General features: G+C 51.4%; 12 protein-coding genes across 19 annotated transcripts; 6 read left to right on the top strand and 6 right to left on the bottom strand.

Moving 5' to 3' along the window:
• The first annotated feature begins 8,219 nt into the window (after nucleotides 1-8,219).
• On the top strand, nucleotides 8,220-79,980 carry NRF1 (nuclear respiratory factor 1). 2 transcript variants are annotated; one of them, XM_059847629.1, is made up of 11 exons: nucleotides 8,220-8,278; nucleotides 21,758-21,989; nucleotides 28,928-29,042; nucleotides 30,968-31,094; nucleotides 32,075-32,215; nucleotides 42,980-43,138; nucleotides 43,791-43,985; nucleotides 46,825-46,926; nucleotides 51,090-51,247; nucleotides 56,018-56,142; nucleotides 78,068-79,980. In XM_059847629.1, the coding sequence occupies exons 2-11, from the start codon at nucleotides 21,767-21,769 to the stop codon at nucleotides 78,229-78,231; spliced, it is 1,509 nt and encodes a 502-aa protein (XP_059703612.1). In that variant the 5' UTR covers nucleotides 8,220-8,278; nucleotides 21,758-21,766; the 3' UTR covers nucleotides 78,232-79,980. The 2 variants fall into 2 exon arrangements, with proteins under 2 accessions (XP_059703612.1, XP_059703613.1); XM_059847630.1 differs by lacking the exon at nucleotides 8,220-8,278 and adding an exon at nucleotides 8,923-9,788.
• A 16,559-nt stretch (nucleotides 79,981-96,539) lies between these two features.
• Nucleotides 96,540-144,187, bottom strand: UBE2H (ubiquitin conjugating enzyme E2 H). The gene is made up of 7 exons (XM_059847628.1): nucleotides 143,933-144,187; nucleotides 117,238-117,314; nucleotides 116,630-116,704; nucleotides 104,688-104,727; nucleotides 104,370-104,422; nucleotides 101,388-101,516; nucleotides 96,540-98,479 (listed from the first exon to the last, which is right to left on the bottom strand). The coding sequence occupies exons 1-7, from the start codon at nucleotides 143,983-143,985 to the stop codon at nucleotides 98,355-98,357; spliced, it is 552 nt and encodes a 183-aa protein (XP_059703611.1). The 5' UTR covers nucleotides 143,986-144,187; the 3' UTR covers nucleotides 96,540-98,354.
• A 2,862-nt stretch (nucleotides 144,188-147,049) lies between these two features.
• On the bottom strand, nucleotides 147,050-159,366 carry ZC3HC1 (zinc finger C3HC-type containing 1). 2 transcript variants are annotated; one of them, XM_059847623.1, is made up of 10 exons: nucleotides 159,121-159,366; nucleotides 156,713-156,823; nucleotides 155,570-155,721; nucleotides 153,184-153,267; nucleotides 152,377-152,504; nucleotides 150,991-151,151; nucleotides 149,172-149,391; nucleotides 148,661-148,870; nucleotides 148,316-148,525; nucleotides 147,050-147,424 (listed from the first exon to the last, which is right to left on the bottom strand). In XM_059847623.1, exons 1-10 carry the CDS (start codon nucleotides 159,255-159,257, stop codon nucleotides 147,356-147,358), a joined length of 1,482 nt encoding a protein of 493 aa, XP_059703606.1. In that variant the 5' UTR covers nucleotides 159,258-159,366; the 3' UTR covers nucleotides 147,050-147,355. The 2 variants fall into 2 exon arrangements, with proteins under 2 accessions (XP_059703606.1, XP_059703608.1); XM_059847625.1 differs by having other exon boundaries at nucleotides 148,661-148,867; nucleotides 159,121-159,361.
• Nucleotides 159,367-159,655: 289 nt separating this feature from the next.
• On the top strand, nucleotides 159,656-176,463 carry KLHDC10 (kelch domain containing 10). Its single transcript, XM_059847627.1, has 9 exons — nucleotides 159,656-159,791; nucleotides 168,765-168,986; nucleotides 169,581-169,735; nucleotides 170,428-170,576; nucleotides 171,174-171,258; nucleotides 171,847-171,913; nucleotides 172,436-172,483; nucleotides 173,765-173,904; nucleotides 174,949-176,463. The coding sequence occupies exons 1-9, from the start codon at nucleotides 159,662-159,664 to the stop codon at nucleotides 175,156-175,158; spliced, it is 1,206 nt and encodes a 401-aa protein (XP_059703610.1). The 5' UTR covers nucleotides 159,656-159,661; the 3' UTR covers nucleotides 175,159-176,463.
• A 2,391-nt stretch (nucleotides 176,464-178,854) lies between these two features.
• Nucleotides 178,855-184,334, bottom strand: LOC132327928 (uncharacterized). Its single transcript, XM_059847626.1, has 20 exons — nucleotides 184,262-184,334; nucleotides 183,827-183,973; nucleotides 183,621-183,742; nucleotides 183,416-183,524; nucleotides 183,216-183,332; nucleotides 183,010-183,077; nucleotides 182,820-182,933; nucleotides 182,499-182,684; nucleotides 182,317-182,419; nucleotides 182,093-182,234; nucleotides 181,830-182,013; nucleotides 181,643-181,742; nucleotides 181,445-181,563; nucleotides 181,268-181,305; nucleotides 180,960-181,072; nucleotides 180,727-180,875; nucleotides 180,458-180,552; nucleotides 180,148-180,226; nucleotides 179,775-179,883; nucleotides 178,855-179,414 (listed from the first exon to the last, which is right to left on the bottom strand). Exons 1-20 carry the CDS (start codon nucleotides 184,317-184,319, stop codon nucleotides 179,341-179,343), a joined length of 2,226 nt encoding a protein of 741 aa, XP_059703609.1. The 5' UTR covers nucleotides 184,320-184,334; the 3' UTR covers nucleotides 178,855-179,340.
• A 3,433-nt stretch (nucleotides 184,335-187,767) lies between these two features.
• TMEM209 (transmembrane protein 209) lies at nucleotides 187,768-211,801 on the bottom strand. 3 transcript variants are annotated; one of them, XM_059847615.1, is made up of 16 exons: nucleotides 211,405-211,801; nucleotides 211,133-211,221; nucleotides 196,765-196,904; nucleotides 196,592-196,650; nucleotides 195,828-195,959; nucleotides 195,153-195,391; nucleotides 194,865-195,069; nucleotides 194,154-194,329; nucleotides 193,863-193,934; nucleotides 193,282-193,378; nucleotides 192,437-192,562; nucleotides 190,731-190,828; nucleotides 189,719-189,833; nucleotides 189,536-189,633; nucleotides 189,080-189,153; nucleotides 187,768-188,939 (listed from the first exon to the last, which is right to left on the bottom strand). In XM_059847615.1, exons 1-16 carry the CDS (start codon nucleotides 211,799-211,801, stop codon nucleotides 188,885-188,887), a joined length of 2,172 nt encoding a protein of 723 aa, XP_059703598.1. In that variant the 3' UTR covers nucleotides 187,768-188,884. The 3 variants fall into 3 exon arrangements, with proteins under 3 accessions (XP_059703598.1, XP_059703600.1, XP_059703599.1); XM_059847617.1 differs by lacking the exon at nucleotides 211,133-211,221 and having other exon boundaries at nucleotides 211,405-211,541; XM_059847616.1 differs by lacking the exons at nucleotides 211,133-211,221; nucleotides 211,405-211,801 and adding an exon at nucleotides 197,672-197,822.
• LOC132327924 (carboxypeptidase A2-like) lies at nucleotides 201,495-208,931 on the top strand. The gene is made up of 12 exons (XM_059847620.1): nucleotides 201,495-201,513; nucleotides 201,601-201,688; nucleotides 203,114-203,195; nucleotides 204,063-204,197; nucleotides 204,666-204,764; nucleotides 205,271-205,369; nucleotides 205,495-205,596; nucleotides 206,422-206,532; nucleotides 206,855-206,945; nucleotides 207,408-207,607; nucleotides 208,309-208,393; nucleotides 208,636-208,931. Exons 2-12 carry the CDS (start codon nucleotides 201,624-201,626, stop codon nucleotides 208,821-208,823), a joined length of 1,257 nt encoding a protein of 418 aa, XP_059703603.1. The 5' UTR covers nucleotides 201,495-201,513; nucleotides 201,601-201,623; the 3' UTR covers nucleotides 208,824-208,931.
• LOC132327923 (carboxypeptidase A1-like) lies at nucleotides 211,729-217,044 on the top strand. The gene is made up of 11 exons (XM_059847619.1): nucleotides 211,729-211,864; nucleotides 213,667-213,748; nucleotides 214,151-214,285; nucleotides 214,428-214,526; nucleotides 215,070-215,171; nucleotides 215,441-215,542; nucleotides 215,652-215,762; nucleotides 215,947-216,037; nucleotides 216,179-216,378; nucleotides 216,646-216,730; nucleotides 216,803-217,044. Exons 1-11 carry the CDS (start codon nucleotides 211,800-211,802, stop codon nucleotides 216,988-216,990), a joined length of 1,260 nt encoding a protein of 419 aa, XP_059703602.1. The 5' UTR covers nucleotides 211,729-211,799; the 3' UTR covers nucleotides 216,991-217,044.
• Nucleotides 217,045-217,690: 646 nt separating this feature from the next.
• LOC132327922 (carboxypeptidase A1-like) lies at nucleotides 217,691-220,569 on the top strand. The gene is made up of 11 exons (XM_059847618.1): nucleotides 217,691-217,841; nucleotides 217,985-218,066; nucleotides 218,232-218,366; nucleotides 218,449-218,550; nucleotides 218,646-218,747; nucleotides 218,827-218,928; nucleotides 219,033-219,143; nucleotides 219,336-219,426; nucleotides 219,738-219,937; nucleotides 220,094-220,178; nucleotides 220,306-220,569. Exons 1-11 carry the CDS (start codon nucleotides 217,777-217,779, stop codon nucleotides 220,491-220,493), a joined length of 1,263 nt encoding a protein of 420 aa, XP_059703601.1. The 5' UTR covers nucleotides 217,691-217,776; the 3' UTR covers nucleotides 220,494-220,569.
• A 609-nt stretch (nucleotides 220,570-221,178) lies between these two features.
• CEP41 (centrosomal protein 41) lies at nucleotides 221,179-232,832 on the bottom strand. 3 transcript variants are annotated; one of them, XR_009486656.1, is made up of 12 exons: nucleotides 232,738-232,832; nucleotides 232,361-232,424; nucleotides 231,443-231,490; nucleotides 228,186-228,247; nucleotides 227,492-227,561; nucleotides 226,932-227,058; nucleotides 226,050-226,207; nucleotides 225,725-225,792; nucleotides 224,978-225,092; nucleotides 224,074-224,289; nucleotides 221,936-222,808; nucleotides 221,179-221,423 (listed from the first exon to the last, which is right to left on the bottom strand). XR_009486656.1 is itself a non-coding variant. In XM_059847621.1 (11 exons), the coding sequence occupies exons 1-11, from the start codon at nucleotides 232,768-232,770 to the stop codon at nucleotides 222,660-222,662; spliced, it is 1,110 nt and encodes a 369-aa protein (XP_059703604.1). In that variant the 5' UTR covers nucleotides 232,771-232,832; the 3' UTR covers nucleotides 221,179-222,659. The 3 variants fall into 3 exon arrangements, 2 of the variants coding, with proteins under 2 accessions (XP_059703604.1, XP_059703605.1); XM_059847621.1 differs by having other exon boundaries at nucleotides 221,179-222,808; XM_059847622.1 differs by lacking the exons at nucleotides 231,443-231,490; nucleotides 232,361-232,424; nucleotides 232,738-232,832 and adding an exon at nucleotides 230,161-231,391 and having other exon boundaries at nucleotides 221,179-222,808.
• A 179-nt stretch (nucleotides 232,833-233,011) lies between these two features.
• On the top strand, nucleotides 233,012-240,537 carry MEST (mesoderm specific transcript). Of its 2 annotated transcripts, XM_059847613.1 has the most exons (12): nucleotides 233,012-233,080; nucleotides 233,888-234,042; nucleotides 234,523-234,602; nucleotides 235,003-235,080; nucleotides 235,487-235,623; nucleotides 235,872-235,930; nucleotides 236,678-236,718; nucleotides 237,167-237,237; nucleotides 237,980-238,081; nucleotides 238,734-238,810; nucleotides 239,224-239,287; nucleotides 239,647-240,537. In XM_059847613.1, the coding sequence occupies exons 2-12, from the start codon at nucleotides 233,889-233,891 to the stop codon at nucleotides 239,762-239,764; spliced, it is 981 nt and encodes a 326-aa protein (XP_059703596.1). In that variant the 5' UTR covers nucleotides 233,012-233,080; nucleotide 233,888; the 3' UTR covers nucleotides 239,765-240,537. The 2 variants fall into 2 exon arrangements, with proteins under 2 accessions (XP_059703596.1, XP_059703597.1); XM_059847614.1 differs by lacking the exon at nucleotides 238,734-238,810.
• Nucleotides 240,481-264,281, bottom strand: COPG2 (COPI coat complex subunit gamma 2). The gene is made up of 24 exons (XM_059847611.1): nucleotides 264,157-264,281; nucleotides 261,989-262,041; nucleotides 261,046-261,126; nucleotides 260,689-260,760; nucleotides 259,573-259,652; nucleotides 258,830-258,905; nucleotides 257,018-257,110; nucleotides 256,407-256,493; nucleotides 255,254-255,411; nucleotides 254,043-254,176; nucleotides 253,342-253,409; nucleotides 252,692-252,880; nucleotides 251,763-251,858; nucleotides 250,248-250,491; nucleotides 248,194-248,269; nucleotides 247,240-247,343; nucleotides 246,604-246,729; nucleotides 245,983-246,045; nucleotides 245,468-245,607; nucleotides 245,131-245,302; nucleotides 243,852-243,949; nucleotides 242,619-242,757; nucleotides 242,413-242,511; nucleotides 240,481-240,887 (listed from the first exon to the last, which is right to left on the bottom strand). Exons 1-24 carry the CDS (start codon nucleotides 264,191-264,193, stop codon nucleotides 240,757-240,759), a joined length of 2,616 nt encoding a protein of 871 aa, XP_059703594.1. The 5' UTR covers nucleotides 264,194-264,281; the 3' UTR covers nucleotides 240,481-240,756.
• Nucleotides 264,282-277,182: the final 12,901 nt, after the last annotated feature.

The following is a 277,182-nucleotide window of genomic DNA, read 5'->3' as shown; positions in this document are numbered from 1 at the left end:
CCTTGCAGGGAGTTAAGTTCTTGTAGTGTTGGGGTTTCCTGTGCTCTGCTGCCACTGTTTCCTGCAGGAAGTTGTGTACCAGAGCCCTGCTGGTAAAAACACAGGAGATGTTGGGGTGTGTGTGTGTTTGTGGGTGGCGAGAGTCACAGGGCTGCTCTGGGATGGGAGTGGTAGACATAAATATACACAAACATTAATAAAAATGTAAATTTAAACAGAAATACAAATATAAATTATAACAGGAATGTAAATTAACTATAAATATAAATTATAACTATAAACATAGTTTAATAAAATAAATTATTCACCACATTTGGCATGAGGGCTTTTCAAGCTGCGTGTGAGCAGCTTCCTGTCCTTTCCCTTCCCTCCAGCCAGCATTTCTGGGTTGCCAGGTTTCTCCTTCCACATTATTTCACCTGAGGAAAAGCACAGTGGATTTTTGGATGTGTAAGAAAGGCTCGAGAAGGGGCAGGGATCCTTTTGTCCCTGTTCTCATCTGAAGAGCTGCCCTGGCTGTTATTTCCCAGCTGCAGGGGAGGATGGAGAGCTGAGGACTCTTTTCCTCATAAAAGGGATCTCCATAACAAAGAGGCTCCCATGGAGGATTTTTAAAGAAAAACTTCCTCGCAAGAGGCTTTTTAAATGTGGGCACTAAACAGTGGGAGCAGAGGGAAATGGAATAAAGTTTTCAGTGGGTTAACTCCTCTTTCCTTCATTTATATTTCACTGTCCTCACCTGGTGCCATTTGAAGAACAAAAAACCTCAATTTTACATTCTTTTCATAAGGCTCTGTTTTGTCAGCTTTCTGTATACATTTTTAAAATTACATAAGCTGTTTTTTTCTCTTTTGCTTTTGTAACTGTCATACCAAGGAGCAAAAGGAATGGAATTTGAGAGCTCACAGGAATGGTTGTTAGCAGGGACCAAAGTCTCCCAGGTGGAACATTGGGATGGGTTTGTTACATCCTGGTGTGTTATCCACTCTGGAATTATCCTGTGCTTTTCTGGGCTTGTTCAGGGAATTCAGGACTCCTGCTTCTTTTGGTGTCCTCTTAGAGGAACCTTTCAGGGCCTTCCCACCTCCAAATAAAATACAGGCCTTTAAAATTGCTGTGCTCCTTTTAGGCTATTGCCACGTGATTTCAGGAGAAACAACCAAAAGGAATTTTTTAAAGTCTGATACATTCACAACTTAGCTAAAGTATCCAAGTGTGAAATCTTCTTTATGCAAAAAAAGTGTCAGCGTTTGTCCTCGAGCTGTAACTGGCACTAAAAGAGAAAAATGTGTAAGAAAAATGAGGGAAATATTTAATGGAACCCATGGCTGCAGCAGAATCCTGTGCCATGAAAGGAACAATTTTGTCTTTGGTGGAAATTCTTGACATAAATGTCCAAAAGTTCACCTGCATTTACTGCTGAATGTTGGAGTATTTTGAACAGCTGAAAATACAAGGATAGGCCAAGTGCTCCCACAATCCTACAGGAAATGTCAGCTGGGAGACAGCAGCACACGATAATTGAAGAAAACAAAAAATGCTTAAAGCTGTTTAGTACAAGCCAAAAATTACATTGAACTTCAGAATTTATTTTTTTCTCTCTCTCTCAGGATGATTCAAGTAGGTCATGCAGATCTTGGGGGCACTTTTCCCACATCATTTAATAGGAAGTGCCTGCTCTGTGAAGGATGGAGACAATCACCCTGGAATTAGAGTTTTCTGTGCAGACTGAGATGTTAAATCAGAAGTTATACCACGGATGTTTGAGTTCAAGTTGTATCAGTGCAGCAATTAAATCACAATAATTATTTCAGTTGGGGTTTCCTGGAGTTTTCTCAGTGGTGACGTGGCCCACACACCTGAAAGGGGCTTTAAATGTGGATTATCTCACCCTGCTTTGCACAGCTGTGGGTGCTGAGCCGGTGATGCTGGGATCTCCCTAGGGATAAAAAGGAGATGGGAAGCAGGCAGGTGAATTATGGCCACTTCCAAAAAACTGTGCTGTCTCTTTGTCACATTTGTGGCAAAATGCTCATTCCTTAAATTAAGTCATTCCTGAAAAAAACTAATTTGCTTTTTAAGACTTTTTTTTTATTTCTTTCAGTCTGAAAAAAGGAGGTTTGTAGAATAAATTTGCCCTCACGTGATCAGCTGGGTTGCTCCCACAGTGCAGGACATGGCACTCTGTGTGCTGAAGGCATGGTGACAACAGTGACAGCGGCCTGGATCTCCCAGGGGACAGCAGGAATGATCTGACTCCTTTGGTAGGGACACAAAACCTGCTCTGGGACACTGCCTACGGGGCTCTTAGGGCAATTCAAAATGTTACAGAGCCAGACCGAGCTTGCTGTGACATTTCTGTCTGGAGGGAATTCCTGCTCTGAGGTGTGTTTGTGGTGGCTCTGTGATGTTTCCCAAACTGGGTTTGAGGTACCTGTGACATTTCTGTCTGGAGGGAATTCCTGCTCTGAGAGTTTCCCAAACTGGGTTTGAGGTACCTGTGACATTTCTGTCTGGAGGGAATTCCTGCTCTGTGAGGTGTTTGTGGTGGCTCTGTGATGTTTCCCAAACTGGGTTTGAGGTATCCCTCACTAGGGATGCTTGGGGAGGAGCAAGTGGGAGCATTTTGCTTGTATAAAATGGAATTCCTTTCAGCAGAGAAGGGCAGGGGCCTGCTGAGGGATGATGATTTCCTGTCTGTGGGGTTTGACTGGGTTGTCAGCTGGATTTCTCAAGCCACTAAGGCAGGGAACACCCCAATCTTCTGCTGGGTTGTACAGGAGCTTTCCAAGCTCTTGGTCTTACTCCAGTTGTAACCACTGAGTTTGGCATGGGGTCCAACTCCTCCCAAATGACACGGCCTGAGATGGGTCCTTGAAAGCTTCTGTCAGCTGTTGTTTTGGCTCCTGAGACAGTTCATCAGGAAGAACTTCCTGAAATTAGGTACAATATTTGAGGGAGTACCTCATAATTACAGCTTGCCCTCTGGAAACTGTCCCAGGAGACAGTTTTCAGTTTTTTCTATAAGGCTCTGTTTTGCAAACTTTCTGTATATTTTGACAGGACAGTTTATATATATATATATATGTATATGACAGTTTTCTTCTTAGAAATCTGCACACTTTTATCAACTCCTCACCCTTTTCCACTGCCTTCCTCACGTGCTTTGCACAGTTTCTGTTCCCAGCACCAGAAAAGCAGACAGCAGAGTAGGAAACACTTCCAGCCCTTACACTGGCAGCTGCTATTTTGCTTTTCTCCCCTAGAACCACAGCTGGGGTCTCTCAGGATGCTTCAGCAGGTCTTAAAAGTTCTCTTCTAGAAGCTTCTTCAGGAGAGGAGATGGAGGGAGGTGTCGGTGGGCTCCACGCTGGTGACCTCCTGGGAGTGCCTTCGGTGCTTTCCCCTGGTGTCCCTTGGCGTGTCCCAGGCTGCTCCAGCTCTCAGGTGGCTCCAGGACTGTTCCAATTCCATGGAATTCATGTGGCACAGCTCTGCTAATGCTGAGCTCACCTGAACCCACTGATCTTCCATGAAGTGAGTGTTGTTCCATCCCTTAAAATCCCTCCTTTCATCTCTTCAGGGTAACAAAGCGCCCTGCTGCCACCCTCTAATATTGTAACATCTTTCAAACCTGTAATTCTTGTTGCTTCCCTCCCTTGCCCACACTGCTGCCCTTTCATCAGCACAAGGTGACAATTAACACCTCCAGCCCGCAGTTCTCCTTCCACATGCTGCTAAACCAGGGCTCCTGGCACTGATCTTCCCAAACCTCAATGTCTGCATCGATGCTGGGACTGGTTATCTGGATTAACCCAGGGAGAGCAGCTCAGCATGGGATTCCTCTGATTAAATGTGTGCAGGGGCTTAGAGCAGCTCTGGGTGTCCTGTTTAGGTACAAGAACATTATTAATCTCCCATTTATAAGATTTTGCTGAGAAAGCAAATTAAAATGTAGCGTGGCTGCAGAAATGTGAGTTCCTCACAGGGGAAATCACGGCTTAGCCCTCAGGAATTTGGGCTAAAGGCCACAGAAAGGGGTGTGAGAGAACTGGAAGAACTCCATGATGGGGGTAAAACTGTGGGATATTCGCAGGGAAACCAGGCAGCCTGTGCCTTTGGGGCACCTCAGAGGACAAACCCGCGGGGCCTGCGAGGGGCAGCGGGGCAGAGCTGGATCTCTTGGGAGTTTATCTCTCCTGCCCAGGGGGAGCTCACCCGGCCGCTCCCACCAACAAAAACCAGGGCAGGGCTGAGCAAGGACCCGCCCGGCCGTGGGGGACCGCAAACCCAGCAGAACAAAACAAAACATCCCGAACATCCCACTCAGGGAATCATCTCCCCAAAACCCAGCAGAACAAAACATCCCAAACATCCCACTCAGGGAATCATCTCAATACCCAGCAGAACAGAACATCCCGCTCAGGGAATCATCTCCTCAAAACCCAGCAGAACAGAACATCCCGAACATCCCGCTCACAGAATCATCTCTTCAAAACCCAGCAGAACAAAACATCCCGAACATCCCGCTCAGGGAATCATCTCCCCAAAACCCAGCAGAACAAAACATCCCGCTCAAGGAATCATCTCCCCAAAACCCAGCAGAACAAAACAAAACATCCCGAACATCCCGCTCAGGGAATCATCTCCTCAAAACCCAGCAGAACAAAACAAAACATCCCGAACATCCCGCTCAGGGAATCATCTCCCCAAAACCCAGCAGAACAGAACATCCCACTCAGGGAATCATCTCTTCAAAACCCAGCAGAACAAAACATCCCGCTCAGGGAATCATCTCCTCAAAACCCAGCAGAACAGAACATCCCACTCACAGAATCATCTCCCCAAAACCCAGCAGAACAAAACATCCCAAATATCCCACTCAGGGAATCATCTCCCCAAAACCCAGCAGAACAAAACATCCCAAACATCCCGCTCGGGGAATCATCTTCTCAAAACCCAGCAGAACAAAAACATCCCAAACATCCCGCTCGGGGAATCATCTCCTCAAAACCCAGCAGAACAGAACATCCCACTCACGGAATCATCTCCTCAAAACCCAGCAGAACAAAACATCCCAAACATCCCGCTCAAGGAATCATCTCCTCAAAACCCAGCAGAACAAAACATCCCAAACATCCCACTCAAGGAATCATCTCCTCAAAACCCAGCAGAACAGAACATCCCGCTCAGGGAATCATCTCCTCAAAACCCAGCAGAACAGAACATCCTGAACATCCCGCTCACAGAATCATCTCTTCAAAATCCAGCAGAACAGAACATCCCCAACATCCCGCTCAGGGAATCATCTCCTCAAAACCCAGCAGAACAAAACATCCCCAACAACCCGCTCACGGAATCATCTCCTCAAAACCCAGCAGAACAAAACATCCCAAACATCCCGCTCAAGGAATCATCTCCTCAAAACCCAGCAGAACAAAACATCCCAAACATCCCGCTCAGGGAATCATCTCAAAACCCAGCAGAACAGAACATCCCGCTCAGGGAATCATCTCCTCAAAATCCAGCAGAACAGAACATCCTGCTCGGGGTGCTCAGGGAATCATCCCCCAGGGAGAGCGCTCTGGAGCCCACCGTGAGCCGTTCCCATGGCTCCCTTCCTTCTGCTGCCACATTTGCATTCCCAGTTAAGTTTTTCTCCCACCTTTTTCATGTAGGATTATGGCCCAGCACATCTTGGATTTCCAGGAGAACCCAGGGAGGTGTGTGCTCAGATTTCCAGAGAAAGGGCTGGTTTGTTCCCACTGGGAAATGATGCCTCTCTGCATCACCCATGAACATCCATGCTGTTCCTTGGCTATTCACAGAGGTAGGAAAAAAAAAAGGGGAAATTTCCCTTTTGTACTGTATATTAAAAAAAAATGTGGTTTAAACTGTATATTTCCACCAAAAAAAAGGGGGAAACATTTCCATTCTGAACTGGCTTTTTTTCCCACAATTTCCACTTTAAAATGGATTTTCCTGCCAAAACAAGGAAAGAAAAATCAATTTTAAACATGAATTTTTTTTTTCTTCCCACAAAAAAGAGACCACACGTGTCAGCACTCAGCAGGCACAGACTCAGGGATTTTGGGCACTTTCAAAATCCCATGTTTGGATGAGCCCATTCCAAAGGCATCAGCAACACCTTGGAAATATGCAATGGATGGGACATCCCCACCCACCCTGCTGCACCTGCAGCATTCCCCAGCCTGCTCTGTCCAACCTGCTCCCAAAACCTCAAACCTGGCTCAACTGTCACATCCTACCCTGGGGGGATTTTCCCTCTGCCTCACCTCAATCCACATTTCTCCAGGACCTTCCTCCTGCAAAGATCCCAGATTCCATAGAATCCCTACCTCTATGTCCACCAATAGATATAGATATATAAATATATAAGTAGATATATAGAGATATAAAAATATATATGAAGACATATATTAATAAATATTTTATTAATTATATTATTAGATTATATATAACTCTATATATATGCAGACATACATATATATATATACACATATATATGGGGTGATTAATTTAAATCCCAAGGAATTTTTTGTTTTGACCCCACAGACCTTGAGCACAGAGCATGGAATAAACACAAATTGTCTCTAAATAAAGGGACATGCCAAAAATATTTTGCTTTCCAGGCTGCTTTTAAGCAACTTCTGGGAACTCTTCTCGTGTCTGTCCCCGCTGTGTTTTCCATGTCATTCCTAAGGAAAAAAAAACCCCACACAGTTTCAGGGAATTAGGTATCAAGTTGTACCTCAAGATTCAAAAACCCCACAGATTTACACCCATTTTTATTATTTACACCCATTTTTATTATTTCCCTCAGCTCCTTCCCCCTCTGTGTTTTAAATTCTTTATTTTTCAGCTCCCTAAAGCATGGAATTGTTTACATTGGCCTTTAATATTATTAAGTCCCACTGAAAGTCCACTGAGGTGAACTGCCAGTTCCACAGAAAAGGGAAACAATTTGTATTTTTAACTGGGTTTTTCCACAGAAAATGGGGGCAAGTAAAACTTAAAGTGGATTTTTCCATAAAAAATGGGAAAAAAAAGTAGATTTTAAACTTGGTTCTCCCACAAAGAAAGGGGAAATTTCCCTTTTGTACTGTATCTTAAACAATAATAAAAATAGAAATAAATAGCTTTAAACAGTATTTTTTTCCACTAAAAAAAAAGGAAACATTTCCATTTTGAACTAGCTTTTTTCCACAATTTCCACTTTAAAAAGGATTTTTCCGCCAAAACAATGAAAGAAAAATCCATTCTAAAGATGATTTTTTTCCACCAAAAAAGAAAAAATCCCCACCAAATTATTTTAGACAGATTTTTTCAAAATGTCTATTTTAAAAGGCATTTTCCAGGAATTTGCATTTTAAACTGGATTTTCTCACCAAAAATATTGGGGGGGGGGGGGGGAAATCTATTTTCAACTGACTTTTCCTCAACTTCCATTTTAAACTGGATTTTTCCACCAAAAATATGGTAAAGAAAAAAAAAAAACTATTTTAAACTGATTTTTCTGTAACTTCCATTTTACACTGGATTTGTCCACCAAAAGTATGACCAAGAAAAAAATTTTATTTTAAACTGGTTTTTCCGCAACTTCCATTTTAAACTGGATTTTCCACCAAAAAATATGGGGGGGGGGGGGGGGGGGGGGGGGGGATCAATTTTTAACTGATTTTTCCGCAACTCCCATTTTAAACTGGATTTTCCACCAAAAATATGGGGGGAAAAATAAAATTTAAACTGATCTTCCCGCAACTGCCATTTTACCAGGACTTTCCCACTATAAACGTGTCCCAACTAAATCCCTTTCAGCTGCTTTGGCCTGGATCTCCTGGCCAAACCCGGTTCTGGCAGCGCTCCCGCCCGGCCGAGGCCCCGCGGCCCTCAGCGCCCCTCAGGCGGGAACGGCCGCGACCTCCCCAACATGGCGCCGGCCCCTCGCGGCCCCGCGTGGCCCCCGCGCCCTCCCCAACATGGCGCCGACCTCCCGCCTATGGCCGCCCCCGCCGCCCTCGCCCTCCCCAAGATGGCGGCGGCGCGGCGCTATGACGCCATACGTCCCGCTCCCCCCCTCTCGCTGTCCCCGGCCTCCTCCGCCGCCGCCGCCGCCGCCGGTCCCCGCCTCCCGCGCTCGCCACCGCGGCGGCCGAGGGCGACTCGCGCCGCCGCCCCGCTCGCCCCCCGCCCGCCGCCCGCCCTCCGCCCGCCGCGGCCCCGCGGCGCGGGCCCGCCGCAGCGCAGCCGCTCTGAGGTGAGCGTCCTACCGCGCAATCTCCTCCAGCCCCGGCGCAGCCGCACCAACGCGGGGCCCCCGCCGCCCGCACCCGCTCCCCCGGCGGCCGCGACCGCCCGGCCGCGCCGGGCCCGCGGGGCCGCCCCGGGGCCGGGGCAGCGCGGGGGGGGCCGGGACGGGCGGCGCGGGCAGCGGCCAGGGGAGCGAGGGCCGGGGGGCGGCGGGTGCGGGGCGGCCTCGCAGCTCCGGCCGGGCTGAGGCGGGCCCGGCCGGGCGGGGAAGTTGGGCCGCGGCCGCAGACATTGGCGGGGCTTTCGCTTCGCCCTTTTCCCTGCTATTCTCGGAGCCCCTTCTTTCCTGCTTTTGGCCCTCATCACCTTTTTCTTTTTTTCTCCCATTATCCCTCCTTTTTTCCCCCCCTTCACCCTGCCCCTTTTTTTTTCTTCACACCCCGTTTTTTTGCCTTCACCCACTTTTTTGCCTTCACCCCCACTTTTTTGTTTTCACCCCTTTTTTTACTCTTCAACCCCCCCCTTTTTTTTCTTTTAACCCTCCCCTTTTTTTTTCTTTGCCTCCCTCTTTTTTTTGCATTTACACCCCCATTTTTTTCCCTTCACCCCCATTTTTTCCCTTCATCTCCCCTTCCCCCCCCCCCATAATCAATTAGTTTGTGAAAGGCCTCAGAGATAAATGAGTCCAGCCTTGATGAAGTTCCTCTTCATGCCCCTTTCACCCCCCCTTCACCTCTTTTTTTGCCCCAGAATCACAGAACCAGTTAGAGTGGGAAAGATCTCTGAGCTCCTTGATGAAGTTCCCCTTCATTCTCCCTTCCCCCCTTTTTTTCCCTGCCATCCCTCTTTTTCCCCTTTTACCCCCCTTCCCCCCTCCCCTTTATTTTTCTTTACATTTTGCACATGTATGATTTTCCTCCCTCTGTACAGGAGGTTGGGAGCGAGTTGAAACGTGTTAATCACTCCCCTCCCCTCCATTTAAAACACCCAAAAAAGAGCTGGAAATTGCCTATAAAAAAGGGGTGTAACTGGCTCTCTATTAAAATACCCAAAGAAGGGCTCTAGAACATCTGGCCCAGGACAGACCTGGCTGTGACTGAGGTGCTCAGGCCCTTTTTAGTGTAAATAATAATTAAGGGACAGAAATAATTCAGCTCAAGACTCTTCCTACATTTGAGGTTACCAAGTCTAATCTTTCTTGCAGCTACAGATGATTTTTGTTGTGTGGGGAGATGTTTTCTCTGTTCAAGTTTGGGTACTCTGCTTTATGTTTTTGTTATTTTTTTCTCTCTCATTGAACTGTTATTTCCTGAATTTGGGGTTTTTAATCTCTTAGGCTGTTGTGGTTTTGTTTCTAAGCCTTGCTGGTCTCTGAGCAGGGTTTTAGACCCTCTTCCCACATCCTGAGAGGATTCCCAGTGTGAACTCATCCCTTCTTTTCCTTCATCCACATCACAATTGCTCCTTTCCAAATCCTCTCGCAGTGAACTTTCATTTCCCAAATGTAGAGGAAATAGGTGAGAGAATTGTTTATCTTTTTAACTGGAATTTTTGTGCTGGTGGTAAAACTGGGAGCAATGTTTTGTTTTTTTTTTCTGTTGAGGGTGAAAGAGGAAGTGCATGATGATGATGATGGTGGTGGTACTTGTGGAAAGCTGAGGATTGTAATAACTGAATTTTTCTGGGTTTTAATCTTGCCCATCCATCCCTGGAAATGTCCAAGGCCAGGCTGGATGGGGCTTGAGCAGCCTGGGATGGTGGGAAAATGGGATGGGGTTTATGGTCCTTTCCAACCCAAACCAACCCATGATTCCCCCAAGTTTCACCGTGCAGAGTTCATTTAAACCCTCTCTTCTTCCTCTGTAGTTTCTTGGAGTGTTTGGTGTTTTGCAGAGTGTCTCAGCAGGTTTTTATGGAGTTTTGTTGCATCCTGGTTGTTTTCCTCACATCGTTTTTGTGAGGTTTTGTGATGAGCTCTTGTGCACAGGCCATAAACACAGCGAGCTGGGAGCTCTCAGCCTCATCCCCTGCGGGTTTTGTGCAGCTCCTGGAATATTTTAGGATTTAGGAAACGTGTGTTCTGACAGAGTGGCTTGGCTGGGACAACAAACCCCCCATTCCAGAAGTTCAGTGAAACCATCCTGGAAAAGCCAGCCCTGCCAGTGAGTCCTTGGTGTGGATGGGAGGCTGCACCTCTGTGCTGCTCCGTCAGGAAAATGGGAAATCTGGGGGACTGAGCTCAGGGAAGTGGTGCAATCCCCATCCCTGGGATTGTTCACTTTGGCCCCCGAGGCCGTGGTTTGCTGGTGGGCAGGGTGGGGCTGAGTTGATGGTTGAGCTCGATGCTCTCAGAGGGCTTTCCCAGCTTCACCACTCCGTGATTCCATGGAGAGGCCTCTTTGCTCCTGAGGGAGCTTGGCCACCGTGGGGTTTGTCCTGCCATTAATTGTCTGGAACTCCCTGGGGCAGAAGCCCCAGCCTGGCCAGCTGCTCTGATGCCCACCTGCAGCCCACAGGTGTTTTGGTGTGAAGGGTTCTTCACGTGCTGGGATTTCATCACTTTTCTGTCTCTCAGGAGCCTGGATCACCTTTTTTCAGCCTTTAACCGGGCAGTTTAACTTCTGGCAAGCTCAGGCCTGGGATATTTCAGCCCTGTAGGGAAAACCAAGGAACCCCAGGAGAGTGGAGGAGCCATACTGGGAGCACTGGGGCCACTCTTGGTGTCCACCCCCCTTCTAGGCTGGTCATGTCCAGCTTCTGCCACGTGCATGCACAAGCTCTGGGAATATTTCCTTTGCTTTTCCAAAGGAGGGAGGTTTCCATACAGGTTCTCTCTCCTGAAGGGTTTGGGAATTATTATTTTTTATGCATTACCTTTCTCTGATCTGGGAAATTGTCTTCCAGGAAGGCAGCAGGGCACAGTGAGCTCTGCTGTGCTCCTGAATCCCTTTTACCAAGAAAATTTAATCCACTCTTTTCTACATAAGAACATTTTGTGCTGTCAGTAGGAGTGGTGGGGTTGTGTTGATGATTTTCAGTGCAGGGAGTTCTGTGAAATTCAGCCTTGGACTTTATCTTCCTTAGGCTGCTTCTGAAGTTGATCTGTGGGAAAAAACCACACAGTTGAGATATTTTGTATTACCCATTACCCAGTGCCCAAGATATTTAATAAAATCACTTTAAACCACTTTTTTTGGGGGGGTTTAAAATAACTTCTGCTGCACAGTGGGGATTTTACTGGTACTGTTGAGTGCCCCACTGCCCTCTGGGGAAAGAACCTTTCCCAAAATCTGGCCTAAACCCCCTGACACAGCTCCAGCCATTCCCTTGGATGAAGTGGAACCCTTTCCCTGTGTGTGTTTAAAGGGAATCCATCCTCTTAGGGTTTGGAATTCAGCTTTTTTTTAGGTCATTTTAATGTTTTCCTACATTCCCACTGTTGGATGCAGATCCACAGCCCTGCTCTGATCCATTTCTCACTTATTTTAGTGATTAAATTTGTGTGTCTGCTCTCATGAATCTCTTCATCAGCTCATTTTGCCTGTGAATCCAAACCAGGTAAATAAATCCCTGTGGTTTCCAAATATTGCAAATTACAGAACTCAGAACATCATTGGTGTCTTTTATCTCTTCAAACTAAAGCCCCCACCAGGAGCCCTCACCACTTCCCAGCCTGTAGGCTGCAGTGGAGTGTGGGAGAAGTTTTAAGGTCCAGAATTGTGCAAGGCTTTGTGCCAGGGATGAGGAGCCTCTCACCTGGCCAGGTAAACCTGGAGCATCCAGCACCTTGCAGCTTTGGGGAAATTCAGATTTGTCCTGTGCCCACTGCAGCAATTGTAGTGGTGTTCAAGATTTGTGACTTCCCCAATCCTGGTCCTTCTACTCCTGCTTTTTTTCCCAAAAGTGGTGGGGCTGATCCAGGTGGACAGTCCCACTGGGAGGGCTGGCTGGGGTTTGTCCAGTTGCTGGGGAGCCTCAGAGCCTGTTACCCTTTGGGAAAAGCACAGCTGCAGTCAGGAGCTGTCCCTGTGTTTCACCAGTCTGAGAGGTTTTTCCCAGGTTTTTGGAGCTCAGGCTGCATTCCAGTTTTTTTGGGAAGGACTCTGAGGCTGCTCTGGGCTTGTTGTGGATGAGTTGCTTGCCAGACTCCGAGAAGGAATCCAAGAAGAAGTCCAAGAGGGAATCCCTTGCTCTGCCAGATGGAGCCCGGGGAGCTGCAGGCTGTGTTTGGTGGAGCTCGCAGCTTGTCCTGAGCCATGCTGACATTTTGATGGCAGTGAAATTCCACCTTGGTTTTTCCCTCCTGGAGTAAAAGACGTAGCTGTACAAAAGCCCTTAGGACACTCAGGGTGGCAGGTGGATTCCATCTGAGTAGGACTGGGAATTCCAGTGTCTCCTTCCCTTCCTGTTTTCCACCCTTTCTCAGGGACTGTGCTGCTTTTGCCGGGGTGTGGAGCCTGGCTTTGTGCTGGAGGATGGCAGCAGGAGTCTCCTTGGTTTAGAGCGTTGTTTTTGTTGTTATTTTTGTTTGGCAGATGTGTGAATTGTTTGTGTGCTGCCTGTGGTGCCTATAAATAATAAATGGGTTGCTCAGATCCTGCAGCGACTCGGAGGGAAACTCAACTTTTTCAGTCCTGCCAAATTCACCTGACCTCAAACACAGAAGGGGAGACCCATGGAAGTGTATTTTCACTCCCAGACCACGTTTGCTTGTGATCAGTGTGACCAAGGCAGCCAATCCAGAAGTAACTGAGTCCCTCCCACTGTTCATTACATAACCATCTAATTAAGGGAATCAAACAGGGATGACTCGGAAAACTTCATACTCTGGGTCAAAAATACTTGCAGAGCCACAGCCCAGAGTGCCCATGTTTTATTTATGCTGAGGAGTGCTGTGTAAATGAAGAAGTTTATTCTTGGTGTCAGCCTTTAGGGTCTCCTGCTGCTTCTGCAGCCAGGAAAATCCTTTAACTCCTGATTTCCCTTTGGAAGGAGAAGGGACTCCAACTGTGCTGCTCCCTTCCCTCCCTAGGAGGAGATGGTGGATTCAGAGCTCTTCCTGTGGTTGCTTTGGGTGGAAAGTTGGGTTATTTTCAGGCTTATGAATTCTGCATCATGAGCATTCCCATGGATTTAGGGGAAAATCGGTGAATTTGGTCCCTTGCTCCAGAAGGAAACGGTGAATTTCCCTGGGAATGATGGTTGGAATACTTCAGCCCCGATAATCAGAAGCATGTGTAGATGGAGGTGGTGGTGGTGGAGAGACATGAAAGAAGATCTGAAGAACAAAATGTGGCAGCAAACAAAAATCCACGGTCCGTTTTCAGCAGATGGAGCGCGGGGTTGTGGCAGGAGCTGTGGAAGCCTGGAATTCCCTCAGGATTTTCATACCGTGCTCAAAGCAGGAAAAGCACAGGGTTAGGGTGGGTCAGGGCTGGAATTCCAGGATGGCTCAGTTCTGGGTGCTCTTTGTGGGTCTGCAGGGTCCCCTCTGCCCGTGTGGGACCGAGGGGACGCGAGGAGCACAACACCCGGCCTGTTCAGCTGGCTCTGTCCGTGTGGGACCAGCCTTTAAACCCAGCTTGGAGGTGCTTCAGACCTGAAAGACTGGCAGACAAATCTCTCTGGTGTAGTTGGGCTGGAAATGCAATTTTTTTTTCCCCTCCACAAAACACAAATGTTGATGGTGTGGAATGTGAGGCTGCGAGTGTGACGTGGGATTTTCTCGTGGGATTTTCTCGTGTACCTGCTGTGTTGGCACAGGGTCAGTTTCCCTTTCTGGGGTTGTGGAGTCATCATGGAATTGTGGAATGGTTTGGGAAGGACCTTAAAGCTCATCTTGTGCCATGGCAGGGACACCTCCCACTGTCCCAGGCTGCTCCAGCCCCAGTGTCCAGCCCGGCCTTGGACACTCCAGGGATGCAGGGGCAGCCCCAGCTGCTCTGGCAGTTCCAGCCCAGGCAGGAATTCCTCATTGCCCAGATCCCATCCATGCCTGCCTTCTGGCAGTGGGAGCCATTCCCTGGCTCCTGTCCCTGCAGGCCTTGTCCCCAGTCCCTCTGCAGCTCTCCTGGAGCCCCTCCAGGCCCTGGAATGTGCTGGAAGCTCTCCCTGGAGCCTTCCCTCCTCCAGGTGAGCACCCCCAGCTCTCCCAGCCTGGCTCCCTGGGAACTGGAGCAGCTCCGGGGCTTCCTGTGGATTTGCTCCAGCAGCTCCAGGTCCTTATGTTCATGAGTTCCCAGGGAGTTTTCTGGGGAGTTTTTCCTCCTCAAGTGCATGTTTTGCAGGGCAGCCAAGCAGGTGTGTTCTTGAACCACTTGAACTTCGAGAAGGGGTGGCCAGGCTGCCATTTTGGGTGGAAGTTTGAGAATGCAATGTGGTTAGGACTGTCCTGTCTGTTCTCACCACGTGCTGATCTTGAGTTAATGCCATGATCATTAGTGCCGTGTGAGGACTGAGTCCTTCAGGTGGTCCATGGTAATTTTGGGCACCACCATAGAAAAAAGGTACAAAGGGATTAGAGAGTGTCCAAAGGAGGGACATGGGGATCAGGAAGGGGCTGGAGGAGCAGCTGAGGGGACGTGGTTTGTCCAGCCTGGAGGAGAGGAGGCTGAGGGGAGACTCACTGGGGGCTGCAGCTTCCTCAGGAGGGGCAGCTCTGCCCTCTGCTCTGTGTGACCAGGGACAGGATCCAAGGGAATGGTGTTGAACTGTGTCAGGGGAAGGTCAGGTTGGATATCAGGGAAAGGCTCTTTCCCAGGGCTGCTGGCACTGCCCAGGCTCCCCAGGGAATGGGCACAGCCCCAGAGCTCCAGGAGCGTTTGGACACTGCTGCCAGGGACAGAGTGGGATGGCTGGGGTGTCCTGTGCAGGATCAGGAGTTGGACTGGTGATCCTGTGGGTCCTTTCCAGCTGCGGATATTCCCAGATGGAGCCAAGGCTGGACAGAGCTCATCCATGCTGGGCACCTGGTGATCCTTCCCACCCCGGAGCCTCCGCAGCATCTCTGTCCCCAGCCTGCTGCTCAAACCTTTCTGTGTCACCCGCTGCCGTTCTCTCTCCTGGGGCAGTCCAGCATAACCACTAATCCTCTCTCTCCATAAAAGAGGATTAAAACTGGGAACATTTGCACCTCACAGCAGCCAGGGAGGGCCGGGCTCTGTCTTTTCCAGCAGTAATCCCAAGGGCTGCACCTCTGTGCCGAGCCTGGAATGCTTCAGGCAGCCCCAAACAGCAGCCTGTGCTTGTTGGGGTAGGAATTCTTACAAGGCCACTTGTGCCCGTTAATTAAAAGAGCTGAATTGACTAAAGATGAGTAACTCACTTCACGCTGTTAGAACGACTCCTGGCTTCTGCAGGTCTGAGGAAAATAGGTTAAAACTGGGATTTCTGTGTAGCTCTTGGAATAAAATGCAAGAGTTACAAAGCATTACCTCAGAGAATGGCATTTATCATGTCCTGGTTCCTAACCTTGCGGCAGACCACACGTCCTGCAAAAAGATTTTAGGGAGGAAGGTGCTGCTGGTGGGGGGAGTCACCCCAAATGCTGCCTGTGGAACCTGCAGAGCCTGGGGCAAGCCCGGGATGCTAAATGGGAATTCCATCCCGTGGTGCACGGTTCTGGGTGAGGTTTCACCACCAGTTTTGGGTTACACTCGGCGGCCACAGCCCGGGGTGTGGTGGTGCCCTTCCCGTGGGTTTCCAAATGGGAAATGTGCCCTTTTCTTCCTGGGAGTCTTCCTGGGGAGGGCTGATTCCACTGGGATGTTATCTCTTGGTGCCAAAGCTGGAGAAGAGTCTTCAAGAGGAATCCACCTCATCCTCGTGTTTACCCCGTGGCTTCCTGCTGGTGTTTGGTGCTAAATAGATGGAGTTGAGCTGCAGAAAGGGACCCATTGCAGGTCACACTGTCCCTGATGTGTCCTGTCGCATCACCCAGTGGCAGCAAGTGGGAGCCATTATTCCAATAAATACCTGTGAGATCCCGTTTGTTTCTTTTCCAGACCTGCCACGGTGAAGGTTTTTCCTGCAGGGGGATTTCTTTGCCCTTTGATGTGAGATTGTGAGAAAGGGAGCACGTTAATAGGAGGAATTTTGGTTTTGTTCGCTAGAATCCATTTGATTTCAGGGCTTTTCACGCTGAGACCAGGAGCGTTGGGATGTTTTTGTACCCCATGCTAATGAAGAGGATCATTTTACTAATGTTATGCCACAGGAGGACGCTGTGGAACAAGAGCCGGTTCCTGGTGTTGCTCGAGGCACCGTATCTGTGCCAAGCCCGTAAATGAGATGTTCACTTCCATCTTGATAGGAAGGGAATAAACTGGAGTGTCTTATCTTGCTTTGTGCCTGGTATCAGCTGTGCTGCTGACAGGAGCCAGTGTCTCCAGTCCTGGAAAGTCCCATCCAAAACCTTGAGCAGCTTCTGGAGGGGCAGGTGCTCCCCTGGAGAAAAAACCCCATTTTTTAATCAGGCTGTGGTGTTGGCTTCAAAATTCTCCTTGTGAACAAGGGAGCATTTTTTCTTTCAGTGGAAAATGGGATTTTGGTATCTAAATGAGTGCATTTTCAGTGAGTTGTGGTAATAAGGGGGATATTGATCAAGCTTATCCTGGTGAATGAGGTGTTTGCTTATCAGACCCACGGGGTGAATCCCTCTAGGCACAGTTTTATACAGGAGTGTGTCAAATTCACCCTAAAGAGGAATTAATGAACGATATTTACCCAGTGAGAGATGCCAATGCAATGTGGAAATCATGGAAAGAGCTGCATCTTGAGTCTGGAATCACCTGCTGGGGTCACCTGGACCTGCTCTGTGTTCTGTCCCCGTGGAGAAAAGAGCAGGAGAAGGTCTGGGGCTGGCTGGGTGGTGGTAGCTCTGCTGAGTGAAGGAAGTGGGGGCTGTTGCCTGGCTCTCCCAGAAGCTGGTGCTGTTGGAATTGGCTGGCACAGAGCTCCTGGCAGCTCTGATTTCTCCTGAAAGTGCTTTCTTAACCAGCACTGTCAGGAAATGCTGTGAGGGAGCTCCATGGCCCGGCTGGGAGGTGGATGAGATGCCAGGTTGGCCCAGATGGAGGAGAAACAGAGCCAGGACAACACCAGGAGTGGCCATTTGTCCTTTTTAAAGGTTGCCCTCTAATCCTGCCCTCAGCTGGAGCAGCTCCTCTAACCCAGACCATCCCAGGAACCACCAAAACCAGCTCCTTTCTGGCCATTCTCATGGAGGGAAGACACAAATCCCTCCAGATTAACAAGGCTGACCACTGATTTCAGTCTCAGCTCCTGGTGAGAATGGTGGAATACATCCCTGGGTTTGTGTTTGTTCCCAGAGGAGGTTGGCTCTCCGTGGTTGTGACCATCAAAATGTGATGTGTCAGAAATCTGCAGGTGCTAAACCAGGATGTGCCTGCTCTCCTGAAAAACCACACAGAGGGTCTTGTGCCAGAGCAGGAAAAGCAGGACTGGACAATTTCACAGGTCTAATTCCACTCCAACAGGATCTGATTTTATTAGTAAATGGCCAGTGATTGATTTCTTGCTAAGATCAGTTTTCACTTGGGAATTACCCCAGGCTGGCTCTGCAGGGAAATTGGAGTTTATGGAGACACGCAGCTGGAAGTGTGGAGCAGCTTTTTAGAGAGCACATTGCTGAGCCCTAAGTGCAGGGGAAATGCTTTTCAACCTGATTGAATCCACCAAGTGTGACCCACTTGAAAAATCTCCTTCACATCACGTCAGCCCAGATCATCAAAGGTACTTTTGATCCCTCCCCGTCACGAGCTGCCAGCAGTGCTGATGGTGCCATGGCAGGGAGGAGGAAGAGGAGGAGGAGTTGCAGCCACAAACTGTTGGTAGATCTTGAAATCAATGGAAGTGGGGTCTTCCTTACCCTCCTGGGAGTGAGGAGGCAGCTCAGCAGGTGCGGGTGGGAAGTCCTGGGTGCCACCAGCAGCATTTGGGAAGCTGGAAAGTGCTCCAGCCTTGCTCTGTGACTCATGGAGATGAAGCAGCAGTTAGTGAGGAATCACCCTGGCTCCCTCCCAGCGAGGGGAAGGGGAACAGCAAACGGTGGCCAGAACCTGATTTAGTGGGTGATTTCCTGCAGAGAAGGAAAAGGTGACCTTCCCCAAGGTCCCTTTCATTGTTGTGTCCTAGGAGGGATCCTCTCATGAGCATGCATGAGAGGACAGAGCAAGCAGGTCTCCATAGAATTCCTATTTTGCTCCCTTTCAAAATTATTTCAACCACCAAAGAGGCGAGACCCAGCGATTCTTTTTATTTATTGCTGATCTGAGCAGGGTTTCAAATTAATGAGGTGTGGGCTGAGTGGGTAAAAATGGCACCATGATTTCACATTGCAGAGGATAATGCTCATCTCCAGCTTCAGCCTGTCTCAGTCGTGTCTCCTGCAGCATCTGAAGCAAAACCTCTTCAGTGGGATAAAGGTTTAAAATAATTCCAGGCCCTGCCTGTGTAAGGGGGTTTTTCCATGGTGCTACTGCTCCTCATGATTTTTTCTGGTGTGGGATTTTTATTTTGGACTCAGTTTTAAGCACCCATTAAGCTGGATGGTAGAGGATGGTGTCTGTGGGTTTTTATGGATTGAGTTGTGACTTGTCACAATCACACCACAGAGACCTTCACTTCAATCCACGTGGGTTTAAATCTGGTGTAGAATTTATGGGGTTTGCAGCCAGTTCCTGCTGTTTTCTGGTGGTTTGAGTGGTGCAGCTCTGCTGTTTCCTCCTGCTTCTGGTGTTCCTCCAGTGATGGTGTCAGCAGCCACTGCTCAGGGCTGACAGGACATCAAGGGAACCCCTGACACACTCGTGGAGCACCTGCACTGTGTGATGAGAGGGACTTTATCCTCATTTTTTATAAGCACTTTAAATGACTTCAAAACTACTTCTGGCTGTCATCCAAGCCTTCTGGACTAAGGAAGAGTCCAGAAATATCCTTGCAGTCACCACTGTGTCATTAGGCTTTCCCTCCTCCTGAAACCACCCTGGTTTTGGGAGAAAAGCAGGGATCAACGTTCCTTTCCTGGAGTGGGGAATGCTCCTCTTGAAAGGATGAAGAGAACAGCTTTCCTTTCATCCCTGTGCCCAGATCCTGCTCAAATCCAGGCCCCACCCTTCAGATGTGTCACAGGGATGCTTGGCTGGGCCAGCTTGGTGACACCTTCACCTGCCAGTCAAGGTGCTGGCCCACAAAGCCTGGCTGGTGTCAGGAATCCTTTGGGAATACTTTGAGTATGGGAATGGCTTCCCAAGGTTTCAGTGTTGGTGGCTTTGGGTGTGGGTTGCCCTTGAGTGCCAGGTTTGGTTCCAGTGGTCTCATCAGTTGTCTTGGGGTCTTGTCTCCTGACTTTAAAGTCACTGTGCTCTATCAGTCATATTCTGATCACATTTTTCCATGGTTTTTTTGAATTTTAATAGTAAGAAAAGCAGCAATGCCCCCTTTCAGGAAAAGCTCAGTGTTTTCAGAAATCTGTTAAGCTGGTCCATAAGGATTTACTTGAGATCTTTTTTCCCACCCATTTTTCTGTGGTGATGGCAGTGTGAGTTTCATGGAAGAGGTTAGGGCTGATTGTTTCTCCACCAGAAGTTTTCAGTTTGTCTCAATTTGTACCTCAATGTCTCAGTCCCTTCCTCACTGGCACTGTTTGAGCTCCTGCTATTTTTGGGTGGTTCTAATATTACAACCCAAGTTGTAAACAGGCTTGGACAACAGCAACATCAGACTCCAGCAGCTTCTTTTGGGAGGATTGGGAGTCTGAAGCTGGTTTGGCTTTAGCTGTAGCCTCAGAAGGTTTGGGACACTCTCACAACAACAATTGTGCTGTCCCTCAGGCTGGAATGTTCCAACCCTTCCCCAGCACTGCCAATCCCACCACTAACCAAGTCCCCAGGGTCTGTTAAATCCCTTCAGGGATGGGGGCTCCAGCACTTCCCTGTTCCACTGACAACCCCTCTGGAGAAGAAATGTTCCCTAAAATCCCATCTGCACCTCCCCAGCGCAACTTGAACCCATTTCCTCTTGCCCTGTGGCTTGGGAGAAGAGACTGACCCCCAGCTGGATGCAACCTCCTTTTGGTTTGGTCAAAATAACCCTCTTGATGAAATGGCTTGGGTTCCTGTGTCTCACTGACCCCCTGGCATTCTGTGATCTGTGTCAGGCAGGAGCTGGAATTCCATGACTGTACTTCCCAGGTCAGAACCTGGTTTTGTTTATTTTCTTATTCCCTGCACCTGGTCACCTCTTTCTGCTCTTTGCCCTGAGCAGGAGCAGATTCCCTTTGGGGAATCTCTTTTTGAGGGCTGAGGTTCTAATTGTCCTGTTTGAAAATCTCTTAGGGATGTGCCTTTTCTTTTCCACAAACGTACAGGAGGCACAGACTGAAAATATCCCTGCACCTCCCATGCTGGCCCTTCTGCACAGATCTGTGCTCCCAGTGTGTGGTCCAGGGCCCTGCTGACTCTGTAAGCTGCTGCTTTGCTCAGTGCTTTACCACTGGATGCTGTAATAAATCAGCTTTCTGTGATATTTGTGCTTGGGTTGTGATGGCTTTGCCTCTTTCCGGAGACTCAGTCCAGGTCCAGGCCCCTCCTGACCAGAAAGATCTGGAGGGGATGGAGCATGTCCAGGGAATGGAGCTGGGAAGGGTCTGGAGAACCAGGGGGGGCTGAGGGAGCTGGGAAGGGGCTGGAGCCCCAGGAGAGGCTGAGGGAGCTGGGAAGGGTCTGAGCCTGGAGCAAAGGAGGCTCAGGGGGACCTTGTGGCTCTGCACAAGTCCCTGCCAGGAGGGGACAGCCGGGGGGGTCGGGCTGTGCCCAGGGAACAGGGACAGGAGCAGAGGGAACGGCCTCAGGCTGGGCCAGGGGAGCTCAGGGTGGAATCAGCAGGAATTTCCCCATGGAAAGGGGGCTCAGGCCTTGGCAGGGGCTGCCCAAGGAGATGGTGACTCACTGTCCCTGGGGGTGTCCGAGGAAGGACTGGATGTGGCACTTGGTGCTCTGCTCTGGGCTGGGGACATAGGTTGGACTTGATGATCTCAGAGGTCTTTTCCATCCTCAGTGCTCCTGGGATTCTGTGCTGGCATTCTCGTTTGTGTCCTGAGCTATTGAGGTCAGAGGAGACTTTGTGTCACCCTCAGGCCTCTTCCCTGAAAAGTGGAACTTGATGTGTCAAAACCAAGTCCCAGCTTTGACCCTTCATGTGTGTGTGAGGGACAATCTCAGGGCCACAGGGTCCTTGGGGACCTTCCCTCCAGCAGAGATGATGATGTCTGGGGGCTGTGTTCTGTTTGGAAGTGTGGATTTTTCCAAACTCTTTAACCTAAAGTTCCTCTCCTGGCTCTTGGCAGAGTTATTTCCCTCTAGTAGATGCCCTGAGGGAGGTGATCTCTGTCCCTGGTGCTCAGCTTTTTGTCATGGCTTTTTGTCACGGCTTACTGTCCCAGCTTTCTGTCCCTCCCCTCTGGCAGTGACTCTTGATGGAAGACCACGGAGTGAGCCAGGCAGAGCACATGGCTACCATCGAGGCGCACGCCGTGGCCCAGCAGGTGCAGCAGGTGCACGTGGCCACCTACACGGAGCACAGCATGCTGAGCGCCGACGAGGACTCGCCCTCCTCGCCCGAGGACACCTCCTACGACGACTCCGACATCCTCAACTCCACGGCGGCCGACGAGGTCACTGCTCACCTGGCTGCTGCAGGTAAAGATGGGAGCTGCTCTGTCACCATCATCACCGTCACCATCATCATCGTCACCTCCTGGTGATGCTTGTAGAGTAAAATGAGGGAATGGTTGGCATCTGGCTCTGTTGATTTAGAATGTTGAACAGTTCTTTTATTAAACTATATTATATTATACTATAATACATTAAAGTGATGCTATCCTATACTAAATTACATGCTAGACAAAACTTGGGACTGTCTCGAGACAGCCAGGACACAGCTTTGAGTGATTGGCCAAGGAAACAAAACAATCCTCAGCAGAACCCAATCAAGGGCTCCCCTCAGGTAAACAATCTTCCTAACACATTCCACATGTGCAGAAACAACAGGAGTAGCAAGTGGAGATAAGAATTGGTTTCTCTTCTTCTCTCTGTGCTTCTCCAGGAAAACACCTGGGAGAGAGAATCATTTCTCTCTCTCTGTTCAATGCTACAATGCCTGGAGTGGCTGTTGGAGCCCTGGTTGCTGAGAATTTTAGATTTTCTGCTCTGACAGACACTGACCCCCAAGAGAACACTGCATTTGACCTGAGGTCGTAGGAAAAGCTTCCAAAATTGAATGACAAAACTGAAATTATGAGTGTGTAGTTGTCTGGGTTTGGAAAGCCAGGTGTCTGCTGAGGAAGGCAGGAGCCTCCCCTGAAATGGAAAATGCAAACCCCCTCCCCATGAATTGTTATAAATTTGAAATTAAGGGGAGCTCAGGCAAAGATATAGAAATAGGAATAACAGTTCTGTACTAGGGAAATTAAAAGTACAAATGCAATGGTACAAGAAAGAAATCGACCCAGTGGCAGAGTGAGAGCAGGAGCTGAGCCCTGTGTGTCAGGCTGGTGGCACAGTCCCATCCCAGGGGGGCTCAGGGTGGTGGCACAGTCCCATCCCAGGGGGGCTCAGGGTGGTGGCACAGTCCCATCCCAGGGGGGCTCAGGGTGGTGGCACAGTCCCATCCCAGGGGGGCTCAGGGTGGTGGCACAGTCCCATCCCAGGGGGGCTCAGGGTGGTGGCACAGTCCCATCCCAGGGGGGCTCAGCCCTCCTGCAGTGCCAGCTGTGGTTCTGCTGGAGCAGGGATCCTGCACAAGGGGGGAGTTTTCCTCTGCAGCTCCAGGGCTGCTGGAGATGGGCCTGCTCTCCCTCTGGGAATGCAGGGCAGCAGAAAGCTGCTCCTCTGGCAATGCAGTGGGCAAAGGCTGCTGGGCTGTTCCCAGGGCAGATTGGATCCAGGTAGGAATGCTTGGCTCCTCCCCTGGGCGGAGCATCTCCCCATGGGATGGTGGGATTTGATCAGCCATGCAGGGACACTCAGTGGCCGTGAACAGAAGATATTTAATAATTAATGGCCCATGGACAGAAGAGATCTCCTGGAGGGAGGGTTGGCTGTGGGAGAGATAAAGAAAACTGCCCCAGGAACAGCAGAGAACTGCTCCACAGATGGGAATAGAACAGTCACCCATTTCCAACCTAAGACAGTGCTTTAATTAAAAGTGTGTAATATCACGTAGTAGAAAACTTAGAGTTTAATGTTTTAGAATATAGTAATATATATAAAACAAAATGAAAGTTTTAATTCAGAAGCTAGTCCTTCTTTACCTTCTTCATGAGTTTAAGTAGTATTGTGTAATCAAATTTAGAAGTTCGCCTTGCAGAGCATGAGTAGTTGGTTATTGAGTTAAAAGTAAAAATCATTTAAGTGTGGCTTTCTTAATTAGACAGTTTATCCTTTAAAAGCCTTGTAGAGAGAGAAATCCATCTCCATTTTTAACTTGTTAGAGAAAAAGTACTGTAGAAATCACAGTTTGTGAGACTGTAATATAAATAAGAACTATCAGACATCTAAGTCCAAACAAGAAATACCATCTCTCATGATTAATGCTAACCTTTAAAAAAAAACCCAAAAAATCAACAGCTACCTAAAAGAGGAGTTGGACAAAATTAAGAGAATAAAAGTGGGTATTTATTGAAGGCCATCCATAGATACACCTTGGGCAGTCAGAAGCCTTCCAGAGGCTGCACCCAAGATGGTCACAAGTTTTTCAGAGCATTATAAGTTTGGTCCATTTACATATCAGGGGTTAATCCTCCACTTACAGCTTCAGGTAATGAAGTAATTCACCCCAAGTTTGCCCCCTACAAATTTAACATTTCTCAGGGTGTCCTAGATTGCAAGGCAATGTGTGTTCTGCTCCCATCTGTCAGAGGTGGGGCAGTTATCTCTGTTTTCTGGGGCAGTTATCTCTGTTCCCTGGGGCAGTTATCTCTGTTCCTGGGGCAGTTATCTCTGTTCATGGGGCAGTTATCTCTGTTCATGGGGCAGTTATCTCTGTCCCTGGGGCAGTTATCTCTGTTCCCTGGGGCAGTTATCTCTGTTCCTGGGGCAGTTATCTCTGTTCTCTGGGGCAGTTATCTCTGTTCCCTGGGGCAGTTATCTCTGTCCCTGGGGCAGTTATCTCTGTCCCTGGGGCAGTTATCTCTGTTCATGGGGCAGTTATCTCTGTTCATGGGGCAGTTATCTCTGTCCCTGGGGCAGTTATCTCTGTTCATTGGGGCAGTTATCTCTGTTCCTGGGGCAGTTATCTCTGTTCCTGGGCAGTTATCTCTGCTCCTGGGGCAGTTATCTCTGTTCTCTGGGCAGTTATCTCTGTCCCTGGGGCAGTTATCTCTGTCCTTGGGGCAGTTATCTCTGTGCACTGGAGCAGTTATCTCTGTTCCTGGGGCAGTTATCTCTGTTCTCTGGGCAGTTATCTCTGTCCCTGGGGCAGTTATCTCTGTTCCTGGGGCAGTTATCTCTGTTCCTGGGGCAGTTATCTCTGTTCCTGGGGCAGTTATCTCTGTTCTCTGGGCAGTTATCTCTGTTCCTGGGGCAGTTATCTCTGTTCACTGGGGCAGTTATCTCTGTTCATGGGGCAGTTATCTCTGTTCTCTGGGCAGTTATCTCTGTCCCTGGGGCAGTTATCTCTGTTCCTGGGGCAGTTATCTCTGTTCACTGGGGCAGTTATCTCTGTTCTCTGGGGCAGTTATCTCTGTTCACTGGGGCAGTTATCTCTGTTCCTGGGCAGTTATCTCTGTTCTCTGGGGCAGTTATCTCTGTTCTCTGGGGCAGTTATCTCTGTTCCTGGGGCAGTTATCTCTGTTCCTGGGGCAGTTATCTCTGTCCCTGGGGCAGTTATCTCTGTTCCTGGGGCAGTTATCTCTGTCCCTGGGGCAGTTATCTCTGTTCATGGGGCAGTTATCTCTGTTCACTGGGGCAGTTATCTCTGTTCACTGGGGCAGTTATCTCTGTTCTCTGGGCAGTTATCTCTGTTCACTGGGGCAGTTATCTCTGTTCTCTGGGGCAGTTATCTCTGTCCCTGGGGCAGTTATCTCTGTCCCTGGGGCAGTTATCTCTGTCCCTGGGGCAGTTATCTCTGTTCACTGGGGCAGTTATCTCTGTTCATGGGGCAGTTATCTCTGTTCACTGGGGCAGTTATCTCTGTTCATGGGGCAGTTATCTCTGTTCTCTGGGCAGTTATCTCTGTTCACTGGGGCAGTTATCTCTGTTCTCTGGGGCAGTTATCTCTGCTCCTGGGGCAGTTATCTCTGTTCCTGGGCAGTTATCTCTGTTCCTGGGGCAGTTATCTCTGTTCCCTGGGGCAGTTATCTCTGTTCCCTGGGGCAGTTATCTCTGTTCACTGGGGCAGTTATCTCTGTCCCTGGGGCAGTTATCTCTGTTCATGGGGCAGTTATCTCTGTTCACTGGGGCAGTTATCTCTGTTCCTGGGGCAGTTATCTCTGTTCCTGGGCAGTTATCTCTGTTCCTGGGCAGTTATCTCTGTCCATGGGCAGTTATCTCTGTTCATTGGGGCAGTTATCTCTGTTCATTGGGGCAGTTATCTCTGTTCCCTGGGGCAGTTATCTCTGTTCCTGGGGCAGTTATCTCTGTTCTCTGGGGCAGTTATCTCTGTTCCTGGGGCAGTTATCTCTGTTCTCTGGGGCAGTTATCTCTGTTCCTGGGGCAGTTATCTCTGTTCTCTGGGGCAGTTATCTCTGTTCCTGGGCAGTTATCTCTGTCCATGGGCAGTTATCTCTGTTCATTGGGGCAGTTATCTCTGTTCATTGGGGCAGTTATCTCTGTTCATTGGGGCAGTTATCTGTGTCCCTGGGGCAGTTATCTCTGTTCCTGGTGCAGTTATCTCTGTTCCTGGGCAGTTATCTCTGTTCCCTGGGGCAGTTATCTCTGTTCACTGGGGCAGTTATCTCTGTTCCTGGGGCAGTTATCTCTGTTCTCTGGGCAGTTATCTCTGTTCCTGGGGCAGTTATCTCTGTTCCTGGGCAGTTATCTCTGTTCACTGGGGCAGTTATCTCTGTTCCTGGGGCAGTTATCTCTGTTCCTGGGCAGTTATCTCTGTTCTCTGGGCAGTTATCTCTGTTCCTGGGCAGTTATCTCTGTTCTCTGGGGCAGTTATCTCTGTTCTCTGGGCAGTTATCTCTGTTCACTGGGGCAGTTTTCTTTATCTCTCCCACAGCCAACCCTCCCTCCAGGAGATCCCTTTTGTCCATGGCCTCTGAGTGTCCCTGCAGGGCTGATCAAATTCCACCATCCCATGGGGAGATGCTCCGCCCAGGGGAGGAGCCAAGCATTCCTACCTGGGTATAATTTGAGATTTTGAGACCCCAGGACAGGCTTTTCCACTGCATTCCCAGAGGAGCAGCTGCCTCTTCCACTGGAGCTGCAGAGGAAAACTCCCCCCTTGTGCAGGATCCCTGCTCCAGCAGAACCACAGCTGGCACTGCAGGAGGGCTGAGCCCCCCTGGGATGGGACTGTGCCACCACCCTGAGCCCCCCTGGGATGGGACTGTGCCACCACCCTGAGCCCCCTGGGATGGGACTGTGCCACCACCCTGAGCCCCCCTGGGATGGGACTGTGCCACCACCCTGACACACAGGGCTCAGCTCCTGCTCTCACTCTGCCAGTGGTGTTTTGATTTACTGCATTGTTTCTTTTATTTTTTATTTTATTTGCTGATGAAGAACTGTTATTCCTATTCTCATATCTTTGCCTGAGAGCCCCTTAATTTCAAATTTATAACAATTCAGAGGAGGGGGTTTGCATTTTCCATTTCAGGGGAGGCTCCTGCCTTCCTCAGCAGACAGCTGGCCAAACAAAGACACAGGGCCTAAGACAGTAGGGTGTCCTTGAGTTTCAGGGCTAGAGAGGAATTGTTTTATCTCAATAAAATGGGAGAACTGCAGCTGACAGGCTAAAGAGTTTTAGAGTTAGACACTAAAGCAGTACAGGATCTGAAAAATAGAAAAGCAAAATCCCAAGGCATCACTGGTCCATCTCACCCACGGGAATATTCCACAGGAAATTCTCCCTGCTGCCTGCTTGAATCCCACATTGTTTTTGTGTGGATCACAGAGGTGCTTTGCACAAAGGTCCCTGCTAAAATGCTGCCTCAAGTCATGAAATTAAAATACCAAATATGTCAAAGAGCAAAGATTATTTCAGGCCCCACAGAAACAACTTCAAAAACTAACCCAGGAGTGCAGCCTTGCTGAGTCAGGGAGCTCACGTGTTGGGCCTCTCCCAGGGAGATCCACAGAAGATCCTGATGTATCCAGACTGGGAAGGTACTTCAGAATCACACATTCCTCCAGTGAGCCAGATGTCCTCCAGACTGGGCCTGGAGTGGGTCTGCATGGGCAGAAAAATGGGGTGAGAATAAAGCACTGAGTCTGGCCTGACTCTGTATCAGACCTGAGACCAAACCCAGGAGGTTCCACCACCCCCTGAGCATCCCATGCCTCTTGCTTATGACCTTCCCAGCCTCCCACCCTGCAGGAATTTTTCTTTCCCCTTCCCTTCTGGCACACAGGATTTTCAGGCCTGGGTGGTCTTCAGAAGACTCTGGTAGGGCACTGCTGGCAGCTCAGGATTTTCCATTTCTTTCCCTGGTAGGGCACTGCTGGCAGCTCAGGATTTTCCATTTCTTTCCCTGGTAGGGCACTGCTGGGAACTCTGGATTTTCCATTTCTTTCCCTGGTAGGGCACTGCTGGCAGCTCAGGATTTTCCATTTCTTTCCCTGGTAGGGCACTGCTGGGAACTCTGGATTTTCCATTTCTTTCCCTGGTAGGGCACTGCTGGCAGCTCAGGATTTTCCATTTCTTTCCCTGGTAGGACACTGCTGGGAACTCTGGATTTTCCATTTCTTTCCCTGGTAGGGCACTGCTGGGAACTCTGGATTTTCCATTTCTTTCCCTGGTAGGGCACTGCTGGCAGCTCTGGATTTTCCACTTCTTTCCCTAGTAGGGCACTGCTGGGAACTCTGGATTTTCCATTTCCTTCCCTGGTAGGACATTGCTGGCAGCTCTGGATTTTCCATTTCTTTCCCTGGTAGGGCACTGCTGGCAGCTCTGGATTTTCCATTTCTTTCCCTGGTAGGGCACTGCTGGGAACTCTGGATTTTCCATTTCTTTCCCTGGTAGGGCACTGCTGGGAGCTCTGGATTTTCCATTTCTTTCCCATTAGAGCAGGTCCTGAATCCCTCAGGAAAGCCTCAGGCTCCTGATGCTGTAGCTGAGGTGTCCAAGCAGGATTTGTGGAGCTGTTCCTGGTTTCCTCTTCCCAGCCACCAGGATCTCCTCACTTATTCAAAGTCTTGGGAGTTTCTCAGTGTGTTTGGAAGATGAAACTCAGAATTCTGTGAGAGTAAGGACAACTTCAGGCTGAAATAAGTGACTTTCACCCAGGACTGAGCTGGGGTTTGCCAGCCTGGGGGATGGAGCTCTCGCTGCAGCGCAGAGCTCAGGGAGGGATTGGTGTCACTTGGCTCTGCTGGGGACACCCTGGGCACCCATTCCTGGCTGGGGACACGGTGCCAAGGTCCCTGCTGAGCTGCTGGAGCTGACTGACCCTCTGTGCTGTGCTTTGCAGGCCCTGTGGGGATGGCAGCAGCTGCTGCTGTGGCAACGGGGAAGAAGCGGAAGCGGCCTCACGTGTTTGAGTCCAACCCCTCCATCCGGAAGAGGCAGCAGACACGATTGCTCAGGTGAGCACTCACCTGGCCCTGCCACCTCAGTGTCCTCCAGCCAGCCCTGGTGGCCTCTGTGGTCACACCAGGGGCTGCCCTGGAGTCACCCAGCTCGGGGATTTTTTGGGAATGTCTTTCTGGAAGCCAAGAGTTGTGGTTTAGTTTGCATTCAAGGGTTAAACTGCAGCTCTGCTCAGCTCTGGTTTTGTGATCACCAGGACTGACACCCTGGTGGATCCATTGTTCTGTTTTAACCCCAGCTGGTCACCAGTTATCTGTCACAGTGATATTCCAAGATATCCATAGTGGCTTTAGCAGAAATTGAAGCCCCATCCATATCCCAGCTCTGCAAAGGATTTATCTGCCTCACAAAAAAAGTCATTTCTGCTTGATTAAACCATCCTGGGGGTAAATTCAGTGTGTGTGTATATCCAAATTCCCTTTGCCATTGGACAAACCCCGAGGTGAAGACTGGAGGGTTCAGAGCACAATTTTAGGAAGAATAATCCAGGGGAGATGCCTGCCTGAGTTGAAACACTTGTTTTGGCTTTAGAAACTTCCAGTGGAGACAGCAGAGCTCCAGAGCCCTGCAGGTGCTGCACTCCAGGTGCTCTGAGCCTGTTTGCCCACCTGATGGCCCCCGAGCCACAGCAGAGGGGACTGTGTGGCCCTGGAGGCACCACCCAGCTTCCTGCTCTGGAAACATTTGTGAACATCGGCTGCTACTGTTCCCTGCCTTCTGCAACAAAGAATTCTTACTGCTTCTGCTGTTTGGGATCTCACTGGGCAGTTCGTGTTAAATTATGGAGCAGAGTTACTGCTAAATACTAATCCTTGGGAGTGAACTCCCTGCCTTTTCCAGCTCCGTTCTGGTTTTCCCTCCTTCCCCCTGCTCAGCTGTTTATTGTGGTGTTTCTGTGTTTATTGTGGTGTTTCTGTGTTTATTGCAGAGTTTCTGTGTTTATTGCAGTGTTTCTGTGTTTATTGCAGGGTTGCTGGAGAACAAATCCTTTTCTCCCTTGAAATATGAGCAATAGATTTTTGAAGAAACTGCTCAGTGAAGGAATTATTTCCTCTCCTTTCACGCACCTGCTTCATTTTGCTACATTCAGATAATGACAAAATATCTTTCTTTTTTTTTCCACTCTGACCAGTTGAACACATGCTTGTGCTTAATTTTCACCCCACTGGGAATCAAGAGGCAATCCCAAACCCCTGACTGTGGGATCTGGGTGTAGCTGGTGGTGCTTTTTGGCAAACCTGAAGTTACCAGGACAGGGGCTGAGCTGTCACCTCAGGGACTGCTCAGGTTTTCTGGGGAAAACATTACTTCCCTCTTGCTTTTGGAGATTTTGCCACCATTGCTGACTCTTGCACTGCTTAAAAGGGAATAAGAGGCAGAAAACATCCAGTGGAACATTTAATTCTGAAGGGAGTTGCTGATGGGGCAGGTGTTGGGACACCTGGGTTTCCTGTGCTGAGCTGTTGCAATATTTCCAGTTCTTGCTTATCCTGTAGCTTGAATTCCTCCAGGTCTGGTTTGAGCAGGACTTTGGTGTGCTGGAGAATTGCACTGGATGTAAAACAACCTCTGACTGCAGGCCTCTTTTGATGAATCATTCAGGGGCTTCAACAAAACACAAGTTTTGTGTTGCTGAGACAGAGTGGAAGTGCAGACTCTCGCTGCCCCAGCTTTGCTGCTCTGGTGATTTCTCTTTTCACATCAATGAGGAAAGGAGAGAGGGGAGAATAATTGACATTTGAGCTGCTGGGTGACTGCAGGGAGCACAGCAGGCCTGTGGAACAGAGGAATAAACCCAATATGTGGCCAAGCTGAGCAGCTGGGGCTCTGTTTCTCACCTTGTGGAAGGGAGCTGGAGTCAGAGGGGCTGTGTGTGTGCAGGGTGGTGCTGATGGCCATGCCCTGTTTTGCCCTGTTCCAGGAAGCTGCGGGCCACGCTGGATGAGTACACCACCAGAGTGGGGCAGCAGGCCATCGTCCTGTGCATCTCACCCTCCAAACCCAACCCTGTCTTCAAAGTGTTCGGTGCTGCACCCCTGGAGAACGTGGTAGGTGTCCCTGGGAAAGTGAGGAAAGAAATTCCTCACCTTCTCTGCAGATCTTCTTCTGCTCAGGGCAGCCTTGGAGGCCTGGTAGGGATCTGAAGGTCATGTTAAAAACCCTGGAAAACAGAGGTTAGGTTTTATGGAATGCAGTGCTGGACCTGGCTGAGACAGTGGTTTCAGAGATCTTTTCCAGCCTGAATGTGGCTGTGACTGCCTGACATGAGGGCAGCCCTGAGGTCCTCTCTTCCCTTCAAGAATGGCTGCCTGGCACATCTCACCAGGGGGAATATCCTGGATTAAAAATCAGAGGGAACAGAATGACACAGAATGCCAGAACCCCTGAGGTTGGAAAAGACCTCCAGGATCATTGAGTCCAAGGTGTCAAAACCCCACTTTGTCCCCAGCCCAGAGCTCTGAGTGCCACATTCAGGAATTCCTTGGACACCTCCAGGGATGGGCACTCCAGAGCTCCCTGGGCAGCTCTGACCCCCTTTCCATGGGGAAATTCCTGCTGATTCCACCCTGAGCTCCCCTGGCCCAGCCTGGGGCCGTTCCCTCTGCTCCTGTCCCTGTTCCCTGGAGCACAGCCCGACCCCCCCGGCTGTCCCCTCCTGGCAGGGACTTGTGCAGAGCCACAAGGTCCCCCCTGAGCCTCCTCTTCTCCAGACTAAACCCTAAAAATGACATGTTTAAACTCAGCTCTGCTGTCTGCACCTTATTGCAGACCCTGCCCAGGACAAGTTCTGCCGTCAGAACTTTTCCTTTCATCCCACACATTCTTCCCTTGCCAGTGTTACTGCAGGTTTCATCAGCAGCTCTTCCCTAGGGCCAAGTCTCGGGGGGCTGCTGGCTGTTCCCTGCCAGCTGTGCCTCTGTTTGCTCCTCCTGCTCTGCAGCACCTTGGGGAAGGTGGCTGGGCCTGCAGCCTGCTCCTCTCCTGGTGCTGCTCCCCTTGTTTACCTGAGCCCACCAACTCCCCACAGGTCCGCAAGTACAAGAGCACCATCCTGGAGGACCTGGAGTCGGCGCTGGCCGAGCACGCCCCGGCCCCCCAGGAGGTCAACTCGGAGCTGCCCCCCCTCACCATCGATGGCATCCCCGTCTCCGTGGACAAGATGACCCAGGTGAGTGGGCAGGTGACCCAGGTGAGCAGCCAGCCCTGGCAGAGGCAGGGGAGCAGAGGGGTGTTGGGCATCTTGCAGTCACATCCTGTTGTTTTGTGTGGCTGCCTCTCCAGGGGATGCTCTGATCTCTTTCCCCTGGGGCTCTACCAGCTCGGGTTGTGGTTGGAGGTGGAGCTGTGTTAGTGGTGCTGATTTTCTCTGTGAAAAAACTGCTGGGGAGAGCTCAGGCTGCTGGGAGCATTCCCTTTGGAGCTGGTTTTGGCACCTCAGAAAGTGGGAACAGAGAAAATTTCCCTGTTCCCTGTTTGTTCCATGCTTTGCCACAATCTTTGGGCTCTGAGGTTGGGAAGGTCTCTCATGGACACCTCTCTGTGTCCTGTAGCTCACTCCCTCCTCCATTTCTTGCTGTGGATGGGAGCAGAGGGGAGTTAACCCCAGATCAGACCTTGAGTGGGATTGTTTTGTTGGGGCTTTGTTAGTGGTGCTGATTTTCTCTGTGAAAAAGCTGCTGGGGAGAGCTCAGGCTGCTGGGAGCATTCCCTTAGGAGCTGGTTTTGGCACCTCAGAAAGTGGGAACAGGGGAAATGTTTGTTCCGTGCTTTGCCACAGTCTTAGGTGTCAAAGTTGGAAGATCACTCATGGACACCTCTCTGTGTCCTGTAGCTCATTCCCTCCTCTGTTTCTTGCTGTGGATTGGAGCAGAGGGGAGTTTGCCTAAGGTTCAACCCCAGATCAGACCCTGAGTGGGATATTTTTATTGGAGCTTTGTTAGTGGTGCTGATTTTCTCTGTGAAAAAACTGCTGGGCAGAGCTCAGGCTGCTGGGAGTATTCCCTTTGGAGCTGGTTTTGGCACCTCAGAAAGTGGGAACAGGGGAAACGTTCCATGCTTTGCCACAATCTTTTGGCACCAAGGTTGGGATGGTCTCTCATGGACACCTCTCTGTGTCCTGTAGCTCACTCTCTCCTCCATTTCTTGCTGTGGATGGGAGCAGAGGGGAGTTAACCCCAGATCAGACCCTGAGTGGGATATTTTTGTTGGAGACAGGGAATTATCTGCCCTGGGCATGTGGGAGATTCCCTTTCTCTCCAGGTCCAGCCTGACCTCCCTGCTGGAAGAAAGTGGAGGGGGCTCCCCAGGGAAGCTGCATCTGGAGGGGAATCTCCTCCCCAGGGATGCAGGACCTGAATTCAGGCAGGTGTGTCCTGCAGGAGGCTCTGGGTGCACCCAGTCTGAGGCACCACAACAAGTTTTAAATGCTGAAAAGCAATTTTTTCTTCCAAGGGAATAACAAGATGGAAAGGGCAGCACACAAAGAGGCCAGAGCTGGGCAAAGATGTGCAGATTTTTCTGTGCTCTGCAGAGGTCACACCCTGCTCAGAGCACCATTTCCATTTCTTAGTGGAATCAGACAAGCTCACACTCCTAATAAAATTGTATTGAGCTTGCTGTGCTTTGGCTGGTACAGACCATTTCCCCAGTCCCTGACAAAGAAGACAAAAATGATTTCTTGGATTTTTAAACTCCTGTGGAAGGTGGCACTGCAGGAGCTCCTCTGACAGCTTTTGTTGTGTCCCAGGTGCAGTTCCCCATGGAAATGTTTTTCTCCTCCTGGTCCTGCAGGGCCTTTGCTCAGCCAGCCCAAAGTGCTGATGTAGAACCTCTTCTTTCAAATCCCCTCCTGCTGCTCTGTGGTAGAAAACCAAGGATCTTCTTAGGAATAGCCCTCATTGTTGCAGCCCAGTGAGGTAGCTCAGAAGAGCTTTGTGGAAAGGTTTCTCCTGAGCTGGGCATCATTTATTGTGGGAATCTTGATTCCCAGAGCTTCCAGTATAATTATTCATATTTTCTAGTAAAAAATCAGATTTTTTTTTTTTTTGCAGCCAAGTTGCACAAAACCCAATGGCAAACTGGAACAAAAATAAATACAGGTGTAATTAGGATGGCAGGGACTGGAAAAATGAGGCCTCTGCTTTCAGCAGGTGCCAGCAGGCAGGTGTAGAGGTGTCATCAGTCAGGAGGTGAGAATCATTCTCCTTTTAATTGCTCTGCTTCCCCAGTGGTCTGGAGGGAAATAAAGCCTTTATTTGCCTGGGCAAAGATGTTTCTCCAACCTTGGGAGTGGAGTTTTGCCTGGGCTGGGCAGGAAAACCTGTGTTGCAGAGGGGTTTTCAGCCCTCACAGAGGGGGATCTTGGTGCTTTCTGGACTTTGGTGACAGCTGAGTTTGCCCCTCAGCTTGTTCTGAGCTGCCTGTTGATGTGATTGAGGAGTAAAACTGAGTAATCTGAGCTTAACCAAGCTGAGCTCAGTGCTCCAGTCAGCTCTCACTGTTTCATGAACAGGTGATTTGTCCTTTAAGCTGACATTTTTGAGCCCCTGTGATTTATAACTTGCTTGTAGGAGGGAGTAAAAGCTTTTCTGGCTCTTACAAGCCAGAAAAAACTTCATAAAGTTTTTCAAAGAGCATCATGGTGCCCATTCACCTCCTGAGCAGGAGCAATCCTGCTCTCTCAGCTGGTCCCTGGCAGGCATCTTGGAATCAGCTCCCTTGCAGCTGAGCAATAGCCTGGATGGTTTTGTGGTTTCCCATCCATAGGGATGGATTCAGGGCTCAGTGTTCCCTCCCAGCCCTGGGAGGTGCAGCAGGGATGGATTCAGGGCTCAGTGTTCCCTCCCAGCCCTGGGAGGTGCAGCAGGGATGGATTCAGGGCTCAGTGTTCCCTCCCAGCCCTGGGAGGTGCAGCAGGGATGGATTCAGGGCTCAGTGTTCCATTCCAGCCCTGGAATTGCAGCAGGGATGGATTCAGGGCTCAGTGTTCCATCCCAGCCCTGGAATTGCAGCAGGGATGGATTCAGGGCTCAGTGTTCCATTCCAGCTCTGGGCAGTGCAGCAGGGATGGATTCAGGGCTCAGTGTTCCCTCCCAGCCCTGGAGGTGCAGCAGGGATGGATTCAGGGCTCAGTGTTCCATTCCAGCTCTGGGAGGTGCAGCAGGGATGGATTCAGGGCTCAGTGTTCCATTCCAGCTCTGGGAGGTGCAGCAGGGATGGATTCAGGGCTCAGTGTTCCCTCCCAGCCCTGGGAGGTGCAGCAGGGATGGATTCAGGGCTCAGTGTTCCCTCCCAGCCCTGGAGGTGCAGCAGGGATGGATTCAGGGCTCAGTGTTCCCTCCCAGCCCTGGGAGGTGCAGCAGGGATGGATTCAGGGCTCAGTGTTCCCTCCCAGCTCTGGGAGATGCAGCAGGGATGGATTCAGGGCTCAGTGTTCCCTCCCAGCCCTGGGAGGTGCAGCAGGGATGGATTCAGGGCTGAGGGTTCCATTCCAGCTCTGGGAGGTGCAGCAGGGATGGATTCAGGGCTCAGTGTTCCATTCCAGCCCTGGGAGGTGCAGCAGGGATGGATTCAGGGCTCAGGGTTCCCTCCCAGCCCTGGAATTGCAGCAGGGATGGATTCAGGGCTCAGTGTTCCCTCCCAGCCCTGGAGGTGCAGCAGGGATGGATTCAGGGCTCAGTGTTCCATTCCAGCCCTGGAATTGCAGCAGGGATGGATTCAGGGCTCAGTGTTCCCTCCCAGCCCTGGGAGGTGCAGCAGGGATGGATTCAGGGCTGAGGGTTCCCTCCCAGCCCTGGAGGTGCAGCAGGGATGGATTCAGGGCTCAGTGTTCCATTCCAGCTCTGGGAGGTGCAGCAGGGATGGATTCAGGGCTCAGTGTTCCCTCCCAGCCCTGGGCAGTGCAGCAGGGATGGATTCAGGGCTCAGTGTTCCCTCCCAGCCCTGGGAGGTGCAGCAGGGATGGATTCAGGGCTCAGTGTTCCCTCCCAGCTCTGGGAGGTACAGCAGGGATGGATTCAGGGCTCAGTGTTCCATTCCAGCCCTGGGAGGTGCAGCAGGGATGGATTCAGGGCTCAGTGTTCCCTCCCAGCCCTGGGAGGTGCAGCAGGGATGGATTCAGGGCTCAGTGTTCCCTCCTAGCCCTGGGCGGTGCAGCAGGGATGGATTCAGGGCTCAGTGTTCCATTCCAGCCCTGGGAGGTGCAGCAGGGATGGATTCAGGGCTCAGGGTTCTCTCCCAGCCCTGGGAGGTGCAGCAGGGATGGATTCAGGGCTCAGGGTTCCCTCCCAGCCCTGGGAAGTGCAGCAGGGATGGATTCAGGGCTCAGTGCTCCCTCCCAGCCCTGGGAGGTGCAGCAGGGATGGATTCAGGGCTGAGGGTTCCCTCCCAGCTCTGGGAGGTGCAGCAGGGATGGATTCAGGGCTCAGTGTTCCATTCCAGCCCTGGGAGGTGCAGCAGGGATGGATTCAGGGCTCAGTGTTCCCTCCCAGCCCTGGAATTGCAGCAGGGATGGATTCAGGGCTCAGTGTTCCCTCCCAGCCCTGGGAGGTGCAGCAGGGATGGATTCAGGGCTCAGTGTTCCATTCCAGCTCTGGGAGGTGCAGCAGGGATGGATTCAGGGCTCAGGGTTCCATTCCAGCCCTGGGAGGTGCAGCAGGGATGGATTCAGGGCTCAGTGTTCCATTCCAGCTCTGCGAGGTGCAGCAGGGATGGATTCAGGGCTCAGTGTTCCCTCCCAGCTCTGGGAGGTACAGCAGGGATGGATTCAGGGCTCAGTGTTCCATTCCAGCCCTGGGAGGTGCAGCAGGGATGGATTCAGGGCTCAGTGTTCCCTCCCAGCCCTGGGAGGTGCAGCAGGGATGGATTCAGGGCTCAGTGTTCCATTCCAGCCCTGGGCAGTGCAGCAGGGATGGATTCAGGGCTCAGTGTTCCATTCCAGCCCTGGGAGGTGCAGCAGGGATGGATTCAGGGCTCAGGGTTCTCTCCCAGCCCTGGGAGGTGCAGCAGGGATGGATTCAGGGCTCAGGGTTCCCTCCCAGCCCTGGGAAGTGCAGCAGGGATGGATTCAGGGCTCAGTGTTCCCTCCCAGCTCTGGGAGGTGCAGCAGGGATGGATTCAGGGCTCAGTGTTCCCTCCCAGCCCTGGGAGGTACAGCAGGGATGGATTCAGGGCTCAGTGTTCCCTCCCAGCCCTGGGAGGTGCAGCAGGGATGGATTCAGGGCTCAGTGTTCCATTCCAGCTCTGGGAGGTGCAGCAGGGATGGATTCAGGGCTCAGGGTTCTCTCCCAGCCCTGGGAGGTGCAGCAGGGATGGATTCAGGGCTGAGGGTTCCCTCCCAGCTCTGGGAGGTGCAGCAGGGATGGATTCAGGGCTCAGTGTTCCATTCCAGCCCTGGGAGGTGCAGCAGGGATGGATTCAGGGCTCAGTGTTCCCTCCCAGCCCTGGAATTGCAGCAGGGATGGATTCAGGGCTCAGTGTTCCCTCCCAGCCCTGGGAGGTGCAGCAGGGATGGATTCAGGGCTCAGTGTTCCATTCCAGCTCTGGGAGGTACAGCAGGGATGGATTCAGGGCTCAGTGTTCCATTCCAGCTCTGGGCAGTGCAGCAGGGATGGATTCAGGGCTCAGTGTTCCATTCCAGCTCTGGGAGGTGCAGCAGGGATGGATTCAGGGCTCAGGGTTCCATTCCAGCTCTGGGAGGTGCAGCAGGGATGGATTCAGGGCTCAGTGTTCCATTCCAGCCCTGGGAGGTGCAGCAGGGATGGATTCAGGGCTCAGTGTTCCATTCCAGCCCTGGGAGGTGCAGCAGGGATGGATTCAGGGCTCAGTGTTCCATTCCAGCTCTGGGAGGTGCAGCAGGGATGGATTCAGGGCTCAGTGTTCCATTCCAGCTCTGGGCAGTGCAGCAGGGATGGATTCAGGGCTCAGTGTTCCATTCCAGCCCTGGGCAGTGCAGCAGGGATGGATTCAGGGCTCAGTGTTCCCTCCTTGCCCTGGGAGGTGCAGCAGGGATGGATTCAGGGCTCAGTGTTCCCTCCCAGCCCTGGGAGGTGCAGCAGGGATGGATTCAGGGCTCAGTGTTCCATTCCAGCTCTGTGAGGTGCAGCAGGGATGGATTCAGGGCTCAGTGTTCCCTCCCAGCCCTGGGAGGTGCAGCAGGGATGGATTCAGGGCTCAGTGTTCCCTCCCAGCCCTGGGAGGTGCAGCAGGGATGGATTCAGGGCTCAGTGTTCCATTCCAGCCCTGGGAGGTGCAGCAGGGATGGATTCAGGGCTCAGTGTTCCCTCCCAGCCCTGGGAGGTGCAGCAGGGATGGATTCAGGGCTCAGTGTTCCCTCCCAGCTCTGGGAGGTGCAGCAGGGAGGGATTCAGGGCTCAGTGTTCCCTCCCAGCCCTGGGAGGTGCAGCAGGGATGGATTCAGGGCTCAGTGTTCCATTCCAGCCCTGGGAGGTGCAGCAGGGATGGATTCAGGGCTCAGTGTTCCCTCCCAGCTCTGGGAGGTGCAGCAGGGATGGATTCAGGGCTCAGTGTTCCCTCCCAGCCCTGGGAGGTGCAGCAGGGATGGATTCAGGGCTCAGTGTTCCATTCCAGCCCTGGGAGGTGCAGCAGGGATGGATTCAGGGCTCAGGGTTCCCTCCCAGCTCTGGGAGGTGCAGCAGGGATGGATTCAGGGCTCAGTGTTCCCTCCCAGCCCTGGAATTGCTGCAGGGATGGATTCAGGGCTCAGTGTTCCCTCCCAGCCCTGGGAGGTGCAGCAGGGATGGATTCAGGGCTCAGTGTTCCATTCCAGCCCTGGGAGGTGCAGCAGGGATGGATTCAGGGCTCAGTGTTCCATTCCAGCTCTGAGCAGTGCAGCAGGGATGGATTCAGGGCTCAGTGTTCCCTCCCAGCCCTGGGAGGTGCAGCAGGGATGGATTCAGGGCTCAGTGTTCCCTCCCAGCCCTGGGAGGTGCAGCAGGGATGGATTCAGGGCTCAGTGTTCCATTCCAGCCCTGGGCAGTGCAGCAGGGATGGATTCAGGGCTCAGTGTTCCCTCCCAGCCCTGGGAGGTGCAGCAGGGATGGATTCAGGGCTCAGTGTTCCATTCCAGCCCTGGGAGGTGCAGCAGGGATGGATTCAGGGCTCAGTGTTCTCTCCCAGCCCTGGAGGTGCAGCAGGGATGGATTCAGGGCTCAGTGTTCCCTCCCAGCCCTGGAGGTGCAGCAGGGATGGATTCAGGGCTCAGGGTTCCCTCCCAGCCCTGGGAGGTGCAGCAGGGATGGATTCAGGGCTCAGTGTTCCCTCCCAGCTCTGGGAGGTGCAGCAGGGATGGATTCAGGGCTCAGTGTTCCATTCCAGCCCTGGGAGGTGCAGCAGGGATGGATTCAGGGCTCAGTGTTCCCTCCCAGCCCTGGGAGGTGCAGCAGGGATGGATTCAGGGCTCAGTGTTCCATTCCAGCCCTGGGAGGTGCAGCAGGGATGGATTCAGGGCTCAGTGTTCCCTCCCAGCCCTGGGAGGTGCAGCAGGGATGGATTCAGGGCTGAGGGTTCCCTCCCAGCCCTGGAGGTGCAGCAGGGATGGATTCAGGGCTCAGTGTTCCATTCCAGCTCTGGGAGGTGCAGCAGGGATGGATTCAGGGCTCAGTGTTCCCTCCCAGCCCTGGGCAGTGCAGCAGGGATGGATTCAGGGCTCAGTGTTCCCTCCCAGCCCTGGGAGGTGCAGCAGGGATGGATTCAGGGCTCAGTGTTCCATTCCAGCTCTGGGAGGTGCAGCAGGGATGGATTCAGGGCTCAGTGTTCTCTCCCAGCCCTGGGAGGTGCAGCAGGGATGGATTCAGGGCTGAGGGTTCCCTCCTAGCCCTGGTGCAGTTGTTTTTCCCTCTCCCACCTCAGTTGCAGCCAAGGTCCTGTGTGGACTCAACTTTGCTTTTCCCAGAGATCCTGAGGCTGAGCTGTGGGGATGTGTAGAAAATTCCAGCCACAGGTTTTGCTCAGATCTAGAACCCACTTTGCTTGGTGTTTCCAGCTCTGGAGGGCAGTTGGAGTACAGCTGGCTGTGCTTTGGGCTGTTGCATTTGGGATTGGGATAGCTCAGTACCATTAATTCTTGAATTTAATATTAAAATGGAAACACTGAGCCTGTGTGAAAGGCTGGCAAAGAACCATTTCTCACAGTTTCTCCCAAATCCTCCATCCTGGGGGCTGCCTGAGCCCTTTCCCAGGGCACAAACTGGGGTTTTTCCAGCTGAGGTTGGATTTTTGGGTGTTTCCTGCATGGTGCCAGCAGAACCGTGGCTCCTGCAGGTGAATGTTCCCCCCTGTGCCCCAGGGGTGTGGGGGACAGTACCTGTGCCAGAGCCTGGCCTCGTTAGGGCACTAATTAGCCAGGCCCTCTCTGCTGGCTGTGCTGCTGATTGTCTCCCCGTGGATTAAAGACAAGCCCTCCTTAACAAGGACCTTGAGTAGCTTGAGCCCTGCCCTGCCAGGGAGCAGAAATTGATGGGGCTGGAGGCAGGGAGCACTGCTGATGGCAGGGCAGGGCAGCAGCTTTTGACTGCTTGGCACCACTCCTAAATGCTGAAAATCCTAAACTTTCTGGGCTAAAACCTCTAACCCCAACAGAATCCTACATTTAACCTAAAGCCATAAACCAGAATTGTTAATAACACTAAAATGACAAGTGTATGGTTAATTAAAAGCGTGTAATATCACAATTAAAAAACTTACAGTTTAGCATTTTAAAATATTGTATATTATTTTAAATATAATACATATATAATCTTAAATATAATACATATAAAACAAAATAGAAGTTATAAAGCAAAAACTAATCCTTCTACTTCCTTGTTCTTCATAAGCTTAAATAATATTTTGTAACTAAACAAAAAAATCCACAATATAAAGTTCAAGTAATTAATTGTTAAGTTAAAAAATATTTTAAGTATAACTTCTTAACTAAATAGTTTAAGCTTAAAAAACCTTATACAAAAACACATGTATACCATTTTGTAACTTATTAATAGAATGCTATAAATATTAATATAAATATATGAAATATAAATATATAATATAAATATATATAACATATAATATATAATATACACAGAATATTATAAAGAATATTTTATAAATAAATATATTATAAATATTTATTTATTTATAATATAAATAAAGAATAACAAACATCTAAACCTAAACATAAAACACCATCTCTAACACTTCAATCCCAACCTTAACAAAAATAAAAAAACCAAAAACCAACTCCAAAAACCCCCTGCTGCTACCAGGTTTATTTGAATAAATTATTGGGCAGAGTTGCTGCTAAATCCTAATCCTTGGGGATGAACTCCCTGCCTTCTCCAGCTCCATTCTGGTTTTCCCTCCTCCCCCAGCCCTGCTCCCTCAGCCCTGTTTGTTGCAGGGTTCCTGGAGAACAAATCCTTTTCTCTCCGGGGCTGTGAGCAATGTCTCTTTACAGAACCTGCTCTCTGGAGGAATTGTTGCTTTTCCCCTCACCAGGCTCCATCCAGGGAGCCTGGAGCACGTCAGGGTGGGTGTTGGCCCTGCAGTGCAAGGTGGGTCATGGGCAGGCTGGGGAAAAGGTGCTTCAGGGCATGTTCCATGGGGAAGGTGGAAAAGGCAGCTGGAAATGAGTTCATGGACAGCTTGGACAGCTTGGAGCACATGGAGGCAACATCCAGACTCTGTCCAGAGAGGGAAACAGAGCTGGAGCACAAGGAGAAGGGTCTGGAGAACTTCTCAGGGAGCTGGGAAGGGTCTGGAGAACCAGGAGGGGCTGAGGGAGCTGGGAAGGGTCTGGAGAACCAGGAGAGGCTGAGAGAGCTGGGAAGGGTCTGGAGACCCAGGAGGGGCTGAGGGAGCTGGGAAGGGGCTCAGCCTGGAGCAAAGGAGGCTCAGGGGGACCTTGTGGCTCTGCACAAGTCCCTGCCAGGAGGGGACAGCCAGGGGGGTCGGGCTGTGCTCCAGGGAACAGGGACAGGAGCAGAGGGAACGGCCTCAGGCTGGGCCAGGGGAGCTCAAGGTGGATTTTGGGACAATTCCTCCATGGAAAGGTTGTCCAGCCCTGGCACAGGGGTGGAGTCCCCATCCCTGAGGGATTTAAAGCCCTGTGGATGTGGCCCCTCTCAAAGCCCAAGTACCTGTGGATGTGGCACTTGGGGACGCAGTCAGGGGTGGCCTTGGCAGTGCTGGGGAACTTAAAGGTCCTTTCCAACCAAAGTGACTCCATGGTTCTATGAAATAATTTACTCTAAAAGCTCTGAAGGGATGCAGGGAGCTTCTCCTAAATGCAGTTTTTAAGCTCTGATTGTGGTTTCCTCTGACGTAAGGAGAGCTCTCCCCTTCCTGCTCTGCTCTGCAGCTGAACCAGCCTTTTCCTGGTGCTTCAAGGAGTCCCTGGTACAAAACCAATCTTGTCACAAAACCCCATGTGAGTTTTTCATTTATTTTGGCAGGACAGGGCTGGAGAAGTGTGAGATTGTGGTTTCCACATTTCAGCAGTCACTGAGGCTCCATCCCCTCACAGCATCTCTGTAAATGATACATCAGCTCATGCCTGAGCTCCTGTCCCTGTAGTGACATTGATCATGGGGGTTTTAATGGGTTATTGTGATTTATTTCTTTTTTTTTCCATTTCAGGTTGGCTCATTCTCTTCCTGGTAGTGTTTGAATTGTCAAGTGTCAATACCATGGCTGTGCCTTGGTGTTGTAATTTTGTATTTGCTGATGGAATTTTGTTTCTTCTCTTCCACCTGCTGCCAAGCTGAGTCCTGGGAGAAGATGGCAAAGTATTGTCCACCTTCCTTGGGCTTTCAGGCCTCTTCCAGTTGATGGCTCCAACAGGATGGAAGTTGAACCCAGTAATTCTGTACCACGCACCTCAAAACCACCCGAGAGGTGAATTCCTAAACACCTCTCCTCCTTTTGTTTGTTCCAGGCACAGCTGAGAGCCTTCATCCCCGAGATGCTGAAGTATTCCACAGGTCGTGGGAAGCCAGGCTGGGGCAAGGAGAGCTGCAAGCCCATCTGGTGGCCCGAGGACATCCCGTGGGCCAACGTCCGCAGCGACGTCCGCACGGAGGAGCAGAAGCAGAGGGTGGGTGTCTCCCTGTCTGCCTCCAAATGGAGCACAGGGGCTGCAGGCTGGGTTTTGGGGGTGGTTTGTGCCTTGAGGGACAGAAGAAAGGGTCTGTGTCATGGCCTCCTGAAGGAGGGAAGGGATGCTGGCCTGTTCAGAGCAGCAGGGAGCTTTGTGCTTAAAGGAAGGAGTCAGGGATGTGCAGTGGAGCCAGGGGAAATGAGAGAACTGGGTGAAAAAGTAAAGTTTATACCAACCTGTCACAGAGATAATCAGGGAAGCCACCATGCTGAGGAGGCAGCAGGACCTGTGCAGGCTGGTTCAGGCCTGGTTGGGTGGGCAGGCTGGGAATGGCTCTGTGGCAGCATTTTGGTGCTTTCCCAAATCACTGTGGTTTTCTGCTTGGAGTCACAGAATGGTTTGGGTTGCAAGGGCCCTTTTAAAGGTGTTCTCATCCAGCCCCTGCACTGAGCAGGGACACCTTCACTGGCTCAGGTGGCTCTCCTGGGTGATTCCTTGGGGGAAGGAGAGGATGAGCAGAGGGAGATTAAATATTGGGCTTGTTTGCCAATCCTTGCAAAGCCCAGCGAGGACACGGCGCAACCCCCAGCGCTGAGCTGGCTCAGGGCCCTTCCCCGGGCTGAGTGTCCCCTGTCCCTCGTGCTGGCAGGTGTCCTGGACCCAGGCCCTGCGCACCATTGTCAAGAACTGCTACAAGCAGCACGGGCGCGAGGACCTGCTCTACGCCTTCGAGGACCAGCAGACGCCGCAGACCACGACCACGCACAGCATCGCCCACCTGGTGCCCTCGCAGACCGTGGTGCAAACCTTCAGCAACCCCGACGGCACCGTGTCCCTCATCCAGGTGAGAGCAGCCCCCCGGCTTCTCCATCTCCAGCCCTGGTTAAAGCACCACTCTCGGGGCTCTGCTGCTCACAGTGACCCCGAGGTGTGTCACAAAGTCTCTTTTCCCAGCCTGGCACTCGAAGGAGGAGTTAAAGCTCATTTCTCGTTCTCAAGGTTGTTTATTGTATCTTATCTATAAAATTCTTTCTCCTGTCCTGCCAAGGTCTGTCCAGCAGGTCAGACAGAGGCACTCTGCCTGCCCTGGGGCAGTGTTATCTTTTGATACTAAAAACTGCATGTACAATATTTACAATTACTTCCCAGTCCCCATCACCTGTGTTAGACAGTGAGCTTCTACCTTAAACCAATCCAAAAGTGCCACCATCACCCAGAAGATGGAGGCAGAGAAGAAGAAGGGAAAAGGACAAGGCATGCCCAAATTCCTCCACCTTGGGACCCCGAGCCCCCATTCTAAAAACCTCAAAAATCTATTTTTCACCCTGTGATAAATTCACTCTCATTCTACTTAGACTTTAGTAGCTTGTAAATCCTCATATAAGGTTGGCAATTGTTTCCATGGGTCAGGATCAAAGGCACAGGGGTCCTGGGCTCTGTGCCAAGGTCTCTGAGCCCCCTGGGCAGGGGCTCGAGCCCTCCAGGGCAGCCAGAGGATGCCCTGGGTTCCAAGACCACCAGGTGGTTTAAGGAAGCTCAGAAGCTAAACTTGTCCTTCAAGAATTCCGTCCTTATCACGTCTTACCCCACCACAAAGATCCATCCTCATCCTCTCTCTTCCCAGCTCCCACCCCTTGTTCTCCAGTGCAAGGATTTCTGTGATGTGGTCAAAAAAATTCAGGGGTTTGACCCGAGTTAAGTGAACCTGCTTAGAGCAAATCCAGTCCCTGGTGCCACCACACAACACCTGTGGTGGCAATGGCAGGAGAGGTGGTGGCACTGCCTTCCTTTAATGGTAGGAAGTGTAGTTTAATCAGTTACATTTCAGGTATTTTATATAAATATATACATAATATATATTATATATATTATCTATCTGTCTAATATATCTCTATATAGATATTTATAAATATATATCCATATATAGATCAGGCATTTCTGTGCTCCAGGTCTTCATCTGACACCTGAAGTGTATTACATTTATTACAAACACCAAATACATACATACATACATACATACATATATATAGATATATATATACACACATACATACATATATATATATATATAAAATGTATTTTATATATATTAAAAAAAATATATATATATATATATATATATATATATATATATATATATATATATATATATATATCAGGTATTTCTGTGCCCCAGGTCTTCAGCTGACACCTGAAGTGTATTACATTTATTACAAACAACAAATACATATATATTTATAAATATAAAATATAATTTATATATATAAGGTATATATGTATCTATATATAGATCAGGTATTTCTGTGCCCCAGGTCTTCAGCTGACACCTGAAGTGTATTACATTTATTACAAACACCAAATACATACACATATATATATATATATATATAAAAATATAAAATATACTTTATATATATATATAAAGTATATATATCTATATATAGATAGGGTATTTCTGTGCCCCAGGTCTTTATCTGACACCTGAAGTGTATTACATTTATTCCAAACACCAGATGCAGATTTGTCCTCATGGAATAAGGATTCCTCTCACCCTGTTCTTAGCTCAGTGCTGCTGCTGTTTTCCCTGTGTTCCCTGTGTGGGAAGGCAAATTCTGGCAGCTCAGGAAGTAAAAAAAAATAGGTTTTCTCTTGAAACTTCCCACAAACTCCTTGTGGGAGTGAGAATTGAATCTCAGTTCCCCTGTGCCTGCCCACCACCACTGGTGGTGGTTCCTAACCAGGCCCAGCACTTTGTCCCTCTTGAGCATCACAGTTTTAGTGAAGTCCCAGCCATACTTTTCTCAGACATGATGCAGATAAAACTGGGTGTTTGAGTAGGGTTTTTCCCCAAATTGAGCTGTTCAGTGGCTGTCAGAGTTTTCTGTTCCCCACCAAGGCCCAGCAGACCTGCCAGGCTGGTTCTCTTTGCTCACCTGTCCATACAATCTCCCTTTGACTGGTCCTTTCAGGTGCTGGACACCTGAGATGCCCTTGACTTCCTGGCATTTATATTTAATTGTCCTCAGAGACAAAGCTGCCCATCTCCCTGCCTTTGTCCTTTCCCAGCTGTTCAAGGGGGAAAAGATCATTTCCAAAGGGGAAATGAGGAGGAGCTCATGTTTGCCAGGGTGCCTGGAGGTGAGACCCAGGGAATGGGGAGCAAGGAGGGTGTGCAGGGAATTCTGAGCCACTGCTGGGTGGGTGGGAGAAGGGAGCTGGCTCCACCACGCTCCCACAGCTGCTCTTCCTGAGGCTGGGAGACTGCTGAGGCCTTCATGGACACAGGGACAGCACGAGGGATGTGTTTGGTTCCAGTCTGGAAGCTGCCATGGAATAACGTGGCTCCAGCTTGGGATTTCCTCCCCCTGGGGGACAGCTCCGTGTTGTCCGTGACCTCTGCAGTTACAATTAGTCACAGGATCCTGGAATTTGAGGGGGTTGGAATGGCCCTGAAAGATCCTGTCCCTGCCATGGGCAGGGACACCTCCCACCATCCCAGACTGCTCCAAGCCCTGTCCAGCCTGGCCTTGGGCACCGCCAGGGATGGGCCACCCCCAGCCTCCCTGCCCCAGGCTGGCAGTGACCTCCTTGATTCTGTTTGAGCTGACAGCACGTTGAGAGCCCTTGGGCCGAGCTGGGGGCACTTGCTGCACTAACAGAGGCGCTGCTGTTCTCTCCCACAGGTTGGCACGGGGGCCACGGTGGCCACGCTGGCCGACGCCTCCGAGCTGCCCACCACGGTCACCGTGGCACAGGTCAACTACTCGGCCGTGGCTGACGGGGAGGTGAGAGGCTGCTCCTCCTGGGGGCTCTGCCCGAGCTTCCAGAAACTTCTCCGGGCTCGCAGCAAGCACCAGCACACAGGGGGGGCACACAGCGGGGGGCTGGGGTTGGATACGCACGGGGAGGAATTGCAATTGTGGCTCGGGACTCTGCAAACACACATCTAGAATATATACATTGTGTACATTAAAAATGGATCATATATAGAATTGTATCATTCATCTATGATATAATTATGTATAATGTATCTATAGCATATCTATAATATATCTATCACATAATATAGTAGTGTATAATATAATATAATACAATATAATAGTATATAATAGTATATAATACAATACAATACCATACAATATAATATAATATAATATAATAGTATAGTATAGTATAGTATAGTATAGTATAGTATATAGTAGTATATAATACAATATACTATAACATAATATACTATAACACAATATAATATGATATCATATAATAGAATACAATATAATATAATATAATAAATATAATACAATATCATATCATATAATACAATATAAAATAATATAACACAATATAACATAACATAATATAATATAATATAATATAAGCATATATATAATTGTGTATATGTATAATTTCAGCTCAGGACTCAACACACACACACATCTATATATATTAACAATTATATATATATGTATAATATATAATATATCTACTATATAATATTATAATTGTGTATATGTGTAGTTTCAGCTCAGGATTCTGCAAACACATAAAATATATAATATATAATATGCACTTTATAAAATATTATATATATATATAATTATACCGTATATTTTATATATAATATATAGAAATATAATTATTTAATATATATTAAATAATTATATATTATATATTATACTTATTTGATATATAAAATTATTATTATTTATAATTTAGTAATTATATATAATGTATATCATATAAATAATATAATATTATATATATAATTGTGTATATGCATAATTTCGGCTCAGGACTCTGCAAACACATAAATATAGTATAATATAATATAATATAATATAATATAATATAATATAATATAATATAATATAATATAATATAATTAATATAATATAATGTATAAGTATAAATATAATTGTGTATATACATAATTTCAGCTCAGGACTCTGCAAACACATAAAACATATAATATATAATATGTACTTCAGAAAATGTATATATAAAATTATACAGTATATTTTATATATAATTATATATAATTATATATATTATATATATCATATAAATAATGTATTATTATATATAATTGTGTATAAGTATAATTTCAGCTCAGGACTACATTACATTACATTATATTATTTTTATGTGCAAACACATAAAAATAATATAATGTAATGTAATGTAGTGTAATGTAATGTAGTGTAATGTAATGTAGTGTAATGTAATATAATATCATATCATATATCATATCATATCATATAATTTTAGATTTTATATCACTATATATAACATAATATTATGTGTATAATTATATATGTAATAGTATATATATATATATAAAAAATTGTGTTTGCAGAATCCTGAGCCAAAATAACAATTCAGCACTTTCTGTATAAAGAATATGAAAGACATTATAAATATAAATTATGTTAGCAATATTAATTATAAATATAATATAAATTCTATTTTATACATATACATACATACACACACACACATATATATATAATTCCACAGTTATCGTGGATGCCTTAGGTCTGAATTTGGGGTTTTTTTAATATATGCCTCCTATAGATAATTTATTTTTTTTGGCATGCCTAAATCTGAACACTCAAACTTGCAAACATTTCTTTTTCCCTTTTTTTAAAACCGAGTCATACATTAAAAAATAGAATTCCTTCTCTGGGTTGAACCAACATTCCCTTAAAATTATAGAGATTTTTTTTAACCCCTTTGGCTTCAAAGCCCACCTTTAAATGAGGCTGTGGGTCCCTTTCTGTCCTTTCTGTTCCTGCTGTCCCTTTCTGTCCCTTTCTGTCCCGTCTGTCCCTGCTGTCCCGTGCTGTGCCCAGCTGGGCTGTCACGGCGAGAGGTGGCAGCAGAGCTCAGCTCTGCTGGCCACAAACCCCGTTCCCATCTCAGCCCTGACCGAGCAGCCTGCAGTGACCTTGGAGCACTTGGCAGCTGCTTCGGGGTGTTCCAGGGCCACTTTTATCCCCTGAGAGCTGCAGGAAATCTTTCAAAGGCACCAAGAATGCTGAGTGGAGCTCACCTGGGTTAGGGAAGGTGTCCCTGCCCTGGATCTGGATGGGTTTTAAGTTCTTTTTATGCCCTTTTAGCTGTAGAATCTCAGCAGCTCAGCCTTGGTGGAGGCAGTCCCTGCTTCTTTTCCTTCCTTCCTTACCCCATCCCTGTTCTGGAACTCCTTGGGCACCTCTGTAGGGCATCACTGGGATCTGCCTTCCCACCACAGTTCCAGGTTCTCCCTCCCTCCCTCTCCATCCTGTGCTGGGATTACCCTTTGCCCAAAGGCAGCAAAGTTTCCTCCTGCAAAATTTTACTTTGAGCCTCAGATCACCTCTGCTTTTGTGGATTTTTTTAACCATCTCCATCCAACAAATTGAGGTGTGGTTTTCATCACCCCCTACAGTATTTTTATTTTTGTTTCAGAACTTGGGGAGTGTCCTAAAATGTTTATGGGGATGGGAGGTGGAAGGAGAGCTTCACCAGCAGGCGGTTCTGTAGGAGCTTTCTGAGCTCCACCAGAAAGCAGCCAGTAGGATTTGTCAGCAGATCCTCTGCTTTTTGGGACCAAAGTATGTTTTGAGTTCTCTTCCTGGTGGGTTTTGTGCCCATATAATCATTGTCTCACCAGCTGTGAAGCTCCACATGGAAATAGGGGGAAAAATAAGCAGCTGGATGAACTTCAGGTAATATGGAAATTATCTATGGGAATGTCTGGAGTTAGGGAATTTTAAATACCTGAGATAAATGAACATTTCCAGCCACCATCATCTTTTATTAAGCAATATGGCTCAATCCCATCCGAGGTCACAGGGGCTGTCCAGATAAATCCTGGATGGGAACATGGACCAGTCCCCAAAAAGTGCAAAGAGAAACAGGGAGGAAAACCCAGCTCATTTCCCTGAGGGGTGTGATCTGTGCTGGGGCTCCAGCCCTGCAGAAACACAGAATTCCAGAACAGCTGGGGCTGGAGGGGACCTTTGGGAATCATCCAGTCCAAGGCAGGGTCACCCAGAGCAGGTGACACTGGGTCACATCCAGGTGGCTTTGGGATGTCTCCAGACAGAGAGACTCCACAGCTTCCCTGGGCAGCTGTTCCAGAGCTCTGCCACTCTCCATGGAAGGAAAGAAGGAAGTTCTTCCTCATGGGGAGATGGAACTTGTGTTTTAATTGATGGCCATTAAACACAGCTAATTAATGAACAGCCCAGGCTGGCAGGCAGTGATCCAGGTACAACAACACCACTGCCCTGCTTTGTTGAGGGTTTGTCAGGACAAGAGGGATTTGGAAGGACTGGGAACACAAACCCTGGGAGGAGCCCCTGAGGGAGCTGGGGGTGCTCAGCCTGCAGCAAAGGAGACTCAGGGCTGCCCCCATCCCTCTCTGCACTCCTGAGAGGTGCCTGTGCCCAGCTGGGCTGGGCTCTGTCCCCAGCAGCACTGACACAGCCAGAGCACACAGCCCCGAGCTGTGCCAGGGGAAATTCAGGCTGGAGAGCAGGAAAAAGCTTTTCCAGCAAGGGGGATAAAGTTCTGCCATGGCTGCCCGGGGAGGGGGTGCAGTCCCCATCCCTGGGGGTGTTTGACCAGCCTGGATGTGGCACTGGGTGCCAGGCTCTGGCTGAGCCCTTGGGGCTGGCCTGGACTCTGTGACATTGAAGGTCTCTCCCAACCCGATCATTCTGTGAATTCTGTGATTTCTGGGTTTTTGAGAACTTTTCTGGATCTTTATGTGAGCCTCATGGCTGATGCAGGGCTGCAGTGCCCAGCCCATCCTCAGCTGGATCCCAGCCTCCCTCCCTTTTCCCGCTGCCAGAGCCGGACACTGCAGGACTCTGCCAAAACCCATCCCTTTCTCTTTTGGGGAGGCAGCCACCCCTGGAGGGGTGCCCTGATCCCACAGGCTGTGCTGTGTTCCCTGCAGGTGGAGCAGAACTGGGCCACGCTGCAGGGAGGGGAGATGACCATCCAGACGACGCAGGCCTCCGAGGCCACGCAGGCGGTGGCCTCGTTAGCCGAGGCGGCGGTGGCGGCGTCGCAGGAGATGCAGCAGGGAGCCACTGTCACCATGGCACTCAACAGGTACCTGGAGAGGGCACAGCTGCCTCAACCTGAGCCTGGCATCTCCTGCCTGGGTTTCCTCCTGATGGGGTGGAGTTCACCCCGTTCAGTCCTGAGAGAGGCTTTTCCTCAGCGGATTCCTGCGGCGGGTGGTGGTGCAGGACAGCTCCTGATTCCTGCTCTGGTCAGAAGCAGAGTTTCCTCCACTGCCCGCTGGTTTTGGGGTTTTTTCCTCCAATCTTTCTGCAGTAGAAGCTGAAGGAGCTGCAGTGGTTGTTAGGGTGTTTGGCTGGACTCAGGTTAGCAAGATCTGAGGTGTAGCCCCACAGGTCCATCCAGCAGGATGAAATATCTTTGCTCAGCTCTGCTGAGCTGCTTGAACTCATCCTGCTGTTCCTAAAGCCTGGAAATGGCTGTGGCACTCCCTGAGGGACAGGAAATGACAGCACAGCAGTGAAGGAGCTTTTCCACTGCTGAGATGTGGACAGGAATTTCCCTCATCCAAACCAGAATCCTGGTTAGAGGCTGTTGGCTGAGCAGCCAGGGGGTGGAACACGGCACCAGACCACACTGATGGTAGCTGGAATAAAGCTCCAAGACCTTGAAATTGCATCCAGAAATCACTGAAGGAATCACTTTGATCCCAGTTTGCTCCTAAATCTCTGTTGGAACTGAATTCCAAACACACCTAGAACTGTTTCTGCTCTTTATGATGCAGATTTGGGTCCTTCAGATATTTCTTGTCTGCTCTATGAGGTTGCTCAAATAGGCTTTTTTTTACTAATATTTCCCTGCAAAATTCCCTTTTAAAACCAAATTATCTTTTCAGGACACTGGAGTTACAGGAACAAGCCCTATCTCCCCAAATCCAGCCTGCAGGATTTTATCCTGCACATTCCAGGATTCCAGATTTCCCTCCATGGATTTTTTTTAGAAGTGGGAAGGCTGGCATGGGGTTACACCTGATGCCAGGTTTGCTGGGCTGCCCTGGGCCTTCCTGCAGGGAAATTGCCTTCCCAGAGATCCTGGAGGAGAAGGAGGTGCCAAGGGGAGGAGGGAAGCCAGGCAAGAAAATATTCTGGTTCTCTACAAGTGTTTAAGAGCTGCTCTGAGACACAGAGGGGCTGCTGAGGACTGAAAATCCACCCTGAGTGGGTGCAGTAGGAAAGTGTTTGGCATCTAAGCAGGAAATGAGGGAAGAGAAGAAAAAAAATATGGGAAAATAGCTGGAAAATATTTGAGTCAATTGGTCAAGCAGAGAATGAGCAGAGGGAGAGCATCCATGGGGAGGCTGAAGGAAATCCTTCAGTTTTTTTTGCCTAATTCAGGTAGGAATTGGTAGGAAATTTGACTTCAGGAATGTTCTACCACTGCTGAGCAGATATTGTCAAAATAAATTGAATATGAGGAATTGTCAGGAAAGGCACTAAGGACAAGCCAGGATTAGGAGTAACCGAGGGTGCTTTCACATCTTGGACAGTGTGGGAAGTGCTCACCACTCAAACAGAAGAGAGTGAGCAAACCCCAGGAATGATCCATGCCCCAGTGGGCTGTGGGAAGGAGATCACTGGAAATGTGGGAAACCACGAGGAAAAGAAGAAAGGAGAAGTTTTATTTTCTGTTTCTCACAGTATCAGACTAAAGGGCTGCCCAGCCAGGAGTTTTTGAAGCACCAAAATGCAATTTTTCCTTCTAATTAAATGTGGAACTCTTTGCTCCAGGATGCTGGGGAAGCAAAAAGTGTGGGTGGGTTTCAGAGGGGATTGGAGACAGATCAGAGCTGATGGTCCAGCTGCAGACTCTGGGAAGCTGGGAGGGTGCAGGAGGGGAAGGATTGGGCACATCCCTTCCTAAATATCTGTCACTGCACTTCTCCCAGCAGGGCTGCTGTGAGACAGCACAGAGCAGCTTTGCTGGCCACAAACCCTGCTCCCATCTCAGCCCTGGTTGGAACAGTGGGAAATGAATTTGGAGAGAATTCCTAAAGTTTGACAAAGGGTTCACCTAGTGTGTGTTTGTATGTAAACCTGGAGATAAGAAACGCTGACTTAAAAATGCTGTGGGACAGGATAAACCTTGGTAGGGGAGAAATGGAGTAAAAAATAAGTTGTAAAGGATGGTTTTGTAAATAAGACTAGGTATTTTAGAAGAATATAACTATGAACAGTGTACTGTAGTAAGATCCATGAGAAGGAACTTTAGATGATTAGCTTTAAAGCATTTACAGCATAGGATAGTAAAAGCTGATAGGCTAAGAAAGATTTACAATGGATTAGAAATGAGAAGGAGTTTCTGATTGTAACAGTGTGAATTATAACATCTGTATTGTCCCACCCACAAAACCACCCCATATATATAACATATATCATTATATATGTTATATACTATATTATTATATAGTATATTATATGTTATATATATTATTATATACAATAGATATATAGTTATAACATCTGTATTGTCCCACCCACAAAACCACCCCATATATATAATATATATAATATAAAATAATATACTATATTATTATATCGTATATTATATAGTATATCTATTATTATATATGAGATATATAATTACATCTGTATTGCCTCAACCACCAAACCACCCCATATATATAATATATATAATTATGTATGTTATATACTATATTATTATATAGTAAATAATATATTATATATATTATTATATACAATAGATATATATAATTATAGCATCTGTATTGTCCCACCCACAAAACCACCCCATATATATAATATATATAATATAAAATAATATACTATATTATTATATAGTATATTATATATTATATATATTATTATATATGAGATATATAATTACAACATCTGTATTGCCTCACCAACCAAACCACCCCATATATATAATATATAATTATATATGTTATATACTATATTATTATATAGTAAATTATATATTATATATATTATTATATACAATAGATATATATAATTATAGCATCTGTATTGTCCCACCCACAAAACCACCCCATATATATAATATATAATATAAAATAATATACTATATTATTATATAGTATATTATATATTATGTATATTATTATATATGAGATATATAATTACAACATCTGTATTGCCTCACCAACCAAACCACCCCATATATATAAAATATATAATTATATATGTTATATACTATATTATTATATAGTATATTAAATATATTATTATATACAATAGATATATATATAATTATAACATCTGTATTGCCTCACCCACCAAACCACCCCATATATATAATATATATAATTATGTATGTAATATACTATATTATTATATAGTAAATTATATGTTATATATATTATTATATACAATAGATATATATAATTATAACATCTCTATTGCCTCACCACAAAACCACCCCATATATATATAATATATAATTATATATGTTATATACTATATTATTATATAGTATATTATATATATTATTATATACAGTAGATATATATAATTATAACATCTGTATTGTCCCACCCACAAAACCACCCCATATATATATATATGTAATATAAAATAATATACTATATTATTATATAGTATATTATATAGTATATCTATTATTATATATGAGATATATAATTACAACATCTGTACTGCCTCACCCACCAAACCACCCCATATATATAATATATATAATTATGTATGTTATATACTATATTATTATATAGTATATTATATATTATATATATTATTATATAATAAATGATTATATATTATATACTATATTATTATATAGTATATTATTATATATAATAGATATATATAATTATAACATCTGTATTGCCTCACCACAAAACCACCCCATATATATATATATATATATATATATATATTATTATTATTATTATTATTATTATTATTATTATTATTATTATATTATAACATCTGTATTGCCTCACCACAAAACGACCCCATCTCTGGGTCAAAAAAAGGCTTGACCCAACAACCTTGGAGCACTTTGCAGCTGCTTTGGGGTGTTCAAGGGCCACTTTTATCCCCTGAGAGCTGCAGGAAATCTTTCAAAGGCACCAAGAAGGCTGAGTGGGGCTCACCTGGGTTAGGGAAGGTGTCCCTGCCCTGGATCTGGATGGGTTTAAGTTCTTTTTACACCTTTTAGCTGTAGCATCTCAGCAGCTCAGCCTTGGTGCAGGCAGTCCCTGCTTCTTTTCCTTCCTTCCTTACCCCATCCCTGTTCTGGATCTCCTTGGGCACCTTTGCAGGGCTTTTGGGCCTGGCCTCATCAAACGAAGAAATGTAAGAATTTCTTCATCATGTGAAGAAATTTAAGAACACTCTGCTGGAAAATAATGCTCATTCAAAAGAATTATTGAGCCACTTGCTGGAGAGGAGCTGAAGCCAGAGCTGGTGGTGCTGCTCATGGCAGCAGGGCGAGGTGGAGGGGCAGAAGGGAGAGCTCTGAAATCTGCAGAGCCCCAGGATGTGCCAGGGCCTAAAGTCTGATACCTGAATGCAGGGAGGAGCCACTTGGAATTGTCCCGAAGTTCTTCCCAAGTCCCAGGTGAAGGGGAGAGCACAGGGCTGTTCTAAGGGACCTGAAAAAATCCACCAGAGGCAGCTTCTTGCCACCCATCCCTCCTGCAGCGCTGCTTTCCTGCTGTGCAGCACTTCCCCCAGGCCAGACAGGAGTCCCTCTGCTCTGGGCTGCTCTCCTGGTGGGTGCTTGCTGCTTGAAATGGAGTTTTTTGTTATTTTATTTGTTTCTCTGCTGTTCCTAACCCTTGTCTCCCCCCTGCAGTGAAGCCGCTGCCCACGCCGTAGCCACGCTGGCCGAGGCCACCCTTCAGGGAGGGGGACAGATTGTCCTGTCTGGGGAAACTGCAGCAGCAGTGGGAGCACTCACAGGAGTCCAGGATGCCAATGGTAAGGCCTCTGCAAAGGTTTTGTTGTGGCTTTTTTTATTTAGGCTCTTAGAAACGGCCTTTTCCTCTCTTGTTACTGAAATGGCACAGTTTGGGTGGTAAGGTACTCCTCCCTCCCTCAGGGGGTCACTGACCAGTTGTGAGTTTTAATCTCAGGGTGGAATGGCAGCATTAACTCCTTCTTTGCTCCCATGGTGCTGCTGGCTCTGATCTTTCCCTCCTCTGCCATCTGGCTCTATCTCCTTAGTTTTTTTGGGCAGGCTGCTCCATGGTGTGTGTCTGTGCCCAGCACAGGAAGGACCAGCCTTGATCAACTAACAAAATTAGCTGGTGCCATAATAAACTCATCTCCAGAACTCTTAAACCTACATTTTATTACTTACTTCCTGCCCTTCTCAAGGCTTTTTCCTATGCTTGGTGGCTGTTCCTGAGTCAGCCTCAGGTCATTTTCCTCCTGCTTCATTTTCCATCTTCCCACCACAGTTGATCTCTTGATTCCAGGGATTCTCTGTAGCATTTCTCACCCGTTCTAGGCCTTCTGCCAAGTCTGGTGACTTTTGCAGCTCTTCAAACTAGAAATTAAACTGTAAATCTGTAAAATCCAGTTCAAGAGATGAATGGAATATGAAAATGTGCCTCGTTGGGGCTCATCCACTGCCTCCAATTGTCCTGTGCTTCTGCCTGACCCTGGAGGTGTTTAAGAAACACCTGGATGTGGCACTGAATGCCTTGGTGTTGGGTCATAGGTTGGATTCAGTGGTCCCAGAGGTCTTTTCCAGCCTGACTCTGGGATCATTTCCAAGCTCAGATAAGTTGGTACGGAATTACCCAAGAAGGTTGTTTGGGTTGGTGGAAGGAGGAGTGTCAAAATCAGCCAGAAAAGGGAGCAAAGGGTAAAGCTGTAAAGGAACCTCACCTCGAGGGTGGGGCTGTTTGGACAGGAATTGTCCAAGAGAGGCCAAGCACGTGTGGCTGGGTGGCAGAACTGTCACTCTGCATGAAAGCAGAAACCTGCTCAGGTGGGAGCTGCCTGCCATGGGAATCCTCATCCAGCCAGGAGCTCCGTGTGGAACGTCGGTGTTCGGTTTGCAGCAGAGGAGGGGACAGGAATTTGACTCGGAGCTGGTTTGGTTCCCTTGCTGTGGAGTCAGCCAGCCTGAAGAGGGAGCAGAAATGAAGGGAAATCCCTGTCCCCGGAGCTGGGGATGCATCTGGCACCGAGGGAAGAGCAGGATTGTGTTTATTGTGCAGGCAGCCTGGCGTGAGGGCGATAAGTGCTGTGTGTTTATCAGAGGCAGGATCTGACCCTGGATGCTCAAAACCAGCAACTAATCAGATTTGGAAAAGCAGATCCTCACTCCTGGCTCCTTCTGCTCTGCTTCCAAAATGCTTTCACAGTCTGGATTCCTCTGGATGCTTCCCCTAAAACTCCCCTGCTCCACACCCTCCCTGAGTCACTCCACCTCACTCTCCCAGCATTGACATCATTTCAATACAGGCTGGGCTATTTTTTTCTTTCTTTCTTTTTTTCTCCTTTTTTTTGTTCCTAGCAGCCGAGTTGGAAATCAGATGGGATTTAGAGTGCATTAAGAGGAGAGGCTGCAGCATTTTCCTGTGAGCACAGCCTTGCCCACAGCCCCTCGCCTGCTTTCCACTCTCCTTTGATTTGCTCTAATCTCCGGTGGTATTAAGGGGAAGGGCTTTGGAGTCCTTGGAAGCTCCGTGCTGCTGGTTCCTTACGTAACCAGCTAATAGATCTCCCTCAGGGATGGAGGAGAGGCTGGTATCCATTGCTGCTGTCTCTGTCTGGGGAGGCAGAGCAGATGGATTTCACTGCCGGCAGGATTTATCTCCGCAGCCGGGGTGGGAGTGGGAGCATCCTCCTGGACACCATTTGATGGATGCAGCAGGAAAAATCCACTCTGTGCCCTTCTGTCCAGAGGAGGTGGAATTGGGAGTGGGAAAACAACTGCCAGAGCCAGAATGCTCCTAACCAGCAAATTCCCCCTTCTCGCTGCTGCTTGCAAGGTCTTAATTTGCTGATATTCCCAATAAATGCTTCTCTCTGGGAATGCTCTGACCCTTCTGCAGGACTTTTCTGAGGAAAAAAAACCTCTCTGGAAGGGTAGGATAGAAATTTATCTCCATCTTATTGATAAGGCAAAGGAGATAGTTTGACACCTCGCCATCCCTGGGAGTGTCCAAGGCCAGGTGGGACAGGTTTGGAACAACCTGGGATGGTGGAAGGTGTCCCCCTGGCAGGAACACCAGGATCTTTAACTCCCTTCCAACCCAAACCATTCCATGACTTCTGTGAAAATTTCTGGAGGACAGGCAAGGTGTTTCATTAGCCATCCAAAGGCATTTTTCCCATCCCTTCTCTGGAATTATCTGAATAATAATAACAATACAAGACAGCCAGGATGGCTAAAAAGAGGAGACCTCTAAATATTCATGGAGATGTTGGACTCTAGGGCTGGATATCTTGCAGGGAGCCCAGGAACGTGGCTGCACTGCGAAAGGGCTGTGGATAATCTTGTGGTCTGTTCCATTCCCAGCTGAAGGAAACAAGATCTCCTGTTCCCATGCAGTGTCAAAGCAGCTAAGTGCATTTTCCTGCTCCTCAGCAGCATCTGCTCCGGGTGGGGATGCAGGAACCGGTGACCCCGCACTTGGATCCTCAGCTGCTTTTGTTCCTAAGTGGTTGGTATTGAACAGAGGGATAGAGTGTGGCAGCACCAGTCCCTGGAAATGCTGGGAAATGCTCTGCTGAGAGAAACTCCGTGCCCTGGAGCTGCTTTTGGAGCGAGAGAGGCGCTCAGAAGGAGCGGTGCCGGGCTGGAGCAGCCTCCTCCTCCCAGCCCTTTGTTTGCCATCGATCGCGGGGCCCTGAGAGCTGCCAGGGCTTCCCGGCTGCCCGCTGAAATATTGATGAGGCTCCTGGCGGGGCTGTGCCCGCAGGGCTGCCCGGGAGGGGCAGGGCAGCTCCAGCCCGGGGCCGCTGTGGAAGGCGAGGGGAGTGGAACGCTCCAGCTCCTGCTGGGATTCAAACCAGGGCCTGGAATGAGGAGCAGTGGGAAGGAAGAAGCTGAGGAGGATGTGGGATCAAGCCATAAGAAGGGAATTTATTTCACAGACCGTGGCTTGGCACAGCCAGAGATCCAGTGGAGCCTGCTTGTCCCCCTTGGCTGCTCTTTTCCTGTCCCCAAAGGGGATTTTCCTGCTGGATCTCCTCCCTGTGCTGCTGGAGATGCTCCTGGGAGCACAAAAGGGGGCACTGAGAGGAGCCCACCCCGAGTCCTGCCCTTCTCCATGCCAAAAGTCCAATCCTGCTCTCCACACAGGCACAGGGGGCCGTGCTCAGGGCTGGGCTGAGGCAGGATCTGTGAGGAGCATTAGGGTCTGACGTGGGCAGGGGGATTAGAGAGCTCCCTGCTCCACCAGCCCAGGAAGGAGGCATCAGTGCTGTTGGCTTTTGGCTTCTTTTTCCTGCTTCTCTCAAGGCTGGGATTGAAGCTCTCGAGATGATATTTTGTGTTCAGATTTAGGTGGTTATTATTTCCTATTTCTATTACAAGTGGTGAGTTCTACAGCATTCTACTAACAAGCTACAAAATGGCCAACAATCTTTTTATACAAGGTCTTTTAAGGCTAAACTATCCAATTAAGAAATGACATCTAAATTATTTTTACTTTTAACTTCATAACTAATCACTCGAAGTCCACAATGGAGAATTCTTTGTCTAATTACAAAATACTACTTAAACTTATGGAGAAGAAGGTGAAGAAGAACAACTGGCCACTGCCCTAAAACTTCTATCTTGCCCCATATATATTGTTGTATTTTAAAACCTTAAACTCTTAAGTTTTCTACGCTGTGATATTACAGACCTCTAATCAAACTACAGACCCATAGTGCTGTCAGTCAATTTTGGAAGTTTTCTCCACAGCCTCAGGTCAAATACAGCAATTTCTTGTGGCTCTGTGCCCTTCAGCACAGAAAGTTTAAAGTTCTCAGCATGCAGGACTCCAACATGTGCAGGATAAAGGAGCCTCAGCAGGGTTTGGGGTGACAGTGCCACACAGAACTGCTGCTCCAGGTGGTGATTTCCACCTGGCAAGAGGTTTAAATGCTGGAAAAGCTTCAGTTCTGGGCGAGGCTGCCGAGCTTCCCACCCAAAGTCAGCAGCTGGGGAGCTGTGCCCAGCCTGGGCCGTGCAGGTGGGAAATGGGAGCGCTCCTCTGGCAGCTCCTGCAGCTCTGCCTGCAGGTGAGAACACACCCAGGAGGGAAAGGCAGGGCTGGGATCCTGTTCCCTGTGCTGTGTGTGTCTCCCAGAGAGCAGGAGCACGGGTGGGAGAGCCCAGCACAGGTTTGGGATCCCTGTCCTCGCTTTGGGGTGCCTGGGGACAGGGAGGAGCACAGAGCCACTGGGAGCTGGTGGCTTTTTCACATGAGAAAAACATTTTTACAGTTCATGGGGGGAGGCTTAGGGGCTGCAAATGTCACTTTTTTAAAAGGAGTATTTTATGTTTTTCCTGTTGGATCTCCTTTTTAGGGAAGATGGAGCCAAATGAGTCGCTAGCAGCTTGGCAAAGTGCAGATCAGCATGTTTGCATCCAGGAGGACAGGAAGGAAAGAGTCAAGCTTTTTGTAGGGCCTCCCTGGTGGGAACAGAATTTTTTTATGAAGGTTTTCCCTGAAACAGGTAGGATTTAATCCCAGTCTGAAGGAAAGGTGAGGAAAATAATTTTTGCAGGTGCGTTTCAGATGAGAAAGGGTAGAAGAGAAGCCAGCAAGGAGAGCAGAAGAGTGAGTTCCTGCGTTTGCTGAGCAGCCCCAGGAACAGGGAGAGGTGTTTCCTAGAGGACAAATTGCTGTGTGTCAATGAATACTTGTCAGCAACTGAGCTGTTGGGCTCTGGGTGAAATCCCTTGGCATAAACCTCAGTTCAAAGGAGTTTCATCTGTGTTGGGTCGGGGTCTCTTCCCCAGGGAACAAGCGGCAAGGCCAGAGGAAACGGCCTCACATTGCATCAGGGAGGTTTAGGATATTGGGAAAACAATTCCTCACTGAAAGGCACTGAAATTCCTCTCCTGTCAGGGACTGGAACAGGGCAGGGGTGGAGTCCCCAACCTTGGGGGAATTTCAAAGCCGTGTGGATGTGGCACTTGGGGACGTGGGGTCCGGCTGTGCTCCCAGGGAACAGGGACAGGAGGAGAGGGAACGGCCCCAGGCTGGGCCAGGGCAGCCTCAGGGGGGATTTGGGGAAATTCCTTCCTGGAAAGGGCTGTGCAGCCCTGGCACAGCTGCTCAGGGAGGTTTGGAGTCCCCATCCCTGTTGGGATTTCAAAGCCCCGTGGATGTGGCACTTGGGGACATGGGGCAGTGGTGGCCTTGGCAGTGCTGGGGATGGTGGGACTCCATCTGGGAAGTGTTTTCCAACCTTAACGATTCCATGATTCCAAGGACACTCACTCCCCTGTGTGTGCCCTGTAGAGAGGGGGTTCCTGCTGCATCCTGTGCCCACCCCCCTTCCCTGTTGTTGGTTTTTTTAGTTTTTGTTGAGAGGGGTAATACTGAGTGAGTGGTGTTAGAAGGAACAGCAGCATTGTGTGGCAGAAGGCTGAAAAGCATTCACAAAGTATTGGAACCAAAACCCAGGTTAGCTTCTGATGGAATAGCACTGGGCTTTACATCTCTTGTGCCTCACTATTCATCAAAACTGATAATAGAATAAAATCTCTTCAAACACCTCTCAGCTGCCCCATCTCTATAAAAGCTGGGAAAACCAACACTGAAGCCTCTGGCTCTGCTGGCTGGGACCAGGAATTCCCTGCTGGCATTTTGGGGCACCAGCCCCAGCTCTTTGCCAGCAGCAGGAGAGCCAGGGCATGCCCAGCCCCCAAGGGCTGTGTGTGCCCCCCTGGCACACCCTGCCGTGCCCTCTGGAGCCCCCGGTGGTGGCGTTGGCGGTGCTGGCTGGTGGCCGCCGCTAATCCCGCCGCTGTCCCCGTGACAGGGCTGGCACTCACTGCCACCGCCGGCTTTGCTCTGACATCCTGGCCCTGCTGATGAGGCTGCCGCTGGCGATTAGGATTTCTCTGCCCACCAACGGGGTTAAAAATAGCCCCTCCTGCCCCACATCCGTGGCCGGAGCTTGCCCCGCTCCGGTCCCGTTCAGGTGTGGGGTGGAACCAGCCCCGCAGAGCCCAGCAGGGGCTGGAGGAGGATTCCTTTGGGCTTCTGTGGTGGGAACACAGAAAGGTCATTTCTGGAGGCAGTCTGGTCTTTTGGGGGAGAAGAAACCTCATTGTATTGTCTGTGTTTGGCCTGGAGAAGAGAAGGCTGCAGGGAGACCTTCCGGTGAGGAATGGGGATTTACAGGAGTGAGGCTTACAGAAGGGCTTCCCACTGTCACAGGGCAGGGTCAGATGGGATTTTGGGAAGGAATTCCAGGCTGGGAGCAGGGGGAGGCCCTGGCACAGGGTGTGCAGAGGAGCTGTGGCTGCCTCTGGATCCCTGGAATGTCCAGGGCCAGGTTGGACAGGGCTTGGAGCAGCCTGGGACAGTGGGAGGTGTCCCTGCCATGGCAGGGGCTTGGAGCTGGATCCTCAAGATCCCTTCCAGCCCAAACCATTCCATGATTCTCAGGGATATTTTGACATGACGAGCACTCAGGATGTCCCAAGGGCTCTCTCCTCTTCACCAAGTGCCTGAGGAGCACAAGGAGCCTCCCGGGTGGTTTTGTGCCCCTGTTCTGTGTCCAAGTCTCACGTGAAGTCTCCAGGCTGCTCTTTGAGAGCCCAGAGGGAGGAGGCCCCAGGAGTGACTCAGCTCCTGGTGCTGTCCCTGCTCAGCATGTCCATGCCAGAGTTCCCAGGATCCCAAAGGGAGCCCCTTCCCTGGGGCAGGGAGGGGTTCATCCAAAGCCTTTCCTTGGACACCTCCATCCCTCCCATCATTTCTCCCACTCCCGCCGGTCTCGGGGAGCTGCCACCCCCTAAATAAGCCATGCCCTGTCTGGCCTTGTCTCCTGGCTTCTCCCTGACCCCGCAGCATCTCCAGCACCTCCCCTGCCCTGCCGTGTCCCCTCCCCTGGTGAGTTCTGCCATGCATTGCTGTGATCAGGCAGTTGAGCCTGCCAGGCTCCCCAGCTGTCACAGCCCAGGCTGGCCTGCTTTAAGCACAGGCCATTTACCTTCCACGTGTCCTGAATTAGGGGAAATGGACAGGAGGGCTGGGTCTGTTTAAAAATTAAAGCTGATTACAGGGCATTAACATTACATTTAAAGCAATAGACAGCAGCCCTCCTCTCCCAGCACAGTTGCAATATGTTCCCTTTTGTTCTGGGCTGCAAGAGGGAAGGGAAGGGAGCAGCACTGCTAGCGACTCCAGGCTGGGCAGGATTTCTTCTTTAGCCATAAATTTTGAAAGAGGAGCTGCCTGTTGGCTGGTGCAAGAATTTAAAGTAGGTCTGACCACCTAAAGCAGTTCCTGTCTTTGCTGTGCTATCAGGAAGCTGAAGTTCTTTTGGCTGATCCTGAATTTCCCTTGGAAAATTCAGATGATCTGACACTGTCTTCTGAATGTCATGTTGGGAAGTTTCATGTTTGATGGATCCCAGTTGTTTTTTGTTAAATCCCACCATTTTCATGGTGACTCTTCTTTCCAAAAGCAGGAATTACTCAGTCTGGCTGGGAACACTCTGATGCTTGGCTGGGACTCCTTGTGGCTTTGGGTTGGATTTGAAGCCTCTTTGTTTGGTGGATTTGTATGATGCTTTTCCAGGCATCTCACAGCCCCTCAGGAATTCAGGTGGCTTCAGCAGGAGCTGCTCAGTGCAGGGTGGGTGCTGAAAAGAGGCCTTTTGGCAGGTGAAGGGATGGGTTTGGATTCCCTGGATTCTGCTTTTCTCTGTGTTCAAGAAACCAAAGCTCCAGGCAGAGCTCAGAGCCAGGGCCTGGAGGGGCTCCAGGAGAGCTGCAGAGGGACTGGGGACAAGGCCTGCAGGGACAGGAGCCAGGGAATGGCTCCCAGTGCCAGAGGGCAGGCATGGATGGGATCTGGGCAATGAGGAATTCCTGGCTGGGCTGGAACTGCCAGAGCAGCTGGGGCTGCCCCTGCATCCCTGGAGTGTCCCAGGCCAGGCTGGACCCTGGGGCTGGAGCAGCCTGGGACACTGGGAGGTGTCCCTGCCATGGCAGGGGTGGCACTGGGTGCCCTTGAAAGGTCCCTTCCCACCCAGCCCATTCCATGGTTCTGTGATCTCTTAGTGACTTCTCTTTTGACTTCACCACCACCAGCATTCACGTTAAATTCCAGGGGTTTTTTTCTGTTTATTGTGTCAAAATCCCCAACAACTTGGCTTTGAGAGCCATGCCCTGAGCTTTCCTGGTCCCCTCTGGGTGGCTGGGGCTCTCAGGGCCCGTGGCTCTGTGGTCACAGCAAATATTTTGGGGTGTCTGCAATAGATGGGAATTTTCATCCTTGGACAACTCCTGTCTAAAAGAGATGTGGTTGAACCCAGGCAGGACAGGAATGGCAGCCAGTAGAGTTGGCATCTTCTCCTAAATACATCTGGAAGCACAAGGAAACATTTCCTTGTTTGCCACTGTTCCCAGTGCAGGAATGGGGATGGGAAGGACGGAGGTGTTTTTGAAGTGTGTCTGCAAGCAGATCTCAGCAGTGCCACCCTCTGGGATCAGTGTTTGCTCCAGCACAGGGAATTCAAGCTGCCCCTCTCCAGCCTGGTGCTGTTTTATTTACAGCCCTTGGCTTAGGGAGAAGGGCACAGGTGGGGGCAGAAATCCAGCTCTGCCCAGCCCTGCAGCTCTCCTGACCCATCAGAGATGCTGCTGAGTCCTTTCTCCAGGTCTTCTCCTTCTCTTCCTCCATGCTTAACCTACCCTGGGTCAGAGACTTGCCAGAGCTTGACCAGCAGAGCTTCTTCAGGGGGTCCAGACAGGGTTGTGGTGCTTCTGGAAGGTCCACAGGCACCACCAGCCTGGAGAAAACAGCTGGGTGGACATGGATGAAGCCAAACTCGAGACCAGCTCTGCTTTGCTGCTCCTTTCTCCAGGATAAAATTCCCACGTGGTGGATTCTCCCTGCAGTAACAACTCATTCCAAACTCTCTGCAGCTTGTGGCAGCCCCACCTCAGCTTTTTGAGCCCATCTCTGGCAGATCTTCCAGCTCAACAGCAGAGTTCCCAGGGCAGTTTTGTGCTGCTGGCACCATCCCTGCTGATCCTGCTCCTCCAGAAACCCCAAGGAGAGGTCCCAGCTCTCCCTCCTTGGGAGCTGCTGCCCAGAGCAGAGCTAAATTTGTGCCTGGAGTTCAGGGCAGTTCCTCCAGCTGAGCCCGGGGCTGAGGATGGGCAGTGCTCCCCACAGCTGTGCAGCAGCTGCAGCATCTCCCCGTGCAGATTTTGGCAGATTTTGGCTTGCAAGGCCTCCTGCCTCATCCCAGCCATGGCAGGGAGGGACAGTGCTGCACCACTGCAAGGCTGGGGATGTCCCTGCTGTGTGCTGTGCCACTCCTGCCCGTGCAGCACCCGGGGATTGCCCTGGGCAGATGGAGAGGGGCTCCCTGCTGCCCCTGCCCCCCCCGGGGCAGAGCCTGCTGCAGTCAGCAGTGGGTGACAGCCGGGCACAGCTCCTGCCATCCCCGGGGTGCCCTGGTGGCTGCGGGCCGGGCTGGGTCAGGCCACCCTCTCCAGGGCAGGGCTGGGAATGGGGATGGAAGGAGGCTGGTGTGACCCGAGGGCCCTTAATGGCTCTCAGCGGGTGCAGGGTGCAATCTGATCCAAATGGGAAGCTGGCTGAAATCCCAGCAAGCTGTCGCTGCTGCGGGAGGCATCTCAGGAAATGAGATGGGCTCTGGGAGCTCTGCCCCCACCCCGGGGAAGGAGAAATGGCCCGTCTGCACCTCGGGGCTGCTCCCTGCGCTGAGGTTTGCTGGCTCTTCATTTACCGAGCTCCTGGCCTTTTGTTTTACACCAAAGGTTCCTCCCTGCGGGCCGTTTGTGGTTTCTGTGCTCCCTCTCTCCCTGCTCCTCTCTGGAATGTGCGTTCCCCACTTCCTGATGGACTTCTCCAAACTCCAGGTGGCTGTTGGCTTTCTTTGCCTTGAAAAGTGCTCAGCTCCTCTTTTCTGAGAGCCTCAGCTGCCTCCTCAGCAGGCTCTGACCTCCCAAGTTCCTCTATTGCTTTTTTCCTGAGCACATCCAGAGGCTCACGCGGTGCCTGGATTTATCCTCCTCATTGGGTCTCCGGAGCAGGCTCTGATTTTAAAGGCTAAAAGCACAGCCCCATCTGTCCTGTGCCTCTGGGGCATAGTAAAGAGCCCTGTCCTGCAGCCGCCGGGCCTGGGAGCAGAAGGGTTTCCCTTGTGCACCAGCCCAGCCCTGGCAGAGCGAGGAGCACGGAGGTTTTAATGAATTTTCCCAAGGGGGCTGCACTGAACTTTCAGATTTCTGCTTTCCCAGGTGAAACTCTTTCCTCTCCCTTGATGTTCAGCTGTTAAATATGGGATTGAGGAGGACATTTCCTGCTCTGGGATAGCCTGGGCTGTTTTTTGAGGCACCAGCAGGTTGCACAAGACCTGAGGAGATGCAGCTGCACCTTGGTGTCCCTTGGCTGGTGACCATTGGGTGGCTTTGTCCCAAACATTGGTGGGCACCCAAGGAAGAGAAGGCAAATTTGTCACCATAAGGACTCTTCCAGCTTCCAGCACTTTGCTTGGAGCCTGGCCCCTGGACAGCAGTGGCTCAGCACTGGGACATCCCTCCTGTGATGTGGAGTCCAGCTGAGCAGAGGGGAGGAGGTAGAACCACCTTCCCTTGCCCTGTGACCATCGGGAACGCCCTTCCCACAGCCTGTGTCCCTTTGGGAAGGCAGAGGAGGGTGAGGTGTCTGTCCCTGCAGGGCCCTGTCTCCCAGTGACCTTCTCAGCTGATGGAGACAGCTTGGCTTTGCTGTAAAGCAGCTCATGTGACAGCAGTAATCCTCGGAGGGTGAACAGCTGTGCAGGAAGATTCCAGGGAATCGCCCTATTTTCCCTGCTCCGCACACTCTGGGAGAGGCTGCGCAAGCCCAGCCCCCCTGGATGGCTCTGGAGCCATCCCTGAAAAGCCAGGGCAGGAGCCCTCACTTCCAGGATTCCTCCTGGGAGCCCTCCTGGAGCTGCAGAACAGGTTCCAAGAATTTTAAGAGAGCCATTTCTCCTCAGGTGGTTTCCTCTGAATATTTCCCAAAACCACGAGTGGCATTTTTAAGCCTGAATTTGACTTCTGCCTGCCACCCTCCATGACTTTTGGCATAATTTATTCCCTCACAGTTACACAAATTCCTCTCCCTGGGTAACACTTCCTGGTGGCTCATGTGGACCCTCTTCTGCTCCTGGGATACTCAGTGGACTTTTTGCCATCTGCCCAAGGGAAGTTCAGTTCTGCCCTGGAGAAGATACAGACTGAGAGAGCACTAGCTTGGCATTGGTTTGAAATTAATCATGGGTTTATTATTCTCATCTCCAGCTTACAGACTGTAGCAAACTTCCTTTCCCTGTGGGTGTGCCCCCTTGTTGTTCAGATCCCTGAACTTCCCCATCTTGATGGGAAGTTCATGATTTTAACCTTGCAAAGCTCCCAGGGGAAGGTCAGTGAGCGTGTGCTGCTGCTGACAAGTCCAAGGAGCTGATGACAGCTAAAGCAGGTGGTTTTAGCCTGAGATCCAGGCTGCTGCACCTCACAGGCAGCAATTCCCCTCAGTTCCCTGCAGGAACGAGGTGCCTGGGATCAGGTGGGCAGCACTTGCTTGGTAGCCGTGGAATCCCTGGGTTTCTCGAGCAGAAACCACCAGCAGGGTGTTTGTGGCTGCAGTAAATTGTCCACCAGTGGCCCGAGACAATCCCTTATTCCATGTAAGCCACAGCCCAGCCCTCGGGAGGGACCATCTGTTCCTCTGGCCTAGGACAGATTTGAGCAGAGCCCTCGCAGTGAAAGGCTCTCTGCTATTCCCCTGAGCCGCCTGATCTCTTCCCTTCCACCTCTTCCCATGGGGGGGAAAACCAAAAACCCCAAAGCTTTGTGCTGCCAGGCATTAGGGGAGCTCTAATTGGTGTGCAAAGTGGGACTGCTGCCTTTAAGTGGTGGACATGGAGCTAATGGAAGTGGAATTTTATTGCTGGCATCAATGGGGGATGTTCAGCTCCTTTGAAGTCGCAGGGATCAGCAGCCAGGGGGGTTTCTGCTCGCTCAGAGCCAGCAGGGAGTTTGGTCCCTGTCATTTCCCATTGCTCTGACCCATGGATGAGTTATGATGTCCTTCTCAGAGGTTCCTGGTGCATTCTCCCAAAAAATCAAGTTTGAGTTGCACTTCCAAATAGGAATTACATAATAAGAGGTTTGAGGTCCAGCAGAAAATGAAGACTTGGACTTGTTTAGGGTTTCTGTGTGTTTGCTCCTGTTAGAGATGTGCTTCCTCACCTGGGACCTCCCCTCTGAGCCAGAGCAGTGGGAATTCGGGCCTGAATCATCCCAGCAAATAAAAACAGAATTCTCCAGCCACCACCACCACCACAGCTCTCTCATTTTCCAACCTGTCCTGTCTGCCTGGGAAGGGACAGTTCAGGCTCTTGCACTGCCTGATTCTCCTCACAGATTTTGTCTGTGCAGGTCCATGTGCCACAAGTCTTCACTTTGCACATCCAGGGTGAGACTGACAGGGACAAAACAGCTGGAAATCTTTTTGGGAAAACAAACTCATCCCTCTCCCTGCACCCATCTTTGCTTTCTCTTGGTGTGCAAAGGACGTTTCCGACCCCCAGGCCTGGATGGCTGGAGCACAAATTTCTGTGCCTTCAGTCGCCAGGCCAGAGCCCAAACTTTGTGTTTTTAGCACCAGATGTGCAGAGCTAAAAGGGAGGAATCTGCCAGAGGCAGCAGCATTCCAAGGACAAATACTCTCAGGAGAGCGAGGTGGGAGCCCATCTCACCTGCCGGGCAGCGGGAGACGGTGGTGTGCAGAAAAGGAGGAATGTGGGCTGTAAAAACTTGCTCTTTACATGAAAAGTTCCACACCTGAGCCGTGTTTTTACTGTGATTTATTGCTTACCTCACTGAGGATGGGCCAGGTCCTACCTGGGGGGAAACTGTGCCAAACGTGTCCCTTGTCCTCTGAAGGACAGGCTGTGGACAGCAAAGCCCAGGACGCTGCTGCAGGAGGGGATGTGCTGGTTTGGAGCAGGGATGCCCTTCTAGCTGGATTTGGAGGCCATGCTTTCAGGAAAAGGGAAAACAGGAGCCTTCAAGCTGCATTTCCAGCCCATTTTCCCCTGAGATAAAAAGCCAAACATACCTCCTGGTAGCTGGGCAGGACCTCGTGCGAGGTGAGGCTCCAGGAGATCACCACAGCTGCAGCTTTCCATATCAAGGTAAAGCTTTAAATGCCTTCCCAAGGAATTCTCCTCCTCCAAAGGCTCTGCTGGGGGGCTGAAGCCACCTCTGTTGGGTTAGGAGCACAGAATTCCCTGGCACAGAGGCACTGATGGGGCAGGGGGGGAGAACCCGAGGCGTCGGACCCGCCGCTTGGCCATGAATGTGCACCCTGTTGTGGCAGGGAAGGCTCCTGGGGAGCAAATCAGCAAAAATGCTGGGAAAATGGCTTTTAGATGGAGCCAGGGCCTATCTGGTTACAGATTGCCTTTCTGCCAGCACAATGGCTGCTTTATGTCTCCATGTGCTCAGCGCTCTGTAGGATGTGCTCGCATGTGATCCATCGGCAGCGGCCCCGCTGAAACCTGCCAGGCCCCCCGAGCCTTACAATCACATGGAGCTCCTCCCAGGCCCCAAGGAGTGCCTGGGTTCCATGAACTTCCCAGCCTCGTGCTCCTGGGACATGTGGAGATTCCACTTTGGCAGCCATTTCTGCCCCTCGTTTGTCTCTCACGGTGGGAATTGCAGAGGGCTTGGCTGGAGGTGGCCGGAGCTTCTCCGTGATGGATTTCACTGCTCTGGTGCAGGCTTTCCTCAGGGGGCCTCTCTGGGCAATTCAACATCTAAATGTTGGTAAAATATCTGGCAGTGCCTTATTCTTACCTCCCACTTACACACTCCATGTTCTGGATGGAATTAGAAATATTTCAGTTGCTCTGCCTGATCCTGGGGTGCTGCTTCTATGGGGGCACTGAATTTTTGCAATCACCCAGTAAACCAAAGGATGCATTTCCTATGAATACATTAATCACCCCCCTAAATCCCTCTCTCCAGCTGTAGTGTCTCCCCTTTTACACTTACATTTCATTGTCAGGCATCCTAGCAGCAGACTATTCATGTTGCAAGTGGAACATGGCAGAGGGTTCATCAGGTGAGTGGATTTTTGTGGTGGTAGTTTGCAATGTTGGGATTTAGCTGGTTTTGCACTTGGACCTTTAGGTCCCTCTTGGTGTTTCTTGGGGTTAAAGGGGCTCTGTCTGTCTGGTTCTTGTGTCTGGGCACTGTTTGGGGTTGAAATGCCTTTGGGATGTGGTGATATCACTCAGGCTATAAAAAGGTTTTGTAATTTTAGGTGGTGCCTTGCCGTACTTCACACAGTAGCCATTAATAAAAACCTGTGGAAAATGCAGGACACTAAAATCTGTTCAAAAAAGCAGGATAAGAATCCATCTTTTCCCTGGGAGAGCCCCTGGGGATGTTAAAAGCATAACTGGGCAGTCAGCAAAGTACTTTTGGCAAAATCTACTGGGGATCCCTTTGAGGTGATTGTTCAGAATCTCGTTCGTGGCTTTAACACCTGATTCCCGAGGAGAGGAACAGGCTGACTTCTCCTGAGGTGTTCCCTCTCCCTGCTTCCTGAGAAGCTTGGCACTGATAACCCCTGTTTTGTACACACCCAGCAGATCGTGGGGGAAGCAGAGCCCAGCAGGAGCAGACCTTTGGGGTTTGGACTTTCTCTATTTTTATCTGCGTTTCGTGTAGAGATGATTGACCACGATAGACTTCTAATCTTCTCAGGTGTGTCCACGCCAAAGCCAGCTCATCACGGAGGCTTAGACAGGTTATTCTGTAAGCTCCCAGCCCTGGAGCCCTGGAAAAACCTTCCTTCCCACAGGCAGACACATTCCCTGGGCTTGTCACCTCTCCTTAGTGACAAATCGACTCCAGTTTAAGGTGCCGCGCCCTGGAGACCCAGCACTAGAGGGGCAGGTCTAGGTGAGGACTGAGCTTAAGCAGGGACAGCTTAATTCTGCCTCAGGTGATGCCCAGGGCCTGTTCTCCAGCTCTAAATTCACCCCATGAAGGGGAGAGGAGGGGACAGATGGCCTCAGGTAAGACACAGCAAAAAGCGTGGAGCTAATCCACCCCCAGGACACCAAACTGCTGCTCTGCTTTTCCCAAGCACCCTTTTCTTGGGAGTTTTTCCATTTAAAAAATAGAAAACCTGGGATTTCAGATTGTTTCCCATGTTAAACATCACTGCAAGTTTTTTTTCCTCCTGGGACTGTCCTTGCTGCAAAGACAGGCCCGTGGCACTGGTGTCACCCGTGAAGGACACACACGTTTGTCACCACTGCTGCCAGCTGAGGGTCTTTGCTGTGCCAGGGAAGAGTCTGGGCATCAGGTTGGCTCACTGGGATTTCCCTCTTTCCATGGAAGTGCTGAGGCTCCAGAGGAGATAATTCCTGTAAATCAGGAGTTCCAGCCCTGTGGTTTTGTCTCAAAGTGCTGCAACCTTCAAAGAAGTCCAGGAACTCCCTAAACATCCAAAACAAACCCCAAAAACTCAAAGCCCCCACAAAAGATCTGGAAGAAATAAGGGAGATTAATCCAAAGAGGTTTCAGATTTTGGCTAGGCCGTGGCCTCTCCCTCCTCACAGGGAGGAAGAAACCAGGAATGTCCCAAAGATGCTGGTGCTCCCAGCCAGGGAAGGAAGGTTGGTCCCGAGCGAGCTTTGGAGGGAAACCTCAAGTTTGGATGTTTGGATTTTATTTAAAACAACACTTTGTTGCAAAATGCCAACCCTGTGCTGAAGCTGAGTGGGTGGGAGGAAGATTGAGATGTGTAAATGTGGTGTTGCCTCCTGACCTGTCCCATTCCCATGGTGTCAGATCAACCAGTGGCTCTGGGGGTCACTGAGACAGCAACTCCTGCTGCCCTGAGTGAGCAGAGCAGGAGAGGAGCCAGAATCCCACACTGGATCAGCTGGATTGGAGAAGATCTCCAAGGCCACCGAGTCCCAGCTGTGCCCAATCCTCTCTCTGTCCCCCAGCCCAGAGCCCTGAGTGCCACACCCAGGCATTCCTTGAAAAGCTCAGGAGAAAAGGAGTCACTGACCATGTTAAGCAGGCAGGTGACCCCCAGGGACAGTCTGAGAGATGAGATGTGACCATGGAGGTGTGGTGGATGCAGGGATAGAGGCAGTGACTCCAGGGCTGGGAATGTTGGATCTCATCTCCTGCATTTATCTTCCCTTCTAAGGAAAAGTCAGGGCTGTGGTGTAACTTAATTGATTCAGCTTTGATATCAAAGCCTCAGGTGCCTCATTAAATTGTTCTCTCTTGGGGTTTTGACCAGAGTAGCTCCTGAAGAGACAGATGGAGGAGGATCTCAAATGAGGACCTCAGCTTCTTGCAGACAATTTGGTGGAGAAACCTTCATGTTTTGACCTGGCTGGCACAGAGGTTCTGTAGGGAAGAGCTGTGACTTGTGAGCCTGGAAGGTTCTCAGAGCTTACATCACTGCACGGGGGCTTTGTGGTTTGGCACCATCACAGAATCCAGGCCAGCTTGGGTTGGAGGGGACCAAAGATCATCCTGTTCCAGCCACACCTCCCACCATCCCGGGCTGCCCCAAGCCCTGTCCAAGCTGGCCTTGGGCACTTGCAGAGGTGGGGCACTGAGCCATTTCTGGTGAGAAAAATCCTTCCAGTTATCATCCTGAAAGATGTCAGAGTCAATCATTGATGCTCTTGCAGCTGAGCTGGTAAAAGATGGAGGGCTGAGCCTTCAGTTCATCTTATCTCAAACCAAGTGTTCCTGTTGAGAGATGTCTTCTGCTCCTCTGTCCCTGCTGAGTGTGGTGGGATTCCTGAAATGCTGAGGCTGGCTTCAGTGAAATCCCTCCAGTGGTGTCATGTCAGCACCTCGTGCCTCAAGGGACACGTTTGGTTTGGCACTTGAGGATTTGTCAGGGTAACAGCTGACCTTGAGAGCTCTCCTTTCAGCTGCTGGGCTGGACCTTGTTAGGAACTGGTTTATCTCCCTGAAAACACACCCTGGTGCCCACTGATTGTCCCCCTCCTCCACCTCTTGAAGGCCCCCCCAGTCAGTTCCCCAGAAGGGAGGTGGTCAAGAGGATATTTTTTTGAAGTCTTCACAAACCAAGTTCCCAGTCAAAGGAAACATCTCCTAAAGATCAGTTTGGGGCACTTTAACGTTTGTGCTGAGCAGAGTTGGCAGTACCACTCCAGGTGGAGTCCAAAAGTGCAGTTGGTGAGGACAGAAATGGGTTTTGCTCCAGGATTCTGTAGGACCAGCCCCGTTCCTGAGCCAGCCTCAGTCCTACTTCCTCTAAAACATCTCCAGTGATGGAGACTTTGCTCCAGAGCTTCACCAGCCTTATGTTCAGCTGTCATCTGGGATTTTTTCCACCCCCTAAGTGCGGGTTTCCATGCTGCACTTCAAGCTCGTGTCTTACTGGGGGCAAGACAATCAGAAAAGGTGATTATTCCCTACTTACCTGCATCAGCCTTGATGTTTTTACACCTGGGAATGCAGACCAAAGCATGCCCAGAGCCCCTTTGTTGTGCTGCCCACCAAGGGCAAACATCTCATTTTTTGGAGGTCTTCTGGCTTGGTTTTTCTTTTTTTTTTTTTTTTTTGTGTATTAAAATCTACTCGTTCTGAATCATTGACAAGAATTCTTCCATCACATCTTCCAAAGTCACCCCTGGCTCTGCAAGGAGCGTGGTGATGAGATGGTGTCTGCTGCCCTGTGAGCTGGGGCCCTGTAGTGCATTCCTGGGCACAGGAATTTCAGCTGGATTCCTCAGCCCCTGCCTCCAGAGGAGGGGAAGGAGAAGGTGCAGGAGTATCTCCCACGAAAGGCTTCAGCAGGATGGTGCTCAGCACAGTTTGCTCTGGTTTCCCTCCAGGGTTGATGGAAACAAACTCCTCTGAAGGAGCTGGACATCAACAGCCAAGAAGGTCCAGTGGAAAACTCCCACTTTTTTTAGCCTTTTCCATTTGGTGCTGAAACAGGGGGCTGAGGGACTGGTGAGGTCCCTCACTGCTGACTCTGCAGTGCTCACAGCTTGCAGCACTTGGGCCTTTGGTGCCCAAGAGAGCAGAGTCAGCCTTGGCCTCTGGAGCCAAGGATCCCCAGTGGCAGCAGCAGTTGAGGTTCTGGGCTCTCACCAGGTGATGTTGCCTTGCTCCAAACCAGACAATGTCCTGTGCTCTCTGAGGGGCTCCAAGGTGATGGCTCAAGTCCTCGTGCATTTTCCATTTTGTGCCATAAAAGAACTCCCAAGAGCAATAGTTCTGTGCTGCTTCATGAGCCCAGGCTTGTGTCCCACTCCTCCTCCAGCAGTGTCCCTTGTGACACCTCAACCTGCAGAGCCGTGAACTCCCTCAGGGAACATCTCCACTCTGGGGTTCTTCCCTCAAGCACCAGGGTGCTGAGGAGGTTCCCACCACCTCCCCATCTGCCTGGAGCTGGCTCCTCACCCCTGCCGAGGACAGGAGGGGCTTTTGGGGCTTCCTGGCAGGCAAGCCAAGGCACAGCCTGGCTGCACCTTCCTGGGAGCCCGTGGGCACGGTCTGTGCTGCTGTGTGTGTGATCCCTGCCCTCTGCTGCTGTCCCTCCCGGGCAGAAGCTGCCCTGAGCAGCCTCAGGTTCCAGTGGGATCCCATTCCCTGCCTGCCCCGTTCCTCCCAGCGCTCCCGGCCCCGCTCCACTTTCTTTGCAGAAATGCATTTCCCAAAGACTCGAGAACTTGGTTTGGGGCTGGTTGGTTTTTTTTCTTTTTTTGTCTAATGGATTTCCTGTTTTTAATACAATTGAAAGGGTCTGAAATCCATGCTTTAGATTAACATATGCCAGCTAGATTAGGGCTAATCAGGGCGCAGGTCTGAGCAGATGCAGCGCGGGGCCAATCCCAGACCTGATTACAGCATCTCAGTGCTTTAATCGTCTCTCTCCCAAGGGCGATCGGCTCTGCTCTAATGCACAGCAGACTTTGCAGCCCTCTCCTGCTCTGGTTTGTCACCACCCCTGGCAGGAAGGGCCTCCACGTCATCTGCTGAGGCGATTTGCGTTAATCCCACGCAGAGCGGGATCCGCGCCGCCTCTCACGGAGACTTCCCCGCGCTGGCCAGAGCTCCCAGAGCTGGCCGGGCTCGGCCGAGCCCTGGCTGAGCTAACTCACCCTCACCCTTCCCAAACACCCCATGGGTGCCCGGGGCTGGCCAGTGCCCGGATTTGGCACGTTTGGCAGCACGGAGGGACGGTGGCTCGAGCGTCGCGTGGTCTGTGGCCCGCGGGGTGGTGGTGGCTCTGCTCCCTGCACTGTCCCTGTTCCTTTCATCTCCTCTGGGTTAACAACCCGAGTCACCCAAAGGGCTTAGTTGGCCTCTTGGTCTGGAGCAGGGATTTGAGGTGCATCCCAGGCCAGAGCTCCAGCTCTTGCCTGAACTGGGATGTGCTGTGTTCTCCGAGGGCTCTGCTCAGAGATTTCCTTCAGCAGGCATGAGCCTGAGCTCTGTTTTCTCATTTCTTCTGTGGCCTGAAATTCCCACTGACCAGAGAGTGCCCTGGGAGCTGGGAACCTCCTCCTGACTCTGGTGCTGAGCCACCAAGCAGGGAACCAGTTCCTTGGCTGGGCCTGGGCAGGGTGGCCACGACCCCTGGGGCTGGGGGATCAGGAACCTTCCCAGCCCCGGGAGCGCTGGGACCCCGAGGGGAGGGATGAGGCAGCGCCGGGGTCACCCACCTGCTCAGGATGATTAACTCCTAAGCTTTCCTGTCTGCACACAGAGTTATCCAAGGACACGGAGCTGCCTCTGTTACCAAACCAGTGCCCTTGGTGGGGCAGAGCTCTGCTCCCTCTCCTCAGCCCAAAGGGATTGAGCTGCTTTTTCGGGAAAGCCTTGCTCAGGAACCTGGTGTCCTGGCAGGGCTGGCCATCCATCCCGTGCTGCTGCTGCTGCTGGAAGGATTGGTTGCCCTCAAAAAGCTGGTTTTTCTCCCAGCAGAGGTGTGGGTAGTTTCTGAAATGCCTAAATGATCTCGCTTGTCCAAATCCCCCTTGGCCAAGCCAAAGGTGGAGCTGGGCACAGGGATAACACCGGAGTAGGGCGATGGAGTTCCTCCTCCCAGCCTGCAGGATTTGCCATCCCCCTGCCCAGCTCTGCAAAGTGCTCATTGCTGTTTTCTGCACCTCTTTCCACCGTTCACATCACAGTGACCCTCAGGGGCCTCTTGTTTTGTTGTCACCCTGGCTGGTGTTTCCTGGCTGAGCAGGACGCGCCTTCGGCACTGCGGCGTTTTCCTCCCAGCCCGGAGCTCTGCCAGCTCTATCCTCAGCCTGGAGGGGTGATCCATCTGATCCATTCCTGCAGCTGGGCCAGCCTGGGAAAAGCTGTTTGTGCTTTGCTGAACCCATCCATGGCTGGGGAAGGGCTGAGAAAGCGAGATTGCTTTCCTTTCTCTGTTCCATGTGTCACCTACCCACGTGTGAGAGCCCGGGGCTGTGCCAGGAGCAGGTTTGGCTTGGCCAGGCCTTGCTGGTCCCACACTGCCCTGTCCCTGTGAGGGCAGAAGGACCTGGCTGGGATGGAGAGGGAGCAGGAGGAAGGGAATGGTGTTGGAGAGGGTTGTAATGGGGTTCATGGATGCACAGCAATGGGATCCTCTCACGTGCCACCGCTGGGGAGGTGTTGGGGTGACCTGCAGAGTTACAGGGGATGGGAGAGGCCAAATTTATCCCTTCCTCAGCTCCACAGTTCCCAGTTCTGGGCATATCAAGTGGGGAGTGTGTTCCTCATCAGTGGGGGATCCCTGCTGGGCTGTGGGGTGGGTGGGAGCAATCCCTGCCTCCAGGAAAGCTCAGCCTGATGGTTTTGGCTGAGCAGCTCCCTGCTGTACCACCCCAAACATGGCTGGGCTGGGTGCCTGCTCCAGAAACGATGTTATTTCTTTGCTCCTCGTCCTTATTCCCTCCCTGGAGCTGCACAGCCCCGGGGTGTGGGCCCCAAGGTGCTGCCACCCATCTCAAGCCCATCCCATCCCTGTTCCCGTCCCGTTGGCTGCAGGGAGGGCAGATCCAGCTCAGCGAGGCCCCAGGGCACAGATCATTCACCCAGCCTGGGGGCACTGCCCTTCCTGACCGCTGCTTTTCATGGACAGAGTCATGGAATGGGTTGGGTGGGAAGGAACTTTAAAGAGCATCCAGTTCCAACCCAGACCATGGCAGGGACACCTTCAGATATTCCCAGGCTGCTCCAAACCCTGTCCAGCCTTGGACACTGCAGGGATGCAGGGGCAGCCCCAGCTGCTCTGGCAGTTCCAGCCCAGGCAGGAATTCCTCATTGCCCAGATCCCATCCATCCCTGCCCTCTGGCACTGGGAGCCATTCCCTGGCTCCTGTCCCTCCATCCCTTGTCCCCAGTCCCTCTGCAGCTCTCCTGGAGCCCCTCCAGGCCCTGGAATGTGCTGGAAGCTCTCCCTGGATCCTTCCCTTCTCCAGGGGAGCATTCCCAGCTCTCCCAGCCTGGATCCCTGGAGCAGCTCCGGGGCCTCTCAGGGTTCAGCGCAGCAGCTCCAGGTGCTGACAGAGCTGAGGACCCCCCTGCAGGCAGGAGAGCTCCAAGGAGCCCCCCCCGAGCAGCCCCTGGCTGAGCCCGGTGTCCCTCGTGTCCCCGCAGGGCTGGTGCAGATCCCCGTGAGCATGTACCAGACGGTGGTGACCAGCCTGGCGCAGGGGAACGGCCCGGTGCAGGTGGCCATGGCGCCGGTGACCACGCGGATCGCGGACACGGCCGTCACCATGGACGGCCAGGCCGTGGAGGTGGTGACCCTGGACCAGTGACCTCGCAGCAGCAGCCGGACCCTGCCCAGTCTCCTCCACTGCAGGTTTTTTACGCCTCTCCAGAGATGCAATCAGGTGGCATTTGAGTCTCCCAGCTTTGGAAACGAAAGGTTTTGTTGACTTTTTTTTTTTCTTTTTCCTCTCTCTTTTTTTTTTTTTTTTTTTTTTTTTTAATCGAGAAAAATAGAAAAAAAAAAAAACCAACAAAAAACCAACCAAATCCTGGCAGAGGATGTGTGTAAAGTGCATTTTTCTAGCGCCACTCTGCTCTCGGAGGAATGAGAAGCCAAATTGTGACGGGACTTTGATTCTGAGGAGGTTGGAAAGAAAAGAAAAATAAAAATAAAGCGACCCTTTATGCCCCGTTTTCCCCCACGTGGGATCGAGCAGGAGGAGGCTTGGGGGCAGCACGGACACCCTCAGCCAGCACCAACCTCGACAGCAAATTAGGTATCAAAGATTTTAATATGGACTTTTATATTCCATAAAAACCCGCCCCGGATAAACAAAACAAAACCAAAAAAACCAACAAAAAAACCAACAAACCACAAAAGGAAAAAAAAAAAAAGTTTGGGGGAAAAAAAAAAAAAAAAAAAGACTCCTCTCCTGGGAAGAAAAAGGAAAAAAAAACCTAAAAAAAAGGAAATGCATGTGTGACTGCAGGGGTGGAGCCCTCCCGGAGGGATGCCGCTCTTCCAGGAGCCGGCGGAGGATCCGCGCCCGCTCGGCTCCCTTGGTGCACACTGGAGACCTGTTCCTACTTCTCTGCTCTCCTACCTGCCCTTTTACATCCTTGGGGTTGTTTTTGGTTTTTTCTTTATTATTATTATTATTATTGTTGTTGTTGTTGTTGTTATTATTATTTCGTGGCTCTAGACCGGAGCGGAGGCGCCTCTAAAGGGGCTCTGGCTGTGTCCCCCCCCCCTTTTTCCCACCACATTCCCGGGATTTCCCCCCCAAGGAGCCACCTCGGGCTCATCCCATTCCCTGCTGCCAGCCCCGACCTCTCCTCCTGCAATTCCTGCAGGAAAGGCTTTGCCTGCGGGGGGGATGCAAGTGAGACCCTTCCCTTTGGGGGCCCCTCTCACCCCAGCCCCGTCCTGCTCCTGCCCTGTGCCTCTCCCAGCACGGTTTTAACCCCAAAATCCTTCCCAGGAGGGTTCAAAAAAGCCTTTGGGGTGGGGTGGGGTGTTTGTGGGGGGCGGATTTTACTCAGCATCCCCATGGGCCAAACCCTCGTGCCCAGCCCAACCCCTCCCCCCCTGCAAGCACTTCCCGAGGGATTTAATTTTTGGGGTTATTTTGGGGGGTTTTTTATCATCATTTCCAAGTGGCCGTTCAAGTTCTCCACGTCTGGCTCTGCCTTCGAGGGAGTTTTCAGATTCTTGTATTTACTTGTTTTTTATGGGGGAAAAAACCACAGAAACAAACCTATCAGCTGTTCTTTGTACACAGTTCTTTGGTCCTTTTCCGAGGGGAGGGAGATCTTTCCACAGAGACAGTCCTGGTTCTCCAGTTTAGGACCTTTTTTGGGTTTGGTTTCTTTTCTAATGATTATTTTTTTATCGTCGTTGTGAAGATGTCGGTGGCTTTCCAAGTCAGTGTTTCTTTGGCAAAGAAATGAGGTTCTTTTAGTCCTCCCCCCCCAAAAAAAAGACAAAAACCAGGCAAATAGCAGAGCATGGACCCCCCCTTGTTTTCCCAGTGTCTATTATTGCCTCATTCAATAAATTGTTACAAATGTGTCTACCTGGGTGTCCAGCTCTCCTGTTCTGGGGGATCTGGGGGGACTCTTGGGAATATTTGCCATCCCTCCCTTCCTGGTGGGTGCTCTGGGCTTTGGTCCCTCCCCCCTCCCATGCTGGGGCTGGAGAGGAGAAGGTGAGCATCACCTCATGGTGATGGTTTGAGGTGTAATCCTTTCTTTTGGTGCCATTTATCTCATTTTCATCTTCCAGCAGCACCCTTGGGGGTGCTGGAGCGTCCCCCACGCTCCCAGCCGGGGGCTGAGCTGCCTTTTGGGGTGAATTCCTCCATGTTCAGCCCCTTCTCACCCCCAGGGCCAATGGTTTTTTGGGATGCAAACCCAAGGAGGAGCCAGGAAACGCAGGGATGGCTTTCAGCAGCTTTATTGAAGGATGGGTGCTGGATCCAGGGATTCCTGCAGGGCTCCTCTGGCCTGGGGTGAGAGGAAGAGCAGGAGAAGCTGGAAGGACCAAGAGAGGGAGGAAAGGAGCAATGGGGCTGCTTCCCTGGGGAGGCTCCCAGGAATCCCCAGGAGCTGGAGCGGATCCCTGGCACATCGAAGGAGCTGGGAGGGTGACCTGGGGGTTTGGGGACATCTGGGGACCCCAGGACATCCCATGGCCGGGCTGGGGTGCCCCAAAGGGGCCCTGGGTCCAGCAGCAGGGCCGGGGGAGGCGGCTCGGGCTGGCAGACGCTGCTGGGAGGTTTTAATCTTCATTAATCTTCATTAATCTTCATTAATCGGCCTTAATCAGCAGGGCAGGGCCTCCTGCTGGGGCAGCTCCTGCAGCCCTGCACCAGTAACCTCCATCCTGTACTGGGAGAGACTGGGGGGGGCTGCACCTGCACCAGTAACCTCCAACCTGTACTGGGAGAGACTGGGGGGGGCTGCACCTGCACCAGTAACCTCCATCCTGTACTGGGAGAGACTGGGGGGGCTGCACCTGCACCAGTAACCTCCATCCCATACTGGGAGAGACTGGGGGGGGGCTGCACCTGCACCAGTAACCTCCATCTTGTACTGGGAGAGACTGGGGGGCTGCACCTGCACCAGTAACCTCCATCCCTTACTGGGAGAGACTGGGGGGCTGCACCTGCACCAGTAACCTCCATCCTGTACTGGGAGAGACTGGGGGGCTGCACCTGCACCAGTAACCTCCATCCTGTACTGGGAGAGACTGGGGGGGCTGCACCTGCACCAGTAACCTCCATTCCATACTGGGAGAGACTGGGGGTGCTGCACCTGCACCAGTAACTTCCATCCCTTACTGGGAGAGACTGGGGGGCTGCACCTGCACCAGTAACCTCCATCCCATACTGGGAGAGACTGGGGGGCTGCACCTGCACCAGTAACCTCCATCCCATACTGGGAGAGAGTAGGGTACTGCACCTGCACCAGTAACCTCCATTCCATACTGGGAGAGACTGGGGGGCTGCACCTGCACCAGTAACCTCCCTCCTGTACTGGGAGAGACTGGGGGGGGCTGCACCTGCACCAGTAACCTCCATCCTGTACTGGGAGAGACTGGGGGGCTGCACCTGCACCAGTAACCTCCATCCTGTACTGGGAGAGACTGGGGGGCTGCACCTGCACCAGTAACCTCCATTCCATACTGGGAGAGACTGGGGGGCTGCACCTGCACCAGTAACCTCCCTCCTGTACTGGGAGAGACTGGGGGGCTGCACCTGCACCAGTAACCTCCATCCTGTACTGGGAGAGACTGGGGGGCTGCACCTGCACCAGTAACCTCCATCCCTTACTGGGAGAGAGTGGGGGGGGCTGCACCTGCACCAGTAACCTCCATCCTGTACTGGGAGAGACTGGGGGGGGCTGCACCTGCACCAGTAACCTCCATCCCATACTGGGAGAGACTGGGGGGCTGCACCTGCACCAGTAACCTCCATCCTGTACTGGGAGAGACTGGGGGGCTGCTCCTCCACCAGTAACCTCCATCCTGTACTGGGAGAGACTGGGGGGCTGCACCTGCAGCAGTAACCTCCATCCTGTACTGGGAGAGACTGGGGGGCTGCACCTGCACCAGTAACCTCCATCCTGTACTGGGAGAGACTGGGGGGCTGCACCTGCACCAGTAACCTCCATCCCATACTGGGAGAGACTGGGGGGCTGCACCTGCACCAGTAACCCCCATCCCATACTGGGAGAGACTGGGGGGCTGCACCTGCACCAGTAACCTCCATTCCATACTGGGAGAGACTGGGGGGGCTGCACCTGCACCAGTAACCTCCATCCTGTACTGGGAGAGACTGGGGGGGCTGCACCTGCACCAGTAACCTCCATCCTGTACTGGGAGAGACTGGGGGGGGCTGCACCTGCACCAGTAACCTCCATTCCATACTGGGAGAGACTGGGGGGCTGCACCTGCACCAGTAACCTCCATCCTGTACTGGGAGAGACTGGGGGGGCTGCACCTGCACCAGTAACCTCCATCCTGTACTGGGAGAGACTGGGGGGCTGCACCTGCACCAGTAACCTCCATCCTGTACTGGGAGAGACTGGGGGGCTGCACCTGCACCAGTAACCTCCATCCTGTACTGGGAGAGACTGGGGGGCTGCACCTGCACCAGTGAGCTCCATCCCTTACTGGGAGAGACTGGGGGGGCTGCACCTGCACCAGTAACCTCCATCCTGTACTGGGAGAGACTGGGGGGGGCTGCACCTGCACCAGTAACCTCCATCCCATACTGGGAGAGACTGGGGGGCTGCACCTGCACCAGTAACCTCCATTCCATACTGGGAGAGAGTGGGGGTGGCTGCACCTGCACCAGTAACCTCCATCCCATACTGGGAGAGACTGGGGGGCTGCACCTGCACCAGTAACCCCCATCCCATACTGGGAGAGACTGGGGGGCTGCACCTGCACCAGTAACCTCCATTCCATACTGGGAGAGAGTGGGGGTGGCTGCACCTGCACCAGTAACCTCCATCTTGTACTGGGAGAGACTGGGGGGCTGCACCTGCACCAGTAACCTCCATCCTGTACTGGGAGAGACTGGGGGGCTGCTCCTCCACCAGTAACCTCCATTCCATACTGGGAGAGAGTGGGGGGCTGCACCTGCACCAGTAACCTCCATCCTGTACTGGGAGAGACTGGGGGGCTGCACCTGCACCAGTAACCTCCATCCTGTACTGGGAGAGACTGGGGGGCTTCTCCTGCACCAGTAACCTCCACTTTGTACTGGGAGAGACTGGGGGGGGCTGCACCTGCACCAGTAACCTCCATTCTGTACTGGGAGAGACTGGGGGGCTGCACCTGCACCAGTAACCTCCATTCTGTACTGGGAGAGACTGGGGGGGCTGCACCTGCACCAGTAACCTCCATCCTGTACTGGGAGAGACTGGGGGGCTTCTCCTGCACCAGTAACCTCCACTTTGTACTGGGAGAGACTGGGGGGGGCTGCACCTGCACCAGTAACCTCCATTCTGTACTGGGAGAGACTGGGGGGCTGCACCTGCACCAGTAACCTCCATTCTGTACTGGGAGAGACTGGGGGGGCTGCCCCCATTCCCTGCCCCAGCCTGGCTGTGACAGGGGGTGCCCCACGCACTGGGGGGGTCTTTGTGTGGATTTTCTGCCTCTACCCCCCACCCCAGCCCTGCTGTGCCCAGGGAGGGCCCTGCACTGCAAAATTGCAGGATTTGACCCCAAAAGTGCAGTGGATGCTCAGGAAGAGCCCGGCTGCTGCAGCTGGGAAGGGCCAGGCCGAGGGGGGGTCCTGGGGTGCTCCCGGGGGGAGCTGATCCTGGGAATGCCAGTCCCGGGGGGCACCGGCTGCACCTGGGGGCGGAGCCTCTGCAGAGGGGTGGAGCTTCTGAGGGTGTGGTCAGGGGGTGGGGCTGTGGATGCTCCGCCCCTGACCCCCCCAAATCCTCCCCCAGCAGGGCAGGGCCCCGCTCCGAGTGGGGGTGGGGTAAAATCCAGCACTGCGGGAGGGAGGGTGGGATGGACAGACTGGGAGATGGGCCAGGGGATGGACAGACGGACAGGTGGATGGACAGCGAGATGGAAAGGCTGGTGGGTGGGTGGGTGGAGGGATGGAGGGATGGAGGGATGGAGGGATGGATGGATGGATGGATGGATGGATCGATGGATGGATGGATGGAGGGATGGATGGATGGATGGATGGATGGATGGATGGATGGATGGATGGATGGATGGATGGATGGATGGATGGATGATGGATGGATGGATGGATGGATGGATGGATGGATGGATGGGTGGGTGGATGGGTGGGTGGATGGGTGGGTGGATGGGTGGGTGGATGGGTGGGTGGATGATTCCACACCTGGACAGACAGACAGACAGACAGGGGATGGGTGTCTGTACAGCCAGTGGATGTGGCTGCAGGAATGCACAGACGTTGGGTGTTTGTTACCTGCATGAGCAGACAGATGAACAACCAGACAGACACACGGACACCTGTGCCCCCACGGCCCCCACCTGCCCCAGCAGGGCGATGGGGACCCCCACCCGTCCGTCTGTCTGTCCCTCCCTGCCCCCCAGCACGGGGAGGATGATTGGAGCCTGCAGCCTAATCCAGCGTGATCCAATCTCCGCGGGCTAATGCCGAAAGCTCCGTAATCGCCAGCGCTGCCCTACATACCCCGGCACAGCCCGGCAGCCAGCCCGGCTCGGCTCGGGGGAAGGGGCGTGCACAGCCCCCGCCCCTGCACAGCCCCGAGCTCCCCTCCCCTCCTCTTCCCTGGCCCCTAAAAGCTGCCACCACCCCTGCTCCCGCACCTGGGGACAGGCAGGGGACGTGGGGCGGCTGCCACCGCCAGCTGCTTCCCCCGTGCCTCAGTTTCCTCCCTGCACGGGGCTGGCGTGGGGTGGGGTCCGGGAGCCGGGGCTGGATTCGGGAACAGGGGTGGGATCCAGGAGCGGGGGTGGGATCCGGGAGCAGGGGTCGGATCCAGGAGCGGGGGTGGGATCCTGGAGCGGGGGTGGGATCCTGGAGCGGGGGTGGGATCCTGGAGCGGGGCAGGGGCTGGTGGCCTAACCCCATCCCCGCAGGGCCCTGCCCGGACCGCGGGGCTGGATCAGCCCTTGACTCCCGGAGTCAGGCGGGGACACGCGGCCACGCTGCTCCAATGACCGGTATCCCGCAGATCCCGGTTCCCCCTGCCATGGAGATGGGCTGGGATGCCAGACTCCCCTCTGGGGTTGGGGGCAGCTCCGCATCGCCATTCCCCCACACCACGTGTGCAGGGCACCCACAGCATCCCCCAAACCCACACCGGATGGAGCAGGGCCCTCCCCGGACCCCACGGAGCCCTCCCAGCCTGGCAGCCGAGCCCTGGGGGGCTGGGGGTGTCAGGGGGGTGCCGGGGGGGTGCCGGGGGACACCAGGGGGACACTCGCGTCCGCGGCGGTGCCCCGGGGCCGTAGTTGGCAAGTCTAGAACCACCGGATCCTGCTACCGCACCAGTGTGAGTTCTACCATTGCCAAAGGCAGCCCCGGGACAGCCAGGCCCGGCCTGGGGACAGCCGGGGACAGCAGCCACCGTGCCGGGCCTGGAAAGCTGCGAAAAATAGGAAAAATGCATGATGTCACCCCTCCGGTCAGAAACCCCCACACGTGGCTCCAGATCCCCGCCGGGGACGCTCGGCCCAGCGCCAGGGAGGGGGACAGGAGGTGCGGGGTCCATCCTGCTCGTGGTGGCCACCACGAGGACACGGCCTGGCCGAGGCGTCCCCGTGGGCTGGGACACCAGGTTGGGACGGACACCCCCTCAGTGTCACCACGGCGTGGGTGTGATGGACACCCCCCCTCGGCCCAGCAATTCCAGAGGCGATTCCAGGACCCCATCCCAGCAGCCCCCAGCAAACCCCGGCGCTGCTCTCCCGCCCTCTCCCATATTGGCACTACACATAATTGCTCAAAAGCTACAAATCAAAGCAAAAATGTGCTAGTGCCAAAACGGGCCAGGCGGCGTCGGCGACGGCCCCGCGGGGCTCGCGGGTCTTTCTCTGCTCTGTTTATGGCCCTATGGTAATTCACTGACCGCGGGGTTGCACAGTGAATTCTACCAGTGCCATACACAGAACAGGAGTAGCGAGCTCGCACCTGCCTTTTTTCCCCCGGATTTCCACCCAAATCCTCCACGAGCAGGAGCCCGACGCCCCCGGCCCGGCCTCGGAACGGCGGCAGGAGAAATGGGAATCGATGATTATTGATAATAATAAATGATTCGGGAATGGCCGAGGGAGGGGAGACGCTCACCCCGTGGGGAGGATCCGGTGCCCAGCTCAGCTGCAGGGTTTTGGGGGATGCTGGAAGCCATTTCCCAGCCCCTGCCTTTGCAGGGTTATCCGGGAATCCCAGCCCCAGGTCTGCCACCCCCCGGGAGGGCTGCAAACCCCCTAAAATGCTCCCAGACCCCCAAAATGTGGCAACCTCCCCCAGATGGCCACAAGCCCCCCAAAACGGTCCCAGATCTCAAAATGTTGCAAAGCCTCTGGGGGGTTCCACAACCCCCAGAACGCCGCACTCCCTCCAATCAATTCCAAGCTGTCCAGACGGCTGCAGCCCCCACCAAACGTTTGAACCCCCCCAAAAGATTGCAACCCCTCTGGAGGACTGAAAGCCTCCCAAAATTTGCAACTCCTCTGGATGGCTGCAAGCCCCCAGAAGGTTAAAACCCCCCTGGATGGTCACAGACACCCCCAAAAGGTTGTAACCTCCCCTGGATGCTTTTGAAGCATGCAGACAACTTGAATTCCCCTCCAGAAAAACTACTGCAACCCCCCTGAAAGGTTACAACCCCCCTGAATGGCAGAACCCCCCTGAATGGCAGAACCCCCCCAAAACATTAGAGAAGACTCTTGATGGCTTCGGACTCTCCAAAACTGCAACACCCCAAAAAGGATTCAGACCTCCTGGATGGCTGCAAACCCCCTGATGGCTGCGAGCCCCCCAAAATGTCGAACCACCCCCCCAGAGGGCTGCAAACCCCCCAAAACTTGCAAACCCCCTTTGCTGCTGAAGATCCTCCAAAAGCACGAGCCCACCCAAGAGGATGCAGATCCCCTCAAGTGGTTGAGAGCCCCTGGATGGCCGAAGGCCCCCCCTGAAATTTGCAACTCCCTCGGAGGGTGGCAAAGCCCCCCTGGATGGTGCAGACCCCCGGCTGGCAGCGACACTGTCCCCAGGGCCGCGTCGGAGGAGGAGGAGGAAGGCACAAAGTCTCCTTTGTGTGGCAGAGCCGAGGCCCCAAGGAGCCCAGAGGGCCCGCAATGAGCTCGGGGTCCCCCGGATCTGGTGTTGGGAGCTGTCCCCCCTCGAGGACGCAGCCCCGGCCCCTCACACCCCTCACACCCCATCCGGCCTCAAGTGTGGGGACAAAGACGAGCAGCGGCGCTCGCTGGGCTCGGCCACCCCCGTGGCTTGGGAGCGTCGCACATGGAGGGGTCAGCGCCGGCAGGGACAGACCTGTCCCCAGCCTGCACCCACCTTCGGGCTCCAGCGGCAACGCCCCCCGGGAAGCACCCAAAACTCCTGGAGAAGCCCCAAAACCCCGTGGCGCTCAGCCAGGCAAGCCAAAAGGGAGAGAAGCCCCCCGTGAGCACAGCTCCGTCCTCACCTGGGGGACCCCGCCCTGGCGCCGCAGCGGCCTGGGGACAGCGGTCCCGGGGGACGCGGCGAGGCCGAGCCCGTGGCCATCCTTGGCGTGACTTTGACGGCGACGCCTTCGCCCCGATCCGGCCCTCGCCGCCCGCGTGGCCCCGGCACGGCGCCAGGGACGTGCCACCGGCCTCGGGGTGCCCCCTTTGTCCCTGTCCCCCTTTGTCCCCGTCCCCCGCCCCCGCCCAGGGCCACTGCGGCAGCCGGGCCCGGGCTGAGCCAGCCCCTCTGCGGAGCCGCCCGTGACGTTGGGAGCTGCCGCATTGCGGATGTTGCCCCCCCGGGGCCCCCCCGGCCCCGCTCCCGCTGCCCCCTCCGAGGGCTCCCGGACCTCCAGCGTGGGGACATCGGGGTCCTCTGGCCACCTTTTGGGGGCCAACGGGGCAAAAGGCCATCCCCAGAGCCAAAAGGCCACCGGAGTCACCCGCGATGCTCACGGCACCGGCAGCACCAAGATGGTGCCTGGGCACGGCCCCTGGCACGGCGAGGGACGGGGACCTGGTGGCTCCTGGATGTGGCTGCCCTGCCAGGGGACAGGAGGGGTGGGCACCCGGCCAGCCTCGACACCCTGACACGTGTGGCTGCATCCATGGGAATGGCCAGGTGGGGATGGGATGGGATGGGGACAAGGACAGGGACAGGACAAGATGGGGATGGGAATGGGGACAAGGACAAGATGGTGATGGGGACAAGGACAAGATGGGGATGGCATGGGGATGGGGACAAGGACAAGGACAGGGACAAGATGGGGATGGGGACAGTGGCAGGGATGGGAATGGGGACGTGGATGGAGATGATGGCGATGGGCAGGAGGAAGAGGAGAAGGAGAGGTGGAGAAGAGAAGGAGACAGGGATGGGCATGGGGACAGGGACAGATAAAGATGGACATGGAAACGGGACAGAGATAGAGACAGAAATTTGGTCAGGGGTAGAGATGGGGATGTGGCTTGAGATGGGGACAGGGATGGAGACAGAGAGGGGGACAGGGACAGTGCGGGAGCAGCCGCGAGCCCATTCGGGGCCAGCCCGGGCAGATTTGTGCTGCAGTGCCCGAGACACCGGCCATGGCCCCCGCCCGGCGCCCTGGGGACGCCTCCTCACCCCACAGCAGCCCCCAGCCCGGGGCAAGACCCCACCCTGGCACCCCGAGGGAGGTTTGGTGTCCCCAGACAGGACTAGGGACACGCCTGAGCCCCCCAGGGTCCCTCCACGCTCCGCAGCACCGGGCGGGGCAGGGGGGGGCAGGGGGTGCGCACCCCGGGGGTTGGGGGGCTTGGACAGCCCCCCAAAGCAGCCCCCCCGTGTTCCGGGGTCCCCCTCCGCCGGGCTTTCGTTACCGGCACAATTTGTGACAGCTGAGCTGCCATCGGGGCCGCGGAGCGGCCACGGACCGCACCCGGGGGGCGGGGGAGGCACCCCCGGAGCCCCAGAGAGCCCCCCCAGGGCCGGGGGGCAGCCGCGGCCGCGGGCGGTGGAGCCGCGCCGCGATCTCGTTGTCACCCGCATCGCCCCGCCGGGATGCGACCGCTGCGACACCGCCCCGACGGGAGAGGTTCGGGGGAGCCCGGGCAGGATGGGGGGGCCGGGGCGGGGGGGGGAGAGGCACGGGGGGCTCAGCCCAAAGGGGCTCGGGGACCCTCACGTCGAGGAAAAGCGGGGAGAGGGGGGAACGCACCGCCCCGGGCTCGGGTCCCGCCGGGAGTGGGCGCGGGGGGAAGGGAGCGGCTCGAAGGGGGGGTCCCCGAGCCCCGGGGGGGTCCCAGCAGGACCCGACTCCCCCGGGCCGAGGGCCGCACTTACCTCCGCTCCGGCCGCTGCCTCCGCTCCGGGCGGCCGCACCGGGGCCCGACGGGGGGGGTCACCGTGGGGCTGGGGGGACGGACGGACGGACGGACACGGGACCCCCGCCCCCCCGCCACCCCGCATCCCCCGGGGGGGGTCCCCGCCGCCTCCCGCCGCCCCGGCGCTCGCCCAAGTGGCGGGGAGCGGCGGCGGCGGCGGCCTTAGCCCGGCCGGGGGACCCCCCCTGCGGCTCCCAATTGGCCCAGGTGCCCCGGAAGGTGGAGCCGGGCCCGGGGCGGGGAGGGGGGGGACGGGCTCACCTTGGGCCACCCCCCCTCCCACGCACCCCACCCCCGGGGCCGCCCCGGCGGGGCCGGCGGTGCGGTCCGTGCCCCCCGTTCCCCCTCCGGGCAGCCCCAGGGGTGATGGCGGGACCCCCCCCAGGGCTGAGGACGGAGCGGGGGCTCCAAAACAGGCGGAGCAGCCCCCCCGCTCCATCCCTCCCTGCGCTCCGTGGGGTGGAGGCGGTGCCCGCCCATCCCCGCGGCCTCGGGGCGGCTCCGTCCCGGCGGCGGCGGCGGCGGGCAGGGCCCGGGGAAGGCTGAGCCCCAACCGGCGGTTCCTTCCCCTTGGGGGGGCATTTTTATAGCCGGTGCCGTCCCGCCCCGGGGCCGCCGTCGGGGCCGCTCACCGGCTGTCGGACACCGGAGCCGCGCACCTGAGCCGCCCCGCCGCCGCCGATCCGGTTTCCCGCTCCCGAGACTCCCCCCACATCCCCCCTCGGGCCCGGGGGGGCGAAGGAAACCGATCCCGAGCCCCCCCGCACCCCCTCGCGCCGCAACTCGAGAGGCGCAGCTGCCGCCGCCCGCCCCGAGGGGCCGCGGATGGGATGGGGTGGGATGGGCGGGGGGCTCGGGGGGCGCGACCCCCGCGGAGGGTGCGGGGGGGCTCCGTGATGGATACCGGGGGTGGGAAGCGCTCCCGGTTGTCCCGGGCTCCGGAGGGGTCCCCTCCGTGTCCCAGCGCTGCAGCTGCAGGGATGGTCCGCACCGGAGCAGCCCGGCCCCCCCTGCTGCTAAAATTATATCCCACCCCCCAAATTCCGCTTCTTGTCCCCACAGCAAACCCCCGCCCCGCCCCCAAATGGCCCCAAACTCCCCCAGCGCAATAACTCAGGTTCAAACCGGATGTAAAAATAGAAATGAATAAATAAAAATACAAATGTATACGAATATAACTCTGGGGGGTCAGTGCCGCCCCCCCGCGTGTGCAGCGCGGGGCTCCAGCGCCGCAAACCAGCCCGACCAGTTTGGGGCCGGCTGCCCGCTGGGAGCGGGATCGGGTTGCCGCAGGCCGGGATGGAGGGTGGGAGAACCATCGGGGCTTCCCGGGAGTTTTGGTGGGGGTTAAACCCCCTGGGCGCGGGGCAGAGGGGCTGGGCTGGGGGCAGCCCCCCGAGAGAGATGGGGGAGAGGGGAGGGAAGGGCAAGGGGAGGAGGAGGAGGGGCTGGGATGGGTGAGGGTGGTGGATCCTGGGATTGGGATGTGCTCGGGATGCTGCTCTGTGGGACCCCGGGGTGGTGCTGGAGGAAGGAGGGTCCTGGGATGGTCCCCAAAGCCAGGGAGCCCAGGGTGGTCCTGGAGCCTGGGGGCACCTCTGGTGGTCCCCACGACCTGGTGTGGTCCCCACGAGCCAGGGGTGGTCCCCAAGGGTGGTTGCCATGCAGGGAAGCACCTGGGATGGTCCCTACATCCCAGCAGATGCTTCCCAGGATTCCAGGAGGGTCCTCAAGTAGGGAGGGAGCCAGGATGGTCCCCAGGTGCAAGGATGGTCCCCAAGAGGGTCCTGGAGACCTCAAGAAACTTCTGGAGCCTCAAGGATTATCCCCAAGAAAAGAACAAGCCCAGATGGTCCCCAGAAGTCAGGATGGTCCTCAAGACCCCAGGATGGTGCCCAAGAGCCCGGGATGGTCCCTGAGACCCCAGGACGGTTCCTGACCCTCCAAAACTGTCCCCAAGATGGGAAGCATCCCAGATGATCCCCAGAAACCAGGGTGATCCCTCCCCAAGGTCCTTGGATGGTCTCCAAGCAAGAAAGAACCTGGCATGATCCCCAAGAGCCTGGGGTGGTCCCCGAGTTCCCGGGATGCCCCAGCTGAGGACAGTCCCCAAGACCTGGGATGGTCCCCAGGAGGCTCCTGGGGCGGTGCCCGTGCCCAGGGATGATCCCAAAGCTGGGACACCCCAATGGCCTGCACGGTGCCAGCCCAAGCAGGGGATGGGGCCCTCAGCTCTGGTCCCGTCCCTCTCCTGGCAGCACCAAAGGTTCAGCTCCACCAAGGAGCGGCCGGAATTTCACGGCGGCCTCGTCCCGCGTAAGCCGAGCGGCGCCGATGGCCCTGTTTAAAAATTTACAGCTCCTTCTTGGGTTCCTGAGCCCGGTCTGGGATGGAGGGGGCTGGAGGAGCCTCTGGGAAGGTGGAGGGGCCGGGCACGGCCGCCCTGGCGGGGGCTCTGCAGGGCTGGGCTGGGGGATGGATGGAGGGAAGGATGATGCAATATTGATGTGCAGGGAGCTGCAGCAGCCAGGGAACCCTCCCAGAACGTTCTGTGGCCAAACTCTCACCGTTCTGTGAGACCCCAGCTCCAAAATGGGGTGGAAGCTCCGGGACAGGGAGGGGGGGCCTGGCTCACCCTGGTGGGTGTCACCCCGAGCTGGGACAAGCGTCCTGCTCCAGTGGGTTGGGGGTTTTGGTCTGGAGCTGCTGGATTGGGCATCGCCGTACTCGGATGGGGAGAGGAAAACGGGATGAAGGGAAGAGCTGGGGGAAAAGAGCTAAAAATTGGGAGTGAGCAAAGCAGGGAGGGAGGAACCTCGGCTCCGAAAGGCTCAGTCACCGGTTTGGGGGCAAACGGAGACATTTGTCACCAAAGGTGCCCTGGGCTGGGACAGGGGCAGTGGTGGGATCCATCTGGGAATGTCCCCGCCATTCCAGCCGGGCACACACGTGTCCCACAGCCCTCGGCTGGCTCCGTCGGACAGGCACATCCAGAGCTGGAATTGGGGTCTGGATGGAGGAGGAGGGAGCCAAACCCTTCCCACAGCCACCCTGCCCCTCCTGCCCTTCCCCGGGGGTGCGGAGGGCTCGGGGGGGTGGCACGGGGCCGTGTCCCTCGGGAATGTCATGCATTAGTAATGGCCACCGATCCGCCGGCGCTGACGGCATTTCTTCCAGCGGGAGGAACAATTGGGCCGTAACCCGAGCCAGCCCGGGCCCGGCCGAGCGGCTCAGGTGTCCCCCGGGGACAGCGGGGTCACCACACGGGGCCCGTCTCGTCTGGGTGCCCGCCTGGGCTCGGGGTGCGTCCGGATGGACACACGGCACCCGCCAGGCAGGGCAGGACCCCGGGAGATCCTAGGGCTCCTCGGGGCTGGGGAGGGGCTCCCAGGGTGGAGGGTCCTGGGGTCTGGCACAGGGACAAAGCCGGGAGGGCTGGGAATGCCACACTGCCACCAGGAGCAGCCCCAGGACCAGAGCCCTGAGCACCTGCCAGATGGGATGTCCCCATCTGTCACAGGGGCTGTGGGGTCCTGGGGGTGGCACCAGCCAGAGCCTGACAGGGATGGCACCCAGAGACTCTTGGGGTGGCACCCAGAGACTCTTGGGGGTGGCACCCAGAGACCCCTGGGATGGCACCCAGAGACCCCTGGGATGGCACCCAGACTCCCCTGGGGATGTCACCAACCAAAGCCTGATGGTGATGGCACCCAGATCTTCATGGGGGTGGCACCCAGGTCCCCACAGGGATGGCACCAAGCAGAGCCAGAAGGGAGCAGCAGCCAGAGCCTCATGGAAATGGCACCCAAACCCCTTTGGGATGGCACCCAAAACCCCACAGGGAGGGCACCCAGACCTCCAGGGTCCTCAGAATTCCATGGGGATGTCACCCAAAGCCCTGTGGAAACCCAGAGACCTGCGGGGATGGCACCCAAAATCCCTTAGGGATGGCACCCAGTGGAAATGGCCCCAAAGCCCCTTTGGGGTGGCACCCAGAGCCCAATGGGAGTGACACCAAAAGTCCCATTGGAACAGCACCCAAAGGTCCTTGGGGACAACACCCAAAGCCCTGTGGTGGTAAAAGCCAGAGTGCCATGGAATGTCACCTGGAACCCTGTGGGAATGTCACCTGGAACCCCGTGGGAATGTCACCCAGAGCCCCATGGGAATGTCACCTGGAACCCCAGGGAAATGTCACCTGGAACCCTGTGGGAATGTCACCCAGAGCCCCACAGCGATGCTCCCAGAGCCCCCTGAGGTGTCACCCACATCCCAGGGAGTCCCAGACTCAGGGCTTTGCCCTTTGACCCTGCCACAGACCGGGCAGGGTGACACCTCCGGGTGCCCCCAGGGCAGGGTGACACCTCCGGGAGCAGGAGCAGCACCTACCGCCAGCTCTGTGTCCCTGTCCCCCCATGTCACCCTAACACTGACCCTCCAAACCACAGCCACGCCCCGAGGGGGGACAGCGAGTGGCACTTGGCACGCAGGGGACAGTGGGGACAGAGCAGCCCCCGGGGCACTGCCGGGGGACAGGGAGGGCACCCAGGGCCGCGCCCTGGACTGGGCGGACTGGGAGGCCACTGGTGGGGCACGGGGGCCACCTGCCGGGCAGAGGGGACAGCGACAGTGCCACCCCCGCTGGCCCTTGGAGCCCCCCGAGGGAGGGGACTCAGCGAGGGGGGCGCGGGACTGTCCCCCCTCCCGTCCCTCGGCAGGGCAGGGGCAGAGCCCGGGGACAGTGGCCGCCGGAGGTGGCCCGGGGACAGTGGCCGCAGGAGGTGGCCCGGGGACAGTGTCGCAGCCCCTGCGGGCGCTGGCAGCAGGTGGCACTGGCGTGGCACAGAGCCGCCAGCGCGTCCCCAGGCTGGTGACAAACAGCCCCGAGCCGGGGAGGAGGAGGATGGAGAGGAAGGTCGGGCTGTGCTGCAGCTGTGGGGCGGCGGCTGAGCGGGTGAGAGGGGACAAGGGACGTGCCAGCCCTGCCACCTCCCCTGGCCCACGCACAGCCCTGGTCCCTGAGCTGCTCCCGCCGTTCCCCGCTGGCCTCACCCCAATCCTTGGGGAGCCAAACCAGCAGGGATCGCCCCGCAAACCCCTCGGCCTCATTAGCATCCCTTAATGAATTACCGGCTCGCGGGGGGGCCCCGGGCTGCAAGGAGACCCCGGCACCCACAGGCGGGGGGATGGAGGAGGGGGAGCCTCGGGGTGCCTCATCCAGCCCCAAAATCCTACAAATCCTAAACTCAGCTCGGGGGCCCTGGCTGCGCTCAGGGGCACGGAAGGACATCCCCCGAAGAGCCGCAGAAGGAGTTGGGGAGGCTGGAGAAGCCCCCCGAGACCTTCAGCCTCGGCAGCATCACCTGCAGCCGCTGCCAGGTGGGGAAGGGCCCGGGGGGCTCTGGGAGCTGATCCGGGGGAGGCAGAGCCCGGGGGCAGCGCTGCCCCTCCCTGCAGCCCACACCTGGCAGGTGCCAAGGTATATACAGGTTCTATTTAATAAAAAAAAAGAAGTTTACAGTTCTTGGATTATACACGACTATTGGAGAGGTTCTAGCCCGAGGAGAGGCAGCTGTGCCACTCTACCAACAGCAGGAAAAAAGAGGAGAAAAAAGGAAAAATAACAAAAAGCCAACTCAACCCAAGGCAAAAGCACCCCCAGATCTCTGCTCTGACCTGACAGGAACCCAGCACAGGGGGGAGTCGTGGCTGTTGCAAAGGGACAGCAGGATGTGGAGGGGAAAAAAATGGGAAAAAAAAGATAAAAAAATAAAATTGTGAACCACATCCCAGGTGCAGGGAGGAGGGAAGGGGAGCCCTGTCCCTGGGCACAGCTGAGGGATGGGGCCAGGCACCCCCTGGCACCTGCCAGAGCCAGCCCTGGGGGGACAGCTGGGGCAGAGGGACGTGGGCAGGGCCCACCCAGCCTCTCCCTCCACGGAAAACCTCGGGGAAGAGGAGAAACGGCAGGGGGAGAAGGCAAAGGCTGTTCCCAGAGCAGCCCCAAGGGCTGTGGCAGTTTGGCAGCAGGGAGCTCACCCCAGGGTGATGCCACCACTGTGGGGTGAAGAAGAAAATCCCCCTGGAGATGGGAAAAGAAAGGTGGGGGGGATCAGAAAAAGCTCTCTGGCTCCAGCATGGCTCCACCTTCCCATCCAGACTGGGGGGGTGAAGTTTTACATATTTCTTGGGGGGGGGGGGAAGATTCTTTTGGGAGGAAAAGGGAGATTTGGGGTGAAAAGAGAAGAGGTGGGAATGCAGGAGGGGAAGCAGCAGCGGGGTCTGGGGGGGACAGGAGCAGCCCCCTCCCCAGCCCTGAGCACCCTCAGCCAGCACACTTCTCCAGGCAGGGCTGGCTGCTGGTTTTTCCTCCAGGACAAAAGCTGGGGTTCCTCTCAGCCTGGGCAGGGCTGGCAATGTGCATTCTTGTGGCTGAGCCACCAGCCTGGCCAAGCTCCACCAACCCATCCCCTTGTGTCTCACACAGCCAGCTGTGCTTTCCCAATTTTTGGGAGTTTTTCTTTGGGAATCCCAGCTTAGTTGGATGCCCTAAATCCACGTGAGGGGAATGCTGGAGATGAAAAACCCTGCAAGGGAAGGGGGTGAGGGAATTAGAACACTATTTTTATACAATATTGAAAAAATACAAATTTTTATTGTGATTTCTTTTTTTTTTTGGTTGCCTTTTTTTTTTGTTTTGTTTTTTTTGTTCTGTTTTTTGTTTTTTTTCTCGTTTTTTGAAGCTTTTTAAACTGAAATCACCACCCAGCACTTGACTCTACTCCTAAGTAGCACCTACAAGTAAAGGTTTATAGCACAAGCAAAGCTGCCAGGGCAGCAGGAAAGCGAGTTAAACGTGGCCCCTCCCTCCCCAAATTAATGAGCAAACAACGTGCTAGATAAGAGTTAATTACATCATTACATGTTAAATAATTAATATTACCCTCCAACAAGCCACAAATGCTAGATAGAGAACTTCAGCACAGTACTAGCCACAGCCCTACACCACTGCTGGGAAAGGATGGGGAGGAGGGGAGGGAAACCTTTGCTTCGTGCCCGGAATTAACAGAAAGGAAATTCATGGTAGGTTTTTTTATTAAGGAAATTCATGCCAAAGCCAAGTGGGACTTGATGGAGTTTTTTTTTGTTTTCTCCCCCAAAAGCAACAGAAGTGAAAGAAACTGATTGTGCTTTATGAATCAGAGGTGGGGTTGGACTCTGCCAGCCCCAGCTCGGTGGAGCTGGAAAGGAAAAGGAAACAAAGCCCAAGAATTCTGGGGAAATGACCAATGTACCAGTCTGACATTCACAACTCTGCTCCAGAGTCGCTCAGGGTGGGTTGATTTTTTCCTGCAGGTCGCATCACAAATGAAAAGATCTTGTCCAAACCCCTCCAAAAATCCCCAAAAGAAAACAGCAGGTAACATTCAGCTTTAAAAATCCATCTCAGTTTCAATCTCCGATGCACAATTATCCCAATTCAAGTATCCCAAGGAGACATTTCCTTATCAGATTTCTAGGAACAACAGCAAAAAAAAAAAAACCAAAATACAAACAAAAAAAAATCTCTCAGTTTGCTGCAAGACACCAGGAGAAATCCAATATTCCAATTCCCAAACATCCTGGAAAAAAACCCAAAAAACCAAAAAAACCAACCAACAAAAAACCAAAGAGTGAATTCATTTGCTTCCTCAATTGGTGCTTTTTAGGCTTTTTTTTTTTTTTTATTCAGCTCAAATTTTGTGGTTGTTTTTTTTCTTCCTAGATAATTTTCTTTGTTAACTCTTAAGGAATTTTTATCCTGTTGTACACACACAAGCAGATGGGAACCAAGCTGGTGCAGAAGGGGGAGGAAAGAAAGATTTAAAAAGGAAAAAAAAAAAAAACCCAAAAAGGAAAATCAAGATGGGTGCTGATGGATTCGTGGACTCGGGCCAAGGGGACAATTCCGTGGAGCTGAAGCTCTGGCAAGGCCAATCCATCTGGTCAGAGGAGAACTCCCAGGTCACAGCCAGCCTCTGTCAGGTGTCTGAACATTTCCAGCAAAAGAGGGAGGGGGCAAAAGAAAGAAAGAAAAACCCCAAAAATGACAAAGCCAGCTGGGAGCCGTGGCAGGGCAGCGGGGTCCGAAGAGGGGCAGAGGAGGAGCTGCACCCCAGCTCCAGGAGCATCCTCATCCAGGGGCTTCTTCCCTCCCAGGCAGGGAGCAGCTCCTCGAGCAGAGCAGGGAACATCCAGAGCTTCTCCAGAGGCCCCAGGATGGCCCAGGGCAGCGAGGAGTCCAGCAGCAGCAGGGCTGAAATCCCAGCGAGTCCTGCAGAGCTCCCCCAGCTCCACGCCCTGCACTGGGCTTCCCTGGAGAGAAATCTCTTTTTTATTTCCTAAACACAACCTGGAGCAGCCCCTTGTGTCCCTACAGCCCCAAGGATTTCCACCTGGAGGAAACACCAACATCTCAGGTGGGAGCCTCGATCCGACAGCAAATCCCTCTTCCTTTTTTTACCTTTTGTTTGGATTTTGGGGTTTTTTTGCTCATTCCCTCCCTCCCAGGGCAGCCTTTTGGTAGCACACCAAAGCTGACTTGGCCAAATGGAAAATCTCAATGCATGCATCCTGCATATTGCTACCAGAATGGAATGTTGGGAATGCTCTAATGCACCTCGGGAACCGGGACATGACCGAGAAAATCAAGACCTAAAGGGTGACAGATATATATATATATTTATATATAAATACACATATATATAAATATATATATAGAGCTCAATGCTAGAATTCATAAAAACCTTGTTTAGTAATAAAAAAAATTGCTTTGTTTAAATATGAATATTATAGTCTGCTTCTCATGGTTAGGAAATTAGAGTCTCTCTGAAAAGCAGGTGGCCTCCTCTACTACAACTCCATGTCCTGAGCCTCATCTTCAGAGAAGTCAGACATGGAGCTCTCAGATGAGCTGTCCCCGGTGCCTTCTTCCTGTTCTTTTAGTGCTTCTTCTGTTGCATATTTCTGGATGTATTCTGGATGGGGGAGAAAAAACCCAAAAAATGGGATATTTAGGGATAGGTCATCAACAGCCGTGGCAAATTTGATAAATCAGATAAATGATTTCTTATAGGATTGGTAATGATGTAAAATGTAATTGTGAATACAAATTATCATAAATAGGATCAATTACCATAAATGATCCCAAAATTAATACTGCTAAATCATGTAAATATATAAATTATAAATGGCATATTTGATAAATCAGATAAAGGATTTCTTATAGGATTGGTAATGATGTAAAATATAATTGTGAATACAAATTGTCATGAAATAGGATCAATTACCATAAAGGATCCCAAAATTAATACTGCTAAATCATGTAAATATATGAATTATAAATGGCATATTTGATAAATCAGATAAAGGATTTCTTATAGGATTGGTAATGATGTAAAATATAATTTTGAATATAAATTATCATAAATAGGATCAATTACCATAAAGGATCCCAAAATTAATACTGCTAAATCATGTAAATATATAAATTATAAATGGCATATTTGATAAATCAGATAAAGGATTTCTTATAGGATTGGTAATGATGTAAAATATAATTGTGAATACAAATTATCATAAATAGGATCAATTACCATAAAGGATCCCGAAATTAATACTGCTAAATTAGGTAAATATATAAATTATAAATGGCATATTTGATGAATCAGATAAATCACTTCTTGTAAAACTGATCGTGTAAAACAGAATTGTGAATAAAATGATAAAAATATTATGAAATAGGATCAGTTACCATAAATGATCCCAAAAATTAATACTGCTAAATCATGTAAATATATAAATTATAAATGGCATATTTGATAAATCAGATAAAGGATTTCTTATAGGATTGGTAATGATGTAAAATATAATTGTGAATACAAATTATCATAAATAGGATCAATTACCATAAAGGATCCCAAAATTAATACTGCTAAATCAGGTAAATATATAAATTATAAATGGCATATTTGATGAATCAGATAGATGACTTCTTGTAAAACTGATCGTGTAAAACAGAATTGTGAATAAAATGATAAAAGTACTATGAAATAGGATCAGTTACCATAAAGGATGACCAAAATGAATACTGATAAATCATGTAAATATATAACTGATAGAGGATCCCACTGCCCAGAGAAGCTGTGGCTGCCTCCTCCTCGGGACTGCTCCAGGCCAGGGCTCGGAGCACCCTGGGCACAGGCAGGTTCCCTGCCCACAGCAGGGGGACAGTCTGGATGGTCCCTAAGGTCCCTGCTGACCCAAAGTGTTCCAAGGCTCTGGGGCACATCCTGGAGGTGGCTGCTCCCTCCCCAGAGCTGGCCAAGAACTCCCCTCCCTCTGGAACCAGGGGAAAATCCCGAGCAGGTGGTCACTCCTTGCACACTCCCCCTTTGGGGGAACCTCTGGAATTCCCTCTGGGATTATTCCAAATCCACCTCAGCTCTGGCTGAGGGAGCTTTGGGAGCTTCCAGACACAGCAGGCACCAGGCAGGACAGGAGGCCAGCAGCACCTCCTCCCTGGCTGCTCCAGGGGACATTCCCACCTGGAAGCTGCTGCCTCCTCCAGCCTAAGCTAAAACTCCAAGCTCTTCAGGCTTCAAATGCCACTTTCTTTATCCAGGAAAGCTCCTGGGCTGGGTTTTTGGGAAGGTTTAACCCAGGGAAAGTGAAATTTCCACGGAGTTTCCATGCTGAATGTCACATTGATTGGGATTCTCAGTCCATCAAGGGAAAAAAAAAACCTCAAAATATCTAAATAGTGACAGGAAGGAGCTGTGCTCCCAGCCCTGGTGCTCCAAGGGACCCCAGTGCAATCCCAGACAGGGGGGGTGGCACAAGTGACCCAGAGATGTCCTGAGCTCCCAGCAAAACCTCAGCCTGCCCATCCTCCAGCTGCTCCTCACCTTCCAAAGGAAGATTCCCTAAGAAAGCTCCCAGAGAGGAAGCAGAGAAGAGGAGGAATTACAAATCCTGGGGCACACCTCCGTGCCTGTGCCCCCTCCCCGTGGCACCAGGAACATTCCCTGGGCTCCCAGGGATGAAGGAGCAGCAGCAATCAATAAACCACTGGATTTGCACTCCAGAGCACAGGGGCTGCCAGGATCCTCTGCAGCACTGTTAGCATGATGTCCAAGGTTATTTTTCAGAGCAGGGCATGGCAGAGTTTAGCTCCATCCCATCCCTGTCACGCAATCCTGGCAGGAGCTGCTGCACTCAGGGCTCTGCCATTCCTGGAGCACCTTCCAGGCACTCCCAGCTCCTTCCAGATCCTCTGTACCTGCCTGCAAGGGTGGCAATGAGGGAGCAGGCTGTCCCTCCATCCCAAGGGATGTCCTCAGAGCTTCCTTTGGCTGCTATCAGTTTTTCTGGCTTTTTTCCAAAGGTACTTTTGGGTTCTAGGCTGTTTTCATGAAAGCCCAGAGGACTCTCAGTGCTGGCACTGGAGATTTTATCTGACAAATTATCTTTTGCCTGCAAGGGATGAAATTTTTTGCCTTTCCCTGGTATGAAAAAGCAGGGAATGGACTTTGGGGTACTGAGCAGGGCAGATCTGCAGGAAGTCCCCATAATCCTTTCAGAGGAATCTGCAAAGGGAGGCTGAATAATTCACAATTGAAATCATATTTTGAGAGTTCTACCCTCAAAAATCGGGCATTTCACACCAGAGCAGTGCCTCCAGGTTTAACCTCTCCTGGGTGACATGGCAGAGCTGATCCCAGCTTTTGGGACACCTGAGCCTTCCCAATTTCCAACCCAGCAGCATCTCACCCCTCCCTCCTTCACATCATCCCATGGAAGGGGAGAAACCAGGCAAAACCTGCAGCAAAGAGGCACCATTCCCTGGGGCTGGAATCCCAATTCAGCCTGCTAATTAGGGCTCACCTTTAATTTTCTGTTTGTACTCTTCTGGTCGGTGGAGGTACATGGCTGCAGCGTCCCCATTGAGAGGGTCGATGGGGTTGGGGTAGGCCAGCAGCTGGGGCAGGAACGACTCAAAAATATTGGTGAGATCTGCAAGGCAAACACAACGGGGGGGGGTCAGTGCCCCCAGGGCAGAGCCATCCCAAAAACCCCCCTGGAACACCCAGAGGGCAGCACAAACTCCAAGGGAAACGCTCTGGCAACGAGGGGAAATCAAGGGAGTAAAATCAGAAATACAAATCCAACCCCTCAGCCCTGCACACACACGCTGATACCCACGGGTTAACAAGGAGGGGGAGGGAATTTTCCTGATTTTTAATCCTGCCTTGAAAAGTTAGGAAAAACTCCCACCAAACAGTGCTGTGCTCTGCCCTTCCCTGAATCCCTGACCTCTGCCAAGCCCCATTTAAATGGAAGCTCTCTGCCCATGGAGCAGGGCTGGAGCTCAGCCTCTGAGGTCCTCCCAACCCCAACCATTCCAGGATTCCATGGAAAGCACAAAGCTCTTCCAGAGCCTTCCATGATCAGAAACCAGCACTAAAAATGAAACAATTCAGGGAATGTGCAGAGCTCCCAGGAACTCCTCAGTGCCAGCAGGAATCTGTCACCAAATCATCCACAGCAGGAAACTGCCCAGGAGTGGCTGGGGGTGCACAAACCCCTCCTGGGAAGCACCAAGTCCCCATTCCAGAGCTGGGGATGGGCAGGAACCAGCCCTGAGCCATCATCCCTCCTTGGAAATGCTCCTGGTGTGGGGGATTCCCGTGGGAATGTTCTAGATGTCTCAGTTTCCTTGTGCCAGAGAAATCCTGTGGGTGAGCATCACCAGGGTGCTGGCCTGGCTCAGAGTCAGGAATCCCATCCCAGCCCAGGACCCCCCACAGGAGCACTGGGACCACCTCAAGCTGGCCCTGCTCCTGGAGAAAAGCTGGATCCCATTCCTGAGCCACCACAGAGCTGCTGAATGCAATTCCAGAGCCCTCAACTTCCCCAACAATTCCCCAAAAAAGGGGAAGGAGATCTCCAGGTGCTCTCCCTGTGCAAAGAGCTCCTCAGCTCTGGGATGCAGCCACAGAATTCCAGGCTCCAACTCTGGATGTGGTGCCCAGGTTTGACAGGAGCTCCTGGGATGGAGCACAGCAGCACCTGGAGAAAGGATGGGAGTCCCAAAAAGGATCCCAGAACAGCAGGAGTGCTCTCTGTGGGCATTCCCTGGCACTGGAGAAGGGATCTGAACCCCAAAAAGGATCCCAGAACAGCAGGAGTGCTCTGTGTGGGCATTCCCTGGCACTGGAGAAGGGATCTGAACCCTAAAAAGGGATCCCAGCAGGAGTGCTCTGGGTGGGCATTCCCTGGCACTGGAGAAGGATCTGAACCCCAAAAAGGATCCCAGAACAGCAGGAGTGCTCTGGGTGGGTGTTCCCTGGCACTGGAGAAGGGATCTGAACCCCAAAAAGGGATCCCAGAACAGCAGGAGTGCTCTGGGTGGGTGTTCCCTGGCACTGGAGAAGGATCTGAACCCCAAAAGGGATCCCAGAACAGCAGGAGTGCTCTGGGTGGGCATTCCCTGGCACTGGAGAAGGGATCTGAACCCCAAAAAGGATCCCAGAACAGCAGGAGTGCTCTGGGTGGGCATTCCCTGGCACTGGAGAAGGGATCTGAACCCCAAAAAGGATCCCAGAACAGCAGGAGTGCTCTGGGTGGGTGCTCCCTGGCACTGGAGAAGGGATCTGAACCCCAAAAAGGGATCCCAGCAGGAGTGCTCTGGGTGGGTGTTCCCTGCCCTGGCACTGCCTGGCCCCTGGCAGCTGCAATTCCCAAGGACTGGATTCAGGCACTGGCAGCAAGAAGTTGATTTTAGTTTGTGAAATTTGGGCCAGGAGCCTCCCCTTGGCTCAGGAGCCTCTTTGTGCCACTGAGGGCTCCTGAGGCTGAGGCAGGAGCCCTGGAATCCCCTGTGCCTCACAGGAAAAGGAGTTTTTTTGGAAGGACCCTTCTCTCAGACCCCCAAATGTGGTTTCAATGTCCCAGCAGAAGGTGCCCCACGCTTGAATCAAGAGATAAATTTTGTTTTCCTGCTGGTTGTGCAGGAATTTCACCCACAGCACTGAGGAGCTGCTGCTTCCCCAGGAACGAGCAGGAACTGAACCACGAGCTGCCCAGGAATTTCTGGTGGATATCCCAGGTTTCTCCCACCTTGGCTGCTGCTGGAATTGTCTCACCCAGATCCTCTGCCAGCTCTGCTTTAAAGGAATTGAAAAATTCCTTCTTTAAGTTGAAAAAGGAAAGGAATCATTCCCCCTTTTCCATTTCCCTGGGAGGTGGAGCTGGAATCTTGGATTGGTGACTGGAGAGGGAGCCCAGCCTTGGCAGTGCCCCCCTGCAGCTCCAAGGCAGGGCCTGGAATGCTGGAGCACAAAATGGAATGATTCCTTTTCATCCTTCCTGTGGAGGAGTGGAGAAGCTGATCTCCCACAGCAAATCCAGGCTGTGATCCTCATCCTCCACCACATGGCAATTCCAGAATTCCAACCAGGAATTCCAGCTAAAATCAGTTTTCCAGGGAAGAACCTGAAAGATTTGATGTCCACATTCCCCTGGGTTTATCCCCTGGAATATCTGAAATTCCCATTTTTAAACAGAGACTCAGCTGTGTTCCTTCCAACAATTCCAGCTTTAAGTTCTACTTTAAACTGATTTGCTTTTTAAGTTGACCTGTTTATCTCTAGAAAGTAGATTTTTAACCAGAAATGAGCCCATGGAAAGCACTCTGCAGCATCAGAGGCAACAGCACCTCCCAACCTGTAAAAAAATCTTATTTCTCTCGAGAGCTTGGCTCAGGGAGGAGTTTCAAATTCAGTAGAAAAGCCCCAAAATCAAAGGCAAAAAAGCTCCAAAAAGGGGTCTGGAATCATCAGGCCCAGAGGAAAACGCCCAACTCACCGTAGAGAGCTGTCCAAGTTTGATTGATTACATCTAGACACACAGTTCCTGACCTGGAACACATGGAAAAAATGGAATCAACACTGCAAAACACTCTGGGAATTGAAAAACTCCTCCCCAGCCCCTTCCCCAGGGTTTGGGATAAGCCCTGATTTATTCCTGTTTATGGTCTTTAACCACCTCAACCTTCCCACTCTGCCCAAGAGAAAATAAATTGGAATTTTACTGCCAGGGAAGCTCCACACAACCAAAAAATGACGGGAAAAGATTTGAGATTTTGGAGGATTGACTCCAAAGACGAGGGAAGGATTTACTCACGCTTCATCAATGTTGGGATGGAAGATTTTATTCATGAATCCTGCAAGGAGAAACAGAGGGACATGAGCAGAACAACCCCAAGAAATGTATTTTTTACATGAGAAATCTGGAATTCATGGAGCCAGGACCCAAAGCCATAAATAACCTCTAAAGAAGCAGGCACCACTGCCAGCCTGGGGTCATTCCCTCCCATCCCAGGGAATCCTGGAGGCAGGAAATGCAGGACAGCCCTGCAGGGCAACCACAAAGCTTCTCTGCATCCTGGAAAGCCCTGCCCAGCAGCCCAGTGCAGCTCCCCCATCTGATGGAGTGGGTTTAGAAGGGCAAGTCTGAACACAAATTTAAGCTCAACATTTGATTTTTAAAATATATTTCAGATATATGTTCTATATTATATATATAAATATATAAATATATAAATATATAAATATATAAATATATAATATATATATATATATATATATATATATATATATATATATATATATATATATATATATATAAATAAATAAAAAATATATATATAAATTTTTTTTTCCCCAACAGAGATTTTCTGTGAGCTTGGTATCATGACATTAATCGACACTTGTGAGCCAGGGAGGTAATAATTGAAATTTTCCATCAATACAGCAATTAATTCTCCTGTTGGTGCCTCTGGTCTCCTAAAAAACAGGTTGAGGAGGAGGGAGCTTGATGTGGCTTTGCCCACATTTCAGATTTCTGGATTTGAGAGGGATTTTTTTGTTGTTCTGAGTTGCAAATTAAATTGTGAAGTAAATAAAATAATTTTGAAAGAAAAAATAAATAAATTTATTTTGAATATTTTTTTAAATAAAATTATCCAGAATAAATTTGGAAATGGTTTCAAGCCTTACAAGGTCCCAGCAGAAGGTGCCCCACACTTGAATCAAAAGATAAATTTTGTTTTCCAGCTGCCAACTTCAACCCCAAGTTCAAGACAGCTGGAAGAAGCTCCAAATACTCTTTTTTATCCCATAAATAATGATAAAATAAAATACATTGGTGGAATTGTGCACCATCCTCAGCCTGGGTGGAAGCAAAGCACATCCACCCAAAAAACTGAGAGTGAATGCAGAGCCAGGGTCCCAAACTCCTCAGCAGGAGGAACCCAAACACCTGGATGTGAGCACAAACCAAACATGGATCAGGGATGGAATTCATTCCTACATTCCTGGCTTGGAGAAATCATTTGGGATCTGCCCAGAGGGGTGGCTCCCACCAGGAAAAGCTGCTTCCAAACCTTGGAGTTGTTTCTTGGATTGAGCATTTGCCCTAAATCCTCATTTCCCCTCTTGTGCCACCATCCCACAGATCCCAACAAACACAGCCCAGGTGGGAATTTCCCTGAATTCTGCAGGAATCCTTTTAAACCAGCAGCAGCTATTGCTTCTGACAGGGATAAGAACAGGGAAGAAATTCAGGTCTGGGATATTGACTCCATCCATGGAGAAAGCTCCTTCCAGGACTCAAAAAACATGGAAGTTTTCTCTCCAGTGCAGCCAAAAAAGCCTAAAAAAAAATCCACATTTAACCATTCAAATGCTGCCAACCTCCCCCACCTTCATGCAACACTTCAGGTGAGGCACTGGGGTGTCCTCCCTGCCCAAAGAAGGAGTGAGTGACAGCATGGAGCCCAGCTGGGACTGAAATCCCTCCCTCCCTTCCCAGGAACTGGGACAGGAGCAGAATCCAGCTCTGCCTGCACTGGGGGGTTCTGCACAAACCCCAATTGGAGCAACCTCCAAGAGAAGGGAGAGCTCCAAACATCTCCACGCTACCCAGTGAATTTCAGGAACAGCTTGGCAGGATTCAGCTGCAGAAGCTGAGGCAGATTCACCAAGGGAAGCTGTGCTGCCATCAAATATTTACGTTCTGCAGCTCCCACAAGTTCAAACCAGGTCAGGGATCCATTCTGCCGGAGCGGAGCTGCAGCGAGCGCGGACCCCGGCCCCAAATCCTGCCTGGCTCTTTGGGGGAACCCACTGGGAATGAACCACCCCTTCCTTCACACTGCCCGTGGGCTCAAGTCTCCCAAATGGCAGAGCTGCTCTGCAGGAAGGGCAGAACAGCCTCTCCCTGCATTCCTTCCCAAGGGAGAGCCCAGCCTCACCCCATGGCACAAACTGCCCAGGCCCAGAGCAGCTCCAGGGAAATCCTCCTTTGTCCTGATCCAGGAACCAGCACAGCTCTCCCCTCCTTTATTTGAGGGGTAAATTCTCCTGTGCCAACAAAAATCAAACTCCTCACAAACCCCTCAGGCCTGCACACACACGCTGATATCCACGGGTTAACAAGGAGGGGAGGGAATTTTCCTCATTTTTAATCCTGCCTTGAAAAGTTAGGAAAAACTCCCACCAAACAGTGCTGTGCTCTGCCCTTCCCTGAATCCCTGACCTCTGCCAAGCCCCATTTAAATGGAAGCTCTCTGCCCATGGAGCAGGGCTGGAGCTCAGCCTCTGAGGTCCTTCCAACCATTCCATGATTCCATGGAAAGAACAAAGCTCTTCCAGAGCCTTCCATGATCTGCTTAACAGAAACCAGCATTAAAAACCTGACTGGCTCTGTATTTATTTTTATGGATAAAAAGGACACAGTGCCCATAAACATCCAGGTAAAAATGAAATTCCAAGTTCTACAGGAAGCCAGGAGGGAGGAAAAAATGATCCCCAGCACTGGGGCAGGTTTATTGTCCCACAGCTCATCCCAATGAATGCCCTGTGCAGAATTCCAGGTGAGCATTCCATCAGACAGGACTGGGGTTTGGGCTTCTCTCCATGACATGGAGCTGAGGTCACAGCCTGAGATTCCAGGGGCTGGACAGGTTGCAAACATCTAATGGAATATTTTAAACCAAGATTCCCAGTGAACTCCTGGAAAAGGCAGTGCTTGGGAAGGAGGAGAGCAGCACAATCACCATTTCTGCATGGAGACACTGCAGTCCAGGAGTGCCTCTGGAATAAGAGCACAAAATCCATGGGGATAAAAAGGCTTTGGGGGATAACAGGAAACCCCCTGGGCATCCCCAAGGAATTCCAACCAGGAAGGGATGCAGCTCTTCCCACCCTGGAAAACCAACCTGGGAAACCACTGGTGCTGTATCTACAGCCCTGGAGGGAGAATTCCCTGGATTGCCAAAAACCCTCGAGGAGAAGGGCACTGTTAAACTGCAACCTCAGCTCACCAAGGGCTGGCAATTCCTCAGGGCTGGAAACTGGGAAATGGGCAAGATTCCCAGCCCAATACCTGGATAACTGGGAAATGGGGGAGATTCCCAGCCCAATACCTGGACAACTGGGAAATGGGGGAGATTCCCAGCCCAATACCTGGATAACTGGGAAATGGGGGAGATTCCCAGTCCAATACCTGGATAACTGGGAAATGGGGGAGATTCCCACCTCAATACCTGGATAACTAGGAAATGGGGGGGATTCCCACCCCAATACCTGGATAACTGGGAAATGAGGAGATTCCAAGCCCAATACCTGGATAACTGGGAAATGGGGGAGATTCCCAGCCCATACCTGGATAACTGGGAAATGAGGGAGATTCCCAGCCCAATACCTGGATAACTGGGAAATGGGGAAGATTCCCAGCCCAATACCTGGATAACTGGGAAATGGGGGAGATTCCCAGTCCAATACCTGGATAACTGGGAAATGGGGGAGATTCCCAGCCCATACCTGGATAACTGGGAAATGGGGGAGATTCCCAGCCCAATACCTGGATAACTGGGAAATGGGGGAGATTCCCACCCCAATACCTGGATAACTGGGAAATGGGGGAGATTCCCAGTCCAATACCTGGATAACTGGGAAATGGGGGAGATTCCCAGCCCATACCTGGATAACTGGGAAATGGGGGAGATTCCCAGCCCAATACCTGGATAACTGGGAAATGGGGGAGATTCCCAGTCCAATACCTGGATAACTGGGAAATGGGGGAGATTCCCACCTCAATACCTGGATAACTGGGAAATGGGGGAGATTCCCACCCAATACCTGGATAACTGGGAAATGGGGAAGATTCCCACCCCAATACCTGGATAACTGGGAAATGAGGAGATTCCCACCCCAATACCTGGATAACTGGGAAATGAGGAGATTCCCAGCCCAATACCTGGATAACTGGGAAATGGGGGAGATTCCCAGCCCAATACCTGGATAACTGGGAAATGAGGGAGATTCCCAGCCCAATACCTGGATAACTGGGAAATGGGGGAGATTCCCAGCCCAATACCTGGATAACTGGGAAATGGGGGAGATTCCCACCTCAATACCTGGATAACTGGGAAATGGGGGAGATTCCCACCCCAATACCTGGATAACTGGGAAATGGGGGAGATTCCCACCCCAATACCTGGATAACTGGGAAATGGGGGAGATTCCCAGCCCAATACCTGGATAACTGGGAAATGGGGGAGATTCCCAGCCCAATACCTGGATAACTGGGAAATGTGGGGGATTCTCAGCCCAATACCTGGATAACTGGGAAATGGGGGAGATTCCCACCTCAATACCTGGATAACTGGGAAATGTGGGAGATTCCCAGTCCAATACCTGGATAACTGGGAAATGGAGAAGATTCCCAGCCCAATACCTGGACAACTGGGAAATGAGGAGATTCCCAGCCCAATACCTGGATAACTGGGAAATGGGGAAGATTCCCAGCCCAATACCTGGATAACTGGGAAATGGGGGAGATTCCCACCTCAATACCTGGATAACTGGGAAATGGGGGAGATTCCCACCCCAATACCTGGATAACTGGGAAATGGGGGAGATTCCCAGACCAATACCTGGATAACTGGGAAATGGGGGAGATTCCCACCCCAATACCTGGATAACTGGGAAATGGGGGGGATTCCCAGCCCAATACCTGGACAACTGGGAAATGGGGGAGATTCCCAGCCCAATACCTGGATAACTGGGAAATGGGGGAGATTCCCACCTCAATACCTGGATAACTGGGAAATGGGGGGGATTCCCACCCCAATACCTGGATAACTGGGAAATGGGGGAGATTCCCACCCCAATACCTGGATAACTGGGAAATGGGGGAGATTCCCAGCCCAATACCTGGATAACTGGGAAATGGGGGAGATTCCCAGTCCAATACCTGGACAACTGGGAAATGAGGAGATTCCCAGCCCATACCTGGATAACTGGGAAATGGGGGAGATTTCCAGCCCATACCTGGATAACTGGGAAATGGGGGAGATTCCCAGCCCAATACCTGGATAACTGGGAAATGGGGAAGATTCCCACCCCAATACCTGGATAACTGGGAAATGGGGGAGATTCCCAGCCCAATACCTGGACAACTGGGAAATGTGGGGGATTCTCAGCCCAATACCTGGATAACTGGGAAATGGGGGAGATTCCCACCCCAATACCTGGATAACTGGGAAATGGGGGAGATTCCCAGCCCAATACCTGGACAACTGGGAAATGGGGGAGATTCCCAGTCCAATACCTGGATAACTGGGAAATGGGGGAGATTCCCACCTCAATACCTGGATAACTGGGAAATGTGGGAGATTCCCAGTCCAATACCTGGATAACTGGGAAATGGGGGAGATTCCCAGCCCAATACCTGGATAACTGGGAAATGAGGAGATTCCCACCTCAATACCTGGATAACTGGGAAATGGGGGAGATTCCCAGCCCAATACCTGGATAACTGGGAAATGGGGGAGATTCCCACCCCAATACCTGGATAACTGGGAAATGGGGGGGATTCCCAGCCCAATACCTGGACAACTGGGAAATGGGGGAGATTCCCAGCCCAATACCTGGATAACTGGGAAATGGGGAAGATTCCCACCTCAATACCTGGATAATTAGGAAATGTGGGAGATATCCACCCTAATACCTGGAAAACATGGAAGATTCCCACTCCAATACCTGGATAATTGGGAAATGTGGAACATTCCCAGCCCAATACCTGGATAACCTGGAAATGTGGAAGATTCCCACCTCAATACCTGGATAATTGGGAAATGTGGAAGATTTCCACCCTAACACCTTGTCAATGTGGAATATTCCCACCCCAATACCTGGACAACTTGGGAATGTGGAAGATTCCCAGAGAATCCCAGAATGGTTTGGGTTGGAAGGGCTCATAAAGCTCATGCAGGTCCCACCCCTGCCATGGGGACATTTTCCACGCTTTCCTGGTTGTTTTTCCACCATCCAGGCAGAACTCAAATCCTGGGAGCTCAGAGGGAAGCGTGACATTCCCTCAGGCACATGCCCATCCCCCAGCCCTGCCCAGGAGAGCCCGATGACACCGATGTGCTCTGTGCTCACCTGCACAACTGAAAAGGACCAACTGAGCACAGACACCCATGAGAAATGACATCCCAGTTCAGGAGCATTTCCCACTGGAAATGGGAGGTTTCTCTCCTCCTACCCATCCCAAACTCCCACACATGGATCTGCTCATGGACTGAGGCCAGCTGGACTCTTCTCCCACCCCAAACACCCAAGGGCCTGCAAGGGAAGTGGGTTTTAACTCTGAAATTTGTCATTTCTAGCCCCACTTCACACCAATTTCAGGGACTCCCTTCCTGGGGAGCCACCACCAGAAGGTTGGGAGAGAGGGCACGAGGACAAATCCTCTGTCCCACTCCCAGCTGGTTTTGCCTCTGGAGGTTCCCATTTTCCAGGGATGCTCCCACCCTGGAGCTTCACTCCCTGCCAGGTCAAGGAGCCCTCCTTGGCAAAGGCACAAATTGATTTTTGATGGAATTTGAAGGGAGGAGCCCTCACTAACACAAGGAGTTCTTATCCCTCAAATCCCAGGAGCTTCCCAGAACAATAAATGAAGCACAAGCCAAGAGAAATCTGTGAAATCCTGGCTGGAATTCAATGAAATTTAAAAAAAACGAAATTAAATCCAGCTGCATTCCTGTACCAGCTGCCACAATGCCTCATTCTACACACATATATATATATTTATCCATATATTCCATATGTTCTGTGCACACAGCAGGTGTTTTGTTTGGGAAAACACTTGGAAAAAAGGGAAAATAGAAATGCAAGGGAAAATAGAAATATCTGCACCTGCAGGTAACTGGGACAGAGGTGGAGGAAAATGAGAGCTGGGTGTGAAGATACAGAAAATATAATAATGCAGATAATATAGAAATAAAGATAGAGAATTTATAAATATAGAGAGATTTATAAATATAGAGAGATTTATAAATATAGAGAGGATTTATAAATATAGAGAGAAATTTTTATAAATATAGAGAGAATTTTTATAAAAATATGAAGCATATATAGAATTTATTTGAGAAATTGAGGCTCTGGGCATTTTGAATATAAATTTTCCAGCTGAGGTATTTGATTATTAACAAACCCCATGCTGGCCTAATATTCCTGCAGATTTTAAAATAAATAGTAAATAAATTCCAGGCTGCCAGGCTGTTTGTGCTGCTCCTGTATCCAAGCAAGGCAGGACATTCCCACTCTGGATTTCCTCCTGTTTGTGGCATTAAAGGGAATTCAGCTGCAGGAGCAGGGAGTGACCAAAACCACCAAATTCCCCCAAATCTGTGTGACCTGGGAGCTCCAAGGAGCCCTCCCAGCCCTCCCCAACTCCTCTCTGGGAAAGCAGGAAAGGCAGGAATTGTCCTGAAGATTTTAAATCCCAGGGAAAGGAGAGAAGCAGAATCCTAAAGAGGGAAAAGAGAATCCCAAACAGGGAAAGGAGAATCCCAAATAGGGAAAGGAGAATCCTAAACAAGGAAAGGAGAATCCTAAAAAGGGAAAAGAGAATCCTAAAAAGGGAAAAGAGAATCCTAAAAAGGGAAAAGTGAATCCTAAAGAGGGAAAGGAGAATCCCAAATAGGGAAAGGAGAATCCTAAAGAGGGAAAAGGACAACCCTAAAGAGGGAAAGGAGAATCCCAAACAGGGAAAGGAGAATCCTAAAGAGGGAAAGGAGAATCCCAAACAGGGAAAGGAGAATCCTAAACAAGGAAAGGAGAATCCCAAACAGGGAAAGGAGAATCCTAAAGAGGGAAAGGAGAATCCCAAACAGGGATAGGAGAATCCTAAAGAGGGAAAAGGAGAACCCTAAACAGGGAAAAGAGAATCCCAAACAGGGATAGGAGAATCCCAAACAGGGAAAGGAGAATCCCAAACAGGGAAAAGGAGAGAAGCAGAATCCTAAACAGCTCCAAACACTTTGGACATGGAAGCAGACATGGAGCAGGGAAGTGTTTCCTCACAAATGCAGGAATATTCCCAATAATTGGCTGAAACACCAGGAGCTGGGGTTGGCTTTTTTTGGAGCAAGTGCTGCAGTTAATCCCTCAAAGCTGGGATATTCAGGGACTTCTTTCTCCTGAAGGGAGCACTCAAGGCCAGAGCCAAGCTGCCAGCCCTAACCAGGCTCTGTGAAATTCCTGGCTTTCCTGGGATGTGCATTTCCCTTCTGGGGATTTCTGCCCTTGGGAAAAGTCATCCTGCAAAATCCAGGATCTGTCAGCTCCACAGCAAAGCCAGGCAGTGGCAGGACACTGCAGGGGGGATGGAGCTGTCCCAGGGATCTCCACACAGGAATTCAGGATGGTTTGGGGCCTCAGGGGTGGGAGCACCCCGAAATTCCCAGTGCAGTTTAGGGAACAGCAACAGTGACCCACGTGAAGAACAGGCAATAAATGCCATGGACCTCTGAGGGTGGGAGAGGGGAGAGAGATGGGGCAGGAAAAGAGCCAAAAAAGCTTCTCCTGGAGCCAAGGAGAGCCCTGCCCCTCGAGGATTCCCAGAACATCCACACCTTTCCCAAGGTGGGGAACCCACTGGAAACCCTCTCTGGCCAGGCTGGTACTCTGGCACAGGACACCAAGATTCCCTGGATCTCACCCTTGGGATAAAAGATCCTAAAAGATTCCAAGGGAATTCTTACTCATCATTTTTCTGGAGCACATGGATACACTCCAAAAAAAAAAAAAAATCAAGGGTCAAATCAAAAGAAAAGCAAAAAAGACTTTTTAAAGAATCCTGTGTTTTGCAAAACAAGCCATGCCAGGATCAAAGATTCCTCAGGATGGAAGGAATATTTCAGCCTCCAGTCCTGGAACATCAGGAAGGGGCAAGGATGGGGTTTGTGTTTCAGGCTTGGGGATAAAGGAGGGATTTATTCAAGGAAGAGCTGCTGGAATCCCTGATTTCTCCAAGGAGGGACTCACATGGACAAGCTGAACTCTGCTGAGAACAGAAACATCCATGGGCTCCAAAATCCCTGAAACCTTTCACTTCCACCCCAAAAAATCAGAGATTTCCACAGGAAACTCCTTCCCTACTAAAGCTAATTACTGCCCAGAGCCCAGGCAGGGTGGGAAGGGGAGAATTCCCACTCCCATCACTCCCAGTGCTCCCAGTCCAGCTGGGATCAGGCTTTTATCAGCCATGGCCACAGCAGGGATAATCAGGATCCCCAGGAGGCTTCACCCAGGCCTGGCCACCCAGATAAGCTGGGCTGGGGCAGCAGAAATGGCAAAGAAAGGCAAACAACCCTTCCCTGCAGCCTCCTGGGGGCTTCCCTGGGCTCCAGAACTTTCCTTGGAGCTTCCCAGCCTTTCCTGAGCTCTGCCCTGCTCAGCCAGCTCAGCTCCAGCAGGGATTTTATCCATCCCAGCTCGTGTTTCCAGCAAGAGGCAGATTTCTAGGGAGAAAAATTGGGATTTCAGCAAGAGCCTGAGGAGAGAAATGGGGTTTTTTTGGGAAGAGGAACATTTTGGGGAGGAAAAAAGGGATTTTCCAGCAAGAGGAAGACTTTGGGAAGAAAAGAAAGGAGGTTTCAGCAAGAGCTTGAGGAGAAAAAAGAGATTTTTCCAGCAAGAGGCAGTTTTTTGGGATGGAAAAAGGAGATTTTTCCAGCAAGAGGCAGTTTTTTGGGATGGAAAAAGGAGATTTTTCCAGCAAGAGGCAGTTTTTTGGGATGGAAAAAGGAGATTTTTCCAGCAAGAGGCAGTTTTTTGGGATGGAAAAAGGAGATTTTTCCAGCAAGAGGCAGTTTTTTTGGGAAGAAAGAAAGGTTTCAGCAGTATCTTGAGGAGAAAAAAAGGGGTTTTTCAGCAAGAGGAAGATTTTGGGAAGGAAAAAGGAGATTTTACATCAAGAGGGAGTTTTTTGGAAAGAAAGAAAGGGATTTTCCAGCAAGAGGAAGATTTAAGAAAGAAAGGAGGTTTCAGCATGATCTTGAGGAGAAAAAATGGGTTTTTCTACAAGAGGAAGACTTTGGGGAGGAAAAAAGAAGGTTTCAGCAAGATTTTGAGGAGAAAAAAGGGGGTTTTCAGCAGGAAGAAGATTTTTGGGAGGGGGAAAAAAGTTTTTCCAGCAACAGGCAGTTTTTTTGGGAAGGAAAAAAGATTTTCCAGCAAGAAGCAGATTTTGGGGAAGAAAAATCTGAGGTTTCAGCAAGATCTTGAGGAGAAAAAGGGGTTTTCCAGCAAGAGGAAGATTTTGGGAAGGAAAAAAGGAGATTTCCCAGCAAGAGGAAGATTTGGGGAAGGAAAAAAGCAGTTTTTCCAGCAAGAGGCAGTTTTTTGGGAAGGAAAAAAGGAGATTTCCCAGCCAGAGGCAGTTTTTGGGAAGGAAAAAAGCAGTTTTTCCAGCAAGAGGCAGTTTTTTTGGGAAGGAAAAAAGGAGATTTCCCAGCCAGAGGCAGTTTTTGGGAAGGGAGAAAAGGTTTTTCCAGCAAGAGGCAGTTTTTTTGGGAAGGAAATAAAGGAGGTTTTAGCAAGAGGCAGTTTTTTGGGAAGAAAAGAAGGGTTTTTCAGGCACTTGAACAGAGACTTGCAGGGTGAGGGAAGCTCCTATGAGGTCTGGGATAAACCAGTGGAAACACAACAGATTTAAACAAGAGAGGGGTGGAAAAAGGAGAGAAAAGCAGCAAAATCAACCTCAGAAGGGCCAAAGGAACTCGGAGATGTGAGCAGAAACAGCTCCCTGCACATGGCCCTGCCCCTGGATCCCTGGAATGTCCAGGCCAGGCTGGAGCAGCCTGGGACAGCAGGAGGGGCTGGCTGGATGAGGTTTAAGATCCCATGCCATGGTTTCAGCCTGCACTGCTCTGGGAAGGGGGGAGGACACAGGACAGGCAGCAAACACTGGGAATTCCCACTGGGAATGTGCCTTTGCAAGAGGGAGCTCCAGAGCTGGCTCAGGAGGAAGAAAAGGCTCCCCAGAGCTGCAGACTCCTGTGCTCTCACTCAGAAATGTCAAAAACAAATTTAAAAAAGGTGGGGGATGGTGGATGGACAGCAGCACCCTCCCCAAAAGGCACAATTCCCACTGGAACAGAGGATTCCTCATCCCACAGAGCTCCCAAATGAAATCTGAGCCCGAGGGGGTGTTGAAGGAAGAGCCAAAGGAGGATGTTGATGTTGGAAAGGGCTTCAGCCACTGGAAGGGGCACCTGAAGACATCTGAGGTGGTTTCCTGCTCCCCAGGGACGGATCCAAGCTCAAACCATCTCCTCATGGAATTTCCTATTGCTCTCCAAGGTGAGACAAGCCTGGCCAGTCAAGCCAGCAGGTTTTTGGTGACAAATCCCTGCTTTCCAGCTCTTCCACACGTGTGTTCCCTGCTCCAAGAGGATGGAGGCTTCAGTGGAAGAGCTTTTGAACAGAAAACCCCAAAAGCTGGGTTCACCCCAACACCAGAACTGTGCTTTTGCTGCCCCACTCCACAATGAGTTCTTATTAAAAAACCCCACATGGAATAGATTGATCAACACACAAATATGCAGCCAAATCCCACTCCCAGCTCCTCCTCCTTCCAAAGGCCAAAAGTCCTCTTTTCCTGGGATCTGAAATCCCATAAAAATCCTTGTATTCCACTGGTGTCACTGCACCTGCAAAGGTCAGGCCCCAGTCCCAGGGTGTGGATGGCAAATGAGTGTTTGTTACCTATAGATGGGGATTTGAAGGGGTATTTGTCAGGAAGGTCGACTCTAACTTTCCATACTCCACCTTCATAGGGTGCTGCAAGGGAGGAAAAGCAGGAGTTAGACACTGCACAGCTGAGGAGAGCACAAGCAGAACCAGAGCACTCAGCAAAACATCTCTGGAATAATCCACAGCTCCACTGGGAGGCAGATGTCAAAGCCTGCTCCCTGCTCTGGCCCACACCATTTGAACAGATCCTGGAGAAGATCTCAGCACAAAGACACCAGAGCCTGATTAAAACCAGGCACCGAGGGATAATCTCCTTACCTCTGGAGATGGTGCTCAATTCAGGTGGAAAAGCCATTTTAATTGCAAACTCCATGGAAATTCCCATGACTGATGCAATTCTGGCCAGGTCTAGGAAAGCTCAGGGGTGCTGAAGGAGTTCTCCAGAGCTCCAGGGGATGGGGTCTATCCATGGCCATGCTGCCAGCTGATCCTCCCCACCCTCAGAGATGGATTTCTCTCCATGCCCCTTAGATGTGCTCATCTGTTCCCCTCTGGAATGGCATTTCCCTACTCCCCAAGGCAGTGGATTGTTTCCCTGAAGGGCAGGGTCGTGAACTTACTTCCTTGTGGTCCATAAAACTTCACAACAAATTCGTTGAGTCCTCCTAAGATTGTGACTTCGTGTTTGCTCTCGATCCTGGTGCAGCAAGTCAAGGAAAAACACCCAAAGCAGCAAACAAAACCCAAGGAATGCACTCAAAGCCCACTGACCCAAATATTCAGAATATCCCGAGCCCCACGTGGAATTGCAGTGTCCTGACACGTCTGAGTGACCACAGCACCACAACTGGCAAAGCCAACTCCCCACCCTGCCCTGCCCTGAGGAACCTTGGGATGAATCCTCAGAGTTTCCCATTTTCCTCCTGCACAGAGGAAGCTGAGATTTGGGAGAGCACTGGGACGTGTTTGAAATAAATCCACTGCTCCAAAGAACTCCATTCTCCCCTCCCACAGCTCCCATGCAAATCCTGGCAATCCCACATTAGTCTGACCTGCAAGACCAAAAAACTCCTGAGTGTGGGGAGAAATGGGGTGAAAGGAACAACAGGGAGAATCCAAGTGCTTTGGGGAGGAGGGAACACAAAGGGAAAGGCAGGAAATCTGCATTCCAAGCCAGGCCCAGTTAAGACAATCACTGCTGGTGTTTCAGCACTGAAGCTTGGTAAGGAACTCTGCTGTAAGTCAGGGTTAATGGATTGGGAACATATCCTACAGCAATGACCTTTCATCAGTGGTCTGGGTAAGAATCACAAGGGAAGCAGGAGAAAATCAAAGGTTTGTTCCCACCTGAACTTTGGCTCTGCAGCATCGAGGCTGCAGCTGTTTGAGGGGAGGGACATGGAATATTTCATATACAGACCCTTCCCATCACAGCAGGGCTTGGCAGGAATGTTCCAGCAGTAGGGAAATGCAGATTCCCCTTTGTTCCCCCTTGGATGGAAAAGGTTTCCTGCTTTCATGGCACCAAGTCTGCCCAGGATTGCAGGAATTCCACAGACCCTGATGACACCTGGGCACACACTGAAATATTCCCAATCACCAGGAACAAAGAATTCCCCCCTCAGAGCCCTGATTTATGTGACAACCTATGAAATCTGCTGGATGTCACCACGGGCTGAGTGAGGCTCCTGCATCCCCAGGTGCTGACTCCACGCTGGCAGGTTCTGTGAGGAGATCCCAGGCTGGGAACCCTCAGCAGGTCCCTCAGGATTTATTGCAAGAACTCCCAGATTGGACAGACATTTCCCACAGTGTCAGCTCCAAAAGGGTTTGGACACAACAACCTCCTTCCCCTCGTTCTCACGGGGAGAGGGAAAAGTTTACGGCCGTTTGTTTTGGCTCTGGAATTTTCCTGGTTCAGCAGGAGCTGCTCTGCCCTAAAACTCCACAGCAAGGAATTTTACATGCTGCACCCACCCAGGAGCAGCTCCCAAAGGGCAGATGGGAACAGAAATGCCCCCAGTGCAAGTGCTGTCCCTGCTGAAATCCAGAGGAGTCTCTGGAAAAGCAGCATCGCTCCAGGTCTGTGGTCAGGAGCCTCCCAAGGAAGGGTGGTGGCTGAGGGACATTTGTCACCAGATCTTTCCATGGCACTCAAACTTTAAAACTTCCTGTTGTGGCACTAATTCCTTAGGAAATGCATCCCTGGATGACCATTCCAAGTTCCCAAAGTCCTGCAGAGCCCCGCTGTGTGCAGTGATGGCCCAGAAAATGTTGAATTGTCTGGATTTTCACACTCACAGAAGCTTCATGGATCAGATTAAACACAAATGGTTTTACTTTGGACTAAATCAAGTCCTGCTTAATAAAAACCAGCTCTCCCAGGCTGATCCTGAGCAGCTCCAGCCTGGATGCTCCTCAGCTCCCTGAGTTAATGCCAACTGTAAATTAAAGATGAGTTTCCCACACTCGGACTCAATCCTGGTGTTGCCAAATTCAAAAAATATTCACGAGCCACACAGGGCCATATCTGAATACTCTCCTTGTTGTGGCAAAGACCTAAAATTCCTACCAAAAAAAATCAGTGAGTGAATTAGTTCATGCAAGGGAGAAATACTGGGATGAAAGCTTTGGGAACACCACATTGTTTATCAACACGATACCAGAAACTGCTCCCTGTGAGGGTGGTGAGACCCTGGCACAAATCCCCAGAGCAGCTGCATCCCTGGAGTGTCCAAGGCCAGGCTGGACACTGGGGCTGGAGCAGCCTGGGACAGTGGGAGGTGTCCCTGCCCGTGGTTTGGGTTGGAATCTTTCAGGTCCCTTCCCACCCAACCCATTCTCTGAGTCCATAACTGAGGACAGACTGAAAAGAAAGTGGATTTCAGCAACAAAGCCCTTGCACCAACACTGGGGAAATCTCTGGAAGTGCATCAGCAGAAATGAAGCTGGGAAAGGCTCCTTCCTTGAAATGAGGTGAGTTCCAGTTACTAACACAGCTGGGGTGAAGCATCTGCCCTCGCCCTTCTGCACCAAGGAAAAGATGCCCAGGAAAGTGAAATCCTGGAATCCACCAACAGAAAAGATGAGAGCACTCCCAGGAGAACTGCGTGGAGCTGGTACAGAGAACATTTCCACCCTACAAGCTGTTTCCATCTCCAGAAAGTCTTCAGGAAAGGAAGCAGGTACTGCAGGAGCTGGGACTCTGGGAATGCAGGAATCCAAGGCAGACCTCCAGGCTTCTCCATGCCACAAACGTCCCAGCAGCACAGGGGAGCAGCAGAAGGGACTGGACACCTTTGGAGCAGTGTCCAGAGCTCATTCCCAGAGAAAGCTCCCCCATCACTCCTGGGGATGTATCTGCAGTGAATGCAGCTCTGACCCAGCTGCTCTCTCAGCTCAGGCGGAATCTCTTCCGTAAGGCGAGAATCTGACAGCCCAATCCCGGATGAATTCTGTCCCAAACACGCCAGGAATTAACCAGCAGGCTCACAACCAGGCCCTGTCTGGGGAGCCACAGTCCTGAAGGAACCCAGCTGTGCTGAGGTGGGATGTCCTCTCCTGCATCCAGGTTCTGGGGACGGATCCCGCAGCGATTCCAAGGAACTCCAGGAATGAGAAATGCTCCAGGTCTTCAGCAAGTGAGCACAGCTCCAGGAAACCCCAGGAGAGGAGCACCAAGAAGTTGGAGCAAAATTCCCACAATTAAGGTGATCTCCACAGGTTTCTGCTGGGATTGCTACATTTGTGTCCAGAACTGCCAGCCCGCCCTCTCATGGATACTGTTGTGTATCCCTGCAGAGAGCCCCCAGGACCCAACCACACACCCAGCAGTTTTTGGGAAGACCATTTTGGAAGACCATTTTTTGGACCTTTTAGTCCAGGCCAATCTCTCTGCACCCACATTCTCTCTCAGCACACTTTTCTTTGCTTAAATTTACAAAACCCCAAGCAATTAATGGCTAAAGACTTTAAACATTCCTGATTCCAGGGGTTCCCCTGGAAGGAGCCCTTGTTCCCACAGCAGGACACAGAGCCCAGCTCACAGCTACAAATCCAGCCTGTAACACATCCCACGCCCCAAAATGTTTAAAACCATCACCCAAATCCCTCCCAACACTTCTGGCCTTGCTGCTTTTGTCTCCTCATCACCTCAGGATGCCAACTGGAGCTGGTGCCAAAAAAAAGCCAGTGGAAAAGTCAAGGGAAAAGAGAAAAATCTGGACATGAATCAAATCTCTGAGTTCAAAAGCCACAGAAATGAGAAGTGAGTCCTGAGGACCTGAAGATAAATTATCTTAGTCCCAGGACAATGAAAAGAATTTTAACACCAGTAAACACTGGGATATTGAGATGATGCTATGGAAGCTTGTTTGCAAACATCAGCTGGGAAGGGCTGCTAGGAAACAGCCAAGGGGACTTTTCAGGCTCCCCATCCAGAGCCTGAAACATCCCAGGAGCTCCAGGGAGCACAGAGCCATGGATTTGCACAACAGGAACAGCCCAGCTCCTGGGACAGTGGGACAGGAACATTCCAGCTCCTGGGACAGGAACATCCCAAACTCTGTCACAGGAACATCCCCAGCTCCCTGTGACAGTGTGACAGGAATAGCCCTGTCCCTGGGACAGTGGGACAGGAACAGCCCAGCTCCTGGGACAGGAACAGCCCAAACTCCCTGTGACAGTGTGACAGGAACAGCCCAAACTCCCTGAGACAGTGTGACAGGAACAGCCCAACTCCTGGGACAGGAACAGCCCAGCTCCTGTGACAGTGGGACAGGAACAGCCTTGTCCCTGGGACAGTGGGACAGGAACAGCCCAGCTCCTGGGACAATGGGACAGGAACAGCCCAGTCCCTGAGACAAGGTGACAGGAACAGCCCAAACTCCCTGTGACAGTGTGACAGGAACAGCCCAGTCCCTGGGACAGGAACAGCCCAAACTCCCTGGAGGGATCAAGGCTCTGCTTTCAGGGCTGAACTGAGGAAACTGAAACTGCAATCATTTCCTCAGTCAGAATAAGAAGCAATTTACAACATTTTGAGTTTTCTATGTCAGGACAAAATCCCCTCTAAACCTTCCAAATCTGGACTGGCAGGACTTGTCCAGCAGTCAGGAAGAAGTGCTCACTGTGGATTTGCCTGTTCCAGGGTCAAATTCCCAATTCCTCATCCTCATGCAGGGCCACCCAGCACTGCAGGGCTGGATTTCCCCTGCAGCAATCAAAGAAAAATTTGTGAGGATTTGACTTCACACCCAGACCTCCCCACATCCCAGCTGAACATCATGGCCTGCAGATGGTCTGTCTGCTCACAGGGCTGAGTGGCTTTTCCTGGCAAACATTTCACTCTAAAAAAAACAACAACAAAAAAAAATCCTCTCATTAAGTTTCTTGAAAATTAACATTAGTTACAAGCTTGGGAAAATGAGTTTTCCAGCTAAAAATATTCACAAACGGCAAAGAGGAGCAGAAAGTTGGAATATCCTGTAGAAAAATAAAGTTGTGGATTTATCTGGGGGTTACAGCTGAAGTGAGAGATGGGTTGAGGGTCATGATGAGCAATCAGGAATTTTTAAGGATCTCTGCCATGACACTTGTCTGCAGGTGAATGACATCACCAGAGAAAAATCATCCTGAACTTGAAGGAAAACCAAACAGCACACCTGAATAGATTCAAAAAATCAAAAAGAAATCATCCAGCTCTGCCACCTGAGCAGAGCAGCTGCCTTGGAGCAAACAAGTCACCGTAGTTGTGATAAAAGATGATTTAAAAATGAGATGAACGCTCAGCCAGCTGGCTGTTCCCATTGTGAAGAGCTCTGCACCACCTGCTCCATGGAAATCCGAGGTGTCAGAGGTGGGAATTCTCCTGCAGCCTTTGCAAGCAGCAGTTGTGCAACACCAATGGCCTGCAGGGCTGCAGCTGATGGTTATTCATGTTTGTTTTCTCCCAAAGGCAGAGCTCCCTGCGTGGGCAGCAAAGGGCAAGTTCAGCTCAGTCCCTCCCTGCCCCCGAGCCTCTGGAAGCTGCTTTGCCTCCTCCCAAGTCCCTCCTGCTCCTGATCCATCCCCAGGTGCTGCACGTGAAACCACAGCCAGCACCTTGGATGCTTTCAGGAATATTTATCCCAATTTCCCTTTATCCCTGTTTGCCCCAACTCCCTGCCCTTACTCACATTTCACTTCCCTCCTCCAGCCCTGCAGGGCACCAGAAAAAAGGACTTTTAGAAGTCAAAGAGGTTAGAAAGGCCACAAAAAAGCTGTGGTTTCTTGGAGCAGCAAGAGGTGGATTGAGCACCTGATTTGCTGCAAACTTCATGAGAACTCCAGGCTAAATTATTCCCATATTAAAATCCGAGGGTTTCCCTCAAGGCAGGAATTCCCATTGCCACAGGGCACCCCCAGAGTTTCTGCCTTTAAGGAAAGGGCTGCTCTAGCAGCCAGCCCAGCTTTGTTATCTGCCAAGCAGTTCCTGGGGTTTTATCCTCACACTCCTGGGGCAAATCCCAACTCTCCTTCTTCTGGATTCTCCCTCTGCTCTGCCCTGATGAGATCCCACCTGCAGAGCTGGAGTCACCAGCAGCAGCACCTGGAGCTGAGCAGAGGAGAGCAGGGAGATGCTCCAAGGGCTCCCCTCTGCTCTGGAACCAGCCTGGGAGAGCTGGGAACGTTCCCCTGGAGAAGGGAAGGGTCCAGGAAGAGCTTCCAGCACATTCCAGGGCCTGGAGGGGCTCCAGGAGAGCTGCAGAGGGACTGGGGACAAGGCCTGCAGGGACAGGAGCCAGGGAATGGCTCCCACTGCCAGAGGGCAGGCATGGATGGGATCTGGGCAATGAGGAATTCCTGCCTGGGCTGGAACTGCCAGAGCAGCTGGGGCTGCCCCTGCATCCCTGCAGTGTCCCAGGCCAGGCTGGACACTGGGGCTGGAGCAGCCTGGGACACTGGGAGGTGGCCCTGCCCAGGATCTTGAAGGTCCCTTTCAATCCACACCATTTGGGGATCCCAGGAGTCTGAAGTGGACTTTTGCAGGAATCCCACAGCTCTGAAAGCCACAGAACTGATTTGAATCCTACAGAGCACAGCAAAAGGACAGCAAAGCACTCCTGGAAAGCTCAGAGGACAAACAGCTTCCCTTGGCTCTCCTGATCCCTGTGACAAGTGAGGCAGGGACACCTCAGCACACAGGGGGTTTCACTCCTTGAAAGACAACACCAGCTCTGTCTGCTGCCAAAAACGCCCTGGAAGGGCAGGAATTGTGAATTAATAACTGAGCAGCAACCTGTGCCTGGCTGCTGAGTTTTCATTTTACTGCACACAAGAGTTTCCTTGTTGGAAATGCAGCTTTGCTGTGAAAAAAGCCCTTCCTGGCCACCTCTCCACCAGCTTTTACCAGCCTGAGGGAAGAAATCACACACAAAAAAGAATTTTTCAATTATTCCACATGCATCCCTCCCAATTTCACATAAGGAGGGCAAATTTCCCCCAGACAAAGCCCTTGGTCACCAGTGACCCCATCAACTTTCCTGGGAAGCAAAGGCACCTTCTGGATGAAAGCAGGGATCTGGGGAGAAGAAAATGCTGTTCCAGCAAAGCCTCCAGCCTGCCCTGCTGGCTCTGGAGCTCCTGGTGATTTACATCTGGCTGATTTCCACCCAGCTTTGTGCCAAGAAACTGGAGAAACGAAGAGAAGGTAGAAGGAAAAGTCAGCTTTTCCCTGGAGACACTCTGCAGCCGAGCTGGCTGCTCTGAAGCAGCACAACCCAAGTCAGCATTTTCCCCCCAAGCTGCTTTTCCTTCCCCAGAAGCACCACAGGAGACAAGGGGCACCCCACTCCAGGCTGGATGGAGCAGCACTGCCCTTCTCCTGCAGAAATAAATCCACCCCCTGCCCTCCCCAGCCCTCTGCTGCTCCCTTAGCAAGCTTCAGCTGGAGAGAAGAAGAGGCAGGTACATATTGGAGCTTTTATCCATGGAAGGGAAAGGAGCTGGGAAAGGTCTGGAGCAGCTGAGGGAGCTGGGAAGGGGCTCAGCCTGGAGCAGAGGAGGCTCAAGGGGAACCTTGTGGCTCTGCACAAGTCCCTGCCAGGAGGGGATGTTGGTTTTCTTAGTTTTGTAGAGATGGGGTAACTGAGAGATGTTTTACAGGATTTCATTCTATTATCAACCTCAATAAATAGTAAACCACATTCTAATTCTCTAAAATATCTAATATTTTTACAAAACCCTCCTTTAAAACCTCTCTCAACAATATCACCTCTATTCTATAACCTTCCTAAATCAACACACCTTATCTCAATATTTACATCCAAATACACCAAACTATAGAAACTTTCTACCCAATTTTACAAATTCTTCAGAAATCCATTTCCCACAAGGGGACAGCCAGGGGAGTCAGGCTGTGCTCCAGGGAACAGGGACAGGAGCAGAGGGAACAGCCTCAGGCTGGGCCAGGGCAGGGGCTGGGGGGATTTTGGGACAACTCCTCCATGGAAAGGGTGGTCAGGCACTGGAAATGGCCAGGGCAGGGGGGGATCCCCATCCCTGGAGGGATTTAAATCCATGTGGATGTGGCACCTGGGGACGTGGGGGGCCTTGGCAGTGCTGGGAATGGTTGGGCTGGATGAGCTCAGAGGCCTTTTCCCACTAAAATGATTCCTTGACCCTGTTATTTTATAGTTCTGCATTCAGGAAATCAGACTGGGACAGACTCATCCAGAACTGTGCTCAGCTTCCAGAGTTAGGGCCAATACTGACTGCAGTGGTGGCAGCAGGAATCCCCTCCTCCATCCCATAAACAGACCTCAGCCCCCTTAAACCAGACCTCCACCCCCTGGCAGGGAGAAGCTTCAGTCAAGGCGAGGAGAAGCTGGCACAGGAACTCCAGAGGGGATTGGATTTGATGGAAGGGAGCTGGACTGAAGTTGGGATCAATAAAGCTGAAGGGATGTCCCCGTGTGTGACCACAGTGACAGAGGCACCTCCACAAGCAGGAGATTTCCTTCAACCTCAGGAAAAGCCAAGCAGGGGCCCAAGAGGGGCAATTAACACCTAATTAGAGGCCACTGTCAATGAGCAAACTCCTTAAATGGACCCTACAGAGGGGGAACTGCAGGGAGGATTCCTCTGGGGTAACTGGAGAGGCAAAACCATCCCAGGATTCCAGCGTGACCTGAGAGCTTCCAGGGAACTCCTGAGAGCTGGGAATAATCAGGAAGCAGAGGAATGCCCCAGTCTGAGTCCCAGCTCAGGGGGAGCAGAGCCGGCTCCAGGAGCTCTGAGGAGGAACTGGAGTGGTTCTGGTGGCCACACACCTGGCCCTGAGCTGAAGCACCAGACTGGATGTTTGCATCACTCCCAGCTCCCACCCAGAGGAGCTGGTTTCCATGGAGATGGGACACACTGCTGGAATCGAGTGGTTTGTGTACCAATCATCAACTTCTCAAACAGCCAGAAATTACAAGTGTGCTTTCAGAGAAATATCAGAAGGAGAAAATACAACCTTGGCTTTTTTTCCAGGTGTGCTGGCAAGGGTTCATTTCCTCTTTGGGAGGATTCAGGAAGTGCTGAACCTCTTGTGAAAGAGAAGCCCTGGTTGTGAAACCACAGCACTGAGCATGACCCCAAACCTGGGCTAGACCTGCCACCAAGCCCAAGAGCTGAGTTTATTTTGGGGCTGGGCCTCGTCATGTGATTTACAAGAATGCAGCAGGTCTGTCAAAAGCAGATTGCTCTGACATATTCAAATATTTCTCCAATTTAGTCTGCATGGGGGAAAAAAAAAAAAAGTATTATTTTAAGATGAGGCCTTTTCCCTCAGGGGGAGTTTGGGTTAGGTTTTTGTAGATCTTGGTGAAATGCTTCTTCCCTTGCAGAAACCTCCACAGTCATTCAGAAAGTGCCTCAAAGCACCTCAGTATCAGTGACACGAAGCCCCCAAGGGACAAACATCCATCTCCTCCTGCTGGAAAACCCTTGGGATGAGATGTCTGCACTCCAAGCAGATGCAGAGGAGGCCAAGAGCTGAGCTTTGGCAAGGGCTTATTCAAGAAAAAAAAAAGAACAAAACAAAACAAAACTAGAATTATGTCAAGGTCTTGATTTTAAACCAGATAAAAGAGTTTCATGACAGGAAAGAGAAAGTGTCAAAGGAAATATTTTAAGCTTAAAATAAATGAAGCTTAAATTTAGCTTTGGCATGGAGCAGGTCCAGTTCTGGAGGCAGATTCCACATCCTCTCTGCTGCCCACTGCCAGGACCTTTCCTTGCCTGCAGCAGATGCTGAATGGAGCACAGAGAGTGAGGGAGAGGATGCTGATCCTCAGCTCAAACTCCAGCCTAACACCGACCTAAGGACGTGGGAAACTGGGAACTGGTTTAACAAACACCCCACACTGGGATGCTCCAAGAAAAACCAGGCCTGGGAGAGGCTTCCCAGGAACAAACTGAACCTGGAGCTGCAGAAACATCCCAAGGGGGAGAAACACCTCCCAAGTCCTGCCCAGGACCCCAGCAGGATCCCCCATGGCCTGCCAGGAGCAGAATCCAGCAGGAGCTTGCTGCCCTGCTCCCCAGGCCTGGTTCCACCAAGGAGAACTGAGCTCTCCCCAGTGTGGGGTGGCTCTGCAGAGCTCCTGCCAACCCCACCAGAAATACCCAGGGATGCATCTCCTGACCCCACCTGCACCAGGTTTTTTGACCCATGGTTTTCAGAGCTGAGACAGCACCAACTCCTTGAAATTCCAGCCTGGGCAGGCTCTGCTGGAGCTCTAAACCAGACCCAGAGCCCACAGAAATGGACAGTGCCACTGGAAACGAGGCAGCTCTGTGCTCACAAAGCTGCTTCAACCTTAATTCCTCAATAATTGGCTTCTGTGCTTCAAATCCAAACTCCCAGCAGAGACTGCCTCCCACCAGGAGTTTCCTGCTCCAACCTCAACAGCAAGAAGGTCTCCCAAAGATATTTTGGGGGTGATTTGTCCCCTGCTATCTCACAGAACCACAAAACTTGGGTGGGAAGGGATCTCAAAACCACCCAGTGCCACCCCTGCCATGGCAGGGACACCTCCCACTGTCCCAGGCTGCTCCAAACCCCAGGGTCCAACCTGGTCTTAAACAATTCCAGGGATCCAGGGGCAGCCCCAGCCAAGCTGTGCCAAGGTTTCAGCACCCTCAGAGGGAAGAATTTCTCCCCAAGATTCAATCCCAACTTATCCTCTCCAGTCTGAGGCCATTGCCCAGTTGTTTGTTCCAGAATTCTTTGCTACTTGAGCCAGAAGCTCCAGCAGTTCTGAGCCTTCCTGGTTCTCATCTGCCAATCCTCAGAGAAAAGAGCTTTAAAACAAATCTCCAAACCCACTGGGATTTCTCCAGCACAGGTGGAGGAAATAAAAGCCAACTGAATGTGGAATTTAAGCTTGAGAAAAGTGCAGTTCCTCTAACCTAAAGCAGCACAGAGGAAAATCTTGCTTTGCCCTCAGTGCAGATTTCCCAGCACCCAGCCTGAAGGAATGCACCAGGTGTTTTTTTCAGGGGGATCATTCCTGAGGCACCTGGGGAATTTTGTTCCCTTCAAAGCACTATTAAAAATACACTTTTTTTCAAGAACAAGTGAAATTCTGCTCTTCTGCTTCTCAGGTGCAGCAGAGAAGGCACAGAGCAGCTCACAAGCAGTGGAAAATCAGGATGAACATCAAGCCTGGGGAAGGGGCTTGCACCCAAAATTCTTCCTGAAGTGCTGAGGCAACACCCACACCTTGGAAAGGCTGATTTGAAACCCATCTGCAGGGCTGGTCAGGATCCTGCTCCTTTGGTCGGGGTAATGGTTACAACAGCTCTCCATGGGCTGCCAGGATCAGAATCCCAGGGGATTTTTCCTTTCCTGCTCCCCAAGCACCCCCAAACTCCATTTTCCTTGGTGTATCTCCACAGTGGGGTTGTTTTGCAGAGCTCCTCCCAATCCCACATGGAAATATCCTGGAGTTGGGGACCTGAGGGTGCTGTGCCTTTTACAGGTCCCTCCCAAACCCCAGAGGATGGATTTGTTCCCTTCTCTCCCTGCCACAGCTTCCACAGGGATCAGATTTGCTTCCCCCCTCCTCGGCTTGGTTCAAAGTGTTTTCAAGGAGCAGCTCAGGCAGGATTTACACACAATTTCCTTGGGTTTTTAGCCCAAATTCCAAACCTGAATCACAGACCTGGTGAAGTTACAACCACCACAATTTCCCTTTTTTTCTCTCACACCAAAGCAGAAAAACCCCAAGTGATTTAGGAACAAGCACCCTGGTTACACACAGCTGAAGTTTATAAAATTTTCCTTCTTTCCAGGTCACCTGCCACATAAAACCACCACAAAGCCACACACCAGGAAACTGCAGCCCAGTGCTGCCACAGGAAAAGGTGCAGGAGCTTCCTGCATGCCAGGGGCTTGTCCAGAAATCCCTCCAGCAATCCAAGGTGCCACTGTCACAGCTATTAACCCAATTATCCTCTTCATCCTTCCAGTGGAATGAGGGCAATGGGGCACTGTGGCTTCCCCAGTGCATGCCATAAACACATCCAACAGCCCAGGGCTGCCTGGGAACAGCCAAGCTGCACAGGTGGCTTTGTCCCTCATTTTTGTCCAGTGCATGTGGCCACTTCTATTTAAAGAGTTCTTTAATAAATCTGAGTTCATCACTCAGCTTTCTGCCAAGGCAGGTGGGATCCCACTGCACGGATCGCTCCTGAGAAAATACAAATACACAATTTCCAACACTGGCTCCCACCCATCGAGCCATTAGCTCTGGAAAAGTGGAGTCACAGCCTGGTTTGGCTTGGAATGGACCTTCAAAGCACCCAGTTCCACCTGCAGGGACACCTTCCACTACTCCAGGCTGCTCCAAGTTCAACCCAGCCTGGCCAACTCTGCTTAGAATGTAAATTAAAGACTGACAGTGGGGCAGGTCATCACCAAACCACCTGCAAAAAGGTCATTTAATCACCAAACCACCTGCAAAAAGTTCCCTTAAGAGCCCAGGAAGTTCAGGACTTCAGGCTGGTGCTTCCTTTAATCCCAGCATTTCCTCCTGATCCAGCTCCCACCACCTCTGCACCAAGAACGACTCGCTCACAAAAAAGCCATTTTCAGGCTTGAGCTTCCGAGGGGTTTTGGCCTTTCCCAAGGGATTCCTTGCACAGGATTTTCCTGCAAGCTGAAGGTCTAAAGACACATTGTGTTCCAGAGGAAGACACGAGAGAGCCAGGCTGGAATGAACAAAGATCCCCACAGGAGAGGCCAAGGAGGGAGCAGCAAAGCCCGGGAGCTTTGTGTGCATCTGGGAATGGCTGAGCTGAGCTGGCCAGCACCCACACAGCCAGGGCCAGCCAGGGCTGGGCAGCACCACAGCCAGGACTGGAGGGTGCCCAGAGCCCAGCACAGCTGCCATGCTGAAGGCTGCCATGGGAAACACCTATTTTTAATTTGTTTTAATGGTTTGCAGGCTTTGGAGATCCTCTTGGCTCAGCAGCTGCACCAGAAGGAGAAGGAAGAGGTCCAGGCTGTTCTCAAGCACTGGGGATTTCTCTGACTATGGGAAGCCTCTGATGACAGGAAGGCAGGGATTAAAATCATGGAATGGTTTGGGACCATCCACATCCACCCTTGCCAGGGCAGGGACACCTTCCACCATCCCAGCTGCTCCAGCCCTGCCCAGCCTGGCCTGGGACACTCCAGGGATCCAGGGGCAGCCCTGGCTGCTCTGGCAATTCCAGCCCAGCCCAGACCTAGAACTCCCCTCTCTCAGCTTATGGCCTTTCCCCCTAGGCCATTCCAAACCCCTCTCCCTCCTTTTACAACCCCCCTAAAGCACTGGAAGGGCTCATTAAAGCCACTTTGGCACAGGTGACACCAGCACAACCCAATGAAAGGAAAAAGGAATTTTTTTTTTTTTTTTTTTTGGTAACAGCAGCAGCAGAAGAGCAGAGGGTGTTGGTGGAACACAGAACACAAAGTCCTGGTCACTGTGGCCAAGACTCCTCCAAAACAACCTCCAAGATGTGGAGTGGGAGGGCTGAGAAAGACTGGGATGTTTCCCTGGGAGAGTCTGCAAGGTGCTGTCACTGCTGGAAGCTCTTGGAAGGAAATTCCCCACCCAGAAGCACCAAATCCACTTGGAGAGGGAAAGCAGGACACAGGGGTGAGTTTGCATCTGCTGGGATCAGGAGCAGCTCATCCACACTCCTGATCCAGATCTTGCTCTAGCACATCTGCTCAGGCTTAATTATCCCCCTTCCCTCTCAACTCCCTCAACTCAGAGCCAGGGGAGTTTCACAAATCAGCCATCCCTAAATTTATGGCCTCATATTTCACAGAGCTGCAGGAAGAAAACTCACCTGGAGGTTTCCCCACAGGAATAACAACACCTGGGGTTTGTTGTGTGGATCAAAAAGAAAAAATACCAGCAGTCAGTTCAAAATGGAAGTTGAGCTTTGGGTCCAGGCCTGGAATACACCCCACACTGTCAGGACAAATGGTGCTGTCAGGACACTGCCATTCCCAGCTTTCAGGCTGTGTTTGGAGTGAAGGCACAGCTTTCTCATAATGAGCTAAATTCAGCTGAAACAGAAGATTCCTTGACATCCTCTCTTTGAATCACCATTATAGAAGAGACAAAGGAACACCACTGCAACTGCACTAAAAACTAATTAACAGTTTAGTCGTTAGCAGGTGCAGCTGCCTGAAAAGTGGGATTTTGTCACCAAGTTTGAAGTGTCTCCTCCTTCAGAGAGGAGCTGATAAAAACCCCCCGAGTTTTCCCCAGCACAGAACAAAAAGCCCGGAGCCGACCTCTGCCAGATGCTCTGAATTCCAGGTGACCCCCGGCAGGGCCAGGCAGCCTTTCAAAGGCACACATTTATCACAGCCTGCTTCAATAAATCAGAATTAAGCAGCCTTGACACACTTGAAGCCATTTGGAGGACAGTATTACTAATCCACAAATAAAAAAATCCCAATTAACCAGTGTGCTGCTCAGAGAACCAGGATGCTGCAACAATCAAGGAAGTCCACATAAAGACAGCTTGGAATTACAGAACCAGCACACTGCTCCCAGCAATTTTCCCTTGTGCTGCCACAGTGACTTATTTTCCTCCCCTTTACTCATCTCTGCCATTTGACAATTTTAGCAGAGATGTGGGGCTTGGAGGGAAAAAAAAGAAAAACCAAAAAAAAAAGTGGGAACATTCTTTCCTTGAGATAAATTTACAGGGTAAAGAGAGAAGTGGTTTTCTCCCTTTACCCCGAGCTGCTCCCACCCTAAACCTACACAAATCTCCAGCAGCAACCAGAGCTCAGCAAGGCACACTTTTGTGGGATCTGGAGCTGCTCCATACACAGCAATGGGCCAGGAGTCTCCTCTTGGCCACACTGGCAGCCCTGGATGGGACTCAAACCCCTGATCCATACACAAGCTCCATGTCCTGTTAGTCCTCCCTGCAATTCCACCTCCACTTCCTCCTCCAGGAGCTTCCCAAGCCAAGCTCAGCCTCGTCCCTGCCCAGTGGGATTAAACCCCGGGGATCTCAGCAGAGGCAGGGCTGGCTGCAGGGCACAGCCCAGAAACAGGGATGGGGCAGGAACTGGGATCCAGAACCTCCCTCTTCTGGCTCACAGGCTAAATTGAGCCCAGTCTGGTAATGACCTAAAAAGCAGCTGATGTGGGTTTCTGTGACGCCTGTGGCAGCCCCAGCCACTTCCTGAGAGAGGGATGGGCACCTGGCAAAGCCCTGCTGCCTCCTGGGGCACTTCAGGAGACCCAAAATGGGAAATGTGGGCAATATTTCACACCTGCACCCAAAGGATCTGCTTGAGCCAAGTGGTTCCTGCTCCTGATCTGTCCTATATCCTGACAGGATTAGGGGAAGTTCCCCTTTCAGGGTTTTTTTGCTGTTTGAAGCACCTTGTAAAAGAGTATCAAAGCCTTCAGCATCACAGCCCCACCCAGCTTTGCCTGGGATGCTCAGCAGCACATTCCCAGTGCCCCTGGAAATGAAACAAAACCTGCAGAGGATTATGGAGTTCACCTATCCCAGGGTTCACCTCTGGAGCTTTCCAAGGCTGGAGAAAACTGGCAAGAGAAACTCACACACAAAATATCCTGAAATGCCTTAATGACACTGAACTTCAGGTGGCACCGGAGAAATCTGTGACTCTGGAAGCCACCATGAGCCACAGAGGACAACTTGAAGGACTCAGTGGCTACTGAGCTGAAAAAAGCTCCAAAACTCTTTAGAAAACCCCACTAATGCATCTCCTGGGCCTGCAGAATCCTGCTGTGTCCCAGCCACACTGAGCAGCAAGCCCCTGCAAAAAGCTGAAGTCCAAAAAGAAGCAAACTCCAGCAAACTCAACATTTGTCAGCACAGGACTAAAATTTGCCTCTACCAAGGCAGAGATGCTGGTTCAGACTCAGAGCAGCCAGTTAATTTGGAATTTTGGGCTGGAAAGGACCTTAAAGATCATCTGATTCCCACACCTTCCCTAGAGCAGGTTTGCTGTGCTGTAACACAAACTCTTCTCACACACAATTCCCACTTATCCAACCAACTCCAGAAAAAAACTAATGGAAAAAAAAGCCCCAAAGCCACGTTGGGAAGAGGCAGCAGCAGCACCAGGGCTCTCTCTCAGCACTGTGCCACAACAGAATCCCTGCACAAACCCACTTCTTGCTACATTTAAACAGGTGGAACAGGCAAATCTTTGCTAGCCCCTCACTCTTTTCCAATAAATTTCCTGCTGAAGTGAGGAAAATTTCTGATTTTTTCCAGAGAACTGCCATTTAGAAGCTCTGGCAGTTTGGGACCACAGCTGAGGAGCTGCAGGGATTGTTGTGGTGCAGCTGAGGGAGAGCAGCTCGAAATCCCAAGAGGAGGATCTGACCCTCTGGGACACCCAGAAGAGCCAAACACACCCCTGTCCTCCACCATCTATTCCCTAAAGGTGTAAAATTGAGTTTAGCACCAGGACGTGCAGATGCTTTAAATGCAGGTCAGCAAATTTCCTGATCTCAGAGCAAAAGCAAAGTCGTGGCAAACCTTGAAATGCAAAATGGGGCAGGGATGAAAGGGATCCATTAGGGCACATTACTGCTCATCAGATCACTTTTAGGGGGGCTTTTGTTTCATCTGGCAAGGCTCAAGTCTCGATTTTACTTCAAGCAGGGCTCACAGTTTAACTGAGACTTTGCTAAAACCAGGTGGCAATATTTCTTCAGTCCTGCCAAACTGGGGTCTGAGGCACTCCCACCCCTGTCACTGGTGCTTGGGTTTTCTCCACACTGGTTTTGCCTCCTGCCCAGTCTGCAGAAGGAGGCAATTTTCTGGGCAATTTTTGCTCCAAACCGGGCAAGCATTTAAAAGCTAATTCAAATTACCTTTCCATGGCAGCAGCAAACAAACCACGGCAGAAACCATGAAGTAATAAAACCGGCGGGTTCTGAGCAACCTGCAGCTTTCTCAGCAGCTGTGAGCATGACAAAATGTGTTTAAATCCCAGCCCCTGGAGCTTTCCAGGAGGCACGGGAGTTGAAAAAAGCATGGAGCAGCTCCAGTGGGAGCAGGGTGAGTTAACACCTCCTCACATACCTTCCCTTTCAAGGAACACGGGCTCTGGCTCTGACTTACCAGGATCTGATTTCTGACATCCCAACTTTTCAACCCAGCCCTGAGTGCCCCCTTCTCAAAGCACTTTCTCCTGCTGGGATCGGAGCTTTCTCCAATAGCCAGGCACGGATTCCTCCCCTGAGCCAGGAGTATTAAGTTACCAACGATGTTAAACAAAGCACTGATCATTCAGCTTCCTTATTTCCACTGCTTCCCTCAATTCAGCACTGACACAGCCTCCAAAGAAAAAATATAAACAGTGGGAAACAAAAAGTAGGAGGTGGCTTCAGGAGCAGCAAGGAATAAATCAGTGTAACCACGCTGAGTCACTCAGATCTGCCATTCCCAGGATAGCTGCTGCACTCCTGGAAGGATTGTTCCTTTATTTCAGCCCCTTGACTCTGGAACTGAGGATTCCCGAGCCATGCCATTCCCAAAACTAGCACAAATCAGCCCCTGACTGTCTTCTCATCCAAACAAAGCCCCTGCTGGTTTCCAAACCTGGCTTTGTGTTCAGAGAGTTCCTAAAACTCAGCAGCACAGCCAAGGGGGACGTGGGTGCCTTGGGAAAGGATCCCAGAGCTGCTGAGCCATGGGCACGGGCACGTCCTGCCGCAGAACATGAGCTCAGCACGAAAGCAGCCGGGGCATTGTGAGCTCTAAAACCTGCCTGGCTGCCATGTGAGACCAGGGCCAGCCCTCCTGGCTTTGGGGATCTCAGGGGGAAGGTCACTGAGTCTGAATTAATGGCATCAGACAGAAGAAAAACAAACCCAGTTTCAGTTGCCTTCAGCAGGAGGAGGGTGAGGGAGCGGTGGCTTCCCCTGATGGAGCAGCTTTCACCCGATTTAGCAGCAGGCAGAAACCTCCCCCCACTCCCAAAAAGGAAGAAAAACCAGGGAAATAAAGGGAGAATTTAAACAAAAGATCAATTAGAAAAGGGTTCTGCCTGAACAAATCAGTTTGGGAGCAGCCATGAACCAAAGGCAACTTCTGGGCTTCATCTCTGAGCAGTCCCACCTCATGTTCTTGCTGCCCAGGTAAGTGTGGGGCTCCCAGCCCTGGCAGTGCCCAAGGCCAGGCTGGACAGGGTCTGTGGGACACCCTGGGATAGTGCAAGGTGTCCCTGCCCATGGTTTGGGTGGCAACTGGATGACCTTCGAGGTCCTTGCCAGTAGAACACCCCATGACTCCAGGCTCTGCTCCTCCAGGTTCCTCTCCGTGCAGATCTCCCAACAGTATCTTTTAAAAAGCCAAAAGCTCCCCATCCCAAATGCATCTGAAAGCCAAACCTGGCCCTTTTCAAACTACAAAAAGATCTGCCTTCACACCACTCACACTCCACTGAGCCAGGCTTAAAGGAGCAGCTTCATTTCCTAAAACCAAGAGGAGCCTTAACTCCTCAACCGTGGCCACGCTGGTGATCCAAGAGCCTCAGGGCCCAGTTCTAAAACAGCATTTTCATTTAGAAACTCCTTCAAGAGCAAAATCACTTTCCATCTCTGCTCAGACAAGCCAGGGTTGTGTTCTCATGCAGCTTTCCTGCTGCAGAAGCGGGGTGTCTCCTCGGACACAGCCTCAGAGCAGGCCTGGACCTGCCAGCACCAAGACAAAACAAAGCTCCATAGCCCACAAAAAAAAAAAAAAATTGCCAGCGTGGTTAAGTTAATAATTTATCAATCTTTTCAACTTTGCATCCATTAATCTACCATGGTGGAGGTTAATCCAGGACACTCAGGCTCAGTATCACACACAGGTTTTAACTTTTTCAGGGGTTGTGCTTGGTAAATTGTGTAAAGAGCTGATCCTACCCTAAAATCTGTTTTGTTTTCTCAAACCCCCAGATTTTACAGCCAGCCAGTGTCCGTCCCTGCTGCAAACATCCTCAAGCCCACCTCCCCCTGCCATTCCTGGCTCCAGGGCTGGGAGCAGGCAGCCTGGGCTCCTCCTCCCCCAGTCCCACTCCTTCATCTGCAGGGCAGCACCTCACCCCTCTGCTTCCTCCCATCCCCACAGCCTGTCCCAACCCAGGCTCTAGGAGAGACCCCCACAGCAGTGCCACAAACTGTGCTGTGACACACCTGTGACACTGAGAAGGCAGCAAGGACCTGCACAGCTCTCATTTCCACCCCAAGGCCCCCCTGCCACTGCTCAAAGCCAGGTAAAAGCCCCCTGGAATTAAGAAAATTATGCAAAATGTATTGAATAATCAACTGTCAGCTTTGAACCTCAACCATTCCCAGGGAATGACACAAAGCCTCCGGGGTGAAGCTCCTCTAAAAGGCAGCAACTGTCAGAAATGTCGACTTTTCCCAAAGAAAACATCAACAAATTCAAAACATTCATTTTTAAGGAAATAACACCAAAAACCCCCCAAACAATTAAAGCCAGAGATTGCAAAACCTTGCAGAATTACCCACCCAGACACTCTATTTGTACAATCCTTAATAAAAAATTATTTTCTGCTATTTTCTTGTAGTGATTCCAAGGAAAGCAGGCACAGGGAAATGCAGCAATTTCTGGAAAGCAGCATCTGACCCTCAGCACAAACAATCCAAAATGGCTCTAGCCCTTCCTGAGGCTGAGTCACGAATATCTGGGAGTCTCCATCACCTCCTGGATGTGGATCATGGATCATGCAGGACGCCCAGCCCTGCTCTGTAATCCCCAATTTAAAGGGATTCCAGTCCACAGACCACCAGCCCAGTTTACAAATGATCCACCCCTCCATCATCTGCAGCACCTCATGCCAAGTGATTTGGGAGTGATTTGGCTTCTCCTGTGAGGCTGCATCAGTTTGCTCCAGGGAATCAGTGAAGTGATTTAAGATTAGAGGATGGCTCTTGGAAGCTGCAAAATAAAACAGTGGCCAAGTCTTGAATCCAGAACCAACCCTGTCATTACTGGATACACAAGAAGCAGCAAATCACTGTTTTCCAAGAGATTAAATCCACCCTCAGCCTCAGACAGATCTTTAGGGAGGCTGAGGAGCTGGGAAAAGATGGAGAGTGAAGATGAGGAGGCAGCAGCTGGAGGTGAGGGGTTGTTAAGGTGATGGGATGAGTGGGGACAGCAGCTGGAAATCCTGGAAGAGATGCCTTGGTGATGGGAGAGTGAATCCTTGCACTCCTCTGCACTAACCAGCACTCCAGGGGGATCCACACCGAGGTACAACCAGCCCTGAGCATCCCAAGGAGGTGAGAGAAAGGAATGAAAGAAGCAGGGAAAAGCAACAGAACCAGCTGAGCCCATTTCCCTGGGATGTGCTGAGGGACCCAGCCCACCCAAGAGCTCATCCAGAGGCTCCTGCTGGGACCCACAGGGCTGCAGCAGCCAGTGCAAAGCACAGGTGCCAAGGTCAGGCCATCCTTCAGTCACACAAGCTCTACTCTGGTGAGGAGAAACAAAGAGCAGAGCTCTGTGCTCATGGTTCCAGAAAGCCATGGACAAAATCCACAGGGAAATGGAGGCACTGAAAGGAGGGGAGCTGAATGCACGCTGTAAGACACACAATGAAGCGCTGGGCTCTGATACACACACCCACATCTATAATTCACATCTCATATTTAGGGAAAAAAAATGTTATTCAGCATTTTTGCTGCCGGAATAAAGCCCAGGACAGCAGGAAAATTCAGGCACTTCTGCCTCAGCGTGGGATCACCTCTGACTTAAGCAGACAGTGAAAGCAGGAGGAATTTGGCTGGGAATCTGCTCCATATGGGAGCCTGTCACTTTAACTGTGGGCTCTCTCCTTCCTTCCCAACAACCTGTTATGTGTTTACCCCGGGGATGGCCCAATTAAATCTCGGTTTCAGAAGGGCACCAAGCACCAACAGGTGCTGAGAACATTTGGTGACACTGCACCCAGCTCTGGGTGCTTCCAGAGGCACCTTCCCTTCCCAACAGCCCCATTCCTGCTGCTCTGCCTTGATGGAAGGGGGGAAAACCCCAAGAAAATCAACAGGGAAAAAGTCTGTCAAGGCTTTCAATCTAGGAATAAAACCCAGACTAAATAATAAATAAATGTTTCCTAGAATAAGGAAACAAAGAGGGGAAAAGTCTATCAGGACTTGAAATTCAGGGGAAAACAAAGAGGGGGGAAAGTCCATCGAGACCTGAAATTTAGGGAGAAAAAAGAAGAAAACAAAGAGGGGAAAAGTCTATTAGGGCTTGCAGTTTAGGAACAAAACCCAAGGAAACAAAGGGGGGGGGATTCTAACAAGACCTGGAATTTAGGGGGGAAAAAGAAGAAAATAAAGAGGGGGAAAGTCTATCGAGACTTTCAGTTTAGGAATAAAACCTGAGGAAACAAGGAGGGGAAAAGTCTATCAAGAGTGGAAATTTAGGGGAAAAAAGGAGAAAACAAAGAGGGGGGAAAGTTTGTCAAGACTTGAAATTTAGGGGGGAAAAAAGAAGAAAACAAAGAGGGAAAAAGTCTATCAAGACTTTCACTTTAGGAATAAAACTCAAGGAAACAATGAGGGAAAAAAATCTATCAGGACTTTCAGTTGAGGAAGAAAAAATCCAAGGAAACAAAGAGGAAAAAAACTCCATCAAAACTTTCAGTTTAAGCACTCCTTTGCTTTTGCTTCCCCCAGGACACAGGGCAGGGATCCTGTCCAAGATGTGACAGCCTGTGCAGGGAGCTGTCCCTTTGGGAATCACCTCCGTGCTCAGGTACCTCCCCCCTGTGCTGGCATTCCCGTGGAGGCTGCAGGAATGATCTCCTGCAGTGATCCAGGTGTGAGCTCCCAAGGAGGCACCCCAGGATTTACTCCCTTAGCTTCCAGACTGTCTGCTCCTCCAGGAACAGGGTAGGACAGGAATTAAGGGTGAGTTTGAAGGAGAAATTAATTTTGAAAACCCCAAAACATTAAAAAAAATTCAATCACCATTTAATGCCAGTGCACAACGATGAGCAGAACCAGGACAGAACAGTCCTGTGAAGATTAAATGTAATTTTCCCCTGGCAAATGAAACAATGCAGGGCCTCATGGAGGGGCATCTCCTGCTTCACCCAAAATACTGGGACCTGGCAGGGTCTGCAGGACTGGGAGCTCAGCTCCCATTATCAGCTCCTGCTGCCCAGAAATGCCAGGCACGTGGGAGTCACTCCGGGAGAGGTTTCCAAAAGCTCACCAGGACTGTAAAATAGTCGTGGTGACACCTAAAAACAATCCCCTACCACACTTCCCTAGGAAAGCCAGGAAAAGCAGCTGGCACAACCTCCTGCACCCAGTGGAAGGGAGAGCAAGGAGACCATTTGACAGGGAATGTTTGTTTTCCTGAACTCCCATGACCACTTTTGGGGTTTTTAACGAAAAGGCCTCTAGAATTTGTTTACTCCTCAGCATTTAGTGCCCTAATGCCACTTCAGAACTGGGAATCTGGGAAGCATCACCCTACCAGACTACTCAGTCTTCCAAAAACTCTCCTCTGAGTCTAAGGAATGAGATGGGGAAATAATTAAAATGACCCCTATTTTTTATTCTTTTAAGCAGGGCTGGGATGTCAGGCTCCAACAGGCACTCTGCTCCAAGCAGCCCTAAGCAAATCCATATTTCCCAGTTTGAACTCCATGGCTGTGGCAATTCCATGATTAAACAGGTGCACTTGGCTTTCAGGCCTGCTCGAGGAGCCCCAGCTCCCAAATCCTCCCCATTCCAACTGACAAAGCAACAATGGGAGGGTGAACTTCCAGCTCCAGTCAATTTTTTGGGGAAAAAAAAACCATCCAGCCACCAGCAAAGACTCTGAATTCTGCTCTAAAAGCAGCAAGATGATACCCTTGGAAGTTGTCATTTAGACAACAAAGATTATTTATTTTCCTCCAGTTGGTTTGGGCAGAGATTTATGGATTTCGAGTTCTCCTGAAGACAGGCACCACCTCCCAAGCCACATTTACCTGATTTGATTTATAAACCACCACCTGTGACAGCATTTCTGGGAAAGAGGGGGGCTCTCCCAGTTCTGGGAAGGGGCTGCTGCCACGTCTTTGTGCATTGTGAAGCACCACCACACGATTCCCCTCATCCCTGGAGACCTCATTAAAACAGAGCCCCAGAAGTGGAGCAGAAAGAAGCGTAGCGTGACATTCGAAAATTTACATTCCAAGTTTCCAGAAATATCCGTCCTTTAAAACAAAACCAAACCCCAACAAAACAACAAAGGCCCACCAAACCCTACCAAAACAAGACATTCCAGTGCACACGCTCTTCCCTGGGGACAGGCCAAAGAGAACAAAGCCACGTGACGCCGCGATTGCTCAACGCCGCTCTTGGAAGGTGTTCAAGTGGGATGATAAGTGCGGGGTAAGCCTATAATGACCAGAAAAAGGAATTTATCCCAAATGTAAACTCTGTCCTACCCTTTGCCTCCACGGAGCAAACGCGGGTGGGGGAGTTTTGGGATTACAAAACGCTCTGCAGGTAAACTAAGGAGCTTTGTACCTTTATTCTCCTTGACTCAGGACGAGCCTAAAATTAGCAGGGAGTGCAACGCTCTGTGAGTTACGCTCCCGAACCCCTGGCTCTGCAAACTGGGCAGCACAGGGAGATTCAAACAAAGCTGGCCACTATTTATAATTCCTTTCAGGCACAAAACAGGGTGACACTTCCCTTTTCCAGCTCTGACGCTTAAAAATAGAGCTCGGGGACTACAAGGCAGCCAGCAGCGTTTCTCCACAAAAGGAGGAAAATAAATCAGCACTAAATAAACTCCCGGCCAAGGGGAAGCTGCGACAGCGCCACGGAACAATGAACCCCGGGCTGGAAGGGGAAACGGCCCCGGGCTTTGGGGGGGATGGGGGTGCTGGGGTGGGTCCCCCCATGGGTGTAAACACCCTGGCAGGGGCACCCCATCAGCTGCAGCCTCGCTCCGCCCCGGGCCCGGTTTCCGGGTAGTAACAGAGCAGCCAATCCGCGGAGTTGCGAGAGCTCAAGGCCTTTTCCCTGCAAACACGGCTCCGGGGCTGGCACTCGCCCCAAAACCGGGGGGAACCACAAAGGGGAGCCCCCGTTCTGCTGTCCCCAGGGTGGGAGCTACCTGGAGAGGCCTGGCCTGGAGCCCGGGGGCTTCCCAGTGGGAGAAGCCTTCCCCTCCAGGCCGCTGGCAAGCAGGCCCGGAGGTGTTTTGGGGAGCACGGAGCCTTCCTGCAAAACCCCTGCTCTGAAGGGTCTCAGGGCACCCAGGAAACTTGGGCTGGAGCCCCTCAAAAGGAGGAGGAGGGATTCGGGCTCTCTTTTCCCAGCCCCAGCACCACAGACTCGGTCTGGAGGGAGACAATGAGTGACAGGGAGCTGGAGCACATCCTGGTCCAGGAGATGATTAAACATCAGCTGCACACATTCCCGCAGAGCTCTGCCCTTCCTGCAGCCCCACGGAGAGCAGGCACCTCTCCCCTTCCCTCCTCACAAAGAGGCATCCACAAAAGGCCACAGACGTGGTAGGATTGAAAATAGGAACCATAAAAAGACCTCGCTCGGCTCCTAAACCTGTCAGAGCAGGAGAAGGCAGGAGTGTTATTCACCCTGCTCATGCCCCCTCCCTACTGGGAAAGGTAGCCCTTGGCAGGCCATAAATCCATACTATTATTCTCCGTTGGAGACGTGGAAAGGAGATGAAAAGGGAAACTGTAATGAAAATGGCAGCAAAAAGGGGAGGTAAAAAACCCCAAACAAAAACCCTCCACAGCAACAAAACCCTGAAAGCCCCAGGAGGAGATGCCCTCAAGCACATTCCTTCAGTCCCTTCCCTGGCCAGCACCGAGAGAGACCCTCCTCAAAGGAGAGCCTGATTTCAGATCAGCTTCCAGAGGGGGAGATTCCCCAGGGAAGCGTCTCGGGAGCCGGGGCCTAGCGAGCTGCTCACCCCGGGCGAGTCAGGCAGACAAACAAAAAAGGCTGGGGAGGGAGGGAGTGAGGGAGGAGTGCTGAGGAGTCATCTGACACATCCAACTTCCTAAGTTTGTTGTCCGCAGGAGACCGACTGCTCTAACCCTCACCCCTCGGAAAACAAGGAAAGCAGAGCCGACAACAAGAGCTTTGCTTTTGGAAAAGCCATTGGGGTTCCTTTTGTCAGGGGGCAGAAAGAGCAGGGCAGAAATTGCCCAGCACCGAGAGAAATCCCGGATATTCAGGGCTTCCCACCTACCCAGCTCCTAGAAACACACGGCAAAGCCACTTCGCAGGGAAAACCTGCTCTTTGTCCTCCAAAATGCTTCGATCGCTGGAGAAGCCGGCAAGGAACCGAACAAAAAAGGAAAAAAAAAAAAAAAAAAAAAGGAAAAGAGAGGGGGAGGGGAAAGGGAAACAGAGCAGCAGGCGATCAGGTTGGGCCTCGGCCCCTCTCCGGCCCGAGCTCTTTCCAGGGTATCCCTAAGAAAGGTTTTCCCCCCTCGCTGAACAGCTGGAATTCCCGACCCTCCTCCCGGTGCGATTAAGCATCGATCGCAATTGGCGGAGTCTGACATGTGTGTAACTTTAAACCCCCGGATAAAAATAGCTCCGATTCGAGCACCATCAGGGCTCATTTCCTATTTGCTTAAAAACAGGGCGAAAAATACACCGAGAGCAGCTTTGTGGGGAGAAAGGCGCTGCGCGAACGTCAGACAAGTTTCCTTCGATAAGACACAAACAGGAGCGCTGCTGCTGCTCCTCCCTCCCTCCCCCCCTTCCAAAAAAACACCACCAAATCCAGATAAGTTTGTTTATCTCTCTCTGGGAACTAAATCAGACCCGTTTCTCGACCCCTCGACAGCAGCAGGGCAGAGCCAGCAGCCCCGAGTCCTGCTGAGGGAGGTCGGGCACGTTCAGGAGTCTGATCCGAGAAACATTTCATCCACTCTTGTCATTGCTACCCTTTCCCGGCTCACACCGCCACCTTGTAAACAAAAACTATTAATAAAACAATCCCAGAACCGAATTCCCAATGGTATTTTTCAACGCCACCCACTCTCCAGACAGAGAGAAAAAAGGGATTCACCGCCCCGTAAAGGGCCAGGAATAAAAACAAGGAGGAAAAATATAAACAGATCTATGTAGGAAGAAGGGGAAAAATAAAAAGTAATAAAGCCTAACCAAACCTGGAGGGTTACATAAACCTCTTGGGAGACGGGCTCGGGCCCTGATGCCCTTCACCCACCCCTGGGTCTGCTGAGCCAGACCCCGAGGGACCCCCCCGTCCTCCCCAAAAAATCAAATCCCTAAGCCGGCACCAGAAGCTTCATGAACTGCGGGGTGAGAAGGGGGAATAAATAATAATAATAAACCCCACAAAAGCCTTTCTTTGGGCTGTGGCTGCTGGAACTGCTCTCCCCCTCCTCGCCCTTCCCAGGGCAGGCAAGGGGGGTGCGGGACACCCAGATTGGGGGGGGCATCACCGAGGGGGGTCTGCAGAGACACCCCCAGGGCCGCCTGTCAAGCCACAGAGGGGGAAAACCCCCCAAAATACGGCAGAAGGGGGGGGTTAGGCCTCCCCTGCTGAGGGGGGGAAGGCAGAACCGACCCCCGGCTCCGAGGAGAGGCCGCGGGGGTGCGAATGGGGGGGTTTGGAGGGCGACCCCGGCGGGGGTCCCCGGTGCCCCCCGCCCTCCCACCCCCCTGCAGGCCCGGCCGTGGGGGGAGGGGGGGGGGAATCCTCTTCCCCCGTGGGCCCGGGGAGGGGGCACGGCAAGGATACAGCTTGACCACGTCGGTGTCCATCCGCCTCTTGCCCGGGCTGGGGGACGACATGGTGGCCGCGGCCGCCCCCGGGGCTCCGGGCGGGCTGTCAGCGCCGCCGCCGCCGCGGGCCGGGGCCGCCCGGCGCCGAGGGGAGCGGGATAACGCTGGGCCGCGAGGCGCTGGGACCCGCCGCTGTCGCTGTCGCCGCTGCTGTCGCCGCTGTCGCCGACAGGGCCCCCCCGCGCCGCTCGCGCTCCCTCAGCCGCTCCGGCCGCCTCTGCTCCAGCCTCTCTCTGGACCCCTGACGTCACCCGCGGTGACGTCACCGCCCCGCGGCGCTACCATTGGCCGCGCCCTCAACGCTCCGCCGGCCCCCAGGCACGCCGGGAGTTGTAGTTCTGAGCGGGGAGGTGGAGGGGGAAATGATGGATGGGCCGCGGGTTCGAGGCCCCGCTGGGGCCGCAAGCTCCTGTTCCTCCCTTTCCAACGTGCCCCGCAATTCCCCACGGCTCCCCGTATTCCCCGCGTCCTCCCCGTTCCCCATGGATTCTGACACTCCTCTTATTCCACCAGCTCCATTTTGCCCGTTCCCACCACGGCCAGGGAACCACCTCATAAAATACGGGGTGCACCTATGTCAGGGCCTTGCAATTCCCATGGCTCCCCCATTCCCACTGTTTTTCCACAATTCCCCACGGCTCCCCCTGTTCCCACTATCTCCCTTGTTCCCCATGGATTCTGACACCCCCTTATTCCCCGATTTCCCGTTCCCACCGGGGTCAGGGAACCACCCCACAGCATATGGGGTTTGTCCATATAGAATATGGGGTTTGCCCACACAGCATATGGGGTTTGTCCATACAGAATATGGGGTTTGTCCATACAGAATATGGGGTTTGCCCATACAGAATGTGGGGTTTGTCCATACAGAAAATGGGGTTTGCCCATATAGAATGTGGGGTTTGCCCATATAGAATGTGGGGTTTGCCCATACAAAATGTGGGGTTTGTCCATACAGAATATGGGGTTTGTCCATATAGAATATGGGGTTTGCCTATATAGAATATGGGGTTTGCCCATATAGAATGTGGGGTTTGCCCATACAGCATATGGGGTTTGTCCATACAGAAAATGGAGTTTGTCCATATAGAATGTGGGGTTTGCCCATATAGAATATGGGGTTTGCCTATATAGATTATGGGGTTTGCCTATATAGAATATGGGGTTTGCCCATATAGAATTTGGGGTTTGCCTATATAGAATATGGGGTTTGCCCACACAGCATATGGGGTTTGCCCACGGCAATCCTGTTCAATCCAGGCAGGAATGTGGCAGCTGGCCAGGCCCCACAGCAGGAGTCACCACTCCGGATTTCCGCTGGGACATCACCAGAGCATTTCCCTGTGCCTCAGTTTCCCCAGCCGGATGATGACAGCACTAATGGGTGTCTCCCAAACTGATGGGATTCCTGACGGTGTGGAACCTCCCCACCCCACATTCCTGACCCCGGCATCATCCCATAAATCTGCCCTGGTGCTTCCTCCCCCTGTGGGGAGGAGACACAGCCAAAGAATCCCAAAAAAGCTCCTCCATTTAATGCCCCAACATGCCCCGAGTTTGGCAGGGGCAGGAGGTGACATCACCTGGAGGGACTCAAATCCACACCCCACATTCCAGGGGGGAATGTGGCAGGGGAACGGGGTTCTGGAAAACTTGGGATAGAGGATCCTGTATTTCCCAAGCTGCAATATTCCCTGACTAGTTCCAAGCAACTGGGAGAACTGGGCAGGGAAAAACAAGGATTTTACCATAATTTCTTGGACTGCTTCTATTCCATCTGTGAAACACCAGCTTTGAAGCACCAGGGATTATTCCAGGATGTCAGGGACTACAACAGCACCCTGCTCCTTTTTGGAACACCTCAAGGCCACTCTTACAGCACCCAAACCTTGGAATGTGGGTGCAGAGGGAATTTTGGGGATCCTCTGGAAATTGGGATGGAGGGGTTGTGGCTGGGTTTGCCACCCTGGGATGGGAATACCGTCCTCTCTGGATTGGGTGCATCCCATGATTTGTGGGGTGGCTCCCTGACAGAGATGGGGGAGCCAGGAGAATCCATGGATAGGGAATGCAGGGAATAGAGGGAGCCAAAGGGAGCTGCTGGAAACCACTGGAAATGGGGAAAGCAGAGTTCCAGGGAGATGTAAGGAATGAGGAAAGCATGGGGGGCTGCTGGGGGATCTGTGGGTCCAGGCAGCTGGAGAAGGGGCTCTTCCCTGCCCATCCCAGGCACTTCCCAGCCCCTCCTCCTCCCTCTGGATTGGGGGTATCCCCATTTCCACCCCAACTCCCAGCCCAGCAGGGCCATGGGGTGCAGCAGCCCCTCATTAGGGCTCTGTAATTAGGGAAAGGAAGGGAACCCACCCAAATTCAGGGCCTGCTGCTTCCCATGGGATCCCAAAACGGTGGATCCCAGGAGAAGCCCCCGGGTGGGCAGGTGCTCCCCTAAGTTTTGGGGTTCAGGGAGGGGCAGGATCAGCCCTGACCAAGGCAGCACTGCATTCCCAGGCACAGGGCAGCCAGAATCCCAAAATCCATCCAAGGCCATGAGACAGGTGAAACCTCAGAGCTGGGACTGGGGAAATGGAGGCAGGAGATCCTTTCCTCAAAAAAAAAAAAGAAAAAACAAAAAACAAAAACCCTAAAGGAATGACATATCCCTGTGCCTCCACCCACAGCACAGACCTGGAGGGAGGAGATCCAACTGTGCCAGGTTGTCCGTGGAATCCCAGCCCTTCTCAAAGCCCCTTCTCCAACATCCTCAAGGATGGAGATGAAACCACTCCCTTCCCAGCAGCCCAAGCCATGGAAACTCCCCTCTTCCCAGGTTTTGGGAATCCCACCCTCCAACCAGAGGGATTCATCACCCCAAACTGGCCATCAGCAGGGGGACAGGGACTGAGGCAATGGAAAGGTGCCCACAGCAGGCAAAGGAGACAACAGAATGTGGAGTGGGAAACAGGGAGGCAGTGGGATGTTGATCCCACAAGGACAAGAATCCCAAGGGATACAGGAGCCACACCAGGCCCTGACCTCCTCCCGCCCTGGGAAAAAGCACCACGCCAGCAGGAAGGAAAAAGAAAAAACAACAAAAATGAAATGTTTATTCCCACCTGGCATCATTCCTGGGGAGGTGACAATGTCCCCTTGTCACCCCAGGGGCCCACAGCACATCCCAGCTCCAGGCAGCCCTCGCAGGGAGGGACACAGCAGCAGTTTGTGAAGGCTCCAGCAGGGCAGTCAGGGAGGGGGATCCCAGCGTGGCCAGGGCTGCCTCTCCCGGGCACGGAGCTGCCGCAGGAGCCACCAGAGCTGTGGGTGTGTCCCCCTTTGGGTGTGTCCCCCTGCCCCGTGCTGGCTCCCAGAGGCAGCAGCGTGCTCAGGAGGAATTCATGCTCTCCCACTGCCGGAAGATGCGGAACACCTTGCAGGACTTCTCCGAGAGGCTCTGGAAAAGATGGGAACAGAGCAACAAGAGCCACATGTCAAGGCACTGGAGCAGGACCTGCAACTGCCACTGGCAAAGGGCACGAGGAGAAACTGCAGCAAAAAATCCAAAATATCCCAGCTGGCTGCCAGGACAGCCCTTTGTTCCTTATCTTCACAATCCCAGTTTGCCAGCTGGAGGGGAGAACAAGGAGACCACAAGCAAGAAGCAGGAAGGGACCCCAAAAAGCAGGAAGAGACTCCAACCATCCCCTGCTCCAGCTGGGTCTGGTGCCTCTGACTTGTGACTGGTCCTGCTGGACCATCTGGAGCTTTCCTGGCACATGGCAGAATCACAGAATCATGGATTGGTTTGGGTTGGAGGGACATTAAAGATCACCCAGTTCCAACCCCCTGCAGTGGGCAGGGACACCTCCCACTAGAAGGGACCTGTTGGGGACACAAATCCCACGAAAGCACCAGGACAAATGCTGAAGGGGGAATGCTCCACCGCTCCCCTGAGCTCCAAGTGAAGCAGGAAGGAGCTGGCAGGACCAATCCAAGTGGATAATGAGATCCAGGGAGGCAGCAGCTGCTCCACAGCCACATGGGGAGGGAGTTGTGGCCCAGCAAAGCTGGCACCCCAAGAGCCTGGAGCCAGGAATGGGGATGGCTGCAGAGAGGAGCTCAGGGGACACTCTGGGGAATGAAACCAGATCTTGGGCAGCACTGTTATTTATAGCAGCTCCAGCAGCTCCAGCACAGCCCAGCCTTGGATGGAGCCTGGCTGTGGGAATGCCAGGGCTCATGCTCTGCAGCTTGCTCCTTGTCACCTGGCTGGGACTGATCCCAAACAAAACCCACCCATCCCAAATTTTTGCTGCCTGGACAAGTTGGGACGCCCCAGGCTCACCACTGGCTCCGTTTCGGGCACTGTGTCACATTTTTGGATGCCAAGGAGCCTCTTCAGCACCACTTCCCAGCCTGGCTCGGCCTTCCCAGGCTCCTTCTCTGTCTGGGATGTAGCATCTTCCAGGGATTCCTCTCCCTCCCCAGTGCTGACCCAGGGACACCAATCACGGTGCTGAGAGCTGGGGTGAAAGAAGCTCCTCATGGAAGTGTCCTGGGAAGCGAGGAGGTGACAGAGAAGGGACACAACAATGCCATGCTTTAGAGACTCCAAGAAACCCTCTTGGTGCCCAAAGCCCAGCCCAATGGCAGATCCCTGGATCAGGAGCTCCCTGCCCGGGTCACTCACCGAGCTGCTGGAGGAGCAGAGCCGCGCGCGCTTGGCCCTGCGGACAGGGCTGGATGGCACTTCCATGGTGTCCCCCTGTCCCATGCTCCGGGTCACGGGACGGCTCCTCAGGGCGGGGCTGCTCACATCCAGCTCGCCCCTGTCCATGGAGCTGGGAGAGTCCCAGCCCCGGGGGCGGGCCACGGCTGGGGACGGGCTCTTCTCGTGCTGCTGGGGGCAGAAACGGCCTCCATGGAGCTCCTCTGCTCACCAAAGGGCCTTGCCCGGCTCCAGGCCTCCTCAGCCACCCCACAGGAGCCCTTCCCACCACATGGATGTGTCCACTGGACATGGGGGAGGGATTTGGAGCACCTCTGCTCACCAAAGGGCCTTGTCCTGCTCCAGGCCTCCTCAGCCACCCCACAGGAGCCCTTCCCACCACACAGATGTATCCACCAGATGTGGGTGAGGGATCTGGAGCACCTGGAGCTGGCCAAAGGTCCCTGCCCTGCCCAGAGAGCCCAGGATGTACCTGCTCAGATGCTGGGTCCTGGCTCCGTGTCAGCATCCTGCGTGGGGAGGTGGGGACGGGCGGGAAGCGCTCGGGAGCAGCCGGGGTGGTGCTGCTGGAGCCACAGGGATCCAGCTCTGGAGCTGCAGCAGATTCCAGCTGGTGGAAGCCCCACAGCCCCACCTTCCTCATGCAGCGGGAGCAGGTGATCACCGAGAGGTTCATGGAGCCCGAGGCAGCGCTGCAGGGACAGAGCCAAGTCATGGGATCCTCACGGGATCCTCACGGGATCCTCGTGGGAATCCTCATGGGAATCTGCATGGGATCCTCACGGGAATCCTCACGGGAATCCTCACGGGAATCCTCACGGGATGCTCGTGGGAATCCTCATGGGATCCTCATGGGATCCTCATGGGATCCTCATGGGAATCCTCATGGGAATCCTCATGGGAATCCTCATGGGATCCTCATGGGATCCTCATGGGATCCTCATGGGAATCCTCATGGGACCCTCATGGGATCCTCATGGGAATCCTCATGGGACCCTCATGGGAATCCTCATGGGGTCCGTCATGGAATCCTCATGGGATCCGTCATGGAATCCTCATGGGATCCGTCATGGAATCCTCATGGGAATCCTCATGGGAATCCACATGGGAATCCTCATGGGACCATCATGGGAATCCTCATGGGATCCTCATGGGAATCCTCATGGGAATCCTCATGGGAATCCTCATGGGAATCCTCATGGGATCCTCATGAGACCCCCATGGAATCCTCATGGGAATCCTCGTGGGATCCTCATGGGACCCTCATGGGAATCCTCATGGGAATCCTCATGGGACCCTCATGGGAATCCTCATGGGGTCCTCATGGGAATCCACATGGGAATCCTCATGGGACCCTCATGGGAATCCTCATGGGGTCCTAACGGGACCCTCATGGGATCCTCATGGGAATCCTCATGGGAATCCTCATGGGAACCGTCATGGGAACCGTCATGGAATCCTCATGGAATTCTCATGGGAATCCTCATGGGACCCTCATGGAATCCTCATCAAATCCTCATGGGATCATCATAGGATCCTCATCTAATCCTCATGGAATTCTCATGGAATTCTTGTGGAATCCTCATGGAATCCTCATGGGATCACAGGACGGGTTGAAATGGATCTTAAAGCTCATCTCATTCCAAGCCCTCATGGGCAGGGACACCTCCCACTATCCCAGTTTGCTCCAAGCCCTGTCCAACCCAGCCTTGGACACTTCCAGGGTTAGGGAAAGTTAGGAGAGGTGGTCAGGGATAAGCCTGGACTTGGAAAAGTCAGGGAAATAAGTCCATTAAATCCCATTTATGATGTTGATTTAAACTGGCCCAGTTGTGTTTTGCCTTGCCAGGAAGCAGGAACAGAGGGGGAAAAGAGGGAAAAAAGTGGTAAAACAAGGGAAGTGGGAATGCAGTGGAAAAGTGTGAAAATAGTTAAAAAAGGGAAGCAGGATCCTAATAAAAAAGAGGGGAAAGAGTGGTAAAATAAGGGAAGCAGGAATGTAGGGGAAAAGTGGGGAAATGGTTAACTAAGGGAAGCAGGATCCTAGTGAAAAAGAGGAAAAATTGGAAAATAGTGACAACAAAGGAAACAGGGGAGTAGTGAAAAGGACAGAAAATGGGAAAATAAAATCAGGTAGGCAGAAGCATGGTGAAAAAGAGGGAAAATAGTGAAAAAAGGGATACTGCACATTCCACAGGAGGAACATTCCACATCCCTCCAGCCTCCAAGAGCTTTCCTGGCCAGCCCAGAGTGTGAGGGACATTCAGGCCCAGCCCTGCAGCCCTGCCCACCTGCAGGTCCAGCCACACAGCGCCAGGATGCAGGCAGGAACGTGCACCTGCAGGATTTCCGTGGAAAACTTCCCAGGAGCCTTCTCTCCCTCTGTCCCTTTGTGCTCCAGCTCCTCTCCGATGAGCTGGAGGAGCCGAGTGATCCTTTCCTCTGTCAGGGACTGCAGAGCAAGGGGATAAAATGCACTGGTTTTACTCCCAAATCCTGCCCCACATGGAGAACAATCCCTTTTGCACCCCCAGCTCTGGGGAAGGCACTCAGAGCAATCCTGCCTGCCTCTGGCTCCCCATTCCATGCAGTGTGCCCAGCACCAGCTGCTCCCTGAGGAGGAGCAGGTCCCACCCTGCCGTGCCTCCGGGAGTCCCCGGTGCTTTCCCAGCTCAGCCAGCCCTAAAGCACCCCTGGGTTGTGGAATCCTCATGGGATCCTCGTGGAATCCTTGTGGAATGTTGATCCTGAGTGACCCAAAAGGAAAGGCTCAGTATTCCCACATGGCAGCACCTGGCAGGCAGCAGGAATGTGCTCCCTGTTCGCTTCCAGGGCAATTGCAGCCAGGAAAATTGAGAAGTGGGGAGGACACTGCCTTGTGAGATAACGAGGAGTTCATTAATTAGGGCACTCAGAGCAATCCTGCCTGCCTCTGGCTCCCCATTCCATGCAGTGTGTCCAGCACCAGCTGCTCCCTGAGGAGGAGCAGGTCCCACTCCTGCCGTGCCTCCGGGAGCCCCCGGTGCTTTCCCAGCTCAGCCAGCCCTAAAGCACCCCTGGGTTGTGCTGAATGGATGAAGATTCCCTGGATCCCACACAGCTCCTGCCTGCCCAGAGCCATCTGCTCCCTGGCAAAGGAGTGTCCAACAGCCAGACTTGGCTGCAGCAGAGCAGGGCCACGACAGGTTCCCGCTCTGACAATTCCACATTTGTTCCTGGCTTTCCCTGCTTTTCCCTCCTGCCTGCGGAGCCTCCTCTGGCTCCTTCACCTTCCCAGGTCTCTGCCCACACCTCAGGTTCAGGGTGGCAGCCCCTGGCATCCCAAATTCCTGTCTCCAGACATCCCAGCAAAAGGAGTGATCCGTGGGCTGCCCCTTCTCATGGAGGGCTGGAGCTGCCAGGGAGAGCTCCCAAAGGAGTCTGTGGGATCCCAAATCTGGACCCTGGGAAAGGTCCAGAGTGGGAACCAGACACACTTCCCAGCTGATGAGGCATTCCAAACCCTTCTTTACACGTTTCCATGGTGGAACCACCACATGGGGAATGCCCAAAGGGAAAAATCAGGTGGGAGCAGATCCCTCACACACACACAGGCTGAAATCCCTGATTTTGGGTGGGCCCAGGCTCATCCCTGGAGCCTGGAATGCTGCAGATTTTGGGAGCAGGAGGGAACTCACCATGTTCTTCAGGTCTTCTGGTTTGAGGGAGGGCAGCTGCAGCTCCAGCTGACACAGGCTCTGGAAGCGATCCAGGAAGTCCTGGAGAAGGACTCGGGGCTCGTCCACCAGCAGCCTGGCAAAGCGATCTGGGGAGGGCAGAGCTGGGCTCAGCATTGCCAGCCCCCCTCAGCCCACAGGGAAAGGCAGGGCACAGCCCAGCCAGGCTCTCCAGGTAAATGCACTGATGGGATAAGAGGGAGTGACCTTAAGCTGAAGGAGGAAAAGTTTAGGTGGGATCTTGGAATTCCTGTTTGGGCTGGAACTGCCAGAGCAGCTGGGGCTGCCCCTGCATCCCTGGAATGCCCAAGGCCAGGCTGGATGGGGTTTGGAACAACCTGGGACAGTGGGAGGTGTCCCTGCAGTGGCACTGGAGGGGCTCTGAGGTCCCTTCCAACCCCAACAATTCCATGATTATTTTCTTGGCTTTTAGAGGAAAAGCTCAGCACAGCCTTTTCCCTTCACAGCATTCCCAAGCAGCACAGCTCCCAAGACAGGATCTATCCCTCTCTGAGCATTCCATGACACCCAACCCCCCCTGTCCCCTCCCAGGTACGACCCCAAACCATTTCAACTGCTCCAGAGGCACCCAAAGGTCAGGAAAAGCTGGATACAGCCCTGGGGCTTTCATCTGCTGAGGCTGCTCAGGGATGTTGCCTTCCTGCTGTATTCCAACATTCCCACAGGGCAAAGGAGAGTGTGATGGCAAGAACAACAATGGAAAGGGGGGAAAAAAATGGGAATAATGCAGGAATCTGAGGCACCCACCTGGGCAGGGGCTGTCTGGCCAGAAGCAGAACTTCTCGTGGGCAGTGCTCAGGGCCTTCCTGAGCTCCTCACAGCGTTCTTTGTCTGCAGGGAAAAACTCAGGGGTACTGCCCTGCACAGCCACCTGCTCAGGGAATGGCCAGGAAAAGCAAGCCAGGAGAGGAAGCCACCAGGATGGCAGAGTTCCCTGGGATGCTTTCCCAGGATTTCCCAGGATGCTGCCTGAGGCTGGAGGCTGCACAGCCTGAAGCTTCACCTCAGACTGCTGGAATCCTGGAGGCTGAGAATTTTAAACTCTATGTGCCTTTCAGCACAGAAAGTTCAAAATTCTCAGCAGCCAGGATTCCAACCTCAGACTTCCCCCCTTTTCCCACCAAGAGGAATTCCAGGCTCCCTCGGGCAGCTCCAAATGTCACCTCAGCAGTTCCACCTGCCCACAGCCAAAATCCCTCCCTTTCCCAGGCACAGGAGCAGGGGAGCCTGTGGAAAAACAGCCCCAGCCAACCACGGGCACAAAACCTGCTGGATCCTGCCAGTTTCTCCTCCTGGGATGCTGCCAACCCCTGGCTGAGCTGATCCCTCCACCCCGGCTGCAGGAGCCAAATCCCAGCCATGTCTGGAAATCTAACTTCCCCCAAAAACCCAAAAAAAGATCTAACATTTAATTTCACTTACACTTTCAGAACCAAATAATTTTTTTTTCAATTTGTTTTTCACTGCCTCCTCCCCATCTTTGATTATTTTAGATTTTCCTAACCCAGTGTGATTTCCAATGGAATAATTAGGCCAAGGTTTATTTACCAGAGATAATCTGAATAAATAGGGAATGTTGATCCTGAGTGACCCAAAAGGAAAGGCTCAGAATTCCCACATGGCAGCACCTGGCAGGCAGCAGGAATGTGCTCCATGTTTGCTTCCAGGGCAGGAAAATTGAGAAGTGGGGATGACACTGCCTTGTGGGATAACGAGGAGCTCATTAATTAAATCTCACATTGTGATTTCTGCCTGAATGGCTTTGGTGAGCAGCAACCACCAATCAATTTTTCCACACCGGAAAAATTCAGTGGAGGATCAGGGAAGCAGATCCAGGAATTGGGAAAGAAAAGAGAATTTTTAAAAGGATTTTCAGATCCTTAAATGCATCCAGAGGGAAACGAGGCTGGAGAAATGGCTGGAAAACCTGGAAAGAGGCTGAGAGCCTTGGGATTGTTTGGAGAAAAGGAGGATGAGGGGTGAACTCTGCACCTTCTGGAGGAGGGAAGCGCTGAGCTCTTCTCCCTGGAATCCTGTGGCAGGACTGGCATGGAATTCCAGCATGGGAATGGCTCAGAGCTGCACCAGGGGAGGCTCAGGCTCAACATGAGGAACTATTTCTCTACCAAGATGATCCAACTCTGGAACAGTCCAAGAGGTGAGCAGTGCCCCAAGCCTGGAAGTGTTTCAGATGGTTTTGGATAATTCCCTCTGCTCTGATTTGAGGTTTGGAACCTCTCTGGGGTTTTCCAGTCCTTAAGGGATGGCTACAAAGAGGATGGAGGGTCTCCTTTCCATAGAGAGGACAAGGAGCAGTGGGGACAGGGTGTGCTGGGAGAGGTTTTATCCCAGCATAAAAAAGCCATTTTTTACAGTGAGAATTCCATCATTCCCCGGGGCCACCATTCCTTGGAACCATCGTGTCATGGAATCATCATTCCCTGGGATCATCATTCCTGGCACTATCATTCCCTGGGACCATCATTCCTGGCACTATCATTCCCTGGGACCATCATTCCTTGGAACCAGCATTCCCTGAGATCATCATTCTTTGGGATCATCATTCTTTGGGATCATCATTCTTTGGGATCATCACTCCCTGAAACACCATTCCTAAGGAATATCATTCCCTGGGAGTATCATTCCTTGGAACCAGCATTCCCTGAGATCATCACTCCCTAAAACACCATTCCTAAGGAATATCATTCCCTGGAAGCACCATTCCTTAGGACCCTCATTCCTGGCACCATCATACTCTGAAACCATAATTCCCTGAAAGCATAATTCCTTGGAACCATCACTCCATGATATCATCATTCCTGGCACCATCATTCCCTGGAACCATAATTCCTTGGAATCATCATTCCCTGGAACCATTCCCTGGACACCAGGACAGAAGAGGAGGAGCTTTAAGACCCCTCCCAACCCAAACTCCCCACCATCCCAGGACCTCTCCCAGCTGGAATTCCCTGACACAAAACAGGATTGATTATCCCATCCCCAGCCCAACACCACCCACTGGCCCTGAGCTGCTTTCCCAACCTCCGCGCCCCTGGAAGCCGCCGCGCCCCGCGACCCCACAACCCCAAATCCCCCAAATCCCAAACCCCAGCTGCTGGCTGTCCCCACTCACAGTTGCTGAGGTCGAAGGCGAGCTGCAGGCTCATGCACAGGTAGGCCTGGCAGCTGGAGCACCTCAGCATGTCACACTCCACGCTGACCCAGCCGAAGCGCGCGCACACCAGCGGGGACAGCGCGGCCGGCTTGCCCGCCCACTTCAGGGGGTCCGCCCGTCAAGGAGACACCACAGCTCCAGAATTCCTGACAAGGGCCACAATTCCCAGGGCTTCTGGGCTGGGGGAACATTCCCTGGGAGGGAGAGCTTGGGGCGGGCTGCAGCTGGCTCAGGGGAGGCACAGGGACAGGAGAGCAGGGCAGGAACGCAGGGAACGGCAGGAGCTGGGCTGGGGGGAGTTTAGGAGAAGGCTGGATTTAGGAAAAGGCTGGATTTAGGAAAGGCTGGATTTAGGAAAAGCTTGGATTTAGGAAAAGGCTGGATTTAGGAAAGGCTGGATTTAGGAAAAGCTTGGATTTAGGAAAAGTTTGGATTTAGGAAAAGGCTGGATTTAGGAAAAGCTTGGATTTAGGAAAAGCTTGGATTTAGGAAAAGGCTGGATTTAGGAAAAGGCTGGATTTAGGAAAAGGCTGGATTTCAGGAATAGGTTTGGTTTAGGAAAAGGCTGGATTTTATGGAAAGGCTGGATGTCAGAAAAAAGTTGCATTTCAGGGAAAGGCTGGATTTTAGGAAAAGGCAGGATTTGGGGAAAAGGTTGGATGTGAGGAAGAGGCTGGATTTAAGGAAGAGGTTTGATTTAGGAAAAGCTTGGATTATTTAGGAAAAGCTTGTAGGAAAAGTTGAGATTTTAGGAAGAGGCTGGATTTCAGGAAAAGGTTGAATTTTATGGAAAGGCTGGATTTTGGAAGAAGGTTGGATTTTAGGAAGAAGCTGGATTTTAGGAAAAGGCTGGATTTAGAAAAAAGCTGGATTTTAGGATGAGCCTGGATTTTAGGAAAGGCTCTTCCCCAGAGGGTGCTGGGGCACTGAGCCTTCCCCAGGGAATGGTCACAGCTCCAAAGCTCCAGGAGCCTTTGGACAACTCTCAGGGACAGGGAGGAATTTTGGGATATCCCTGCAAGGCCAGGAATTGGATCAATGATCCCTCTGGCTCTTCCCCCACAATTCCAAGCTGGAATTCCCAGCATCCCAAAGGATATGGTGAATGTTTCCACCCTGCTGAAATAGGCCTCCCTGCTGGCAGATTCCAAGGAAGGAGCCTCCAGCTGGGAAGGTCCATTGGCTTGATCTGAGCAGTCCGACGTGTCCTTCCTGAAAGGAAAATCAGCAGGGGAAACTCCTGGGAAAGGCTGGAGTTGGGAACAGGCTGGAGTTGAGGAAAAGGCTGGGTTTTGGGAAAGGCTGGAGTTGGGAACAGGCTGGGTTTGGGAAAGGCTGGAGTTGGGAACAGGCTGGGTTTGGGAAAGGCTGGAGTTGAGGAAAAGGCTGGGTTTGGGAAAGGCTGGAGTTGGGAACAGGCTGGGTTTGGGAAAGGCTGGAGTTGGGAATAGGCTGGGTTTGGGAAAGGCTGGAGTTGGGAATAGGCTGGGTTTGGGAAAGGCTGGAGTTGGGAATAGGCTGGGTTTGGGAAAGGCTGGAGTTGGGAACAGGCTGGAGTTGGGAAAGGTTGGAGTTGGGAAAGGTTGGAGTTGGGAACAGGCTGGGTTTGGGAAAGGCTGGAGTTGGGAACAGGCTGGAGTTGGGAAAGGTTGGAGTTGGGAACAGGCTGGGTTTTGGGAAAGGCTGGAGTTGGGAACAGGCTGGGTTTTGGGAAAGGCTGGAGTTGAGGAAAAGGCTGGGTTTGGGAAAGGCTGGAGTTGGGAACAGGCTGGGTTTTGGGAAAGGCTGGAGTTGGGAACAGGCTGGGTTTGGGAAAGGCTGGAGTTGGGAACAGGCTGGGTTTGGGAAAGGCTGGAGTTGGGAACAGGCTGGGTTTTAGGAAGAGACTGGATTTTAGGAAAAGGCTGAATTTAGGAACAGGTTGGATTTTGGGAAACATTGGATTTTATGAAGAGTGGATTTAGGAAAAGGCTGGATTTTGGGAAAAGGCTGGATTTCAGGAAAAGCTTGGATTATAGGAAAAATTGGGATTATAGGAAAAGACTGGATTTTGGGAAAAGATCGGATTTAAGAAAAGGTTGGATTTTACCAAAAGGTAGGATTTTGGGAAAATGCTGGATTTTAGGAATAGGATTAAAAACAAACCCCAGAGCACTTCCTAACCCCCCCATCCCCCAGGCTTGTCCTGACAAGGATCTGCTCCAGAGCTCCCCATTCCCAGCTTTTAATTAATTCCTAATAAAACAATGAACAAATAAAATTCCAAGGGTGCCTCGAACGTGTCCCCAGTGAGAGCTGGGCCAGTGGGATCTGGGACAAGGAGGGAACAGGGATTTGTTCAGTTCAGGGATGGCCGGGACAAGGGAGCCCCTGAGACACCCCCAAAGCTCAGCCCCCACTGCTCCCAGTGCCTCCCAGTAACCCCTGGGACTCCCAGTGCCCCACCGAGGTGTGACCACCGTGACCAGGACATGGCCACTTCAGGCCATGGGGACTCCACGGGTCACTTACCTGGGCTGCCCTCCAGGGCTCCCAGTACCCTCCCAGTGCCTTTCCAGTGCCCCAAGAATGCTCCCAGTACCCCGAATACCCTCCCAGTACTCTGAGTACCCTCCCAGTGCCCCCAGTACCCTCCCAGTGCCCTGCCAGTGCTCCGGTGTCCCTAGTACCCTCCCAGTGTCCCCAGAGACCTCTCAATGCCCCCAGTACCCTCCCAGTACCCTGAGTACCCTCCCAGTACCCTAAGCATGCTCCCAGTAACCTGAGTACCCACCCAGTTCCCTGAGTACCCTCCCAGTGCCCTCCCAGTACCCCCAGTACCCTCCCAGTGACTTTCCAGTACCCTGAGTACCCTTCCAGAGCCCCCAGTACCCTCAGTGCCCCCGGTGCCCTGCCAGTGTCCCCAATACCCTCCCAGTGTCCCCAGTACCCTCCCAGTGTCCCCAGTGCCCTCCCAGTGTCCCCAGTGCCCTTAGTACTTTTCCAGTAACCCCCGTCCCTCCCAGTGCCCCCCGTACCCTCCCAGCGCCCCCAGTACCCTCCCAGCGCCCCCAGTACCCTCACAGTGCCCTCTCAGTGCCCCCAGTACCCTCTCAGTGCCCTCCCAGTGCCCCAGTCTCTGTTTCAACAGCTGCCTTCTTGTCCTTCCAGTATTCCCAGTGTCCCTGAGTCCCTTCAATGTTCTCAGTGCCCCTGAGTCTCTCCAGTATTCCCAGCGCCTCCCAGTCCCACCAGTGCCCGCTCCCAGCCCTCCCGGTGCTCCCCAGTCGCTCCCAGCTCGTTTCCCCGCTCTCCTCTCCCGCTATCTCTCCCCAATAATAATTCCCAGCGCCTCCCAGTCCCCTCCAGCCTCGCTCCCTCCGACTCCAACCCCCTCCCAGGACCCCAAATAACACCGAGGGGTCCCCGATTCCCTCACGAGTCCCCAGCCCTTCCCCTCCCCTCACACGGCCGGGCCTCCCCCCGACTCCCGCTCGGTGCCAGCGAATCCCCCCGCCGCCTGCCCTCACCCGCCGGGCCCGGGCCCCTCGGTGGCGATGCCGCCGTCGATGAGGTCACGGATCTGCCGGGGGGTAACGGGGGGCGGCCGCCCTCGGTTCCCCCCGGCCGCCGCCGCCACCGCTCCCCCGGCGCTGGGCGCCGCCATTTTGGTCCCTCCCTCCCGTCACGGCCCGGGAAACGCGGGCCCGCACGAACGTTCCGCTCGCGCACGATCGTTCCGCCCGCGGCGAGGGGTCGCTCATGGCCTCGCGCAGCCCCCGCGCGGCCTCCGGAACCTCGCGAAGGGCTCGGGGGGCGCCGGCACCCCCGTGAAAGTCGCCGCGAATGTCCCCGCGGGTGGCCCCGTGAGTGTCCCCGGGAATGTCCCCGCGCCCCCCTCTCGGCGCTCTATTGCTTCAGCCTGGATCGATCGCTCAGGTCTCCCAACAGCGGCGCTTTCGCCGCAACCTCCCCCTACCTGCCAACAAGCCCGTAGCTGATAGGCTCTGGCCGAAGAAGCTCGGCGCTGATTGGCGGTTGGCGCTCCGTCCCTCAGGCAGCGGACGGGCCATGTCGGCGGCGGCCGCGGCCCGGGACGGGCTCGGGGAGGGCGCGGGCGGCACCGCGGGAGGCGGCGATGGCGGCGGGGGAGGGATCCTGAACCGCTTCGTGCAGCTGCCGGGCAGGCCGCGGGCGGCGGGTGAGTGGCGGCCGGCGCCGGGGATGACCCCGACCCCAAGGCCCAGAAGGGGTTCGGGACCGGGGCAGCCCCGACCCTGAGGAGTCCAAGGGGTCGGGGAGCGAAGCATCCCCATCTCAGGGGACCGCGACCGGGGCACCCCGGTTTCTAAGGTCCTGAGGGGTTCAGGGCCGGGGCATCCCCGTCTCCGGGGGTCGGGGACCGGGACACCGCCGTCCCCAAGGTCCTGAGGGGTTCTGGACCGAGCACCCCCATCCCGGAGGGTCAGGGGCTGGGACAGGCCCATTCTTCAAGGAGTCTGTGATTGGCAATTACCCATTCCCACGGTGCTCGGGAGCGGGGTACCCCCATTCCTGGGGGGTCCTTGATCGGGGCATCCCCATTCCCGGAGAGGTCTGCTCACCCCAGCCACAGGGTCCTGCTGTCCCAGGCTGGGACACGCGTGTCCCCAAGGCCCCGGGGGACAGCAGTGCCTGCCTCTGGGACATTCCGGGGGGGAGCTGGGGTGCCCCAGCAAACCGGGAATAATGGGGTCACCCTGTCCCCAAATCCAGGAATGGTGTGGGGGGAGCTGGGCTGTTCCCATCCCAATGATCCCGGGGCGTGGAGCCTGGAATCGGGGATGGGGGGGCTGTTATCCTTTTACAAATGGGTTTAGGGTGACCCCCTCCTACAGCTCCGTGGGTGGCAGCTCTTCCTTCCCGAGCCCAGTGCTTCCCAGGTGCTGGGTGGTGCCTGGATGCCCCCCACGGGCTGTACATCCCTGTGGGTGTGGGGATAGGGGTACCCCACAGGGAGCAGCCCTGTTTCAGTCACCCTGGATAAGCCTGGGGTGACCCCTGGGATCCCCCCACTCTGCAGTCCCAGTGTACTGGGGGGGTTTGGGACATCCCCACAATGCCGGGAGGGGACATCTTGCCTGGGGTGTGACATCAGCTTAGTCCTGGTGCCTGGGAAAAGTGGGAATTTTCCCTGGGAAAATTCCACCTCTCTCCTATCAAGGCTGGATGCTGAAGGGTTATTCCATCATTCCTGTATGTCTGTCACCCCAAAACGCCCCAGACATTCCAGGGGGAGGCTGAGGTTACCCCAGGATCACAGGACTGGGAAGTTCTGCAGCACTGGGAGGGCTGTGGGCCAGCCCCTGGAATATCCCATTTTTCCTTGTCCCTGCAGCTCCTCCTGACCTTGAGCTGCATATCCCAGGGCCAGGAATCCTTTGCTGCCACTCACATCCCTCAGTTCCTGTGGGATATGAATCTCCTCAGCCCTCAGGGGTGGCAGCAGCAGGGAAGGGCCTTTCCATCCATGTTCCCAGCCCTGAAACCTGCCATGGCTTCTCCCTAGAAATGCATTTTCCTCATGCTCTGGCTCAGCCTTCCAGCCTCTTCCAGCAGCACTGGGAATTTGCTGAGTGGCTCCACACCTTCTATTTTTGGGCAAATGCTCAGCCCCATCTCCTTCCTTGCCTGGAAATGCCTTTCTTGGCCCCACAGGCCCTGCTGCTCTCCCCTTGCTGGGCTGGAAGCGTTGGCTGGAGCAGGTGGGAATTGCACCCTCCTGATCCTGCAGGGATTCTGTCCCTCCCTGCAGCTGCCCAGCTCACCTGGCCACTCAAACCAGCCTAAATCCTCCCCAAAACACCCTGGATTGTTGGAGTTTTCTCCCAGTTTGACACCTGTCAGGTCCTATTTATAGAGCTCCAGCAGCAGCCCTTACATAACCATCGAGAGAGGAATTTTTCCCCCTCATTCCATTTCCTCCAACCTGATTTGTTCCTGAGCTCCCAGTTCCAGAGTTCCCAGGTTTGTTTCCCTAGCTCCAGTTCTCCTCCAGACTTGTCAGGTTTCATTCCTCACCTCCCAGTTTTCCTGCAGAATTCCAAGTTTTCTTTCCTTCCCAATTCTCTAAATTCCCAATTTCTCCTAAATTTTTCTTCCAGACTTTTCAGGATTCTTTTCTTACTCCCAATTCTTTCCAGAGTTCCCAGGTTTGTTTCCTTAGCTCCCAGTTCTCCTCCAGACTTGTCAGGTTTCATTCCTCACCTCCCAGATTTCATGCAGAATTTCTAGGGTTTTTTTCTTTCCCAATTCTCCTAAATTTTTCTTCCAAACTTTTCAGGATTCTTTTCTTCCTCCCACTTCCTTTCCAGAGTTTGCAGGAGTTGTTCCTCCATTTTCCCCATGCTATTCCATGCCCCGGTGTTTGGAAAGATGAAAAAAAAAAAAGTCAAATCCAGGTGGTTTGTGGTTTGTTCTTCTTTTTCTGTCCACATTTTCCAGTGTTTCCATCAGACTGCTGGGATTAAGGGAATTGGAAGAATCAGGACACTTAAGTGGATTTTTGCCTCTCCTGGCTCAGCATTCCTGCTCTTGCCTTCAGCTGTAATTTTACCAATCACAGAAGGGTTTGGGATTTTTTTTTAATGGAGAGGTTCAGCTTTTAATATGTATTTAAAAAATACCAAATGTATTTAAGAAATTCCAAATATCCCAAAGCCTTTTGTGTCATGGAGAATTCCCTAATTAATGGGATAACGTTCCAGTGACCTGCTGAGGCTGCAGGAGTGGGCAAGCAAGTGTGAAGTGTACCAAAGATGTCATTCCAGGTGCAGCAGCTGGAATGACATCCCAGGAGCCCAGAATCTGGGAGCTGGGAGGTTTGGGAGCAGCCTCACAGAGAGGGAACTGAGGGAAGGCAAATCAGGGCCTGGGCTGCAGCCCCAGGGACTCTGGGAGGGAGAGATGGGATCATCCTGCTCTTCCCAGTGCCCCTGGAATTCTGGAACTTCTGCTCTCCACAAGTCAAGAAATTCCCAGACTAGAGAGTATCCCAAGGAGATGGTCCAGGGAAGGAAGGGCTGAAGGATTCAAGTCTCTTCTCTCTGGAAAACCAGAGCAGCTGGGGCTGCCCCTGGATCCCTGGCAGTGTCCCAGGCCTGGTTGGATGAGGTTTGGAGCAGCCCGGGACAGTGGGAGGTGTCCCTGCCATGGAATGGGATGATCCCTGAGGTCCTTTCCAAGCCAGACCATCCTGGGATTCCATTCCATGATTCTGTGAGCAGGGAGGGCTGAGGTGGAACCTCACTGGGGTTTTCCAGGCCTTAAAGGATGGGGGGTCTCCCTTCACATGGAGAGGCCAAGGAGCAGTGGGGACAGGGTGCACTGGGAAGGTTCATCCCAAGGGAAAAAAGACATTTTTTCCAGTGAGAGCCATCATTGCCTGGGAACAGGCTCCCCTGGGATGTGGTGGAGTTCCTGGAGGGTTTCAGGACATGGCTGCTCCAGGTGCTGAAGAACCTCATCCCAGGTCCTTTTCCCACAGGACACTGGGCCAGATGATCTTCCCAGTTCCACAGTTTTCATTCTCCAGAATTCCTTTCTTCTCCTTTGTGCTTCCTGGAAACAAACAACCCAAGGATCACTCAGTTCTAGTGGTGTAAAATCCTTGAAAATAGGATTGCCCCAGAGATTTTGGAAACAAAGCCTGGGAGAACCAGACCTGTTCACAGAACCCCTGGGCTGGCAGAGACCTTCAATGTCACAGAGTCCAGCCCAGCCCCAAGGGCTCAGCCAGAGCCTGGCACCCAGTGCCACATCCAGGCTGGTCAAACACCCCCAGGGGTGGGGACTGCACCCCCTCCCCGGGCAGCCATGGCAGAACTTTATCCCCCTTGCTGGAAAAGCTTTTTCCTGCTCTCCAGCCTGAATTTCCCTGGCACAGCTCGGGGCTGTGTGCTCTGGGTGTGTCAGTGCTGCTGGGGACAGAGCCCAGCCCAGCTGGGCACAGGCACCTCTCAGGAGTGCAGAGAGGGATGGGGGCAGCCCTGAGTCTCCTTTGCTGCAGGCTGAGCACCCCCAGCTCCCTCAGGGGCTCCTCCCAGGGTTTGTGCTCCCAGCCCCTCTCCAGCCTCGCTGCCTGTTCTTGACATTGATCCAAAGCCAGGAGCTCTCCCAGGATGATAATTCTGGAAACACTGCTTGGAGGTCTCTGCAATATCTGGAAATCTCTTGGCTGTCCTGCAGGTTGTGCTGGTTGGCATCCTTGGCTGGATCCTCTGGCTTCTCCCATTTTCCATCTGCCCCTCAGAGCCATTGTTCAGGGACCCAGCTACAGCTGGGAATTTTTCCTCTTGGGAATTTCTCAGGTGTGGGCAGCCTGCCCAGGAAGGGAAGGGTGGGATCTGCAGATGCTGAACACAGCTGGATGAACAAATAGGTTTTAAACCTCACTCTCAGCAATGCATTCCCAATCTTGCTTATCCAAACATTCCTGAGGGACTCAGGAATTCCAAACTTATTTTGTCCAGCTGTTGTGGAAAAGATGAAACTTTGAAGATGGGAGTCAAAGTCAATATTGACTTGTCTTGTTCTGGTTCAGCCCTTGTCCTAAATGTCCCTCAGGATCCTGCAGGGATCAGAAATGGAAAGGGAAAGATTGAATCCTGCTGTTGTGGATGTTGAAATCCAGGCAGGAGGAAAAATAATCACAAAACCATCTTTAGAAAGCTTTAAAAAGCAGAGAAAAGGACACATGCACAGCCCTGGGATATTCACCATGAATGTGGCGTGTGGAAAAAAGGAGGATCCCAAGCCACCTTGGATTTGGTGGGCTTACACCCTGTAGTTATTCTGTTTGTATTTCCAAAGCTAGGGCTGGAAGTAGAAGTTCTGCTGCTGGTGATGCTGTGCTGTGGTGGTGTAACACCCACCTGGTGGGATGGCCTTGCTCTGGGGTTTGTGGATTGAAGCCATGGATTGCTTGGGACACCCTGAGCCAGGACAGGCTTTGCACTGGTGCTGTTCCTTTTTCTGTTATCCTGACAGGAAGGACTTGGAGGTACTCAAAGTGCTGCAGACAACCCTGGGGTGGATGTTGGGATTAAATTAGCTTGGGAAGAAAGGGAACTGATAAAGGAGTGTACAACTGTGGGATGGTTTGGGTGGGAAGGGAGCTCAAAGCCCATCCAGTGTCACTCCTGTCATGGCAGGGACACTGTCCCAGGTGGCTCCAAGCCCATCCAGCCTGGGATCCAGGGGCAGCCACAGCCTCCCTGGGAAGCTTGTTCAGTGCCCCATCATTCTCAAAGTAGAAGTTTTTCCTTATTTCCGGCTGGAATTTCCTGTGTTTCAGTTTGTGCCCATTGTCCCTTCTCCTGTCACTGAGCAGTCTGGCCCCACTCCTCTCCACACCCACCCCTGAGATATAAATGGATTTGTTTAGGGTTTCTGACAGTCATGAGAAAAAGGATGGCTTCAGGAGGGTCTAAACAACCTCATGTTCATGGAATCATGGAATCTTTTCAGTTGGAAAAGGTCTCAGACCACTGAGTCCATCCATTCCCAGCACTGCCCTGGCCACCACTGCCCCACGTCCCCAGGTGCCCCATCCACAGGCCTTGAAATCCCTCCAGGATGGGGGCTCCACCCCTGCCCTGGGCAGCTGTGCCAGTGCCTGACCACCCTTTCCATGAAGGAATTGTCCCAAAATCCCCCCAGCCCCTGCCCTGGCCCAGCCTGAGGCCGTTCCCTCTGCTCCTGTCCCTGTTCCCTGGAGCACAGCCCGACCCCCCCGGCTGTCCCCTCCTGGCAGGGACTTGTGCAGAGCCACAAGGTCCCCCTTTGCTCTGGTGTCACATCTGGAAACACCTTCTTGTCTCATCCCCTGTCCTAATTACAGCTCCTGCAGGAGAGGAGTTCAATTAGGAGCAGCTTGGAGGTGTCAGTGCAGCAGCTCCTCAGAACTCCTGGGGTGAATCACTGCTTCAGGGGAATTCAGCAGGGTGTTGGCAGGTCAGTGCCAGCCAGCCCCTGTCTGTTGGATGGCTCAGCCCTTAATTAGGACTTTCCTTAATCATGTCCCTGTCATGATGCTTCAGCCTGGAATCACTGAATCCATTGGGTTGGAAAAGCCCCCCCAGCCCATCCATGTGCCCCATCCCCACCCTGTGCCCAGCCCAGAGCCCTGAGTGCCACCTCCTCAGACACCTCCAGGGATGGGCACTCCAAAGCTCCCTGGGCAGCCCCTGCCAAGGCCCGAGCACCCTTTCCATGGGGAAATCCCTGCTGATTCCACCCTGAGGCTCCCTTGGCACACCCTCTCACCCTGAGGGGATTTTCAGGGCCAGTTTGCCCCAGGACCCACCTTCAGCACGAGCAGGGGCCGCTGCTCGTAGCTCTGCCCGATCTGGACCTTGCTGACGAGGCTGGCGTGATCCTCCACCAGGACATCCATCCACTCGTAGATCTGCAAGGAGGAGCTGCTGGCTCACGAGGCTCAGCCTGCTTCTCACCTTTTGCTTTTCAGGGTATCCAGCACCAGATGCAACAGGCAGAGCTTCCCTGGGGAAGATCTGGTGCTTCCCTGGAGATCTGGGGCTCCTCTGGAGAAGACCTCGTGCTTCCCTGGAGAATATAGGGAGTCTGGGGCTCTGTGTGAGCAGGGAAAGGCACATCCAATCCAAACTGTGACTAATTCCCACCTTGTCCCCAGCCCAGAGCACCGAGTGTCACATCCAGGGATTTCTTGGACACCTCCAGGTGGGGATGGAGACTCCAAAGCTCCCCAAGCAGCCCCTTCCAATGTTTAACAACCATGGAGAAATTCCTCCTGACATCTTCTCTGAGTCTCCCCTGGCACAGCCTGAGGCTGTTTCCTCTCATCCTGTTGTTAGATTTCATTCTGATGGTGGAACTTATTCCCTGAAAATTTTACTATTCTCATTTTTGCCCTCAGCACTAAGGAAAAAGAACCTCCTTGTAAATGTACCTTCCCATCCTTCCTTCCTGCTTGTCTCTGGAATCTTAAACTGGGAAAATCCCAGATCATATCCATCTATCCATCCCTCCATCCATTTTAAAGCCATTTTCCATAACTTTACAAGCTCTTCCCCCCAGACCTGGTCGATCCTGCTGCTTGCCATGTCCAGCATCAAGGAACTCACAGCAGGACCTGGTGAATTCCAGCTTTTCACACAATGGGGCCTTGCTGTGCTTCCCTGAGCTTTGGGTATTCTGGGGTTCAGCTCAGGGAAAATGGGCTCTGCTCATGACAAAGCTCAGCAAATCCCAGGATTTTCCCATCTAAAAGTCACACCTGTGGAATGGGCAGCAAAACCAGCTGCAGACCTCTCCTGCATTCCAGCTGGAGCTGTGAATCATCCAGTGAGTCCTAATTAAATGGACATGCAGCTCTTTATTGGAGCCATGGAGTTTGGCTGCTGAAGGAACTCGTTGGAATTAACCCTTGAGCAGCTCAGCTTTTACAGCTCCTCTCCCTCAACAGACACAAGTGGAGGAATCCTTTCTGAAGGCACTGATGAGCAAGAGTTAGAAGGGCCCCTAAAGATCATCCAGTGCCACCTGCCATGGGCAGGGACACTTTCCACTATCCCAGGGTGCTCCCAGCCTGGCCTTGGACCCTTCCAGGGATGTGGGATCCCTTCCTGTTGAAAACTGGGATTTCTGGCCAGGTCAGCTACCTTCCCTGTTTAATTTTGGGAGGTGGATGGCAGTGAAGGCCTCCTGGCTGATGTGTTTTAATTTATTTTCTTAGAATTACTCCTCTTACCTTTAGTTTATTGGCTTTATATAAAACTCAGCCTTATTCTCCTCTTTTCCCTCTGGAAAATTCTCATGGCAAGTGTTAGAACTAAAAGGAAATAAAATCTGTATTTAATATAATATCTGAACTCCTAATTCCTTAACACCTCTTAAATTAGGATGTGGAATATCCCCCTCTCCTGTGCCCAAACATCCATGTCCCCACTACAGATTTTTCCCTGAATTCCTTAACTTTCTTCCCCTCTTTTCAGCCAGTGCTTATTAGTTTTCTAAGTGGGAATTGCTGTGAGACACAATTATTCCTGGAAACACCCCAAATCTGTCAAAGCCTTGTCTGAACCCTGGAGAGCAGCTGAATTTTGGACCAGAGTTGAACATGATTAAGCAAAGCTGCTTGTGCTCAGCTCAAGTGTTTATTATTTGGTCTGGACAAATCATTTATTTCACTTTTCCTGTAGGAAAAATGGTTCATGCTTTTTTGCCTTTTTTTCTTTTTCTTTTTTTTTTTTTTTTTTTTTCCAGTGTGGGATTCACTGCTGGGAATTGTAACAGAAGCAAACATGCTGGGTCCTCATTAGATGCTTTCCTGGCTCCTTTTTCATCCTAAAATCCATAAAAAAATCTGTGGGAGCAGGTGGGAGGTGAAGGTCACTGGTTTGTTTGGGTTTGTTTTGGTCAATGGTCAGCCAAGACCTTGATTTGTTACTTCTGAATATTCCTGGTTAGTTTTTCCTTGGCTGAATCCATCTTTTTATCTATTCCAGCTGAGAGCTGGGCTGGAATTGACCTCCCTGCTTTTATTTCCATTGAGTTTTAGGGGTGGGCAGGCAGAGGATTCCTTTTGGGAATGGCTGCATCTGCCTGTAGGATCCCAGCTGGATTCCCTGCTCCTCCCAGTGCAAATGCCTTTGTTCAGGAGCAGATTTTCCTGCTCTGTCAGACCTGTTTAGTGACAAAAGTCACTAAATTTTCTGTCGCTGAACAGAACTAAACTAAGCTGTTCTGTTTAGTGACAAAGTCTCCTTGAGATCCAAGGAGCAAAAGGGAAGGCACACAGAGGTATTTGGAGGAGGGAAAGCAAATCCTTAATTTTTTTCTCCATTGGGCATCTTTAAATACAGACATTTGGAGATGTTTTTAAGTGAAATTTGCCAAACAGAACAAAAGAGGAGGGAGTTTACCAAACACCTCAGAAAGGGCTGTTGTGCAGTGGTTGCCACGTGGTCCAGGGGCAGAGTGACCGGGGTGAGATGGTGACACGCAGACTGTCCCTTTTCCAGCTTGTCCTTCCAAAGCCATTTCCTCCTGCTGCAGAGGCCCTTCCCTGTGGAATACATCCCAGTGGGTGCCCTGCTGACCCTGGGACAGGCCCTGAGCTCTTGTGGAGCTGCTGTTTCTCCTCCTGCTGCAGGCCACAGGTGCCCCCCGGCCAGGAGCGGCCATCGCTGCGTGGCCGACAGTTCCAACCTCTACGTCTTCGGGGGCTACAATCCCGACTACGATGAGTCTGGGGGCCCAGAGAACGAGGACTACCCCCTCTTCAGGGAGCTCTGGAGGTACAACTTTGCCACAGACACCTGGCACCAGATGGGCACCGAAGGCTACATGCCCAGGGAGCTGGCCTCCATGTCACGTACGTATGGAAATCCAACTCCTCCTGTGCCTGCTCCTGGAGCTATTTTAATCCTGCCTATTTTAATCCAGGCAAGAATTGGAAATCTGGATGCTGTTTTGCCAAGTAGGCCTTGAGGTTGGGTTGGGTTTGGGATTTTTCTTTCAATTTTTGCTCGGTCGAGGCAGAGGGAAAGAAAGAAATGGGAAAGCAAGAGGTGTTTTCCAGGTGTTTACCTTGCTGTGCTTTCAGCAGGAAGGTGCCTCATGCAGACATCTCCAAGCATCCAAAAATAGCTGTCTTTGTTCACTTTTCAAAGCAGACCTTTGGTTACCATGGTTTTGGTTGGGATCCTTTCTCCTTTCGAGCCTCTCAAAGCCATCAATGCACGGGGTGGATTGTAGGGAGTTTGAACAGCACTGAGCACTGCTGTCCCCAGGGTGGGGAAACATGGACTGGTTTGGGTTGGAAGGGAGCTCCAAGATCATCCAATTCCATGCCATGGGCAGGGACACCTTCCCTAGAGCAGCTTGCTCCAAGCCCAATCCAGCCTGGAAAACTGTTCTGCTGATCTCCCAGCAATGAGCAGCCCTGTTTTGACTCTCTCTCCCCCAGTTGTTTTACATGGCAACAACCTCCTGGTGTTTGGGGGCACCGGGATCCCCTTTGGAGAGAGCAACGGGAACGACGTCCACGTGTGCAACGTCAAGTACAAGAGGTGGGCTCTGCTCAGCTGCCGTGGCAAGAAACCCAACCGCATCTACGGCCAGGTACGGAGCTCAGGGAGCCTGAGGGAGAGTCCCAGGGCTCAGGGCACCACAGCCCCTCCCTCTCTGGGCCTCAGCAGAGCTCTTCCCTCTGTGCAAAAGCACGAGGAAAAGCAGGTGTCCTTCGTGAGGAAATGGAGCGGCTTTGGTTCTTGGAGATTTCAAAGGAAAGGAGGTTTTCTCCTAGTTAGAAGGGGCAGAATTTGTTCTTTAAATGCCTGGTGCAGCTGAATGAAAAGAGTGTCATTTAAGGAGTGGTTGGTAGTCAAAAACCTTCAAAACCCAAAGCTCTAAATGAAAATTTAAAAAGTGATTTAAGGAGTGGTTCATAGTCAAAACCTTCAAAACCCAAAGCTCTAAATGAAAATTTAAGAAGTGATTTAAGGAGTGGTTCATAGTCAAAACCTTCAAAACCCAAAGTTCTAAATGAAAATTTAAGAAGTGATTTAAGGAGTGGTCTGTAGCCAAAGCCCTTAAAACACAAAACTCTAAATGCAAGTTCCTAGGGTTCCTTTATCTCACAATTACACCTTTTAATACTTTCCATAAAGTGAATGAACGAGGTGGACAAGGAAATGAATTCACACTCACCACAGGACTGACCCTTTTTGCTGGTGCACATCTGCTTTGGAGGAGCAGGAATTCCCTCTTCTCCAGCCCCAGGTGTCCCAAGTCCTTTCTGGTTTCTCTGCCAGGCCATGGCCATCATCAACGGGTGTCTCTACGTGTTTGGAGGAACAACTGGCTACATTTACAGCACTGATCTCCACAAGCTGGACCTCAACACCCGGGAATGGATCCAGCTGAAGCCAAACAATATGTCCTGTGACATGCCAGAGGAGAGGTGAGCACCTGGGCAGCCTCAGGGAGCTTTTCTGGGAGGCAGGGAATGGGAAGCTTTGGGATACCTTGCTCTGGTTGCCATTTCCAGCCCTCCTTTGCCTGGGAGTTGTTGAGGCATTGGGAGGAAGGATTTTGGTCGCTCTCATCCGTGGTTTGGTGTCCAGCTGAGAACAGGGAATTGGGAATGGAAGACTCCCAGAATGGTTTGGGGTTCATAGGAATCTTAAAATCAATCTAATTCCACCCCCCTGCCATGGGCTGGGACACCTTCCACTATGCCAGGCTGCTCCAAGCCCTGTCCAGCCTGGCCTTGGACACTTTCCTTGGAAGGGGCTGGAATATTGATGACTGTCCTGGTACTCACTAATCCTTGCACTTCATTATTTAATAATTAGTCTGCAATCAGAAAATGCCTCTCAGACTTCTGGGGTGCTCCTTGGAGGGCTCAGGAAAACTCCCACATCTCCTGCATGCTCCCAGCCTGAGGGACTGATGCAGCAGAGCCAGGCTTGGGAGTTTCTGCTGAAATCCCTGGAAGCTGATGGTGATTTCCAGGAGGGTTTTTGTTGTTGCTAATTGTGCTGCTCTGCACCTTCAGGTACAGACATGAAATTGCTCATGATGGTCAAAGGATTTATATCCTGGGAGGTGGAACTTCCTGGACAGCTTATTCCTTGGATAAGGTGAGGCATTTGGAACCCTGGACAGGAGATTTTCCACACTGAGGAATTACCAGCACAGCCTCTCCATCTGGCTTGCCTGGAGAGCCTGGTAAAAAAAGAAGAAAAAAAAAAAAGATAATTGGGAGCAGATTGTTCTCCTATTTCTGTAAAACCTGGATTTGCCACACAGTGTCCTGGTGATGAATCTGTGGTCACCTTAAATAGTGCTCTGCTTCCAAAAATTGGAGTCTGCAGCACTTTATGTGACATTTTATCTCTCCATTGTCCCATTTTTCTCCCTATGTGCAGCAGGAGGAAGGTATTTCTAAATCCTTCTGAGAGCTCGAGGGTGTGGATTTTAATTGGTCCAGCTCTTTTCAAAAGCAATATTCTTTTCTTTTTTCAGCTGTAGGGCTGAAATAGCAAAGCTGGGATGGAGCTTGAGAGGTGATTTTAGACCTGCTTAGTCACTGGCTGGGATCAGCTATTTTTGGGTTTGCCACTTAATGAAAAAAAGGGATTTATTTCTAGTGGGTCAGAGCCTGTGGCTGCATCACCCGGTGCTGGTGGAGCCAGGAGGATCTCATGGCTCCTCTTGTTCCCCCCCAGATCCACGCCTACAACCTGGAAACCAACACCTGGGAGGAGATCACCACAAAGCCTCACGAGAAAGTCGGTGAGTTTGGAATTTCCCTTCCTTCCCTGTGAGCCAGAGTGGCCAAGGTGCTTGAGGGTGCAGTTTTCTTGTTCAAGGTGTGGCTTTTTGCTGGATTTGGGATTCTGCTTGTGCTGCAGTGCTGAGGATGAACCCATCCAAGGGAGTTTGGCAGTCTGGCTTCCCTCTCTCCCTGCTGGGGAAAGGTGGCAGTGCCTGGATCTGCTCCCAGAGGATCCAGATCATCCCTGCTCCCTTTGAGGCCCTGGGCTTTCCCTGGAGTCTCACAGCTGCTTTTTACCAAGCCAGATTTGAGACTCTGGGGAACAAAATTCCAGCATTTTTCTTCCTTCCCCAGAGGGAAATTAGGACTCAAACCTGAAATAGCTGCTTAAAATTACACCTTTTATACCTGGGATAGCAGGAAAGCAGAACCTCTTATAAATGAAACTCCATGATTAAATGTTGAGACAAAATCACCACTTGCACAAGCATTTTAAAGCAATTATTGCTGATATATATTTTTAAATTTATTCTCCCCAGGCTTCCCAGCAGCCAGAAGATGCCACAGCTGTGTGCAGATAAAAAATGGTAAGATTTACCTCTGGAAAATTGGTGTGTCTTGTACAACCAAGCAGGGGAGAGTTGGAGAGAACTGCAGGGAACACGTGGCTTTTCTGGAAGAGGATTTTTTCCTCACTAACACTCTTTAAGCTGCCCACTTGACACCATTCCTTCTTCTGCCCTGAAAAACCAGTTAGAGTCTTGATCCCTCTTTTCCAAACCCTTCAGGTCAGAGGCTGAATGCTCTCTGTTGAAGGGTGGAGGGACATGCTGGATTGGGTTTCCTAGGAGTGTTGATTGTGCCAATAAAAGTAAGGCAGGAGCTGGGAGATGCTTCCAGCCCACCAGCAGGATTTGGCAGCCCCTGAGCAGAGAACCTGGGCAAAGCTGGGAGCAAGGCAGGACTGGGAGCTGGGGCTGTTCCCTGTGGGTTTAAAATCCCTGGAATCTGATCAAGCCCAGGTGTTGAGAACCCAGCCTGGCTATGAGAAAAGGGAATGCTCTCCTGCTTGCAGTGGCATTTAGCCCTGAGTCTGCCATGGTGGGGCTGGGGTCATGGGCAGGCTGGGAAGGGGGACATGAGGCAGAAATCCACCCTGACCCCCAGTGGGGGCAGCAGGGGATGGGGGGATTCTGCCCCTCTCAGGTGAGACCTCACCTGCAGAGCTGCCCCAGCCCTGGGGACACAGCAGCAGCACCTGGAGCTGCTGGAGAGAGCCCAGAGGAGGCCCTGGAGCCCCTCTGCTCTGGAACCAGGCTGGGAGAGCTGGGGGTGCTCACCTGGAGAGGAGAAGGGTCCAGGGAGAGTTTTCAGCACATTCCAGGGCCTGGAGGGGCTCCAGGAGAGCTGCAGAGGGACTGGGGACAAGGCCTGCAGGGACAGGAGCCAGGGAATGGCTCCCACTGCCAGAGGGCAGGCATGGATGGGATCTGGGCAATGAGGAATTCCTGGCTGGGCTGGAACTGCCAGAGCAGCTGGGGCTGCCCTGGATCCCTGCAGTGTCCCAGGCCAGGCTGGACACTGGGGCTGGAGCAGCCTGGGACACTGGGAGGTGTCCCTGCCCATCAGGCTGAACTGGATGGGCTTTGAGGTCCCTTCCCACCCAAGTCAGTCTGGGAATCTTTACGTGACCTCTGCTTTGTGGTGGGCCTGGTCTGGGAGATCCTGGGAGCCTTTGTTGAGGTGAAAGAGTTCCTGATCCCAAACCTGTGTGGGGAGGGTGATCCCTGAGCTCCCTCCCAGCTGTCCCCTGGTTCCTGGCAGGGGCAGGGCTGGGCCTGGCAGCTCCCCACATCCCTCTCTTGCAGATGTGTTCGTGTGTGGGGGCTACAATGGAGAGGTGATTCTGGGAGATGTTTGGAAGCTGAACCTCCAAACTTTCCAGTGGGTCAAGCTCCCAGCTGCCATGCCAGAGCCTGTGTACTTCCACTGTGCTGCTGTCACCCCAGTAAGTGACTCCTTTTGTTCCTCCAAGTACTCCTACCTTGGTGTGGGCTGCAGATAGAGCTGATGTTCCCAAGGAACTGACCTCCACTGGATGCAGCAGCTTTTGGGAGGCTCTTCTTCCTGCTGCTGTTTGAAGAGTGGAGCCTCACTGGGGATTTTGCTTTCTGAAAGAAATAATGCAGAATTTGAGCTTTTAAAGTCAGTGTGGGAACAGCAGTTCCTGCTTGTAAAAGGAAAAAAAAAAGCACAAATACTCCCTGAGTGAAGTGATTTTATCCTACTGAGAACAGCCTGAGGTGAAGGATTGGATGAGGTGTTTCCAACCCTTTGGAAACCACTAAGGAATGTTGGTATTGCCAGAGCTTTTGGCCTTAAAGAGAAGGCTGGATGGAGACCTGGGATTGATAATTACCAGGCAGCAAGAAGTGCCTTTGGCTGTGCCTTCACCTCCTTGAGCTCCTCATCTCCTGAGGGCAGAGATCACATTCCTTGGTGTCACTTCTTTTGGGGAATGTTACAAATGCAGCTTTTCCTGGGAAGTCTGATAAAGGTGTTTCCCAGGCAGCTCAGTGACTGCCTGGACAGCTGGAATGCCCTTTCTTTGCCAGCCTGTGGAGAAAAAAAAAAGCCACTCAGCAGCTGAGTTTTTCCCATCTCTGTGTGTTCCTGTCATCCCTGGAGCAGGGTTGTGCTGAGCCAAGGGAATGCAGGATGTCTGTGTGAGGTGGGTGTAGTTTAAAAATACATTCTTTTTAGCTGGAACACGAGAATGGCTCTGTACTACTTTATTAACAGTTTGCCACACTCCTAAAATGGATTTCTTGGGATAGAAACCACCTGAAACTCAGAGCAAAGCACTCAGAGGTGGTGGATAAGTGGTTTAGGATGAGACATGGCCCCTCCAGCAGTGATTCCTCCCTTGACTCAGAGGATCCCAGAGCGTGTGCCTGAGGCAGTGACAGCTCTGCTGAAGGGTGGGAGGTGGGAATAAAGCCCAGTCCTGCTTTTCCTGGCTCTGTAACTCCTGTCCCCCTTTCCCACCCAGGCTGGCTGCATGTACGTCCACGGAGGGGTGGTCAACATCCACGAAAACAAACGGACTGGCTCCCTGTTCAAAATGTGGCTGGTGGTGCCCAGCCTGCTGGAACTGTGCTGGGAGAAGCTCCTGGAATCTTTCCCTCACCTAGCAACTCTCTCCAGATCCCAGCTTTTGCACCTTGGACTGACGCAGGGACTCGTTGAGCGACTAAAATGAGACATCTCCCACTTCTGTCCAAGACTCACCACGTTGAAGAATTCCCCCTCCCACCCCCTATTTATGGATTCCATGGATGGTCTTGCTAAGAACACGGAGGAACCTGCTCAAGGCCTTACTCAGCAAATACATCAATGCCTTTCCAGACATGGTTACTTTTAGTCATTGGAAAAAATGAAAGTCCCCTTTTTATTTATGGAGCTCTAAGTTACACCATTAATCCAAAAGTATTTTCTGAGACTAAGCAGCCAACCAGCAACCTGTCATCAGCACACGCTTGCAATTAACTGGGGAGCTTAATGAACTACTGAATGTCTGAGCCCGTGCTTAACGTGGCGCCTTCACCTTGGTACTTCCACCATCGCATCCACCGAGGGACACCTGATGCAGAACAAGCACCAAGCTGCTCTTTAGCTGTGGCTGCCCCATCCCTGGCAGCCAGCTGAGCTCCCTGTCCACAGCCAGGCCGTTCCTCCAGCCCTGCATGTGTTCCATGGGCATGTTCCCACCACGTTCCCACCCCGAGCCTCCGGAGACGGCTGGAACGTCGCCCGGGGCGGCGAGCCCAGCTTGGCCCCTGCAGCTTCCCCGGTGCAGTGTCTGTGTCCTCCCCTTTTCATACTGAAAGGTTTGCTTGGAAGACTGGGAAAAAGTTGCCACTTAAGGGACTACTGTGTAGTTTACTGGGGGTGGGGAGGGAAAAGGTTTTCCTGAGGCTTTTTTAACCTTTTCGGCTCGCTTTGCACCCAGAACGAGCTACAGCAAAAACTTACCCTGTAGATTTCAGAGCTCTTTGGACCTGCTCAGCCAAGCCCTGGTTCTCAGCATCTCCCAGCTTTTTTTTTTCCTTCCTCCCACATCCCAAAAACTGGCCTTTTTCTTCTTGCTTCACATTCCCCTGAGGGTGGGAGATGTGATTTAAAGCCGGTTTGGGGAGTGGCTTTGTGGTTCACTCAGCCCAGGAAATACAGCATCCAAAAAAGGGGAGAGGGAACAACTGTCCCTCCTCCTGGGGACAGGGATTGTCTGTGCACAGGAAGGGGTGGCTCTGGTCCTCTTGTGCTCTCTACACTGCATTTGTTTAAGTGGCCACTGAACTCTGACAGCTCCAGGCATGAGGTTTGTGCAAAATCCTTTTCAGTTGGAGCCCATTTTTAAGTGCCTTTTGTTTTTAAAATCAGCTTTTCCCAATGCTTTCCTCTTCATCAAAGGCAGAGGTTACACTCTGAGGTTTTAGTTTCTTTTTAAGAAATTGCATTTATGTTTAAATAAACCATAGCATTGTCTTCATGTTGTTAATCCAAAGGTGCTGCCTGCTGGAGTCACTGCCCTCCACGTAGGGAACTCGCCCCTTGTCCCAAAATTAAGCTTCCCCTGGTCTTGAGAATAGATTTTCCCCTTTCTCCAGCTTCAGTTGCTGCCTTTTCCCCCCCCAAGGCTCAGAAAACAAAGTCTGGACCTCACAGCTGAGGCTTTCTCAGGTGCTTGGACCACAGGAACTGGTGGGAGCTGCTTGGAGCTCTGCTGTCTCCATCCTCTGCATTGCACCTTCACAGGAATTGTGCATTTCAACCCCTTGTCTGCCTCCCTGGCTGCTGAATCCAGACCCTGCTGGCAGCTGTGGGCTGGGGAAGGGTTCCCTGCTCTCCTGCCCTGGCTTGCAGTGACCTCCAGCTCCTTCTTCCATGCCAAACTCTGAGGCTGAATATCCACACTTCCATCTTTGCCTTGGGGACCTTTGTCCTGGTCATCCCTGTCCTGGTTTTCCTCTCACCTGCTTTAAAGAGCATCTCCCCTCATCCCCAAGGTGATGCTGGAGCCATCCAAGATCTCTGAGCAAGCACATTCCTTAGGCTCTTAGGGTTTCCTTACTCTGGAAGTCTCTGGAGCTTTCTCTGAGGTTGTCACGAAGCCTCTCTCGATGATTTCGGAGCAGTCTCAGGACTCTGGAGAGGTCTCAGCTGGCTGGAAGCTGATCCCAATTTTCAAGGGATAACCCTGGAAACCACAGGGCTGTCAGTCCTGCTTCAGTGCCTGGTAAAACCCTGGAAGAGATTATTCTGGGAAGTACTGAAAAACCTCAGGTGGAGAGCACAGACAGGTCACAGCCAGCACAGCCTCAGCAGAGGCAAGTCCTGCTTGGCCACCCTGATTTCCTGCTAGATCAGCACAACCCACCTGGATGATCCTGGAAAGCCAGGAGATGGAGTCTGCAGCCTTCAGCAAAGTGCATCCAGGACAGGCTGGGGAGCAGCTGTGGGAAGGGACCTGGGGGTCCTGGGTGATGGGACAGAAGTGCCCTGGAGCCAGGAGGGACACCTCTGTCCTGGGGACATCGGGGACAGCAGCAAGGGAGGGGAAAGTCCTGTTCTGCCCAGGCTTCCCAGGAAATGGGCACAGCCCAGGGGCATTTGGACAATGCTCTCGGGGCCAGGGGGGGATTGTTGGGGTGTCCTGGGCAGGGCCAGGAGCTGGACTTGATCCCTGTGGATCCCTCCACCCCCAGCAGCTGGGAAAGCATCGCCAAGAAAACCACAAAGGTCCATGGAGTTCTCTTTTGCTGATAAAAGCTGTACAAGCAGCACCCACTGATGGATTTTCCAGGGGTCTTTCCCATTCCATAACCTCCACTGGCTGCTGCAGGAGGGACAGCAGAGCTTTGGAGGCTGCTCTTCCTGAAAAAATGACTTTGTTCAAGCCCTGAGCTCACAGCTCCTGCTGAGGAGGGCTTTAATTGCTGCTGGCTACTGCCTGTGGGTAAAAGCTTTAATTATAATTCCCTAAGGGAGAGGATCCAGCATCTGCAGCCACTGATGGAGAGGGGCAGGAGCATCCACAGTGCTGCCTGGGATGGGGACAGGATGCAAGGGACGGGGAAAGCCAGCTCAGAACAGAATTCCTGACCATCCCTCACCCCAGGAGAGATGGTTTGTTTAATGTCGGTAAGATGGTGGCGCTGAGCAGGTTCTCCTACAACTCCTGCTCTCCCCTCCCATCCCTTTTCCATGTCCTGCCATCAGAAACTCCAGCTACTCACCTGGCAATGCTCCCAAATGTCCCAGACTAAGGACAGCAGGACTGGCCCTGCTGATGCCTCCCTAGGAAAACAAAAAGGCTTAATAAAGCAGCTTCATTAATCACTAACGAGCTGCTGCCCTCCCTGCAAAGGGCAGTCCCAGGCTGCTCCTGCCTCGCTCAGGGCTGTCCATCCTGTCAGAGTCCAGCACTGCTGTGACAGCACGCCCTGGCTTTTCTGCTGAAGGAACAGGAGAGGCAAGAGGCACCAGAGCCTCCTTGCCTGTGTTAATGGATCTGCCAGTGTTTTGTTTTGGGATTGTTTTTCTTTTAAAGATAATAAATGTATCCAAGCCCCAACTTTGTCCTCTCACCTCATCCACCAGCATTTCCCTGCATGGAGGGGGATGTCCCCACTCTGTCACACCCTATGGGCAACAGCAGGAGCATCCCTGAACCTTCTCAGGAGTGTGGGACAGCCCTCAAAGCCAGGAGGGCCAAAGACAGTCAGAGAAGACCAGGCTGGAAATGAGCTGGAGCTTTGGGAGGGTCATGGAGAAAACTGGAGCCCACAGCCACCCCTGCTGTCTCTGTCCCTGGGAGGAGGTGACAGAGGACGGGGAACGGTGGCCACAGAGGGGCCCAGGCTGGTGCCTGAAGCTCATTTAAGGAGAAACAAACTTGTTTCTGATTTGTACAAAACTGCTTTAATGACAAAACAGCTGAAAATACCTTTGGGTGCATTTCTGGTGCCATCAAACATCCCGTGTGCGATTCCCAGGCCCCTGGCAGGCCTGGGAGGATGAGGGACTTCTCAGGCACCTCCTCCCAGTGCAGCACATCCCCAGGGAGGGGGCTGTCCTCGAGACACACAGAAATCCCTTCCAGACCCTCCTCTAAGGACAGTTTTGCCTCCAGCCACTCGAGTGTGGGCTGGAGATGCCTGTGTGATGTGCTCTGGCTTTGAGGCTCCTCATTCTGGGAGCCATCCCATTGCCACCACCCTTCCCATCCCTGAAGGCCCACAGGGGAGCCCAGCAGCAGCAGGAGCTTCGGGAAACGGCGCTTCCAGCCCGGAGCCAGCCCGGCCAAGTCCCTGAGACTCTGGAAAAGGTCACAATGGGTGCTGATCCCAACGAGGGGGTTGGAGACAGGAGAATCCAAACCTCAGCAGCCACTGGGCGACGGGGCGAAGAAATACACGGCCAGCAGGATGAAGTAAACCATCACCAGCACCGTGCCTGGGGCAGACAGAGAGGGGGGAGGGAGTTACTCCCTGGAACAAGGAGGGACATGGGTTTAGACCTGGTGTGGTCTGGATTAGCCCCCTGTAGAGGACTTCCATGGTTCTCTACAAAATGTCCATTAAAAGGGAGTTTGAAACCTTTTAAAGGGGGAATGGGAGTGATCTCCCTTGGAGCTGCTGCTGGGGAACAGCTCCAAGATGGTCAACCAAGAGCCCAGGATCGCTCAGGTCACCACATGCCAAGGGCCCCAAAAAGCAGACTGACCCCAGGGTTGGGCCCAGGAGCCCCCCATCCCACATGCCAGGGAATGCAGGGGTGCTCCAAGCCCCACGGCAGCCCTGGGGGAGTGCTCACCTTGGAAATAGTCACATTTGCCATCCATGAAGATGTAGTTCATGAGCACGATGCTGAACATGCTGGCGTAGACGTGGAGGTCGCTGAAGACCAGCGTGAAGTTGGTTGGCTGCGAGGAAGAGGATTTGGGGTTTATGGCCAACCAGGACAACCCCGCACTGACTCTGGCTGGGGACTCGTGTGTCACCCCTTAAACCCCCTCTGCCACACGTCCCCAGGGTGGGGACAGCACCAGGAGACATCTGACCCCACTTGCCCTGAACTGAGCAGAGGGGACACTGGCAAGGGCAGCTGTGTCCTTCCCATGTCCCACAGACACCGTGTCCCCACCCTGCTGCAGGAGGTCCCCCAGGGCTGGCCTGGGGCTACTCACGTAGAAGATGGTGAAGAGCACCAGGATGGGGATCTGGAGCATGCAGACCTGCACCGCAATGCAGTTCCCGATCTCGATGCTGGGGAGGAAGGACAGCTTAGGGGCTGTGTCTGGGTGAGGAAATCCCCAACCACAGAGCCCATCCCAGTTCTGACACCGTTTTTTGGGTCACTAATCCCCTTGAGGACAAACTGACACAGACTCTGGCCCACCAGTGGCTGGGCAGCCCATCATGGGCACCAAGGCACGGCAATGGGATTGGGACAGAGCACAGGAACCACCCCAAACCTCAGCCTTGGAGCCATCTCACCTCAAGCTCAGATTGTTCTGCAGGGCAAACTGGATGCCATTGACAATCTCTGGCAGCTCGGGCACCATTGCCAGCACGGTGACACCGATGAAGTACTGCAGGGAAGAGGTGACATCAGCCTGGGCCCGACCACATCCAGGCCCTGGCCAAGCGTGCAGACATCTCAGCATCTTTCTCCCACTGCTTTTGGGGTCCCAACTGCAGCTAGGGCAGGTCCCCATCCCTGGAGGGCACATCTTGGTCCTTGGGGACAGCCAGAGGCAGCTCACCTGTGAGATGGTGGAGTTGGTGAGGATGGGGCTGATGTGCTCCGTGGCCAGGTCAGCACAGGCCGACATGCAGAGGGTGGAGAGCAGGAGGATGACCAGGGCCCGCCAGCGGGACCAGTGGACCACGGCACTGTGGTGGTGGCCAGGCACTGGGGAGAGAGCAGAGACGTGTGGGACACTCCAGAGCAGTGACAAGAGCCAGCCCTGCAGCCAGGACATTTGGGGACACTCACTGTGACAGTCGCTGATGTGGATGTCGTAGATGTGTGTGTGGGTTTTGAGGGTGAAGAAGAGCCCGATGAGGTAGGCAGCAGGGAGCAGGATGGACACCGTGTACACCAGGGGTCTGTGGGACACAGGTGACACTGTCAGTGCCACCAGGGTCTGGCACGGAGACCCCAGGAGACTTCCCCTGGGGATGAGGAAATGGGGCACTGCATCATTGGGGTGGAGAGGGGCCCTGGATGTAGGAACACGACCAAAGCAAGGAGATGCCACCCCAGTGTGGGGACAGCTCTGTCCCCACTGCATGGACACTCACTGGACGTGGCTGTAGTAGAGGGTGCCGTTGTTGTCCATCTGCAGAGAGAGCACCTGTCAACAGACATACGGGGGACACGGGACAGCCCCACTGCCACCACCCAGCTCGAGAGCCAGGGGGGCTCAGAGCATCCCTGACCCCAAATTCCCCCTCTTGGGGGTCCAGGTCCCCACTCACCAGGTCAAAGTGACAGTTGTGGCAGAGGTAGTGGCCCAGCGGGTTCTGGGTGACGTTGTGGCACTCGCCACAGACCAGCTTCCCGTACACCTTGGAGAAGAGCGTTGGGGCAAAGACACCTGCAGGGACAGGACATGGAGCAGGCACCCACCCTGGTGGGACCCCCCAGACCTGGGGACACCCCCGTCCCCAACTCACCTCCCACGGAGAGGAAGAGCAGGGCCGAGCTGACGCCCGCAGAGCGGCTGTTGAACCGCTGCTCCTGGTGCCGGATGCCCCCGATCACCATGCACAGACCCTTGGGCACAGAAAAAACCCCCCCAAAAAATCCCCATCAGTGCTTTGCTCACAGCACCCTCCCAGCTCTCAGTGCCACCCGTCTCACCGGCACAAAGAGGACACAGCCCACCAGTGTCCCCGTCAGCGCCGACTTGACCACCTCGGCGTAGCAGCGGTTGCCCTCTCGCGAGCCCTTGATGAGGGCGGTGATGTAGAAGGTGAGCTCGGTGATGGAGCCGAACGTGGCGTTCACCACCGCCCCCACCGCAAAATTGCTCTGGGCTGAGATGCTGGAGAGGAGCAAAAGGGTGTCACAGCAGGGCTGGAGCGTCCCCACTTGGCCACCGAGTGTCCCCCGTCACCGCTCACCTGGCGATGGCCATGCCGATGTAGTAGGAGAGGGGCATGATGGAGAGCAGGGCCAAGGTGAACTTGACGGCGGAGCCGGTCAGGTGGTTGGGGCTGTCCACGTAGCCCAGCACCAGCGTCACCAGCACCAGGGGCAGCAGGTCTGGGGCACCAGTCAAGGACACAGCAGAGGGGGTGGGTTTGGGCTCGCTCCCCCCGTCCCACTCCAGCTCCCAGAAGGATACTGACAGCAAAGACGTTGATGCCGTCCACCGCGTATTTGTAGTAGTAGGGGTTGGCGGCGCGGTAGCAGCAGAGAATCACCTCTCCCTCCAGAGGCACCTCTGTCTGCTGGGGACAAGAGGGTCACCCCCAGCCCAAAATGGCCCCCCAAGGAGGGTGTGGGACCCTGCCCAGAGTCACTCACCATCCTCAGGTGTTGGATGAGCACCCGCTCCGGGGGCAGCAGCAGGACACGGGAGGTGGCGCGGGCGCTCAGCTTGGCCACAGGGATGAGGACGATGAGGAGCCAGGCGGTGACACACACGAGCCCGTGGGCCAGTGCCAGCAGCGGGTAGCCCAGGCACAGCCACACCGCGGTGCTGGCGTGCTGCTGTTAACAGGAGGGCACCTTCAGGGACTGACCCCCAAACCACTGAGCCCAGGGGAGGGAAGGGGCCCGTGGGCACCTTGCCCACCCCGCTGGGGGCTCCAGGGGTGATGGCACCAGGGCCAGCATGGGGCTCACCCAGTATCCGGTGCCCACCCAGCACCGTGGGCGCCAGCGGAGCGGTGTGGGACCCCCGAGCAGGGCTGAGCTCTCCCCCACGCCGGCCTCGCACGCCTGATGGGATTTGGGCACCTGGGGAGAGGGGGGACATCAGGGTGTGCATAGGGCATCCTCAAGACCCCCCCAGGGCTTCCCAAGGCACCCTTACCTCCACTTTCTGGATCACTTTGCCAAAGGGCCAGAGGAAATACCCAGCCAGGTCCCAGCAGAGCCTCCCTGCGGGGACATGACCATCAGTGTCCCTTCCACCTATAGGGACATTCCGTGGAGAAGGGATTCAGGAGACCCCACCACCCTTTGGTGCAGTTCTGAGCTCATCCAGCCCTCACAGGGGGTCCCAAATTTGGAACTCACCATAAGGAGCCCCCATGACAGTGACGAACATCACGGCAGCCACGAGGACATAGAGGAGCGAGAGCCACCAGCCAAAGAGCAGCAGGTAAAGGACGTTCCCACACGTCAGCGTGGACCCTGCGGGAGGGAAGGCACCAGGTGGGACCATTGTCACCTGCAGCTGCCCAAATCCCCACTGGGTTGTCCCCAAGGCCACCCACCTCCAGAGCCTCGGATGACGTTGAGGTCAGAGTAGAGCTCCTTGACAATCTCCGACCGGTCCTCCCAGGGCCGCTCCGTCACGTGGCTCTTCCACTTCTTGAAGCCAAACTGCAGAGAGAGGAGTTGGTTTTGGGACGAGTGAAGAGGAAGAAAATTAAAACCCATTACAGCCCTCCAGGAGCACCCATGGGTGCCCCCACCCACCTTGTAGTTGTTGGAGAGCTTGTTGGCCTCCACAGCATTCTCGGCGGTCAGGGTGGTTTTCACCACGCAGCTCTCACACACCTCCTCCGAGTGCTGCTGGCAGCAGGACGGGGTGGACGTGGCTGTGGGTGACACCCAGGGGGTGTCACAGCAGGTGTGAGAACCACTCAGGGCCCCATGCCCAGCCCATCCCGCAGCCAGCCTACCTGGGGGGACACGGGGACGGTGCAGGTGGCAGCCCAGCTCCCCCAGGTCCCCCTGCACGTTGTTGATGGCAGCGCAGTGCCGGTCGCAGAGGGAGCCCCGGCGGGGGCCGTCGCTGTCACCGCGGGAATCCAGAACCTTGGGAGCATCTGCGGGAGCTGCTGGAGTCACACTGGGGCCACATCCCCACACCCTGCCCGGGCTCGGCACGGCGGGACAGCCGAGTGCTGCTGTGCTGGGCTGTCACCTTGGTCCCCAAGAGACCCGCAGGGGGGACACAGAGCTCCCAGAGCGGTACCCAGGGATGCTCAGGAGGGGGGACTCCTCCATGGCGGGGAATTCCCGCTCGGTGCCCGGTGCGGGGGTCGGGAGGGGTGGGACCCGGTGAGGACCAGGGATGGGGGACCCCCGGTGGTGCCCACCCCGCCTCAGCTCACCGGGCGTGTCCTGCGCGCAGCAGCGGCGGCGCCGGCCGGGCTCGACGTCCGTGGCCATGGCGAGAGCCGCAGATGCAGCGCGGGTGGTCCCGGTCCAGCCCGGCCCGCCGGAATTTATTGGGCGGGGCCGGACATGCGCGCCCCCGGGAGCCGCCCCCGCCGCGGGGGGATGCACCTGGTAACGGGGCGGGGTGGGGGAGCGCGGGGATCGGGGTGTGCGGGTGGGAGGATGCAGAGATTGGGGTGTGCGGTTGGGAGGATGCAGAGATTGGGGTGTGCGGGGACCGCTGTGCGGGGTGGAAAGGGGTGCGCAGGGATGGGGGTGCGCGGGGACCCCGGTGCGTGCAATAACGGGGGGCAGAGAGAGCGGAGTGTGTGGTGTAACGGGGTGCACAGGTGAGAGAGTGCAGATATTGGGGTGCTGGGGAATTGGGGTGCACAGGGATATGGGGTGCCGGGTATATCGGGGTGCCCGGGAATTGGGGTGCCCAGTGTGTGGGGCGTGCCCAGGGATCAGAATGAACAAGATCTGGGGTGTGCCGTGTGTCGGGGTGCACGGGGATGTGGGGGGCAGAGTCAGGGCCTGCAGGAACAGGGGGCTGCGATGTATCGGGGTGCACGGGGAGCAGGGGCTGTGCAGTGTTGGGGTGCACGGGGAGCAGGGGCTGTGCAGTGTTGGGGTACACAAGGTGCACGGGGAGCAGGGTCTGTGGTGCAGAACATGAGCAGGAAGGGGGTGCACGATGAATTTGGGGTGCACAGGGTGTCAGGGGGCACCAGGACTGGGTTACACAGGAGTCTGGGGTCTGTACTGGGAGTGCAGAGTGCATTGGGATGTGTGATGTGCTGGGGAGCAGGGGAGATGGGAATTAGGGGGCACAGGGCCTGACTGGGGTGTGGGATATATTGGGGTGCACAGAGAGTGGGATGTGTGATGTACTGGGGTGTACAGGGACCAGAGTGCACCAGGGATTGGGGTGCACAAAGACTGGGGTGTGTGATCTGTTGGGGTGTACAGTGTGTTGGGGTGCACATGGACTGATGAGTGTCATGTATTGGGGTGTGTGATGTGTTGGGGTGCACAGGGACTGAGGGGCGTGAAGCACAGAGGATTGGGGTACAGAGGGACTGGGCTGTGTGATCCTTTGGGGTGCAGAGGCAATGGGCTGTGTGATCCTTTGGGGTACAGGGACTGGGCTGTGTGATCCTTTGGGGTACCCAGGGACTGGGCTGTGTGATCCTTTGGGGTACACAGGGGCTGGGCTGTGTGATCCTTTGGGGGGTACAAAGGGACTGGGCTGTGTGATCCTTTGGGGTACAGGGACTGGGCTGTGTGATCCATTGGGGTGCAGAGGGACTGGGCTGTGTGATCCTTTGGGGTACAGAGGGACTGGGCTGTGTGATCCATTGGGGTGCACAGGGACTGGGCTGTGTGATCCTTTGGGGTGCAGAGGGACTGGGCTGTGTGATCCTTTGGGGTACAGAGGGACTGGGCTGTGTGATCCTTTGGGGTACAGAGGGACTGGGCTGTGTGATCCTTTGGGGTGCAGAGACTGGGCTGTGTGATCCTTTGGGGTACAGAGGGACTGGGCTGTGTGATCCTTTGGGGTACAGAGGGACTGGGCTGTGTGATCCTTTGGGGTGCAGAGGGACTGGGCTGTGTGATCCTTTGGGGTACAAAGGGACTGGGCTGTGTGATCCTTTGGGGTACAGGGACTGGGCTGTGTGATCCTTTGGGGTACAGAGGCACTGGGCTGTGTGATCCTTTGGGGTACAGGGACTGGGCTGTGTGATCCTTTGGGGTGCAGCGGCACTGGGCTGTGTGATCCTTTGGGGTGCACAGGGACTGGGCTGTGTGATCCTTTGGGGTGCAGCGGCACTGGGCTGTGTGATCCTTTGGGGTGCACAGGGACTGGGCTGTGTGATCCTTTGGGGTACAGAGGGACTGGGCTGTGTGATCCATTGGGGTGCACAGGGACTGGGCTGTGTGATCCTTTGGGGTGCAGCGGCACTGGGCTGTGTGATCCTTTGGGGTGCACAGGGACTGGGCTGTGTGATCCATTGGGGTACACAGGGACTGGGCTGTGTGATCCTTTGGGGTACAGGGACTGGGCTGTGTGATCCTTTGGGGGGGGTACAAAGGGACTGGGCTGTGTGATCCTTTGGGGTACAGGGACTGGGCTGTGTGATCCTTTGGGGTACAGGGACTGGGCTGTGTGATTCTTTAGGGTACAGAGGGACTGGGCTGTGTGATCCTTTGGGGTGCAGCGGCACTGGGCTGTGTGATCCTTTGGGGTACAGAGGGACTGGGCTGTGTGATCCTTTGGGGTACAGAGGCACTGGGCTGTGTGATCCTTTGGGGGGGGTACAAAGGGACTGGGCTGTGTGATCCTTTGGGGTACAGAGGCACTCGGCTGTGTGATCCTTTGGGGTGCACAGGCACTGGGATGTGTGATCCTTTGGGGTACAGAGGGACTGGGCTGTGTGATCCTTTGGGGTGCACCGGGACTGGGCTGTGTGATCCTTTGGGGTGCACAGGCACTGGGCTGTGTGATCCTTTGGGGTGCACCGGGACTGGGCTGTGTGATCCTTTGGGGTGCACAGGCACTGGGATGTGTGATCCTTTGGGGTACAGAGGGACTGGGCTGTGTGATCCTTTGGGGTACAGAGGGACTGGGCTGTGTGATCCTTTGGGGTACAGAGGGACTGGGCTGTGTGATCCTTTGGGGTACAGGCACTGGGCTGTGTGATCCTTTGGGGTGCACTGGGACTGGGCTGTGTGATCCTTTGGGGTGCACAGGCACTGGGCTGTGTGATCCTTTGGGGTACAGAGGGACTGGGATGTGTGATCCTTTGGGGTGCACTGGGGCTGGGCTGTGTGATCCTTTGGGGTGCACAGGGACTGGGCTGTGTGATCCTTTGGGGTACAGAGGCACTGGGCTGTGTGATCCTTTGGGGTGCACAGGCACTGGGATGTGTGATCCTTTGGGGTACAGGGACTGGGCTGTGTGATCCTTTGGGGTACAGAGGGACTGGGCTGTGTGATCCTTTGGGGTACAGAGGGACTGGGCTGTGTGATCCTTTGGGGTACAGAGGGACTGGGCTGTGTGATCCTTTGGGGTGCAGAGGGGCTGGGCTGTGTGATCCTTTGGGGTGCAAAAGGATCCATCCGGAGGCTGTGTGGGAAGAGGCTGTGCAGGATCCAGGGCACACAGAGGGATTTGGGGTTCTGGGCACCCTGTGCAGGGTCCTGGGGCTGCAGAGCCCAGGGCACCCAAGGGTGCCCTATGGGATGGGCTCTTCCTGAGGATCCCCCCTTTCTGGTGAAAGAAGGGATTTCTGCATTTCAGGTTTTTAGAATGTGAGACTGACAGAGCTCATGGGGCTGTGCTGTCCTTGAAGGGGAGAGTTTTGGGGTGAAACCCAGCTAAGTCTGGTTCTTGAACATTCCTGTGGTTCATGGATGAATGTGGTCATGCTGGACACAAGAAAAACCCCAAGAAGTGTTTGAGAAAACAAACTCATTTAATACAAGAACCAAATGAGCCTTTTTGTTTCCAGTTCCTTGGAAAAACCCAGGTCCCCCAGGGAAGAGAGACAGAGTCCCCAAAACCAGTCAGTTCACACCAAAAAACAGCCAAGTTCCAAAAACTCCTCCTTCCCTCCCCTCAGTAAAAAATACAGTACAATGATTCCGTGTGTTTATGGTCCTATATACACTTCTAAAATACTCATTTACCAGAATTTACAACAAATTCTCCCCCTGCCCCTTAGAGAAATCTGACAAATATTGACTGATCCTTTCTCTGAAGCAAATCCAAGTGCTTTTACCAAAAAAGGGACATTCCCAGAAACCTGGGGGTGTGTAGGGCCTGGTTTCCCACCAAGGTGCATAAAGCTCCCAAATTAGGTGGTAATTAGTGAAAAAAGCTGAAGGAAAATTAAATTCAAAAAGCAAAGGCAGGTGAGAGTTGGTGGCAGTGAAGGTACCTGGGGGGTTCTGAGCTCTCAAGGCCCCCTAGAGGGGAGGCCACGCTGGTTTTGTACAAAACAATGAAAATAAAAAATAAAAATACAAGTAAAATTCATATTTGCTGAACTCAGCAAGACAAACACAGTTTTGTCTTTCCTTTTCAGCTGCAGGAACATCTTGAGGGGTCAGAAATCACAATTACACCAATAATCAGGGATAAAAATAATTGGTTTTTATCATGCAGAATAAAATGAAGCAGAACTGAGTCTGAGCTTCCAGACTTGGAATTTCTTGGATGCTGAAGCTGTCCAAGTTGCTTTATCCCTCCAAGGGCTCACAGCTGTGCACAGCCTTGGGGAGGCTGTTCCAGCTGCACATCCAGAGGTTTGGTTTGGTTTAGTCCGAGATCAGTGAAGCTCAGTTGAAGCAGGACTGGTTGAGGTGAGGAGCAGGAAGGAGAACTCCTGTCTGGAGTTCATTCCCACAGTGAAACGTTCTATGTGATGCCTTGACAAAATCCACAGGGGAATTACAGACACTTCCTCCCTCTGTCCACAAAGCTGAGCTTTATTTGTCCTGCTTTTAGCAAATCCACGTTGAAGTCCAGGCTGATCCCTCAGAGCAGCGCTGTCCTCCAGAGCTGTGTCCCACTATTCCCCAAAGATCCACAGGACGTTGACTCCTGATAAGCCCAGATTTACACGCCTGCAAAACCCAAAGGGATCACAACTGGTCATTTCCAGTTAAAAGCTGCTGTTAATTCAGTTTTAGCACCATTGATTATCAGCCCTCCGTGGTGGTTTTGGTCTGACACCATTCCCATCTTGTTCCCACGGGATACCTACCCCAGCATCCCAGATTCCTTCGTCTTTATGATGTACAGGAACATCAGCAAGGTGTGGAACATGTTGTTCCTGCCCTGGAGCCACAGAGAGAGACAAGGACTTAGAAATCAAAACAATTCAAAATCTCAGAACTTTCCTAGTTTGGAACTTCCCCTCAGAATCTGCACTACCCTCAAGGGGTGACACCAGTGACATCACCCACCAGGGACTGTGATTTGGGGTTTTACAATAAATTGGCAGAAAATGAACAGGAGGAAGATCCTGCTCAGGAACTCCTGTCTCCTACACAGACACCACAGGTGGTTTTCAGCAGCAGAGGAAGCACCACGTGCTGGGCAAAGACCAAGCTGGACCAGCCTCTGTGGAAATGGACCAAAATGTGTCTAGGATTTAAAAAGATCCCAAATCAGCCCTGGGAAGGATTGCTGAGAGCAGGAGGAGAAGAGAGCCCTGTACCTTGGGCAGGCTGTAGACGTGGCACTCGTAGATCAGCTCGTAGTGGGGTGGGTTGATGCTGCTCTGGTAGATGCAGAACACGTTCTCGTTTGAAGTGTCTGAATTCAAAATTAATTCAAAAACCATTTCAGAGGTGCTGCCGTGATCCCAGAGGAAAAGAGCAGCTCCAGGCCAGCCCAGTACCTGGTTTATCTGGAGTCTGGATGAAGTGCTGGGAAGTGAAGGTTTTGCCATCGGGATACTTGGGGTGAGGCGGGAGCCTGGAGTCCAGGTAAGTGCAGAACACGTGCATCAGGATCTGGGCAAACACAGCCAAATCTCACTGCAATGGCCCCAAAACCCAGCAGCTTGCTCCCCGTGGTCCCAGGAGTTAATCCCAGCCTTTGCTAATCTGTGGTTACAACGCTGGTTTAAGCCCAGGCTTAGGAACAGCTTCATGCCTAAATCACCAATTTCAGATTTGGCTGAGAACAGCAGAGGAACCCCAAAAAACAGCTCTGCCCACCCCAAACCCAGCAAGGCACCTTCTCCCTTTCCCTCATGAAAATCACTGCAAAGCCTGGGCTGGCCACAAGCCCTAGGAATGCCAAAATTGTGAAATCAAGTCCTGGGATGAGCACCCAGAAAACCAGGACAGCCTGAGGCTTGTTTCAACCCCTTCTGGAGAGTTCTCAATATTTTATGTGGGTAACATCAGCAAATTATCTGTGATCTGCTGCTTTCTGTGTTCCTTATACCCAACAGGAGTTGTTTGGCAGGGAGAACAAAGGATTTGCTAGGAAAAAATGCTACAAAACTTAAAAAATCTGGGAGATGAACCTTGGAGCTCACAGCATTGTATTGCCCACAATTAAGAAAAATGTGAAATTGTCTAATTTTTTTTTCTAATAGCCTTAAATTAATGTCAAAACTTCATTTGCACTTTTGAGCTGTTGCTGTTGATCAGGACACTCAGAGCTGCTCCATAGCTGGACAATTCCAAATATTTAACCATGTTCCCAACCAGAAAATCAAATCCTATTTCAAGGTTTATTTTCCACTTCCAGCAATGGAATCTCTTCAATTATCCAGCACCAAAGCTGCAGAGCTCCATTTTCTGATTTCCCCACGCTCCTCAAAGGCTTCCTGGCTGCTCCCTCCAAACCCTGTCCCAAAATGCAAGCATCCCTGGGATCCAGGCGTGCCTGGGACTCACCGAGGAGTCGGTGGGAAGGTCCGTGTCCCATTTGCGGCCCTTGAAATCCCCTCCTCCGTTCCAGCGGAAGGAGCTCATGCACCCTCCCTGCGAGAGCTCTGCAATGACAGCGGCTGTCCCCTCACTGCAGTGACAGCGGCTGTCCCCTCACTGCAATGACAGTGGCTGTCACCTCACTGCCACTGCAGGGGCTGTCCCCTCACTGCAATGACAGCGGCTGTCCCCTCACTGCAATGACAGCGGCTGTCACCTCACTGCCACCGCAGCGGCTGTCCCCTCACTGCCACCGCAGCGGCTGTCCCCTCACTGCAATGACAGCGGCTGTCACCTCACTGCAATGACAGCGGCTGTCCCCTCACTGCAATGACAGCGGCTGTCCCCTCACTGCAATGACAGTGGCTGTCCCCTCACTGCCACCGCAGCGGCTGTCACCTCACTGCAATGACAGCGGCTGTCCCCTCACTGCAATGACAGCGGCTGTCCCCTCACTGCAATGACAGTGGCTGTCCCCTCACTGCCACCGCAGCGGCTGTCCCCTCACTGCCATGACAGCAGCTGTCACCTCACTGCAATGACAGCGGCTGTCCCCTCACTGCAATGACAGCGGCTGTCCCCTCACTGCAATGACAGCGGCTGTCCCCTCACTGCAATGACAGCGGCTGTCCCCTCACTGCAATGACAGCGGCTGTCCCCTCACTGCCATTGCAGCGGCTGTCACCTCACCGCCATTGCAGCGGCTGTCCCCTCACTGCCATTGCAGCGGCTGTCACCTCACCGCCATTGCAGCGGCTGTCCCCTCACTGCAATGACAGCGGCTGTCCCCTCACTGCCATGACAGCGGCTGTCCCCTCACTGCCATGACAGCGGCTGTCCCCTCACTGCCATGACAGCGGCTGTCCCCTCACTGCCATGACAGCGGCTGTCCCCTCACTGCCACCGCAGCGGCTGTCCCCTCACTGCCACCGCAGCGGCTGTCCCCTCACTGCAATGACAGCGGCTGTCCCCTCACTGCCACTGCAGCAGCTGTCCCCTCACTGCCACTGCAGCAGCTGTCCCCTCACTGCAATGACAGCGGCTGTCCCCTCACTGCAATGACAGCGGCTGTCACCTCACTGCCATCACAGCGGCTGTCCCCTCACTGCAATGACAGCGGCTGTCCCCTCACTGCAATGACAGTGGCTGTCACCTCACTGCCACCGCAGCGGCTGTCCCCTCACTGCAATGACAGCGGCTGTCCCCTCACTGCAATGACAGTGGCTGTCACCTCACTGCCATCACAGCGGCTGTCCCCTCACTGCCACTGCAGCAGTTATTCCCTTCCTGGGGGCTGGAAGTGCATCTAAACAAAGGGGGGTTCTGGTGTAGGAAATGGGAACAATTCAAATTGGTGGGGAAGATATTGATCCAAGGGGTGAAGTTACTGGATAATTTTTGTTTGTGGATAATGAAGTGATTCAATTTCACCCTGGGCAGGCAGGAGGAAATCATGGAATGGTTTGGATTGGAGGGAAACTGAAGGATCATGCAGTGCCACCCCTGCCATGGCAGGGACACCTCCCACTGTCCCGGGGTGCTCCAAGCCCTGTCCAGCCTGGCCCGGGCCATCCCAGGGACACAGGGCCAGCCCCAGCTGCTCTGGGCTGCAGAGCCAAGGAGTTCACTGCAGTATGGAAATGTCTGGCAATCAGAAGAGCAGCAGCACGAACCTCTGATCCTTTCCACCAGATACTCCTGGTTCGGGGTGAGGTCCAGGTACTGCACCAGCGCGTTGAGGGTGGGGATGAGCGGAGCTTTCACCAGGGCCGCCTGCTTCAGGCTGCTGATGCTGGCTTCTGCAACAGACACAGCCTCAGGCTCAGCCCCGCCCGGGGCTGGGAACACTTCACACCCCACACACCCTAACGGCCCAGCGACTACAGAGTAGCAAAATCTCCTTCACATCAGCTACAAAGAAGCAACAGGAACTTAAAGAGCAGCAGGAGAGAAACAAAGTGAAAACAAAAGCAGCATTTACAGTTTTTTTGAGCACTTTGCAACATCAAATCCACTGCTCAGTTAATTGGAAACAACAGGACAAGCAGCTGCTACAGAATCCTAATCCGACTTGAAAAACAGAACAACAGTTCAGAGTTTTTAAAAAATTGAAAGAATTTAAAAAACCCCAGTTCTTTCAGGAAGTGGGTGAACTGAAGGAAGACCCTGGAAAAGCACATAGCAGTGGACAGTGAGACTTTTGGGAAACACAGATTTTGAGAATTTATAGCACATCTGTCTTTGAAATGCTTTCTGCCTGATTAACAGTCAATTATTATTGATAATTTGAGCTGTAAAATTAAACTGATGGGAGAAAAAAAGAGGAATTTAAGAATTGTACCCAAGTGTCCAAGCATTGATATTTATAGAAATATTATGGAAAACCTTCCCAGCTTAAAGAAATGCAGGAGGTGGAACAAAGACAACATCAAAAGAGAGCAGAAATGGAACAAAACTATTTCCCAAACCTCATTTATGTACCACCCATTCCAAGGAATCCTCAGGCTGCTGATCCTACCTCCAATCTGCAGTTCTGGACAGCCCATCCTCCTCAGCTGAGTGCTCACAGATTCCATCTCTTCCACCAGGGGCACCAGAATGGTGTCATTGATCCACTGGGAGGGAAAAAGGGGAAAAGCCACGCTCAGAAGCAACAGGAATGTTTAACAAACCCCTCAGCTTAGACCCTACAATCACCCCCCCCACAACCACAAAGCAGTTCCACAGAAACAATGAAGCCAATCAAGGAGGGAAATGACTGCATTCAATTGTCAAGCCAGGCAGAATTTGAGTGATCCTTTAACAGCTTCTGAAAAGGCAGAAAATTCAATGTAAAGGAGCTGGGAAAACCCGTCTGTATCAGGTGGAGCTTTTCTGGACACTGAGGAAAGGGGATTGGGAACCACAGCCCTGCAAGCACCAACTGATGGATGCAGCCCTCTCCTGTTTGGCTCAGGAGAGCAGGGAGATGATAAATGTCTGGGATTTGAGTGTGACAAAGCACCCCAACCCTCAGACAGGCACTGCACCCCTTCCCATCTCGGGCACAGAGGACATGGAGGAATTTTCCCACTTGGAACTCCTCAGGGAGGGACTTACATTCCTGAATTTTGCTGTCCAGGAATCCATGTGATCCAGGAGCTGCCGGTTCATTGTCACCCGAGCCCAAACCTATGGAAAGGTTTATTCAACCCACATGAGAACCTCACAGAACCCAGAGATTTTAGGGTCTGTGACAATTCCTGCAGCTTGCAAAAGAAAGGAGCTGGCTGAATGCTGGAGGACTTTTTCCCCCACATTCCTAACGCAGCTCAAATCCAAGCCTTTGCACAAAGGTAGATTTTAAAATCCCATTTCTCCCTCTTGACTTTTTTTTCCTGTGGAATTTACCTCTTCTGCAGCCTGTTTGGAGGTCAGATCAGCTTCATCCTTGTGTGCAGAAGGAGCCTGGGACCTGCAGGCCAGCTGATACTGGAACTTCCTCAGGATCTGTGCGTGGTCTGCCATGGAGCGGCTGTAGTTCCAAAACGTGGGGCTGCTGGAGGGAGAGCTGGAATCTGAGCTTCCTGGAAAGATTAATCCATCAAGAAGTTCAATTCTTGCCAAGTGATTCTGGAGAAACAGGTCAGTGAGAGTGAACACACTGGAGTCACTCTGCAGAAACACCACAGTCTCCCTTATCTTGCTTGTCCCAAGCCAGGACTTACTGGGTGTAGTTCATCCCCTTGATCCTTAGCTTGATTGCTCCAATCCAGGAGAAAAATGCACTGGATCAGCCCCTTATGTGAAACCACTTAGACAAAATCCCCCTCTTACCAAGGTGATCTTATCTCAGTCCATTACAGCCACCAACTGCTACAGAGATAATCCAGCAGCATTCCCATGCCTAGATCCTGTTCCCAGGAATCACGGGAGGAAAACAATGGGCTTCCACCTCACACCCCAGCTCCCCACTAGGAGCAGGTCCTTTGCCAAGCTCACAGGTGATCCATAAATGAATGGTACCTTTTTACTGGTACTTCTCCCACCACAAAAGCCAACACTGGATAAAACCAACACCTCTTCCCTGCCAAGCTTGTCCCATCAAAGCCCCCAGTTTACCCAGCTGAACTCGGTGCTGTTTCTCCTCCTCGTTCCTCAGGAAGGTGTCCAGGGATTTGACATCTGTGATGCAGTCGTCTTTGTAGGTGGAGTTGTTGTACAGGATGGGGGAGAATCGGTAGTGAGACCTGATCCCAGCGCTGTCCACGGGCCCAACACTCATGGAATAGGGAGATCCATTGGGAGAGTGGCTGAAGCTGGAAACCTCGGGAGAACACAACAACAAAAATTCATTTCTTTCCATTGACAAGGCCGAAGCTGCGCCACGGGGAGCGCGCTGGTGATTACCTTGGTGTAGCTGCTGCTGGGTGAATAGGTGCCAGAGGTGCTGTGAGAGGGGCTGGTCCCTGCCAGAGCCTGGAGCTGGGGGCTGTAGCCACTCAGGCAGCCCGCAGAGAACTTGGGGCTGGCGCTGGGCGAGCGCGAGGGGCTGTAGCTCAGCACGCACTGGCCCTGGATGGGAGGGGACGGCGTCAGGGACAGCACTCGCTTGGCTGCTGCCTCCCGTGGAGGGCTGATCTGTACAGCTGCAAGGCAAGCACCAGTGGTTACCCACAGTGCCCTTCTTCACTGCAAACGTATTCAGGGCAATTCCAGAGATGTTCAGAGGGACACTGAAAGGCTGGTCCCTACAGAACTCAGATCTAACTGAGACCTGTGAGCCCAGCTCGGAGTAAATCCTGCTGGGGCCTTCTCTAACACTCCATCGGCTCCTCCACTGCCCACTGCCCTCGTCTGCACCACGCCAATTAACGTCTCAATTATCCAAAACACAATTAGTTCCACTTCCAATGGCACAAACTAAACCACAACATGGAGCCCAGCTCTGGCCCTGCACAGGACAAGCCCAAAGGCCCAGCTCAGCTTACAGCTCTTGTCAGGAGCTAATTCAGAATACAGAACCCAGAACTGGAGAAACAACAATAAATCCAGGAAAGAACAAGAGGAGGGTTTGTTCCCCACCTGCCTTGCGCAGCCAGCCCATGATCTGCTGGCTGGGACTCGTCACCAAGCTGGCTGGGGCTGCTGTGTAGGTGAAGTACCTCCAGAAGTCAAACAGGGCATTGAGGCTGAACAGGGCTGCCAGGGCAAATTCTGCAAGAAACACACGAGTTTCTGGCATGCTTTGAGCAAAAATTACCTTATTTGCAAAACCAGGCTAAGTCTATTTTAAAAAGGTCATTATTAGTGCTGCCAGCTTGGGGAAGTATCCAAGATTTCTTCACTTTCTCAGGCAAGAACCATTGGAGATAATTTTCCTCACTGCTGAAATTAATTTATACATTTTAAAATGGGATTGTTATTTTCCAAAAAAGAAATCTCATGATTCTTGCTTCTTTCCATCCTGTTTGACAGAGCTTAGAGTCTCCTCCTCTGAAACCAACTTGAATTGTTGTCAAATATCACCCATACCCAGAGCACAACACAGCAGGAAAATAAACCTAAGGCTCTCTAAAGCCTTAATCCACACATTAAGAAATATTTCACACATTAAATATGTCCTTCCTGCCCATTTCCCACAGAGAAAAAGCTGTTGACACTCCTCATCTGCCTCCAAAAAGGATGGAACTCCAGCAGCTTCAAGGGAGATCACAGAACACTAAACAAAGTTTTGGTTTAAAACTCAAACAGAACAAAAAAAAGCCCTGCCTTAAAAACGATCTCCCAGCAATAAAAACGAGCAAAGAACAATCCTGAAATTTGATTTAAATGCTGCAACGACTCACCAATGTACCAGAGTGGAAAGCAGGTGATGTTGTAATATGTGCTTAGGAGTTTCCCAGTCCTGAAAAGCAAAACAAAAAGGGAGAATTTAGCAGAAATTCCACCCAGGGAGATATTTAGGGCTCCACACAGTGGAATCTTTGCTGGTTTGAATCAGATGGAACAAGTAACTTACATTTCAGTGTAGATCATGCCTGCTACAGATATATTGAGGAGGCCCCAGGCCAGCACCACCTTCCTGGTCTCAGCCTGCTTCCTCATCTTCACAGCCAGGTCGATGAGGGAAGTGTCTGGACTCTTATTCGGTGTCATTGTCTGTGAGAACACAGGGAAAAGGCAAAATCTGTGACTTTTTCCTCAGCAGGAGGATTCTCAGCCAGGTTACTGAGGAACAGTCTCCATCTCCTGCCTATTTTTGAATAATAATATCCTTCAAAAGGAGGAGGGAAAGCTCCTGCCTCCTCCAGGCAATACCAGTGTTTTTAGTGAAAATTCTCATTTATTTCAGTAGGTAACAGAGTCTTTTCTGTCATATGAAACCCACAGATTTTATTTCCTCCTTTAGGCCCAGTAACACCTTATATGAAGGAAATAACTCTGGCCCACGCAGGCAGCCCTCACATCTCCCCCCAGACCTCAAACCCTTCCCCAAACTTCTCCTCTCCCCTCCTCAAACCTCACCTTTCCCCCATCTCAAAGCTCTCCACTCCTCACCACAAACCTCTTCGATGATCCTCCTCCTCAAATTTCTTTGATCCCCCTCGCCAAATTTAAACTCTCCCGCTTCTCAAACTTCCCTTCTTTCCCTGGCCCAAACCTCCGCTCCTCCCACTCCCCAAACCTCTCTGATCCCCCTCCCAAAATCTCTCTGATCCCCCTCCCCAAACCTCTCCGATCCCCCTCCTCACATTTCATCTCTGCAGACCTCACTGTCCCCCTCCCCAAACCTCCCCTCTCCTCCTCCCCGAACCTCCCTTCTCCCCTCCCAACCGCCCTCCCCAAATTTCACCGCTCCCCCTCCCCACACCTCCCCGTCCCCCTCCCGAAGCTCGGCTGTGCCCCCTGCCCATGTTCCACCTCACCCCTGGGCAGATCGGTCCCGTTTCCCCTCAGCCCGGGCACTTTTTTCCCCTTTTCCCGCCGGGCCTCTCCGCTCCCCTCACGCCGCCGCGGCCTCGCGCTCTCTGCGCATGCGCGGGCGCTCGCGCCGCGTCACCGGCCGCGCCGGGGGAGGGGCAAAGGGGGCGGGCGCTCCCGCGCGCGGGTTTTGGCGGGAAGGGCGTGAGGGGGCCGCCATGTTGGGGGGGGCGAAGGAGCCCTCACTGTTTCGCTCTGGTTTTTTGTGCCTTTTCTTTATAGCTAAATTGTTTAATTACACATTGCCATGTCTATCAGACCAATATGTTGCCACAGCAGGTAAAATTTTAGGGGGTTTTAGGTCTATTTGTGTGCTCTGCAAGTGTAGTTTCATGTTTCTGTGTAGGTGTAACTTTGTATTTCTGTACAAGTCACCGAAACTGTGGGGATAAATAAGACTCCTAACACTCTTTTTAAAAATGTCAAGGTATTTATTCTTGACCAAGGCTTGTGTGTGTGGCTGACAAAGTTCAGGCCTCCACGTGAGCCCCAACACAAAACTTTTTCACTTGTTTATGTATTTTAACACACAAATTATTGTTCATTGATTCTAAGTTGCATAATCATCTTCATTAATTACTGTTGTAATAAATGTTCCCTATTCATTTCCTCACTTTTCATACTGATATGGTCCAAATTATTTAGTAATTTTGTTATCTTTTTCTCATCCATAGAGTCTCCAAGCTTTCAGGCCTTAATTTCCTGTAATTTTCTGGTTACTCCAATATCCTTGAAGTGCCATAAATTTAAGTTCCCACATGCCCAGCCTTCAAATTCTTTGTGTCTGTTCACTGAAGTTTGTCAGGTTTGTTTTGACAAACTTATTTGATGATCTCATTATCAAAGTAATAATAAATTACTTGTGGAGAAGATTTACTAGTGCTGGTTAAAAGTGGGCACTGCTCATAAATCATTTAAAATGACCAGTTAAATCATAGTTAGGAAAGTTATATCATTTCCAACATGTGCACAACTTCAAATTTTTGTCCAGGTGTGACTTCATATTTCTCTTCATTGCTCTGAAGTGTTGTAAATGCAAAGGGCTGTGTGAGGATAACCCTCCAAATCTGAGGGTCTTCATTTCCTAATTTAAGGAGAACTGAGTTGGAAATACATGGCTCCACTGCAGCCAGGGTTATTACACTGACATAAACTCAGATTTTCCTGACATAAAGCCTACAGATTTTCCAGAAACATCGAAAATACGGGTTCTGCTTCTGAAATGAATTCCAAGTGTACAAGTGGTGAAGCACATACTGAGATCCCTACTCATTCCTTATCCAGGGCATTTCCAAGGGGGATTGGGGGCACTGAGGTAATCCGTAATTTACAGAAATAATAATTCCCCATCAGTAATCCAAAATAAATTGGCGTTATAGCCAATTAACTCTGATTATCCAGGAGATGAGCTGCCAGGAGAGCCCTTTGCCATGCCAGTGAAATATTTCTATCCAAAGGTGAAAAGTTTCTGGGATTTTTTTTCCCTAAAAATGACAGGAGAGGCTACAGCTCTGGATCTTGGTTTGCATCATTTGGGGCAGCAGCAACAAAGGGTCTGGATCTTACAAAAATGGACGGACCCCACTAAAATTTAATGGTTTTGGAGGCTTTTCTAGTTGTTGTTGTTGTTGTTGTTGTTGGGGGCTTGTATCCATCCTGGCCTCTCTCAGAGAACATGTGTAGCAATGCAGGGATTTTAGGTGAGGAGAGGGTTTGGCAGGCTGAGGTCGGTTTGCCTTTGTGTCGCCCAGGTGTCCCCAGGCTGTTCCTGAGTCACTGGGTGACTCCAGAGCTCTGCAGGGCAGCGGGGAGAGCCCTGCCTGCCCTCACCCACGCACCCTCCACCCACCCCGCCTGCGGAGCTGCACCGAGCCTCAGCCCGGCTCTTCTGGGGCTTCTTTCAGCTGCACTGGGCTCAGGGGGACCTGGACCTGTGCTTGGTGACATCCTGGCTCGGAGCTGCCCTGAGGAGCTGCTCAGTGCCACCAGACCTGCTCTGCTGCTGGCTGGATCCCGCGGGGCTCTGCTGCTTCTGGTGAGGTCCCTTCCCCGCCCGCCTCGCTGTGTCCCCTTGGCCTCCCCGCTGCTCCTGTTGGGGTTTGCAGCCTCTGAAATGCCCAGAATGGTTTGGGTGGGAAGGACCTCAAAACCCACCTGGCTCCAACCCTTCCACTGTCCCAATGTCCAAACTTTCCTTGGACACTCCAGGGATGCAGGGGCAGCCCCAGCTGCTCTGGCAGTTCCAGCCCAGGCAGGAATTCCTCATTGCCCAGATCCCATCCATGCCTGCCCTCTGGCAGTGGGAGCCATTCCCTGGCTCCTGTCCCTGCAGGCCTTGTCCCCAGTCCCTCTGCAGCTCTCCTGGAGCCCCTCCAGGCCCTGGAATGTGCTGGAAGCTCTCCTGGAGCCTTCTCCTCTCCAGGTGAGCACCCCCAGCTCTCCCAGCCCTGGAGCAGCTCTGGGGCCTCTCTGGATTCACTCCAATTCCATGGATGCCCATGGCTCAGAGCTGATCTCCAGACCCTTTAGCACCTCGTGGTCATTGCAGCCCCCCAGGGGATGAGGGGTGAGCCCAAGGTTTGGATCTAGATGCAGCTCCTGAAATGCTGTGGGTGGAGGCCCCAGAGGATGCTGATCAGGGCACTCAGAGCTTGTTGGGATACTTTGGATCCTGACATCAGGTTTGGCAGGGTTTCTTGGCAGCCCTAAAAACCATGTGGGATGTAGCATGAGTAATGAAACGAGCTCTAATTTTGCCCTAGATTAAATCCCTTCTTCCTGTTTTCAAAGAGTGAGCAGGTTGTGTGGACAGCCAGCTGATTCCTTATGAAATATTGGAGTCTGGAAGCTGCAGGTGGGGTTTGACTCCCACCAGAGCTCCTGCTGTAGCTCCAGAAGAAAGAAATTCCTGTGATGGTTCCTGTCTCTGGGGATAAATTTTTATTATTTGGTTTAAGTTGAGGGAGTGGAGATCTTTTTCCCCAGGGACTGGGTTTGGTTAAACCTTAGAGACCAGAGCAGCTCTCCTGTGCCCCCAAGACACAGCAGTTACACCATGACTCAATCCTGCAGGCCAAAACAGGACTAATCCCTGCCCGGGGCTCCCTTTGTTCCCAAAAACATGAGACAAAGGACCTGCCTGGGACTGTGAAAACAACACCTGGGGAGGAGTGGGGTGGGAGTGGAGCTGAGAGGAGACTCCTCGGGAGGTGCTGACAAATGCTGAGTGATACAACTGAGATCTTGATTAACAGTTTCCTCTGGGAATTCCTTTCCTCGTTCTCCTGAGGTGGATGGAGCAGCTGAACATCTCCCCTCTCCCTGCTCCCCAGGAGCTCCAGCTGTGCCAGGGCAGCTCCCGGCAGTTCTCAGAATCCTTTGGATTTGGATAAACAGAGGGTTTTTCCAGCAGCCCCGTGGCCCCACCCGCAGCTGTGGGACAGCCACAGCTGGGGGCTCCCACGGGACATTATTCCCAAAGCTCAGGCAGGACTCTGCCTCCCACGTGGATAAGAACTCCTCAAGCATCCTTTGGAACCAGGAATGGACAGCTCAAAATCCCCACAACCAAGAGTGGCTAGCAGAGCTCCTGACCCCCAGTGAGAGCTGGGATGAGTTCAGTTTGTCCCTGTTTTCCTCTGCCCTGAAGAACATGAAAGAACACACACATTTTTGTGGTCAGAGCTTTGGAACCGACTCCTCCCCCTCCTGGTTTGGATGTGTCAGTGGAAAATATATTTTTGGAGGTGAAATCAGCCTGCTGGTTGCCTTGAAGGCTCTGATAAATGTGAGAACCTGATCACATGGAGTGATAGGTTCTAACAGATGTGTTTGATCTGAAAAATAAAGCTCTGTATATATTGCCCCTTGCCAGGCCCAGCTGAACTTGCAGCAAACATGAAGCTGATTTTGATCTTCAGTGCCCTCCTCGGGGCTTCCCTGTGCCTGGAAACCTTCGTTGGGTGAGTTCCACTTTAGTGGAAAACCTTTCATTTGGGGTTGGTATCCTCTTGCTGTTTTTCATGGTCTCACCTTCACAAAATCTGCTCAGGGCACTTTTTTTGGGGTTTTGTGACTGATTGTTCTCTTTGCTTTGTTGCTCTGGTGTTTGAGGGAACGTTTCTTTACTTTTATTTGGGTTTTCTAAGGAGAAGGGTCCAGCTGTGGAGCTGAGATCCTCAGTTCCTGTTCATCCAAGGCTTGATTTTGGCTTGAGCTGAACCTCACTGCAAAAGCAGGGCTGAAAGGCCAGAACCTGTCCTCACATCGGGAAGTTCACCACTTCCCCTTTTTTTCCCAAGTTTCATATTTCTCTTTCTTCCTCTTCTTTCCTTCTTTCTAAGCATTTCAAATCCTGATTTCCAGCCATTAAACTCTGAAAGTCTGTCTTTATGTTGCATTGCAAAAGTTATCCCACAAGGTATTTCCTCACAGCCTCACTGACCTTGGAAGAGCCTTAATTATTAAAGATTATGAAATCCTACTGGATAAATCCTGAGGTGCAGGAAGTGAGCACTAGATTCCAGTGAGTAAATTTGTGCATGAAGGTTTAACGATTAAGAATAAAAAATAATATCAATAACGTCCCAAAACGAGGGGATCTGTAAAGCCAGGAGGGGCTGATTTGCGGGGCTATTTTTCATTTAATGCTGAACTGAATTCTGGTTATTCCATTCCTCAGCAGCTGTGGTTAATTCACGGCAGAATCCAATCCTGAGATAAAGCTTATGGACAATCCAGTAATAAGTCATTAAGGAGGAGAAGTGCCTTCAGAGGTGATTTAACTCGGTTCAGCAAGGAGATCTGATCCCTCTGCTGGCCAGGGCGAGGATCCCGGTATAAACGAGTCCCGCTGTAAATAAAACCCGCCCCGAACAGAGCTGGTGTGCCGAGACCCCTTGTAGCTCATTTCCACCTGGAAGGTTTCCAGCTGTGCCGCTGCCGGGCTGTGCTCCCCGCTGCTGGTTTATCACTCCAGCCGCTGCAGGAGGCGCTTCCAGAGGCTGATTCAGCCCACCTGCAATGGTGCGAGCCGCCCGGGGCTGCTGTCAGCCTCTGGCTGGCCGCAGGGAGGTGAAACCAACGCCACGGTTGGGGTTCGTGCTGCTCCCCAAGCCCTGGATCCTTCCCCAGCTCAGCTGGAATGTCATTGTCCCACAGGCTGCTGCCCAATGGATGCAGGACTGATCCTTGGGATTTAAAACTCATCCACGTTGTCTGGTTCATGAGGAAGGTGAGGGTGGCTGTTTGAACTCCTTGGTGATACCAAATCGATTGATTAAAGGAGCCATTAACACACAATTAACACTGAATTACCGATCCCAGGAACAGACCAGCTCGGCCAGCCCCCTTCCGAGGCTGCTTCTGAAAACATTGATTTATTGCAGGCACCAGGTTCTCCGGATCAAGACCAAAAATGAGGTCGAGGTCAAGCAGCTGCAGCTTTTGGAATCGCTGGAACACCTGGAGGTGGGTCATGGCCACGGAGGCATTTTGGATTTGCATCTCGTTCCCAACAGGTCAGGGTGTGAATCTGCCTCTCGTTTGGAAGGTTCCCATCACCCTGGGGCAGCTGCCATAAATAATTTTACTCTCTCAACACTTTAAATTTGACCTGCAAGTTCGAGTACCAGCTCAGCGTTCAGGAGGGCCAGAATTGAGATATTTTTATTTTTCCTACTGGTTTTACATAAATTTTGAATTGTTAGATCTTAATCTCAGTGTTGAAAAACTTGTTTTTCCAGTGGGAACGGCAATGTTTTGTCTCCCAGAGTAATGGAAGGAATCTATTAGTTGGTCTACACTGTATTGAAACAGGAAAACACAGTGTAAAATTCCAGGTTATTACTGTTCTTATTGCCACTGGTGAGAATTTTTAACATCACTTTTAAAAATCCCTGGCTTAAAATATATATTATGAATCATTTAGAAATTAAAATTTAGAAAAGTCCTACCAAAGGAGAGATAAAAGGAGAAATGAAAACAATGGGTTTCATATTACCTAAGACTGGAATATGGAGTTTGTCTTGAAATTATTTCTAGTAAAAGGGAGAATAATAAAATAGTCATCAGAGACAATTAAAATTTCCTCTCGTTTGTGTGACCAAAGCCTAGAAGTCAGTGAAAAACTGACTCAGGCCCTCTGTATTTGTTATTTTTTGAGTTATCAGAAGAACTGATACAAGGTTGTGGTGAGGCCACAGAGAACAAAACGTTCCAGGGCTGCTCTCTGCAGGGGCCCTTGGACTGGGGAGAAATCAGCATTTCTAAAGCTCTGCAAGAGCTGTTTGCAGGGTGCCTTCCCCAAACCAAATCCATTTTCCTTTCCCTCTCCAGCTGGATTTCTGGACCAACCCCTCTGCCCCTGCCCTCCCTGTGGATGTGAGAATTCCTGCTGTCAGGGTCCAGTCAGTGAAAGCCTTCCTGGAATCCCAGGGCATTGAATATTCCATCCTGATCGAAGACCTGCAGGTGGGCAGTGCCACTGGCACTTCTTTCTGACATCTTTTGGAAACACCAGTTCACAGTCTGGCCTCACTCCCCCTTCGCCATGCTCTGTTTTCCATGGGATCCTCCCCTCATCTTTGTAGGCTGTGGATCATTCCTCAAAGACAATCCATGGGTCGCTGTGAGTGATCTCTGACTAGTGATGTCAATAAACTCCACAGGGCTCTTCTGACAGCCCCTGAGGAATTACACGTGGACTTTTGATCCCAGACATTTGGGAATCCCAACACTGAGGTTACTGATCAGTCAGTAAACTCTGCTGGGAGTAGTTACAGATACAAATCGCCCCCTTGGGCACTCATCTGACATTTCCTCATGAGGGGTAATTCCCAAAGAGCACCTAAACCACCTAAACATTAACTCACTGCCTTTTCATTTATTGATCTTTTAGCAGTGAAGCAGACACTTCTCACTATTTGAATGTTATTTTAGGATGTTCTGGATAAAGAAAAGCAAGACATGGTTGAGAGTGCCCAAAGGCAGCGCAGCAGCACCACCTTTGACTTTGGTGCTTACCACACTCTGGATGATGTGAGTACCTCAGGGGAAGAGTATTCTGATTTTTTTTCTAGTCTTTTTGCATGCTGTATTCAATTCAACATCCTATATTAGCATCTAAAATGTCCTTGCAGCTTTTTCTTGCACGTGGGTTTGCTTTTTGCAGTATTAATTTGGTGCTCAGAACAATCAGCCAGCGCTGCCCCTGACAGTGTTGATCAAAATTCCATAAACTCTCCTGCAGACTCTGTCAAAACCCATCCTTCCAAAGAAAGAGAAATAAAGGGGTCTTGAAATTGGGAAATAAAGAACTAAAAAGAAATAAAGCTGTGGCTTCCCCATCCTTGGGAGTGTCCAAGGCCAGGCTGGAGCAACCTTGGACAGTGGAAGATGTCCCTGCCTGAGGCAGGGGGGTGGAATGGGATGGGCTTTCCAACCTGAATCAGCCCATGATTCTCTGGAAGGAATGGCAGAGCACAGAAATACGGTATTAATGTCCTCAAAGATGATGTTCGTGTCCTTGTGGCCTTGCATTTCAGATTAATGCAGAACTGGACCATCTTGCATCTGAGTTCAGCTTTGTGGAAAAGATCCAGATCGGGGAATCCTACGAAAAGCGGCCTCTGTACGTCCTGAAGGTAGGACAAACATCATGGGATGCATCCGTAGGGATGAACCACAGACAGCACAGAGCACCCCAGCCTATTATGGGATGTGCTCGACTGCGAGGTGCAGAGTGTGAAGGCTCTGTTTGATTTCCCAGTTCAGCACCGGAGGCTCCAACCGCCCGGCCATCTGGCTCGACGCCGGCATCCATTCCCGCGAGTGGGTCACGCAGGCCAGCGCCCTGTGGATCGCCAACAAGGTTCTGCACCAGGGCTTCACCTCTGGCCTGTCTTGGCAATGTTTCCTGCTGTTTCAGAGGATATCACCCTCTGTGTGTTCCTTTAACTCACCTCCCAAAGGCAGCTGACTCCCTGAGGATCTGGTGGTTGCCTCAGCCTGGAACTGGGAAACTCTGTCCTGTTAGAGCAGCTGAGTGTAGGCAGACAAGATGTAGTGGTTCAGGTGAAACTGTGACACAAATAATCAAAGACTTTGAGATTGTATTGCTGCTTTGCTCTGCTCACCCAGAAAAATGCAGTGGGGCTGGTTTAGGAGGTTTATGCCCAGACCTCCAGCTCTCTATAAATGAGGATTTAAATCCTGCTGGAAATGACTCAGCCTCCAGAGAAGTCACAGGATCACAGAATAAGCTGAGCTGGAAGGGACCCACCAGGATCATGGAGTCCAGCTCCTGGCCCTGCACAGAACCATCCCCAAGAGCCACCCTGTGAGTGTTGTCCAAAAGCTCCTTGGGCTCTCTCAGTGCAGCACAGTTGAGAATTCCCAACCTGGCTCTTCCATCTCAGTCTTAGTGCCAGCCTTGGCCTGTCCTCTGGGACAGGGAGGAGGGAATTTTGTTATCCTCTTCCATTTTATTCTAAAGACCTCCTGTCTTCAGAATAAAATAATAAAACAGATTCTCTGCTCACTCCACATGCAGAACAAGGAACAGTTATGGCCCACAGATAATGGATGTTCCTTGTTTCCCTGCCCCAAAATCCAGCCTTTCCTGTGTCCCAAAGAGGGAACGAACACCTGGGAAGGAATTACTCTGCTAAGCAGGGTGTGCTCTGTCTCTGCCTAGATTGCCTCTGACTATGGAACAGATGAGTCCATCACCTCCCTGCTGGACAAGATGGATCTTTTCCTGCTGCCAGTTGCCAATCCTGATGGATTTGTGTACACTCACACCTCGGTGGGTCAGCTCTCTGTCTGAGCTCCGTGAGATTCCTGGCTCTTCCAAGCAGATAATAAACATGAGGGAAGAGGGCTCTGAAAGTCTTAATGCTGTGAGAAGAGTTACCAAAGAGCTGGGCAGACAAATATTCTCATTATTTGTCTAACCCATCCACTGTAAATACCCATTTTTAGTAAATCCATTTGATTTTTAACCATTGGCCCATCTTGGCAGTCAGAAATACTCTTGGGATCATGCCTAGGATCAATCCCCCACGGATGGGGGGCAGTTTTGGTGCCAGCCCCAGATGTGCTGCCTTTTGAGCATTTCTCTGTTGTAGAATCGCATGTGGAGGAAAACCCGCTCCAAGATTCCTGGCAGCATCTGTGTCGGAGTTGATCCCAACAGGAACTGGGATGCAGGTTTTGGAGGTAGGGATGAAGCTTCTGGATTCTGGATCCTGTTACACAGAACCAGCAGCTGCCTTCATAAAGGGGATTAATCACCCTAGAGCACAGGATGAGGCAGCATCATGGAATTATGGAATCACAGAATGGTTTGGGTTGGAAGGACCCAAAACATTATTTAGTTCCACTCCCTGCCATGGGCAAAGCCACCTTCCATTATCCCAGGTGGTTCCCAGCCCCATCCAACCACAGAATAGCCCCAGGAATGTGGATTCCTGGGTTGCTGGGCAGCCTGTTCCAGGTTGCATCTCAAAGTGCATCCCTTGAACATTCACACTCTATCACTGCTGTTTGAGCATTTATCAGTGTTTAAGGCCTTGCTTTGGCTGCAGCCCTGTGCTTAGGAAAGCCCAGCTTTGTGTGGGTCTGCCCTGACCTCCCAGCAATTCCACTCCTCACGGGTCTGTTCCCTCCTTGCACCACCAGGTCCTGGAGCCAGTAGCAGACCCTGCTCCGACTCCTACCACGGGCCCAGGGCCAACTCCGAGGTGGAGGTGAAATCTGTTGTTGACTTCATCAAGAATCATGGAAACTTCAAGGCCTTCCTGACCCTGCACAGTTATTCCCAGCTCCTGATGTATCCCTACGGATACAAATGCACCAGGCCAGACGATTATGCCGAGCTGGTGAGACAGCAGGACTTGGCTTTACCTTCCTCTCTTCTGTCCTTCTGTACTTTCCTTACTCTTCCCCAATGACAGCGCCACAGCTGGAATAATATCTCTGAGGCAATCTGGATCTCATAACCATAATTCCAATGGGAAAGACCTCTGGAGGTCTCTGTTCTAACCCTGAGCTGAAAGGGCTTTGGAGTCAGAGCCAATTTCAGTCTGACTTTGGATTGTTTTGTTATTTCTAAAGAAGAATTCCACAGCTTTTTCAAGCTCATCCCAAAGTTTCCCTAATCTCATGGGGATTTTTTTTTTCTCCTAATACCTAAATGCAATTCCCCTGTGGCAATTTGTTGCCTTTTTCCCCCCTTCACAAAGGACCCAGCTCTGTTTTCCATCCAACCCCCATTAGGTAGTTGAAGTGAGCACAAAGTTGACCTTGGAGTACTGGAAGATCCCAACTGTCTTGGGAATTTCTGGTATCTCTTGAGCCTTCCCTTGGCAAGCCAGTGAGACAAACACCAGATGAACACTTACAGAACCTGCTGGAAGCTAACTCACCTGCAGTGGCACCTCCCAGAAATGCTGTGGAAGCTGTGGCTGCTGGTGGTGTGAATCATCTCCAAAGCAGTTTGGAGATTTCTGGTGAAATCCCGAAGTTTAATCTCAGGAAGTGTGGCTGCCTCCTGACTTTCCCTTCATCTTCTCCCCCGCAGGACTCTCTGGGAAGAGCTGCTGCCAGTTCCATCCGCTCCCTCTATGGCACCACCTTTCAAGTGGGCACCATTTGCAAAACCATCTGTGAGTATTTGGCCACTCAGAGCTTTTAGGGGCTGTCCCAGGACACCAGTCCCTGTTCTCCCCACAGGGTCTGTCCCTGGTGGAAGCCACAGTGCTCCTGTGCAGTGACACCACCGGTCACACATCAGACCTGAGCGTTCCCGTCCAAACCTCATCCTTGTCCCCCAAAATGCCAGCAGCAGAACAACAGAACTGCAGCATTCCCCTGCTCCCCCTCTGGACCGTCTCCCTTTCCCTTCCAGACCAAGCCAGTGGAGGCAGCATTGACTGGAGCTATGACAATGGCATCAAATATTCCTTTGCCTTCGAGCTGCGGGACACGGGGCGCTACGGCTTCCTGCTGCCCGCCAAGCAGATCCTCCCTGCTGCCCAGGAGACCTGGCTGGGCCTGAAGACAATCATGGAGCACGTGCGGGACAAGTCCTCCTGAGAGCTGGGCTGGGAGTCAGCTCTCTGCAGCACAGCTCAGAAATCCTCCGTGGGCTGGGATGGCTGTCGTGAGAGGAAGGGCTGAATAAACCCTGTGCGTTCCCCCCGTGGTGTTTGGCACGTGTTCCTTGTGTGTGACACGTCCCTGAGGAGATTTTGGGACACAACCCTCCCTGCCCACACATCCAGTGCCACCCCTGCCATGGCAGGGACACCTCCCAGTGTCCCAGCCTGCTCCAGCCCCAGTGTCCAGCCTGGCCTGGGACACTCCAGGGATGCAGGGGCAGCCCCAGCTGCTCTGGCAGTTCCAGCCCAGCCAGGAATTCCTCATTGCCCAGATCCCATCCATGCCTGCCCTCTGGCACTGGGAGCCATTCCCTGGGTGCTGTCCCTGCAGGCCTTGTCCCCAGTCCCTCTGCAGCTCTCCTGGAGCCCCTTCAGGCCCTGCCAGGGGCTCTGAGCTCTCCCTGGAGCCTCCTCCAGGCTGAAGGGGCTGGTGCAGAGGGCCTGGTGTTAACCAGCATAATCCAGGCTATGGAGCTAATTAAAGGAATTTAATTTCCCTTAATGAGCCTCAGGACCCTGCCAGGCCCCTGACCACTGTTCTCAAATGTACACCCCCATATATTTGGCTGCCCCTTTTCTCTCTCCCACGTGTTCCCAGTGGACATGGTTGGAGGGAAGGTGGAGATGGGAGGACACCTCCCTGATCCAGCACCCTGTCCCTCGGGAGCCCCTCGTTCCATTTTCATCCTGCAGATTTCTTGGGGATTAAGAGCAAAGAGCTCAGGAGGCCCTGAAGGCTCAGAGATTAGCTCTGGCTGCTGCTGCTGTGGTGATTATCGAGTCTAACAGGTTTATCTTGGTGTCTTGTGACCCCCCAGCAGCTGGTGAGTTACTCACCCTGGGGAGGCTGGCAGGAGAGCAAACAGCGCTGATGTGTCCGATAAAACCCTGCGGACTCAGGCACTGGGCTGTTGGCAGGAAAAGGGGAAGGTGCAGCTGAGGGAAAGAGCCCAGGGGTTGGGTTTGGGTTAAAAGCAGCTGTTTTGGAAAGCAAACCCATGCTTGGGGCAGCCAGTGCTGCCCATGTGTCCTTGTCCCCTCTGCTCACGGCCTTATCCAGTGGCACCTGCTTCCCAAACTGACCCAGCTTTCCAAAATCCCCTCCTCTGCCTGGTGACTAAAAGCCACTGATGGTAAATCCCAGGGACAGAGCACACAGCTGGCTCTTGGACCTGGACTAGTTCTTGTCTCCAGAGCAGGAACTGCAGAGCCTGAGGAGCCTTGGCTGGGAATGTGGAATTGTGACCTTGTCCTGGCTTGGAAGCTCATTCCAACCATCCCGGGCTTGAGGCCCCCTGTCCCCTCCTCCCTGAGTGCCTGGTGTGAGGAGAGCTCATCCAGGTCTGGAGCCCTGACTCCAGGGAGATCTGGAGCCAGAGCAGTGGATGCCACCCAGAGGAAGAGGAGGGTGTGTGCCATGGTGGGGCGAGGAGGGAGATGGGCTGGAGATGACACAGGTCTGGGGTGGGGGCACCTAACAGGGACCTTCTCATCCCAAGGAAGGAGATTATTGAGGAAACAGCCAAGCTCTTCACCACAGAGAGTGATGGGAGAGACAACAGCATCAGCTGGAGTGAGGGACAGCCAGGAGGGACATCAGGAAATGCTTTTCACCAGGAGGAGAAGCAGCAGGACCTGGTGCCAGCGGGGCCGTGCTGCCTCCATCTCTGGAGGACTCCAGGATCCTGCGAGGAGGGCCCTGGTGGGTCCCCAGGGCTGACCATGCTCCACCCAGGCATTGGATACAGACCTCCCGTGGTACCTTCCCACCTCAACCACCCCACGATCCTGCCCTGAAGAGGGTCCTGGAACCCCCTCAGCAACAGCACCAGTTCTGCACTGCAAAGCCCCACAGACCCCAGCACCTTCCCACGGCAGCTCCTGCTCCTGGTGCAGCCAGAATCCCCTGGATTTAATGGAGAAAACCACGGTCAGAGGATGTCAGCTGTAAAAAGCTGCCCTGGGAGGTGCCTGCCAGCCTGGGAACACAGCCCAGGAACCCGGAGCATCCCTGACAAGCACGGTGGGAGCTCAGGGGCAGCGCAGATAAGGCCCAACAAAGGCCCTGCTGTAACCTGCAGAACAAAGACACTGCTTTAACTGGGGAACAAAGACACCTCTGACAAACTGACCTCCTGGGATAGCCCCAGTCAGTGACAGCTGCTCCACGGCCACTGCTTACACCGAAAACAGAAAAATAATTCATTTTCTACCCAAAAATGAGCCTTTCTGTCTGAGCATTACCCCAGGTGAATGTCCTTGTGCACCTCTGAGCTCCACGACTTCCATCCGCTTTGAAGTGAGATTTCTTCCACCATCAAGTGACCCCACTCCTGGGAATGGTTTGATGAATAATTTGAATAATATATTTTACATTTTATATATCTATATACATGTATGCATAAACTAATTCATCATAAATAAATCTACGTTTCAATGCTTGTTTTTTCTGCAAGTAACTTTGTAGTAGCTTGTCATTACACATGCATTACTAATCATAATTATGATTGACTTACTCATAGCAGCATGTAATGAAGAAATCCATGGAAACAAAGAGGTGTTTCCTTGTGGTTTTGGGGCTCCTGTGACCACGCCATCCCCACCGTCCCACGCCCGTGGGTTGGGAGCCGCCCGTGCCCACGGCAGCTCAGAGCTGGGAGCAGGGACACTCATCCAGGACCCACTCACTGAGGAAGACGTTATCAGATCCTCCCTAATTTGGCTGCTCTTGTGTTGACTTTGCCAAATAAAGCAAACATTTGGGCTCCGGGAGCCCTTCCTGCCTGCTCTGTTTGTCGCTGCCGACGCCGCGGGGACGGCGGATGCGGCCCCGGTGAGGAGCTCCAGGAGGGACCCCGACCACCGAGGGGGTTCTGTCCATCCTCGGGGCTCTGCTCTGCTCCCACCCACCATGGAGACCCTCCTGGTGTTCCTCGCCCTCCTGGGGGTCACCAGCACTGAGCAGCTCTTCGTGGGGTGAGTCCTGCTGGGGCAGGGGGCGGTGGGACACCTCGGCTGGGATGGGGATGGCCCGTTCCCACCACGGTCCCTCAGGGTCAGCCAGAAGGGTGACATCCCAAAGGATGGAAATCTGAGAGGGTTTTCTGCCAGCTAGGAAAGGTTTGGGTTCACCCCAGGTTTGGAGGGAGGTTTGGAGCAGGTAGAAATTGGGGAATGCTGAAGCCTGAGGACATTGCTCCAAGCTTTGCCAGGGAGTGGAATCCCAGAGGATATGGGGAGCGTGTGTATGGCTCAAAGACGATGGCTGTGGAGCCACCCAAGGATTGCTGGGAATAAAAACCAAGGATTGCTGGGAATAACCAAGGATTGCTGGGAATAACCAAGGATTGCTGGGAATAACCGCCAAGGATTGCTGGGAATAACAGCCAAGGATTTCTGGGAATAACAGCCAAGGATTGCTGGGAATAACATGCCGTGGGAAAGAGCAAGATGTGGCTGGAGAGGGGGCCCTGGGGAGGGAGGGCAGCACTTTTCCAGGACGAACATCCTGATTGCAGCTCCTGCAGATAAGAACAGCACCAGTGCAGGAGTGAGGCTGAGAAGGGGGCATGGGACATGGGGGGGTCAGGACTACCCAAAACTCCCAAAGCTTCCAACCCATTTCCAGAAAGGTCTGAATGAATGGACTGGCAATGAGAACTAACTTGGAGAGAAAGTGGGAATTCTGTGTTCAGAGCAGGGAAAACTTATCCATCAAAAAGTACCCCTGGGCTGCTGGACATCCCACCAGCTGGACTGACACTGGAGCCAGAGCTGGTGCTCTCATGAGCCAGGGAGCAGATGGAGCTGTGCCAGGGGGGTTCAGGTTGGATATCAGGAGAGGTTCCTGATCCAGAGGAGCTGGCACTGCACAGGCTCCCCAGGGAATGGTCCCATTCCCAAGGCTGCCAGAGCTCCAGGAGTGTTTGGATAACGCTCTCAAGGACAGGGTGGGATTGTTGGGGTGTCTGGGCAGAGCCTGGAGTTGGATTTGATCCTTGTGGGCCCCTTCCAGCTCAGGATATTCTGTGATGTGACTGACCCACCTTCCTTCCTGCCTTCCTGCCTGCTTTCCTTCCTCCTGGGACACGATGCCATGGTTGAGGGATCCATCCAGGATCCCACCACTCTCCTCCAGGCAGGGGGTGGCTGGCAGGGATCCGAGCAGCTGTGAGCCAAGACTGTCCAGGGAATGTCAGGGCTGCTCCCTGATTTTGGAAAAATCCCAAGGATTTAATGTGCCTGCCTGAGTCCCCCAGGCACAGAAAGGAAATGGTTATCACCCTGGGGAGGTGGTTAAACTCATCAATGGAGCTAAGAGGATGAAAGGTGCCAAAGGGGAAAGGTGAAGGAATTTTGTGCCATTTTGGGAGTGGCTTTAAGCACTGCCCAGCAGGAGAGGTTGGAGGTAGAGCATTGATCCAAGATGAGAAAACCTCTCTCCCACAGAACATTTCCTCCTCTCCAGGGGCTGTGCCTGTCCTGGGGAAGCCCAGCCAGGCTGGACTGGGACTTCTGCTAGAGAATACATCCATAGATATAGAACAGATCCATGTGAGATATGCCCCAACATCCTGGGAAATGATCAAACAAGGCTGGAGATCCACTCAGGCTCCCCAGCACTCGCTCTTTCCCTGTCATGGCTGCTCTGAACCTGCATTCTTTTCTCTCAATACCAACAATTGATGCATTTTCCAACCCTCTGAGGCGGTGTGGAGCTTCCCCAGCCTCCCTCCAGGCCAGAGTCCCCTCCCTGTGACCCCTCTGCCTCCCTGCAGGGACCAGGTCCTGCGTGTCACGGCCAGGAACGAGGAGCACAACACTCTGCTCAGGGTGCTGGGCGAGCAGGAGGAGCTGCAGGTGAGCTCTGAGGGGTCCTGAGCACCTCCCTGGTCACAGACCCAGGTGAATCCAGGGCTCCCTCCTCCTTTTGCCATCCTATCTTTTTTCCTCCCCATTTTGGAGTTGTATCATTTCGAACTATACAAATGTGAATTTAACCTGGGCTTCCTTGAGCTCAGAGCTCCTGTTTTGTATGACCTGGGAACATCCCACAAATACTGACTCAAACAACTTGGCCTGAAACATTTCTGTAAATCCCTATGCAGATATCCATCTCTGGCCCAAAATTTGTCCAAAAACCTTTTTAGATCCTTCATGGAAATTCCTGTGAGACCCTGGAGGTGCTGGGGAGCTCAGTGGATGAGCACCAGCACAGGATGGGGCCGAGTTCTCCCTTTCAGCTCAACAACTTCTTCCCAGGTGGACTTTTGGCGTCACCCCAACAGCCTTGGCCACCCCGTGGACCTGCGGGTGCCCTTCCCCAGCCTCCAAGGAGTCAAAAAATTCCTGGATTCCCATAATTTTTCCTACAGCATCATGATCGAGGACGTGCAGGTAATGGCTATGACAGGAACAGGATGAGCTCCTCAGCTCAGCCCTGAGAGAAAGTCCAAAAAGTTGGAAATCAGAAAGAAAAATCCAACCTCCTCCTCCTTCCAGCCTTTTTGATCTTGGGGTTTTTTTGCCTCCTAACCAGGAATTATTGGATGAAGAAAAGGAAAGCATGAGGAGGTCTAGGAGGGTAAAGAGAAGCTCCAGGATGTTTGATTTCGCCTCCTACCACACGATAGATGAGGTACCTTTCTCTGCAGGGCATTGGCTTTGTCCTGCTGGGGTCACAGCCATGTGGTGAGGGTCCTGGTGAGTTCTTGGTGACAGGTGAGACCTCCCTGGGACACATTTCTCCCCCTTGGTGGAGCTCTTAGCTGAGGTGGGAGACTGGGAAACCTTCCACATCCAGCGTGGCCACTCCTGGAATCTCCCACCCTGTGGAAGACATTTTCAGCTTCACTTTGGGGGTGCTTGGAGCCCAGTTTGGGACTGGTGGGGGCTGTGATGGTGTTGGGGGGTCTCAGAGATTTTTCCCTCACCATTCATTCTACTTTTCCAAAAATGTTGTGATGGGCCTTTCCCTGCTCACACAGAGCCCCAACAACCTCGTGTGAGAAGCACTTCTCCAGGGAAGCACAAGGTCTTCTCCAGGGGAGTTTCAGGTCTCCAGGGAAGCACCAGATCTTCCCCAGGGAAGCTCTGCCTGTTGCATCTGGTGCTGGATACCCTGAAAAGCAAAAGGTGAGAAGCAGGCTGAGCCTTGTGAGCCAGCAGCTCCTCCTTGCAGATCTACGAGTGGATGGATGTCCTGGTGGAGGATCACGCCAGCCTCGTCAGCAAGGTCCAGATCGGGCAGAGCTACGAGCAGCGGCCCCTGCTCGTGCTGAAGGTGGGTCCTGGGGCAAACTGGCCCTGAAAATCCCCTCAGGGTGAGAGGGTGTGCCAAGGGAGCCTCAGGGTGGAATCAGCAGGGATTTCCCCATGGAAAGGGTGCTCAGGCCTTGGCAGGGGCTGCCCAGGGAGCTTTGGAGTGCCCATCCCTGGAGGTGTCTGAGGAACTCTTGGAGGTGGCACTCAGGGCTCTGGGCTGGGGCACAGGGTGAATTCCATGATCCTGGAGGGTTTTTCCCACCTCAATGATGCCGTGGTTCTGCACAGTTCAGCACCGGCGGATCGAACCGTCCGGCCATCTGGCTGGACACCGGCATCCACGCGCGGGAATGGATCACCCAAGCCACCGGTGTCTGGACGGCCAACAAGGTGACCTTGGGATCCCCTGGGATGTGGGACCCCAATTCTTACCCCGCATCCGTCCCATCCCTTGTCTCTGAGAGGCACCAGCTCACCTCCTGCTCCTGTCCGTGCGCAGATCGCCAAGGAATACGGGCAGGACCCCTCTGTCACGGCCATCCTGGACAGCATGGACATCTTCCTGGAGATTGTCACCAACCCCGATGGCTTTGCCTTCACCCACAGCTCCGTGAGTGTGGGGACACCACGGGGGGATCTTGTCCCAGCGCCTTCCCCAAGCACGGCTGTCTGTGGTTTTGGGGTGGGGAGGGATGTTCCTCCCGTGTGGGGCGGTGAGTGGAGATCCCTGGAGATGCTTGGGCAGGGGTTGGGATTCACGTCCCTGTTCCAGTGTCCTCTCCGTGTGCTCCTAGAACCGCCTGTGGCGCAAGACCAGGTCCATCAACGCTGGATCCCGCTGCGTCGGAGTGGATCCCAACCGAAATTGGGATGCTGGGTTTGGAGGTGAGACCTCGACCACCAGATCCCCACACCGGGCATTGTTTGTGCCTCAAAACATCAAAACTTTCTGCTGGAGTGGTGAAACCCAGGGATGGAAACCCTTCCTGAGGGATCCTCTCTGGATCTCCTCCTCCCCTGCCCCAGGTGCTGGCTCCAGCAGCAATCCCTGCTCCGAGACCTATCATGGCCCTCACGCCCACTCCGAGAGGGAAGTGAGAGCCATCGTGGATTTCATCCGCGCCCACGGGAACATCAAATCCGTCATCTCCATCCACAGCTACTCCCAGATGCTGCTCTTCCCCTACGGATACAGGAGGGCGCCCACCCCTGACCACCAGGAAATGGTGAGATGGCCCCAAAACGTGGGGCTGTGACCGCCTGGCAAAGTCAGGCAGAGCACCCCAGGAGCTTCCCTGCTCCTCTCGTTAGACGCAACCTGAACATTGAACCCCTGCACCTGTTGGAGGGTGGTTGCAAGATGGACCTCAAACATCAGAAATTAAGGGTTTTTTTGGGAAAACCTAGAGCAGGAGGGATAGGGAATGATGGGCTCTAGATGCCCCTGCTCCATGATCCACCAGATCCCACCACTTTTGGTGGTTCCTTTGCAGAATGAACTGGCCAAGAAGGCCGTGAGCGACTTGGCCGCCGTGTTCGGGACAAAATACACCTACGGCAGCATCGCCAACACCATCTGTGAGTGTCCCTCCCTCACCCTGCAGCAAATCCCTGGGGAATGGGCTCCCATCTGGGCTCCTCTCCCCGCAGACATGGCAGGAGGCACCACCATCGACTGGGCCTATGACAACGGGGTGAAATATTCCTTCACCTTGGAGCTGAGGGACTCGGGGCGCTACGGATTCCTCCTGCCCAGCTCCCAGATCGTCCCCACTGCCACCGAGACGTGGCCGGCGCTCCTGGACATCATGGTCCACGTCCTGGAGCATCCATACTGACCCCAGCACCTCCCCCAGCATTCCCTCCTCTCAATAAATCCTCATGGAGAGTCAGTGGTTTCAGGCACCCTCATTTTTTTCATGCTAATCTCCAGAAAAAGGGTGGAAAAGGACTCCCAGTCCTGCAGGTGTTGATTTTCCCCTTGTGATTTTGGCTCAAAGTCCCCATCCTTTGGAGCCAACAGTCAGCATGGGAGGAGAGGAGGTTTTTTGGGCAAGCAACCCCAGATTCGTGGGGTTTTGAGCAGCTTTGCTCCATCATCCCTTCCCAGGGGGCTACAAGGAGGGACATGGGGTACCCTCAGGGTATTTGCTGTTTATTTTTGGCTACTGGGACAACTGCCACGTGCTCTGACCTCTGTCCTGGGCCAAACTTTACACCACTTTCTTCTGCCAAACTTTAAACCATTTCCCCCACCGCTGTGGTTTAGGGATCCAGCTCCAAGCTCCAAGTGAAAATCTGCATTTTGTGCATTCTCAACCCAAATTGATCCTTTCCCTCCCCTCAGCCGGTGCTGGAGGCTGTGGGATTTTGGCACCTCCCAGTCTCACCTTGCTGGCAGCTGACTCACCAGGGCCCCAGCCGGTTCCTGGGACAGGTTTGGCCAGGACTGGGAGCGCCTGGATGGGGACAGCAGGGCCTGACCTTGGCTGGTGGCAGCCAGAGCCTTCCCAGGGCCCTGGGAAAAGGGACAGCTGGAGGGGCCGGGCTGGGGCCACCATCCCATGGGATTTAAGAGGCCCCAGGGCACTGTTGGGACATGAGATCGGCTCTCCCCGCTGACCATGAGGCTCCCCGTGCTCCTGGCTGCCCTGGTGGCAGTGGCCACCTGCACCGAGACCTTCTTTGGGTAGGGGGGGCAGGGATGGGGACGGTGGCACCGAGTGGGGCAGGCAAAAGGCTCAGGGGAAATCCTCGGAATGGGGGGATGGATGGGTGGGGTTAGGTTGGGCTAACGGGGCCAGAGCTCATCCCACACCCCCCAACCCACAGGCACCAGGTGCTGCGTGTCGTCCCTCAGAGCAATGAGGAGCTGCAGAAGGTGCAGGAGCTGCATGACCTGGAGCATCTGCAGGTACTGGGTGTGGAGGTGGATTTTGGGGACACCCCCCAAGCAAAGCAAGGATGGGGTTGGATGTGGGATCATGGGAACCCAGCGGTGAAAAGCAAGACAGGCTGGCGCTGGGGGGTGCACCCCGTGGCAGGATCTCACCCCTTCTGTCCATTTTTCCCCATCCAGCTGGATTTCTGGCTGGCTCCCCGCAGGCTCGGACTTCCCGTGGACATCCGCGTGCCCTTCCGCAGCCTGCAGGCGGTCAAAGTCCACCTGGAGGCCAGCGGGGTCCCCTATTCCATCATGATCGAGGATGTGCAGGTCAGCAGTGCCGCGGGGGAGGTGAGGGAGAGGTGGGATCCCATCAGTGGGAATGAGGCTCAGCCCACCCCGTGTCCCACAGGCCCTGCTGGATGAAGAGCAGACGGAGATGCTCCTCAGCAGCCGCCAGCGGTCACTCGACACCAACACCTTCAACTACGCGGCCTACCACACCATAGACGAGGTGGGAGAGCACAAGATTTGGGGCATTTTGGGGGACAAAGTTTGCTCTTGGGCAGGGGGTGAGCTGGGAGTGACCCCCACATCTCTTGTCCCCAGATCTACGATTTCATGGACATGCTGGTGGCCGAGAACCCCAACCTGGTGAGCAAGCTGGAGATTGGCCGCTCGACCGAGAACCGTCCCCTCTACGTGCTCAAGGTGAGGATCTGGGGATTGTGATCCAGAGGGGAAAGTGGTGACAGGGACAAAGCCAACCCCCACCTCTCTGCTCTCCCAGTTCAGCACAGGGGGCACGAACCGCCCGGCCATCTGGATCGACACCGGGATCCACTCCCGCGAGTGGGTGACACAGGCCAGCGGCGTCTGGTTTGCCAAGAAGGTACCGACACATCCCAAAGGGCCACCCGGTCCTCAGGGGCTGTGGGATCCGCGTGGGTGATCCCACAGGGAGGACAGGGAGCTCCAAACCTCCATCCTCTCTAGATTGCCCAGGATCACGCGAATAACGAAGGTGTGGCCTCCATCCTGGAGACGATGGACATCTTCCTGGAGATTGTCACCAACCCAGATGGCTTTGCCTACACCCACACCAAGGTACAGCCCCGGATCTCCTCTCCCTGGCTCCTACCGCTGCTCTGGATGGGGCTGGGGAGCAGGATTTGGGGGATTGCACATCCCTGAGAGGGCAAAGCCTCCTCACCCACGTTTCCATGGGTTGGGAAGGGACCACCATGAGCTGTGGAGCCCCAGCCCCGGGCAGCAGCTGAGGTGGCTCTGCCCTTCCAGAACCGCATGTGGCGCAAGACCAGGTCCAAGCACACGGGCACCATCTGTGTCGGAGTGGACCCCAACCGCAACTGGGACGCAGGTTTTGGAGGTCAGAGCTGTCCCCTTGCCCCTGTGGAGCGCTTCCACTCTCCAGCTGGAGGCTCCAAAGCTGTTTCTGGCTCAAAGATCCATTGATGTCCCCTGGGGAAGAGGTGGGATTTGCTCTCCGTGGAAGAGGTGAGGGTTTGGGCTCCACCACGGCTTTGAGGTCCCCCAGTGACAATGAAAGTTGCCATACAAATCTCTAGGAGCCCCAGGAGTATCCCTTGATCACCACCGAGGAGCTGAGGGGTGGGAAAACCTCTTGGGCTTGGAAGCCCCCAGATTCCCCCTGTGTTCTCACCATCCTCTTCTCCGCAGATGCCGGAGCCAGCGGAAACTCCTGCACGGAGACGTACCACGGACCCTACCCCAACTCGGAGCCCGAGGTGAAATCCATCGTGGAATTTGTGAAGAGCCACGGCAACATCAAGGCTTTCGTCTCCATCCACAGCTACTCCCAGCTCCTGCTCTACCCCTATGGCTACACCGAGACCCCGGCGCCAGATGCGCAGGAACTGGTGAGGCCCATGTTCTTTGAGGGGCTGGGAGGGGGTGGAGCTCTTCTGCTGCTCCCACGTCGCTTGGGAAGCTGGGAGGAGCTTTGTTGCACCCAGAAAAAAGCTGTATCCCCCTGGTTTTTCCTTTCTTTGGCTCATCTTTCCCTGTATTCCCAGCACGAGCTTTCTGCCAAGGCTGTGGCAGCTCTGTCCTCCCTGTATGGCACCAAGTACGAGTATGGCAGCATCATCACCACCATCTGTAAGTGCTGGGGCAGCCCCAAAACCCCCAGATCCCAAAACCATCCCTCACACCGGCCAAACATCCCACAGGATTCCTGCACGAAGCGATCGAGGCTCTGAATCTCCCCCATTTTTTCCTCCCCCAGACAGAGCCAGTGGATCGACCGTGGACTGGACCTACAACCAGGGGATTAAATATTCCTTCACCTTCGAGCTGCGGGACACGGGGCGTTACGGATTCCTGCTGCCCGCCAAGCAGATCGTTCCCACCGCCCAGGAGACCTGGCTGGCACTGAAGGTCATCATGGAGCACGCCCGGGACAACACCTACTGAGCTGGGATCTGGGCTGCAGCAGCTGGAGAGAGGGGAGAAGGCAATCAGTAAATAAATGGGAAGAAGGATGAGAAAAGCTTGTGGTTGTTTTCCCTTTTTCCCAAATTGGGGAGAGAAGCCCTTTGGGAGTTGGAGTTGGTGCCAGCACAAAGAGGGTGTGCTGGGTCAGTGGCCTGGAAAAGGAATTGATTGAAAGGGCATGAAAGTAGCAGGAACAAAAAGGAAGGAAGGAAGGTGATGGTTTTCCCTTTGATCTGGCACAGGATGGAAAGGGAATCGGGCTCTGAGGCCAGCAGGATTTATTGGGGCTCCAGGAGAGCTGCAGAGGGACTGGGGACAAGGCCTGCAGGGACAGGAGCCAGGGAATGGCTCCCAGTGCCAGAGGGCAGGCATGGATGGGATCTGGGCAATGAGGAATTCCTGGCTGGGCTGGAACTGCCAGAGCAGCTGGGGCTGCCCCTGCATCCCTGCAGTGTCCCAGGCCAGGTTGGACAGGGCTTGGAATAACCTGGGATAGCGGAAGGTGTCCAGGAGTTTCCCTTCCCAGCCAAACCTTTCTGATTGTGGGACCCCTCCTCACCTGCTGCAATCCCTAGGGAAGGGGGAGCTGAGCCCTTGCTCACTCCCAGCTTTTCCAGGCTCTCCACAGCTCTCAAAGCTGCAAATAAATCACCCAAACAGATGCTGTAGTTTACATTTTATTAAATTAAACCTCTCAGCCTCTACGGAGTTTGACTCTGCTCCAAACAAAACCAAGAGTCCAAAACCACACAAATCCATCGAGATGGTGGGAAAGTACATCCAGTCCTTGCTTTGACTCCTTGGATTTGGAGGATCACAAACAACTCAAGCCAGTTTTATCCAACAGTTTCACCAGGAGGTTTTCACGCAGCACGGAGCAGCCAGGGATTCTGGATCTGTCTCCCACAGCTGGATAGCAAAATCAGGATTTTAGCCAATGCAATGACACTGCCAAGAGCTCATGGAGCTGGAAAAATCTACTCCCACAGCAGCAGGACCTTATCAGACTGAACCTGCCAGTCCTGCAAGCAGCACTGTCTGATTTCACACTCACAGTCACAATAAAAGATAAATATGCCCAGGGACATTGAGTCCTAATCTCCCAAACAGGAAATTATGTGCCATTTCTCCTACTTTTTGTCCTTTCACCAGAATTATCCCAAAATCACCAGTGAGTTTTGGGATGTGTTGAAAATTGTCTGCTTCAAAAAGGGGGAAAAACCACTGAATCCAAAAATACACACAAACCCCACAAGACCACAATAACCAAAGCAGGATCAGGCTCAGCAATACCAGATGGAAAAGCTGGAGAGCAGAATCCCTTCAAAATCACTTCCAAAGTGTCCCAGAGGCAGCTCAGGAAAATCAGAGGATTCCAGGTTATCCAGAAGCACCAATTTGAGGAAAACTGTGCTACTCACTTTTCCAACTGTTCAGTTCCTGATTCCAGGGCCCTGCTGGGTTTTAGAGACCCTGGTGAGGCAGCAGCAGCAAATTTTCCTTCAGCCACTCTAAACCTTAAAGAAACTCCTAAAAAACCACTGGCAAAGGAGTCATTGGGAAAAAAAAATACAGTTACTCTCCTCCAGGTCACCTTGAAAAAGACACAACTGTTCACAAAGTGTCCACGAGCAAGCACGACTGTCACAGCACCTACTGAGCAATAAAAACCATCTTTATTACAAATACTTCTGTTTGTTATCATAATTTATTTTAAAAAACCAACAAACAACCCTTCCAGGATCTTCTCTCACTTTTGGCAAGTTGCTGAATGTCTTTATCTCTGCTAAAACCACCAAAGTTTGTGCTCACAGATGATTCATGGCCTGTTCACCCTCACAGCTCCAGGCATGGCCCGGGAATGTTACGGACACAAATTCCTTCAGCTGGACTAAAAACTTTGTGGAACAGTTTCTACTGGTGCCAGCCTTTACTAGCAGTTTTCTCCCTCCCCTACAAAACCAGTTCTATCACCTCTGTCCTGCCCTGCACCCCAAGTGGTGCCATTCCTGCTTCTAGGAAACATCATTCCAGCTGCCCAGCCTCACCCGAGCTGCCAGTTCTCACCAGGGCTGCTTTTCCCTGTCGATTCCTAAAACCACAAACGGGCTGCACTGCTCAGGATTCCCAAAACCTGGATCCTGGTTATTTCCAGGGCCTGTTCTGGATGCTGGTCCTGCTGTGGGAGCGGCTGCTCAGGGACCCCAGGCTGCGAGCAGTGCTGTGCAGGCTGGGGTTGCTCCTCACGGATGAGAGCTTGGAATCGTGGCCTGAAAGACCCCGGGTAAGGCGGCCTGTGGGAAAAACAACCCCAAATCACAAACTGGCTGTGCACAAGTTGTGGGTGCCCCATCCCTGGATGTGTCCAGCCAGGCTGGATGGGCTTGGAGCAGCCTGGGATAGGGGAAGGTGTCCCTGCCCATGGTGGGATGGATGGGGTTTAAGGCCCCTTCCCACCCAACCGTTCCATGACGAGGTTGAAGCACATTTTGGCGATGCCTTAGAATTTTAGCTTTTATATTTTTCAAATCCTGTACTGCATTTGTGCTGCAGCACATGTCACAGCTGAGACAGCCACCACACCCAGAGTGTCACCATACAATATCAGAAAGCTCCAACCCATACACAGTAACACCACCCCACTTCAGAAGGCTGCAAGCATCTGATCTTGTTCCTCAGCCCAACCTCTTACACCCCTCAGGTTCATGCATCGCACCTGTGTGCCCTCTGTGTTGCTCAGCACACCTGGGCACTCCATGGCTCATTGCTGTCAGTGCTGCTTACCTGCTTCTCACAGCTGGAGCCAATTAGGGATGAGGCTGGGCCACAGCCCCACTCCCAGTTATCACAAACTCTGTGCCCACACCTTCCCACCCAACCGTTCCACGATGAGGTTGAAGCACATTCTGGAGATACCTTAGAATTTCAGCTTTTATATTTTTCAAATTCTGTACTGTATTAGTGCATGATTAAACTCCACATAAAAGGTTAATTAACCCCATCTGCCCTTGATGTACCTGAAGGTCTTTCATTAAATATATCCCCTTTTATTCTTTTAACTTTGCCTCGATGCCTTGTAAAGGCTGGGCAGAGTTCCAGAAGGAAGCAGGGATTGATTCCAAGGATCTCCTCCATGGATGCACCTTGGGCAGCACCAGAGCCCAGCCAGGGCTGCCCCCAGGATGACCCAAAATGGCCCCAAAATGCACGAGTGCTCCCGGGGTCTCTCCCTGGGATCAGCTCTGCTCCATTTGCACCTTGCAGTTCATTGTCCCAGCCCAGCTTTAGCCCAGGCACTCCCACCCTGCTTGTTTTTCTCTCTCCAGCCCACGGGGTTTGTGCTCCTGGGCTGGGATTTGGGTCATTGGTCCTTGGTGCCCAGCTGGAGCAGGAATTGTTTTGTCTCCCTGCTCTGGGCACAGAGCTCACCATCCCATAATATGAAGCTCAGACCCACACACCAAAGCAGCACAGAATGTGAAAAATAGAAAAGCCAACCCTGAGGCATCATTTGGCCTCTGCTTCTAGACAAGCCCAAAAAGGCATCATGGTCTCTTACTGGCAGCATCTGAAGGAATCTGCTCCTCAGCCAGGTAATGCCTCAACTTCTGCAGGTCATCAGCAGAAAACCTCCACTTGTTCTCTGCAGGTGTGGGGGGCACCCTGGGGGTCGTTCTCCTCCGGGCAGTTCCCGTGGGAGCTGCCACCTGGCAGGACACCGGGAGCGTGCCGGTGATCAACCCCTCTGGGATCTTCTGGGCAAGGACCTTGAGGCCTGCAGGGACACAGAGCAGCTGTTACCGCAGCTGGATGGGTCAGGAGGGACCAGCCACGAGGGACTGATGCAGCTGGAGGTCCAAGGTTGGATGGAGAAATGTGGGCGGCAGGAGAGGGGGAATTCTGCCCCTGTGCCCTGCTCAGGTGAGATCCCCCATGGACTCCAACCCTGGGGACAACAGCAGGAGGATGTGGAGGTGCTGGAGAGTGCTGAGGGGGCCCTGGAGCTGCTCCCAGAGCTGGGAATGTTCACCTGGAGAGGAGAAGGCTCCAGGGAGAGCTTCCAGCACATTCCAGGGCCTGGAGGGGCTCCAGGAGAGCTGCAGAGGGACTGGGGACAAGGCCTGCAGGGACAGGAGCCAGGGAATGGCTCCCACTGCCAGAGGGCAGGCATGGATGGGATCTGGGCAATGAGGAATTCCTGCCTGGGCTGGAATTGCCAGAGCAGCTGGGGCTGCCCCTGGACCCCTGGAAGTTTTCCAAGGCCAGGCTGGACACCGGGGCTGGAGCAGCCTGGGACACTGGGAGGTGTCCCTGCCCATAGGGACAGGACTGGATGATCCTTCAGTTTCCTTCCAACCCAAACCATCCCGTGATTCCACAACCCAGATCTTTCCCATCTCCAGCTCCCACAAGTTGCTCCCTTTCCCCAGGAGGTGAGGGGGAGCTCCCCCAGCCCCACCTACCCCCAGATAACATGAAGAGGTTCTCGAAGCCCCTCTCACACATGGTGGTGGCTGCCTGGCTGGCCAAGCGCTCGTCGTTGTCGTACACGATGATGATTTTGCCATGGGCGTTTTTCTGCCATGGGAATTGTTAAGGAGTCACTGTTGAACTTAAGAGGATATTGAGACATTTTAGGAAGCAAAAGAGACAAATGGGACTGGGGAGGGAAAGACTCCACATTTGGCTTGCCAAGCATCCAGCAGGAATGTTTTCCCTGCAGAATTCTCAGTGTCTGAGGCTTGCCAGACACAGCTTAATTCCCACTGGATCCAGCATTGCTTGAAGATTGGGAATGGCAACAGCCCCTTTGTTTACAACCTCCCATCAGAATCCACAGCCTGGGAATGATCAACCTAATCCCACTTAATAATCCTCTGCCTGTCCCCAATTACATCAAGGTGCTGATGGGAAGCTAAAGGATTTGTTGGATGCATCCCTGGAGCAACAGCAGGAGAGCAGTGCCCAAGTGTGGCTTGGCCTTCCAGCAGCCAAAATCCTGGGAAATGCCAAATCCAGGCAGCCCCCACTGGGGTCAAAAGGAACCTCGAGGAAGCAGAATCCAGCATCTGATGGAGGCAGTGGAGCTGCAGCAGGTAACTCCACCTCCTGTCCCACCCTTTTTGAGATCCCTAACTTTGCTTGGATGTGCTCCAATTGATTTTGGGAGCCCCCACCAACATCCCCCCACGTTCCCACGTAAAGGATACATATTCCAGAATATTATTTGTATAGGGATTCATGGTTCTGGACAACGTTGCAATGGGGTAGGAATAGGCTGCAGAAGGGGAAAAAAAAAAAAAAGAGGGAAAATCATCCAGAGGCTGAACACCAACAGCCTGGGATACAACAGCCTTGAGAACCCACTGAGTATGGGATTAACATCAGCTCAGGCCCCTCATCCCCTCCAGGAAGGAGGGATGTGCTGGATAAGCACAGGGAACACGCAGTGATGTCCCAGCAGGGGACAGACTCCAGCAGGGGTGTGGCCAGAGCTGAGATCCGTGCCCAGGTGTGTGGGATGTGGCTGCTCACCTCCCACGATGTGGCACTGCTCGTAGGCCTCGCGGTCCCGCACGTCCAGCAGCAGGAACGGGCAGTCGGGGTAGGGCCTCTCCTTGGCCTGGCTGTCCTTGTCCTCCTTCTTGGGAGAATCCTTCTCCACGTCCAGCTCCCCAACCCCACTGATCACACTGCAAAGGGAACGGCAGCTTGAGGAATGCTTTTGTGCCCCTCCACCACTTCCAAGGCTGGGGAAGAGCTGGGCTAAATCTTCCTCTTCCAGTGCCACCCTGGGATCCCTTCACATGGTGGGTTTGGAATTATGCCCAATTATCCCAGAATGGTGTGGGTGGGAAGGGACCTTAAGGATCTTATTCCACCCCCTGCCATGGGCAGGGACACCTCCCACTATGCCAGGGGGCTCCAAGCCCTGTCCAGCCCAGCCTTGGACATTGCCAGGGCTCCAGGGGCAGCTCCAGCTTCACTGGGAGCTCTATTCCAGCTCCTGCCCACCCTCCCAGCCAGGAATTCCTTCCTAATATCCCTGTGTCACCCTGAAGCCATTCCCTGTGTCCTGTCCCTCCATACCCATACCAAACCATCACCAACAGGAGTGCACATGACTGAGATGACCAGAGCCCCGTGTTATCCCCAAAATTCTGGAATGTGGGGGGCTGGATGGAATCCCACAAACACATTTCCTTGTCAGACCACCATTATGTGACAGCAATGTTGGGGTGCTGTTTAATCCAAACCCATTCCAACAGGAAATCTTACCAATCCCCTCCTCACCTACAAACCCAAGCTTTAATGAGAAACACAGGATCAAACCCCTCAGCAGCAATCTAACATCAGCAGCTGGGCTCAAATAATCATCAGCTAAGACAGGAAGAGAGTGCTGTTACTGTGAGGCACCTCTGCAGCGTGGAGCGAAGGGATTCCCCGGCTCCTGAGTTGTTCAGGAACAGGACAGGGCTGGGTGTCCCCTCAGGGCTCCCTTGGCCGTTTGTCCCCGCTGCATCGTCACCTGCAGCGCCAGCACCTGGGGAGAGAACAGGGCACCAGGAGCTAAGGAGCTGCAGGAGGTAAACAAGCAGGTTTTAAGGGCAGTTTCTATTCCTGGAAAGAAAAGTGTGACAGCTTTATCTTCATCCTCTTAACCAAGAGAATTTACCCAGAGCCTCCTTATTGAAAATAATAAAGAGCCAACAGATTTTTTTAGGCCTTGAGCTCTCATCTGAGGTAGAAGTAATAAAACAGAATTTTGATGTGGATTATGTTACTGCCAGCACGAGGCCTTTCCTACTTGCAAACCTTTCTTTTTCTAGGAGTGTTTCTACTCCCAGGTCACAGGTGAAGTTTTCTTTTTCCATTTTTCCTCCTGATGAAGCCCTGCTGTGGTGCCAGCTCTGTCACTTCACCCCCTGGCAGTGACCCCCAGCTCTCCCCTTTGTCCCTGCCACCAGTGCTGTCACCTTGCAGCTTGTGCAGCTCCTCGTCTGTCACTTCTAGGGTTTCACTGGACAGAGAGGCGACCTGGAGAACCTGCAGGGCACAAAAACAAGCAGACACTGATCCCACATCCACAGCAGGAAGCAGCTCAAGGAAAATAATCCAGGGAAAAAAAATCTCGAGTCTGCAGGATCCCATTCTTCACATCTCCGAGTTTAACCTGCCCTTTCCTTCTCTCCTGAGAAGACAATTTGGGTTTTTTTTCCTAGTTTGAAGCAGTTTTCTTGAACCAGCACTCCCCAGCTCTTTATTTCCTGATCAATTTTTCCTTTTTTTTCATATGATGATTCAGTGCTTTTAAATAAAATAATGCACAGACAGCCTTCTGCAGTTAAACCTGGGGTCAGGGAGGGCTGCACACACAAAACTCAGATTTAGGTGTTGTTCTACACAGCCTCTTTCTTTTGCAAGATGCTTGAAGATCCTTTTAAGTTAATGGACAAAATTAATTTCAAAAATGGAGTCACCACAAACTTTAATTTGTAATTAAAGGCATTTGGCCACTGTGGAAATAAATTATTTGTTTGTATTAAAGGCAGGAAGAAGCCAAGAAAGAATAATTACAGCTAAAGCTAAATAATTGCAGAGGAATTTTTATTCCAAGGAAAAATGCTGCTCCTAAAAGATTCTGCAAGCCAGAGAGGGATCTGTACATACCAATTGAGCAAAAGTTGTCACCTTCAGCCTCTTAAACAGCTCATCCTTTTTATACCTGTAATCTACAAAAAGAAAACAAAGGTAAATTTTCGGACCATTCCCAGTTTTTTTAGACACCAGGTCATGGCTTAATCCCAGCTTTTCTCTGAGACTCTTCTGCAGCCAGGCAGGAATTCAGGACAGGTTTGTGCTGTGGGATGAGAGCAGCAAACCTGGAGATTTTGTGAAATGCCAGTTAGAAAGAAAGAGTTTAATTAATACCAGTTATAAAGAGAAGGTTTAACTAATCCCAGATATAAAGAGAGATTTTAATTAATACCAGTAATAAAGAGAGATCTTGTGCAGATATGATGAAGTGGAAGGGGCAGATTTAGTTGCTTTTAGACTCAAATATGGAGTTATGTTTTCCATGGTGCTGGGGCAGGAAGCAGTTCAGGAATTCCCCCTTTCCCTGCTGCTCTCTGGGGCCCACTGGAGTCACAAAGCTCCTTAAACCAAAAGATTCATTTACCTTCATTTTTAATTTGTGTAAATTACAGCACTATCAGAGCATGGGGCATTGTGTCTTTGCAAACAGCAAACTAAACACACAGGTTTCATCTTAACAATTCAAAAAGTCCAAGATTTTGTACTTTGTCTGACAATTAAATTCTGATTTCTTCCATTTGCTGACACGGATCTCCCCAGGAACAGAAAACTGACACAAGAAACTGGACTAATTGAGCCTTAATGGGTAATTAATACAAGAAACTGGCCTAATTGAATCTTAATCCTGAAGACACAGCTTAGGGAGGAAGAAAACTGAGCAGGGCTGCTGGCAAAGATCCAGAGCAGAGATTCCCAGAGCCCAGGTGGGAGCCTGATCCCACCCAGATCCTGCAGAGGAAGGGAAGAACCTCCTGGAGTGAAACAAAAGGTGTGGGGAGGAGAAAGAGGAGCCAGGGTGGGTATCAGCAGGAACATCTTGATATGGAATGACCTGTCCTGGGAAGCAATGGGAGCTCTGTCCCTTGGGAAATGGGGCTGGGAAGGAGCTGCTCCCTCTCCAGCTGTTCAGCTCCTAGGGATAACAATGGGGCTCAGGATCTTTGGCAAATCCACTCAGTTCAACGAGTCTAAATCCTCTAAAACCATCTGCTGAAGGCTCCATCAGCTTAGGGGAGATGAGGAGAAGGGGGAAGGGCTCCCCTGCACATTCCTGCAGCCACCACACCAAAAAATTCCTGTGGGATTTGCTTATGGGAATTCTCCAGCTGAGTTGTGTTTAGAGAGCCACGGGAAGGCTGGAGGCTGAGATCCTTTCCCAACACATTCAGAGTTCCCAAATCCAACACCCTACCCTAAATCATCTCGATTTTTGCATAAAAAGCACCCCTCTGCTCCTCACAAGTTGTCCTAGGAAAAAAGGAGTCCTCCCAAAATATCCATTGCACATCCAAACCACAGAGCTGAAGCACAGGAGGTGCAGAAACTGGACTGGAGGATGAGGAGGTGCAGAAATTGAATTTCAGGATTTCAGTTAACTGGGGAATGACCCTTGTGGTTCTTGCAAAACCACCTGGTCTCAAACCTCAACTGAGGTTGTTAAATCTTCCTTTAACTCAAAAAAAAACAACCCAGCAACAATTATCTCCTGTCATTATTCCCCATTTCATCTGCTCAAAGATTAAAATTGCCCAGCAAAGGCCAAAAGAGAGCCTTGGTGTCATGGGAAATAAACTTCATTTAGAAGGATAAAAGCATATCCTTCATTTAGAAGGATAAAAGCAGCAAAGCTCAGGAAGTGCTGGATGGATAAAACGAAGCAGAACCGCTGCCAAAGGATGCAGCTCCTGCATGGCTCCTTCCCACCTCAAACAAGGACTTTTTACCCCAAAAAAAGCCTCTTTGCCCTAGGTCCTGCCTTTGCCACCCAAAATGCCTTCCCAGAGAGATCAGAAGTGCTGCTTCCAGCTCCAAGAGCAACCCCACGTACCCGGTCCGGTCCTGGCGGATCCGTTGGAATTTTCTGACATGGTTTTGCTTGGAATGATTCAGTTTTCCAGGAATGGGCTCCTCAGGGCTTTGGAGAGGAGGGAAACAACAGCAGAGAGAAGGAAGAGACCTCCTGTGTGTCCTCCAGCCAATCAATGCTCCAAAGGATGGATGGTGGTGGGTGCAGCTCTTTAATTTTTGATGGCGTGGATTGAAATCTCTCAGGTTACATAAGGGACAGAGAGGTGCCTGTGCTGGGGATTTAAATCTGCATCCAAAGGGTGTCATCTATCCCTGAGAAACCAAGGGGGAGAACTTCCTCCGCTCCCTGGGAACACAAGGTGGCCATTCAGCCTGCAGAGAATGAGAAAGTTCCTCCCTGGCCTCCAAAAAAAAAAGAGGAGGGAATAAAAGAAGCGCATGGAACAGATCCGCGGTGAGATTGGAAAGGCACAAAAAAACCCCAAGATTTTCAACACAAATAAAAAGCAAGCACTGAAACCTCAGTCAACAGAGCTTTCTGGAAAGCTCAAGGTCATTCCTCTTTTCATTTTTCCCCCCCAAGACCTGCAGGGTTTGGAAAAAAACCAACCCAAAGCCAACAAACAAGGCAGAAACAAAGGGCTGCTTTTGGCACCAGTAAATTCCCGTGAGCTCCCTCAGAAAGTGGGGCTGAGAACTGAACCTGAACCTTTCAAATCCCAATTCATGGAGCCTGCTGCTCAGCTCAGGGCTTTTTGCACCTCCATACATGCAGCTTTGAGGTTGAGGAGCTCTCCTGGCTCCTTGTGTGAGAGCAATCTGGGAATAAAGGCATAAATCGCTGGTTTTATGGGGAAAAATGATTTGGAAAGCCTGGGTTGGGTGGGGAAATAGAGAAATACAAATAATTTAGGCCTTCCTTAGTCTGAACAACACAAAATCTTCAAAATGCCAGTGTCTATGTTCAACAGAAACACAAGGAATGATTTGGTTTTTTCCTTTTTTGGAGCATTCAGATAGGAACTGAAATTATATAAGGATAAAAGAGCTCAAGTTGTGACCTAAAAGTGAAATAAAAGTCTTAGAAATGATCCATAAATCTTCCCAGATCAGTCTAGCCTGGATTTCTTAGCTCAGAGAGCAAAATCCAATAACAGAGAAGGGTCTGGAAGATTCCTGCTTGGATTTTTAAATTAAATCTGTGGAGATTTCCAAGGAAAACCTCCTGGAATTCATCTCCTGCTCTTTGGGTTTTGAACCAACCCATTTCTAACCCATCCTGCTCCTCCCCAGGTACTCACTTCTTTTGATCTCTTCCAATTTTTCCATGTATTTCGACAAACTATTTCCTGTAACAACAACAACAAAAAAATCAATTTATTACCATTATTTATTTTTTAGAGGTTTTCTTCAGGCCCATGGAGGCTTAAATTTTAATTGCTCTGAAGGAAACAGCTGTTTGCTGCAGATCCTCCTCCACAGTGGCAATAAAAGGTACAAAAATGCCAAGATTTTCCTCTTTTCTCTCAAGGAAAGAAGAATTCAACAGAAAAATCCAAGGATTTGCTGTTCCTTTCCCAACATTTTGGTGAGGATGCTACAAGATAACGTTTATGGAGAAAATTCAGCTGCTTCAACAACAACAAAAAGCCCCACAAAGATACCCCAAATAATGATCCTGGCTCACACCCTTGCTAAAATACAGGAAAAGTCCATGGACAGAAATTCCAAGACAAATAATTTCTATGGGAACCACCACAACAGAGTCTGACCCAGTTTAAACCTATTTAACCCCCAAATTCTTATTTTAAAAAGGAGAAAAAAAAGTACACAAGTTTTAAGACAATAAAGGCTGTAAACACGTGGTCATCTACACACAGAGCATTTAATCTCAATTTTCAGGGGAGTGCACAGTGGTGTGTGAAGATATATGTACATAAATACACATAAAAAAATATAAATATAAATAAATTTGTATAATTCGTGCTTGTTCCAACTTCAGATTTGAAGGAAAATTGTGAATAGGAATTTTTTATAATTTTTATAAGTGTAAATAGGAAGCTTTTATAATATTTGGTGAGACAAATCATAACGACAATAAGGATTCTGCAGGGTTGGGATGAATTAGCTCCGGGCAGAGGTGATTAAGACATTAATTATATTTTTCTGTCATGCTACACCAATTTTGGGTGTTTTCACTCCTCAGCAATTTCACTTACCAGTGTCCAGACGAGTTTTTATGTGTTGGTACTTGGGATTCGAGGGGATGCGCCGGGTCAGAAGCTGTTTCAAAACGAAAAACACGAGAAGCCAAAATTAAAAAAAAATAAAATAATTTTTTTAAAAACCCAGAAAAATGAGCAGAACACGAGATTTGAAGGGGTTTACGAGTCAGAAAGACGAGATAGACATTCCTGAATCCCCATCTCGGTATAAACCCCGCTGATTTAAAGGCTCGAAAGGAGAATTTCTGCCGTTTCCTCTCCGCGCGGAGCTCTCCCGGCTCCGGGGGCTGCCCGAACCATCCCCGCGGCCCTGCCCCGTGCTGCCCCTCGCCGCCCTGAGGCTGTTGAGAAGGGGAGGCCCCTCACGGCACCTGGGGGTCGCCGAACCCGCCCCGAGCCGACATCTCCCCTCACGGCCGCCGGCCCGCTCCGCCCGTCCCTCACGCGCGGCCGCGCTCCCGCCTCCCGCCCACCCCCCAACTACGCCCGCCGCCATTGGCCGCCCGCCGCGCCCGCAGCCAATCAGAGGCCGCGCGGCGGAGAGCGCGCGCGTCGCCCGGCAACGGGAGGGACGCGGCGGGCGGGAAGCGGCGGAGGAGGGGGAAAAGGGGGGAATGCGCATGCGCGGGGCGGTGGCCACGCCTCCGCGGCCCCGCCCCGCCCCGCCGGGAGAGCGCGATGGCGGCGCGCGCCCGCGGCAGCACCTGAGCGCAGGTGAGAGGGGTGCGCACGCGGCCCCGGCCCCGCCCCGCCCCGCCCCGCCCCGCCCGTCCCGCGCTCAGAGAGGGGGCGTGGCCTGAGGGGAGGGGGGTGTGGGGGTCCCGGGGTCGGTTTGTGGGCGGGCGCTGTTGGGGGTGTGTCCCTTCAGTGGGTGTGTCCCCTCAGGTGGGTGTGTCCCTTCAGGTGGGTGTGTCCCCTCCCTTTGACTGCCATTGACTCCCTGAACCCCGTTGGGGTCACGACCCCCCAGACCCCAATAAGGTCCTGACCCCCATGGCCCCTCAGGCCTCCCACAGCCCATGGACCCCTGAAGCCCCCCCAGTGATCCCATGGCCCCTGTGGACTCCTAGTGGGGTCATGCCCTCTCTCCCTAAACCCCATGAGTCCACAACTTCCCTTCAGACCCCTTTTGGATCCACAGCCTCCCAATGACCCCATGCTCCCCCTCAAACCCCAAATGGCCCCACAGTCTCCCTCAGACCCCAAAGTGGACCTTTGTTCCCCCTCAGACCCCAAATGAGATCGACCTTCCCTCTCAGACCCCAAACATTTGCTGCATCTGCCACCCTGGGGACATGCCACCCTGGGACTGGGGGACTTTTGGGGACATGGAAAGGGGTTCTAGGAATGGGGGAGTTTTAGGGACATGCAGGTTATGGGAATGGGGAAGTCTGGGGCCATGGAGGTGGGTTATAGGAAAGGGGGAGTTTTGGGGCCATGGAGGTGGTTTCTGGGGACCTGGGGAGCTCGGTGGGAGTGCGGAGCTCCGGGGTGACCCCGGTGTCCCGCTGTGTCCCGCAGGATGAAGGAGTGGTGGCTGCAGGTGGGGCTGCTGGGCGTGCCCCTCCTCGCCGTCTACCTGCACATCCCACCCCCCCAGCTCTCCCCAGCACTCCGCTCCTGGAAATCCTCCGGGAGCTTCTTCACCTACAAGGACCTGAACATCTTCTACAGAGGTGACAGAGTCACCCATCCCCCGGTGGCCATGGGGACATCCCTGAACCTGGGCCAGGTGGTGACAAGTCCCTCCTGGTTTTTGCCATCCTGGATCTGCCAGGGATGGCTCAGAACGTTTCGCTGGGGAAAGCTGGTTCTTGTACCTTGGTGGGAAGGATCTCAAGATTCTCCACTGGATGCCAACATGGAAAAGACACTGGAAACCCTTTTTGCAGCAGCACAGAGGCTGCTGGAGTTAATTTGGGCTAATTAAATCCTTTTATCAATTAATTTAAAATCCATAGATTTGAAATCAATCCCTGGGTTGATCACAGAGCCGGTGAGGTTTCCGAAGGGAAGCTGTGGTGGGACTCAAACCCATCCTTGGTTTTGGGGAGCAGAGGGAGAGGTGGATTCCCAGTGGGATGGACTCAGTTCCTGTCCTAGAAGGGAGGAATTTTGGGAAGGGCTGACTCCGCGGTGTCCCGTTGTCCCCACAGATTCCAGCGGCGCCGTCGGCAGCTCGGACGTCGTGGTGCTCCTGCACGGCTTCCCAACATCCAGCTACGACTGGAGCAAGGTCAGGGGGTGGCATCTCACAGCAAATCCCAGGATCTTCAGCTCCTGGGGATGAGCAGGCAGCACAGCAGGGGTGGGCCATGCTCCAGAGGAGAGCTCCTGATTTCTGCTGGAGCTACCACCGTGCTCCAGGATATCACCTCGCTCCTCTCCCCGTGTGAAATCCAAACTCTTTCCACATCCCACAGTCCAGAAAAACAGCCACAACAATTCCTTGGCTTTTTTGGGGGATGGTGTGGCTGTTTATTGGGGAATTTTGACCTGCTGCTGTTTTCTTGGAGCTGGAATGTTCTCTGGGCTGGTGGGGAGGAGCACGTCCATCCATGGCTGCTCATCCCTGCAGATGTTTCCATCCTTTGCTCCCACTGGATGCTTTTCAAATGCATTTCTCCTCTTCCCAGATCTGGGAGGGGCTGACCCAGCGCTTCCACCGGGTGATTGCCCTGGATTTCCTCGGGTTTGGATTCAGTGACAAGCCTGTGAGTACCCTGGCATGAGGATTTTCATGGTTGCTTTCGGCCCAGCACTCCGGAAAATTGTTTTTTGCCATCCAGGAGAAAAATTGTTTTTCTGGAAATTGGTTTTTCTCCTCCCATTTACCTCTGGAAAAGGGAGAAGTCATTACAACAGTGGAAGGGATAGGGAAGGTTTGTGGTGGATGGGTTTGATGGGACTCCAAAATGCACCTTGACCCCTCTGGAGCACGGACAATGCTCCCGTGGCCTCGTGGACACCACAGGACATCCCAGCCGCTGGGTCCAGGCTCACAAGCTGCTGCTTTCCATGTTCCATATTCCCACATTCCTCCCTTGGGGCATTTCCTGTGGAACCTGTGGGCTCCTGCTGGGTCAGGCTCTCACTGGGACCCCTCTCCCACTTTTGCAGAGGCCCCATGGCTACTCCATCTTCGAGCAGGCCACCATCGTGGAGGGGCTGCTGCGACACCTCGGCCTCCGGCACCAGCGGATCAACCTCCTGTCCCACGACTACGGGGACACGGTGGCCCAGGAGCTGCTGCACAGGTCCCTGCCACCCCTCCTGCCCTTTGCTGTCTCCACCAAGATGGTTTCCAGCTGATAAGTGGGAGGACGTGGTGCAGAATTCCCTTTTCCTTGTGGCTGAGGTGTCTCGGGGCACACCCAAGGCTTCCACCCGTCCGGTTCCCAAAGGAAATGGAGATGATCCCACACAATTTGAGCTCCTGCTTGGTCTTTTCTTGGAGCCTGGAGAGGGTTTGGTTGTGTTTCACCTTCTTCTCTGCTGTCCCCAGGTATGAGCACAACAGAACTGGAAGCATCCTGATCAACAGCCTCTGTTTGTCCAACGGAGGTAAGGTCTGTCCAGGGTGGGATGGGGATCCATGGGGTGGAAACCCATGGAATGGGAATCCATGGGATTGGTATCCATGGGAAAGGAACCCTTGGGATGGGGATCCATGGGATAGGAACCCTTGGGATGGGGATCCATTGGATGGGAATCCATGGGATTGGTATCCATGGGAAAGGAACCCTTGGGATGGGGATCCATGGGATTGGTATCCATGGGATAGGAACCCTTGGGATGGGGATCCATGGGATGGGGATCCATGGGGTGGAAACCCATGGAATGGGAACCCATGGGATTGGTATCCATGGGAAAGGAACCCTTGGGATGAGGATCCATGGGATGGGGATCCATGGGGTGGAAACCCATGGAATGGGAACCCATGGGATTGGTATCCATGGGATAGGAACCCTTGGGATGGGGATCCATGGGATGGGAATCCATGGGATTGGTATCCATGGGATAGGAACCCTTGGGATGGGAACCCATAGGATTGGGGTCCGTGGGATGGGAACCTTGGGATGGGAACCCATAGGATTGGGGTCCGTGGGATTGGTATCGATGGGATGGATTGGCTTTCCCATCTCCACCACCCAAATCCCAAGGATTGCAATCAAGGAGCTGTAATTAACCAGAAGCATCAATCCTGAGGCTCCCTGGGCCACTTTCATGGCACTGTGAAGGGGGACAGCCTGGGAGACGTGGAGCAAAACCCTTCCAGCCTTACAGCTCCGTTCTTTGCTGTCCTTCCAGGGATTTTTCCTGAAACATACTACCCCCGCTTCATCCAGAAGGTGAGCTGCTCCCCTCTCCAGTCACACTGAATCCCAAATAAACCCCCCTTGGTGAGCTGCTCCCCTCTCCAGCCACACTGAATCCCAAAATCCCAAATAAACCCCCCTTGGTGAGCTGCTCCCTCTCCAGCCACACTGAATCCCAAAATCCCAAATAAACCCCCCTTGGTGAGCTGCTCCCTCTCCAGCCACACTGAATCCCAAATAAACCCCCCTTGGTGAGCTGCTCCCCTCTCCAGCCACACTGAACCCAACATCCCAAATAAACCCCCCTTGGTCAGCTGCTCCCTCTCCAGCCACACTGAATCCCAAAATCCCAAATAAACCCCCCTTGGTGAGCTGCTGTCACTCCCCATGGACACCTCAAGGGTCTGGGCTGGGTGTCATGGGAGAAGCTCTCCAAGGATTCATGTTGAGTTGTTTTCCCTCCTTTTCCCTTCTTCCCAAGCTCCTCAAGGATGGGGGGCTGCTGTCTCCCCTCCTCCTGAGGCTGATGAATTTCTTCTTCTTCTCTGGAGGGTGAGTCTTGGGGGTGCTGGGCACAATCCAGAAGGTTCCCCTTCCAAGTGGGGAAGGGGAAATGCAGGAATGAGAAGGAATTCCTGGCTGGGAGGGTGGGAAGACCCTGGAGTAGAATTCCCAGAGCACCACTGGCTGTCCCTGGATGCCTGGAAGTGTCCAAGGCCAGGTTGGAGCAGCCTGGGATAGTGGGAGGTGTCCCTGCCCATGGCAGGGGGTTGCAGTGAATGATCCTTCAATTCCCTTCCAACCCAAACCATTCCATGGTTCCACAAATCAGGGATCTGGGGAGCACATTCCCTGGCCCTGGTCCTGCAGAGGTGGGATTGGCATCTGGACCATTCTCTCTCCACACTGGCCAGGCACTTCAGTTTAATAATAATACAAAACAACTTTTCCCTGGACACTGGAACCCTCCTCTCCACAAGTGTTGGAATTACACTTGTGGAGATTCCAACAAGTGTAATTGGAATTACACTTGTTGTAATCCAATTTCAGAGGCAACAAAGCCCCTGCACAATCAGATTTTTGTATTTTTAGAGGTGCTAAAAACCTTTTCTTTCCCCAAAAAAGCCCCTTGAGCCCATCCAACACTTAATCCCAACTTATCTGGGGGACATCTTGGCACTTGGAGTTTTGCTGTGGAAACTGGAAGTGCTGGAATGTTTTGCCCTGGAGCAGTTTTTGGGTGGTTCCCTGACACAGCTGCTGTTGTGTCTCTCCAAATGCCCCTGTTTTCCAGGCTGGGGGCAGTTTTTGGGCCCTACACGCAGCCCTCGCAGGCAGAACTCTGGGACATGTGGACAGCACTGCGGAACAACGACGGGAACCTGGTCATGGACAGGTACCTGCCAGGAACTCCTGCACGAGCTGGGGTCACAGCTGCTCCGAGGTGCCCAGAGCCCAGCCAGCCTCTCCAGAACTCCCAGCTGCTGCTGGAAAACACCCCTTGGAGTGCTTTGGTGGAGATCGATACTGCAGAGGGTTGTTTTTGTTGGAGATCATCATTACATCTCCAGAAAGAGCTGGGGGGTGAGGCTGGAGCAGAAATTCTCTAGGGTGATGCAAGGCAGGGAAATGAAGGTTGGAGTTGGGTCTGAGATGGGGATTTTTTTTTTCCTTTGGAAGTCAAGGGTTTGGATTTGGGGGAGTTTTGGGAATGACTAGAGCTCAATCTCTATTTGGCAGGAATTTGAGCAGCATTGTTCCAGGAGAGATTTCATTTGGATTTGAACCTTCTGGGCCCTTCCCGGAAGTCCCAATCCCAAATCTTCAGCTTGGCAATTTTGGAAGGACATCTTCTGTCCAGTTTGAGCTCCTTGTCTCCCCTTCCCCCAGTGGGAGAACAGAGTCCCTGAGCCCAGGGATGATGGTGTGGCACTGGAGGCCCACAGGAGATGCAGATCCCACCTGGATCTCATTGTGTCCACGGCCCCAGGAGCAAATTCCAGGCTGGGCAGCATCCACTGCATAACAAGGGCTTTTCCTTCCCTCAGTATTTTGCAGTACATAAACCAGAGGAAGAAGCACAGAGAGCGCTGGGTCGGGGCTTTGATGTCTACCTCAGTCCCCTGTGAGTAGGAATCCATTCCTTCACTGCTTGGCATTTTTGGGAACTGCCCCCCTCACTTCCAGGCTCCTTTCCACTCATTCAGCCTCTCTTATCCTGAGCTCAAACCCAGTTTTGCAGCAGAGAAAACGTTCCCTGGTTCACAGCTGCTTCTCCAAGTGCTGCTCCAGGGAAGCTGAGGAGCTTTTCAAGCCCCAAAAGTTGCAGCCAGGGTAAAATGTGGGGGTTGGAGGCTGGACTGGACCCCAGGGCAGCCCAGCAAAAGCCCATTCAGAGCTGTTTTGTTCAGTGCTCCACTGGAAGCTTCCCAAGCTTGTGTGAGGAGGGAACGCTCCTGCAGGTCTCCCTGGGGATGTTCTAATTAATGAATCCATTAATTTATGGATATAAAAGCTCTGTCTGTACTTCCCTTGCAGTACATCTCATCTACGGGCCCCTGGACCCTGTGAATCCACACCCAGAGTTCCTCCAGCTTTACAAGTAAGACAAAAGTGGGAATGTGCAGCTGGGCCTTCATTCCAAGGGATATTTTAGCTGGCTATTCCCCAATTCCATCCTCAGGGAGGCTGCTTTTCATTCCCACTGGCACCTGCACAGCCAGGTGCTTCAGTCAGAGCAGTTTGGAAATTGGTTCTGCATTTTCAGTCATGATCCATTTTAAAACCACACAGGGAAGATTTGTTTCCTGAGGAAGTCTCCTCCTCCAAACTGACCTGAAGGAAATCCAGCACTTGGAAGGGGTCAGATGGAGCTGCTGCAGGCTTTTTTTGTCCCATTAATGGGCACAACTGAGTCTGCAGCAATTCCTGTGCTTAAGCCTTGCTCTGTTTTTCCACCAGGAAGGTGCTTCCCACGTCCACAGTGTCTGTGCTGGATGACCACATCAGCCACTATCCCCAGCTGGAGGATCCCCTGGGATTTCTGAATGCCTATCTGAACTTCATCAACTCCTTCTGAGCTGCTGCAGCTCAGTTCTTACTCTTTGCTTATAGTCAGGCTTTGGGGGCAGGAAAAAACATTGATTTTCTCTCCCAAATCCAACACTGTGCTCACACCCTCATCCTGGGCTGCCAAACTGAGTGAAATCCTTGGAGAGCTGGAAAAATGAGGGGGAAAGCAGGATTCAGACAGCTCTTCCAGCCCTACCCTCCCCTTCTTGCCCAGCTTAACTCTAAATATTTAGAGAGGCAGAGGTTGAAATTAAGATGAAATCAGAATTTCTTACTTCCTTCATCACCCTGACTTGGGAAGAAACAACCACTTCATCAGCAGGGAGAGGCAGGAGTTCCCTCACAAAATCCCTCCCTCCCTCCCCTTCCCTTCCCCGTTTTCCATATGGGATTTTTCCCAATCTCAACCCAGGAAAAGGCTGCCCTGAGGTTTGCTTATTACCTGACATAAAGCTCAGAGAACTGAATCTGCCTCAAGAGATGGAGTTTAATCTCTCTCTGGACATTGATTTTTCTGTGTGGAAGAAGAGACAGTCACAAAAATATTGCAAAATTGGAGGTCTGGGGTGGTTTTTAACTGTTTATGTTGGGAATTTAATAGCATCCCTTTAGGAATAAGGGGTTTTTGCTTTATAAACAGCCATTATGGGGTATTTTTTCTGTACTGGAGCAGACAGAATTAGAACAAAAAAATTCTATTTTATTAACAGTAATTCATACGAATTCCACCACTTGAACCAGTGTTTATTTTCTGTTAATAAAAAGCAATTTTGACAAAAATCTGATTCCGTTTTCTCACATCTTTTCTCTTCCCTGGTTGAGATGCCATAAGTTAGGTGGGAATGGTGTGACAACGAGGGAAGGGACACGGGAATGGCTCAGTCCCAGCCAGCCACTATGGGACAGCATACAAAAGATTTCCCAAAGGGAGGAATAAAAACCCCATGCAGAAGGAGAGCAGGGAGGAGGGGCAGGTCCAGGAGCTGCACTGCTGAACCCTCAGCCCACGGACGCCAGGATGACATCGACAGACGTCTCGTCTTTGCTCCTGACTGTCACCTGCATGGTCACACCGTCCCCAAGGGCCAGCCTGGACCTGACCAGCACGTCACAGCCACCTCTGTACACACCTGGGACAAAGCAACACGGAGAGGTCACTTTGGAGAGGCTCAGGGACCCGGTCCTGACCCAGGGCAGGACAGCTTTAGTCTTCAACCAGGTTCTGCACGTGGCTCACATCCCCATGGAATGCTCCAGCTTGGAGAGCTGGGACAGGCCCTAGGGGTGCTGGTGACAGTGGCTGGATGTTCCCTGGTGGGCAAGAGGCCAGTGGCACCTGGGCTGTGCCAGCCCCAGTGTGGGCACAGCCTTAGGGCAGGGACTGACCCCTGAGGGACACCCTGGAATCCTGGGGACAGCTCTGGAGAGGAGAGCCCTGGAGGGGCTGGAGAGGGTCCAGAGAAGGGAATGGAGCTGGGAAAAGGTCTGGAGAGCCAGGAGGGGCTGAGGGAGCTGGGAAGGGTCTGGAGAACCAGGAGGGGCTGAGGGAGCTGGGAAGGGTCTGGAGAACCAGGAGGGGCTGAGGGAGCTGGGAAGGGTCTGGAGAACCAGGAGGGGCTGAGGGAGCTGGGAAGGGTCTGGAGAACCAGGAGGGGCTGAGGGAGCTGGGAAGGGTCTGGAGAACCAGGAGGGGCTGAGGGAGCTGGGAAGGGTCTGGAGAACCAGGAGGGGCTGAGGGAGCTGGGAAGGGTCTGGAGAACCAGGAGGGGCTGAGGGAGCTGGGGAGGGTCTGGAGAACCAGGAGGGGCTGAGGGAGCTGGGAAGGGTCTGGAGAACCAGGAGGGGCTGAGGGAGCTGGGAAGGGTCTGGAGAACCAGGAGAGGCTGAGGGAGCTGGGAAGGGGCTGAGCCTGGAGCAAAGGAGGCTCAGGGGGGACCTTGTGGCTCTGCACAAGTCCCTGCCAGGAGGGGACAGCCGGGGGGGTCGGGCTGTGCTCCAGGGAACAGGGACAGGAGCAGAGGGAACGGCCTCAGGCTGGGCCAGGGGAGGGGCTGGGAGGATTTGGGGAAATCACTCCTGGGAAGGGCTGTGCAGCCCTGGCACAGCTGTCCAGGGCAGGAGAGGGGTCCCCACCCCTGGAGGGATTACAAAGCCGTGTGACACTTGGGGACATGGGGCAGTGGTGGCCTTGGCAGTGCTGGGAATGGTTGCACTCAATGACCTCAGAGAGCTTTTCCCACCTAAACCATTCCATGGCTCTAGGAGAAGTTGTGGGTGCAGCAGGGGAGCTCAGGATTTGTCTTTAGCTACAGGAACTTGAGAATGAGACACTCCCAGAAGGACCCTTCTGAGATAAACTCAGGCATTTAAGGGATTCAATTCTGTCTGCTCTGGAAGCTCCCAAATCAGAGATTCTGCACCATTCCCACAGGTGGAATTCCCCCATTCCCAGAGCTTGGCCTGAGCACATCCAAGACAGAGGTCTCTAAGTTAGGACCAGCTGCATTCAACACACAGGGTCACTGCAGAGAAAAAACCTCTTTCTACAGAGAAAAAACTCCCAAAATAGCAGCAAGATCTCCTAAACCATTTCCTCTCATTTAGAAAAATCTGTGGGGACAGGGAAACACGAAATTCAGCAGCAGGAGCACTTACCAGCCAAGTAGAGGGTGTGAGAATTTTTGTTTTCTGGCACTTTATCTGACCTCTCACAGGGCTGCATGCCCAGGAACTTGATGATGTTATTGACAGCTTCTGCAGTCAGAGATTGAAGAGGAAAATCATTCCAGGTAATAAATAATTACATTCAATAAAACCCCAGCCTGGCAGGTGGGTGATCAATAAATGAGGGATTTTCTCACCATCCAAGGTTTTGATGGAGCTGAGTGCAAAGGTTTCTTCTTTTTCAAAGTCATCTCCCACCTCCTCCCAGGCAGCTGCAAAGTTGGGCTTTAGAACCTTCTGGAGATGATCAGACACTGTCACCTCCAAGTCTTCCAGCTGGGAGGAAAAAACAAAGGGAAATTTTCAGGCCAGTTATGGAAATAATCCTCACCTTGGAAAGGGAAAAAGACCCTGCAGCATTTTGCCAAGACAATGCCTGGTTTTAATTCCAGGAGAGCCATATCATAATAGCTTCTAAAAAGAGGGGAAATAGTATTCATGGTTATTTATGGGGAAATAGTAATGATTTAAGAGGGGAAATAGTATTAATTTAAGAGGGGACTAGTATTTATGACGAATAAATAAATAAATAGTATTTATTTATTCATCTATAATCCTTAACAATTTTTACACAAAACATCTGTGGGACTAAAGGAGAGCAGAAAAGGAGGCCATCACTTGATGGGTCAAAGCCTTTACAGCCCCTCCTGGGCTTCTTCCACGGAGAGACTTCCTCAGAATCCATGGAACTCCGGGATGGTTTGGGTTGGAAGGGTCTTGAAGATGATCCAGTGCCACCCCTGTCATGGCAGGGACACCTCCCAGTGTCCCAGGCTGCTCCAGCCCCAGGGTCCAGCCTGGCCTGGGACACTCCAGGGATGCAGGGGCAGCCCCAGCTGCTCTGGCAGTTCCAGCCCAGCCAGGAATTCCTCATTGCCCAGATCCCATCCATGCCTGCCCTCTGGCACTGGGAGCCATTCCCTGGCTCCTGTCCCTGCAGGCCTTGTCCCCAATCCCTCTGCAGCTCTCCTGGAGCCCCTCCAGGCCCTGGAATGTGCTGGAAGCTCTCCCTGGAGCCTTCTCCTCTCCAGGTGAGCACCCCCTCTCCCAGCCTTTATTTCCTCCAATACTTCCTGAAATCTGTCTAATCCAAATGCTTGAGGTGGAAAGATTGCAGCACAATTCTGAAAACACACAATGGAAGTTATTTCTTCCTTCCCCCCTCTCTGTCCCCACAAATTCCATTCCACAGGGCACTAGAACTTTGACAGAAATGAAGCTTTGGGGAAGGATCTAAAAATGACATTTTACAGAATTCTGCTGTTTCAGGCACATTGATTGGTTTCAGGATCGAGAGGAAACTTGACCCAATGGTCACATTTCTCCCAAATGAGTGAGAATGGGGAATAGGGAACAAATCCTGGACTCACCACATACTCATCCTCATAGCCATCCTCCTCTGGCACCCCCGTGCTGGGGTCGCAGTCCCGCACCGTGAACTTCATGGTGCAGCTGAAGGTGCAGGTGACTGGGGAGAGACACAAATCCTGGGTAAATGGGGACATTCCTCTGTGCAGCCCTCTCTTCCCACAGAGACTGCCACACCCATCAGTTCTGCCCCAGGAATACAGATGTGGCCAGGACAGAGCACTTGAATGTCATTTTCCCTTTGATTTTAAAATAAAGGCCAAAGGAGGAGCTCGGGAGAGTTCCAGAGGTAACAAATCACTGATTCCAAATGCTGCCATGAAATCCAGCAGCAGCCACCAGGACAAATTCCATGAGGATTCCTGACAAATTCCTAGCTAATTCAGATTAGTTCTAATCTTCCCTGGTATTAAAATAACCTAAAAATCCACTCCACTGATAAGTCATGTTAGATAACTGCAAACCCAGTGGTGTTTAATGAGAGGAAGAAAAGAAAGGGAAGTTTCATGTCCAAGAAAATCTCATTCCTATATTTTGTAGTAGTTCCTGATTCTCCAAAGAGAGGAAAAAATTAATTAGTCCATTAAATAAAGCCTCAAATTAGGAATATTTTTATTCTATCTGCATTTTCCTTTTAGTGGTTCTGTTCTTCAACACTACAAAACATCCAAGGTTTTCAATGTGCTCCTTTCACTGATTGCAGGCCATAAATCCAAGTTTCCATTACTTGCATGCTCTGCAATCCTCTTTAACATCCCATTTTTAATCATCCAACTGATACATAAAAATTATTTAGCTAAAAAGCAGCACTTGAGAGACAGTGTGGAGGTTTTGTATGGGAGGTATCTAAGGAAGTGATGTAAAAGATTTTGTGTAACAGAGTTTGTGGAACTACTGAGAAGTTGTACATGTAAAAAAAAATTCTAAAATTTTTATTCTAATTCTCATTACTCTTTATTTTAGTTACTGTTAATAAATTTTTCTTTATACCCTTTGAAATTTTTAAACCTGGTTTACCTTCCTCCTAATCCTATCTCACAGGTAAATACATTAATAATTAGCCAACACCAAACCCACCACACTCTGTAATACATTAACCAAAAATATCTCAAAATGAACAAAATCTCCAATGAACAAACCAAAACCACTACACAAAGTTAGTATTTCCACCCAGTTCAAACTGAAACCACCACACACACAGACAAGAAAAATCCAAGGAGCTCAGGATGAACCAAACCCCAAACCCTTCCTTGGAGGGATTGGTGGGGCACAATTTCTCACCTGCAGTGGGGTCATCCTGGGGGATCCTGACCAGGGTGTAGCACATGCCAGGCTGGTTGTAGGCCAGGCTGGGAGCTGGGATGCAGCAGATCACATCATAGCCATCTGATGGCTCCATCTGCACTGTCACTCTCTCCAGGAGCTGATCATTCAAGGTGTTTGTGCAGTCAAACTGCAGCAGCAAACAGGGAAAAGGATTTGCAAACACTTCTTCATCCAGAGCTTCCCCCACACCAAATCAGCTAAAACCTTCCATGGCATGCAGCAAATTCCTGGTGTTCTGATCAATTCTGCCAAACCCTGCTGGGCCCTGGGAGAAGGGGGTGGGTGCTCTCACCTGGAAAACGATGTGGGCTGGGAACACGTGCTTGATGCAGCGAACAAAATACTCTGTTTCTGCTTCTGTGAGCTGCACTGGCTCAGAGGATTTGAACAGGGGACCCAGGCCCTTGAACTCTGGGATGGCTGCCAGTTGTTCTGTGCAGGAGGGAAAAGAGGATCAGCAGGGACAGGCTCTGATCCTGGCCTCACTCAACGCTTCAGAGAATCCCAGAATGGTTTGGGTAGGAAGGGACACTGAGGATAATTCAGTTCCACCCCCTGGACACCTCCCAGTGTCCCAGGCTGCTCCAGCCCCAGTGTCCAGCCTGGCCTGGGACACTGCAGGGATGCAGGGGCAGCCCCAGCTGCTCTGGCAGTTCCAGCCCAGGCAGGAATTCCTCATTGCCCAGATCCCATCCATGCCTGCCCTCTGGCACTGGGAGCCACTCCCTGTGTCCTGTCCCTGCAGGCCTTGTCCCCAGTCCCTCTGCAGCTCTCCTGGAGCTCTGGACAGCCACAGATCTCTCCTACCTTGAAATATATCCTGGCGTGAGGGAGCCACTTTCTCAGGTTTGCTGGTCACCAGGGCAATCTCTGTGGAGAAAAAAAGCAAAGATTTTGTGCTCTGTCTCAACTCAACCAAGCAGGAGGTTTAAATGCCATTAAATCTCCACTAAATATTCCTTAGACTATCTTCCTTATAGTATCTTCCTTATATTTATTACATTCCCTGTATGTTTCTTATATTCTGCTGCAAAGCACTGCCAGCCTGGCTCCTCACACACTGAAGTATCTTTTTTTTTTTTTTTTTTGATGTGGAAATACTGGATTAAAAGTAGAGAAAGTAAGGCTGAGTTATGAGGAATAAACCACACCTTAGCTCTGAAAAGCCAGGAAAAAAATTAAAGGAGGAAAGGGAAGGAAAACAAAAAAAGAACTCCTAAGTTGGTTGTGCTAAGTGAAGATGCTGAAGAATTGTGCAAGGACATGGAAGAAAGCCAGAGAAGTGACTGGGAGCTCCTGGAGTGGCCTTTTCCAAAGGCTGGGAACCAATAAGTGCTGATTAGGCACAGATTTGGCCCTGCTAACGAGATCAGCAGCCCCAGGGCTCTGAGCCTTGCCTCAGCCCGTTGCCACCAGTCTGGGTGTTACCTGCTTTCTGCTCAAAGATGGGGGCTGTAGCCAGGGGAACTGTTTTCATGTCAAAGGGTTTCTCTGAGGGCTCCAGTGTGTACTGGTGTAGGGCCTTCTCCATCCCAGGAACAGAGACTGTCAGCCCTGCAGAGGAGAAAGGCAGAAAAATTTGGTTTTGAGAGCTGGAACTGCCCCAGGCACCGCTGATCCACAGGAAACACAAAACAGGCAGAGCAGAAAAAAAGCTGCTCTGAAGATGACACGAAGTTGCCAAGTCTAAGCAGCTCATTCCCAAGAATTTTCCATGGATTAATTAAATCCTCTGCTCACGTGAATTTTCAGTCACAAAGTGATTTTAAAACCAACCCTCATCCTGGTTTTGGATTGGAAAAGATGGAGCAAAAACCAAGAAATGAAAGCCCAGGTCACACTCCTGGCTCCATTTCCCACACCATGCTTCCCAGATTTGGATTCTTTAGGATTCCCAGAGCAGCTGTGGCTACCCCTGGGTCCCTGGGAGTGTCCAAAGCCAGGTTGGACAAGTTTAGATTGCTAAATCTCCCTCTCCAAGCACAAGCACTTGGCAGGGAAGTGCTAAGGCCAGAAAAAGCACATGAATCAACAGCTCTGAGTGGGTTCCTTTCTCTCACTGACCATTAAAAATGTAGGCAGCATTCAGGGCCAGCTGTCTCTGCTGCAGGACATTCAGGTAGAACGTTGCCCTGTCCCTGACTTCGTCGTCGCTGTCCATCATGCACCTGTTTGGGGACAAGGGGACAAGGTCAGCCAGCTCTGGCCACCAGAGAGCTGAGCTAAAAATGGCACTGACAAAGCTGCCTCTGATACTGCAGTGAGAGCCACAGCTCCCTTGTGGGGTTTTCAAAGTGTGCAAAAACCTGTTTGTACAACACAGGAGCTGGTGTAATTTCAATTAAATCATTAACACTACATGTCTTAAGAAGAAACACGAACGTGTGACATGGGAACACCCAACTCTGGAAACACAAATGTTACTCCTGAGTAACCTGGACAGGAATTTTCTTGCTTCAAGGGCTGTTAAAATGTTCACACATAGAAAAGCTCTGTTGGGGGAAGGTGACTTTTTATTTGGGCAGATATTGATAGGACAAGGGGGAACAACTTCAAACTAAGAGAGATTTAGGTTGGATGTGAGGAAGAAATTCCTGTCTGTGAGGATGGGGAGGCCTTGGCAGCTGTGGCTGCTCCTGGATCCCTGGAAGATCCAAGGCCAGGCTGGATGGGGCGTGGAGCACCCTGGCACAGTGGAAGGAGCCCTGCCATGGCCCTGGCACAGGATGAGTTTCAAGCTCTTCCAACCCAAAGCAATCAATGACTCTGATTTATTACCCCCTGAGCAATGTCCTCAGGCCAAATTACCACCACATGTCTCCATGACTAATCCCATCCTTCACTTCCCTGTGATCCTCCCCTCCAGCAGTGCTCTGCTCCCTCCAGCCACACAGGAAAGGTGGCAGAAGCATTTTCCCACTCCCAGCTGGGATTGCCAGCCCCAGTGCCAGCCCCAGCTGCTGGGACCTTGTTTGCAGCCACCAGAGTGTCCCCCCAGGCCCAGCCTGCCCCACTCACCTCTGCAGCAGCACCAGGATGCTGGGAAGCAGATTCTCATTCTGTGCCCCAAACTTGGCCAAAGCACTGACAGCAGCTGCAGAGAGAGCAGGGAGGTGTCAGAGCAGCCCAAGTTCTGCACAAACACATCCTCACAGCCCTGAACTTTCCACTGACACAGCTCTTCACTTCCACACCAGCAACCCTTCAGTGACATGGAAAGGCTCAACTATTCCTGTATTTCCACATGGAAACAGTTCTGTGATCAAGATCAACTTAACAGCTCTGAGAACCAGCTGGGGGAGAGGCTGCCTCAATCTGCTTTCTAGAGAAACCCCTTTGGAGGTTTTCTCCCAAATTTGTCCTAAACTAGGACACTCCTTACTACAATTATCTCAAATTTCATTGCCAGGTTGAGAAAAAGGTGTGATGATTTATTTTGGAAGGAATTTGAGATGGGATTTTTGAATTGTTTTTGATGATGTGGTTTATTTTTTACATAGGTAGGAAGGATGAATTTGGTTTATATTGTTATAGTATGGTTTAGAAGGCTACAAGATTCTTAGTTATAAGACTTTTTAAGGATCTACTGACTAATAAAACACTGTTAATAAGGATATTTATGTTTTTGACTTAATCTTTAAATATTTTGTTTTATGGATTTATGTTCTAGTGTAACTATTTTTAGTTAATTATGTTATGACACAAACTTACAGTACTGCATTCTAAACTCTTTATCTCTGTAACTACTTTTATTTTTTCTATATCGTAACCTTTAAAACTCTAAACTTTACTTAGTTTAACTTGTCTCTGCTCTAAACTATAAATCCATATTCTCACTTTTAGCACTTAAGTTTGCAAGTTTTTTCTAAGGTCTCAGATCAAGTCTTGAGTTTAATTCTAAGCTTTGGCTTACAGCCCCAAAGTTCTGAGAGTTCTTGGCATGTGGGATTCCATCAAAAAGGCAAGGAGGCAGAACTGCAGGCCTGGAGCTGCACTCACCAGCCCTCACAGCCTTGTTTCCCTCTCTCAAAGGGGTTTTTGAGAAACCCCTTTGGAGGTTTTCTCCCAAATTTGTCCTAAACCAGGACACCTTTCTAAAATTATCTCAAATTTCATTTCCAGGTTGAGGAAAAGGCAAGGAGGCAGAAGTGCAGGCCTGGAATTCTCACAGCCCTCACAGCCTCGTTCTCCAGCACCACCCTGAGGCCCTCCTAACCCAGCAGGGGCAGGATCTTGGTGGCCAGCAGTGTGGGGCTGCTTGAATCTGCTTTCTAAAGAAACCCTTTAGAAGGTTTTCTCCCAGATTTACCCTAAAGCAGGACACCTCCTTACTACAATTATCTGGCATTTCATTTCCAGGTTGAGGAAAGGCAAGGAGGCAGAAGTGCAGGCCTGGAGCTGCACTCACCAGCCCTCACAGCCTCATTCTCCTCTCTCAAAGGGGTTTTTGAGAAACCCCTTTGGAGGTTTTCTCCCAGATTTACCCTAAAGCAGGACACCTCCTTACTACAATTATCTGGAATTTCATTTCCAGGTTGAGGAAAGGCAAGGAGGCAGAAGTGCAGGTCTGGAGCTGCACTCACCAGCCCTGACAGTCTCCTTCTCAAGCACCACTCTGGGGTCCTCCTTGGCCAGCAGGTCCAGGATTTTGCTGGCCAGCACAGTGTGGGGCTGCTTGAATCTGCTTTCTAAAGAAACCCTTTAGAAGGTTTTCTCCCAATTTACCCTAAAGCAGGACACCTCCTTACTACAATTATCTGGAATTTCATTTCCAGGTTGAGGAAAGGCAAGGAGGCAGAAGTGCAGGCCTGGAGCTGCACTCACCAGCCCTCACAGTCTCCTTCTCAAGCACCACCCTGGGGGCCTCCTTACCCAGCAGGTCCAGGATTTTGCTGGCCAGCACAGTGTGGGGCTGCTTGAATCTGCTTTCTAAAGGTTTCTAAAAAAAACCTTTCGAAGGTTTTCTCCCAATTTACCCTAAAGCAGGACACCTTACTAGAATTATCTGGAATTTCATTTCCAGGTTGAGGAAAGGCAAGGAGGCAGAAGTGCAGGCCTGGAGCTGCACTCACCAGCCCTGACAGCCTCGTTCTCCAGCACCACCCTGTTGAAGATGAAGCGGATGTACTTGGAGGGGGAGGGGGTCCTGGGGCCCTCCTTGCCCAGCAGGTGCAGGATCTTGGTGGCCAGCACGGTGTGCTCGCAGTCCTCGATGAACTCGCACAGGTGAGCCAGGCCTGCCTCCTTGCTCTCGGGGTTCTCCTCGATGATGCTGATGATGCAATCCACAATGGCTCTCTTGTACTCAAAGCCACCCTGGCAAAGGGAAATCAGGGACAGTGAGGCCTGGATTGGAGCAATGCTCAGCTCCTTCATGCTTCACTGACTGCTTCCCATGGAGAAAACAATTGTTTGTACAAACTGGGGGAAAAAATGGACTGGATGACCTCACGGGACATTCCCAGCCCTGTGAGCACCCTCAGCATTAGGATTTTAGCTTTTATGTCTTTCAAATCCTGTACTGCTTTAGGGTATAACTCCAAACTCCATACAGAGTGTTAGTTACTGTCCTCACATTTTGGTCAGACAAAACAATCCCTCTAGGCCTGAAACTCAGGGACACCCTACAGCCTCAGGCCCTGGAAAGTATAAATAAAAGTGATTTTGGGGGAGAGCAAACTGGGGGTACATGACTTCATTACCTGAAGCTGTAATTGGAGGATTAATCCCCATATGTAAATGGACCAAACTTATAATTGTCTGAAAAACTTGTGACCATCATCCATCCTGGGTGTAACCCCTCGGAGGCTTCTGACTGCCCCAGATGTGATGCCTCAAGTTTTATATTTCCTATTTTCCAGGTTCTGCACTGCATGAGTGTGTGACTCTGAACCTCCTATCAAGTGTCAGTAAATTCTCCTCACAGCTCAGTCACACAGAGCAATCCTTGTCCAGCCCCTCGGGTTCTGGGCAGCTTCAGGCCCAAAAAGTGCAAACAGCAGGGACTTGAGGAGAGCAGTCTGGGAGGATGGGACAGCAGAACCTGCAGCTGGAATTGGACAATTGACCCCAGTATGGAAATGGACCAGAACTTATAAAAGTGAGAAAACTCATGGCTCAGAGTCCATCTTGGGTGTAGCCCTGGCTGGGCTCTTGCCCTGCCCAAGGTGTGTCCTGTGAAGGCCTTTGATAAACCCCTGCTTTATCACTTTGGCACTGCCCAGCCTCTGTTCCAGGCAGCCTCTGTACCTACTGAAGGCCTTTAATAAATCCCTATTTTATTCCTTTAACTCTGTCTAGCCTCTGCTCTAGGGAGCCTCTCAAGGCATCAGGTGTACCCATTAAAGACCTTTAATAAACACCCACTTTACTCTCTTAATCCTGTCTAGCCTCTGCTCCAGGGAGCCACTCCAAGGCATCACCAACTCCCAAGCATTTCCCACAGGTCTGACCCACCAGGAGCTGCAATCACTCAGCCCCACCTCCCTGTGCACCCACTGACAGAAGAGACCCTTCTCATCACCAAGCAGGTCCAAACCTACCAAAATCCTGCCAAAACCCCTGCCCAGAGCAAGAGCCCCACGTACATCATCCCTGAGCATGTTGGAGAGGAAGGTCATCATCACGCTGTGCTTCCGAGGGTACTTCTGGCACAGGGCACTGATGGCCTGCACGACCACCACCTGCAGGGACACAGAAGGATCTGGGTCACGGGCTCATTCCCCTGGGAAACACACAGCTCAGGCTGTCACCTTGAGTGATTAAATCCATGCACAAGGATAAAAATCAGGTGGTGGATTCTCAGGGTTTGTGCCAGGGTGTGCAAGGCCTGGCTCTGCTAAAAAGACTGGGATTTAGGATGGAATGTGTCCACTCAAAGTCCTTCCTTCCTTCCTTATCCAATTTTAATTTGTCATGTTCTGGCATTAAAACTCTGCAATTTCAAACTTGTCTGATACTTCTTTTTCTCATAAAAACAAGGACTAAAGACCACTTGAAGCAGACTGATTTTGCAGAGCTGTGCTCCTCATGATGTAACAGGTACAACTGAACCATCCCAAACCAATTTCTTACCAGCTTAGTCACTATAAAACTTACAAATTAGGTAGAAATTCATAATTAACACAGCTTCCAAACTGTGCACCAATTTCTTACAGTTTAGTCACTACAGATCTTACAGGTTAGGTAGAAATTCATAATGAACACAGTTTCCTAACTATGCATCAAGACTGATGTGATATAAACTCACTTAAAATCTTTCCTCCTCTCTAAAACAACCAGAAGGAACTACAAGATTGCCAGGAATCCACCAAATGATATTTTCCTTCCTTGGAGTGGTGGGAGGAAGGCATACAAGGATAATTAAGCTGGAAAGGAAATTCAGAATTTTGCCCTGCCAGACTAAACCACCGAAGCATTGACAAACAGGAAAAGCTTCATTAAAGAAAAAAAAAACCAAAACAAGAATGGGAGAAAAACCTGCAGCTGGAAAGAGCAGAGGCCTCCAATGCCACACCTTAAACTCATCTGAGATTTCTGACACGAAGGAGGAGATCTGTTTCATGAGCCTGTCCACGCTGCTCTCGCTGCCAGTCTTGAGCAGCGTGGTGATGGCCAGCGTGGCGATGCTCCTGTTGGAGTCTGTGATCAGGTTCTCCAGGTCCAGGTTGCAGGCAGTGACTGCAGATGGATGTTTCATGGCCACCTGCAAGGAATGCAATGCCACAGTTATGTGGGAGGTGGAGCATGCTGCAGTTCAAAGCATTGGATGCAAGCAGAGCTCAGGGGGTTTGGCTGCAGTGTTTTAAATGGATTTTAAGCTACAGCTCGTGGGTTTGAATCTCAAATTTTTGCTGTTGTGTTGTGCAGCTCTGATATCAGAATCTTTAAGTGGATTTCATAACACTAAATACCCAGGATTGCAGCTGAAAGCTCACAGATTATCAAACTACAGCTTGTTCTATCCCTGTGGTCCCAAAATGAGCAAGCACAGCCTGAATGCAGGGAAGATTTCTGTGCCACCAGGAGAGCTGGCATGGAATAATTCCAAATAAAGTCATCCCAAGGGCAGCTGCTGTGCTTGAGGTAACACACACATCATTAGGCACTGCTGGCTGGCTCTGATCTCAGAGAATGAAGCTGGTGTGGAGGTTTTGAAGCACTCACTTTATTGAGGGTCCGCACAGCTGCGTAGCGCAGGACGGGTTTGGGAGAACTGCAGAAAAGCTGCAACACTGGGAAAGAAAAAATAAAAAAACCCAACCAAAACCAAAGATATGGCCTCTTTCAGAGAAAGGAAATGGAGTAGAAAGTCTAATATATCTCCAACTACACACTGCTAAATGTTCCTGCAGCTCCATGCATAATTTAGCACACAGGTTAGAAAGAAACTCCGGGTTTTATCCCACTGCCAGTAACAGGGGGTGGCTCGGCTGTCTCCACATTCCAGTTCCATATTCCAGCTGGAGGAGAGCTTTCCCAGAGAATCTGTGCCTGTCCCATCCCTAGCAAGGTCCAAGGCTAGGCTGGACAGGGCTTGGAGCACACTGGGACAGGGGAAAGTGTCCCTGCTGTGGCACTGGGTGATCTTTAAGGTCCCTTCCAACCCCAACCATTCCATGATTCCCTCCCATCCCAAATTTCTGCAGCTGGATCAAGACAAGCACCACCCCGTGCCACCTCTAATACCATTTATCTAAACCTCTGGATGGAAAAGGGAACTCATCCAGAAGCCCTTTAACTCGGGATTAAAGGACTTTTAACCCCAAGTTACCAGAAAATCAGGGTTTGGGAACTGCAATTCTGCTGGATTTTCTCTAGATTGCTTTCTTTCAGCTGTTTCAGGGGTACAAAGGGCAGTGACCAACCTGACACAGCAGGTGCCAGCTCCCTGGCAGTGCAGTTTGGCAGGTTGATGATGGCAGAGGCAGCCTCATAAATCACCATCTCGTGCTTGTTCCTCAGGCAGCTCTCGATGAAGTCAAACAGGGGACTTTCGTGCCTACAAACACAACAACCCCAGGACTTCAGGCTGGAAAAATCCCTTTAAAACTGAGGCCAAGACTTTCATGGCCACAAACACAACAATTTCAGCATCTTTTAGGTTGGAAAAACCTATTTAAGATGGAGTCCAAAACTTTAATGGTTACAAAAGAAGAATCCCAGGATTTTAGGTCGGAAAAATCCCTTTAAGATGGAGTCCAAGCCTTGATGGCTACAAATACAACAATCCCAGGATCTTTTATGCTGGAAAAACCCTTTGAATCCAAGACTTTCATAGCTACAAACACAACAATCCCAGGATCTTTTAGGCTGCAAAAACCCCTTTAAGTCCAAGACTTTTCATGGCTACAAAAGAAGAATCCCAGGATTTCAGGCTGGAAAAAGCCCTTAAAATTGAGCCCAAGACTTTCATGGCCACAAACACAACAATCCCAGGATCTTTTAGGTTGGAAAAACCTATTTAAGATGGAGTCCAAAACTTTAATGGTTACAAAAGAAGAATCCCAGGATTTTAGGTCGGAAAAATCCCTTTAAGATGGTGTCCAAGCCTTGGTGGCTACAAATACAACAATCCCAAGATCTTTTAGGCTGCAAAAACCCCTTTGAATCCAAGACTTTCATAGCTACAAACACAACAATCCCAGGATCTTTTAGGCTGTAAAAACCCCTTTAAGTCCAAGACTTTTCATGGCTACAAAAGAAGAATCCCAGGATTTCAGGCTGGAAAAAGCCCTTAAAATTGAGTCCAAGACTTTCAAGCCACAAACACAACAATCCCAGGATCTTTTAGGTTGGAAAAACCTATTTAAGATGGAGTCCAAAACTTTAATGGTTACAAAAGAAGAATCCCAGGATTTTAGGTCGGAAAAATCCCTTTAAGATGGAGTCCAAGCCTTGATGGCTACAAATACAACAGTCCCAGGATCTCTTAGGCTGCAAAAATCCCTTTAAGATTAAGTCCCTGCATTATCCCAGCTCTGCAGTTCAGTCTCTGTGGAGATTTCCACAGAGAAAACCCACAGCTGTTTCCAAACCTTAATTAATTGCTGTGATTTCAATCCTGCCTCTTACTTACCCCTCTTCAGACTCCTTGAGGAGTTTGCTGGCAATCCTGATCAGCATGCAGTAGGCAAACTGGGATTTCAGGCCAGATTTGGTGAATTTATTCAGCATCTTGGACACAGCCAGGCGGTCGTTTTTCCTAAGGTGATAGAGCAGCCCCAAAGCATGATACTATGGGATGGGAAACAGAGGGGCAGGCACTGAGTACAGCTGGAAAATCCACATCAGAACACCAAAAGAGGGGTAATTATTGCCCTTTCCTGGCAGAAATACCTTCTAACCTCAGCTGAGCTGAGATTCCTGACAAGTTGCAAAGATCTGCAACGTTTCCTTGCCCTTTCTGTCCACTCTCAACTATTCCTGAAGATCCAAAGAGCCACAAAGTTAATTGATTTCCTTTCTTCCCCCCATTAAATCTCATAACTTCAAAGGTTTTGCCTTTGCACAGTAATTCCTGCATTTTTAATGAACTCACATCCAGGATATCCCAAGGCCTTGAGAAGACAGCTGACCTCACAAAAATCCTTGTGGTCTTTTTGATGGAAGCACAAAGGGACACTTCTAGTTGCTTGCCAAGTTATTATGGGTTTTTTTTTCCTTCCATAAAACTGATTTACTGCAAGGCTTAATGAAGCTGCTAAGTGGGCAAGAACAAAGCTGATTTTACAGAATTTTTTCTGATCATGAGTCTGCAACAGCCAGAACAATTCCATATCCACAAATGCCAGGAATATCTGTGCAAAAACTTTACTCTTGAGGAGATCTTGCTGATATTTGGGTTCATCTTTTGCATCTGGCAAATTTTCTGAAGGCCAAGAGATGCACATTGGGAAGCAGTGAGATAATTTCCCACTTTTTGAGCACTCAGATTCAAATCCCTTCTCCAAGAACCACTGTGGGACAGGCAGCAGCATTCCAGCTCCCAGAAATTTAGGAGGAAAAAGGGAAGAGAACTCCAGAGCCAGCTCTTAATTAACAATCTCATGCTGGCATCATGGAAAAAGTCATTAATTTTTTGAAACTGTCAAGTTTTTTCTAAAAATCCCAATCCTTGCTTTTAAAAGACTAAAGAAAAAGAAGATTTTTTTCCTGAAGTTTTCTTCAGAACTCTCAGAATGACACTAAGCCCCCCCAGTATTTTTAGGGACAGCCACTCTCAGACTCACCTGTACCATGATGTTGTCACTGGAAGCTGCTTCCTGAGCTTCATTGATCCACCTTTTGACCACATCATAGCTGATCTTCATCATGTGCTGCAAAAGAATTGAGGTTGGAGACAAGCTCACAGCAGTTTCCCAGCCACTCTTTACCCTACAGCCCTGTGAACTGTGGATTTCCCTCCACCTCAGTCTCAAATCACCATGCTCCACTTCCATGAATAAAAATAGTCACTCATGAGATCTTTCCCAGCCTTTTCTCCTCAAAAAGGGACAGGAAATCAGAGTGGATTCCTTCATCTTGCCCTCCTGGTATCTATTAGCAGAAATAATCCTGAACTGCAGTTTCAGCAGGTGATTTCATGGCCCCTCCCCAGATAAATTCATGTTTTACACTGACTGCAGAAATCTGAGCATTTTGCACCAGGCTGCACTAGAAATCTTTATGACTGATGTACTCAAATCTAAGAAAGGAATTGGAGGAGAGAAAGGCAACTCTGTTCTTTCTTATTTTCCAGTGAGAGGAGGAGACATCTCAGAGAAAAAACCAAAACAGACACAGCAGGGTCACCTTCCCAGCCTGACAAAACACCAGATTTACAAAAATCTGCTTTGCTTACCAAGGAAGACACCAGTGCAGAGCTGGACACGCCAGGGACTTTGTCCACAATGGCCTGCTTCATGTACCTCTCAATGGCTTGGAGCATTGTACCCTGGCAAGGGGAAGACAGGGCAAAGGGAAGTGGGGATGCTTTGGAGAGAGAGGATAAAAGCAACAGAAAGCAAAAATCCACATTCAAAGGACCTCAGCAAAAATCTTGAGTTAATTCTGCAAGGTAGACTTGGCTTTGAGCTGCTTGGTCCTGAAGGGTCAGTGACAAAGTCACCAGCAGAGCAACCCCAGATCAGAAACTGGAGCTTCTAAACCTTCCAGCTGCACCTCCCCAGTGCTGCAACCCCACAGAGCTCCTGGAAATTGCACAGGGCATGGATCAGAGCAATCCCAGATCAGAAACTGGAGCTTTCAAATCTTCCAGCTGCACCTTCCAGTGCTGCAGCCCCACAGAGCTCCTGGAAATTGAACAGGGCATTGGAGCAGAGCAATCCCAGACAAAACTGGAGCTTCTAAATCTTCCAGCTGCACCTCCCCAGTGCTGCAGCTCCACAGAGCTCCTGGAAATTGCACAGGGCATGGATCTGAGCAATCCCAGATCAGAAACTGGAGCTTCTAAACATTGCAGCTGCAAATTCCCAGTGCTGCAGCCCCACAGAGCTCCTGGAAATTGCACAGGGCATGGATCAGAGCAATCCCAGACAAAACTGGAGCTCCTAAACATTGCAGCTGCATATTCCCAGTGCTGCAGCCCCACAGAGCTCCTGGAAATTGCACAGGGCATGGATCAGAGCAATCCCAGATCAGAAACTGGAGCTTCTAAACATTGCAGCTGCACCTCCCAGTGCTGCAGCCCCACAGAGCTCCTGGAAATTGCACAGGGCATGGATCAGAGCAATCCCAGACAAAAGTGGAGCTTCTAAACATTGCAGCTGCAAATTCCCAGTGCTGCAGCCCCACGGAGCTCCTGGAAATTGCACAGGGCATGGATCAGAGCAATCCCAGATCAGAAACTGGAGCTTTCAAATCTTCCAGTGGCACATTCCCAGTGCTCTAGCCCCACTTTTTTTCCTGGAAATTGTACAGAGAATTGAGTGCAGCAATCTCAGATCAGAAACTGGAGCTTCCAAACCTTCCAGCTGCACCTTCTAGTGCTCCAGCCCCACATTTCTTTTGGAAATTGCACAGGGCATTGGAGCAAAGCAATCCCAGATAAAAACTGGAGCTCCCAAACCTTCCAGCCGCACATTCCCAGTGCTCCAACCCCAGAGCTCCTGGAAATGGCACAGGGCATTGAGTGCAGCAATCTCAGACAGAAACTGGAGAAATCTTCCAGTGCAAAAATTCCCAGTGTTCCTGCCAACTGCAGAGCTCCTGGAAATGGCACAGGACATCAAGCAGAGCAATCCTCCACAGAAAATGGAGCTCCCAAATCTTCCAGCAGCACATCCCCAGCGCTGCAGCTCCACAGAGCTCCTGCCAGTGCACAGGGCATCAAGCAAAGCAACTTCAGAAAAAACTGGAGCTCCCAAACCTTCCAGTTGCACATTCCCAGTGCTCCAGCCCCACATTTCTCCTGGATGGAAACTGCAGAGGGCATCAAGCAAAGCAGACCCAGATGGAAACTGGAGCTCCCAAAGCTTCCAGCTGCACATTCCCAGTGCTCCAGTGTCCCAGAGCTGCTGGAAATTGCCCAGGGCACCGAGCAGCCCTCCACAGAGCAGCAGTCCCAGCAGTGCTGTAAAATGCACCGTGCAAGAGGGCAGTTTAGGGGTTCCAAAGGCACTCAGCTCCCCCCAGTGCCCCAGGCTGTACTCACATCAGTGATCCTGCACAGAGCTCGGATGGCCGGGCCTCGATAGACATCCTCCTTCCCCGTCATGTCTTTGGTCAGACTGGAAGCACCAAAACATCCTGTCAGCATTTCCTGAACACCCCCTTCTCAGGGCTTGTGTGACACCCACCTCACCGAGCTGCTCTAGCCCTGCTGAGGAACAGCCTCCTCATTATCAGCTCCACTTGAGATTTATCAATCAAAACCTGAGCTAGGAATGCACAGTCCCTGGAATTGTTTAGCTCATTCTCCTTCTTGTGCTGCTGCTTGTTCCACATGGAATTCTGATTTAGAAACAGCGAACAAAGTTCAGTTTGGCTTTTTTTATATATTTCTAAAGCTGCCCAGCAATCCAACAACAGATGCAATTTTTGCTCTTGCAACAGCTGCAATGTCTGTTTTTGCAGTCAAAAAAATTAAGAGTTCACTCTTAAAAAATTTAGAGTTCAGTTCAGAATGGATTGGGCTTTGTTCTGCTTTTCTTTAACTGCTCTGACTGCAAAGTCACAGCCTACGCCCTGACAAAAGAGGAATAAAAAAACCCCAACATCCCAAACCACAAGAAAACAAAGTAACAAGCATTTGATAAACTGAATTCTCCCAGAGAGGGGGAACAAAATAACATTTCAGAGGGTGGCACAGACTGTATCACTGAACTGCTGGATCCTCATCAAACCTCAAGCAAAGCCGGGGAGCTGCAGCCCCTGGGGCTCTGGAGGCTGTCCCACCTGCTGGTGACAATGATGACATCCTCAGAGATATTGGCCATCTCTTTGATTGTGAGGTAACACATTCTTCTGAGGGTTTGCTGTGGAAATGTGAAGAAAAAGATTGAACTCAATGGTAAGTTTTAAAAGATAAATGAACATTTATCTTTTCAAAAGATAAATGTTCACTTTTAAAAGTTTATTTTTTGAAAGAAAAATAAGTTTTAAACAAAACACATTGTTTTCAACTCAAAGTTAAAAAGTGTAGAGCTACATTTGATCCCTGGATAAGAGCCAAACTCCCTGATATCAAAGGAATCAGAAGAGGAAGACATCAGTATTTTATAAAATGATAAGAACTAACACAAAAATTCATTATAATTATCAAAGAAGTGATGCAGCATATCTGTACTCAGAAGTCTCACAATTATCAGTTAAAAGCTTTGAAAATAACTTTGTCATTGTAAAAAAAAAAAGGAAATACATGTGGAGTGTTAACACTAAGCCTTTGAAAACAATTAACTTTATATTTTAAAAAATCCTTTAGTTTTTAGATGTGATATGAGACACACTTCAAACACCCTGCACTCATAAAAATGTTATGACATCTTTGAACAGCTCCACCTTCCTTGGGCAAATCTCTAAGCAGCAAACCCTTTTGAATTAAAATGGATTAAACACACTGCTCTGAGCTCTTACACCGTGCAGAAGAGATCACAGAAGGACTTCACACTCTGCTGAGCCCAAAGCTGAATTCCCAAACTCAATTCCCAAACCATTCTGTGGTGTTTAGGGTGCTCTCATCCCTTGCCCCAGTGAGATCAAGGCTGAGGATCAGAACTTGGATCTGCAGGCAGTTTTAGAGTTCTATTTTCAATTAAACAGATGGTGATTTGCAAGGGGAAGCAACAACCACCAAGTGCCAGTGCTCTGTAAACTGAGGCTTTGTCACTGCCCCCACTTTTCCAGCAGGAATCACCTCAGAGCCCAGCTCCACCCCCACCCAGCCCACAGAAGAACCACGTGTTATTATCCAGCCCCTCAGAGCTCCTCCTGTGCAGTGCCTGCCTCCCACATCCCCAGTCCCAGGGCTTGGCAGCAGAGCAGGCAGGGGCAAAGCACCAGGTCCTTCCTTACATCGTTCGACTGAAACAATCTGGTCATGGCAAAAAAAGCTTCTGTGGCTTCCATGGTTCCCAAGTGTTCACCCTGTAATCAGCAGAGAGGAAAAGCAGGAATTACCCAGCTCCTTTTCTAATGCCCTCCCACACATCAGCAAGCTCTCCTTGGAGACTTTCTCCTGGAAGAAACCATCCCATCCTTCCCAGGGAATCCACAATTCCCTCCACTCTAAATGCCTCCACAGGGATGGAAGTTTCCCAAGGAGTTTTCCCTTTGAAAAAGCTCTTTCCCATTAAAAATATTCAATATTTCCCACTAAAAAATTATTCAAACTCAAATTCAATCTGGATGGAGAGAAATCCTACCAGTTACCTGGTTCAGCAGGTACAGGATCTTGGTAAGGATGTGGAGGCATCTTCGTGGGTTTATTGGGGTCTCATTGAAGAGCCGTGCCTGCAAAGGAAACAGAAATTCTGCCTGAAGAAATCCCCATAACAATTATTTCTCTTTCAGCATCAAAATTCAATGAGTCTGTTTCCAGCCGAGCAGCTTGTAATTTTTAATTGTATTAAATATGTCTCAGAGAATGTGCTCAAAATTCTATGAGTCTGCTTCCAGCAGAGCAGCTTGTAATTTTTATTTGTATTAAATACGAGTCTCAGAGAATGTGTTCAAAATTCAATGAATCTGTTTCCAGCCAAGCAGTTTGTAATTTTTATTTGTATTAAACATGAGTCTCAGAATGTGTTCAAAATTCAATGAATCTGTTTCCAGCCAAGCAGTTTGTAATTTTTATTTGTATTAAATACGACTCTCAGAGAATGTGTTCAAAATTCTATGAGTCTGTTTCCAGCCAAGCAGTTTGTAATTTTTATTTGTATTAAATATGAGTCTCAGAGAATGTGTTCAAAATTCAATGAGTCTGTTTCCAGCAGAGCAGCTTGTAATTTTTATTTGTATTAAACATGAGTCTCAGAATGTGTTCTTGCATCTTTTCATTTGCAGCAATCTGAACAAAGCACAAACAACTCAATTTGCCATCTGGAACTGGCAAAAATGCCTCAAAATCAAACATTTTTTTCTTCAGGAGAGCCCTGAGATGCCACATGTCCATATGGAAGGCAGAAGCCACGTGTCACCTGATTACCCTAAAAAACCCCTCATTAACTGCAGCTAAAATTAATTTATTTACACTTTGTGTGGTTTTCAATTAATGCTATGAATTTAGCCACCCCCATTTCCCCACAACTGCTCTGCAACACTTCCTGAAGGAGAAGATCATGAATTACAGCCATTATCCTGAGATTGTCCCTACCTCCTGAAGCACAGCACTCTTCTCCAGATGCTGGAAAGGATTGGAGCCACTGCCTGAGGAAAAAGAGACCTCTCAGTTGTGGAAATGAATTCCTCACACCCCAACAGGCCTGAACGAGCAGGAACAGCCCCAAAATTTTACCAAACCATCTGAAAACAGTGACATCCCTCTTTGAATAACTGATGTTGGCCATCAACAGCTTTGAATCCACTTCCTTAAGGGATATATTCAGAGTTACAGAGAGAATAAAGGTAAAAAATAAAATAAAAAAGGAGAGGAAGAAGAAAATTGTTTGCTATAAAATACCTTTAAAACCTTTTATTTAATACTTTTTAATACATAAATGACTTTACATAAAACTATTTCCTTTTCCCACTTTCCCAATCCACCTCCTTTTATTCCTTCAGGCACCAAAAGCACTGAAGGCATCAACACCAGAGCTGCTGCCCAGGACATGAAACAGAACTGAAACCACTTTGCAGCCACATAAATCCCCCCCAGCCTCACTTCTGCTCCTCTCCTCCCAGGCAGGAATTCCTCATTCCCAGGTTCTGCCAGCCCAAGCAGAAGGAAATTGAAAATGAAACCAATTCAAGCCCAGCTGGAGCTTAGAGCAGCAGCACAGCAAATTCCAGGCAGCCTCAGTTGTTGTAGGAAACTGGATTGAACTTCCAGACCTTTGGAAGGCGCTGCCCAGGGACACCTCCCACTGTCCCAGGATGCTGGAGTCCTAAATACTGAGAATTTTAAATTTTCTGGGCTCACAAACTCTAACCCCCAAGAGAGCTCTACATTTAACCTAAAACCACAGAGAAAATTTCCAAAATTCATCAATAACACTCAGAGTACAAGTGTATAGTTTAATTAGAAGTATCACTGAGTAAAAAACTTATTAGAGTTTAAAATTTTAAAATATAATAATATATATAAAACAAAAATAAAAAATTTAGAACAGTAAGTAATCCTTCTTCTCTACCTTCTTCTTCAAAGGTTTAGGTAATGCTTTGTAATTAAAGAAAAAAGTCCACATTACACATGTCAAATAATTAGTTATTAAATTAAAAGTAAAAATAATTTAAATATTATTTCTTAATTAAATAGTTTAACCTCAAAAACCCTTATATAAAACATAATTAACCATTTTATAACTTATTAAAATACTACAAAGCTCACAAGTTATGTTATGAATTAAAAATAACAAACATCTAAACCTAAACCCAGAATTCCATCTCTAACGCTTCAATCCCAATTTTAACAAAAATAGAGAAAAACCCCCAAACCCCACACCAGGGTGCTCCCAGCTCTGTCCAGCCTGGCCTTGGGCACTCCAGGCATGCAGGGCAGCCCCAGCTGCTCTGGGCACCAGGATTTTACCCCCTGGCTGCTGCTGGGCACGGGGAGAGGGAGCCAGATGTTTCTAAAGTCCCCGGAGTGAATTCCAGATGTGCACACCCAGCCCAGACAGAGGAGGTCTGGAGAGGCTCCTCTGAAGCCTTTTGGATGTTGCTGTGTGCAGCAAAATTACTAAAAAAGAGAAGTGTCTGTTCTTTACATACATCAGCTCAGCGTTCAGGGTTAGGGCACTATATAGGGGTTATTATACAAATATAAATACGCGTAATCAACCCTCTCCTCTTTTGTTGAGGGATGAAACATCTGCACTGAGCAGAGGCAGGGATAAATCCCTCTCTAAAAATCAGCTGTCCAAAAAGGGAGAGCAAACAGAGCCCAGTTCCTTTGGATTTGTCACCAGAGGGGAGAAATCCTTTGTCAGTCAGTCCTTACAGCTGAAACACAAATACCCCATGAGCTGTGAGAAACGAGAGATCACAGAACCACGGGATGGGCTGGAAGGAGATTTAAGGATCTTTCACTTCCCCCTCCTGCCATCAGCATGGACACCTTCCACTATCCCAGCTCGCTCCAGCCTGACCTGGGACACCTCCAGGGATCCACGGGCAGCCAGGGCTGCTCTGGGAATTCTATTTCACCTCAGCATTGCCCTCAGCTCAGCATTCCCCTCAGCCTCTCCCTCACCTCAGCATCCCCTCAGCTCCCTCACCTCCACCCCGCGTTCACCTCAGCGCCCCCCTCACCTCCACCCTCGCTGTCCCCTCAGCTCCCTCCTGGCCCCAGTCCCGCTCCCCTCGCCCCCAGCCCCCCCGTACCGGACTCCTCGTCCTTTTTATCGAACTTCTTGATCATGGCGGCCCCGCTCCCGCTCCCTCCGAGCGCCGCCGCCTCAGCAGCCCCGCCGGAAGCCCCGCCCCCGCTCCGCTCTCTGACATCTGATTGGGCAGCGGCGCTGTCAATCAATCACGGCGCCGTTCGCCTCGCCTCGCCACGCCCCCACCCGCGCGCTGAAGGGGCGGGGCCAGAGTGAGGGCGCGTCTTAAAGGAGCCGCGTCCTTATTTTGTGAGGGGAGCGAGGTTCCGCTGGCCGACAGAGAGAGAAATAAATAGATAAATCAATCATCTGCGCTCCTGTGGAGTTCGCATGGAATTTATGCGGAATTCACATGGAATTGACATCGAAATCACGTGGAATTCACGTGACAATCCAACCTCCCCCCTGGGGCCTTTGGCAACAGCCGGGGTAAGTCCCAAGTAACTCTTGTGTAACTCTTATGTAACTGATATTTAACTCCCACGACAAACCACGCCTTGAGCTCCTCGGCAAACAAAACCTTAATTCCCATGTAACTCATGTGTTAACAAGTTAACAGAGGTAACTCTCGAGGCAAAACCAACATTGACCCCACTGGCGAAAAAAGGATTGCCATTAATCTCCCAAGTAACTTCCGTGTAACTCTTGTGTAACTCACAGGGAACTCACAAGTAACTCTCGTGTAACTCTCCAGACAAAACAACCATTTCAGCCCATTGCCAAAAAAAAAGGATTCTCATGAATATCCCACTTCACTCCTGTGTAACTCGCAAGGAACTCCCACGTAAATCCCAAGTAATTCCCAACTAATTCCCATGTAACTCACGTGTAACTCACAACTAACTCACATATAAATCCTAACTAATTCCCAACTAATTCCCATGTAACTCACGTGTAACTCACAACTAACTCACATATAAATCCTAACTAATTCCCAACTAATTCCCATGTAACTCACGTGTAACTCACAACTAACTCACATATAAATCCTAACTAATTCCCAACTAATTCCCATGTAACTCATGTGTAGCTCGCAAGGAACTCACAAGTAACTCTTGTCTAACTCTCCAGACAAAACAACTATTTGAGCCCATTGCCAAAAATGAAGGATTCCCATTAATCTCCCACGTAACTCATGTGCAACTCATGCGTAACTCACACGTAAATCCTAACTAATTCCCAAGTAATTCCCATGTAACTCATGTGTAACTCACATGTAAATCCTAATTCCCAAGTAATTCCCACGTAACTCATGTGTAACTCACATGTAAATCCTAACTAATTCCCAAGTAATTCCCATGTAACTCATGTGTAACTCACATGTAAATCCTAAGTAATTCCCAAGTAATTCCCACGTAATTCATGTGCAACTCATGTGTAACTCACACGTAAATCCTAAGTAATTCCCAAGTAATTCCCATGTAACTCATGTGTAACTCACATGTAAATCCTAATTCCCAATAATTCCCATGTAACTCGTGTGTAACTCACAACTAACTCACATGTAAATCCCAAGTAATTCCCACGTAAATCCTCTGTAACTTGCAAGAAACCCACATGTAATTCCCCATGTAATTCCCATGTAATTCCTGTGTAACTCATGTGTAACTGACAACTAACTCACATGTAAATCCCAAGTAATTCCCACATAATTCCTCTGTAACTTGCAAGAAACCAACATGTAATTCCCCATGTAATTCCTGTGTAACTCATGTGTAACTCACACATAACTCTCATAACACACCAACCATTTGAGGCCCTTAAGCAAAAAATGCCTCAAGTTGTTCCAGGGAAGGTTTAGGTTGGATGTTGGGAAAATTTTTTCCTGGGAAAGTTTGTGCCCATTCCCAGAGGGATTTTACACCCTGTGGATGTGGCACTTGGGGACATGGGCAGTGCTGGGAATGTGACTAAGTTTTCCCTAAAATATGAGAATTGGGATATTTACTGTTATTAGATATTTCTCTAGTGTTAGATATTTATTTACTGTTGGATATTTATCTGCTGTTAGATGTTTATTAGCAGATGTTTCTATTAAGAGTTGTTTACTATTGTTAGATACTTATCTGATATTAAATACCTTAATAGATATTTAGAAAAAATAAAGGGGGAAAGTGATGCCTCAGGTTTGAGCTTTTCTATTTTTCACATTCTGTGCTGCTTTGGTGTGTGGGTCTGGGCTTCATATTATGGGATGGTGAGCTCTGTGCCCAGAGCAGGGAGACAAAACAATTCCTGCTCCAGCTGGGCACCAAGGACAAATGAGCCAAATCCCAGCCCAGGAGCACAAACCCCGTGGGCTGGACCTCGGGTGGATCCAGTCTGGGTTTTGCTGGCTCAGATGCCATGTGTGGCTCTGGAGTCCATGGAATATCCAGGTGGGGCTGGCACAGCTCCCCTGGCCCAGGGACAATCCAGCCTTGGGCCAGCTCTGGCTCTGCTCCCACCTGGCTCCTGCCCAGAGGTGCTGGGAAGGCCGAGCTCCGTGGGGAGCACCAGGTCCCTCTGGGAGCTCCATGGCCAGGACAAGGGACAGGCCAGGAGGGAACAGCCCCAGGCTGGCCCAGGGCAGCTTTAGGGGGGACACTGGGGACAATTCCCTCATGGAAAGGGTTCCCAGCTGTGGGACTGGGCTGCCCCAGGCAGGGGGGAATTCCCATTCCTGGAGGGATTTCAGACCCTGTGGATGTGGCACTCGGGCACGTGGGGGTCCTGCCTCAGGGTTGGCTTTTCTGCTTTTCACATTCTGTGCTGCTTTGGTGTGAGGGTCTGGGCTTCATATTATGGGATGGTGAGCTCTAGCACAGAGCAGGGAGACAAAACAATTCCTGCTCCAGCTGGGCACCAAGGACCAATGAGCCAAATCCCAGCCCAAGAGCACAAACCCCGTGGGCTGGAGAGAGAAAAACAAGCAGGGTGGGAGTGCCTGGGCTAAAGCTGGGCTGGGACAATGAACTGCAAGGTGCAAATGGAGCAGAGCTGATCCCAGGGAGAGACCCCGGGAGCGCTCGTGCATTTTGGGGCCATTTTGGGTCATCTTGGGGGCAGCCCTGGCTGGGCTCTGGTGCTGCCCAAGGTGCATCCAGGGAGGAGATCCTTTCCATAAATTTCTGCTTTAATCTTTAATTCCATCCAGCTGAGGGAAATGAATTTGTAGAGAAATTTTCAAGTTTATTAGAAGGTTTATTTAGTATCTATTTGTATGTAAATTTTGAGATAGGAAATGTTGATTTAGAAATTTCATGAAACAGGAAAGATATTGTTGAGAGAGAAACAGAATTAGAAATAAGTTTTCAAGGATGGTTTTGTAAATAAGATCAGATATTTAGGATAAATAGAATTATGAAAGATGTATTATAATAGGATTTACAAGGGGTAATTTTAAATGATTGGTTTTAACGTATTAAACCAATAATAGAACCAACTAATTAAGGTATTAAACCAATTCATTATAAACATTTCCTAAGCTATCAACTTTTACCTCAGGAATACTATGATATGGAAAAAGTTGTATATTGTATTTACATATTATTATATTTATGTGTATTTACCCCACTATGGTGTGGTGAAAGTTGATAGGTTAAGAAATGTTTATAACTTATTGTAATTAAGAAATAGTGATTTTCTGATTGTAATGGTGTGAATTATAACATTGGCATTGTTTTATTTTTTATATGAGATTGAACATCGAATAACAGTTTTTAAAATGGTTTTTAGTCATTTTATTTTGGGGTTAGAAAAGGGTACATTTGGATAAATTTATTTTGGAACTATTTCCTGCAGGTGGCTGAGATGATGAAGCCAAGGTGAGGAGTTTGGTGTGAGGAAAAAGGGATTTTTGGAGGATAATGATGTGTTTGGTCTTTTGAAGAGCATTAGTGATATTTAAAGGGTTTTTGAGTTTTAAATATTAAAGTTCTAGGAGATTTGATGTTATAGGTTTTCCTTTGGGAAACGGGGAAAGAAGCCTGGCAGTGCTGCCAGATCTCAGAGAGGATTTTATGGGCTGACCCGAGGGATTTAGGAACTTCCATCAAAGAGCTGCCCCACTTTCACCTTGTTTTTCCAAGTGGGAATTGTTTGCTGCCTTCCAAACCACAGGGACAGGGAAATTCAGAGCACACTGGGATTTTTCCACTGGAAAATTTGAATTTATTTATCTGAATTCCCTGATATCAGCCTTGTTTCCATGGAATTGTGGATTTGTGCCCTGTGGGGGTAAAAATTCCAGGGGTGTTTGCTAGGAGCAGAGGGTTGGAAGGGAAGGGTTTTGTTTTACTCTTCTAAACACCAACAGCAAATGGGTTTCTGAAACAAGGAGGGTACAGCATGGGTTTATTTCCTAAAATAAAATGTGAGATTATATAACATATAATATATTATATATTATATATTATAATATACAATATACAATATACAATATACAATGTATTATATATTATATATTATAATATAATATATAATATATAATATATTATATATATTATAATATAATTTAAAATATACAATATACAATATATAATATATTATATATTATGTATTGTATATTATATATTATATATTATTTAACATATAACATATAACATATAATATGTATTATGTTGTATGTTATATATTATATATTATATATTATTTTAAACATAGTCCCAGCCTGTATCCTGTTAAATCCAGCAGCAGTGACTTGGAGAGGCTGGAGCACAAAGCCATGAGCCCGTTTCTAAATTTTCTTCCCAAAGCTGGATTTTTCATGGTATTTTAGGAACCTGACAATGAAGAACTGCTGAGTTCCCTCCCATTTCCCTGACTGCTCTTGCTTGTAATCCACGACCTAGGGAGTTGTGAAAGCTCCTGGGGTCATTTCCAAGTTTTTAAACTTAATTCTGGTTCTTTCCTGTGCTGCTGAGCCAGGTTTAACAGCCCAGACAACAATTTTGGGCAGGACACCAAGAGTGGAGAGACTTTTCCTGCCACATCCTGCTCAAGTGGGAACACATCCTGCTCCCAACAGAATTATTTTCTCCTGAATAACCCCCTAGTAAATAAATGAAGATAAACTCCATGATTTCCAGACAAACAGACTGGGCTGCTGAATGGCTTCATTGAGCACCTTTCCCCCTCAAATGCAGGAAAGAAATCAACCTCAAAAATGGCAGGGCATTGTTTCACAGGTCTGGTTTGCCTTCCCCACTCCTTGTCCTCAGCACTCTGGGGTCTCCAGGCTGGAGACGTGGGGGAGAGAAGCCTGCCAGATCTCAGAGAGGATTTTATGGGCTGACCTGAGGGATTTAGGAACATCTAAAGGCTGTCCTGCTTCTCCCTTGTTTTTCCAAATGGGAATTGTTTGCTGCATCCCAAACCCCAGGGACAGGGAAATTCAGGGCAGACTGAACAGCTCTGATATATGTTATATATTGTATAATATATAATATACTATTTTAAAATATATGTAATATTTTATATGTTATATGTTATATAATATGTGATGTGCAATATAATATATAATATATAATATGTAATATATAACATGTAATATATAACATGTAATATATAATATATAACATGCAATATATAACATACAATATATAATATACAATATATAATATACAATACACAATATATAACATGTAATATATACTATATAATATTATATAAAATATATAATATAATATGTGTTTTATATGTTATACATTATACAATATATATTACATATATTATACATAAAATACTAAATTATATATCATATATTATTGTTCATATTAGATGTATTATATATCATATTGCATATTACATATAACACCTATAACATGCGTTATTATAATATATAAAATGTATTCTATATTAAATACATTTAATATATATTAAATATATAAATATACTCAATGTACCTAATATATTAACTGATGTTATGGTTATTATATTTTTCATCTATTATAAATTATATTTTCTTATATAGTATCATAAATTAAATATGTTATGTGTTATATATGTATAACATAAGATATAGTACAGGTTGCAATATATAATATTATATAATATATAATGCTATAACATAACATAATATAGTATAATATAGTATAATATAGTATAATATAGTATAATATAGTATAATATAGTATAGTATAGTATAATATAATATAATATAATATAATATAATATAATATAATATAATATAATATAATATAATATAATATAATATAATATAATATAATATAATATAATATAATATAATATAATATAATATAATATAATATAATATAATATGATATGATATGATATGATATGATATGATATAATATAATATGATATAATATAATATGATATAATATAATATAATATGATATAATATAATATGATATAATATGATATAATAATTAATAGACTGTATAGCATATTATAGATTATTTTAATGTACATAGCTCCATATTAAATATGTTATATATTGCATGTAATAGGTATTATATATTGCATTATATAATATAATATTACATTATACCCTTTTAATAAACCCTGGGGACAACTTTTTATCTGATGTTTGCTTCTCTGGATCTGCCCAGGACTCTCCTGGAGTTCTGATTTCCTCCTTGTCTCATGGTTGAAGTTGTCCCACCCTGAAGGTGGCTGGGGTGAGGCTGTGCTGTCACCTCTGGTGACCTCCAGGAGCAGCAGCACCCCCTCAATCCTCTGCTGAAGAACTTTCAATGGAGAGCTATTATTTTATTGTTTTAATTACTGTCCCCACTGAGCTTGCTCTGCCCTTCCTCCCATTCTACTGCATCCCCAAAACCACGGTGGGGACAGAGCCTAAACCCCAATTTTGGAGCCCCAGCCTCCCTTTAGCCCCTCCCCACCCACAGGAGCTTTCAGGAAAGGCTTTGCCGTGGGTGGGCAGCACAACCAGGGTATTTATCCCCAGGATTTATCCTCCCAGGATGAGGAGGGAAAAACAACCACCCCACAGGGAGGCTGTGGATGCTTCCCAGCCCTCCTCCCCCCTCCAAAGCTAAAAGCTGTCCTGCCACACTCCCAGCTCTGGGGTTCCCACCAAAAACTCCAGGTTTTGTAATCTCAGCCACCTGCAGGAAGAGGAATTGTTCCAAAGCAAATCCATAAACAAATGTCACAAACTAGTTTTTCCTGCAGTTTTTCTTCCTCTTTAACACGTTGTCTCCTTCAAGTGCTTGTAGAGGTCAAGGAGAACACCCCAGCTTTAGTTCCAAGGGGAATATTTGGGTTTTTCACAAGTTTTTCCAGTGGTTTAGAACAGGCTTACATTCAAGATTCCCAAGCTATCATAATTCACAGCTGTTGATAGCAGAGCCAAGTAGAATTTGATTATTATTGACTTAGAAGATAAACTTTAAAAAGGAAAGGCTTTCCCCACCAGATTGGAATTAATTATGGAAGGGGAAAAGGAAACAAACTCCATGTGCTGGACATTTATTTATTCCTAGAAAGTGAGGGTGGAAAGGTCCATACAAATCTTCCCTCTTCCTTCTCATCCTCAGAAAACAAAAAATATATGTGAATTCATTTTGTTTCAGGAGAAACCTTCTGGGAATGTTATTTGCAGGGAAAAGGGGATGTGTCCAAGCCTCCAGCTGGAATTTTCACAACCTCGTGTTTTGTCAGTGCTCTTCCCTCCTAGAGCAGCATCAAATAATTGAATTGGATTAAATCAAACCTGGGACCAAAATCTGCTCATTCTCTTTGGGAAAAGGCTGATTCTCAGAAGCAGCCTCACATCTGAGAACTGAAAGTTCCCAGCTCAGAAGCTGAGACCTAAAGCAACCCCGTGGCCAAAATCCCCCGGCTGGTTTCACGGGTGCTTTCCCCTCACACGGAAAAGGAGCTGAAGTTCCAAAAAATCCCACCGGAGATCCCCTGAGCCCAGCACAGCCCGTCCTGCTGCTCCTGCGGCTCCTGCTGCATTCCTGGTGTCACACTCCTGACAGCCAGCAGGGAGGGATTTCCCTTGGGGAGCTCTGGAAAGGCTGGACTCTCTCTAGCCTGAGGTCATAAATGCAGCAAAGCCACCTGGTTTTTACCAATTCTGCCAAATTCCAGCCAAAACAGGAAATGTTTGTTTGTTTGTAAAGCTGTAGCAAGCGTTGCATGTGCTGTATTTTAGCTTTTATGAGAGAATGATCTTGTAATGCTTAGCAATGGATCTCCTCCTCCTTCTCCTTCCTTCTCCTCCTCCTTCTCCTTCTCCTCCTCCTCCTCCTCCTCCTTCTCCTTCTCCTCCTCCTCCTCCTCCTCCTCCTCCTCCTCCTCCTCCTCCTCCTCCTCCTTCTCCTTCTCCTTCTCCTTCTCCTCCTCCTTCTCCTTCTCCTACCTCCTTCTCCTTCTCCTTCTCCTTCTTCTCCTCCTCTTCCTTCTCCTCCTTCTCCTTCTTCCTCTTCTTTTCTCCTTCTCCTTCTCCTCTTTCTTCTTCTTTCTCTCCTTCTTCTCCTTCTTCCTTTTCTCCTTCTCCTCCTTATCCTTCTTCTTCTCCTTCTCCTCCTTCTCTCATTAAAAATAAATCCATAATTCCCATAACACAAAATGCTACCACTGGAATTTTTTCCTTTCTCCATCCCTCTCCATTCCCAGGGCAATATTTTGACTTTTCCAGGTGTCACTGAGCACAATGGGCAGCTCTGCCTTGGGACAGAATCTGGGCCCAGCAACTGCTTCTTGCTGGATGAATAGTAGGTAATTAAAATGAAAGTAATTAACCTGATGGGAAACCATCCCAGGCTACCAGATACAGAGCATTTCTTGGGACCATTTTTCCTGAGCACAAGGAATTACCAGGGATGAATCACAGTCCCAATATTCCTGGGAGGATGAAGTCACATCCTGAGCATGCTTTATGCACTCAGTGCAGGAACCTGTGAAAGCTGATAAGAAATTAGGTTAGTCCTGCTTCAATCCTCCCAGAAAAACAAAAGCTGATTAACCACTGGAGTTGGGACCATTCTGCTCCTTGAGGCAGAGTTTTGGTTCTGTTCCTGGAATAACAATGCAAAGGAATATTTTGTCCTGGAAGGAGATGGATCCTCATCATCCCTGGTGCTTTAAAACAAGGAGTTTGTCTCCCTTTGGACACTGGACTAATCTCTAGTCCTGACTTAAAATCCAGCTTTTTTTACCCAGGAATCTCCAGTTCAAGAGTCACATCCAAGAACACAACCCTTCCAAGATGTGCATCCAAGGAGAAACCTGGCACTTCTCAACCACTTCCACCTGTGCTGCTGCATCCCCCCAGCTTCCCCTTCCTTGGAGCTGCTGGGGGCCTCAGGAATTCCCACCTGGGTGGAGAAGTGTCCCTTGACCAAACCAGCTGGACAGGGAAGCAACCCTTGACCACACCAGGAACTTGTGCACAGAAAAGGTGGGGGAATTGTCCAGGCAAGAGCCCCAGCTGCCTGAGCAAGGTGAGGACGAGGGATAATCCCCTATTCCCTGAATTCCTTGGAATATCACAGCCTGGAATCACCCCAAGTGGAAAAGTACCATTGTTAGTAGAGCTTTGAAAAAAACCCTCCAGTAATTCCCAGCATGGGTTGTTCTCAGGGTGGAAACTTCCTGGTGACTTATGGGAAATCATGGAATCATAGAATGACTTGGAAAGGATCCTGAGGATCATCCAGTGCCACCCCTGCCATGGCAGGGCCACCTCCCCCTGTCCCAGGCTGCTCCAGCCCCAGTGTCCAGCCTGGCCTGGGACACTGCAGGGATGCAGGGGCAGCCCCAGCTGCTCTGGCAGTTCCAGCCCAGCCAGGAATTCCTCATTGCCCAGATCCCATCCATGCCTGCCCTCTGGCACTGGGAGCCATTCCCTGGCTCCTGTCCCTGCAGGCCTTGTCCCCAGTCCCTCTGCAGCTCTCCTGGAGGAGCCCCTCCAGGCCCTGGAATGTGCTGGAAGCTCTCCCTGGAGCCTTCTCCTCTCCGGGCTGAAGGGCTGGTGCAGAGGGCCTGGTGTTAACCAGGGTCTGGGATCTCTAATTAAATGGCTGTTGCAATTGGAGCAAACCCCATCCATGGAAATGCTCAATTAGTCAATGATTAAGTGCTGCTAAAACCTTTTGTGCCCTCATCCTTTTGCACCCTCCTCACCACCAGTCTCCATATTAATAATTCTGAAGTGATTCTGACCTGGTGCTCATTTCATCCATGTGATAAATAATAGACTGGACCTAGCCAGGGACATGGAATGTTGGAGAGAAGCCAGAGGAGGCCACCAGGATGGTTAGAGGGATGGAGCAACTGGGAGGAAAGGCTGGGAGAGCTGGGGGTGCTCACCTGGAGAGGAGAAGGCTCCAGGGAGAGCTTCCAGCACATTCCAGGGCCTGGAGGGGCTCCAGGAGAGCTGCAGAGGGACTGGGGACAAGGCCTGCAGGGACAGGAGCCAGGGAATGGCTCCCAGTGCCAGAGGGCAGGCATGGATGGGATCTGGGCAATGAGGAATTCCTGCCTGGGCTGGGACTGCCAGAGCAGCTGGGGCTGCCCCTGCATCCCTGGAGTGTCCCAGGCCAGGCTGGACACTGGGGCTGGAGCAGCCTGGGACAGTGGGAGGTGTCCCCGCCATGGCAGAGGGATGGAATGGGATGATTTTAAGATTCCCACCCAAACCTTTCCATAATTCTATGAAATTTAAATTAAAACCAATATTGGTTTTGCCAGTACCACTGATGGTGGCGGTGATGAGACAGTGGTGACAACCCAGCCCAAAAATTGCTTCTCAGATGTTCAAAGCACTTGGAACAGACAACCCCTAAAGCATGAGCCTGGGTGTGGGGTGCTGAATTCCTCTGGAGATCTGATGCTGTGTCCAGCCCTTGGTGTTCCCCCTGCCCCAGGGGAGGGATGCTTTAGGATCACATCCTTGTCCTGGTGCTGGATGGGGAGGATCCTTTGGTGCTGCACCTTGGGGAGTGCACAAAGGGCTCCCTGAGCCAAGGACCTGGCAAGGCTTGGGGGGATGATCCTACAAATCAGCCTGCCAGGGAAAATTCCCTCTCCAAGCACCCCAGAGCTGCTCTGGAACTCACAATTCCTGAGCTGGGAATTCCTTCCCAGCTCCTCCCCACACTCACAGGGTCAGACCACTCACTCCACGTTTGCCATGGCAGAGCCTCAGATGTCTCAATCCTCAAATAATTTAATCTCAGTGCAATAATTAAATAATAAAACAACAGCTCAAGCTGGTGCCTCTCACCAGGCCAAGGACATCCTGGCTTTGCACACCCTCACAGTCCAAGCACAGAAAATTCTGGAGAATTCCTCAGCTCCTGCTGTGGCTCCGAGTGTCCGGTCACTGGACCACAGGTCCCTGTCACTTTGCTGGTCAGAGCCAGCTCACGTCCCCAGTCATGTCCTCTTACCCCCAGTCATGTCCTCTTGTCCCCAGCTCACGTCCTCTTGTCCCCAGCTCACGTCCTCTTGTCCCCAGCTCACGTCCTCTTGTCCCCAGCTCACGTTCTCTTGTCACCACCCAGAGCTTGACCTGCCACTTGCACTGAGTGTATTCCTGAACAGTCAATCATTCCCTAGCTCTGATTTTTCATGGAAAAGTATTGCATGGAGGATTTTCATGGAAAGGCATTGCAAAAAAGTGCCCTTCCCAGAGATCACAATCCTGCAGTGCAAACTCTCCCCCAGTTGTGCTTATCTTCTGGAAGATTAGGGGCTGCAGAGCTCGTTTGCATCAGCAGCACCAAAAACCTCACCTGGACATTTCAGACACAATTGGATTTTTACATCCTTTGGAGGAATTCTTGAGAAGAAAGGCAAAGTCTTTCCCTGAAGACTGAATGTTCTTTAGCACAACACGAGGTGACCACGCTCAGCTCTTGCACAAAGTGCTGTGAACCCTTCCCTGCTGGCTGTTTTTCACAGCTCTCATCCTGTGGGATCCCAGCCTGTCCAGAGTACAGCCAAAGGCGTCACCAGCCAGCCCTGGGGACCTGGGATAGCCCTCAGCTGGAGTGCAACAATGTGGATCCTTTGTTTCTTCTTTCCTCAGCATCTTAATGTTAAGGTTTTTTGTTTGTTTTTGTTAGGTTTTGTTTGTTTGTTTTTGTTAGGGTCAGGATTAAATGTGTGAAATGGCATTTCTGGTTTGGATTTAGATGTTTAGTAACTCTTATTTATATTACAGTCTCACAAATTATGAGTTTTATAGTATTTCACTTGAATAAACTAAAAATAGAGTTGTATCTCTTTCTTTAGAAAGCTTTTAAAGGATAAACTGTTTAATTAAGAAATGATACTTCAATTATTTTTCCTTTTAACTTAATGACTAAATACCCATGGCCTGCAATGTGGACTTTTTTATCCAATTACACAACACCACCCAAAGAAGAGGAAGGTGAAGAAGAAGGACTAGTCACCACCCTAAAACCTCCATCTTGCTATATATACATATATACCCAGCTCCATCATTCCATTCTGGAAGCTTCTCCAGGGCCTCAGGTCAGTGCAGGGTTCTCCTGGGGGTCAGTGCCTGGCAGCACAGAAGGTCCCAAATTCTCAGTTCAGGGGTTCCAACAGAACCCCTGCAGCGTTTTCATCTGGAATGTTCCTAAGCAGCGCCCTCAGGCATCTCCTCCCGGTTCTCCAGGCTCCCGATGCTCTCTCTAAAACACCCTGGGCAGGGTCCAGAGCCTTGTCACGGGTGCAGCCTCTCTTCTGCTTCAGGGAGGGTGAACTGAGGGTGATTCTCTTTCCCTGGTGGCAGAGGGAGGATTTATTCTCCTGTCATGAAGATTTGGCCATGAAATGTTATCCAAGTTACCCTTTGCTTTCCCTTTTCTAGACTTGTGGGGCTCTTTGCTGATGCTCACTGATAAAATAAAAAAACCAAAAACCACGTGAGAATAAAGAGGCCACGAGCAAGGAGCTGAGCTGAGGAGGATTTGCTGTGAGCAGGATCTGTGGGATCTGAGTCCTGGGAATGCTGTGGGCTGGAGCATGACTGCAGGAGTTCTGCAGAACTTCCAGGGCTGGATCACAGCTTGTTTTCCAGTTTTGAGATTTGTGT

The sequence above is a fragment of the Haemorhous mexicanus genome, chromosome 5 (assembly GCF_027477595.1).
Source record: "Haemorhous mexicanus isolate bHaeMex1 chromosome 5, bHaeMex1.pri, whole genome shotgun sequence".
NCBI classification, from domain to species: Eukaryota; Metazoa; Chordata; class Aves; order Passeriformes; family Fringillidae; genus Haemorhous; species Haemorhous mexicanus.
This window is presented reverse-complemented; position numbering and strand designations above follow the sequence as displayed.

Excerpts from the sequence above, each read along its gene's own strand:
- MEST (XM_059847613.1), top strand. The coding sequence starts at position 233,889 with ATGAAGGAGTGGTGGCTGCAGGTGGGGCTGCTGGGCGTGCCCCTCCTC. Across the intron at positions 234,603-235,002 it reads CCAGCTACGACTGGAGCAAG|ATCTGGGAGGGGCTGACCCA; the intron begins GTCAGGGGGTGG and ends TCCTCTTCCCAG. Across the intron at positions 235,931-236,677 it reads CCTCTGTTTGTCCAACGGAG|GGATTTTTCCTGAAACATAC; the intron begins GTAAGGTCTGTC and ends CTGTCCTTCCAG.
- LOC132327922 (XM_059847618.1), top strand. The coding sequence starts at position 217,777 with ATGAGGCTCCCCGTGCTCCTGGCTGCCCTGGTGGCAGTGGCCACCTGC. Across the intron at positions 218,067-218,231 it reads ATGACCTGGAGCATCTGCAG|CTGGATTTCTGGCTGGCTCC; the intron begins GTACTGGGTGTG and ends TTCCCCATCCAG. Across the intron at positions 218,551-218,645 it reads CCTACCACACCATAGACGAG|ATCTACGATTTCATGGACAT; the intron begins GTGGGAGAGCAC and ends TCTTGTCCCCAG.
- TMEM209 (XM_059847615.1), bottom strand. The coding sequence starts at position 211,801 with ATGGTGGGTGGGAGCAGAGCAGAGCCCCGAGGATGGACAGAACCCCCT. Across the intron at positions 195,392-195,827 it reads GGGCTGGCTGCGCAAGGCAG|CTGTACAGATCAGCCCTCCA; the intron begins GTGGGGAACAAA and ends CTTGCCTTGCAG. Across the intron at positions 195,070-195,152 it reads CCAGCAGCAGCTACACCAAG|GTTTCCAGCTTCAGCCACTC; the intron begins GTAATCACCAGC and ends TGTTCTCCCGAG.
- LOC132327928 (XM_059847626.1), bottom strand. The coding sequence starts at position 184,319 with ATGGCCACGGACGTCGAGCCCGGCCGGCGCCGCCGCTGCTGCGCGCAG. Across the intron at positions 182,420-182,498 it reads TCATCCAACACCTGAGGATG|ACAGAGGTGCCTCTGGAGGG; the intron begins GTGAGTGACTCT and ends TGTCCCCAGCAG. Across the intron at positions 180,876-180,959 it reads CCACATCAGCGACTGTCACA|TGCCTGGCCACCACCACAGT; the intron begins GTGAGTGTCCCC and ends CTCTCTCCCCAG.
- ZC3HC1 (XM_059847623.1), bottom strand. The coding sequence starts at position 159,257 with ATGGCGGCGCCCAGCGCCGGGGGAGCGGTGGCGGCGGCGGCCGGGGGG. Across the intron at positions 152,505-153,183 it reads GCCAGACAGCCCCTGCCCAG|ATCGCTTTGCCAGGCTGCTG; the intron begins GTGGGTGCCTCA and ends TGCCCTCCCCAG. Across the intron at positions 148,871-149,171 it reads AGGACCCAGCATCTGAGCAG|CAGCACGAGAAGAGCCCGTC; the intron begins GTACATCCTGGG and ends TTCTGCCCCCAG.
- COPG2 (XM_059847611.1), bottom strand. The coding sequence starts at position 264,193 with ATGATCAAGAAGTTCGATAAAAAGGACGAGGAGTCCG. Across the intron at positions 259,653-260,688 it reads GATTGTTTCAGTCGAACGAT|CAAACCCTCAGAAGAATGTG; the intron begins GTAAGGAAGGAC and ends ACATTTCCACAG. Across the intron at positions 243,950-245,130 it reads CCAGGATGACCCCACTGCAG|TCACCTGCACCTTCAGCTGC; the intron begins GTGAGAAATTGT and ends GTCTCTCCCCAG.
- LOC132327924 (XM_059847620.1), top strand. The coding sequence starts at position 201,624 with ATGAAGCTGATTTTGATCTTCAGTGCCCTCCTCGGGGCTTCCCTGTGC. Across the intron at positions 204,765-205,270 it reads CTTACCACACTCTGGATGAT|ATTAATGCAGAACTGGACCA; the intron begins GTGAGTACCTCA and ends CTTGCATTTCAG. Across the intron at positions 205,597-206,421 it reads CCCTGTGGATCGCCAACAAG|ATTGCCTCTGACTATGGAAC; the intron begins GTTCTGCACCAG and ends GTCTCTGCCTAG.
- UBE2H (XM_059847628.1), bottom strand. The coding sequence starts at position 143,985 with ATGTCGTCCCCCAGCCCGGGCAAGAGGCGGATGGACACCGACGTGGTC. Across the intron at positions 104,423-104,687 it reads CATCCCAACATTGATGAAGC|GTCAGGAACTGTGTGTCTAG; the intron begins GTGAGTAAATCC and ends CATGTGTTCCAG. Across the intron at positions 98,480-101,387 it reads GTACAAACAGAAAATTAAAG|AATACATCCAGAAATATGCA; the intron begins GTGAGCCCTAAT and ends TCCCCCATCCAG.
- KLHDC10 (XM_059847627.1), top strand. The coding sequence starts at position 159,662 with ATGTCGGCGGCGGCCGCGGCCCGGGACGGGCTCGGGGAGGGCGCGGGC. Across the intron at positions 171,914-172,435 it reads AAAGCCTCACGAGAAAGTCG|GCTTCCCAGCAGCCAGAAGA; the intron begins GTGAGTTTGGAA and ends TATTCTCCCCAG. Across the intron at positions 173,905-174,948 it reads ACTGTGCTGCTGTCACCCCA|GCTGGCTGCATGTACGTCCA; the intron begins GTAAGTGACTCC and ends TTTCCCACCCAG.
- LOC132327923 (XM_059847619.1), top strand. The coding sequence starts at position 211,800 with ATGGAGACCCTCCTGGTGTTCCTCGCCCTCCTGGGGGTCACCAGCACT. Across the intron at positions 213,749-214,150 it reads GCGAGCAGGAGGAGCTGCAG|GTGGACTTTTGGCGTCACCC; the intron begins GTGAGCTCTGAG and ends ACTTCTTCCCAG. Across the intron at positions 215,763-215,946 it reads TTGCCTTCACCCACAGCTCC|AACCGCCTGTGGCGCAAGAC; the intron begins GTGAGTGTGGGG and ends GTGTGCTCCTAG.
- CEP41 (XM_059847621.1), bottom strand. The coding sequence starts at position 232,770 with ATGTCGGCTCGGGGCGGGTTCGGCGACCCCCAG. Across the intron at positions 225,093-225,724 it reads CAAATAATATTCTGGAATAT|AAAAACGCCCATGGCAAAAT; the intron begins GTATCCTTTACG and ends TTCCCATGGCAG. Across the intron at positions 224,290-224,977 it reads CCTCTTCATGTTATCTGGGG|GCCTCAAGGTCCTTGCCCAG; the intron begins GTAGGTGGGGCT and ends GTGTCCCTGCAG.
- NRF1 (XM_059847629.1), top strand. The coding sequence starts at position 21,767 with ATGGAAGACCACGGAGTGAGCCAGGCAGAGCACATGGCTACCATCGAG. Across the intron at positions 29,043-30,967 it reads CAGCAGACACGATTGCTCAG|GAAGCTGCGGGCCACGCTGG; the intron begins GTGAGCACTCAC and ends GCCCTGTTCCAG. Across the intron at positions 32,216-42,979 it reads CCGTGGACAAGATGACCCAG|GCACAGCTGAGAGCCTTCAT; the intron begins GTGAGTGGGCAG and ends TGTTTGTTCCAG.